Source organism: Phyllostomus discolor, chromosome 2 (assembly GCF_004126475.2).
Source record: "Phyllostomus discolor isolate MPI-MPIP mPhyDis1 chromosome 2, mPhyDis1.pri.v3, whole genome shotgun sequence".
NCBI lineage: Eukaryota > Metazoa > Chordata > Mammalia > Chiroptera > Phyllostomidae > Phyllostomus > Phyllostomus discolor.
The window spans coordinates 2,997,790-3,280,204 of NC_040904.2; the positions used below are offsets into that span (position 1 = coordinate 2,997,790).

General features: G+C 58.5%; 1 protein-coding gene across 3 annotated transcripts; it reads right to left on the reverse strand.

The window, feature by feature from the left end:
- Positions 1–5,916: 5,916 nt before the first annotated feature.
- Positions 5,917–213,350, reverse strand: RUNX1 (RUNX family transcription factor 1). 3 transcript variants are annotated; one of them, XM_036017221.1, is made up of 8 exons: positions 213,145–213,349; positions 212,900–213,017; positions 92,072–92,325; positions 85,940–86,096; positions 66,968–67,072; positions 44,991–45,182; positions 16,610–16,771; positions 5,917–10,660 (listed from the first exon to the last, which is right to left on the reverse strand). In XM_036017221.1, the coding sequence occupies exons 2-8, from the start codon at positions 212,955–212,957 to the stop codon at positions 10,194–10,196; spliced, it is 1,395 nt and encodes a 464-aa protein (XP_035873114.1). In that variant the 5' UTR covers positions 212,958–213,017; positions 213,145–213,349; the 3' UTR covers positions 5,917–10,193. The 3 variants fall into 3 exon arrangements, with proteins under 3 accessions (XP_035873114.1, XP_035873123.1, XP_035873121.1); XM_036017230.1 differs by lacking the exon at positions 44,991–45,182 and having other exon boundaries at positions 213,145–213,350; XM_036017228.1 differs by lacking the exons at positions 212,900–213,017; positions 213,145–213,349 and adding an exon at positions 93,832–93,935 and having other exon boundaries at positions 6,347–10,660.
- Positions 213,351–282,415: the final 69,065 nt, after the last annotated feature.

Genomic DNA, 282,415 nt, shown 5'->3' on the forward strand with positions numbered 1-282,415 from the left:
CGGGCTCGCCCCCGCTGGAAGGAAGCCTGGGCTGCTTCTCAGCACCTCTCTCAGCGCTTCTCCTTAAGGGGCCCTTCCCCCAGCTTTAGTCCCCCCCCGCCCTCCGTACTTGGTAAGGCCGACCAAACCATTTTAGCTTCTCAGAATTCTCAAGATACAAAAAAAAGAGCAAAAGCCGTGCTGAATGTTAGCCTCGCCTCACTTCTCACTTCTCTTCCTTCCCCTTCTTTCTAGGACGTCGACCCCTCAGCATCTGCTGTCTCGGTTTGCCACGGCGTCAAATAAACACGCCCACGGGAAGATTCTCTCCTTGTTGCTTATGGGAGTGTCGATCTGCATCATGTTCCTCCGATGGAGGCAGAAATCATTCAAAACCTACTTTTCACACACCCAACACACAGCTCTCTCTAACCTCTGGAGAGGAGGCCTGATGTACGTCTGAGAGCCAAGTGTGAAAAAGCCTAAATCATGTTTATTATTTCAGAAAAGGCATTGATTTGAACTCCGTGTTTCTGGCATTTTATTTCACAATTCTCCAGTTTTACTCTTTGTTTTATTTGTTTCACAGCCACCTTAGCCCACGTGAGGCACACTGCTGCTGTCCCAGAGTTCAGGTTCAAACTTGGGGTGGAATGTAACGGTGTTTCCAAGGAGATACAGGGGAACCGGTGGAGGCCAGGGCTGTTAGGCAGCGTGGCCTGGTCCCCAGCTGCCTGTGACTTTGGAGTCATTCCTTATCCTTCAAGTCCTGCCAGCACCCAGGGAAGTGGGGTCTTGTGAGTCCTTTCTTTTTTCCCGACTCTTTGATGGTTTCTTCTGGCAACGTGACCAACTAATGGTGAGTCAGAGTAATGGCGTCTTCAGGGTGACAAGTACAGAGGCTCCGACACACCCCCGTTTAAGTTTAGCCTCATTAAGCCCTGGCTGGCATAGCTCAGTGGATTGAGCACAGACTGCAAACCAAAGCGTCCCAGGTTCGATTCCCAGTCAGGGCACATGCCTGGGTTGCAGGCCATGGCCCCTAGCAACCGCACATTGATGTTTCTCTCTCTCTCTGTCTCCCTCCTTTCCCTCTCTAAAAATAAATAAAATATTAAAAAAAAGAAAAATTAAAACTTAGCCTCATTAGAGGGAAGTGCTCTAATGAGCACTGTGCCTGTCGGACAGGAGGTGAACCCCCCCACAGAAGGCATTTTTCTCACAATCAGCAGGACTCAGCGCTGACACAGGACGGGAAGGGCCTCATGAGCTGTTCTGGAAGTACCGCCATTTAAACTCGCCAGTGATGCGCCTGATCGGGGCAGTAGCCAACACTTATAAAGAACTTGTGAAACACGACACCAAGAAACAAAATGATCAGATCAAGAAGTGGGCAGAGGACCTGGCTAGACACTTCCCCAAGGAGGACATGCCGAGGGCCCATAGACGTATGAAAAGATGCTCAGCATCACCAACCATCGGAGAGATGCACACTGAAACCACAATGAGATAGCACCTCACACCTGTCGGAATGGCCGTCATCAGTCAATCCATAAACAACAAGTGCTGGCGAGGACATGGAGAAAGGGGACCCTTTGCGCACCGCTGGTGGGAATGCAGACGGGTGCGGCTGCTGTGGAAAGCAGTGTGGAGATCCCTTAAAAATTAAAAATGGAACTGCTTATGACCCAGCGATTCTGCTTCTGGGAGTTTATCCAAAGAAATCCAAAGCACTGATTGGAAAGAATATATGCACCCTTATGTTCATTGCAGCATTACTTACAATCGCCAAGATCTGGAAGCAGCCCAAGTGCCCATCAGTAGATGAGTGGACAAAAAGCTGCAGGACATTCACACAACGGAACACGACTCGGCTGTAAAAGGAAGGACCTTTCACCTTGCACGGAAGAGGCACAGGAGCATGGCGTCTGAGTTGCGGTTCCGAGGGCAGCCACTTCCTCTTCTCACCTGCGCCCTAGGGCGACCACCGGTGGGCGCTGGTCACGTGACGGGCGCTGGTCACGTGACAGGCCTGTCCGCGGACTCCCAGGGGACCTCGGCCTGGCGCAGACGACGGATCCAGGCGTGAGGTGTGATCCGTTCGCTGTCTGCTGAACTGAGCACTGTGAAGCACGATCGCATAGATTGGCACGTGTCCCCGCCTCCACTTCGGCTGGGAGGCAGGACGCACCCGCTCCCAAGGCCTCCCCACCGTCCCTCCCTCGCCCCCAAAGGGAACCGAGCCTCCTGCACGCTGTGTGACCCAGTCCCCTGACTTTGTAACACCCGCGCGCACATCTCGAAGAGGCAGTGACTCCGTGTGGCTCACTTGTGAATCTCATCTCGAGAGAAGTCTGCTCTGTACGCTACTCGGATCGCCCCTCTGACTCACCTCGCCACATGCACGGCAGCCACGCCGCCTCCTCTCTGCGCGCTGTCCCGTCGTGAGGGCGCCACGCGGCCTGTGCCCCCCTTCGTCTGCAATGGACTCGTGGGGCGTGGCCAGTCTGTGCTGTTGCCGTCAGTGCCCCGCTGTGAGCGAGTGTGCACGCCTCCTGGTGCACGGGCAGAGGGTTCGTGGAGTGCTCTTCCGCTTGTGGAGATGCCGGGACTCCGGGGAGGCCCGTCCCGTTCTCCGAGAGCAACGCCCAGTTGTCTTCCCAAGCGGCCGCACTCCTAACTCCCGCCCCCACCCGAAGCGCCAGCGTTCTCCCTGCTCCTCCCCCGCTCCCCCCCACCCTTTCCAGCGCCTTCCTCTTCCTGGTCCCGCCAAACATGTGCGCTTTCCCCCGTGTCAAATGCAGGGGAGAGCTGCGTCTTCTCCTCCCGGGGGTGGGAGCTGGGGCTGGCTGGTCCCACGTCCGTCACACTGTGGCTTTAAGGAGCATAGATTCTGGGTTTTGAGTGGCGAGGAGATCACATGACCCCAAACCCACGCACGGGAAAGCCTAACAATCGACCCATGAATGGCCCGTCCTCTTCAAATCCGCCTTCTCGAAAGTTTGCCCTCCCTTTGGAAGCTCTTAATGTGAAACTAAATACGAAGCCACATGACTAAGTAAATTAACCACCCCACAGTGCTTAGCATTTGCGAAAAGGATATTTAGAAAAAGTGGCTTAAAAGTCCCTCATTTATTCACAAGGGAAAAAAGAAGACACAAATGTTCTTTAAAAAAAAAAAACAAAAATCATTATCCACGAAACACTGCGGATTCAACAACCATTTGGCAAAGATTAAAGGAAGTCAGAAATGCCCTTAAAAACAGTCCACAGTTGAAGAAACAAAACAGAACAAGGAGAAGAACCAGGGGGCATGGGAGACAGTGCAGAAAGCTTTGACGCTGGATCAGCTTGTGCGGTGACCTGTCAGGCAGACGGGTCACAGGCAGAGCCGTTCCCGACGGAGTGAGGAGGACTGTTCCGGGTGGGTCCAGGCCTCGGGGCAGAGACAGGCTGAGCCACGAGGGCAGACACCGGGCTTCCGTCGAGGAAGATTCTAGAGCAACCCGGCTACCCCCCCTCACTGCCTCATTCCTTCGTGCCCCCCGAACACCCTGGAAGGCCCTCGCTGGCCTGCAGGGACTCAGAATTTGGAAAAAGAGAAAGCGCTTGTCCCCCCAAGCAGTGCTGTCGCCAGAGGGAGCCCTCGGAAACTGTGGGTTGGAATTCAGCCTGTCCGCGAACGGCAGGAAGCCCCCCACCCCCCACCGTGAGCGGTTTCAGCAACAGGTGAATGGTCAGCTTCCTTTCACGGAGATGAGGCCAGACGTGGTGGGTCCAGGGCTGGGCTGGGGGGCCCACAGACACATCGGACCCGGCTCCTTCTAATGCCGCCCACCCTCCATGGGCTGTGGCTCTCCCCCTCCACCATCGCCCTGCATTCGAGGCAGCCGGGCTGCGGAGGAAGGGAGGAGAAGGGGCAAAGGATGCACACCAGCTCTCCTGTGACGAGGTTACCCAGAAGCCACCACGCGCCGCTTCCGTTTAGGTAACATTGGCCAGAAATTTGTCACGTGGGAAAGCAAGCTGCAAGGGGGGCTGGGAGAGGCAGTCAGGTGCCCAAGGGAGTCTGCTGACGGGGAAGACAGATGTGAGTGTAGGCAACAGCAGTTTTGGCTCTCGGGAATTCATCTGTGGAAGGAAGGCGTGGGCACCTCAGCTGTAGGGGTCCTGTTGTTCTTGCGGATTTTAACTCAGGCCGTGCTGCTGGAGAGTCCAAGCCAAGGCACCCACAGACGTAGAGGAATCACCCCCCATCCCTGGTACACGGCCCTAACCCTAGAAATCGAATTCAATAAAACCGTCTCAAAGAGCAATCTGCCAAAATGTAAACTTGTGTTGAACCAGCAGCTCCTTTGAAACGTGCAGTTCCAGCCTGAGGTGCGTGCGGAGAGCTGCTCCAGCGGCCAGGCCCAGCCAGCAGCCTGGTGCCCGGCGCGGTCTGGGGAGGGGTGGGCAGCGGGGGGCGTGGCCACGGACTTGGACGCCCAGCAGAAGCAGGCGCCCTGCCTGGCAAGGGGAGCGCCGTGCCTCTTCGCACGGGGGCGGGCAAACTGTGCCGCGTGCTGTGGGGACGGACAGGTGTAAGTCTGGGCCGGGGCACGCAGGACAGCCGGCGGTCACAGCAGGGCGGGGGTTGGAAGATGTGGAAGACGTTCGGACTTTTTATGTAGTATCGTTTACCTTCTTATTTCTGTTTCTCAGTGAATGTATTGGGGGCACATTGGTTCACAAAACCACGCAGGGTTCAAGGGCACCACTCAGCGAAATGCCACCTGCGCACTGCGTCGTGGGCCGTCACCCCGAGTCAGGTCTGTTTCCGTCCCCACCTCCCCCCTCCCCCACCCGCCTTTTTCTCAGGCCGTCACCACACTGCTGTCCGTGCCTGTGTCACACACACACACACACACACACATTTTTGTCTTAATCCCTTCACCTGTGTGTCACTCCCTCCCTCCAACGCCCTCCCCTCCGACAGCTGTCAGTCTGCTTCTGTGTTGTTGTTCAATCACTTGGTCCATTCGATTCCACGTACACGTGAGATCATGTGGCGCTGCGTACATTTTTAACGAGCAGTCCCACTGTGTGCATTTAACATTTACCGAGCACGTGTTATGTGCCAAGCGCTGTTTCAGGTGTTTGACACGCAGGAACTTATTTAAAGTCTGTAACTGAAAGCGGTATTGTCTCTACTTCACAGCGGAGGAAAATTGGGGCGCTAGTCTCATTTGTTCCCCCGTGGGAGACAGAACTGGGGTTCCCGCCCCGCCCCAGCCCCCAGCTGTCTGATTCCTGGGGACCTGCTTTCAGCTGCTCCCCCCGGCTTCCTTTCGGAACACAGATAACCCCCTCCTGCCGCCCGCTTCCTGCCTTTGCTCATTAGCCGTGACTTCCTACGCCAGCAATTTCTTTTGATCCCACCTGCGTTGGCTCCCGACACTCTCTGTGGGCGCTGTGCAGAGTGCGCAGGACCGGGAGACGGCAAGGACGCGACCTGGCAAGGAGCCTTAGACGGCGGTGTCTGGCTGGGAGCTAACTCGGGTCGCAGTCTTGGGACTGAAATACTGCTAATAATTTGCAGGGGCTGGTGGGGAGGAAAGCACTTCTTTTCAAAGCCGCCCACCCCTACTCGAGGCTGCCTCCGTCATCTGCGGAAACGGAGGCGGAGGAGGGTGCCCGGCCTCGGGGTGAACACAGACCCTTTCTGCTCTGGGTTTGCAAAGCCCACGTGAGTCCGTTTCCCTTTTTCTTTTCTGTTTCAAAGACAAGCATTGCAGTGTGTCTTGGCGCTCCTTAGCACCCAAGGGTGCACCCCGGGAGCCTGGGCCTTGGCTGGGCCCTGGGGCCCCGCGAGCTGTGGTGCCGCTGGTGTTACCACGTGGGCTCGGCGGTCCAGCCCTCCAGGGCAGAGAAAGACGAAACCAGCGTGGTCTGGTGTGCGTAGTTGCAAATTGTTTATTTGCCATCATAGTCATAATATCGGCTTTACAGAAGATACTGGGATACAGAGAAAGTAAGGCTCGGATGAGTCCCCGGCGGCAGTGGGCCCGCTGCGCCGCGCCCCGGGCACGGTGAGCGCCCCCACAGGAGGGGAGGCGGCCGTCAGACCACAGAGAACCACGCCCCCCGCCCCGCGCTATCTAGAAACAGCTCCGAGAGGGGCTTCCGGGGCGTCCTCTCGGATCCCATCTGGTTTAAAACGCGAGACCCGCAGTTCCCTTTCAGGGCGCGCACGAGGCGTGAGTGCGGGAGAAAGACACCACCCACGTCACCAGGGTACTCTGTGGACTGGTCTCCGCCACGCGGGCGCGCGGCCACGAGGCGGGGCCTAGCCAAGTGGGGCTGCATATGCCATAGCTACTTTTTCAATAGATGTGTCCTACTGTCATTTCAGTGCGAAAGTTTATTTTTTTTCCACTGATTTTTATACATCCAGAATAGCACAAATAACCAACATTTTTTTTGCACATTCATGTTTCCTAAAACAAAGAGTGAATTAAAAAAATGGGAATTATTACAAAAGTGAATAAAAAGTAGCTCATTTGAAAGTCTAAAATAAACAACGTAGAAAGAAGCATTTTTTTTTGTCTACAGTACTGAGCAAACATAAGAAAAAGTCCTTAGAAACACACAAAAAATTGAAAAAAGTTATTACAGGTATTAACAATATTTTATAATGAAGCTTAAAATCTATTTACACACATAAATACAATGAACTCTGTGATGCAACTCTTCCGGAAGGAAAAAAAAAAGCCAAATGATCAGCCTCATCAATACTGACCTGGCTAAGGGGAGAGGAAAAACTCCAAAGAAAAAAAACCCCAGACAAACAAAAACCCCGAACAGTTATATACTGTAGGTAAACAAAAAGGCAACTTGTTCAAATATAAAAAAATGTTTTCTGAGAGTATTGTTAAACTGACTTTTGATGTGTAAAAGACCCCAAACGCATCCCCCTGGGGAAAAAAACAAACCACCGGTTAACTGAAAATCACCAGGACCGAAGGTCCCAGGGAAACAGGCATGTCAGGGCAGAAGTCTGCAACCCGAAATGGCAGGACGTTGGAGTGAAACCGTTCCTTTCCTTTCTCATCCGTGCCTTTGTTTATCTGCACCCGGACAGCGGCCGGCCCCAGCTCCCTGACTGCCCCTTGCCTGGGGAAGGCTTCTGTCCCTGAGCTAGGACAGCAGGCAGATCCGAGGTGGCTGGCGACGCCTCCGCTCCCGGGGGCGGGGCGGGGGGCAGAAAACCAGCAGCAGGAGAAGGCTGAGTCATCCTGCTCCTCAGTGGGAGGGAGGAGAGCCACTCCTCCAGGTCTGGACAGGCCATGAGGGGGTGCGGGGGGCGGGGCGGGGGTGCGTGCTGTCCCCCTACACCAAGGGCGGCAGGAGACGCGAGGGGCAGAGCGGGAGAGGATTGGAAGTGTTCTTAGACAGTGAGAAAAAGAAAAAACTGAAATGAATTACATGTCCACGTTTTAATGATAAATAAGGGCCTGGACAGGCAATAGAGATGGCCTATTTCGTCTTCCTTCTCCTGGACCAGCGCCGCCAGATCGCCTGGGTTTTACCTTATCGGCGTAAGGGTCTCCCCGATGAGAGGGCCGCCTCCCTTTACCGGGACGCGCTCAATGCAGTTCCTCGGGAAAGTGCGGGGCGTGCGAGACCCATCTCCAAAACAACTCAACTTGGATGTATTTTTTTTCCGGAACAATGAAATACCGCATAGGCTGGGAAGGGTCCGTGACACGCTGAATGGCCAAGCCATTCGGAGCTGGGTGGGTCCGCAGCATGGGGACCGCCTCCCCCACACGTGGCTGTGAGAGTGGAGGTTCAATGGAAAGGTGACCCCATGTCCTTGCAGGACACTGGGCTGACTGGGAGTATCTTCGGGCCCCAGAACTGAACTAAAAACCGAGTTTTTCCTGCCTTCCCAACCCCTTCTCCCCCAGCATTCTGCCGGGTCCCATGTGGCAACATGGGCTGGACAGAACATTGAACCTGAATGTGGGGTAAATGGACTGAGGGTTCTAATGCAGAAATGAAAGTGTTTAGATTACTGACAAAGATAGTTCTGTTGCAAAAAAGGTAATACAAAATGAAACACGAAACTGAATTGTGGAGGAAGGACTGTCTGAAATGCACACGAACACACTCTGACTCCCCTCCAAGATCCGCTTCAGCTCCGTCCTAGGAAACCGAGACCTGACAGCACAGCCCGCCCCTCCCCCCTCGCGCCAAAGTGCTACTGCGTCTGCGTAAAACAAAGAATACACACGGGGGCGGGCCGCGCCTGTCTGCAGTTGTTCGTATGGGAAACAATACAATAATTAATAAATAATAATACAAGAATAAACTCTCTGTTTCACGTACTCACAACCGTGACTCTGAACCTCGCCCACCCCTGGATATAGAAGAAAACTAAAAAAAAAAGTTGTTTTAAATAAGTTCAGCTGTTTCGCTGCCTGCAGCCAAAGATCTTTCTAATTTGCATCCTTAAATTTATAAAATAAAAAAAATCAAACACTGTTCTAAAGTCCTGCTTTCAAATACTCTTCAGAGTTGACCTGAAATCATTTCACCTAATTTAAGAGGTACATTAAATAACCACCAGATCATTCTGAGTGCACACGTCAAAATCAGCAGTTAGTATTTACGAGTTGCACAACAACTGCATTCTGACCAAATCCTCCAATAAAAATAGTGCCATAAAATTTACAGTGACATTGGATATGCTTGAATTGTAGCCATGGCAGCAGCGGGGACAGGTACTTTTCCCGCCGGGCCAACGCGCACCCTCCCCCCAGGGTGGGATCTCGGCCTGGTGCACGCAGCACAGACCGTGGGGGATGGGGCCTGCCCAGGTGGGACAGGTGCTGTCCCACGTGACTGCTGACACACAGGGAAACTGGCCCGCTCTGGCCTGCTGCCGGACCCTCCCTGGGAAAACTCGGCAGGAGACCTTCCACGCCAAAGGCACCCAGTCTCGTCCTGTCCCTTCTGCGTAAACAAACGGGCGCTGCCTCGAAGAGGAGTCTTTCCTTGGAGCTAAACACCTGAACTCTGAATTCAGACGATCTCTTTCCTACGCTAGAGCCCAGCCTTTAGGGAACCCCTAACTTCACTCATCTGGTCCCCAGGCGGATGCTGCTTCTCCGCAGTTGACTTGGGGTGTGTTCTCTGCCAGAGCCTGTCTGAAGTTACCAAGAGGCCAGGGACAGAGCAAACCCCTAGGCGGGAGAGCAGATCCTCTCCGGAGGGGCCACGGCCGCCATCCGCTGAACCTTCAGGAACCAGACTTGAAGGGAGGGAGCCGGGTAGGAGACACTTTGCTGAGCCTGGCGGAAAACTCCGTGCTTCAAATCTTTGGAGTGACCTCGGTAGCTGAACAACCTACTCAAAACATTGCTGCATTAGCTACCAACTCGTTTGATGAACTTGAAAGGAAGTTTAATGTAAACAATATTTAGATAACCAAGTGATCACATTACCCATCCTTTTTCAATGTGATACATTTAACTTTGGCTACTATCGAAAACAAAAAATGTAGTACTTAATATTTTTCTTCTTAATATAAGTACATTTAAATAAAAAAAGTATCAACACATAAGTAAGTGTCTAAACATCGAGATACATAAATATCTAGGGATTCCTCGTGGGAATACAGTAGTTGAAAATGACCCAAAGCTGCAGCCGTTTCTTAAAAAGAAAAACAGCTACACAAAAGTCCAAAAGAAAAGTTAAATAAAACATACAAGAAAAAAAGAACCGTATTTTTCAACTATCATAGCAAGAAAGAAGCAAGCTCAAATTTATATATATATAAAAATAAAGACCACCCCAAATGCAAATACGCATTTTGCAATTTATAAGGTGCTAGAAAGGAACATTAAAAATTCGACACCAAACAGGATGAGTTGCATCTCTCCCCGCCCCGACCCCCCTCCCCAACTAAAATTCCATTCTTTGGAATAAACAACTTGGTTAAAAAGTGAAGTCAGGGTATAAAATCTTTCTTTTATTCACAGCATTTCTAAATCAGAAGCGTTCACAGTTTCCCTCTGGAATCTTCCTGTTTGCCCGCAGCGGGGCCACGTGCTGGGACGGACGGACGGACGGACGAAGGGCCAGACTGGGAGGCGCGGATGGGAGGCCGGTGGGGTGGCGGGTCCAGCGCCCGGTCCCACCCGGAGGCCCCGGCGCCCGGCGGGCGCTCAGTAGGGCCGCCACACGGCCTCCTCCAGGCGCGCGGCGGGCGCCATGTTGGTGGGCGAGTTGCTGTGGCTGCCCTCGGCCTCCACCACGTCGCTCTGCGTGGGCAGGCTGGGGTTGAGCAGCGCCGAGCCCGTGGAGGCGTTGGTGCAGGGCGGCAGGATGCGCGGCGGCGAGCGCTCGCCGCCCACCATGGAGAACTGGTAGGAGCCGGCCGAGGCGCCGTAGTACAGGTGGTAGGAGGGCGAGCTGGCCTGGAAGGGGCCGCCCTGCGCCTGCGACGAGCCGGGGTAGGGCGGCGGCAGGTACGTGTGGTAGCGCGTGGCCGAGCTCATGGCCGACATGCCGATGCCGATGCCCGAGGTGACGGGCGTCGGGGAGTAGGTGAAGGCGCCGGGGTAGTGCATCCGGGGGTCTGGCAGCGCCGGGAACTGGCGCGGGTCGCCGAAGGCCGTCAGGTCAGGAGCCGCTGCGGGGCAGGAAAATACGTGAGACGGGAGCTCTGGGAGGCCTCGCCCCTCCTCCGCCGGCTGCCCACCGGGCCGGTTCCAGGACGCCGCTGCCCGGGAACACGGAGTGCAACCGGGACGCTGCTGCCCGGGGAGGTGGGAGAGTACCCAGAATGCTGCTGCTGCCCGGGGAGACGGATTACCCAGAATGCTCCTGCCCAGGGAGGTGGGAGAGTACCCAGAATGCTCCTGCCCAGGGAGGTGCAAGAGTACCCAGAATGCTGCTGCCCGGGGAGGTGGGAGAGTACCCAGAATGCTGCTGCCCGGGGAGGTGGGAGAGTACCCAGAATGCTCCTGCCCAGGGAGGTGGGAGAGTACCCAGAATGCTGCTGCCCAGGGAGGTGGGAGAGTACCCAGAATGCTGCTGCCCGGGGAGGTGGGAGAGTACCCAGAATGCTGCTGCTGTCCGGGGAGACGGATTACCCAGAATGCTCCTGCCCAGGGAGGTGGGAGAGTACCCAGAATGCTGCTGCTGCCCGGGGAGACGGATTACCCAGAATGCTCCTGCCCAGGGAGGTGGGAGAGTACCCAGAATGCTGCTGCTGCCCGGGGAGACGGATTACCCAGAATGCTCCTGCCCAGGGAGGTGGGAGAGTACCCAGAATGCTGCTGCTGCCCGGGGAGACGGATTACCCAGAATGCTGCTGCCCGGGGAGGTGGGAGAGTACCCAGAATGCTGCTGCTGCCCGGGGAGACGGATTACCCAGAATGCTGCTGCCCAGGGAGGTGGGAGAGTACCCAGAATGCTGCTGCCCGGGGAGGTGCAAGAGTACCCAGAATGCTGCTGCTGCCCGGGGAGACGGATTACCCAGAATGCTCCTGCCCAGGGAGGTGGGAGAGTACCCAGAATGCTGCTGCTGCCCGGGGAGACGGATTACCCAGAATGCTCCTGCCTGGGGAGGTGGGAGAGTACCCAGAATGCTGCTGCTGCCCGGGGAGACGGATTACCCAGAATGCTCCTGCCCGGGGAGGTGGGAGAGTACCCAGAATGCTGCTGCTGGGACAGACAGATTACCCAGAATGCTCCTGCCCGGGGAGGTGCAAGAGTACCGAGAATGCTGCTGCCCGAGGAGGTGCAAGAGTAGCCAGAATGCTGCTGCCCAGGCAGACGGAATACCCAGAATGCTGCCGCCCGGGCAGACGGAGGAGAACCCAGAATGCTGCTGCCCAGGCAGACAGATTACCCAGAATGCTGCTGCCCAGGGAGGTGGGAGAGTACCCAGAATGCTCCTGCCCGGGGAGGTGGAAGAGTACCCAGAATGCTGCTGCCCAGGCAGACGGAATACCCAGAATGCTCCTGCTCGGGCAGATGGAGGAGAACCCAGGACGCTATGCCCAGGCAGACAGATTACCCAGAATGCTGCCGCCCGGGCAGATGGAGGAGAACCCAGAATGCAGCTTCTGGGGCAGGTGGGGAACTAGGCCGAACAGCATTGGCCAGGGAGTTGAAGACTTCCCAGAACGCTGCTGCCCTGGGAGACCGTGTGATCGTACATAGTAATAGAAGATAATGTATGCTACCAGGTAGTGTGGTACGATATATAACATAGTGTGTAATGATACGGATGTAATGTAGGCATAATGTGTATGGACATAATGGGGAACGTGTGTAGTGCAATCTGCTGTTGCCCTAATCCTGGTCGGCAGACTACAGCCCGCAGGTCACATCTAGCCGGGCCAGTTTTCGTGCTGCTCGCGAGCTGGGGCTGAGGATTACTTTTTAAACAGTTGGGAAAAGTCCGAAGAAGAGCATTTCCCGATATGAAAGTTATATGAGATTTGAATTTCAGGGTCCATCCATGAAGTTTAGTGGTGTCAGCCTCACGCGTTCCTTTGTGTATTGTCTCTGGCTAGTTTTGCACTGTAGGGTGCAAAAATATATTTTCACTGTAGGGTGCTTGGCGTCATCCCGGGCCTTCGCCCACCCGATGCCAGCGGTGCCCCACTCCGGGAATTGTCGTAACCAACGACGCCTCCAGACATCGCCAGATGCCCTGGGGGTGGGGGCGCAACTCCCCACGCCCCTTTGAGCACCAACACTGTAGGAGCAGGGGGATGTTCGGGGGCAGTTTCTCTTCCCCAGAATGACTCATGAAATGATCGGGCCAGGACTGCGGCCTTCATCTCAGCAAACCCTGACGACAGCCACGGGACAGAGCAGAGGCAGGAATGAAGTGCTGCAAGATGGGCACGTTCTCAAATCAACATACGGAACAGCTCCAAGCACAGGACGGCACGTGGCCTGTGACCGCTTGTGTCCAGGCCGATGGAGAAACCAGAAGCAGCCGAAAGCTTGCTGGGAAGGGAGAGCTCCGGGCGCGGACTAATCTGTTCTGGGGAGGCCACGGCCCTCCAGCAACTTCCTCATATTTCAAGCCTATTATTCCAGCGGGCAGACCGTGCGGGCGCGTTCTTTCTGTTCCTCTCCCCCCCGGTGCCCACCCCCTGCTCCCACCCTCCAGTGGTGTTTTATTGCTCGCACACGTGTGTTCAAGATGACCTCCTGTGCAAGTGTGGAGTGGATGTGGTGAGGGGATCTATTTCTCATCAGAGAGGCGATTCAAGTTTATGGGAACGAGCGAAGTCTGCAGCACGTCTCTGCCCTAACGAGGAGACCAGGAGTCTCATGGGCACACAAACAGTCCGGTTGTTAATCTTTCCTAAGCGGGCCCGTCCTGAGGCCGGGGAAGAAAGCGGTGGTGCTGATGGGCTGCCTGGGCTGCCCTCCCACGGTCACTCTCCACTCTGTCCCGGGGCCAGGCCACACCCCATCCTCAGGATCTGTCCCTGCCTGCTCACCGGGGCCATGTGTGAGCAAGCTGTGTGTCACTTGTTTTTGCTTACATGGGAGCTGTGACACGTTTGAGAGTTACCAGGAAGCTTTACTCTATTTTTCCAGTAAGATTTATACAGTCTAGGGAGCAGCTGAGGTAGGAGGAAAAGCATTAGGCAAATACAATCAATTTGTTTTCATGTGATGCAATCCTCCGGACCCAAGTAAATGACTCCGCCCACTACTCTCTTGCTTCACTTGCCCTGAGACAAAAAGGTGAACCCACTGGAAAGTGAATGAAAGGTCACCCTGTTTCCCAGCGAAGTCTGGACATGCTCTGTCAGTCTGTCCCAACGACTGCGTGCCAGCCTGGTGATGGTACCCGTTCCCAGAGTCCCGAGCGGGCCCGTGGTTTGTCACAGACGTGGTCATGGGGTGCTGCTGTGGTCTCAGCTGTCAGCGACAGTTTCACGTGTGGGCGAGTATCTGAAAGGCCTTAAATACTGCCCGTGATTCTCCTTCCGTCTGCACAGCAGCAGCGTCATTCTGCAAAAGACACTTCATGTGGTCGAACTATCCTTTTCACACACATGTGAGAACAAGACAACGTCGGTCCTTGAGATACGCTCAGGTGCAAATGATCTATTCAAATACTTGTTTTCATTTTTCTGTCCAGTCTGATACCCCTGCCAAACCTCGCCGGTCACACACCTGGGGCAGCTCGCTTGTCCTTCGGGCTGGCCTGGCGCCCCGTATTCAACACCAGTGCGGCGGCGGGGGGGGGGGGGGGGGGTAGGGTGGCAGACCCCGATAGCACAGGGAGCTTTTAAAGGGGAGGAAATCTGGGGATTAGGGGGTTCAGGTGTTTTAGTTGGAAGTGTTTCCTCACCGATGGGGCTAAACATTTGCCAGGGCCGCTCAAGTCCTCGCGGTTTGGCGGGATGAAAGCGGCCCCGCCCACTGCCCCCGAGGCTTACACGGCCCCGGCGGAGGATAATGGCTGCCTTAAAAGCACCTTCTGCATGACTCAGAATAATGCACGCTGTCTGTCGCCCAGGTTGGCAGCCAAACATTAATTTCTTTTAAAAAAGAAAAAAGCAGCAAAGAAAACCTCCACCTGACAACTCTCTCCAGACAAGGTGTGGAGTCTGTCTGCAAAGGAAAGAGACAGACAGAGTGCCCCTTGCAGAAGGCGGCCCAGGTGGGCCGGGGACTGGAGGGTGGGCAGAGCATCGGCCTGGGCGTGGGGTCAGAAGGGCCAGCTGGCCCCGAGCAGTGCTGGGTTCCACGAGTGGGGCCAGGCAGCTGCTTTGTGGATCCCAGCCCCTGCCTGCCCGCCCTACTCCTCGGGCCTGCGCCCCAGGCTTTGTGTCTCGGGGGCAATCCGCCGAGTGGAAACGCATCTCCCGGCGGGTCTCTGCCATTCTCTCTGGTCCTCCCTCCGAGACAGCAGAGCGGGGTGGGAACGGGACCTGGTTGGTGTCCACTTCACACCCGCATGCCGTAAAACGTCCTTCCCTCCTGCTCGGGCACCTGAAGCCCAGGTTGTCCGTAAGTGTAACTGGGATGTGGGGCCTGGGGGTGCTTGTTCCTTTAGGGAAGCGGTCACCCGCACGTTCGCTCGCCGGTCAGCTGGAGCGGCTGGCCCCTGGGGCCCTTGGACTTTAAGCTGCAGATCTCGGGTGCCAACCCGGTCAGAGGAATTCGACTTACATGACGCATTCTAAGGGGCGGACCCACAACAGGGACACTTCCGAGGACAACAGTAGCTGCCCCAGACTCAGACCGCAGCCAGCCACGGGCACAGCGCTTCCCCTGAGAAGAGCCGGTGCAAGCGGGCCGGTGCCTCCGGGGTCAGCGCGGTCCCTGTCCCGAGGGAACAGAACCTCTGGGACAACAAGCTGGACAGACCTCCCAGCTCCTGCGCCACCTCCTCGGCTCTGCAGCCCGGCAGGTGCCACGAAGAGGCTGGCGCCGATGGCTGGAAACCACGTGGGAGCCGGGAACCGCGTGGGTGTTCCTGTCGCACGGCAGCACCCAGGAATACCTGAGGGCTGCGGTTCTCAACGGGGACAGTTTGGGCCCTCAGGACATCTGGCAACGCCTGGAGACACTCTGTGTGCGCTGTGATGGGGGCGTGGGTGCTACTGGGACATAGAGGCCGGAGATGCTGCCAAACACCCTGCGTTGCACAGGATAGCTCCCGCCCCCCTGCCCACAGCGAGGTGCCTGGCCCCAGACGCCCGGGGTGCCGCCGTGGGGGGGCTCCGAGAAGAGGCTGAAGCACTGGGTGCGGTCCCAGGCAGCCGCGGCTCTCCGGCCTGCACGGCGTTACCCGACACTCGCAGTGCCAGGCACGGCGCCTCTGCCCCTAGTCCGCTACAATCTGACCCCAGGGTGGGTAGAAGGCAGAACGGCTGCCCTCCCCCCCACCCACACACGTGAAGTGTGTCTGCAGGCTCCAGGACGCAGGAGCGCTCTGAGCTGGTTCCACAGTTCGGTCCAGCTCCCGTTTCAAAGCCTCAAACGGAGTCTCTTCTTTTGCTTTCAGCAGAGGAGTTCTTCTCCGTAACTCCGACTCCCCTGCCCACGAGCAAAGGCGAGTGCCAAGCCCAGGGTCTGCCAGGCGAAACGACTGATGTTTAATGAGCTCGCACTAACAACGGTCGCGCTAACCACGACACCTGAGCTTTCCACACGGCTCCTCGAACCTGCTGTGGGTGGCGGGTAGTTGGAGATGTCTCCTTTAGGCTGTGTGCGCTTCCCACTCCACGGGTGCCCTGGGGTGCTGCTGCTGCTGCGGGACCCGGGAAAGCGCGCCCATGGCAGGTGGACCCGTCCCACCTGAGTTCCAGACGCTGACGCCTTTGGCCTCGTGTTGCGAACCCTCGGCCGCCACCTTTGCTCATGAAACACCAACAGCCCCGGGGCGCCCAAGGGGTCCGCGTCTCCATGCCCCTTCCGCCCCTGGGTGTCAAGGGTGGTCGGCGTGTGGCCGTGGGACTTGGAGCCGGACAGCTCTGTCTCGCAGCCACACTTCACCCACTAAACACACTGCCCCCCCCGCCCCCGCCTCTCTCGTCCCCCGAGCCGTCCACTCTAGCTCGGTGTCACGGCGTGTCGCCAAGCAGCTTACTTGAGAGTCGGCTGGAAATCTCGGCAGAGAGGGTCGTCATGCCGCTGGCCCGTCCGGGCGAGATGGGTGTGGCCGGGTGCACGGAAGGCGAGGTGATGGAGCCCAGGTACTGGTAGGACTGGTCGTAGGACCACGGCGGGGAGGGCTGGATCGGCCTGGTGTCTGCGGAGAGTCGGGGAGGCCGGTTACACGCAAAGTGGGGGGCGATCTCAGAGTGACAGGTCTCTGACTAGGAAACTAGACACTTGTTTCTACACGTCACATGTGTGCACCCTGGTTACCGGTGTTAATATGCCTATGGAAGTCCGAGCATTTGCTCTGGCTCAATGATTCCTCCCCGCAAGCCCCTGCAATGTGGTGTGTGTTTGATTCTTGGGGATTTCCCTCTGACAGCCACCCTTGCGAAGGCTGTGTTTAATCAATCAGGTGCAGAGCGGCGAGGGCAGCGAGGGATGCTATCAGGTGGGATGTCAGTGTTCAGACCGATGGACCACAGCGCGTGTCAGCTGCCCGGGCTGTTCCAGCTGGACTGGCCTTGCAGATTGTCACCATCGGAACCATTTCATACCCATAGTTGTCACCATTGGAACTCTTTCATACTGATAGTTGTCACCATTGGGACCACTTCATACTGACAGTTGTTGCCATCAGAACCATTTTATAAACCCAGATGACCACCTGTCTGTCTGTGCCCCGTAAGCAAAAGGGAATGGAGGTTTTATTTTTTGTACTTTAGGCAAAAGTATTCCATGGGGTTTTCAGTGGTTTCTGCTTGGGTGGGCTCTCTGCCCGGGATGCCGGAAGAGGAGGTCTGGCTGGGAGGCTGGGGATGCAGCTGGTGCCTGGTCCCCTCACCTGGGGGCGGGGAGCACGCGCTCAGCCCAGACGCACAGAGGTGCGCTGCGTCTCGTCACGGGCGGAATGTCGAGCAGGTATTTTACAGATTGCCATTAAAAGAGGCCCAGGGTAGAGAAGAGACAGAAGAAGTCAGACTTCAGAAGATTTGGGTGAAAAGGATTTTGCAAATTTGACTCTAGCATTCGTGGGAGTCTGTTCTCAAAAGCATCGCGCTGTCCGCAGATGAGAAGGAGAAGAAAGAAAAGCTCTTTATTGTTAGGCAAAACACGTAAGGAAATTTAGATCGAGCACCGTCCTACCAGAAGTTAACTTCACATTTTTTTAGGGTGAAACCTTCATTTTCCCCTTGTGCCCACCTTCTCTGGGGCAGAGCAGACGGCACACTAGACTAGCCCCCAGGGTGCTCGGCCCCGCCTGGAGTGGGTGCCGGGAACAAACGCGGGAAGAACGGCGCTCCTGGGGAGCCGACCGGTGTGAGTTCTGCGTGTGCCGTGCCACGGCACTGGGGTGCTCCTCCTGGGGAGGGACACCCCGCTCTGCCCCGCCATTTCCAAACAGGCTGGCCGTGGCTGCTCATCCCTGCGAAGCCGCCCGGGTCTGTGACCGAGTCAGGCCCCGGGGGCCCAAGGCTCCCCCTCCTCCTGCGGCGGCCCCTCCATCCCCGCACACTGGCCCGTGCCTTCCTTTCCTCGAAAACACCTGGATTGGTCAGTGTGAGACACCTGGACAGCTATTCCACACAGACTCTTCGAAGTCTGATGTTAAAGTAAGGTTTCCATCTGATTCTGAGCTTGAGAGAATTTGCAGGGCTGGCAAAGAGGAAGGGCTGGTTCATCCCGAACTCCGTGGAACATGCAGGTTTGACTGCAGTCAGAGATTTTGTGCAGCCGCACAGCCGACAGGGTCCCCCATAATGAAAGCCGACAGTTAACAGCAGAGTGTTCAAGACTCCCAAATTACTCCAAGTATTTCGCTTCCAGTGGGGAAAAAAACAAAACGTGCACTCAGATATTTTCTGGAAAACGTCCTGTGCCCTGGCTGCACAGCCCCGCGGAGGGACTCTGCGGTCCTCAGGTGTTGCAACCGTGTGAAAAGCAAACAGAAGAAGGTCCGCCGTTGTCCTGCGGCCCCGGGCTGTGCACCGCGGCTCGGTGACTCGCCCGTGCGGGCGGCCCCTGCCCCTCGCCCCGCGTCTGGGGCCGCAGCGAGCAGAAGGCCCCAGACCGTGATTCATGCTCCGTCATGTTTTACTGCAGGGAAACAGCCGTGCTGGGCTGCTCTGAACGCATAATTAAGCCATGCAAACGTTGCATAATGTTTCGCAGCCTTTTAAAAACATGCTTTGGTAAAATGATCTTTATGATTAAAGTCTAAGTTCTGTGATTTTTTTTTTTTTAACACAGGGTTTGCGAGTCAACATCTCACTTCACACCGCCACTTGGCTTTCCAGCGTTGGAGGGGAGGGAGGGCCGGACACCTGAGGGACTCCCCTGACCCCCGTCTCCGTGGTCCGTTTTTACCCCCGGGGTGGCAGCGGGCCGCACCTGGTTCACTGCCGGCGGTGGGCCAGGAGGTGGTGATGGCGAGCTGTTCCTGTCGCATCTTTGGGTGTTTTCTTCTGCGTGTGTTGTCGATGGGAAACCAAAACCAAACTTAAAGTGAAGCAGTGAAGGGCCCGGAACAGGGTGCATGCCGAGTCTGTAATGCAGTGACCGACCAGTCCTGTCCTGAGGGGGCCCACGCGTGCACATACGTGGGCAAGGGGAGAAACGCCAGGGCCGGGGGGTCCCCCCGCACACCACGCTGGGGGTAGGGGTGGGGGTGGTGGGGCTGTCTGTGTGGCGGCCAAGACGATCACTTGCTCACACTTTCTTCTTCTCATCTGCGACAGGAGACGACCTCTGAGCCCGGCCCCTAGTGCCGGAGCCGGAGCCGGGCTCTAACGCACTCAGGCCCCGCCCTGTGCCGTGTTTCTCTGCCGAAGCTGTGCGCCACACGGGGCTAGGGACGCAGCAGGCGGGGTGAGGGCTGAGGAACGCACTGTAATACCGGCTGTGAGAGTCCGGGGAGGAGCAGGCGGCAGGGATGGGACGGGGACGCCCAGCAAAGCAGCCGCCCCCCAGGGGAGCCGTCGCCGTCACGCATCCTGCAGAGAGCAGGGCCGCTGCCTGCTCCCCGAGGGACCGCCTCTGGCGAGACCCGCCGTCAGCAAGGGCCGAAGTCTACTGAAAACTCACTCCGCGCTGGGCTTGTGCTAATTTGGCTGGTGACAGCCTGTGGAACAGGACCTGCAGGGCCCTGTCCCACGAGAGCCGGCAGTCGGGTGTGAGTGACCACCCCAGGGCTGTGAGACGCCTGGGAAGGCGCCTCCTGTGCTGAGAGTTGCTTCATTCATTCACTCATTCACTCATTCACTCCTAGGGTCAGGAAGCTGTTCGTTTCCTCGTTTATTCATGTTTCCAGCATTTTGATTTACTGGGGCTCCTGTTCTGGGGACTCGGTGGAGAGTGAAGACAGCCCTTGCCTCCAGGAGTAGGAGCTGGTGGGGGACCGGCTCCCCACGTCCCAGCTGAGAGGCTGGGTGGTGTTCATTCCTCGCTCCGGGGCTGCCTCCGAGAGGAGCATGCTAGGGGACGCCCCTCCTCCAAGCCACAGAAGGAGACGGTTCGGGCCTGGCCTCACCGCACACTCGTTCCTCGGCCTTGCGAGGTTGCCCGTCTGACCCCATCTGTCGTTTTCCCTCTTCCAAGGGCAGCGGGGAGGCACAGGGAGAGCAGCTGCGTGAGCAGGTCCCACGGTGTGGGGCCCCACGGACGCACAGCCCGCCCAGCTTTTATGGCTCTGCTGCTAGACCGGGAAAGGCCTGCACGCCAGGGGACCTCACTGATCTCTGCAGGGGGGGGTGGAGGGGGCGGTGGAAGGCCCACATTTGCCCCGGGGTGGGGCTCAGGTAGGAGGCTGCTCACCGGCTGATAAAGGCCACAGAGGTTGGACGGCAGAGAACCCTGAAAACTGGAGCCCCGAGGTGAGGATGGAGAAGGTGAGGCTGGAGGAGGCAAGGGTGCATCTCCACCAGACCCCCTTTCCAGGAAGAAGGGGTGGGGTCAGACCGTTCAAATCAAAGCCCTTCTGCTTCCGCCTGTCTCCAGGGCACGTGAGGTCTCGCTGCAGCCACTGCACCGAGGCCAGTTTGGGACGGGCTGTTTTCAGTTTTCCGATGATCGAACAGTGCGGAACACAGAGCCCCCTCCACATCCCGAGCCCCCCTCTTCCATTTGCAATGCGGTCAGAGGGGGCGGGGTTAGGGGTCAGGTGGGGTTGAGGCCAGGGGCGAGCTGGGAGGTGTGCCCTGACACACTCGAGGAGGAAGCAGAGCAAGGGAACTCCTGACGCGACAGCACCCAAGATCTCCGGAGCCAGCAGTGACCCTGTCCCGTGGTTCATGTCCAGGTTCTGCTGCCCCTTACTTCTGCTCTGAAATGGAAAGACCTTGAAAGTCATCACTCCCATCTTCACAGTAAAAAAAAAAAAGCTAGCCCTGGCTGGCGTAGCTCAGTGGATCGAGTGTGGGCTGGGAACCAGAGTGTCGCAGATTCGATTCCCAGCCAGGGTACATGCCTGGGTTGCAGGCCATAACCCCCAGCAACCGCACATTGATGTTTCTCTATCTCCCTCCCTTCCCTCTCTAAAAATAAATAAAATCTTTAAAAAAAAAAAAAGCTGATAACTGATAATCCGTGACTTTTCCGGGGTCTGTTGGAGAACCGAGCTCAGAGGGAAACCGCCACCCTGAGGTCCCGAGAGGCGGGGACACAGAAGTCACCCTGAGGCCTGCGTCAGGGCTGGACGTGGAGGTCGCGGGGCCCTGAGCCGGTAGGGACACTGCCCCGGTGATTCTGACACACGGCTGGAGGCTGAATGTACCTAGTGCGAGGAGGAGAAGCTAGTGCAAGAAGTAGTCTGGTGTGCACGCGTGCGTTGGGGGCGGGGCTGTCGGAGTTGCCTCCCGGCCTTTTCCGCCCGGGACTCCTCCAGGTCTTCCTGCAGCCAGTGTAACGGCTGCGGGCCAGAGCCAAGAGCGCCGCGAGGCCACTCAAGGAGGAGCGCTCAGGGGAGCCCAAAGACAACAGTGGGGACAGAGACAAGGACAAGGACGTGGTGGAATGTGAAGCCTGTGGCACCTGCGGCCGCAGCGAACACCGGCCAGCCCCCACTCCTGGCGGGACGAACACGGTGCCACGCCCCGAAGGAAGGCCCGTCTCCCCAGCCCTTCACGCCCGGCTCCCCCGTGGGGAGCAGCAAGGCTCCCGCGAGGGCCGGAGAAAACAGCGTGAGGGGCACGGCAAGCGTCACGCCAGCTCAGGTGTGACACGGATGCTGGAACTACCCGACAGGGACCGTAACTGTGAGAGTGTGGGCAGGACATAATGGGGGAAAAGGTGGCGGCACGTGAGAAAACACGGACAGCGGGAGTGGGGAGACGGGACCGTGAAGACCGAAAGGGACGTTCTAGAAAGAGACGCACTGTGACGGACACGAGGGCGCCTCGCTGGGGTCACCCACGGACCAGACGTGCCGAGGAAATGATCCAGTGGGCTTGAGCTTCGGTCCACAGAAACTTCCCGAAGCTCTGTCTTTCAGTGGAAAGGCAAGGAGAAAAAGGGAAAACTAGAAGATCTGTGGACTTTGGGACAACTTCAAAAGGCGTAACGTATGAGTAGTGGAGACCCCAGAAGGGAAGGGAAGAGAAAACAGGACGGAAGACACACTTGAGGTGCCGCTGGCCAAGAACCTCACCAAATCAGTGCCGCCGAACTACAGACCCGGGAAGCCCCTGGGACACCCAGCAGGCCACACAGCACGCGACCCACACGGGGCCTGCGGTGCTGGAACGGCAGAGGACGCGGGGACCGAGGGGACGTGGGAAGGGGCCGGAGCGTGCGAGCAGGGGCCCGTCCCAGGGAGCGTGACGGGGTCAGAGTCCCCGAGGACGTCTCTTCAGAGACCGTGCGAGCACCGAGCGTGGTGAATGTTCAAGGCGCCAAAAGGAGAAACCCACCGACCGAGGCCACCGACCTAGAATTCTGTGTTCAGCAAAACGAACCTTCAGAGGTGCAGGAGAAACGAGCCCATTGTCTGACACACGGAAGTGGAGGTAATTTACCCAGCAGACATGCCCCGCTGGAATGTTAAAAGAAGTTCTTCAGGAAAGAGAAAATAACCCGGGTCAGAAACTCAGGTCTAGAGAAAGGAAGAAAGAGTGTCAGGGAAAGAACAAATGAAGGTGAAATAAACTCGTGTTTCCTATTCTTGACTGATCCAAAAGATGCCTTTCTGTGCACAAGGAAAACAGTGACAACGTACGTACTGGGGACCGTCAGGGAGGGACATGTGCAGGAGCTCCAGGAGGGGGAGGGGGCCTTGGAGCCGCGCTGGCGACCGGTGCGACTTCCCAGTCACTGTGCACGCGTGTGCAGGTCTAGGGCAGCGGCTGAGAGCACATTCAGAGAGTATGACTGACACGCTGGGGGGGGGGGCGATCAAGTGGAACCCCATCCGATGCTGTTACACCAGACAACACAGAAAAGGGGGGCGGATAAACAGGCAGGAGAAACACGGAACCGTCACACACACGGTAGACGTTAACACACCCATATAAGTAACCGCCTCCCATGCGAACATGCTAAACGCACCACCCGAGGGACGGAGACCGTCGGGGTGAGTTACCAACAAGGTTCAGCTCCGAGTTGTCTGCGGGGGCCCGGCGGGGACCTGAAGGCCTGGGCACGCGGAGTGGGGTCGGGGGACCGCGCCGGCAGCCGACAAAGGGAAGCCGGTGCAGCTGCGGGATTCTGTGTAAAACTGACTCAGGAGCATCCCTGACAAGTTCGGGGGTAAAGGACCCAGTACTTTAAGAAGACGCAACCGTCTTTAAAATGCACACACCTAACAACATGGCGTCAAGAAACATGAGGCGAACATGTTTAGAACGACATGGGAAAAACCAGAAACGTGCACACGGTTAGAGAAACGACGGTGTCCACACCCCCCTCTGGGCCGTGGCCGCTCTGAGCGGGCAGAAGGTGCGGCGGCGTCGGCCCGGCTGTCCTGCTGCTGCCCGATCCCCCCAACCTTCGTGGGGCAGGCCACCCAGTGAGGGCGGGCACACGCGCTTCTCGGGCTCCCAGGGAGCGCTCACGGAGAGAGGCTGCGCTCTGGGCCATAAACCACACCTCACCGAGTTCCCAGGCACAGAAATCCTACCGAGTGTATTCTCAGACTGTGGGCTGAAATGAAAAAACCAATAATAGAAAGATAGCTGGTGCTTCAACACCACACTTCTAAACAACCCACGAGTCGAGTGAGGGGCCCAAGAGAAATGAAAATATGTTTTGAACTACATGGACACCAGCTCATGTCATCCGCGGGGCGCGGTGAAAGCCGTGATCGGAGGGAACTGGGAGCACCAAGTGCGTCTCTCCGAAAAGAATGATGACCCAGGATCAAAAATTGAAACTTCAGCCCTGGCTGGTGTAGCTCAGTGGATTGAACATGGGCTGCAAACCAAAGTGTCACAGGTTCGATTCCCAGTCAGGGTATATGCCTGGGTTGTAGGCCATGACCCCCAGCAACCGCACATTGATGTTTCTCTCTCTCTCTCTTTCTCCCTCCCTTCCCTCTCTAAAAAAAAAGTTAAATTAAAAAATCTAAGCTTCTACCTTAAGAAACTAGAGGGAAAAAGAGCAAAATAAACTACAGCAAGCAGAAGAAAAGAAATCATAAATGTCAGAGTGGGAATCAATGAGATTGAATACGAGACAGCGACAAAATCAGTGACACCAAAGGCTGGTGTTTGAAAAGCTCAAAATGCCCTACTTTGTCCTCAGGGTCCCGCAGGGCACAGCAGTGGGCAGCCAGGGACCCCGGCTCTTCCCTGACACCACCCCTGTTGGCTTTTCAACTCCCCCCCTCCACACCTGGGGCCCCACAGTGCCACCGGCTGGGCCTTGTCCTTTGGCGAGGGGCCAGGAGGCAGCGACCCTTTGGGGCTCAGTCGGCTGTCACTGTTGGGTGAGCAGCCCTTTCTCTGGCCCGTCAGTGGGCATCTCTGGAAGCCCGGCCGGCCACCCTTCAGAGCCACTTAAAACCGAAGACCAGACAGTTATGTCTGCCACGGGGCCTGGCGTCTATTTTTAAGAGCTGACCTGCCCAGTGACCATATAAACCACCAGAGCCGCCCTGGTTTTTTCCTGGAGGATTTTTTTTCCCCTCTTTCAGCCTGGAAGCCGGCAGAGCCGTTCCCAGGGTGTCCTCCAAGTTCACCTCAGTCATGGGTGGCTGGTGTCATGCCCTCTTGGATGCCCCGGAGCGCACAACAGGATGTGACTCAGGACTCAGAGATGTGAGTCAGTTTCCAGGGTGATGTGTCGGGGCGGGCCCCAGGGGTGGCTGGCAGCTCCCGTCTGGGACCCCTGGGAGGCCCAGTCTGGGCTCCCTGCAAACGCAAGGGCCCCTCCCCCCACTCCACGCCTCACTGCCACCTTCACACTCGTGACAGCAGCCCCCGTGGCCCAGGCGTTAGTTAGGTCACTCTCTGCTCTGGAAGAGGCACGCCCCTGAAAGTCCCACTGGGCTTCCGCAGCACCCCCCCCCCCCCCCCCCGTCCTCTGCAGTAAACGTGCAACACGGAACAAAAGCAGGGGAGTGGGCGGGTGGGCCGTCCCCTGGGCATGCGCCTAGGTGGCAGGCCTGGGGAGCACACCGCTGCTGTCGGCGGGGTCCCGGGATGACAGGAGTCAGTTCCCACCGGCCCCGAGTCCCGGAAAAAGAGGTTGGGAACGGCTCCGGCCTTCGCCCGCCGTGTGTCTCCGCCGGCTGCAGACATGCCGCTTAGTCATGTGCGGCCGAGATGGTTCATGGTTCTGGCAATTACTGTGCGGGCCAGCAGCCGGCACCCGGCCAGGGCAGAGACCCGCCCGGGGCTCCTGCCTCCAACAGGCCTCCAGGGTTGGGAGGGACCTGTCCTCCTGGCTGGCCGACCGGATGCCCGCCGCAGGGACGAAGGGAGGGACCGTGGGGTCACCTCCGTCACTCACTGCCTCTGGGACCGAAATTCCCCAGGGGCCCGGGCGGCCTCGTGGCGCTGCGGTCAGGCACGCGGGTTCCCGGCAGCAGGGCCGCCCCCGCGCGGGCGGCACACCAGGGCCCTTCCCCACTCCGGCCTCTCTTCCCTCTTCTCCGAAAACGGAGGCAGCCAGACTCACCTGCCCCGCAGGTGTGCGAGTTAATTAGTGTTTGGGGCGCCGCCTTGAGAGCCCCAGATGAAAGGCGCCCTATAAATGCAAGTGCCACTGCCTGTCGGCCGGACCGGGCGGGTGGTTCCCAGGGGAGACAGCGCGGCCCCTGCCAGCAGGCCCATGTGGGGTGCGTCTGGAGAGACGCTCCGGACTTGGCTCGGTCGCCCCGAGGACAGGGGTCGGGGGAAGTCCCTGGCTTCTGGGAAAGACGGGCGTTTGGATCACACCTGTGTTCTGTGCCGGCACGGCCTCCCTGGGCCGCAGGGGGCAGCCTGCCCCTCGCGCCGGCTGGAGGGACCTCCCGGTCTCAGCTCGGGCCTCCTGCAGACAATCCGCGCCCCTGCACGCTGCCAAACCAACACCCCAATGCCCACCGCAGGCGCCTCCCACGGAGGGGTTTTCTGCCCCCTCCCTCTCCGTGCCTCAGACCCTCTCACTATGGCCAGAGCCTCTCAGGGACAGGCAGCAGGGGCTGCGGCACCGCAGGACCAGGATCGGGGCCCCGTGGAGAGGCCGTGGGAGACGCTTGGCTGTGTGGTGGCTGGTGTCCGGGAGCCCGGGAGCCCCAGCCCGGAGCTGTCCCTCGGGGAGCCGGGAGGGCACGGCAACGGCAGGTGCAGGAGTCGGAGAGCTTCAGGCTGAGCCCCCACTGTGCACCGAGGCAGGCGAATACACCCCTCCGAGACTCAGTTTCCCCACCTGGGCTCCCTCATGTTCGTGCAGTACCTGCCCCTAGTGGGCCAGTCTTCCCTCCCCAGCCCTCCAGAAAAAGGTCCTGCGTGCCCAGTCCACCAGCGCACCGGCTCCCCAGCCCCGGGCGGAGAGCTCTCACCCACGCTGGACAGCGCCCCCATGTGGCGGGGCGGGGCCTCGGCTCTGCAGAGCCACCAGGAAGGAGCCCTTCCTTAGCCTGCCCGAGTTCCAGGGTGCAAACTGTCCCCTCGCCCCTCGCCCCTCACCGGGGACAGCGTGGTTTCACGGCCCGTGCAGGCGGGGTGCCAGCAGGGGGGGCCAGACTGCGCAAGGGAAATAGGAGCCTTCCCTCCCTCTGGGCTCTGGCTTCCTTGAGATGAAGGGCGTGGCCACTGGGCCACTGGGCCCGAGGCCCGAGGCAGCGGCATCGGGGCCACGGCAGCTGAGCCCTGCTCCTGTCCTGGTGAGGAGGGGCCTGCACGGGAGAGTGACTTTAAGAGCGCCCACTCCACGCCCCCATGTGCAGGAGGACAGTCAGACATGGAAGCTGAGGCAGTCCCCTTGCTGAGGGGCCCAGCCCCTCCCCTAACTGCTTGCCCACTCACTACAGGGGTGTCTGCATCCGCACCCTTGGGTCCTCCCAGATGTCGGCCGTCCTCTCGGTCCTGTCGTGCTCTTCCCCTCCCTGAGCCCTCTCCCACATCCCAGGCGCAGGCCCCCGGGGCCCCAGCAGCGGGAGCCAGGGGGCCACAGCCCCCAAGGAGGGGCCCCCCCTGCAGCCCGGCACCTTGTCTTTCCCAGGGGCACGGAGACCCAGCCGGCACTGTGACCCCTGGCCGTCCCTTCCTCTCTGAGCCTGAACTTCATGATATGGGGCGGGGGGGGGGGGGGGGGGCGGGGGGGCGGTCTCTGGTGAGACGCACCTGGGGGTGACAAGCAGGCCCCCTGCTCCCTTCACTGACTTGGGGGAAGTAGGCATTTCAGACGCAGCCTGCAGGCTCGAGCCGATGAGGTCATCGTGAGAAAGATGACACCGGGCCCTGCAGTGGGAACCCCCTCCCGGGAGCCGCCGCCGCCATCTAGAAGGTCAAGGAGGCCTTTCTCAGAAAAGCAGTAGGCTTCCCGTGACTTAGACGAAAATGGAAGCATTTGTGAAAAAAAAGAAGATCAAAAGTGGAGCCTAAGATAGCAGATACCTGGAAACTGTTGCTCAACCGGAGGATGACCGCATCGAGGGCAGAGGCCCTGGACACCGGAAGCAGCTCAGGGCCGAAAGTGACTCATCGCCGGGTGCGGGCGCCCTGGGACCCCACGTGTGCCTGCGGCCTTGTGCACCCCCAGACTGGGCTCCACGGGTGGCACTCCCCCGGGACGGGGCGCTGGGCAGTGCCCGGAGACGTGTTTGGTTGTCCATTTGGGGCGTGGGGGTGCTACTGGCCCATGGGTGTTGCTGCCACCCGCCGTGCACAGGACGGCCCCCCGCAGCAGAGGCTGAGCCGGCCCCAAAGGTCCCCGGTGCCTGAGGGAGCCCAGCCCTGGGGGGGCAACCAGTTTTCAGTCCCCGTGCCAAACCACGACGACAAGCCAAAGGACGGGACTTCCAGAGGCACCCCAGGCCCCGGGGAAGGGGCCGCAGCACCGTGGCCCAGGCAGAGAGCGTGTTGGGAGCCGGGCGAGGGTGTGCAGCTGGGGCCCGGAGCCCCACGGGGAAGCGGGGTGGCTGGGGGCCCTCCTTCCGCCTGGGGGGAGGCAGCCACCACCTGCCGGGGAGCGCTCCGTCCCCACGCCAGGGTTTGGGATGGTGGCTTTCTCACAGTCGCACAGCCTGGCTCCCAGGCGTGCTGCTGGCATGCCAGGCCCTGGGCGAGCCGGAGGTGTGAACCACCACCGAGGTGCCTCCCGAGCTGACCGTTGGCTCTGCCACCTGGGGAGGGACAGGCTGGCGCTTGTCTCCCCTGAGCTTCCCGGGCGTGAGTCACAGGTAACCAGATAGTGATGCAAATCGCTGTCGACGTGTCCACGGTTTCACTGCAGCCGCTGGGACCGGCAGAGCAGAGAGCCCCTCAGGGGTGCGGGGCCAGCCCGTCTCGGAAAGCAGGAGGGTGGCGAGGGCAGGGACTGCCTCAGTTCCCAGGGCAGGGACGGCCCTCCCTCCGGTGGCTCTGCAGTTCTCACTATAGGACGATCGAAGCCACCCCCCCCCCCCCAATCCAGTGACCACGTCCCGACACAATGAAGACACCAATCCAGACTTCCACAGAAAGAGCAGTAACCACCAGGCGCCGTGCCCGATGGGCGGCGGGTGGGCAGTGGGTCGGCTGCCGCTTCCTGCTCACGGGTCTGGGGTCTGAAACCTCAGGGGTTGGGGGGGGCTGCTCAGGGATGTCCTCCGTGCAGTGTTGTCTCTGTTCCCTGGAACGGAGCCCGGACAGCCCCAAACCTCAAACACTGCCTGGTGTTTGTCGCCGGGGATTCCTGACCTAAGTCGGCATCGGGGAGAAGGGCGGGCACGGTCTCTCCCGCTCTGGGTTTTGGGGGTGGTCCTGGGGCGGAGGCAGGCTGCCGGAGACAGGGAGGTGGCAGCAAGGCCATGCTGCCACCCAGCCTTGCCTGTCCTCCTCGTGGCATGCTCCATGCTTGCCGTGAACCCTTTCCCGAAGGTGCTGTACCCTTTTCTGGCCACATCCCCAAAAACAGCCAGCGCCGCACCGGCAGGAGCCTGTGGTCCAAGCAGATGAGCTCCGCGGGCTCCCGCCCGGCCGCCCGCACCTCCGGCCCAGGCCCGCGCGCCCCTGCCAGCCGGCGACGACGAGACGCAGTTAGTTACCCAGGCAAACTCGGGAAGGATCCGCGCCCCGGGGCACAGGCTGTTTACGCAAGACTCAAAGCGCCGTTTGTGCGGAGCAGGCCCGTCTCTCCGGTCCGGACCCTGCCTGCCACGGGGCTGCAGGCGGCATTTCTGGGGCCCGATAACATCAGGCCGCTGCCCTGGGCCCCGCGGGGCCCCGGCCGGGTCCCGACAAGAGCGTGCAAGCACCGACAAAAGCCCATTGTGCCTCTCGCTTTGTGCGCGCGGACTGGCCTCTCTCGCTGGTTTGTTTTTTCATTTTTTCTGCCTCGTGTCCCACCCCGAAAGGAGGCAGCGAGGAGCCGTCCCACGGCTGCGGGGCTCTGGAACGTCTTGGGAAGTGCATCGCCTTCCCAACGAAACGGAACTTCCCGTCTTAAAAAAAAACAACGAAAGACCAAGAACCCACAGCACACCAGCCCTAACAACATGTCTGAAGCCCCTTCCCCTTGACCGGAACAAGACGGGCTTCTGAGGAACCCAGGGGACAGGGGGGTGGGGGGGGTGAAGGGAGGGGAAGGGAACAGGTGAGGGGGGTGGCACACGGCCCCCGTCTGCTGCTGTTTTCCCAGTCAGACCCGGGGGCAGCACGGGAGGGTTGGGGTGGGCCTCCATCCCCCAGCCCACGAGGGTAACGCGGTGAGACGAGGGCAGATGGGGGCGAGTCCTGGCCGGGGTGAGGCGCAGAGAGAAGCCACGGAGGTGGTGGCAGTGCCAGACCTGAGGCCGGTGGGTCCCGGGGTCGGTCTGGGAGAGAGGCCGTGATCGGGGGCGGGAAGGTAGGGGGCAAGGAGGATAAAGAGTGAACTTGGAGGGGGGGGGACGTGGAAAGTGCTGGAACCAGGAAGGGTCTAGGCAAGCTTTCAAAGGAGAGGCAACACAGGGACCCCCCCACCCCCAGCAGCAGGGAGGGAGGGGCAGGACCCTGAGAGCCCAGGTGGGGGCGGGGCAATTCACTGGGGTGTTATGCAACCAGTTTGTACTTCGGGGTCCAAATCCGTAAATAAATATGCAAAAGCGAGTTTGGTGTTTGGAAGACAGCCTCAGGTGAGCTGGCTGAGGAGCGAGGCAGGTGAGCAGGAAAGGGGGCACAGGAGAGAGTGGCCCGGTGGGAGGGACAGCAAGAGGGGAGGGAAACCCGCCCGCTTTAAAGAACGGAGGGCTGCGGAAGGCAGCGGGGGTGTAGCAGCACAGAGAGCTCCCATGATCCTCCTCGTCACGGAAGCAAAGGGCGAGGGCCCGGGCGGGGTCAGTGTGCTGTCCGCTGGGTGGGACCCCGGGCCCCTCCGCCAGGCGGGGCTCCGGGAGGCAGAGAGCGGGCCGGTGCCTGGAGCAGGAAGCCAGAGCCTTCCCCTGGAGCTGGTGCTTTGGGAGACAAGACCCGTCTGGGGCCCGTGAGAAGCCAGCTCTGACCCGAGAGCGGACACACCTGGAGGTCCAGGTGTAGGATGTGGGGGAGCCCCAGAGAGAGGCCCTGCCTGCCTGGCATTTGCCGTTTGCGGGGTGGGGGACCTGCCTTTTGCGGGAGCGTGCGTGGCTGGAGATGGCGAGGAGACGGGGCAGACGCCCAGGCGTGAGGATGTTGGGAAGGCATCCCCTTGGCGGGTGTGGACGGCCCGCTGGCCACGCAGCAGGCAGGGAGCCCTCCTGCCCTTGCTCCCCAGGAGCCCAGGGCCACTGGCGACGGCAGACACATGCCCCGTGGGGCAGTGGCGAGGCGATGGCCCCAAGGAGACGGGGCCGGAGAGGAGCCTGAAGGATGACTTAACTGGGATGGGGGAATGCCACTCAGGGGCCGGAGGAGACGGCGGGAGGGGGCAGCAGCTCACGGCCACTCTGTGCCCAGGCCCCTCCTGTTGGCCTGCTCGACTTCCGGCCATTTCGTGGGGGGAGGACGGGCCGGAGGGGGAACGGAGAGTCTCGTGGCCCAGAGAAAGGCAGCGGCTTGGCTAGAGAAGGAGCTACAGCCAGTGGCAGGTGGTCTCAGCTGGGGGGGGGTCTCATTTCTGGGGACCCCCCGTGGCCATCGGATGGCTGCAAAAAGCAACATCTGCTTCTGCAGCCATGCTCCCCCAGGGGGGCCGTGTTCAGGCAGAGGGGCCCAAGGGGGCCCACAGGTCTGAGGGCGGCCTGTGCGGAGCCACCCCTGGCCCCCCTCAAGGCCACGGAGTCCACGTGATGCCACCTCCCGCTGCCTGGGGTCTTCACCGGCCTCGTCACTCGAGGGCACATCGAGGGCTTTCAGACCCAAGCCGGAGCGGGGTCCCAAAGTCCCCGGGCTTTCCCTCACTAGGTGCCATTCCACATGCCTTGCTCTACTGCCTCCAAACAGTGGTCCTGTTGCTCCTCTGGGGGTGGGGCGGGCAGGCGAGCAGAGAAACCGGGGGTGGGGTGGGGGCTGTGTTACCAGTGACTGACACTGAGACGAACAGGCCCCGCGCCACCTCTGAAGTCCAAGGTGTCCCGTGCAGCGGACAGCATGCCCGTCACCCTGCTGTGGCTCCGGGCGGCCACAGCACTTGAGCAGCCACGTGTACGTGAGAAGCACGGGGTGCCCCACAGGCGAGAGCCTCGCTCCCCGCAGGAGCAGCGGGGAGGCCAGTCCAGCTGCCGGGTTTCGGGGTGACAGCTCGGCGCCCCTGCCGGCCCTGGCCGGGTCCCTACTGGGCCTGGGGTCTTGCAGGAAACAGTGGCCCTTGTGGCTCTGGGAAACCCTTCCCTTGACTCTCGCCCTGTGGGCCTGACACTGGGCAGTCCTGGGGAACAAGAGTCGTTCCGGGGGAGGGGGCTCTGCCTGAAGGATGGCCACGCAAAGCCGCTGGCCTCCGGGGGGCCGACCTGGACCCAGAGGGGTCGTGCCTGGCGGCTGCCTCACGCTGGGACCTTTGGAGCGCCGGAATCACAAAGGCTCCGGTGGCCGGCCCTGTCCTCCCCAGCGAGGACGAAGGACGGGAGGGCGGACGTCGGGGGGACAGGGGCGTTTGCCACTTCACCCGTGACCGACGGTGACCCCCTGCTTCCTGCCCCAGTCACTGACGTGTCAGCGATGGGAAGAAAACCAAGGAAAGCTTCCCCCGACAGACCTGTCAGTGTGGGGGGAGCTCAGGTTTCAGTGCGGGGCGGCGCGGGGGCCGGGGGCGGGCGCCCCAACTGTGCACCCCATTCAAACCCCGACGTGACTGCGGGTTTATTCAGCAGGCCCGAGCTCCTTGCTCTGCGGGAGGACATTCTCCTCCATAAGGGAGCTACTGTTGGCATTGTTTGTTTGCTTTTTCATTTCCAAAAATAAGGAAACGTTGACAAAACCGGGGGTGGGGTGGGGAGCAGGGAGGAGAGGAAAGGAGAAGGCAAGGGCAAGGCGGGCAGCGACCCCGGCTGCGTCCCCACCTCCCCGCTGCCCCTCCCATCCCCCGCCCCCCCCCTTCTGAAGGTGAAAACGAAGCAGCCCCAGCAGCCAGCCCGGCCCGGCCCGCAGAGGCGGCGAACAAGGCCCTCATTGTCTCAGACAGGTGTGAGATCGCACTTGACTCGGGGCCAACATCCCCGGCACCGGAGCCAGCCCTGGGAGCCGAAAACATGCTCCAACCCTCCAGTAGTACCAGCACAGCCAGCCGGAGTCTCAACAATTTAAGGCTTAGCACACACAGCATAAATCAGGGAGGACGGACCGGCCGACCGGCAGCTTCTGGGGCGGGTGCCTGCGGGCTGTCTGCACGTCAGACTCGGCCTGTTCGGGTTATTTGAGACTTTCTTTTTTTTTTTTTTTTTTTTTTGGTAATAAAAAGATGAGAAACTGGGTGGAGCAGGCACAGAGGCACACTGGTGTTTGCCCCGTCTTGTTCCGACGGCCCCCCTTTCCCGTAAGGGCTGTTTTGGAGGGACTGCTTGTGGGGGGGCGGGTTCCCGCTGCTGGGTCCGGAGACCAGAGGCGCGCCCCCGCCCGCTGGGGGACGGGCGGCGGAGCGCTGGCCGGGCCGGCCGGGTGACCTCTGGCGAGTCACTTAACCCCTGCGGGCTTCCAGTTTCTTGTCTAGCTAATGAGGGGGCCGGCCACCTCACTCTGGTCCAGCTTTCTGTGATTCACTCGTGTCCCGTGGTCAGAAGTTCAAAGTCACTGTAAGAACCGCCTGAGTCAGGGAATCGTTAGCCCGGGGGAAGGACTGGCAGCACCTCGGGATTCTGGGTTTCTGAGCGGATCCGTCTCTCTGAGCGAGAGAAGGCCGCCTCCCCTTCCCTGTTCTTCAGAGACTGTGGTCCTCGGACCACCGAGGCCAGGACCACACCGCCAGCATGTCCCCGTGTCTCCTGACCGACTCCTAACTCAGCTCCCTGTGGGAGGGGAGGCCACGGAGTTGCTGTGTCTCAGCGCAGGGAGCCGGCCAGGAGCGCCCCCGGTCTCCGCTTGTGACAGTCCCGGGGCGGTTCCCGCCCTGCTGCTCTCGGCCCTGACCGGCACCCATGGACCGGTCTGCGGCTGTCTCGGGGACCCCTGCCTCGAGCCCCAGCGCCCCGGCTGTCCCGGCCACGCACTGTTCAGGGAGCAAATGAGTGACATCGGCGGCAGCGTCCTGAACTGGGAGGAGGAGACCGTCCCTCAGGGCCAATCGCGCCTCCCAGCCAGCCGGGCCTGCCTGTCACCCTCGCACACTGGCCTGCTGCCGGCGCTGGCCCACGGGCCCACGCCGCACGTGGGAGCTCTGGAGGCCCAGCTGGCTGGTGGGTGGACTGGGCACCGGGGGGCGTGCGCTTAAAACCCCACAGGAGGGTGAAGCTTGGCTCAGAGAAGCCCTCTTGTCGGTGGTTCTTTAGACAAGCCGAGGAGGCTGACCACTCACGTTCTCTGAGCGTGTCCATTCCTGCGAGTCAGGGGCTGGGTCCGGGGTCACCCGGGACTGCTGCCCAGGCGGGTCCCGTGGCCCCCAAGCAGCGGGGCGGAGGAGGCCGCGGGTGTTGTAGCCTCGCCTCTTTGAACACCCCCCGCCCCCGAGGCATGGAATCGGACACGTGGGATGGAGATGGCAAGACGCCACGACACGGAACCCGAATGCTATCATGTCGTCAAGGAGACGGACACTGCCAGGGGAAGGCAGGGCGCTGTGGCGCGTCCTGATGGGAATCCTGTTCTGAGGGCGGGCACTGTGCTCAGAGGCCACTCCCACAGCCGGGCGGGTGGGCCGAGAGGGGATGGACACCGGACAGGCAGGCCCGAGGCCTACGGCCACGTCTTGGCCTCCCCCTGGGGCCTCTGGTGTCTCAGGAGGGAATAAAGGGCCTCGAGCAAGACATGGAAGGTTCCTGTTCACATTCACCTGTTTCCTGTTCCCGCGTGATCTTGCGTGGCAGTGGCCGTGGGCTTTCCAGAAGAGGTGACCCAGTGACACAGAGCGTGACCGGGCCCCCCCCCCCCCCCCCGCCAGGGCCCTGGCCCGGCCCAGGCCAGCACCACTCCGGGGGACGAGGAGGCCCCGCCGGGCGTCACCTCGGCACAGTTTTGGCTCAAGGGACTGGACGGATACGCGACACCCCGGCCATGTACAACTCCCTGCCGCCAGCGCAGGCCACAGAAATAGCGATGACACTAAAAAGAACAACACTAGCCCTGGCTGGCGTAGCTCAGTGGATTGAGCGCGGGCTGTGAACCAAAGTGTCGCAGGTTCGATTCCCAGTCAGGGCACATGCCTGGGTTGCAGGCCACGGCCCCCAGCAACCACACATGGATGTTTCTCTCTCTCTCTCTCTCTCCCTCCCTTCCCTCTCTAGAAAAAAATAAATAAATAAAATCTTAAAAAAAAAAAAAGAACCACACTGACCACCTACTTATTCAGTTCAGTGCGTCATGTGCGATGCTCAGTACCTGACAGGAACACACCTGTGTCCTTGCCACCGGTGCACGAGGCGATGAGAGCGACACACGCAGTGCCCGCCCCGCGCCAGGCGCCGGGGCCCTGTGCACATCATAACTCCCTTCCCCCTCACAACCCAGGACGGGGCAGGTGCTGCGGCCCAAACGCCCACTCACGGGCGGGCACGGGGCTGCAGGGAGCGTCGGTGGTCCTCGCAGGCCCCACGGCCAGGAAGTGGCCACCCCGGCTCTGCCTTCCGAAATCCCCCTCCGTCACCTGCCACGGAGGTTCTGGCCTTAGTTTACGGCTCCAGGCCCTGCTTCCCTCAGCGGGGCGCTCTGGGGGCGCCGTGCTTTCCCCGAGCCCCTCCTCGCCACGGGTGGGAGGAATGGCTCTCCCTGACGGGTGGGACGGGGGGGCACCGACCCAGGCCGGACCATGGAGACAGGTTGGAAAAGAAGGGGTGCTCCTGATAGGCCTTCCGAGGCCTCTCCCCCGCCCGCCGCCCAAGGCGGGAAAGACCCAGTGAGGGGATCAGGAGGGGACTCTGGAGTAAGAGTGACAGGATTCCGCTCCCTCCCACCTGAACGGGCCATCGGTACGTCCGTGCAAATTCAATTTTAGAGTCACGCTCTGTAATTCATGGAAAATCGTGTTAAATTAAACAGATCCACGTCTGGGCTGTGGCCTTTCTCGCTCACCAACACACGGTGGCCCAGAAAGGCCAGTCACATGGCAAAAATAAGACCAGAAATAAGCCTCGTAATCAGGGGCAGCGGAGTGACGGGCTCCGGGCCATCCCTGCTGGTCCCCTGGGACCCCGGAGGGGACTGTCAGTCCCCGGCAACGGCAAGGCACTATCTGCAATGACACACTGTCAGCGCTCGGGAGCTACCTGGCCAGTCACTCACCTGGCAGCCCAGGGGCTGGGACTCGGGGTTCAATAGACAGGACAGTGCCGGGTCACGTGGCCGCCCAGTGCTGTGCAGGCAGGACCCTGAGGACCACGCCGTGTACCTTGTGGTGGGTGTGGGCGGGGCCTGAGCCCACCAATGGCAGTAGCCCATCCCTCTGCCACAGGCTTCGGTAGACGCGGGAGCCAGGCAGTGCCCGCTGGCCACAACCTCGCTGCAGCAGCCGTTCCTACCGCCAGCCAGACGGAGAGCCGTCCTAACAAACACTACGGTTTCAAAGCTGTGGGGGGCGGGGGCAGTCACTGCCTGTTTCAAAGACATCCTGGACAGCCCCCTTGGACGACCCACGGAAGCATGGCCGAAAACTCGCGCCATCGCGGTGGTCCCTGGAACGGGCGTGTGACCACGATGCGCAGGTGAGGAGGAACAGACGGGAGCTTGGCGACCCCGGGAGAGCACTGAGCAGGCAGAAGTGCCCCCCGCCCCCGAGCCCCTGAGTGGGTGCTGACTCTCACAGGTGTTTCGGGGACTCTATCTTTATGGAATTGCCATCCGATCGGTGCAGAGATGTGCTCGCTGACGGAGCCTGAGTGGCCTCCACGGCGCGCAGCCCTGAGAGACGTCACGGAGCAACCGCGTTCACTCCCTCTCGCGACCTGCAACTCCCCGAAGTGCCATCGTGAGGCGAATAATTTCCTCCTCCCTTTTCACCCCGAGACGTTGGTTTAACGTCCTCTAAGCCCGTGTACATAGGCAGCGCTTCCAAGGATAGAAGGAGGAGCCACCAGGCAGAGATTCCCCGAATCTTGGATTTGGCCCCGGGACAGCTCAGGTTGGGCACAGGAAGCTCTCAGAACTGCAGGCCCCTTCCCCTGAGGGAGCCGGAAGGGACAGGTCTGGGGGACTTGACTGCTCTGGACGGATGGACAGATGGACGGACACATGGACAGGTGAGCTGCTGACTGACCAGGCCTTCCCGAGGGGTGCTTTGCTGTTGGGGCTCCAACGTGGTCGCACCCAGAGCCCAGAGCTGCAGGGTCGCACTCAGAGCACCTTCTTTCTGGGTTTGCCACGACAGCGGCCCGCATCCCGTGAACCAGAGGTCAGACCGATTCCTCCGGCTCGGGGGCCCAGGCAGCAACAGCAGGAGGAGAAGAGAAGGGGGAGGAGAAGAGAGGCGGGGTGGTGCACACAGAGTGTTCCAGGTCGAGGTGTGTGCTTCAACCCCAGTCCCACAAGCTCCCGACAGCTGTGAGGTGGCCTGAGGTGACGGTGGGAGCCCTCCAGCTCCTCCCCCTGCCTTTTGTCCACACCCCTCTGGGCGGAAAAGCGGGAGGGGAGGGAGCTCTGCCTTAAGGGCAATCACCTTCGCCAAAGGGCTGGTTAACTCCTGCTCTTGATTGCAGCTCCAGATGTCTTTTGAAATCCTGAGCCTGTCTTTGGAAGGTTCTAGACCTCGAACATGACCCTGAGGTGGTGTGAGACACACCGGTGCCCGTGAATGTCACACCGCACGTCACTTAGGGGCCTGAACGGGCGAACACAACCCAGAGCTTACAAACGGGAAAGGAGCCGGTAAGAACCACCGGGCTCCCCTTTTCCCACCCACGGGACTGGCCAATGTTTGTCTTTGGGGTGCGCTCTACACTGTTTTTTTATTTTGTTTTATTTACTGTGGTCGGTAACTGAATCTCTGGTATCGAAACAGAAAATGTTCTGCCAGGAGGAGATTACGGGAGAAAAGTCTACGGCAAGAAACTGGTTTGCCTGTGAAGAGTTTATTTACCCGAGTTTTGCAATCTGTACATTTAATCTCCATAACAATCGGGTTGTTCTACTGCTTTGAAGGCCATTGTTCAGTGATGAGAAAGCTCCTGGGGGGGCCGAGGCTTTGAAACTGAATTGGGAAAATGTGGTACAAAGAGACCCGGGAGGCTCTTGACAACGGAGGCCAGGGAGCCCCGCCTCCGTCCACCCAATGGCGCTCTGCAGGCCGGAGGGGGCAGCGGAAATCATGGTAGTTCTAAAAAAACGGAATCACGGTGGGCCTGCCCTTGTGTTCTGCCGCGTTGGGGAAACACCAGAGTGAGGAGAGCCAGCTCCGCGTGGGGAACCGCCACGCACAAGAAAACACGAGTGGGTTCCTGGCCACAGCCGCCTCTTCCTGCCAGCCCGTGGTGTGTGCCCCTCTCCGGGTGCAAACTCCTGGTAAACTTTGACCCCACTTCACAAGTGCGGCCCACAGTTCTTTTGAACAGCTGCATCTGAAAGGCCACCTGCCATTGTCAGTTTGGGATGATCGGACATGCAGAGGGTGTCACCAGCCTCTCAAAATGGGTGTCTGGTCGACAGTGCCTTGCAGCAAAGCCACTTAAAAACGAAACAAAACAGCCCTGACCTGTGTGGCTCAGTGGGTTGGAGCATCGCCCCACAAGGCGAAGGCGAAGCGCTGCAGGTTCGGTTCTCGGCCAGGACTCATGCCAGGGGCGTGGGCTCGGTTGGGGGGTGTACCAGAGGTGACAGACTGATGTTTCTCTCCCTCTCTCTCTCTCCCTTCCCTCGCTCTAAAAATAAGTAAGTTAATAAACAACACAACCAGAAAGGCACTGGTTCAAAAACAACTGTTCCAGGAGGTAAAAATTGTGAGTCCCCATGCCTCTTCTGTCCCTATGTGTGCCACCACCCGTGACACCATGAGCTTTGGGGGGCAGGGCAGGAGCCCCCCGGCCTCTCAGGACACCCACCGCCTGGGCACCGGCGCTCCCGAGAATGCTGAGAAACCCCCGATCTCACCAATAAACGAGCAAGAGCCGTCACCTACCCCCCTGACTGGCAGTCCCAGCAGGCGTGACTGATGCTTTCAGGCATGGGCCACGGGGTTCGCATCTACTTCCGCTTAACACCTGTCCTGGGGGGCCGACACGGGCAAGTCCCACCTGGGCTCGCCTGATGTCCCCGACCTCTTCTACTTCAGCGTGTGGGATAGAACGGTGCCCCCCACTGCCCCCGCCAAAAGATCAGCTTCTGTTGTGACCCCTGGAACTGTGAGCGTGGCCTTATTTGGAAGAAAAGAGTCTTGTCAGAAGGGGAGGCTGTGGGGAGGTCACGCTGGGTTATCTGGGTGGGGCCTGAGTCAGCGACCAGTGCCCTTGCAAGAGGCAAAGGAGGGGATGACACACAGGAGAAGGCCTGCGGAGACGGAGGCAGACACTGGAGCGATGTGGTCACGAGCCGAGGAGGGCCTGGGGCCACCGGAGGCTGGGAGGGGCGGAGGGGCCCTTCCCCAGGGCCCGCAGGGGGAGCGCGGCCCCACACACACCTCGATCTCTGACTTCCGGCCTCCCGGACGGTGAGAGAGCACATTTGTTTTTTAAAGCCACCAAGTTCATGGTCATTTGTCAGGGTGGCCACAGGAATTGGTGCTGCCAGTACGGATCACGGGCTGGCTCTCAGGGTTTGCAGAGGCCCGGGGATCCACAAATAGAATCCCTCCCGTGTGGCAGATAAGGAAACTGAGGCTCCAGGGGGTCAAGTCCCTGGTGAACATTTCTGCAGCCACACGTGGTGGTGGGGGCCAGTTTCTGACCAGGGTCATCTGACTGCGGGGACCCCGAGCCCCACCACCGGGCTCGGCCACCCCTCCCGGGGGTCAGACCCTCAGCGCCATCTGCCTGATGTCCGATGTCTGACGTCTGATCACCAGGATCAGAGAAGCGCCCCAACTGCGGCTTCGTTCCAGACTGTTGTGTGTGTGTGTGTGTGTGTGTGTGCGCGCGCGTGTGCACTGCCCTGGCCTACAGATTGCAACAAGGGGAAGGTCAGAACGTGCCGGGTCCACAGAAGGAGTATTTTATCACGAAGATCCAGCCTAAAGTGGACGAACCCCTCTTTGTCCTAATTAGAAAAGCTGCCCAGCAGGCACTGACCAAACGCTCCGGAAAACCTGGCTGGGGCGTGCTGGCGGCCGGCCGGCCAGCCGCGCTCTGCAGGGCTCGCTGAGCCCTCCGCCGGGAGGTGCTTGTGCACACGTCCCAGCGCCGAGCAGGCCGTGGGGAGCGTGGTGCGTTGGGGACGGCGCCCGTCCCCGACCAGCACGTGGAGAGGAAGCGAGAGGCCGTGGTCGCTCGGAGCCACCTCGGGGCTGTCTGTGAGGAAGAGAGCAGAGACTCGCCTTTCTCCCCACCCTTCTTCCCCTTTGCCGAACGTCCACCACGCAGTGCATTAATACGAGGTCGGCAAAGGTTCCTCAGACTTACGGTGTACGCCGCACCGGCCAAGAACCCGGCAAACAGCGATGGGGCCCTAGGTTCCGGCCCGAGAGAGCTTCCCTTCCACCGGCTGCAGCCTCTTGGGCTGCTGGGGAGGAGGCGGGCGGGACCCCTCTCCCTCCCTTTCTGCCTTCTTACATTTATCTAGTTACTTTTATTTATCCATGAGAACACACCCCACTCAGGCTTGCTTTCAGTGCAGGAGGCTGATGTTGACCTTGAAAGGCCCTTGAACTCTGCTACACTGGGCGACGGTGATTTTTACATCATTCACATTTCCTGCGTACGCCATGCCGTGTAAGTTGATTTCTAGGGCACTGAGGAGGTTGCTTTGCACGACCGTTGCATGGCCACTCGCAGATTTAGGGACTTGAAGTCCTGGTGCTTGATGGCAGCCCCCACGTCCAAGGCAGCCAAGCAGCCTCCCCACCCAGTTGGTTTTTGAGATTTTAGCATCGGTCGGGGGGGGGGGAGGGAGAGGGGGAGAGGAGATACAGTTTGATTTTTCAGCTCCAAGGCTGAAAGCGGTTTTATCTCCTCTTCCTCCAGGAGAGCGGGAGGATTTGCTCTAAGAAACCCCACGCAGCTGAGAAATACAAGTTGATTCCATATCTCAAGGAGCTTCACAAAGAAGGGGGTCTTTCCAAAGTCACTTCAACATTTGGGGAAACCCCTTTCTAAAACAACCATCCCTGGCTGGCGTAGCTCAGTGGATCGAGCGCGGGCTGCGAACCAAAGTGTCACAGGTTCAATTCCCAGTCAGGGTACATGCCTGGGTTGCAGGCCAGAACCCCCAGCAACCGCACATTGATGTTTCTCTCTCTCTCTCTCTCTCTCTCTCTCTCTCCCTTCCCTCTCTAAAAATAAATAAATAAAACCTTAAAAAAAAAAAACAAAACCACCACCATCGTTTGGCATACTAAGGGGCCCCGGCCACATGGCACCCCTGAAGCGAGGTGCCCACAGGCCTGGAGGCCGAGCAGCGTTGCCAGGTTTGGGTGTCAGAGGCTTGGGCACCCACGTCACCCCCAAACGGCACGTGAAGAGTGGCTGCGGCCTCCGCCCTCCCGCTCACGCTTCCTTCGCTCACGCTGGAGCGTCCTCACTCCCAGCTTTGAAAACACATGACCGCGCCCTCACAGGAGGCGATTTACTAGGGTGTCCGCTGCGGAGTCTGGCCCTGAGGTTACCGTCACCATCACCAACTCTGACGATGACAGAGCACATTCAACACAGGACTTTGAGACGGGCACGCGAGCAGCCCAGAGTGTCCCCCACTGCCCGCCCGCTGGCCTTGGGGATTCTCCTTGACCCCAGTCAACCCCGTGGCTCATGGCTCCTAGGTCCTGGCGTGCGGGCCCAGGGGGCCGGCCAGCCCGTCAGCCCTGGCTTGTGGCCAGAAGGGCCTGGGTGTGTGTCTGTCTGCCACTTCCCATCGTGGGGACGCGGGGCGACCGTGAACCTGAGGTTCAGCTTCTCCATCTGTAAACCACCCCGTGGGACTGCGGGGAGGGTGGAGTACTGTATGGAAATGTCAGACCCGGGCTAAAACGCATCGCAGCTGGCCAGATGAAAGAGTCACACCTCAGGCTTGGGGGTTTCGGGCAGCGCACACAAGAACCACCACGCTGGCCGCCGGTCCCTGGTTTCCCTGGTTCTCTGCCCCGGCAGGTCTCCCTCCAGCCCCTTTCCCAGGAAGGCGGGGAAGGCGCAACCGCAAACGTGGCCCATGGAGTTCCGAAACCCGGGCCGCATCTGTGCGGGAGGAGGTGCGGCCCAACTGACATCAGCACCCACCTTATCTTCCGGGCATCTGCCCCGTTTCACCTTCCAAAAGGACACGTGCCCTTTTCCCTTCCCGTGACCGCGAGAGAATGCTACGCCCCGGCTGTGGACGGTCACGGCGATGCCCGGACTTGCCGGAGAGCCCGCGCCCATGACGACACGGCCCTCCGTTCTATTCTGAGACCCGGTACGGTGAGAAGCTGAATGTCACCTCAGCCCTGTCATGGTTACAACCTCCATACCCTGACAGCGGCGTGGTGGCACGGCCCCCTGCCCCCGTGTCCTTCTGGACCCTGCTTTGGACAGCGGAGAGGCCTGTTTGGGGGGATTCTCAGGCCCATCTGATTCTAGATCAGTTACAGCCTTACTTTGGATCTGTGACATCCGGCTGACAGAGTCAAGGGCGCGAGGGCGACTCTCCGGGTGGGTCCCAGCAGGACAGGGTCCCCGGCCTCTCTATGGACCCTGGGTCTCTGGGAGCCCCCCCCGCAGGTGACGGGCCCACGTGCAGAAAACACATGCACACCCGCAGCCAGCGTCCCCGCCGCAGGGCTGCGCTCACGGCCGGGGGTGGCCTCCTCACGGGCGGCCGCCGTCCAGGGAGAGCCACAGACGCAGGCTGGTTTCCCAGGTAAAGTGTCTCCTTACACCCACGGCAGAAGCCTGAGTGCTAAGCCGGGGAAAGAACCTCGTTCCCACCCGTCGAGAACGAAACCAGGGTTCTGGCCGGAAGAGGGTCTACCATCATCCCTGTTAGCTTTCTAATTTCCCGGGGGGGTGGGGGGGCAAATCCCAAGGGTCTACTCAACACATGACTAGGGCCAAAAAGCATTTTCTTATACCCCTCCCAAACCCCACAGAAAACCAGAAAGAAAAAGGAAAAGTAGTTTTATAGGAAAAGACCTCGAACACCTATTGTGCAGAATCCGTCCTTACTGCCCTGCGCGTGGAAGGCTGGCTCTCTGATCGTATTCTGGAGAGAGGACGCAGCGGCGGCAGCACGGTGAACGCACCCCGGGGAGCAGGGCTGGGTTGGGGGCGGGACGTGAACGCGAGCTGTTAGTGCTGAGCGCCGCGGAAGCACGAAGTTCACAAAAGGAGCAGGAAAGGGTGATGCTGCCTGTTACATGGGACCCCCCGCTGAGCAGAGGGCACCCCAAGGAGTCTGGGAGTGCCTGGCCACACAGCACCCCCCACCCAGGAGCTGCTGACCAACAGCAGGGGACAGGCATTTCCCCCCCCCAGCCCGGCCCCTTTCCCTTCCGGGCCACAGCGCACATCCGATGACGAGGGAGATCGGAGATGGTTCGCTCCGCACCAGCGCGGTGTCAGACTGCGCTGACTCCGCGGTGGCAATGTCAGCCCGCCCCCAGGCGGCTGCACTTGCCGTCCCTCGGAAAACGCGCCATCTTTGTGGCTGCGGTCCCAGCGGAGAAAGACGGCCCCGTCTGCGTACCCGCGGTGTGAATGCTCGGGGTGCCCCTGCGTCCTGATGGTGACGTGGGTGAACGTAAGTGGCCCTCAGTGACAATCAAGGGGCCTCCTGGGGAATCTCACTCCAGTCAACGTTTGGGAGAAAGCATCGTTTTGCCCGAGCCCGTCTCCCTCCCACTGAACCTGCCGCTGGCTCCTGCTTACCCTACACACTTGCACGCTGGCATTGCAGAAAAAATCAATATGCGTATTTCGCATGAGCATTCATGATTATTAAGCGCCAGGAAACCAACGGTCTTAGGGGACCTCTTCCTAAATACACCTGAGACTGCAGAGGAGAGGGAGCCCCCCACCCCAAGCCAAGCTCCCGGTTTCTGCGGGCACACGAAGGGCTGCTCCCCAGACAGGCCGTTTCCCAGCTGCGGGCACAGCACCTTCCGGGAAACCTCCCTCAGATCAAAGAACCTTCCCCGGAAACAGGACTGAGAGCTCACGGCTCCCGGGGCGAGCCAGTGGTGCGCCTTCTGACAGCCCCCGTGGGCCGCCCGCCCAAGGGAGTTCTCCCCCCGGAAGCCCCAAAGAACTCAGCGCGTCCCACAACGCAGCTGACACAGAGGAGACGCCCGGGGAAGCTCCTTCTGCCGCCCCAGGGGATAAGCAATCCGTCCGTCCACCCCTCCCTGGCCGCCTGCCCTCTCCCTGTTGCTTATCTTTCCCTCTGAGTTCGACAAGCCTGTTCGGTGTGGGGGGAGGGCTCTGGCTGCTGCCGTATCGAACGGGCGCTGGCCCGCATGGCCCGGGGAAGACGGCTGCACTTGGGAAACGTGAAATGGTATCGCAGTGCAAACACTCCCTGACGTCAGCGGTTCTCTCGGTGTCCGTGCGCTTTGGGCACTATCGCATTTGGCACGGTGGGTTTTATGCAGTTACGACATTTTACGGTGTTTTGGCAACAGCCAGCTATCCCTGGGGGACCTGCACTCCTGCCGGATGGCAAGTTTACTTATCACAAGGCACACCTCTGCCGGGACGTCTTCCAGGCAGCCCTCCCGCTTCTTCGTATTTCCCAAAGAATGTAGATCAGAGACAGACTCCCAAATGAGCGGAAGACAGTAACACCTTGAAACAGCCTGACCTGCACGGGGATTGGGGGCTGTGTGTGTGTCTGTCTTCCAGCCTAGTGGGTCAGCACGGCTAGCCAAGCCGTCATCTACACGTGTCTCTCTCTCACCACAGTCTCTGTGCTGCAGTGCCTCTCGCGCTGGGGGAGGGGGTTGTTACTGCGCAGAAGGAGCTCGGCAGGCCCGGGCCGCCCGGGACTGCGTGCGGAACCAGCCCGCGGGCTGCCGGTGCCCTCTGAGCCCAGAGGAGAAGCCAGGACCGGTCTGGGTGGGCTCTGCCCGGGGGGCGAGGCGGGTGGCGGGCTCGCCCAGGTACTTACCCTGCATCTGACTCTGAGGCTGAGGGTTAAAGGCAGTGGAGTGGTTCAAGGAGGCCCGAGGGTTGGGTGTGGGGGCTGGGTGGTGTGGGCTGACCCTCATGGCCGAACGCCGCAGCTGCTCCAGTTCACTGAGCCGCTCGGAAAAGGACAAGCTCCCCGGCTTGGTCTGATCGTCTAGTTTCTGACGGTGTCCTAGTGCGGGGGGGAGGGGGTGGGGGGAGGGGGGAGGCAGGGAAGGAGGGAGGGAAGAGATCAGAAAATGTATTGTGGATTTTCTAGAATTTGGGGCGCTCTTGTCCTTCCCCTCCCTCTCCCCTCACCCCACAGGGGACACGCTGGGGACTGGCACACTGGGCTGGCTCCTTGTGGGAACTCGGGGACGTTGTCCCCATGGCAGACTGGGGACCCTTTCATCACGTGGGCCTCAGGGCGCTCCCCCAGCCTGGGCTCCGCACCCACCCCAACCCTCTGCACCCCTCTGTGCAGGACAGAAGGCAGGGGCGTTCAGGGTGGGTGGCAGAGGTGGTGGCGGGAGGGAGAAGGTGCGTTTGCCGTTGGCTCTCGGCCACGTGTTGTGGGCTACGCGGTGGTGGCCGGAGAGATGCCCTCCCAGGGGCCCGAGGTCAGTAGCCTCGCGCTGCACACCACCCCGGGGGCAGGTTTCAGGGCAGCCGGGGGGGCCCTGCGGCTCCACGGCACACGCCCTCCCACAGGAAGTGGGTGGGGCTGCACACCCACAGCACCCCAGGGAGTCCAGGCTTCCAGTTCCATCATGCTCGGCGGCAGCCCCTCTGCCCGTGGCTCTCCCTTTCCTTGCAGGCTTCTCTGGAGAACTCGTCCTTCCCTGGGGCCCCGGCCACTCCCAGCAGGAGCCCAGATGAGCTTCCCTGGGGGCTCAGGGATCCAGGGTGGGACGGGGGCCCCTCTGTGTCTGCTCCTTGTCCAAATCACTGTCACCAGGATGCAGGGAACAGAGGCTGCTCACCCAGGGCAGGCCAGGAGGGCCAGACCTCCCGTGTCCTCCCCGGAGCCCCCATCAAGATACATTTGCCCTGAAGCTCGCTCGGCCTGTCGAGCAGCCCTGGTGCTCACACGGAGGCACTGACGCAGCCCAGGGGGCCTCCCGGGCCTCCTGCTCCGGCCCTGGGGCTCCCACGGAGTCACTGACCAATTTCACAACCACCCCCCAGGCCCTGCTGTTGTCCAGGGGCCTCGAAACAAGGCTGAACAAGCAGCTTGCTTGTGGCTGCTATCAAGGTCTCGTTCACGCGCCTGACCCTCAGTTAGAAAGAGGGTCCCCGGATTCCGAGTCCCGCAGCCCGGCCAGGAGAGGGGGCGGGAGAAGGGCACTTTCGCGCACTGCTCGTCGCTACACCCACAGAATGGCGCCTCAGAGCCGGCACCCTGGTCCCGAGCACCCGCGGCCTGCCGTCTGCTCCCGCGGCCAGGCCCCTGGCACAGCGGGTGCCGGGGCGGATTCCAGAGCAGAGAGGGGGTGCACCAACTATAGTGCAGCGACTTTGTCACCAACACGGCCTGCCTGGCTCCAAAAGGAGCAAAAATACTGCAGCATCATATGTGTGCAGCTGGGATGCAGCGTGGCCTCTTTCCACGTGTCATCGCGGCAAATCTGGACTCTGGTTCTGCCTGCCGCCCACCACGCCCAGCGCCCACCATGCCCAGCCCTGCATGGATAGCCGGAGTGACGCAGCAGGCACACGGGTGGGCGGTCCCTTACAGCTGAGCATTCTAAGCCCTGGCCTTGTGGGCCAAAGCCCCTCAAGGCCACGGGGCCAGGTCCTGGAATGACCCCTGTCATCTCTTCCCCTCAGAAGCACACAAATGTCTTTTTCTAGGGCGTCCCATTTCAGGCACCCATGGGGTAATTCAGGGCTCTGGAGAGAGCTAGAGAGCTTTCCTCGACTTCTCCCTCCCCTTATCTTTGTGACACATTCTCGGCTTCCTGGTGGTCAGACTGGAAAAAAAAAACAAAACCCTACAGTTTTCTTGCAGAAAAACCAACAATTCCAACTCAAAAGCCAGTCAGAGCAGAACAATCCAGCCCTTTTCAAGGCCTACCATGCCCTCACGCCTGGTATTTGGAGTCCTTCAGGGGAGAAGGCAGGTAAAAGGATTCTGGAGAATTCTGTCTCAGAAAGAATTGCAGCAGGTTTTGTGGCCGATTCAAAGCTTCATGCGCCTTGGGCACCCAGTGGCATTTTTGGAGAACGCTCTGCCAAGGTCAGCCCCAAGTCAAGGCCAGTAGGGGACCCGGTTGTGTGCGGGACCCTTCCGAATAGGTGGCATTTGGTGTTTCGAAGGAACGCCGTCACCCGCTGTGTCTGCCCTGCCACCGAGCCCGGGGACCGTGTGCCACTGAGCAACCAGACACAAACACCTCATTCCGGGTAAGCCGCCACCGTGGCCAGGCCCAGGGCGAGGTTATTATTTTCGTTGTTAGTCCCCTCTCACTGCCCTCTGTTAAACAAAAACAAAGTTCTGCCACGTGAGCAACTTCTGCACCGGCTGACACCTGCCCGAATCGCGGCCGTTTACAGGGATTAGCTGGGACTGTCTGTTGCAGCAGGAACCTGTGGGCACGGCGCTCCGAGGAAACCCTCCTTCACCCCAGGCTGTTTCCTGAGCCCCGGGCGCCGTGGGCGGGCTCCACTGCAGGGGAGACGTGGGGCGTGTTCACTCTCCGCCTGCCCTCCCAGGGTCCCGGGAGTCAGAGCCTTCTGGGGGGGGGGGGCTCGGGGCCCCTGCCTCCCAGGGGTGCCCAGGGCCTGGGGCTCGGGAAGAACAGAGGGGCCTTGTCACAGGGCAGGTGTGGTTGTTTGCAGGCGAGATCGAAGGACACCTCATTCCCCTTTTCTGAAACCACCGGCTTTCACGTGCCACGGGGCAGGGTTTTGTGCAACATGGAGACACTTCCCACGTAAAACTCGCCAGCCGGGGAGGCTGGCTGCCGTCCATCTCCCGGGTCCTGCATCTGGGCGCGACCACCACGTCCATCTGCCCCTTGGGTTTTAAAGACAGGGGGACGGCAAATGCGCGCTATCGAATTCGCTTTTCTTCTTTCTTACTGGGTACAGGGCTGCCGAGGGCAACAGGGAACGCAGGCCTGGACCAAACGCCTGGCAGAACCGCGATGCAGCCGCACACCAGCACGGCCCGGCCCGGCTTCCCGAGCGTGCGGGGAGGGGCGGGGGGGGGTCCGCTGTGGGTGTGTTACACGGCGGACCGTACAACCGCGGCTTCCTCCAGATCTCACACCGAATCTCAGTGACTCGTGGACGCCGTTGAGAGGGTCACTGAATTATGTTTCTGTTACTATTTTCAGATTTTTGCAAGAAGTACTTGAGTGGAATTTTATTATATACGCAGCTATAAAAAGCCAACGGGGGAAAAAAACCCATCCTGTCCACTAACTTTTCCCTTTTCATTCCAAAGACAAACCCCGTGGTTTTCGGGGATGGCGGTCCCTGCCGCCTCGCTTGGCGCCGACGCCTGTGGCCGACAACGAGAGTGGCTTTTCGTCTCCCGCCACGAGAACTGGACTGCGCGGGCACGCGTCTCTCGTCGAAAACCGAACGGCTTTTCCGAGGAACCGCCGTCGGTCTGTGGAATGAGGTGTGTGACCTTCTAGTGAAGACAACGGAGGAGGCTAAACTCGCACCTTTTCTTGGAAAACTGAGGCTGGCGAGATTAACTTTCTGGCCGTCACCACGTTAGCCCATGTTTCTGGCAGGGGTTTACTAGTTTTCTCGGTCAGCTCTCAGCAGGGGGATTAGGAAGGTGAATACACAAAGCGTTGTCGCGAAAAGACAGTGGGAAGAATCACGCACAATGGCAACACCCCCCAAATCTACCTGTGTGTGGGTATGTGCCAATGCACACACCTGTCTATGTGTCTGTCTGTCAGATTCCCCACAGGATGTATGGGTTTCAGAAGACGTTTGCCCATCAATCTCACAGTAACGACGCAGATCTGCTCTAAAAACCTGGACTTTTCTCTCCTTAAAGGGCTACTGCCGTACAACTCTGGACAAGATGTGTGTGTGCTGTGCGCACAGCTGGCTTTTCCTCGTAGACCCGTCTGTTCTCGAGGTTCCGGGCCCATCAGCGGCATCGGGACTTTCCAGCAACGACCCTGACCGTGATCCATCCTTAAAGCACCTTGTGCGTGGTAAAATAAACTTTCCCAACTGCAGGCCTCACCATCTGCTGGCCAATTTAATGTTGGGCAACCTTTCCCGGGTGATATAAAATACAGAATACGTACGTCAGTATGTTCTATGTCGGAATGCACGTTATTCATACGTGTTGACCTATCATCCGATGTTATATAAACGTAAGCAGCTTAACTTCACCCCCCCCATCGCTCCCCACGGGAGGCTGGAGCACTTCAGAACTGGAGAGGGGCCAGAGAGATGCACTCAGGTTCCCACTGAGGGGTGGGACGTGACGTTCAGAGAACTTGCGTCATTCATCTGACGCCACACAGCCAATGAGAGAAAGGGGGCGGGCCTGAAACACCCCTGCTCCCTCTGCCGCCCCCCAACCGCAGCTCTCCCCCGCCCGCTGCTCCCTCCGCCGCTCCCCTTGCCACTCCCTGCCTCACGCTCAACACACCTCGAGATGCCAAATCCTCGGACCCACACAGGCACGCACGCACGCTTGCCCACCAGGTGCATAGAGGGGCAGGCTACCCTGTGGCCTAGCACATCACGGGGGCCCTGCGGCGCTTTAGCCTGGTAGCTTCACGATCCCACGCTTGCTCCCACCCGCGCTCAGGTGCAAGAGCCAGGGCCCCTGTCACAGTGGCAGAGAGCTGCACCCCCACTCCCGGGCGGGCGTCAGCATTGCCCAGCATCCTGGCCTGGGGTGTGGGGTGCGCGGAGGATGGGGTGTCTGCTCAGGTGCTGGTGCTGCCATGGCCGCCGGTCCCGGGGATGTCCTGGCCGCGTGGCTGTGGTGGGGTGGGGGCGCCCTCTCCTCCCTGCCACGCGTGTGCTTTCTGCGTGCTTTTGCCTTACATTGGGAGCCACTGAAGGTACCAGAACCGTGTTCAGACCAAGTGTCCGTGGGCACGGAGTGATGACCTTGTTTGAGGGATAATTACTGTTCTTTTTCTTAATTTTTTAATCCTCCGCTGTACACAGTGGCAGCGAAAATGCCCGAAGTGCGCCCAGCAGGGAGGCGGGAGGTGACTGCCTCTCTCGCCGTCCTTGAGTGGTCCCTGTCCCAGCCATCCGCTGATTGGCGGGGGCTCCCCGCGTGGGAGGTGACCCCCACCCTGCGGTCTGTGATGGAAGGACCTGGGGGAGTGGCAGGGGAGCGGAGGCAGAGTGCGGCGGGCCCCCACCAGGACGGGGCGCAAGGGGGGAAGCTACAGCCCTCCCCCCCCCCCAACCCCACTCCCCTGGGGACGGGGGGATGGGGCAGGGCTGCCACTCTGGACCGGAAGTCCCCTCCACTCTGAACCTGCTGGTCCCCCCGACCCTCCTGCGGAGTGGAACCCGTCTCCTCGTCTCCCGCCCCCTGAACCGGAGACCTGCACCCACAGGGCTGAGACGGATCGCTACGCCGACGCACGCGCAAGGCCTCTGCAGCGATTCGGTCCCCGGAGACCGGCTACTCGGCCGGTTCCTGTTGGACGCGAGCCCGAGCACAGGCTTTCCCGGACAACTTTGTACGACATGAAGACTCTGAGGTTCTCTTTCTTTCTCTTCCCTTTCAGGCAGATCCCTGGCCTTTGGGCCTCAGTCCAAAGCCCAGTCTGCCCTGGCCCCCACCAGGCCTCCAACGCTGGGGTCCCGCCGCGCCTGCCCCACCTGCTGGCGAGCGCCGGCCTGAGGCTGGGGATCCCACACTGCACGTCCCGCGGACCCCGCTCCCTCTGCCGCCTGCTGTGGCCTCAGAAGCTTCAGACGGTGGCTGGTGACCCCGGATGTTGGCTTTCCCGGACCCCCCCCCCCCCCGCTCCCCTTCAGCCTTCACAGAGCGCCCCCGCAGCCTGACTGCCTGGCCACCCCGTTCTGCGGGCTCACTCCCCCACCGGCTCCCCAAGGCTGCGTCCGGCGGAGCTGCGGCTCAGCTCACCTTGAAATCCGCCGGGAGACCGTCAGGGGCCAGAGCTGAACCCCGGGTCTCATCCCTCTGCTTCTCTTACTGGTTAGGACATGAGGGTGCTTCCCGGTCCCCTGCACACCCCCGTCCTGTGCAGGGCTCCTGTCCCCTTGCTCACGCCCCTCCTGCTTCCTACGGGCAGATGAACCACAGTGACCAGTGGGGAAAACCCTGGAGGACGCTGCTCCTTCCCCAGCAACGTGTCTCTGCTCAGGGATCCTAGGGACACGATGCTGTAACCCCTGCGGGGCCAGGGGACCCCAAGAGGGTTGGGAAGAGCTTCGGTGTTCTTGTAGGTGGGGACAGGTAAGCAAGTGACCACCCGGTCTGCCTGTACACGGGGGTTTCCCGAGCCTGGGTCCTCTGGAACCAGGGTCCAGCAGTGGCCCCTTGTGCGGATAAAGCGCACGCTTCAGAGGTCGGACTGGCATGTGGCTGAGCCCGTTTTCCAGGGCGAATCCCCGCACTTGAAACCAGAAGGCCTGGAGCGACCTTCCGCAGGTACCCGTGGCCTGGACCCCTCCTGGCCTTCCAGCTCCGCTTCCATGCCCTCTTCTCCCCGAGGACCTCCTGCTTTAGACTGCAGACCGGCCCCTCCCCGGCCACGCCCCTTAGCTTGGGTTCCCTGCTCGTTAACATAACTTCTGGCCTCCCTGTGCACGATGCACTGTAAGCTCCGTGAGGGTGGGGTTTGTCTCTTTTTTGTCACGGCTGAGTCCCCAGCACCTGTGAGGGCACCTGGTGCGTGGCAGGCTGCCTCAGTAGTGACAGAATGACCCCGTGACCCAGGGACCGAGTGATGCTACGACCCTGCGTGGCCGTCGTCCATCAGACCGCAGGAAAGCGGGGTTCACGTGGGGCAAGAGAAGTCTGAATTAAAGGTTTCGGCTAAAATGAAACTGTAGAAATCTCCAAAAAAAACCCAAAACTACTTATGGGGGGAAAAACACCATAACTGAACACGGAGTTTCACGGACAAGTGTCCGGGGTTAAATGAGCCCGCAGAACACCCCGCAGGGACCCCCAGTTGTCTCTGAGACACCGGCTCAGCCGACGGCGATGGCGGCCGCACACGCGCAGAGAAGGACACGGGGGGGTGGGGGGGGAGGGAAGGGGAGCTGCAGGAGAGTGGAGCGGCAAAGCCCGCCGGGTCCAGAGCGGGTCTGACAACCGACCCAGACTGCAGGCCGAGGCCCACCCCCCGAACCCTGTCCCCAGAATCAGACACGAAACTGAGCCCCCCACAGGCCAAGGCTCCCAGGAGCAGACGGCGGAGTTTTTAGCTCCTTCACGCCAGCTTTCCGAGACCTCAGGCTCCCTGAGGCCGAGCAGCCGAACTCGGGGGTCCTCGGCAACCACCTGTCACCTCTGAGGTGACTAAGGAGGTGACGGCAGCTTAGGGTGAGAAACCGTGTGGTTTCTTCTCTCAAGATGTGGCCCTCTGGGGACAAGGGGACGGCCTCCACAGAAGGGTACAGACAGCTCACAAGTTCAAGGCTCTTTCTCCTCGCCCAGCCCCAACTCCAGCGATTGCCGCCCTCTCCTGGGGGAGGGGCTGAGTGGAGAACTCCCCGCTTACAAAGTAACCTGAGAGTCAGCTGCTGGTAATGTGGATTCACTGATCTGATAGCTCAGTCTGGGACTGACAGACAGACAGAGGGACAGAAGGGCTCTGAATGGAAGGCGACATTTTGGTGTGGGGCAGGGGCGGGGTGGGGTGGGGTGGGGGGCTGGGGGAGGTGGGGAGTGGACTCAGGCTGCCTGGAGCCTCCGGGACTGGCTTTCCGGTCAGGCGCTCAGCACAGCCAGCCAGCTAGCCCCAGGGCGAGTTCCCAGGAAAAGGAGACAGCCACCCGGAGGCCAGCAGGCTCCTCCTACTTCATGAGGTCACACCGCCAGGCAGTCCCGCTGTCCGCACAGGCCTCTGACCTCCCTGCAGGTCTCCACGCCCCCTGTGCTGGCGCAAGGCTCATACCGCGCATTCCTGGCAGGGGCGCCGAGCCTGTCCCGGCAGGACCGGGGTAAACCGAGAGTCCTTTCCAGGCCGGCTGGTGGCTCAGTGAACCTGGGCGAATGAATGTGTGAATCAGCTCCCCCCCGTCCCAGGCCGCATGTGTCCTGGGCCTCGCACCAGCAGCTGAAGGTGACCTCCGTGCGTGCGGGGGCTCCGTGGAGCTCAGGCCGTTCCCTCCTGTTTCCGAGGGCTTGCGTGCCGGCCCGGGTTGTTCTCAGCAGCGGGGCTGGGGCGTCGGGGTCCCCCACCTCCCTGGTGTCACCAGTGCCATCTGCCATCTGGGCTGGCCTCGTGGAAGCGGGAGGCCCAGGGCCAGGCAAGAGTCCTGGCGAGACGGCTGAGTGGGCCCTGGCTGGCACGGAGGGACCCTGGCACCCAGGGGCGCTCCAGCTCCCAAGAGCAGGCTTGTCAGAAAGCCACCAAGCAGGAACCGGTTGTTTCTCGCCGGCTCCGGGCCTGCCTTGTGCCGTCCAGGGAAACCGCGTCCAGGGCACTTCGGGGATGGCGGTCTCGTCACTAGGCCGACCGCCATCCCCTGTGGTCAGCCCCCACCTGACACGGAGCTCGGGGGCCGGGGAGGCGGCTCCGCCCCTGAGCCGGATGTGGCGAGTGGCGCTCTGGCTGGGGCTCCCAGGGGCCACAGTGCCAGTCCCACTGCTTGCCAGGTGACGTCAGCCCCGGACACACGTGCCCCTGTCCTCCCAGGTGACCCCACCCGAGCAGTCATGGCACGGAGGCCGACAAGGCCGACCACACTTCCCTCTCAAACCCTTCCCGGTGGAGAGGTAGCAGCCCTTCCTTCCTTCCTTCCTTCCCGGGTCCCCACCCAGGGACACCAGCTGGGCAGGGCCGGCCCACTGGGACCCTTGTCCAGCGCCCTCCACCAGGAACGCCAGAGCCTCACCGCCTTCTCAGTGGACGTGTGCAACCTTCTCTCCGTTCACCCCCATCCACAGCCCCTCTCCCGCCAGAGCGAGTACTGGGCATGGAAAACCGCACCTCGGCTCAGGGCGCGGGCCCCCACCACGGCCGACAGGTCACGCCGCGCCTTCACCCAGCCCGAGGCGGCCCCCACCCTGCTCCCTTCCCTGTGTCTTCTCCACCCCCGGCTTTTTTTTTTTTTAACCACTTCTGCTTCCTTCATTTTCCCCGCAGCTGCAGCGGCAGCGAGACATAGTGAGGCTACTGTATGGGGCTTTGAGAGCGGGGCCTCTGAGAGCTCTCCAAACTCCACACAGGCCGGCTATTCTCCGGCTTGTTTTCTTTGGCTCCGGGTTGGCAACACAGAGTGAGTCAAACAGTATTAACTTTCAATAGGGAAGTGGTGTGGTCGACCAAAGCTGTTTGCGGCTAGATTGTGGAGATAGGTAGGGCAGGTAATGAAGAACAGCCCATAATACTGCGGGGAGGCCCGGCAGGGGGACGGCCTCGCCCCGAGACTCCCACCAGCGGGGCCCACGCCATCTTGCTCCTGTCGGCGGCGGCAGAAGTGCCTTGGGGGTCTCTGGCCGGCTAGCTCCGGCAGGCTGGCCGAGCCGGGTGTCTGTGGCTGCACAGCTGAGTACTTTGTGGGCCTAAGGAGGTCTTTAATAATAATAATAATAATAATAATAATGATGATGATGCCGAAGCCATGGGAAGTCCAGCTAGGGTGATTCCTCCCAGCTGGATTCTGTCACTCTGGAGCAGACCTTTCTTCCTCTCTCCAGCATGGGGAGTGGGCAGCACGGCCCCTCCCCGCCCACCCCCTCCTCTCTCTGGCCCCGCCTCCCCCCGGCGCTGGGTCTCTGTCTCCCCAGGCCGGTGGCGGCTCCGCCCGGGGCTCCTCTCCTTTTCCAGGTGGGAAAACGATGTGTGGAAAATGTGATCCCTCCCCCAGATAGTCAAGTCCCACTTTGGGAAGCCGATGAGGATCTTTAACTCATCGGACCCTCTCGCCCTACCTCTGCCGCCCTGCAGATGGGGAAACTGAGGTTCGGAGGCGGCACGTGGGCTGCTGAGCCTCGGCGCGCCAGCCTGGGCCGCAGCCGGGACCGGAAGGAAGGCCGGCAGTCCCTCCACGGGGCGGGCCGCTCCCTGGCCCAGGGCTCAGGGCTCTCGTCGGCTCAACAGGCGGCTCCTGAGAAGAGCTCGGCCCCGAGACTCAAATTTCAGCCTTTTCCAGTTCCTTCTCCCTGCCCTCAGCTACCTGTTTGTTTTGAGACTGGCTGAATCGCCCGAGGAACAGGGCGAGTTTCCCCCAGCCTGCCTCCTCCTGCAGCCCGTCGGCCAGCAGGCCCCCCCACCCCGCCAGGGCCTCAGGAGGCTGTCCCCTCCGAGCAGCTGCAGCCCTGACCCCCCACCCCCCCAGGGCAGCTGGTGGCCCGGCTCGGGGGTGTCACACCTCACCCCCCGAAATCTCACCCAGAACCCCCAGGCAGCAGCATCTATGAAACGCCACGGGCAAAGCCCAAACCAACCGAGAACAAGGACGAAGAAAGTTGCACCGAGACCTCAGACACTGCGCAAACCCCGAGTGGAAAGAAAGTGGGATTGGAGTCACAGAGGAAAGGCACTCGCACTTGGTTTTGGAGGAGACACATGCATTAAACATGACTCTCAAGACGGCCACGGGCGCTGCTCTGTGTCCCTACCGTTCTCAAGGGCACACGGCAGCCTGGGAAGACGGTGTTCGTGCTGCGTGATGGCCCAGGGTGAAGTCCCTGAGAGCCTATGTGTACGGAGGGGGCTGGTTCAGCGTCCTTATCTTTTTCTACAATTTGCTTCTTGCTGATCCCCAAAGCCATTATGAGAAGAAATCTACCTTCAAAAAGCCAGTGATCCAGCCCTGGCTGGTGTAGCTTAGTGGATTAAGCGTGGGCTGCAAACCAAAGTGTTGCAGGTTCAATTCCCAGCCAGGGCACATGCCTGGGTTGCAGGCCACGGACCCCAGCAACCACACATTGATGTTTCTCTCTCTTTCTCTTTCTCCCTCCCTTCCCTCTCTAAAAATAAATAAATAAATAAAAAGATGAACCATCTTTAAAAAAAATTCTCAGTTAAAGAAAAAGAAGCCAGTGATCTTTTATGTAAGATCCCTCAGACTTTTATACAACACACACACAACAGCAACAACAACAATAATAAGGTGTCTATTGTCTATTATCTATTATCTAATGGCCCGTCTATCACATCATCTAACTGACAGACTGTTGCCCGCCCCTGCATCCGATCTCGGGTCACCCCGAACAGCCCTGTGGGTGCAGATGGAGCCCACACGGCCACCCTGTCCTACGGACGACCTGGCGGGAGCTTCCAGGTGCTAAGAGTCCTGCCGGGTCCGTCAGCAGCAGGAGGACTAACGTCCAGCTAGGAGACAGCTACGTTTTGATAAAATCGTTGTTTGAGAAGAAGGACCGTGTTTCTGTACGGAAATGGGGCGGTAGGGTTTTGCTCCAGTGGGAAATCAGTTGTCGAAGTCAGTTCAGTGATTTGGGCATTGGAGTTAATACCAATGGGGTGAAAGGGGAAAAAAGAAAGAAAAGCCCTTATTGTATTGTCTCCTGAGGACACAATCTGCCAGGGATTTTTTTAAAAGTGAGCTGGCAAAGGCACATGCCCGGCCCTGGCATGGGCTGAGCTCCAGGAGTTGCCCCCGGGGAGGGCTGCGGCGGGGGGGGGGGGGGGTGTGGGGGGGAAGGGGCCGGCCCGCGCCCTGGGCCCGCGCCTTAACAACAGCTGGGTTACTAGGGGCCCTCTGTGCCCGGCACGGGCTGCCCTCCCCTGTGCTGCCTCATCCCATCACACAGGATGCTTCCCAGGTGGGGCTACCGCCTCCTGGTCTCTTCCACCCCCTGCAGAGGATACTGAGCATGGGGGGCCCACCGACCTTGGGGGGGCATGGCTGGATCAGGCAGCCAGCTCTCCCAGCCTGGGATGGCCGGCGACCCCTCCCGTCTGCCCCTGTCTGTGTCATGTAGTCCTCAGCCCCCCAGCAAGACAGGTGTCCCTAAGCCCACTCTGAGGATGGGGACACGGACGCCGGGGAGGAGGAAGCAGGGGCCCAGGTGCGGCACCTGGCTGACTCAGCTCCCAACTCCCGCCTCCAGCCCTCGGGCTCTCCGCCTCATTTCTGGAACTCGGGCGTGCCCTGGCAGCAATGTCGGAAATGACGGCAAAGACGTCACCGAGCACATTCCTCCACAGCGCTCCGGCGTGAGTGTGTGCACCGGAGGGCCCGCAGAGCCGCCGCAAAGGTCAGGGAAAATGAGAGGAGGCCGGGGAAAGACCCAGAGAGCGCCGTAGATGGATCTAGTCCTGGAGAGATGACTTATCCCAGACGTGACCTGCTCACCCCACGTGACCAGAAGACCGACCGCCTGCAAGCCGTGTGAACCCAAACCAAACCCGCCAAACAGAATCTCAGACGCTGGACACCCCGGGGTGGGAGGGCAGCCAGGGGTGCCAGGGATGGGGTCCGTGTCCGTCAACATGGGCTTCCGTGGGCCTGATTGACGGAAGTACCCAACTCGCACAGTGGGGACTCGGCAGGTTAATTTGACTGTGTTCCTTTAAAAAACAAAACAAAACAGGCAAATGGGAAAAAACCCATTTGCTTTGGGTACTTACATTTAAAAAAAAAAAAAAAAAACCTGGTCTTTCATCTCCAGAATGTTTAGCTACTGGCCAGAGTGAATTTTCCGAGCAACACTGCGTGACTTAGTTGTGTGTGGAACTTGATATAAATAGACCACACGTAAGTCACACTTTGAAGAAGTCATTTCCCGTCCAACCAAATGTCAGTGTCTTGCGACGTGTCTGGTAATGCGGCTGGAACGCCCAGTAACAGATTGTGCCTGGCTCACCCCCTTCTTGACGGCCAACTTCTCACAGCAAAAAAGCAAAACTTTAAAACAAATTGTTTACGGAGGAAAAGCACATGGAAAGGAAGGGAGCACCCGGGTTTGCAGGTTAGCTCTCGAGCTCAGACACAGAGCTCGTGCCGGGGGGCTGGCACTCACTGGGCTTGCTGACGCCGATCCTCAGGGTGGTGTGTGTGTGTGTGTGTGTGTGTGCCCTCGTGTGTGTATTTGTGGTGGTGGTGGCGGCGGCTGTGGAGATTATGAGACTCATTGAATCCAATTCTTACTCATGGCTTTCTTGGCTACACAGCTTTACAGGGAAAAACCCAAGCCTTTGGGAAAATTCAACAAACGTTTTTTTTTTCTTTTTTCAAAGTGAAAAATGGAAAGCGGCTCACGTTTAGAAAAAATTCTGAGCCCCTCCCAGAGCTGAGAAACCCACGGCCGTGCCTCCTCGACCCACCCACCAGCTGTGGGTCCGCCCACCCGCCGTGGAGTCTCGCACAGGACCGGGACCACCTGCCCCCGGAACTGCTAAGGCTCCCCACACCGGGGCTCCCGTTCTCTCCAACATGCAACTGGATGGCACCCATGGACCCCACCCTCAGCCGTCCCGGGGTGGGGGCTGCTCCATCAGGCCCCCAGGAACGAGGCGGCAGACCACAGAGGGGCGGCACCTTCAGCGAAGGCGCCCCAGTGAGCTCTGAGCACTGGATGAGCCACTGAGAGTCTTGGGGGCGGGGGCGGGGCAGCAAAGAAAAGCCCACCAGACAGACAGATACGCACCAAACAAAACAAAACAAAACAAAACCCCACCCAGAACAAGGTCAGAGAGGCAGTTGCTTTCAGAAACTCAGAGGGGGAGTGCGCTTTCATCGCTGCAAAGCTTGGGGGTCGCCGGTGGTCCCAGCACCCCCCCGGAGGCGAGCCACACTCGACCGTACCCCAAGACTCGGGCACGTTGTGGGCCGGTTTTCTAGAACAGCGTGGAAGAGCTTCTCCTACAACCACCTCATGCATATTTCGGAAAGAACCTACTTGGCAGTACCAAATACCAACTTGCAGTGTTACTCAGACAGGATTTTCCCCGAAGTGTTTCACCGGGCCTGACATTTGGGGGCATGGCCATCGCAGCCCCGGGGCTTAGCAGCCGTGCCTGGGGCGTTACAAGAGCCCCTAAAAGTGCCAGAAAAGACATTGGACTGGGTCTACATACAAAAGGAATACTGAAAAAAAAAATCAAAATGTATAAATGTTTAAACATCTAAAAAGATGCAATGTGATGCGGCTTCATGCATTTTTAAACGTCGGGTTTGCAATTCTTTTTTGTTTCGTTTTCCTAGAGCCAAGGGCTCTCAAGCCTTTGCTCCGTGTCCCCACTGCCCCTCGTGTCCCAGGCGTGGATCCCAATAATAATCCACGCTGCCTTCTGGCCCCGTGAGAACAGCCCCCGTCCTTGTTCATGGGGGCCCGGCCGGGCCTGTGGCCCCCAGGGATGGTCACCCACGCAGTCAGCACGAGCCCACGCAGCTTCCCAACCCCGGCTGTGCTTACGAGTCGACGGCTGCGAAGTCAGGGCTGCAGGAAATCAAGTGAGTTGCTCACAGCCAGGTGATTTCAAACAAACACAGATGACGAAAGCCCTCTTACAAATTCACAGCGAAGGAAGAGGACACCCTGAGTGTGGTGTGGGAGCATGGGGACATGCCAGCGTACACAGGACCAGGGGCCCCGGGAGCTCCTCAGGGGCCCTGTTTGTGGGGCACCAATAGCCCGGTTTTCCTGACGACATTTTTTTGTCGGCCCTTCCGAGTGGGAACTAATTCAGAGATTACCTGGTCCCACTACCTGGTCTGGGGGAAGAGGAAGGAAGGTGAAGGGACCGACATGCCCAGGTTCACACCCACCGGCCTGGAGGGGCCAGCGTGAAACCCAAGTCCCCCGGTTCAGGACCCAGAGACCTCTCCGCGTTTTGGACGGAGAGACCGAAACCGGAGCGCAGACGGGACTGTTTATCCTGTCAGTGCTCCTGCCGCAAGGGCTGTGAGGTCACCGCCCGGGTCCCGCCCTCGGTGGGGTGGTGCTGGGGGTGGGATAGCGGCCCCCAACAGAAAGAGAAACGCGAGGTAGTGATTTTAGTTTCTGTTCCTTCTCTCTCCGACCCCGCTGGGAAGATGCCCAGATCGTTTCTTGGAGCTGCACCGGGTACCGGGAAGGAACTTCTCCCGTCCTTTCTGTAGAAGTACTGCAGAAATGCCGTGCGAAAGCCCGAATGACTTCTGTCTAAGGGGGGGCTTGTCACCACGGCGTCGCAGGCCTGCCCAGGTCTCAGCGAGTTCACCAGGCGGGTCATTCCTGCTGCTGGGGCAGAAGCCCACGCCCTCCAGGGCCGTCTGACATTCCCATCCGTCCCATCCGCCCCAGGGACCCTCGCGGACCTTGACAGGCATTCAATCCTCCCCAGATGCAAGAGTCAGGGTCCAGGGGAATCTTAAGGGACCACATTTTGCCACATGTATGATGCACGCCCGTGTTTTTGGCTCAAACTTTCAGGAAAAAAATCTCTTTAAATTTTTCATTCAATGTTTTACTTATTTCTATTTAGAAACAAAACTGATTATCATGTTTCAGGATGTTATTTCGCATATGGGTGTCATTATTGCTTTCTGGAGCTACACTTTAAGTGCATAAACATAAATAAAAGAATTAAAGACATTTCTGTAGATGTGGAATTAACAACTGCCCGTGTATAACGTGCATCCTCATTTTTCCCTCAAAAATGTGGGCCCCAAAGTGCGGATTATACACGGTCAAATACGGTACATAAAACTCTTCTTGGTCTACCTTGATGCCACTACAATAATAAACAGAAAGAGATTCTCAAATTCGCCGGACCCAGTTAGGCAGGATTGTAATTAAGGCTTTAAGAGCGGCTCCTGCTGGGTCCTAAGGCGGCTGGGGACTCGGCCCTGAGGGCAACCCGGTGCCGGTGGGAGCCACCCCAGACAGCCCGCCCTAGCACCAACAGGCCCTTCGGCGCGGGAAGAGGAATGGAAGGCAGAAGGTTTTCTCCTCATTGACCCTCTGTCTGTCTCCTGCTTTCTACTCGAGTGGGAGGGGAGGAAGAATCACGCCCTTTTCTGTTGTGGATCGAGACTCTGTCTAGAAAGAACTAGAGTCCAAAGCCGGCCTTGGGAGAGCCTAAGGGGTGAGGTCTTGGGCAGAGTGCGGCTCGTCACCTGGAAGATGGCGACACGAGCCAAGGGGCAGAGTGGCAGAGTGGCAACCCTGAGATCACAGACCTATGGGGCCCTCTGGCATCCCACTGACCACTCCGGGGCGGGAAGGGCACACATTTTCACCCCCCGGTGGGCCGAGAGCTGTGCACGCGGGCCCTCTAGGAAGACGCACCACAGGGGGACCGGACTCAAACTGTTCCCCTGGCGGTCATTTTTGTCACGTGATTTCCGCAGGCGGCACTGAAGGAAGAGGTGTGTGTTGCGCACCGCCCCCCCCCAGTCCCCACGGAGGCCGGGCCCGCAGGCAGAGCCTGGCAACAGACGTGGAACTGGCCATTGCATGCATAGCAGCGCGGCGGCCCCCCACCCCGCCCACGTCCCCAAGCCCCGCCCAAGGAAACCCGCCGGCCCCTTCCTGTCGGGACAAAAGTGACGGCTGCCAGGGTGGCGAGGCTCTGCTTTCTGCAAGAGAGCTGTATCCGCCCCAGATTTGGAGCGATAACTCTCCTGCTAAAACACTGCTGGCACAGACACGTCAATACAACGGACGAAGCTCAGGGAGTAACTGGTGCCGCTCTTAAAACCAGACGTCGGGGCCCAGCGCCGGGGCTGCGCTGTCTCCATTCTGCCGGCTGACCCGCGACCTTGGCGAGAGGCCTCCCGTCTCCCTGCGTCCGCTGCTCTGCTCTGGCTGCGCTCGCCAAGAGGCTCTCCGCCCGCACAGGCCAGCGCTGTGAACGGTGCTGGGCGCACCACCGTGCGGTGAGCTATTCTTGTTGGTAGGAGTCTTTACGATGAAGAGACAATACATGTCAAAAAATAGCTGTGTCAGTGGATCACAGGAACAACCTGCAAACACTTCCCATCCCACACTTTTCTGGGTGAACTGGACTTTAAGTGCTTTGGGGCCCATTATCATCCCAAGGGCATAGGGACCCTTTACATGTTCCTCCTTTTACCCGAAACATACTTGCAACTTACTATACAAAGACCCCGTTTCCCCTCTTTATGTATATTCCCGGTTTGCTATTTACACTCAGAATCATAGAAGAAAACGACACTCCTTGTTGATGCAATTGCCGCAAAGCCCTCAACAGAGTGACTGAGCGACGGAGAGCTGGGCCCTCCCATCGACCTATTTTCAACTGTAACTCCTTATTTTAGAAAAAGAAACAAAAAGGTTGGTTGGTGTCAAAAAACTAGGCCCCGGAAAACAGCATGTTCCCGAGTTTCTGGGTGGCAGCGCCTCTTCGTCACCTGCCGCCGTGACGCCCGAGGGCTCGCGCACAGCCCCACCCCTGTGGGCACCCAGCCCGCAGGCAGACGGTGCCCCAGAGACGGCCCGTGTTTGTTTGATTAACCTTTTCGGTTTTTTAATGAGGTTACTCAGAGTTCCAGATGCAACAGGTTCCTGGCTAGACAGGTGACGACGGTGCATGACATCAGGGTGACTGTTCAACCTCACGGCCCTGGGACCCCCCGCCCCCCCGCCCCATACCAGGGCTCGCCCTCCTCCCCATCGACTTAGCGAAACATCCCCCCGCCCAGCACTGAGCTAGTCCACAGGTGCACGTGGTTTCATGCAGTATCTGCCGAGAAGGCGGTCTGGAATCTCAGCATTATCCTCGTACAGACACGCGGCCTGAATTCCAGGCACGTGGACCGGGCCGCAGTTTTGCATGAGGTCCTCCAAATACACAAAAACCACATAAAAACACCTGCCAAACACTCTTTAAAAAAAAACAAAACCTTCCGTCTATCTTTCAGGCTTAAGGAGAAGACGATCTTTCCGTGCGTTAGCAAACCACTGAGTGAGTGGTTCCGGCCCACTGCTGCTTGTGCGAACCGACCCCGGCTGAGAACACCTCCCGACGGAACCCCCTCTCTGCAGGAACTCTGGTTTCCCACCACGAACGGCTCCCCTGGTCTGAAACATCAGGGTCCCCAATGGCCCTGCCAACAGCTGGCTGTGGCGAGCCCTTTCCTTCGAGGTCCCTCTGTTAACCACCGGAGTGGGGGGTGGCCTGCGAGAAGCTGCCCTTCCGGTCCCCCCCACCCCCCCACACATGCTTCAAGGTGAGGGCTCTGCACTGGCCATTTCCCTCTCCGGGCAGCCTCTCGGCGGGGGGCCTGCGAGGTGGCAACGGGGCCAAAACCATGTTTCCAGCCTGAGGTGGCCAGGGCCAGGCCAGAGAATTCAGTCTAGGCCAGGTTCAGGTGCAGGGCTGACAGACGGATGGATGGGTAAGAGTAGAGGGCTGGGTATCCGTAGCTCCTCACGGAGTGTCTGGCTTCGCCACCCACGATTCCTCCTCAATCCGCACAAGTCACCCGACCGCTCCGGGGCCGCCTTCCTGTCTCTGTGACGCGATCAGGCCCCCGGGTCCCTGCAGCCGGCATGGGCTTTGACTTCGTGAAATGGGAGAACGTCTCAAAAAGCCCTTTGACTTGGCCACGCCAGGGCCGTTTGGCCAGAATTACCCAGAATTCAGAGCACCCCCACGAGGAAGGGACAGTGGAGGTGTCACTGCCCCTGGATTTGACATCGCCGGGCCATCCCGGCCTACACCCAGGGCCTCTCTGAACGCTCCGTCCGAAGTGACTGTGGGTCATTGGCCACAGCTCGGACCCCGAAGCTCCCCGGGCGCCTCCCGATGGGTGAGTGGGCAGAGAAAGTGTAGTGTGTGTGTGTGTGCGTGTGTGTGTGTGTGTGTGCTCGAGTGTGCGTGTGTCTCCCACAGTGGAATATCACTCAGCCATGAAGAAGGAGGAAAGCCCGCTATGTGTGGCAACCCGGCTGGGCCTCGAGGGCATCGTGCTAAGTGGGAGAAGTCACCCGGAGAAGGGCAGGGACCGGTGATCTCACTCACGGGCGGAACTGGGAGCCCGAGTGCACAGATGCGGAGCGCAGACTGGTGGCTGCCGGGGCGGGGGCGGGGAGGACGTGGGCGAGGCTGGCCAAGGGGCGCACGCTCCCGGTCGTGGGAGCGGGTCCTGGGGGCGTGGGGACGGCGCTCGGCACGGGGGAGTGGCTGACTGCCGGCACCGCGAAGGTTCCCAGCGAACTGCGGCGATGCGAGGGGTGGGCGTGTTAACTGATCTTAGTGTGACAACCATGTCACGACACACTGTGCATCGAGTCCTGCCGTGACCCTTAAACTTACACACTGTGCCAGTCACATCTCAGTAAAGCGGGAAAGAAGGGCTAACCTCCTCTTTTTAAAAAGGTGGCGGTGAGCAGCGCTTCGTCACAGGGAAGGGCTTCCCACCTTGAACCAAGGCAGGCACGAGTAAGAAGGAAACCGCACACTAAATCGAGAAGCCGTGCTCTGTCCCCCTGCCCCGCCCGGCCCCCCGAGCTGGAGAGAAAAGCCAGCCTGGACGTGAGTCACCCGGGAGCCTGCGTGCCTCTGAGTTCTTTCTAGAAGCCACGTGTGAAACGTGAGACTATCTACCTGGGCCTGTAAGACCTCTTTATATCATACGCATAATTATTCATTTAATTTCATCTTTAATTTAATTTTCCCTGACCCCCAATTCCGCCGGGCAGGAAAGACTCCATAAACACGGCTACCGCCTCGGAGCAACCCCCTCCAGTCTGTTTGCAGCACCTCCCTTCCCTGTAATGACTGTTTTCCCGAGTTCTGACGCGGCGGCCAGCAGGGGAGACCACACAGATGGGCCACTGGCCGCTATGGTTGCGCGTGTCCCCCCCCGCCCCACGGGTGTTTCTTAAAAGGCACGGTGCCTGCTTGTTTTCTGAATCCCAGCCACTGCACAGGTGCTCATTGAACATCCCAGAAGGTACCCACGAGGGGGCAAAGCCTGCCTAGTTTCACGTGCGGGAGGGCAGAAGTCGGGGTACATCCAATACAGGGGAGGGGTCACGAGGTTGAGGCTTGTTACCCCGGGAACTGTTGCTTCTGTTGGTGAGGACAAGCCCTGAGTGACAACGCCTTTCTAACTGAAACAGTCACCCTCAACGGCGATTCCCTTTCATGTCACACCTGCCCCCCACCCCACCCCCGGAGCCTGGCTACAGTCTCAGCCTGCTTCCTCCCGGGTCCTCCGTGGAGAGCCCAAGGCACCCGCCGTGTTTACAGCAGGGCCACGGCCAGTCCTCCGTGCGCCGTTCCTACTTCGGAGACCCAGGAAGCGGCCACGGTCGCTCCGGGTCCGTCGGGGTGTCACTGTGTGGCCCTCTGCATCTGGCCCGCTCTTCCCAGATCAGGGTTGGAATCAGGGTTTGCTGCTGAGTCCCAGAATTTCCCAAGTCTGGGCGGGGCCAGGGAGAGCCGACGGGGTGGGGCAGAGGCGGTCAGCTGGGGGTGGCGTCACCGAGTGTGGAAATGGGACCGAGGGGCTCCTCCTGCCCCGGGGCACTGAGACAGCCGACGCCACCCCCGGGCAGTTCCTGCAGGTGGTCAGCCAGCCTGGCGGCTGCGGCCAGGACAGCAGGAAAGACCGCTTGAAGGTTCCCTGATCCCAGGGCGACAAGCAGAGACAGTGCCACGCCCCGGGGCAGGCCTCCGTGGCCCCAGGGGCGCCCCCACAATGAGGAATGCTCAGCAGGATGGGCCCCCGGCAAAGCCAGGGAGCCGCAGGTGGGGAACCTCCCCAGGGCTCACTCTCCGCCCCAGGCACACAGCCCGCTCCCTCCCCCTTCCCCAGAAGCTTCCTGCCCTCCCCGAGTCGCTGAGGAGGGACAGAGGGTCAGGCGGCCCCAGGACTTGCAGCAGGGTGCGCCTGCGCCAGAGTGCCACGCGCTCGCTCGCTGCCAGAGCCCGGACCCTCCACCTCTGCGCCCCACACCCCGGCCTCCCTGCCTCCCCACCCCCAGGAACAGCCAGGAGCCCTGTGGGCGAACCTCTCCCTGCTGAGAAGAGAGGACGAGCTTCCCACTGGGGACCCCGCTGCAGTTTGGGGGCCCACGGGTGCCGGGCGGGGCCGTTCAGCTCGTTCCACGGATTGGGGGCTGTCTGTGACACGGCCCGTGTCCCTGGCAAGGGTGTGGTTTGGGAAAGAGTGCCACTCGTGTTGACTCCAAGACAGTCAGTCATTAAGTCACCAGGGAGACATCCCTCTGCAGACTAAACAAGCCCACTCCGTTTCAGAACGCCGCCCTCGTCGGGGCCGAGTTTCTCCCCTGGCGCCATCTTCCTCTGTTTACCGGCCTCCCACCCAGGCCCTCCTCCCCTCCCACACGCCGCCTTGAGCAATCCTGCAATGAGATTGCGACCCGTGCCACGGAAAGAAAACGGTCATTTTCATAGTTTTCATCTCCAGCCTCCACAAAGGAATACAAGGCCAGTGTGGAGGCTCATCGGGCCCCTGTGGCCCACTCTGACCCTCAGGCCTTTTTTGGCCACCCCGGTGCCTGCACCGTCTTCCACTCCCTGTTTGTCTCCGAGCTTGTTGGATGGAGGCCACTGTATATCAGAGGCCAGTCCTTAGCCGCACACAGCCCGAGAGGGCCCCCCCTACTGTGCCCTGGGGTCAGCCTGGTTCCCTGCGGCCCTCTAAGGGGGTGCTCCGGAGACAGCGGGGTGCTCAGAGGCACCTCCGAGGAGCCAGAGTGTCCGCTGTAAAGCTCTTTCTCCCCACAGAGGCCTGACACCTGCCTCTGGCGGAGGTGTGAGCCACCTTTGAGGGGTGCCAGTCAAACCGAAGCATTGCGAGCCACTGTCCCTGGTGCCCGAGGGTGCCAGCCCCGAGGGTGTGGGTGTGCCAGCCCCGAGGGGGCCCACTTACTTCGAGGTTCTCGGGGTCCGTCCACGGTGATTTTGATGGCTCTGTGGTAAGTGGCAACTTGCGGTGGGTTTGTGAAGACGGTGATGGTCAGAGTGAAGCTCTTCCCTGTTGGACACAAAAGGACAGGCAGGAGTGAGGTGACGGCCCGCAGACGTCTGCCGGGTAAGTAAGCGACTACGAACCGCCCTTGAACCGGAAGAGGCAGCCAGCTCCGGCACAAGTTACTGGCTTTCCCAAGAGGCCCTGGAGTTTGGCTTTGCTGAAACTCTGAAATGTTTCAGACCGCCTGTGCTGGTCTTCTGGATCTAACGCTCCACATAGTGACGTGGCTTCTCAGCCTCGACAGACGACACAGGATCGACAGATTCCTATTTGCTTCCTTCCGAGTCGGGACCCCAGGGGACGCTATCCACCCCTCCCCCAGTCTATTTCCCCCTGCTATACCGTCAGGGCAAAACTTGGGCGAAAGACACCCGGTCCGCCTCCCCTCACAGGCAGCTTGCACCACGGAGGACGAGGAAAGGCAGAATTCCTCAGTTTGAGGCTAAGTTAAACTTAGTCCCTGTATTTCAAAAACACGGAGTGTGCACTGATTTTAAATATCACTTTTAAATGCTAGGGGTTGTGAGAGACACGCAAGCCACTGGGCAAACGGCATGTGCAGTCAGCCCCGGACCCGAGAGTGTGCAGCTGCCAGATGGAGACCCGGCGGTTCTACAGACACGTGTGTGTGCGCACGTGTGTGCATCCAGACACTTCACTTACACGCACTCCCTGGCCCCCCGGCTCCCTCCCCCAGAGGGTGGGCACCCAGAGCTCCTCCCACCTGACAAGCCGGAGGGGCGGGTGAACGAGTTCCCGTGAGTGAGGGACGCCATCAGAATTGCACCCTGTGCACAGCTTCCGACGGTGTGAGTGTGTGCGAGTGTGTGTGGTGCTCATTTTATTGTTTCTCTCCGTCTGTTTCCCCTAACAGCACCCTCAGGTGTGACCCCACGGCGGTCAGACCTCCTGCAGCAAAACAACGATGCTCCGGCCAGCAGGGTCCCCTCTCAACCGCGACGCATGAAATGCAACCGGAAAGAAATGCGCAGAAACCAAACACGCCTGCCCGGTCCCGTGTTCTCTCCCGACACTGTGCCGAACGCCACCCTGTCCTTCCTCCCACGCGGGAAAGAGCAGGCCATTTGTAGCCGCTGTGCACATTCAACGCAGAAGCAGCCTCCAGAAAAAAGCTCCGTGGACGTACCCTTGGCCACAGCAAGCCAGCGATCCCCGATCACGCGAAACCCCACCCAACAATCCCCAAGGACCGGCATTCTGTCTACACAAAGCCTGTGGCAAGCACAATGCCAAGTGATGGTCAGCTGGTGCAAGCTGCTTTGCCCTGAGTGGCTTTATGGCCAAGGTCACGGCCGGCCGGACAGGTGGGGCGAGGGGGGCACCAGGGCCCGGAGCACTGGAGGCACCGGCAGGCCCAGGACCCCGGCCCCGCTCCCCCGCCGGCTGGCCTTCCCTGAGGGGACCTGGGGGACCCTCGTTTGACCCATGGGAGTTTGCCGTCTTCAGGACGCCCTTCAGTTGTTACCCAGTGACGGCCCCGCTCGTCCTCCCTGCTGGCACTGAGCTGATGCAGAGGGGTGGGCCGGAGCGGCCGCAGGCCCGGCCCAGCGAGGGGGTTGGGGAGTGGAGGCAAGCTCCGGGACCGGCAGCCCGTCCCGAGTTTGTGGGTGGTTTTCGAAGCACTGGCCAGAGCAGGGAAGGCAGCAGCAGCCCTGGGAGCAGCCCCGTTCTTACACCCCCTGCGCCTTCTGGCCGGTCTGTCCCCTCCGCATCAGAGTCACCTGCTAGCGTCACCACCACCGTCATCCAGCCTGAATCCGCCACCAGCGTTCAGGATTCTCACTGCCCAGGCCTCCCCGCCGCCGGGCTCCCCCTCACAAACCATGGCATGGCTGCCCTGAACTCGTTCTTCCCACAGCCACCTCCCCGCCCCGGGCCCCGGCCCCCCATCGCTCTTCCTGGCGCCACATCTCCCAGGAGGGCCTCCCCGAGACTAGAGCTCCATCCGAGGCTGTGTGGGCTGCTGGCGACGCAGTCTTGCCCTCTGAGTGACCAGCACGCTGCATGGGGTGGGGCTTGTGGCTGCGAGGCCAGAGGACAGGGGTCAGGTGCTACACCCACTGTGTCCCCTCACAGGAAGGTGAGAACGGGGGGCAGTGGAAGGGGCTTTGGGGGTAGAGGTAGAGTCTGGGGGGAGGTTCAGGGAGTTCATATGAGTGAAACCACTACAGCTCTATGCGGTGCACGGTTTTGAGGGTGTGTCATGGAAAAGGAAGGACCCCAAAGCAATGAATGATGGCACGGCCCCGGTGACTGAGCAGGTGTGTGTAGGTGGGGGGTGGTTTGGGGGGCACAGGAGTGGGGTGGGAGTTAAGGAGCTTGAGCTCATGTACCAATGGCTGGACTCCGGATCTCAGTTTCCCGGCCTGCCTGTGAGGGGGTCCCTGGGCCACTTTCACAGTCACTTGCAACTCTGGTTTCATCTTCGACTGCAGCCCTCCAGGCACTGTCTGCTCCAGCCCGTGTGGGCCTGCGACACCGGCATTTCCGAGTCTGTGACCGTCCCGTGTCCTCTGCCAGGGCTGCTGTAAATACACCACCACTGACCAGGAGGCTTACAACAACAGGACTTTATTGTCTAGGTCCTGGAGGCCGGGGGCCCAAGGTCAAGTGTTGGCCGGGCCGAGCTCCCTCCGGAGCCTCTTTGGAAGAACCCTTCTTCCTCCCCCCATCGCCCCAGCTCTGGCAGGGGCGGGCAGCCCCGGGCTCCTGTGGCTTCTGGAAGCATCAGTCTAGTCTCCACCTCCATCATCACATGGTCTGCTTCTGCCAAGGGTCCCTGTCCCCAAACCTCTCTCTTCTTATGAGGTCACGGGTGGTTGGTGGTGGGGCCCACCCTAAACCAGAAGGACCTCACCTTAACCCGATGGTATCTGCAGAGCCCCGTGTCTAAATAAGGGGGCGTTCTGAGGCTGCCGGTGGACAGGAGTTCTCAGGGGACAACCCCCCCCCCCGGCCATAACCCAGCACAGACACCGGTCTTGGCACCGCAGGGGCATCTGCTCTCGGGCTCTGCAGGCACTGGGTGCATTTTGACCTCGGGATGGCCCCGCCCACAGCCACCCTGCTCCTGCTTTCCGAAATGACAAGGAAGGATTGCTGTCTGCGTGTGGCTGGCATTTTGGGGTTTGTGTGTGGAACTCACAAACTTTCAAACACTTGGTCCTCAGGACACACTCATGAAATTAACGAGATAGATTTCACTGCTCCCAATGAACAGGCAGCAAAGCCAAGGGCTCGGAGAGAGTGAGCCATTCGCCCAAAGGCACACAGCTCACACACACACACACAGCAGGATCCCCTCCCCCAGCTTTATGCCCACCGTCCCTCTCATTGCCGCCACCAGGCCCTAAATCTCCACCTGCACACCTGGAGGCACCCGCCCAGGGATCCGGACTTCTGGGACCTTCTGCTGCCGCTCTGCCACAGGCCCCCAAGGTGGAAACGGCCCTGCCCCCCAAGGCTCCCACGCTGTGCTCGACAGCGGGCCGGAAGCCGGGATTATAGTTCCGAAGCAGTTTCTCGCGGAGCCGCAGCTGGGCTCCCGGCTGCTGAGCGCCAGGGGCCTCCCAGGACCTCCGCCTGGCCCGCCGCATTGGGAGTGAAACTCCACCAAGGCGAATGTTTGGGAAACCCCTGCGCGTAATGACAATGCTACTGCTCGCGCCCCTCTTTTCAGGCGCAGTCACCAGAACTGTGTGTCGGGCCAGAGCGACCAGGTGGGGGGCGTTCCGGCCGCAGTGCCGCGGCCCACGCAGGCGGAGCGATCCCAGCAGCTGCCCGCACAACGGGCTCGTGTTTCCCGCCCCGACCAGGACGCCTGCCTCTTGCCTCCTACTGACATTCGGCTCCCAGGTGGGTGACCTTTTCCCACCTCGGGACAACGCTGCCTCCACTTCTTTGTCTTCTGCCGAACTTGACCACGGTGGACAGTCAGCCAGGGGGCGCAGGGTCTGACGTGGTGAGCGGCAGGCCTGGGCCCCCGCGCTCCGCCCCCGCCACACCCGGCCCATCCCTGCCGGGACCCGCCCTTCTTTGGCCGCGCCCGCAGCCCTGGTAGCTGTGCCCTGGAGCACATGTGTCATTAGCCAAAGTCTCTCATTCAGATGACCCATGGGCCTGGTATTTGCAGTGCGTGGGTGTGGGGCCTGAAAGGCTCTGGAGTGTTTTTCTCAGGAAGCTGCAATGAAACTCGGAAGAAACCAGGGGAGCACATCTGTGACATAACCACCCCCCCCCATTTCGGCTCTGCAGGACCAGAGGCAGGGGTGGGGGGTGGGGCTGCCAGAGAGAGAGCCCAGCCCTTGGTTGGGGGGGTGGGGGCAGTTTCAGGGCTGCTGCGGCCCTGACTTTGGCCCCAGGAGACAAGCAGCGGCCAGGCTGGCGCACAGAGGACCCGGGTGTGCCCCTGAAAGGCTCAGCTCTGGGGGGGGGGGGCATGCCACAGGGTTATGGGTGCCCTGCACGGGCAGTCACAGAGGAGAAGGCTAAGGAATGGGGCCCTCTGAGACCTCCCTTGTCACCCTGGGTCCCGGCCGGAGGTTGGGCTCAGGGACGAACACGGGGGAGAAGCACAAACACCAGGGCGGGACAGCAGGCGGGAAGAACGGACCTGGCGGGGGAAGCATGTCATGGCTCAGGGCCTGCTGCCTCGGACGGGGGGAGCTGGCCGTGTAATCCCACGGAAGGGGACTGCCCGGGTGCCTAGGGGACAGTGTGACGCTAGGCTGTGCCGCCCCTTGTGCTGGGTGGCCTCGGGCAAGCTGCTTAACCTCTCTGGAGCCTCAGCTCGGCCACCTGCGAAATGGGAGTCACGGCAGTCCTGGCATCTCCCAGTGCGGGCGGGCGCGTGGGGTGGAATCGGGAGGCAGCAAACACCAATTTAACGGTCACCGGGGACGGGACCAGCCAGCGAGGGCGGGGCTGGCGCTGGGGGACCAGGGGCTGGCGCTGGGGTTCTGCGGGGTGGTGGAAGTCTGCCCCGCCAGCGGGTGACCTCTGTCAGGCGTGAGTGTGACCGGCTGATGGGCTCTCTGAGCCGGCCGGGCCAAACGCTCCCTCCCTCGGTGCCCGTGCGTGTGTGCAGATGCCACATCAAACTACGAATGGCTCTCCCGGGTTGGGAAGGCGGTCACAGCGAGTGTGGCGGCTGCCTGCTGCCCGGACGCTCTCCCCGCCGCGAGGCTGCCAGAGGCCCGGGCCAGAGCTTCACATTTATTAGTCTTCCCGTTTATGGGCCCCAGGGCCGGTGACCTTCTGCAGCCGCTGTGGTCTCATAAAGCCACGGCCCTGAACACGCCGCTTCCCCTCCACACCTGCGGCTAGACCTCAGGCCTGCGGCACAGCTCCCCGAAGGGCTGAGGGTGGCAGGGGGAACAGGAGGCAAAAAGGTGACTCCCTATCATGTCTTGCCTGGGAGCAAGCGACCTATTTAGAAGTCCCACCTGGCCACGGCAACGTCCTCTCTGCCTCCGTGTCTGAGGGCCCGCCCTCTCACTCCAGGCCTCCTGCCATCGGCACCCCCAGGCTGGCTTCCGGGCTGGCCGGTGCACCTGCGCTGGCCGCCGAGTCTCCGGGCTCCGTTTCTGCCCCTCTTTTGCGTGTGGGTTTGGATCCCTGAGTCACTTTCCCCTTTTGGGGCAGTTTCTGTGGGATGTGGAACTTGTCCTGGTCACGCAAGGCGGGGGGGGCGGGGGAGCGCGCACTCACAGAGGTCATCTGCCCCAGAGGCCGGACAGCTGAGGGACCTCGGTCTCAGTGTCTTTCACTCGCTCGCACACCTTTGCAGGAGGAGACTTGTGCTCACAACGGAAACACCCGAGAGAGCCAGGGAGGTCAAGTCCAAGAAAAGAAGGAACGTGGCTTTTCAAAACCAACACCGCCGGGGAAGGTGCAAGCATCGCTCTTTGCAAACTCTGGAAACCCCAAAGGCTCTGGAATGGTGTGGGCAGAGCTTTCCTTTTCCGACGTGCGTGGTGCCAGGTCTAATTCTGACCACGGAAAACTCAGTGTTAAAATTAACGTGCCCTCCGATTCCAGGAGAAATCTGAATGTGGGGCGTTTTTTTTTTTCACAAAACATTCTTAATTTATAGTTCTCACTTTTCCACTGGAACACCCTGACCGCCAAGATTCATGCTTTTGCCCCTCGTCCATTTCCTTAACCAAACACCACTATTGTCGACGGCAGAGCTGTGTAATCATTTATCTGGGGACTTCTGAGTAGGGTACGGCTCCTTCAGGCTGCACAGCATTTCCCTCCATGGAAACCGACCCGCCTGTGCACAGGTGCCGCGTTTGCGGGCGTCCTTCTGCACCTGCGCCCACAGGGCAGCGAGTGGACAGGAGACCCACACGACGGACGCAGGGGTGGTGCTTGAAATACAGAACTTGGTTTCCTACTAATAAATAGCATTTGCTTGCAACGTTGCATCGGTTGAAAAATAGGGCTGTTTTTACTCAGAGGACGCCGAAACCATGCCGAGGGCGTTCTCCGGAGACGCTCCATGCACACGAGTCGGTTGAGGGCAGGGACAGCGTGTTGGTCCACTCTGCGTCTCCTGATCCGAGGCGAGGTGAGGCGAGAACGTGTGATGGATGGATCCCCGAACCAGTCGGGGCGCTTCCTGTCGCCGGCCGGTTCTTCACGATGCCTGCTCTCGGCACCACTGGACTCGGGGCTCCCCCTCCTTGGGGCGCAGGTGTGAGCGAGCTCGGACTCTCCGAGCAGAGGGGCGGGCAGGCCTTTCTTCTCACGGGGAGGGGTGCGTACGCACCGAGACCCACGGTGCCTCCCGCGATTCTGTACTTCCCTTGTCCAGAGTTTGCGGTTCCCTTCCGGCCCTCCTTTTTCTTTTGGCATCACCCACCAGTCTGAGCACCTTGGTTGAGCAACCAAGTTTTAACCCTTCAAGTGCCAGCACCCCCAGGGCCTGAACTCACAGTGCTCTCCGGGGCCACACCCGCTGGCCCCGTACTTCCTGGTTGGTGCACCCAAATCCTCCAGTCTCTACTCATCAGGCTAGGGTGACACGGGACAGGCGACCCAAGTCCCCCCGCCCCAGGGCTGGCCCAGGCCCAGCCTTGACTCTGCTTGTGCCTATAGCTCAGCGCCCCATAAACAGGCAGCCCCCCACCACCAGCCTGTGGCAGAGAGGCCCGAAGGATGGGCATGTTGAAGCGAAGGCAGCTGGGGGTCCTCAGGTCCCACTGACCAGCTTTTAATGCCCGCACAGTGGCTGCAGGAAGCGGCGAGGGCGAGTGGGCGCAGGGGGCTGAGCAGGAAGGAGAGGGAAGCTCAGGGCCGGGCTGGGCTTGGTCGGTGGGGCCTGGTGGCGGCTGACCCCTGCTGTAGCGCCGTTTACCAGGCGGGGGGCTGGCAAGCTGGGGACGCACCGCATTCGGCTGTGGCACAGCAGTGGGGTGGGGGGCTCTCCATCCCCGGACTGGTCTCGGGGCCCCCATGCACCCCCCAGGCAGTTGTCCATTCCTCAGTCCTCCATCCGGGTATCTTTCCACCATTTCATCTCGTCAACTCCCGGCTCCAATCCTCGGGCGGTTCTCCCAGTCACTCGGACTAGAGCAAGCAAATTCCGGAGGTGACGGCGAGGCCCTCGCCAGCCCTCTCCTGCAGGCGGGCTGCACCTCCACCCTGCCTTCTCTGCTGGGACACTCGTCTCCATGCCTCCACCTGGACAGCTCCCTCGTCACCCTCCAGTGTCTCAGCTGAGATGACAACCTGTCCAGGAAGACCCCCAACCTCTCTCCCAACCTCTCTACGAGGCCGCGCCTGTCCCCTTGCCATGGGGCTGGCCACCTGAAGAAGCAAAGGTCTGCTTCGCTGTCCGCCCCTTTCCCGCCCTCGAGGCTGTGGCTCCTCTTGGCTGGGCTCTGGGGCTCCGAGGCCAGCCCAGTGCCCGGCACATAGTAGGGGCACTGTGGCTATCTGATGATGAATGAACGAATGAACTCATGAGTGAATGAACGGATGAATGAAATGCCCTCAGTAAATAGCCTCTGGGGAGAGGCCACAACAGTAATAAAATAGCAACTGACACTCCGCTTCCTGATGGGAGAGGGTCCGAAGCCCGTGGGAGACTCCGCCGTGGGCCCAGGGGCCACGCGGGCCACCCCGTGATTGGGCCACCCACTGAGCGTCTGGAATGATTATTCCTGCGTGCTTATGAATATTGATGAAGTTTCTGCTGTGTCTGAGGTACTCGCATGGCACAAGCTTCCTGGCAGGACCGGGGAATACAGATTCCTGGCCCCGGAGGAGAGGATGGTGGAAAACTTGAAGTTCCCAACTTTCTGAATCGGCAAGACGTGTGCTAACTCCTGCCTGCTCTCGTCCCTCCTCCCTGAGCCCTTCTCACCTTGAAGGGAGAACGGCACGGAGGAGGGGAGTGGCAGCTCTCCCTTGGAAGTCTTGTTGCGCACACGTCACCTGACAGCCCTTCGAGGCATCGATGAACAGCCCTGTCGTGCCCGTTGCACAGATTCGCAGACTGAGGCCAGCACGCTCAGTGAGTCCTGCAAGCGCACCCACTTCCCCTTCCAAACACCCGAGGGTCCATCACAGACAGATGCGTGTCTCTCTTCCGTTATTTAAATCAGAGGATCCTCAACCGGCACCCGATGGCTTTCCTGTGCCCTGGGCCCATGGATTTGGCCAGAACGCAACAAAACAAAAGCCAAAACATGTAAGGCTGTTCACTCGCAGTTTCTGCGGATGCTGAGCTACCACCTTAAGATGGCCTCTGGGGTGCAGCCAGGGCATCCTGCCACGAGGTCCAAGGCCTGCTGCCTTGGCACCCCCATAAACTCCCCTGCCCCTGGCGGGGGGGGCCCGCAGCTCCAGCAGGAAGAGCACGGTGCTGCTGGGAGCCTGCCTGCAGGCCCCGAGACAGGAGCAGGGGACGCTTGGCCTCCCTGTGGAAACGCCGTGCTGACGGTTAGAGCAGGACCAGGAATTAAGGGCCTGTATGAATCATAAATATTTGCATGCTGCTAATGCTCACACAAAAGAGTTGGACGGGCTACGTTGGGAGAACTTCTTTTCCCATGAAAAGCGGTGCTTCGAATTACAGTGCATATTTAATTTCATCTCTGCCATCGCTAATCTGAGATCTCAGCGTCCGCTGCCCATAACTCTTGCGCAACCCGGCGGCTCTGCAGGGCCGAGGGGTAAGGGCAAGGGTTGATGTTCCCTCCCAGAAACGGTCCCTGCAGACACACAGGAAAGTAGGTCCCAGGTGTTGTGTGTGGTGGGCTCAGAGAGCTTCCGTCGTTCCCTCTGCAAAACCAGGGCCACACCGCACGGAGACAGGTCTTACCAGGCAGAGGAACGGCGCCGCAAGTACGTCTCACCTCAGGCAATCCGTGCTGCCCCACCCGTCCAGCACCCGGACAAAGGCGGAACTGAGCTCAGAGAGGTCATGCAACTTGCCCAGGGACACACCGCTCCAGGCCAGTGCTCCCAACCAGGGCGATCCTCCCACCCCCCAGGGGACATTTGGCAATGTCGATGGACATTTCTGGTTGTCACTGCAGAAAGGGGCCACAACTGGCCATTGAGTAGAGCCCAGGGGTGCTGCTGACCAGCTGACCGTCCAGCACTGCATGGGATGGCCCCCCAAGAACAACAACACTGGGATGGTCAGCCTTGGATGTTGATGAAAACCAAGGCAGGACACCCTGCTCTCAGGGGAGAATCCAATAAAGCGCGAGGGCTGACCACCGGCTCCACGGCCTAGGGCACAGGGTCCTGGGGCAGTCACTCACATGACAGTGTGTCCTGAGTCCCCACTCTGTGTCAGGCACTGAGCTAGTTACTGATGAGACCATGCGGTTAGGAGCCCTATCTTCTGCGGTTTGAGAATTCTCCGGAGACCACCCTTGAGGGGCTCTGGGACCACCCCGTGCACCGTGCTTGCCGTGGCTGCTCTAGCTCCTGGCTCAGAAATGCCAAGCACATCCAGGCGAGGCACGGGTTCGTGCTGCCCAGGGCTCAGCCTCGGCCCACGAACTCCACCTGCATCGTTAACTCTCACTGGTCTCAAATGGTTGGACGCCTGCCGAATCTGGGAGTGCTCTATGGTGGCGTGGGGGTGGGGGTGGGGGTGGGGGGGCTTCCAGGAAGCACGAGGGTGGCGAGTGAGGGTCTCCGCGCAGGGCACAAGTGAACACGTGGACACCGCCGCGGGACACAGTTAGGGCCTCCGACCGGCAGCAGCCCGCCTGAGGGGACCCCATTTCAGACGTTCCTCCCAAGCCACCTTTCCCTGGATCTTGTTTGGCAAACAGGTGACGGCAGCGCTAACACGTGGGGGCGGGCGGAGCGGGTTAGCGAGGAACCCCGCCCAGCCCCAGTGCAGCGCTGTCTCCTTCCGCGTTTCCTCCGCCCTATCTCAGGATTACCCACCGAGCCCTTTCTGGTGCCTGCTAGGGGTCTGTCGGTGACAGTCCGGGGCCTTGAGTTCACGGGGACACACCGTAATTCGTGTTCCTGCATCCGCGGATCTGGACCCCTTCTACCGAAGCTTTGGGCAGGTGGAGGGGTGGGGCACGCACCCCCGGGGGAGCCGGCGGAGCGCTTATACTGCTTCTGCGGGTCCCCGTGGAGCTGCACCCGTGGGACGTTCCTGCAGGAGGGGCTCCCTGCGGTGCGCCCCCCCCTCCCCCCGCAGCGCCACATTGCCACCACCAGCACAGGGGAGCATCGTGCGACCCTGCGCACAGAACACAGGTGTGTTTTCACATGTTTAAGAAGACTTTCCTATTCAGGGGTCACCTCTAATTGTATGTTTTTACTGTATGTGAAGTTCTTAATAGGATTTTTTCCCGTAAGTGTTGTAGCGAGGCCGCAAGCGTTGGGCAGAGAGGTGAAGGGGACGTTTCTCAGCTTTTTACGTGGAGAGAAGAGCTTCTCCAGGCTTCTCCACCTCGGCCTGAGACTCTGGATCCGGTCAGACTTGGTGGGGGTGGCCTGTGCGTGGGGTGGGGGGGGAGGGAGGGGGGCAGTTCCCCTGTCTTCCACCCACTAGATGCCCGGGGCACCCCCTGCACCCCAACTGTGACAACCAAGCCTATCTGTAGACATTGCCCAGTGTCCCTCCGGGTGGTGGGTCAACATCTCCCTCGCTGGGAACCACTGAGTGAGACCACCACAAAACGGACAAGCAGCAGGCTGCGCACCTGAAACTAACGGAACATTCAGTGTCACGTGCAGCTGCACAACCGAAAATGACAAGCAGATGGATACACAAGACGCCGGCTCTCTCTGCCCTGAGGTTTCGGCGAGGATGACGAAGGCAGAGCATCTGGAAAGACCCGGCATTGTGGGTACCGCGGACACTCTATTTAAAGAGGCAGACAGAGCCCTCTGAGTGTAGACCACCCCTCGTTAATTATCATAGACAGACAGACAGACACTGACGGTACTCCACGCAATGGTTTCAAGCAGGGTGAAGGGAACACATCTGTAAAAACCCCCAAGCCAAGGCCTGGAGCCAACGGGAACTTTCCGAGGCACGCGGCCCCGCCCCCGTGCCCTTTGCGCAGGAATCCGATGAGGGCTCGGATGGCACACTGCCTGTCCCTGCGCCCTGCTTTGCCTGAGCCGGGCAAGGCTTCCCTGTTTGCACGCGGGGACTCGGTGAGGGCCACCCACCACCCGGGAGGTGAGGGTGCGGGCCCGCCTCCCAGGAACCAGGCGCAGGAGTTTCCTGGGATCCGGAGGCTGGGGCAGGTAACAGGCCTCTTCCATCTGGGCTCCCCCGCATTCCTAACGACAGCCTTAATCTCAGGGTAAAAGCAGGAATTAATCTAAGTTGCAAAATAAACAGGAAATTTACTAACGTCTTCGTGGAGAAAAATGCAGCTTAAGTGGCTCCTGCATGAACGCTTCCTCACCGAGGAAGCTGGCGCTCACGCCCTGGACACCCGCAGCTGAGAGACCCCCGAGGCCCCCAAAGGAGGTTGAGGGGAGCGCTTCATGATGTATGGGACCACCTCCAGCCCTGGTTGAGAAAGTTCAGCGACAGGAAACGGAAGTCCTAAATGGGGTGCACGGCCCGCCCGATGAGGGGCTCAGAGAGACTGGAGCCCATGCTGGTGGGATCCCTCCCCCCCTCAGTACCCAGGGAACCCACGATCACTCAGGTCTGGGTGCAGACCGAGGCGCGTTTCTCTGCTGAGCGCGGGGCTCACCTCCGAGCCCACGAGGGAGGGCAGGCGCCGCCCCACCTCCGTTCACACGTCTGCACGGAGGCAGAAGCCTTCGGCAGTCATGCCCCCCCCCCACCCCCCCGCGAGGGAGCCGATGAAACTGGCATGTTCGAAAGTATTCACAGGCAGCTCATTAAACCCACACTGCTCACCAGTTTCTGTTAATTGCTTTATCTGGGCTTCAGACGAGAAGCTGTTATTAGCATGGGTTTGGCCCTCCAAGACAATCTGACCCGAGAAGCCATCCCAGTGGGAGCGCGTGCCCGCGCACCCCCCCACCCCCCCTCCGGCTGCGAGCCCGGCACGCCCTTCCAGCACACAGCGCCCCTGCGCGCCGGCAGCCCTCGGCCGTGCCCAAACGTCCCCTCGCTGCGCTGAACTTGCTTTATGATCACCAGCAGGGAAAGAAAACAGCCGTGAGACGAGACGCCATCTCTCTTTTCAACAAGCCATTTTTCTTTAAAAATATAAAAACAAGGAACACAGAAGACGTCTTCCGTGAGCCAGCGCCGTCTCCGCCCTCGCCCGCCCCTCGCCAGCCGGCGCAGAAAGAAAACACGGCGCTGATTTATTAGAACCAGAGCAGCCCCGCGGCCCTTGGCCGGATCTCTGTTTACGTCTCTGATGCTCGCGGCTGCAACAGGAAGCTCTAAAATCACTCAACCATTCTCTCTCTCGCAGGCACTTTCTGACGGATGGTCTCTGTCCCCCGCGCATGCAAGCCGGCTGGCGGGGAAGGGGTGGCGGGTGGGTGGGGAGGGGTCTAGCTTCTGTCCGTCAAACTCTAAAGCATTGTTCACACAAAGAACCTCGACTTTAAAAAGCTGTCTAGCGTGCCCCGTGATGCCTGACACTTCATAAAATCAGCAAGGAAACCATGAAGGGATCGAGTGTGAAACTTGGCCCAGTCGGTTCTCAAGTACACTTTTCTCCCAGGTCCCCACCAGGGCGTGAAGGGGACAGGGACCGCTCCCCCTGGGGGGTGGCTGGGGGCGGGGAGCAACTTGCTTTGGGAGGGTGTTGTTACTCTTTCAAAGGGAAACGTAAGGCAGAGGGGAAACCTGATCTCTCCAGATGAATTCTCTGTCAGATTGTGGGCACCGGCTTTCGACCTGCCCTCGAAAACAAACTGATTTGCTAAGGCTGCCTGAGGCTCCATGTATCAGAGACTAGGTCTTTTTCCATCTGTATTTGCCCACTCTGAAGTCTAAAAACAGATGGCAGCATATACAGTTTATTTTATTTTATTTTATTTTTTTAGCCTCACCCGAGGATATGTCTTTTATTCATTTTAGACAGAGAGGAAGGGAGGGGGGAGAAAGGGGGTAAGAGAAAGATAAAGGGAGAGAGAGAGAGAGAGAGAGAGAGCCTGCATCCATGTGAGAGAGAAACATTCATCAGTTGCCCATTGTATGCAGCCTGACCTGAGATTGAACCCACCACTGAGGTACATGCCCTGACTGGGGATGGAACCCTCAACCTTTTGGTGTAAGGGATGATGCTCCAACCAACTAAGCCACCCAGCTAGGGTATATACATATTATTTTAAAGTGTAACCCAGGCTGGCATGGCTCAGTGGATTGAGTGCTGGCCTGCCAACCAAAGGGTGGCTGGTTCGATTCCCAGTCAGGGCACATGCTTGGGTTGCAGGCCAGGTCCCCAGTAGGGGGCATGCAAGAGGCAACCACACACTGATGTTTCTCTCCCTCTCTCCCTCCTCCTCTGTCTAATAAATAAATAAAATCTTAAAAAAGTATAGATCAATCACAACCAAAAAAGTGTATGTGTGGGGGGGGGGGCAGTGTAGGAGAGTTCATTTTACTACAGCTCATGCCTGTTCCCTGTCTTCTCTGTAAGAGACCTGGCCAGTCTGGGGCTGCCCTGGGACTCTCTCCTTGCCGCCCCGCGTGCGTCTGTGTGGCACAGAGAGTGACTTGGATGCCAGGATAACACCGTGAGTCATCCCGGCCTTTCTCCGTAGCAGCCAGTCAACAAAGACACGTCTCTGTTCGCCGGGAAGACCTTTTCTGAACGCACCCCTCTCCGCCTCAGCCACCGCCTCTCGCGCGCCTGCAAGGCGGCCTCCGCGTGCAGCTCCCCAGACACGGCCCAGTAACAACAACGAGCATGCCTCGGGTAAGGAACGCGCCGCAGACACGCGGCGGCCCAGATTGGGATGGGTAAATATTATGTCTGGGAAAGTCGTCCGCGGCACGAACACAGGGAAGGAAGAAAAGCGTTGGGGAACGGCACTCTTTTAAAGTGGGCGAGCTGAAAGTTCCCAGGGCGGGCAACACAAGCACGGATCCGCCCAGAACGGCAGCCCCGGGCTGCAGCCGGAGCCCACGGGGCCTCCGGGGGCAGCCAGCAGCCAGGGGCCCGGGGCGTCCCAGAGACGGGGGTGCCCGCCCAGTGACGAAGGGGCTGCGCGCATGCGCACTTGACAGCCTGTCAAAGGTCTGAACCGGCCGCTTGACTGGGGCTTACTCTCCTAAATATACAAACCGGTCCTGGCCACAGTCAAAACAGGTGCAACCGAGACAGCACAGGGCACAAGGAGACCATCTACCTGCCTGGTTCGTTTACCTGCACCTTTTCCAGCTACCTACCACGTGCGGTGCGGAACTAGGCTGGCCCTGCACGGTCAAGGTGAAGTTCCACATTCACTGATGCTTGCCCTGGGGGCCCAGGGATCCCCGCAAGGTCCATGAATAAGCCTCACGGGCCCTGGAACTGAACTTGTACGTGACACCGTTGTAAGTGCCCTTGGACATTTTTTTCACCTCGGGAGAAGGCTTGCAAAGGATTTCGAAATGATCTGTGATGTTCCCCAAAGATTAAAAGTCATAGTCTCAGAGAACTTGGAAGGATTTGCAGTGGGTCCTCCTCCCTCGTTTACGGCGTGGTTGATGATACAGTCTGCTGGATTTCCTCTTTGGGTCTGAAATGAATTAACTAAAGCCCCGTGCCCTGATTGATCAATTCCTCTCCGACTGATTAAGGACGCGGACAGGGCCGGAAGCGCTCAGAGATTTCGTTGCTAAAATTTCTTAGACATCTCTCAGCTGCAGCCAGGGCACACTTTTTTCATAACCGAAAATATCCGTAGCACCTGCCTTAAGTGCCGATGCAACCTGCTAATTAACTTTGCCAAGGAGAATTCCTTTTCTTCTCGAGCCTCCATTTTCTGGAGGGAGGGCGAGTCCCAGGACATGCGGTTAAGCATGTGTGGTTCTGGACGGCCACATGTGTGCTAAGCACAGCCTCTCATCGCCTGGCAGCTGCTCTCTCTTCTTCCTTGGCAAAGGGACAGGGACGGTCACTTTGTACGGCGACACCAAACCAAAATGAGAAGATGCCGAGGGTCAGACTACCCTGAACAAGACTGCAAACTGACAGGAGAGAAAGGCGGGGAGGGAGGGACAGGGAGGGGGTTCAGGCTGCAGGAGCCCTCACCAATGTGTTTTAGGGGACAGTGTTGTCAGCAAGGCCGCACAAGCCGGATGGGCAGGTTTTCCCAGTTGCAGGCTGAACTTGAGGTTAGGAGCCGGGATCTGGACATCAGCCAGTCCCAGACAAAATCAGTTTTGCAGAACAGAGAAAAAGAACCCTTCCACGTTCAACCTCGGGCAATTCCTCCAAGCTTGACAATGCCCACAGACTAGCGGCTGGTAAAAGAAAAGGAGTTCCCTTCTCTTCCCTGCACTGGGAACGGGGCTCTCGGCCCCCTGGAGAACCCGCCGGGCCGGGCCTCAGGACAGAGCATGAAACTCCACGGCCCCCCGTTTAGGAGTCAGCAGGCAGGGCCTCTGGGCCGCTGCGTGCCGTGTTGGTGCCAGTACCTGCTCACAGGCACACACTCAACATCAGAAACTGAGACAGAAAATCCTCTTAAGATCACTTAAAAAAAAAAAAACCCGTAATGAAGCTTTTAAAGGAAGAGATTCTGTGTGGAAGATGGGGGCTAATTGTCAAAATTAGTGAGAAGCATCGGCGGTCTTCACAGTGGGAAGGAAATCACACACACACACACACACACACACACACAATCTGGCAGCCTGGGATGCGGACACTCACCCTTGAAAGAGTGAAATCAGGCTGCGTTTTACGACTATGGGGAGAAATGATGAGACAAACAGTCCTTTCCACAGCTCATTTTGCCTTGTCATACTGACCCCAAAAATAAAAAGTAAAAAAATCACTCAAGACCAACAACACCAACGTGGCACCCCCAACTGGGCCAGACGCCCGGTCAGGGTCCCTGCGGCCCGGAAGCCCTGTGATCGCCTGCGGGGGTCACAGACTCTCCCAAACAGGTGCTGTCTGTTTGCGCCATTTCAATTCCTTTTCTCATTCCAGGTTATCAGAAGACAGCCCGGCCTTGTTGTAGCTATTTTACTCTTCGGGCTTTATGCAAACTCAAGGGCATACTGGCACGAATCAGGCAGCCCAATGCAAACAACCCACACCTTGGGGAAACAGTTCACTGTTACCCAAGTAAACACGCGCACCCATTAGTCACCCACTCAAAACAGAAACGGCCAGTGCGGCGAGAGACCAGCCCCCGACGCCAGAAGAGGAAGCACACTGCTTTCCAAACCTCGTTCCTTGTTATCACCGACTCACTGTGCGATGCCAGAAAGCCACAACTGAACTTCTTAGGGAAAAAATGTCACTGGCGTCGGCCACTGAGTAAGTTTCCAAAACTTGCAGAACCTAAACCTGACACACAGACCCACACGCAGGCATAGGATGATAATACCGCTTTCTCCAGAAAGGGCCGCCCAGGGACACTCAGCTATCAGTTCGTGAGAGTGGAAATCCACAGAAACTGAACCCAGATTCTTAGCCAGGCCGGCAGGCACGGACCGGGGGGGTGGGGCCTCGGTTTTTATTGGCTTCTCACCCACTCTGCCAGCTGCTCACCCGAAGCCTTCACTGCAGATGTTTTCTAAACTCCCATCCCTGAATCGTAACGTGAATGCCATTCACTGAAAGGCGTGGACTTGTAACGCAACAAGCGAGCCCATTTAATGACTTACACTTTCACGCCTTATAGCACCCCTCGCGCTTCCAGTGAGTGGGTGTACTTTTCTTTACGTTACCCTGTTATTAAGGCAGTGAGTCCTAGGAGCACATATTTTCCATCATTTCGTGTTCTCTCAGTTTTCCCCACCGATGATTCCATTCTGAGAATGCTCCAGACAGCCAGGAGAGCAGGAACAGCAGCCCCCAAAATCAGCACGCCTTTGCCCTTGTCCCCTCTTCGACTAATCAGATTCCCCACGAACGTGGGTTCTCCGATATTTTTGAATGCCTCTATGAAGAGGAACGATGACTCTCTCGTTTGAATGTCCACTGGTGGTAGCTTTATTTTTTTCAATACAAGAGTCATCTGCTAGTTATCACGCCTTTTTACTTTACTCAAAAGAAACTTTTACTTTCCATTTTTTTGTAGTATACGAATGAAATTTTCCAGACAAACCACCCTATCTCTTTCAATTAAACCCCCAGTACTTGCTGCTATTCATATAGCACGGTGTAAGGCCCTTACAACACAGGCCCCTTTCTACTCTACATATTTGATAACGGGCAGAAAGTACCGTATTTTGCCATGTATAGTGCACACCCAGGTTTTGGCCCAAAGTTTCAGGAAAAAGAATATTCCATTTTAATTTTTTTAATTCAACTTTTTATTTATTTATATTTATATCCTTGGTCTTTTTTTTTTAATATCCTAAGGGAATTTTAGCATTTATTTTTTAACATATAATGGTACAAGAAATTTTATGTAGCCAATAATTACAAAACACAAGAACAGATGCAAGGCATTTCATGTATGACCCATGTATAAAGCACACCCTGATGTTTCCCTTAAAATTTTGGGCAAAAATTATGCATTACACACAGCAAAACACAGTGATAACACTGCACGGTACTGGGCCTGCCCTGGTGCAAACAGTCCCCCCGGATAATCCAGTCTTTAATGCTGTGAGTGCCTGAAATGTTAACTGGGTTCCACTCTTCCCCCCAAGTAAAGTAAAGTAACCCCGATTCCATTTAGTAGGAAGGTCACACGGCTGCCAGAGTTACCCAGCCAGAACGGTACAACCTCCATTTCTTGATCTTTTATTACCATCGAGTGGTAAGCTTCCTTGAAAGAGCATTTTAACAACCTTATACTGTAGAGTCCTTAAACTGACCGGAGGTGGCCCTGTGAAACTGTCACTTGCACAGACAGGACACGGGTCCCAGGTTAAAGGCTCCCAGTAGGCTGACTGCCACTAACTGTCAGAGGGCGAACCCCGGGCGTACAGGCCCAGTTTCCACGAGGGTCAGCTTCCTAGTCTCACACTCCAGCCAGGAGCTGAGGGGTTTCCTTGAAATTCACAGTTTACGTTTTACACGTTGCAAATCAGGAAGCAATCATGAAAAGCCAGATTCTATTGAAAACATTTCGATTTTAAGTAAATAGTTTTTAAAAGGTTGATGATGTAGCCATTACAACAAGCAGACTGTGCTTCTAGGAAACCCATCACAGAAACTTCTGGAGGTTTTGAAATTCGGGCTGGCTGCCACAGGAACACTGTGTGTTTCGAGTTCAGTGTGGACTGGTACGTACCTCTTCCACTCCGACCGACAAACCTGAGGTCGTTGAATCGCGCCACTTGGTTCTTCATGGCCGCGGTGGCGTTTCTCAGCTCCGCTGAGTAGTTCTCATCATTGCCGGCCATCACGGTGACCAGAGTGCCGTCTGGAACGTCCCCCAGAGCCACCACCTACACACCAGCCAAGGGACACATGCAAACATCAGGAAAGTCACACACAACCTTTGCTGTCCCTTACGGAATAATCCTCCCAGGACTAAATGTGTCTTGCATGACCCACGTTAATTTGCAAAGGAATAGCAATCCTCAAGTCAGCAAAACAGAAACGCTGTTAATGGGGAGATTCACTTGTACTTCCATTCTGCATAGCTAACTATAAATTTTCAAACCATCCAACATTCACCGAAGAAAGCCCCGTAAGGTCGCATAGCTCAGCTGGGGCCAGAATCACTGCGACGAGGACCTGGAAACGCCGTGCTTTCTCACACACACCCGTCTCTTCTCAGCTCTTCGAGTGTGAAAAGCACAGTGTTGCTGCAAGCTTACAACCCATTTCCCCTGGTCCAGACCTCCCACGACAGGCCTGAAAGGGCCAACGTGACTTTTAGACGCTTACTTATTTCTGCTAAAATTGATGGGATCATGACAACCGACTGCTGAGGATTCTCGAGTGACTGACACTCTCCCTTTGCAGTCCACCTTTGAAACTCCTCCTCACGCCTGCTGTCTCGATTTCCACCAGCAGTGAACCCTGGCACACCAGTGAAAAAGCCAGAAAAAACCAGAAGTGTGTCCTGTGCTCCTTACGCATTACGAAACTGACAGGCCTGGGAGGAAGAGAGGGCTCCCGGCCCTGGGCCCCTGTGAATGCAGGAGGGGGTGAGGCCGGGCTGGGGGGGCAGGCTGGGAGTCTCACAGATGTGTTCACTACGTCCTAACAGATGCCTGAGGTTGCCTCCAGCCCCGAGGATCTGGAAAGGGAACTCCTTTAATGTCACTGAACCGAAGTGGGTCTCCTACCAAGGCTATTGAAGAAAACTGGTAGATACGTATTTTTGATGCTTACGTAATACTAAAGCAAGTCATCTCCAAGTAAAATGCCCCAAAGGGGGTGACACAAAGGTGCTTGGTGGAGGAGTATCCATGTCTTGGTCATCATTTGATCCTTCTAGAAACAACTGTCTTGGTCTAGAGATTTATCATGAGCTACATTTCCATTGCTTCTATTTTTTTTCAAGTGATCACAGAATCTCAAATCAAAATGCCCCCCAGTTTTACTGGTTCTTGTCATTTCTGGTTTTTGCTCATGGCACCTTCTCATCAGCCGAGAAATCTGTGCTACTCATTCCAGTGATATGATACATACAGGTTTTGGTTTTGTTTTTGAGTGAGGATAACAAAGCATTCTACAGTGATTTTACCTCTTCTCCTGCTCCCCACCTCCCGGTGTTCACCTCATACGTGCTGCCTAAGTGTCTGGCGAGTGCCTGGAGTTCCAGCCCCTCTGTTCTGTCCGTGAACAAGGCTGCTGCAGGCTCACTCGCACGGAAGCAAAGCCGTGCTTCTCCACACCCCATCTTCGGGGCCTGCTTAGTCCCCAGGCCTGCCAGAGGGCCGACCGCCTGCCGTTCTGACTCATCACCACCATGCTTCTGCTCTGGGGTTCCACGCATTATGGCAACAAGGGAGCCAGCCTGCTCCGAGCGAGGGGCGGGCCGGCACCGGGAGCATTGGCTAGTGGGCAGTATCCGGGCACTTCCTCACCTATTTACCCGGTTCGCACTGTCCAACACGGTCTCGTCTCCCATCTTTCTTTCTAGTCCTTTCCATCTGACTGTTGGACATTTTTTTTTTAAATAAAGGAGATTTAAAAACACAGCTATTTATTCCTCAAGCACCCTCTAATTAGGTATTTAGTTCCCATTATAAGGGTGTTGTTGCTGTTTAATTAAGAGCAGTAAAAAGACAATTCCCTTTTGTTTCCCAAACACCCTGAAGTAACGCGCCCTGATCGGTTATGCAGCTGCTGTTGCCGTTTCTCCTGTTCCCACAAAATGTGCTTGCTTCACTGTGCTCTTCAAAAATTCAGACTCTTAAAAATTTTTCCACTTTTTTTTTTCACCATTTTCGGTTCCCTCTGTAAAATTAGCTCACAGTGTCGAAATGCCCGCCCCCCCCCCCCCCCCCCCCCGAACACATATTTTTTACTTCCTCATCCCTGTCTTCCTGTGCTGGCTTCTCGGTTGAATTCGGCCCCCAGGAAGGCTCAGCCACACGGTTTTCAGACCGAACCACTCCTGGGAAGAGGTTCGAGCAAATAACTCTTGTTTTATAACCGCCCCAGCGCACTGCAGCCGCCTTCCTCCTGCTGGCTCCTCCTCTCCCGGTGCTCCCCGCCTGCGGGGCCTGGCTCATCTTCCCCAAACCGCCCTCCGTCGCCTCGATGGTGCGAGTTCTCGGCAGCTTCACCGAGTGGAAACAGACCGAGGGCACAGGGATCGTGGCAGCCAAGTGGGAAAAGATTGTTGAGCCTGGAATTTGAGACTTAAAAATTCAGGAGTTTAACTCCTACCTCTCTGTTTATATATAAAAAAAATGCAGCAGGAATCAAAGATATTTGGGTGCTCAGAAAGCATGGCCTTAGCTTATTGATCTTGGAGGGATTTTTTATTTTTCACTCAGAGAAGAAGAAGAAGAGTATTCAATCCAGGAAAATGACATTAATTTAGATAATGTATATCATCTAATAATTAACAAGCACATTTAGACTAGGTAATTTTTTTTTAAAATTTAAAACTAACATGCCTGCTAATTTGAGAGATTTTTTTTTTATCATTGACACACAATCCCAAGAGAACTTAAAAATCTGACTTTAAACAGAAAGGAAAAAAAAAAGCCACTGGGATGAAAAACTATAAACAAAAGGTGAAGGCACACAAACATTTTCATTTCGGAACAGGCCAAACAGGCAAGAAGGGACTTGCAGGCCAAAGGGTATCGCACGTTCTGTTTTCCTTCTCTGTGTCTCGAGTAGCAGGAAGTTGGGCACAGGACCAGCCCTCCTATGCGGGACCTACCCACACTGCTCGGGGCTAGCCTGCTCACAGTGCACGCTGACATTTAGACCGACTCTAATTAGGCTGAAATTACAGTTACAATTCATTTATTCCAAATCCCTTAATTTTCCAGCGTTTCAAGGAAAGCTATGAAGTGGAACTTCAAACTCAGCCGAGATGACGTTTCCGGCAAAGCCCAGGACCCCGAGCTCGCCGACAGAAACATGGCTTGTTTCTTTCTGATGAAAAAAAAAAACATTGCTGTCAGCGTCCGAGGCCCCCGAACTTGCTGAAGGCATGTTTATTTTGTGCCTTCGGATTCTGGTGTGCCCGCGCATACACAGGCAGGAAGAATACCCTGTTACGAAACACCCAAGTCACCCAAGCAGCTTTTTAAGGCTGCTTCTGTAAATAATGGGCAACATGTAGCAAATGTAAGATTTCCTCCATAGTCCAATACACCTCTCTCCTGCCCTAAAAAGTGCAGGTGTTCCATGGGAGGAGGGGGCACATCTGGGGGTCCAGGATAAGCAATGAGAATGATTTTAATCTACTTTAAGGAAAATTCATAATTTTAATCTCCCTTTAGTTCCAAAGATTAAAAGCCAAGGATTCACACATAGAATTCCCGAGGACTCGGAAAGAATGGCTGAAATGCTCTTTCCATCAACATCACCAGACTTGGCCACCGTTTCCCATGTTTCCTCCTGATTCCTGAATAATAATAGTAATTCTCAACCGATTCACTTCTTCAAGAGATTGTCTGAGGCTCCATTAAAAATCCAAATTGTAAAGCAGCCGTTTCTGTGGGAATGGCTTGGGAGGGGGCTGGGTGGCTGCGGAGCCAGGGCCGTGCAGAGTGGCCGGGACGCAGCCCCCGCCCTGAAGCCCAGCCTGTGTGCACCCCTGCCCTGGGCGCGGGGTGCCTCCCGGGACACGTCCATCGGCTCCCCCGGCTGGGAGAGGAGTGGGCTCCTCGCAGGCAGAGGCCGCTCGTGGTGGGGCCCAAGGTGGGGCCTGAGGTGACGACAGAGAGTCCTCAAGCGGTCTGATTTCTCCGCTGCCCTTTCCTGTCCCCCAGATGGGCTCAAGACCCACCGCCTTTTTTCCAGAGCTCCCCACCTGGGCCTTTCAGTAGCCTACAAAACTGTCCCTCAGGAAAACAAAGCAGATTTTTTTTAAAAAGGGCACACGCAGTCTAAAGTCACTTTTAAAAGGAAGCCTCTACGGTTATGGAGATTTCTGCTAAAACAACAGCAGCAGCTCCCTAATGACTCATAAAAGCAATTTATATGATTTTCCCCCCCATTCTTTCAGAAGAAAAGAAATGCTTTCATGTGGTGGCTTGAGAAACGACATCTCTCTAACTCCCGAGGAGTCTTTATTTGGCACTTAGTGTTTTGGGCGTGGGCTCTCTGGCGCGGGAGGGCCCGTCAGGAGCCACCTGATTTACCCCAAAGGAAGCCACAGAACCCTTAGTGGGCCAGGGGCCCTCGGGTTTGACCGAGCCTTTGGCTGACGGCTGGCCTGTCTCCTCCCATCTACCTGAGAGTGACCCGGGGCCAAGTGCTGTCAGGCCCCCTCCCCCAAGGGGACTCGGTGTGCCTGGAGGGCCCAGCCTGCTGTAAAGGGGTCAGAATGATATCACACTGAAATGGGCTCCAAAGCGGGTCTACATAAATGCAGGAACGGGGGGGGGCATCCAGGGGCTGGTTCACCCCATCTTCACGTCCACAGCCCTCAAAACCTCTTGCTCGCAGAAAACAGAGGAACGGCAGGCAGTTCTAGAGCCATGGCTAACTGTACATTCTGTTTTGTTTCAGCGATCATAACCGCAGTTTGGAAGGCATACCAGGCTTAAAAAAAATAAGGAACCCTGACAGTACTTTTAAAAAAGAGTCAACATTACTCCTTGCAAGTAGATCAGATCGAGGTCCCACCAAGGCCTGGAACCATAAAAAAAATCTATTAAACTGATCTCCCCTTAAAAGGGACACTTATTGAATCAGATTAAGAAAAAAAAAAACACAACAAGAGTAGACGGTTTTTACAGCTTTTTTCCACCTGCCTGCCTTAGCCCTTGAAGTGAACGGGAAGCGATGGTGCCTATCCTACTAAAAAGCTTGCCCTTCTCAACCGCCCCCCACCCCCACCCCCACCCCAAGACGGAAGAGCGGAGTCCCCGCGGCCGAAATTAAACTCCTGCGGCTCGCTGCCAGAGTGGTGCCGTGGTTGTTTAAAAACTCCCCGGCTTGTTTATATATCCCCGTTGAAGGCCAAGGTTTTTAAAAGCAGCCGAAAGCGAGGGCAACCCTCAGGGGTTCGGGCGGCTCGGCTGGAAGTTGCCTGGTGCGCGCCGCCGCCCGGCCCTCGGACGCAGCAGACCTGGGGGATGAGACCCCGGCTGCCGACCCGCAGCCCGGCCACCCCTCGCTGCCCCGGGCTGCGCTTCCTCTCGGTGAGCCGGCGATACCGTTCAGAAGGGTTCCGGGCCAAGGAACCGGGGTCAGTCCTGGCGGCTTCGGGCAGGGCCAGGCTCGAGGTTCGCTTCAGAACTTTTGCAAACTTAACCGTGCCCGCAGTAGACCCCGGGCATGCTAATTCCTACCGGGGTGCTACAGGGGGGCGGGGAGGGGGGAGGGGAGCCCTGACAGTTCTCCCCGTGAGTCTATTCCGCCGGCCGGAAGGTAGGAAACTATTTTATTTCCCCACGCTCCATCGAGAGGAGGCGGAATGGTTTGGGTGCTGGGCCGGCGGTGGCGACAGAAGCCCGGGGAGCAGCCAGTCTGGTCCCCGCCGCGCTATCACTTTCCTACTTGGTTTCAAAGCTAAAGACCCCCGCGAGGGCGGTCCCCGCCGGCCCTCCGTGGGAGTCTTTGGGGCCACCCTGAGTTCTGCAGTCCTCCCCGAGGGGAGCCCCGGTGAGCCGAGGCGGGTCCCTTAAAGGGTCGCCACGACAACGCAGCATCCCCAGTCTCTGGAGCGCCCCGGGATGGGCTCGGGGCCGGACCCGCCTGCCTGGCCGCCGGCCTCCGGGATCGCCCCGGCCTCCTCCGCCCGTCCTCCCGACACCCGCTCCGGGCCGAGTACCTTGAAAGCGATGGGCAGAGTCTTGTTGCAGCGCCAGTGCGTGGGCAGCACGGAGCAGAGGAAGTTGGGGCTGTCGGTGCGCACTAGCTCGCCGGGGTGGTCGGCCAGCACCTCCACCATGCTGCGGTCCCCGCTCCTCAGCTTGCCGGCCAAGGCGGCGCCGGCGTCCGGGGCGCCCAGCGGCAGCGCCTCGCTCATCTTGCCCGGGCTCAGCGCGGTGGAAGGCGGCGTGAAGCGGCGGCTCGTGCTGGCATCTATGGGGATACGCATCACAACAAGCCGGTTGAGTTAGGACCCTGTGAACAGCTCCTGCCAGAGGGCGACAGGGGCGCGGATCTTCAACAAGCAGCTCCCGGGAGACCAACATACAAGTTCAGGGGCCTTTATTGCTGCGGGGGTGGGGGGGTGGGGGAGGGGGCTGACTTAAGTTACTAGCTGTCCAGGAAGGAGACAGTTCTAGTCACACCGATGGGCCTCAGACCCCCGCAGGGTCCCCCCGCGTCCAACCGCTCAGTGCTTTAACAAGTGGGCCACCAGGATCCAAAGCCAAGTGCCGAGGGAGTCAGACTATCTTCTTCTGAGTCTTGCTTTCAGAGTTTAAGTTCAGTCTTTGGCTGCTACAAAAGTTCCCGGAGGCAAAATTCCCATACGCTTCCTAAAGTATTTATGCGGGGAGAAAAAGGACCAGCACACGCATAATTTGGAAGTTCCAGTAGTCAATCGCCTGTCAGTTTTTTCCAGGTGAGTTTGTCTAAAGTCCCAGCACAACAAAAAATACAGGTTTGTCTTCCACATCCATGGCCACTTTGATTAGGCAAAGCTGGCTCCAGTCCTCAAAAGCAAGAACTGCGACTTCCAAAGGTCCTGCTACTAATGTATGTGCATATACATACACATATAAATATATATATACATATGCTCTACTTCATAAAATATTTACAATACAATCTGTAGAGAATTTAAACACAACAGAAATCCATTAATGTTCGCTGCAGATTTTTTTTTTTTTTTAAGTAGCCTTGGAAATCAGCTTCAGTAGTTGGAGAAGGGCTAGGCTAGACCTACTTGTCATGGTCTCTCAGTAAGTTCTGGCAAAATGCTCAGTTCAAAACATTCAGCTTTTCAAAGAAAAGCTAATCTTAAAAAAAAACAAACAGTCCACGTTGATGACACTCAGGGTACAGCTCTCCACATCTGAGAACTCGGGTTGGGAATGCCGGTTAAGTCTGTGGCCGATCCTGCGGTTTGGTGGCCGCTGCACAGCAGCCGAGTCACACGCACGCAGACACGCACTCTCCCGAGGCCGGCCGCCGTCTACCCGGACTCCGTGAGTCAGCTCAGACTCGGGCAGCGGCGAGATGATCTTCCTCCAACGTCGCCCCAGCGCCGGCTGGTTAACGACCGAGACGAGCCAATGCCCACGATCACCGAGTAACCGCAGCAGGTGGAGCGGCCCCTCCGAGGAGGCACCGCAGCGCAGATCTAAACAGACGCGGCCTCTCGAGTTACCCACGCAAACACTCCCACGCACACGGCCACGCACAGGCAACTTCGCGGCTCGCCTCCAAACCCAGCGCGCGCTCTCCTGCAGTTGTCAAAGGAAACAACCGGGGAAAAGTTCACAGCCAGCAAAGAAGCTGAACCATCCAGCCAAGAAACCAGTTCATTCAAAAGTAAGAAAGAAAGGGGGAAAAAACAAAAATCGAAGCTCCAACGCAGGTCAAGGAGAAGCAGCAAAGGTCGACTTCCTCCTAGCGTACCCAGGAGCCCCGGGGAGAGGTGCCTGCCGGCGCGGGGCCGGGCAGCGTGGAGCCGAGGCTGGGTCCGGCCGCGGGGCGCCCGTCCCGCCTGCGCCCGCTGGCTCTATGAATGAGAGTGCCTGGAAATGAACGTGCTTTTACTGTAAGCCCGGCCCGAGGAATTCCATTCCCTCAGCTCGTTTGCATAGGGCGGCCGCGGGCCAATCACAGGCCTTTCCGGTATCAGCTAGGGCGCGGCTCGCCGCCGCGGGCTCCTGATTTGGCCCGCACGCCCCCCCTGGCCCCCCCGCCGCCGCGCGCTACTGTACGCAGCCGGGGTGGAGAGTCAGCGGCCGCCGCGGCCCTCCCGCGCGCCCGGCGCACCCGCATCCAAGCACACACACGCACAGGCTCACGCGCTCCCCGAGGCCCCGCCCCGCTGCAGACCGCGGCCCTGCGGCTTTTCACCTACGCTGGGTTGCGCGGCCGGGGTCCCTGGTGTTGCAGTGCGCAGCGGCGCCACGGGTGGCCGCGGTCCAGGGACCAAGGAGGTGGATGGAAGAAGAGGAGGCCGGCCGGGAGGACTCGGGCGGGGAGCTGCACCCGGAGTGGCCCAGCCCGGAGACCAGCAAGAGGGAGACGCCCGCGCACCCTAGAGATAAAGCGGCCACTGCCAAGCGCCGGGGACCCGAGCCCCCGGGCAGCTCCAGCCCCTGTGCGGGTGCCCACGGCCAAGCCTCCGCTTCCCCGGCCTGGGTGCGATTCTACCGCGATGGGACCGGAGGGCCGAGGGCCCGGCCGGAGAGTTGCCGTGCGCGGCCCCAAGGCCCGGTTGGCAGCGGCGGAGTGGCGCTGATTCATTTAATGAGGCCAGACGGTTCTCGGTCTCCACAACATGGTTTTTGTGTTTTTAGTTTTCTCTCTTGGCTTGTTTTCTTTAATTGCTGTTTTCGCCGCGTCTGGGCCTCGGCTTAATTGCGCAGCGCGTCTCGCTCGGGCTATGTGCTTAGCGGCCAGCAAAGGGGTTTCCCAGTCAGAAAAGACCCCAAAGAACTTGCTACTGGAAAGTTGAAAGCATCTGCTGGGCCCTCTTCCGGCCCTCGGAGCGGCGGGGCGATAGCTCCTGCTGGGCCCGGGTGGCTCGAGGCCCGCGTGGCCCGAGCCCCGCACCCACCTACCGCACCCCGGAAACAGCCTGGCTCCTCTCCCCGCCCCTGAGCGCGGCCCCGGTGCCGAACCCACCCCGGCTTTGCGCACGGGCGGGAACTTCCCGTTGTGCCCGGAGCCGCAGGCATTTGCTCGTAGCCTAGGGGACCCGCCCCGGAGCCTTGTCCCCGGCACCGAGGGTCCCTCCCCCCCCCCGCGGGGGTCCCTCACCTCCTGGTAGGGCGCTCACTCGGAGCCCGTCCCCACCTGCCCCACGGAACCCTCAACTTCAACTTCAGCTCCCTGAAGAAGGGGTCCCTCACCCAGCCCCTGCGGGCCCCTCCCTGCATCCGCTTTTACCCCCTCCTCCCACGCCCCGCGGACGGGCGGCTCGGGGGGTGCTGCTGCCTCCCCGCACTCTCCTCGGCTCTGCCGCTGGGGCCAGCCTGACCGCGGCGGGGTCCGTGGCGGGCGCCTAGGCTGCTTCTCTCGCCCAGGACCAGCAAGGCCAGGCGCGCGGCGCCGAGCGGGCAGAGGACAGCGCCAGGGGCCTCGTGTGGACGCCAGGGGGCAGCAGCCGCCCTCGCTCGCAGCCCCGGACACCGGGCCGCCGCCGTGCGCCCGGGAACGCCCCCGACGGCGCCGGGCTCTGCCGGCCCTCCTCGCGGCCTTTGGGTCGATCTCGTAAGAACTTCAGTTTGGGGAGAATCGACAGGAAACGGGAAAGAGAGCTAGGCTGCGCGATCGCGTCCCATTCCCGCGGCTCCGGTCGCGGAGCTGGTGGCGCAGGAATCCTCGGGCAGGGGTCCCTGCTGTCCCCACTGGCCCTTGTCCGGATCTTTTACCGAAACCCCTCTGCAGGCCAAGGCGGTCGGCCACTCTCAGGCGGTCTGTGCTTCGCGCGCCCCGACAACCCCCCGCCTGCCGCGCTCCTCCCCAGGTGGGCCTGTCCCCTTGCTCCTCCCCGGGAAACCGGCGACACTCCGGGAACGGGCAGCACCTAGCTGTACTTTGTTTGTTTTCCTGGGTCTGGGGTCTCAGAAAACTCCCTTGTATTTTTCTTTAAAAATGATTTTCACAACGCCCCGTAAGAAAGATAAAGACCCCCAAATGCCCGCTCTCCACGTGGGCCGAGTGGTTCCAAATACTGCGCGGTCACCAAACCCCGCCGCCGGCTCAGGAGCGACTTAGCCGCGAGTAAAACGACCTATTGTCTGGGCCCGTGTGCATTTCCCCCGGAGCCCACCAAGCTCCAGGGGCATCCCCAGGGACCCCTGCGGGCGCTGGGTGCAGCTCAGGAGTGCGGGGGGGAGGGCAAAAATGGGCTCCGATAAGGGGGAGAGAGCGAACCGAGGTAACCCGCGCCTTGGAAAGGTCAGAGAGGGCTCCTCCGGGGCTCAGGCGGTTTGAAACCCTAAACCCCGCGAGGGGCTGCGGGTCGGGCTCTCCGCAGCAGCCTCCGCGCCGGCGTCAAGTTCCCTCCCTGAGAAGGAGGGGAGGCTCGGCGATAGATGCTCCAAGGGTTGCCTTTCAAGGGCGCTCCTTAGCTAAGAGTCTCAACCAATAAATACACCCCAAATCCCAACGCCGAGGAGGACGATAATAGCAAGGAAGAGCCTTTGCTGATTTGTTCCAAACCCCGCCGGGCACTCGGGGTTCCCCGGACGCGCGCGGGCTACCGCTGCGCCGCGCGCACCTGAAAGCCGGAAACAAACTTCCTTCCCGAGGAACTAAAACGAATGGAAAGCGGTCAGCACTGGACTCAATTTAGGGGCGCCGGGAACCCCTGAGCGTGAAGGGCTTTTTACGGAGCTTATAAAATTCAGTCACATCGAGCAGGAAATGAAGACATCCTTTCCACCCAGAGCGCTCACCTCGGCGGCAATGCAGAAGGTCCCTCCTCGGCCTCCCCAAGGGGGAAGGGAAAGGAGGCATCGCCGCGTTCGCTCCCAGGGTTCCCCTGGGGTAGTCCTGGCGTTTGCTTCTGCCAGCGTACAAAACGCAAGCACAGAGAAGCGGTGTGTTGGGCAGATGCGCTAGGACGGACTCTGCCCCGTTTGCTCCACAGGGGAAGTTTCGGGAAGGCTCCTAATGGAGGCATGGACTGTAAGTTCTCAGAGCGAATTTTCAACGTAGTGTTTGGTTAGTTGAAAGTAAAATGATTTCCCTGGAACACAGTCACAGGTCTTCCACGTTTTTTTTTTCTTCCACGACTTTAGGTAAATGGGTAACTCTAGGTGGTCTCAGAAAATATCTAAGTAGTTTACATTTTTCCTTTTCAAAACCCTCCCCAAAACAAAACATGGGTAATGCTGGGGTTTGAGTTTGCACCAGTCTCTTAAAATCAAAACCCCTCCGTGCGCAAGATATTTTTAAGATGACGTTTCTAAAAATTGACTGTTTCTAAAAGAACTCTTTCTGTTTTCAGTACCATTGACATGGAACTAAAAACCAGAGGCCACACTTTGTCCCCGAGCCCCTGTCCTGCAGTTGGTGCCGTGTCACGGGGAAGAGACCCCCAGAGGAAGAGTGCCTTGTGCCCCTGTGTGCAGGGAGGGACCCGCCGCACGCACCATCCTGGTCTCAACACTGGGATTTAATGAGACATTTTTTTTTCTCCCTCTGAAGTGGCTTTGAGGTGGTTTCCCTTTTGAAATCTAATTCCCCGGTTTCCCCCCCTGCGTCGCCCTCCCTGTCCGTGACGGTTTCCACGAGATGCCATGGTCGGTGTGCATGTCACGTCACGCGCCTGGCTCGGGTGTGCAGCTCACCAGCGGCGGAGCTGAGAAAATGTCAAAACTAACCTTCTGCCAACGTGGGGATGCTTCGTAAACATTTTACCCTCGTAAAGAGAAGGCATTGCCACCTCCATCGCAGAGGTAGTAAACTGGGCTGTGACATGCAGAAGCCAAGCTCTGGTGTTTTTTTTTTTTTTTTCCCCAGAGTCATCGAATCCCTGCAGGTTGTCCCCGTGGTAAGTGCCGCAGCACTGAGGCTGTCATTTAAGGATTCATTGGAATGTTTTATATGGTCAGACAATTACAATACAGAAAACAGCTTTTAAGTATTTTTGAATCAGCAAAAAAAATACGCCTTAATTATTTGGTTAGTTTATACCCTGTGTTATTTATAGGATACGCAGAACAAATCACATGTATGCATATATACATGAATGTGCATATTTTGGAGAAGTATAATTGGGGATCTAACATACAGTGAACATCTCTAGATGGATTCATCCCGTGGACGCATTCTGAAAGAATAGAAAGGAAAAAAAAATAAAAATGACCGAATGGCTGTGCTGACAGCAAACACCAAGTTGATCGATGGTGGATTTCATTCTAATCGCAGTAAATGCAAATATAAAACCTAAATTCCCCCACTATTTTTTTTTGTTAGCTTATTTCCTCTCCCATTTTTTTTTTTTTTTTTTAGGACTGGAGATTTCTTTATAGCACGCTGTCCATCTTTGGCGTACAAATTGCTTACAACAGTAAATCAACAAACGAAAGTGAACTGTTACAGATGCACACGATTTCATGTGCCTCCAGCCAGTGTGTCCCACTGCTGCCTGCTGCTGACCCTCGTCATTCCGAGGATCACCTGTGATTTATTTCGGGAACATGACACACACATTTGCAGGGTGCAGGGATGACTCAGAAGGCAAGGTGAAATTATGCAAAGACATTTGCAAATCTGTGATAGGGCAGAGGCTAAATCAGCGACTCGCAGAGATAAGGCATGTTAGAAATCTTCCCTCTCTGCCTGCTTTTCCTTTCCCTTTGTTCGGCGGGCCGATCGCTTGTATGGAAATCTCGCGTTCTTGAAGGAACAGATGATATCAATTATCACGGAAAATAACTCTCATATGATAACTTCCACACATGAATCACTTACGATATACTGCCGCATGTACAGTTACAGCGAAATCCATTAAGCGAAGCCAAGGGAAGCTATTTCTCTTTCCCTTGAATATGTACATGCCATGTTCTGAAGCTGAAATGACGCCATCAGCCCCGAGTGGCGATAATGGCCGGCCCTCGCGGCGATGGACCTGGAGGAAGCACCCTTCCTCAGAGCCTCAGAATCTGAGCGTGTCAAACACGGCGGATTCAAAGCTTTCAACCCCACTGCATAATGTGCGTGCGATACTGCTTTTAAAAACCTTTAAAACGAAGAAAGGAGGTAATTATTTCAGATTTCCAGACGCTGTTTAAATAGGCAGGAGAACGAGATTGGCAGCTCCCTCGTCTTACATTTTTGCCAAAGCTAAAAAAGCAGCTAAAATAATAAGGGGTTCCGAGAAGGACTGCCCTGTGCTGAAAGATGAAAGGAATCAAACGTGGATATTGCCAGAGGAGCAGCCTGGAAAAAACCAAGGTTGTGCTTGACATGTACCTGAAATGGCTCCATAAAGATTAAAAAAAAAAAATCAGGACAGAGAAAGAAGCATTCGCACTAATTATGAATAGTAAGGTAAAAAATAACAAATGCCCCGGCAGGTAGTAAGTTCAGTTCAACAGGCAGGTTGTGGGGCCGGGATCCACACCAGTAAGACAGACCGGGCAGCTATATGTATGGTGAAGACACCAGCCCCACCAGCTGTCCCGGGAATCTTTGCGTGGAGACCCCGAGAAGCCTTCCCGTGTCCAAGGGTGAGACACGGCAGGAGCCAAGTGACAGAGAGGTGTTTTCGCCATGGACCTCACATTTCAGTGATTCTGAGAGAAAAGCCAAGATTTGTTTTTAACTTAGAAAAGGGGAAAGTGAGTGGATTTTGAAAGGTGGTACCCGGTCTGCTGACAGTTCTCTCAGTCCTGTGTCAGGGGTCTTGAATCCACAGCTCAGGTCCCTGAGCTGCCAGTGGGCGGGAGGGAGAGAGGGTGGGGGTGGGGGAGGGGACAGGTGTCCCTGGGTGGGGCAGCCGCTGCGGGGATTGGAAGCGGTTTGCCCACGGAGCTGTTTTAGGGGCTGGGACCTGAGCTGGGAGAGAGGGGAGGCCTGAGCGGCTGCCGAGGCTCGTCCTGCAGCTCCCTCTCCCCCTCCCGGTCCGTCCTTCCCGCTGCCCGTCGCTCCTTGGGTGCTGCTGCGGCCAGGCAGCCGCAACACGCTTCTGCCTGCCTGGCCCGATCCGGGCCTCGCAGCGACTCCGTGTCACGGACAGGAAGCCTCACACTCGGAGAATTCGGAGACTCGACGAGGTCGCTGCACTCTTCATCTCTGTGCACACGCGTGCACACACACACACACGCGTGTCCACACGTGGGGCCGCACGCACGGGGGGCTATGTTTCTTTTTGTCCACAGCTGTGTATTTTTACGCGTGTCCTTTGTCCAGTTCGGAACGGTTAAGCTCTGATCTCATCGTCCACGTTCACCCCCTCCCCCGCCTCAGTCTCCGTCAGAAAACATCCCTGGAAGTCTCCGCCGTGCAAAGCCCAGCGCGCCAGGAGCCGGGACCCAGAGTTCTCGGCGGCGAGCCGTGCAGTTTGGAGAGCCCGTCAAGGCCTGTGTGGCCGAGAGGCTTTTGGATTCATAGTCAATCTCTGAAATGGGTTTCTATTCTTCTCCTGCCCCCACTCTCCCCAAAGGGCATCTGGAGGGCATTCCTGGACATGAAGTATTTGAGTCTCCTCCCGGCAACACTCCTCTGAGGCTGCCTGCGTACCGGGCGGGGTGCTAGGCTCTTGGGCGTCACAGCCGCCGACCCGCAGTGGGAGGGGCCGCAGAAGGAGGAGGGGAGGGCCCCGCCTGGTGGGCCCGGGAGAGCCTCCCTCCCCAGTCCCGGTGAGGCTCCATTGGAATCCTGGGGTGGGGCGGGCTCTGGCCAGGTGGCTGCAGGTTGAAGGAAGGGCCCGGCGAACCGCCCTGGGCTGAGGTATCGGCCTGAGAAGATCCTGAACTTGGGAAACAGGTCCGCACGCCAGCTCTGGGAGAGTCGGAGCGTGGGTCCGGGACAGGCTGGGGAGGGGCAGCGCGCACGTGACCCAGCACGGGCGGACGGGAGCACGGACAGGTCACACGCCAACCTGAGGGCAACGGCTCTGCCAGGGCCGTGACATCTGGGAAACGGGGCTCACACACGTCTTAGGAAAAGAAACCTGCCGCAGGTGGGCGGGCGGAGGGGAGGGGAGGCAGCTGCTGCCGGGGTCCGACGAGCATCGGGAGCGTCTGTTAAGGTGGACACACGCAGAGGGGGGAGGGGGAGGGGGTGGCCGGAGGCGAGGACCCCGCCTGCGGCCCAGGTGCCGTCCGCAGCAGGTAGGGCCGGCAGAGGAGGGGTGGAGGGGACGCCGGGTTTGGCTGGGACATGCAGAGCGGAACTGCAGGTGCAGACGGAACAGCCAGGCGTGCGTGCAGGGGTGCGGAGTCGCTGAGGGTCCTCACGTGCCTGCCCGAGCTGCGGGCCATCTAGGGAGCATGCCCGTGGGCAGAGGAAGGCCGACAGAGTCTCGGGTCACCCACACAGGGGGGTGGTCAGAGGGAGAGGGAACAACCGGGGAGATGAGAAAATACGGCCTCAAACACCGGAGGAAGATGGGGGCTGTGAGAGGAAAGGCATGTCTCCGAGGCCAAGGCCAAGGCCGTGAGGATGAGGGCTGCCAAGGCTGCATTCCCTCTGCCCGCGGGAGAGCTGTGGGGACCTCCGGCAGGGGGCAGTCGGTGGCTTGGAGGACGAGAAGGTGAGTGCGGCTGGGGACCAAGAGGTAGGCAGGTGCCTGGCGGAGGCCAGGACAGGGGCGCCGGGGCAGGGGTGACTCGCGAGGGTGCATGTCAGAGGGGAGGCACGCGAGGAAACGGACACGTGAGCACACAAACACGTGAGCACTGGCGCTGTGCGTCTAACTGACCCTCACACCCAGCGGCCCGAGTCTCAGGGCAGCTCGCTGCCCCCACCGAAATCCGCCCAGGTTTCAGTCGTGGATCCGGGACTCATCTGTGGCCTCGCCCCATCTGTTGCTAAGCCCTCCCTGTGGGGTCTTTGTGTCACAGTCCATCCCCCCTTCCCACCTCTGTGGTCATCACTCAGGTTCCAGCCCTCTCAGTGCCTCACCCGGCCTCCTGAGGAGGGGTCCCCGGTCACTGCCTACAGTGCTTTCGGGCTCGCCTTCCACCCCGCGGGCGGCAGAGTCGGCCCCGTCTGACTTCCTCTGTGCGTCCTGAATTCGGGCCGAGCTCTTTAGCACCGTCCTGCGGGATGGAGGGTGACCCTCCCCGTCCCCATCTCCGAGGGGGTGGGAACCCCGGCCTCAGGTGAGCGCCTTCCCCGCCACTTATCATCCTGGGGAGGCGCGGCCTGTGTGCCGATGACCACGCCTGTTTCCCTGGTCCGGTGTCGGCAGGCCACGCAGCTAAACCGTGAGTCCTAGCGGCGATGAAGCTGATATTTTGCTCCCTGACTGCCCGACTCCTGGGTCTAGCCCAGACCCTCACCCCCGGCCCCTGCACCGCCACACGCACGCCACACTGGCACACCTCGCCCACAAGGCTGCCTGGCTCCTCCCCGAGCCCCCAGCCGGCACTGCACGAGCAGCGTGTGTTTCCGGAGCCCTGGCGACCTGGTTCGGGGCGGGTTCTGATGCAGTAGGTTTGGGGTGGAGCCCGAGTTGCCGCGCTTCCCACAGGCTCACGGTGATGCCGCGGCTGGAGGTTCAAGGACCAAGGGCAGCCGCCCGGTGCCCGACTCAGCAGAAATCGCTCCCGACACACACTGGACGGTGGTGTCCGAGAGGTTCTCATGAACAACACTGGCAAGTGGCTACCTCTGATTGGACTGTTTAAACTAAATGTTTGCGGCCCCCATCCCCACACACCCACACGTTAAAGCCCTAACCCCCAGAGTGACGAGTGAGAAGGTGGGACCTTTTGGGGGGCATTCGATGGAGAGGAGATAGTGAGGGTGGGGCGCTCATGATGGGATTAGTGCCCTGGTAACAAGAGACCCGAGAGATTTCCTTTTCTTTCTCACTCTCTCTGCCCCGAGAATACACAGCGAGCAGGCAGCCGCGTGCTCGCACACGCTGGGAAGAAGGTGTTAGGCGGCACCTGCCCGCGCTGGCATCCTGGTCTCAGACCTCCAGACCAGGAGGAAATGAGGTTCTGTTTCTGAAGCCCCTTGGTCTACAGCATTTTTAAAAGATATATATTTTTTAAGATTTTATTTATTTATTTTTAGAGAGGGAAGGGAGGGCGAGAGAGGGAGATAGAAAGAGAGAGAAACATCAATGTGTGGTTGCTGGGGGTCATGGCCTGCAACCCAGGCATGTGCCCTGACTGGGAATCGAACCTGCGACACAGCATTTTTTTATAGCAGCCTGGTGCGTCCTGGCTCAGACCTCACGTTTACACGCAACGTGCCATTTAACCCTCTCACACAGACAGCCCGTAATTATTCCTTCGCCGCACAGACGGAGAAACCGAGATTCTGTCACCAGCCCGGTCCAACCCGTGCCTGTTCGTCTGTGGCGTGCGCAGCCGCCACCAGCGAGCATGAGCACTTCCCAGAACGGCTCCCATCCTCACGCTGTCACCCGCCAGGTGTCCTCCCCGGACCCTGGCATGTGAACCCTGGGGCCACACTTCCCTGTCCCAGGGCAGCACTGCCTCCTGGACACAGGATGCGAGCCCTGAGCGCTCCTGTTCAAGTTTTTAGTGGCCACTTGGAAAACATAAAGAGAAATGAGTGAAATGAACTGTGATCCTCTATTTTCCTCCCTGTAACTCAATATAGCCACAGGTTTCCACCTCAGCATGTAACCCATATGAAATTATTGAGATATCTTAGATTCTTTTTCTTTCTGGGAAGTCTCCAAAGTCCTGCGTGTATCTGACATGTACTGCACATCTCCCCTCTGCGTGGCCACCTTCCAAGTCCTCGACGGTCACCTGTGGCCGGGGCTGCGGTGTGGGACGGCGCAGCCCTGGAGCGACCGCTCCAAGCACAGTCCACCCCCACAGCAATTCCGCTGCCGGCCTGCCGTGCGCATGCCCTGCATTCACCCGCCGCTAGTCAAGGTCACTCAGCAACACCTATTTCCCGACTCATGCTCTTCCCGCTGAGCTGCGCTGAGCCAAGCTCGGGGTTCTTGTTGCCGCAGAGCCGGCTTGACTCGGAGGCGGAAGGACACGAGCTCACAGCGACCGCCACTGAACTAACCACTATGTCCCGGCCACGAGCGCGCCGCAGGCCGACCCCGTGCGCTGTTCCTTCCCACTGGCGGATTCCCAGCCCCGCTGGCTCGGCCCGGGCAACAGTGCACGGGTCTCCTTGAGCTCGGAAAGCGTCTCTCGCTCCTCGCTTTTCCAGCAAAGCGAGTTTTCTGTGAAACCCGTAGAGGCACGCAGATGAGGACAAAAGGTTCCTTTTTAATAGCCATGATTTCAAAACAGAGTTGCCATGTGGTTAAAGGATACTCATTCTTAAATAGCCATTCCTACGAATAGGTTTATTTTGAAAGACAACATATAGATTTTTCAAACACCCACTCGATGTGTCAATTTGCCAGCAGCCTGCCAGCTCAAACACAGTGACCGTCCAGTTTGGCCGGGCAGCTCCTGGTCTGCGTGACGGCGCGGACCCCGAGTTCTCAGAAGAAATAACAAAGTAGAGAATGCAGAACAAATGCTTTGTTGTTCTGTTCTATAATTTGCATAAAATTGACATTAGAGACAAACAAATGGCGGCTCAGAAATGTTACCTATATTTTATTACCGTAAATATTTAAAAGTGTCAATGTTCAGCCTTTCACTCATGGTTTCTTCCATGCCAACCCAACAGTGAGGTGCCACTATGCATTGTGTTATAAAATATTAGTTAAAAAATATATGGATGTACAACGTAGTTTAATCACTTTGTTCTTAGAATAAGGAGCTATAAGACTCTCCATTATTATTGTTAAAACTCTTAGTGCCTCAAACTGGTGCCTTCTTTCATCGCAGAAATAAAGAGTTTTCCTATTTGTGACCCCATATAAACTGCAAAGACGTTTCCCACCCACACAGTGGAACTCCTTAGAAAGGGAATGTAAAAGCTCAAGAGGAGTCTTGGGTTCAAATCGCCCACCTGTCTGGGACATGGAAAATCTCCCTAGCAACCGAGGGCAGGATGTCTGGTTTGTCTGTGAAGGAATTCCTGAAATGCCCACACTGATCAGTAATCAGCCGTCGCGTTTGGCCGGAGCGCTCGCCAGGCGTGCAGATGAGACAAATGCATTCGAGGAACCCCACTCTCTTCAAATGTGGGAACCGGGATTTTATACGAAAGAGTGGGCTAGGGCCGCCACCGTCCTGCTTTCTGGGGAGGGCCTGGAACTATCACACTCCACAAGAGCTTTAGAATTTCCTGTTGTGGTGTGCCACAAAAAATAACTAAAAAAGTCAGCAACAATGGAAGTGATCATTCCATGTAATTACATACTTACATTCTTTAAGTTTCATGAAAATCCCAAGATCTGCCCTGTAGCAGTTACATGTTTTCAGATTACATTTTTAATGTAATGTTATTGATGATTTAGTAATAATCACATTTATAGAAATAATGTACCATGCAATGAGGTGGGATGTTAAACATTTTTGTGGAGACTTCTCTTGAAACATCATTGTTTATTACCCCATCAAGCCGTGGTCGCATTAGATTTGAACATTGTGATATGATTGATTTGGACTTGCTTAGACAAATGCTATAATTTAAATCTACTTTCCAAAACACAAAGCAAATTTTGCTATCTTTTTTGAGTGAATAAATGGTGCCAGTTCTAGAGTTCACATCTTCTTGAAAAGTGGAGAGGAAAAATTAAAATGCTGTTTAAGAAAACAAAACAAAACACCTAAAAATTAACATGATCTCTTCACTAGTTCCCAGCTGATACTGTATGTACAATGAAGGCGATATGTGGACAGTGTCCAGATATCATATTATTAACAATGATTAATTAAGCACACCAACGGAACTGGAAGGCTCACTGTTAAGTATTTACGTGGAGGAGGGTTTGTTTTTTTTCCTATTCTTTCCTATTCTTTTCTCTTTTTTAATGGCAAGAGCCCAGGAACAGAGGGCTGCCCACTTGCAATGACGAGTGAGCCCCGGATGAAAGCGGTCCAGGTCTCGCTGAACCACTGGCCAGGCGGGCCCCGCTGCTCAGCGATGCTGAAGCACGTCTGTGTCCGCGGCCAGTCTGGTTGCTACAACAATCCAAGTGCCCATGGAGACGCCTGTCTTGAAGATAAATTCAAGACATCCTTGAGAAATACAGTGCTCCAGGCTCCGCTGGGAGGATGGGCATGCAGCAAACGTTTACATAAACATGGATTTTTAAAAATAATGTTATTTATTAATTATTATTTTTTAAAGATTTTATTTATTTATTTTTAGAGAGGGAAGGGAGGGAGAAAGAGAGAGAGAGAGAGACATCAATGTGCAGTTGCTGGGGGCCGTGGTCTGCAACCCAGGCATGTGCCCTGACTGGGAATCGAACCTGCGATGCTTTGGTTCACAGTCTGCGCTCAATCCACTGAGCTACGCCAGCCAGGGCTCATAAACATGGATTTAAAATAATTTTTCACAAGCATTCATTTGAAGAAGTTCTGTAATTGTTCAGTGCTCAATTTAGGAAGCATCTCATTTTTTTAGAGGAAAACATCCCACATCGAGGCTATTTCCTTGCCACCAAAATTGTATAGAACAATTTCTTTAGTCGGGAGCTCTCTTTTGCTCAGTGGAGTGAATGGCCGAGGGGGAAAGGAGGCAGTTTACCGAAGATGCCGGCGGGGCGGGGGGGGGGTCCTCTTTTGGTCCACAGCCCTGGTTGGGCCACTGCCCCAGGGCTGGCTGACCGTGAGCCCAGCCCGGCGCCCTGGGCCGGCCTCCCCCCGGACTGACCCGCGTGCCTGGAGGTCATTACCGAACACTGGCAGGGTGAACGCTGGCGTGCAGCGAAGTACGAGATGCAGATTTCTTCCCCCTCGCTAACCAAGCTCACAAGAAAACTCATTTCTTTGCTTTTCGCCTCGGGCGTTATACAGGCTGGTGATTTCCATTTCGTTAGTGAAATGATTTCCCCCCTTCCCTCCCCAGTTGGAGGGGAATGGATTAAGGCCTCAGGGTAACCCCTGGGGTGCCGGGGATGAGAAGAGAGGAAAGTTACAAGGAAGTTTTATTTTCCCTGTTGCACAGAGTACGCGTGCACTTTTTTCAGATCATGGTCACTAAAGGCTGGATAGATCACAGCCTCTCTGAACGGTGTTCCTGCAGCGAGAGTGGGATACCGCCTTCAGGCACAGCAGCAAGAGAAAAACTTCTGCGATGAGAGCATTGTTGGCTGTCCTGCCTGTCACCTGCACATTCTAAAGTGTCCTAGGGTTCGTCTGAGTAAAGTCGGACACAGAGTCACATGCACACTGGGAAGAGACTCAAGCAGCGACTGCGCAGCAGCTTCCCCACGTCTGTCGGACGGGGTGGGCGCGGCGAGAGCGGCGGCCTGCCTGGCTTTTTGCTAAGCTTGAAATCCCTGGAGCTAAAAAAGGAAAGCGTGGCGGATATCTAGAAACTGCTGGACCACCGGAAGCTTACCACACAGCCCCCCGCCCCCAATAAATAAAAACCCCTGTAGGAAAATATCCTCTCTTCACTGACTTAGAAGATTCTGGAATGTGGAACTCCGAAGCACCCACACCTGAAATAGCTGCTCAGTGGCAGCCTGTGGAAGGGGACCCTTCCCTCTGCCGGGGTCTGTGTGTTTCGCTTCGAACAGAAGGGCGGGGGCACCCTGACGTGCGCTGTAAGTCAGCACTCCCGAAAACAGCGAACTTCCCCTCGGACACAAACTTTTGGGTCTTGAAAAGTAAATAGGGCTCTACTTTTTAAAGAAGAAATCTAACGTATGAGTGTTTATATATTGCCTTAGTGGGGCCAGGATATCGGTTAGCCTACCGGGGCCAGCCGAAGCAGATACCCACAGCTGCCCAGGGCACTGGGTTTGTGGGCTCTGTTTGATTTGAACAGGTTTGGGGGTCATCTACCTGAAGACAAGCGACAAGGTCGTTGGACTAGGGGGGTCCCCTGAGCGTTGCTAGTCCCTGAGAACAGAGAACGCCGTGCAACTGATTTGTCAAAAGTGGGAGCCTCAGTTCAGCTTGCCCTGGCTGGCGTAGCTCAGTGGATTGAGCACAGGCTGCGAACCAGGCATCGCAGGTTCGATTCCCAGTCAGGGCACATGCCTGGTTGTAGGCCATGGCCCCCAGCAACTGTACATTGATGTTTCTCTCTCTCTTTCTCTCTCCCTTCCTTCTTTAAAAATAAATAAATAAAGTCTTTTTAAAAAGAAGTGGGGCCTCAGTTCAGCTCACAGGGTTCTGACGGCTGAGCAGGTTTCAGCGGACAAAGGGTAACGGTCCCGAATGTTTCCTGGGCTCCTTCTCAGCTCCCATATTGCAGCGGGGCTCCCCCTGCACCCTCTGATTGAATCCTCCGGATAATCCTATTCCATTCGGGACTACGACCCCCTCAGGGTGAAAGAGGTTAAACAACTTGCCGTTGGCCATGCAGAGAGAGGGAGCAGTGACAGTACGGACTTGGCCAGGGGCACGGAGACGCTGGTCTTGGAATTGTGACGTGGGTCTTAAAAACAGCATCGCCCTGCAGAGTTCGCACTCAAGAAGTGACATAAGCACGGCCTGGCAGAAGGCCCGCCCTTGCTCCGGGCGGCCCCAGCCCAGCCCAGCGGGGGGGGGGGGGTTGCGACAGGTCCCCTCTAGAGGACAGCGACGAGAAGACGAGCTGCTGCAGAGGCACGGAAGCCGGAGCAGCAGATAAATATTTCAGCGGCTGCTCCAGAATGGTACTTAAGCAGCGCAGCCCATCTCAATTTGGGTTGCAGCCCGTGGCCTTCCGGTTTAAATAGAAAATGCATTAAAGCCCTTTATTTAGAGACCCGTGTGCCATTTTTAGGGCCCAGCCCCGGTTCTCCTGACTTTGTCGGGAGCACAGTGCCAGTAGGTGTCTCGGTGTTGTCATTAGGATTCATTATTTATCAGGACTCGATGGCGTTTTCAAAGCCGGAGGGTCATGGGCGGCCAACGCTGGGAGGTGGACTGTAAGAACAGAGTACAGACTTGGGGGGCTCCTCACCGCGTGGGGCTCACCCCCCGCGGCATCCCCCCCGGAGGTGAAGCAGCACAGCCGGACTCTGACTTAGAAACACGCGGGACGCTGCCCTCTGAAAGGGCGCTCGCCCGTGGCCAGCTCTCAGACCGAAGACGGTAACCCGGTCATTGGCTGTGGGTTAAAGATAATGACAGTAGTTATGATTATATGACACAAAGAAAAGAAAAGAGAAGAAGAAGAAATGGGAGAGAATGAATGAAACAGTGTTTCTCCGGCAGAAAGAGCAAGCATTGCTCCCAGAAGCCCCTTTTTGATGGCTAAATCTGTCTCCTGAGTCAGGCATGCGACACCCTCTTACTGGTTCGCGCTGTGCTGAGACGCTGGGAAGCCTCTGGCCTCGAGGGCGCCCCCCCCCCCCGCCAGTGCTCATTTTATTAGCTGACTCAGTGGGCGCGTCTCTGAGACCCTCTGTGGGTGCCCTAACCTTTCCTTGCCTCAGTGTCCTCATCGGCTGAGTCCGGAGCTCTGTCGTTGCCCAAAGGCCACCGAGAAGCCCCGGGTCAGTCCTGAGTTTGGAAAGCCAACCAGCGAAGGGCGGGGGGTATTACAAGACATCAGAGTGAAACTGGTTTGGGGGCTGCCCTTCTGCGGAGTGGTGCCAGGTCACCCTGAGAGGTGACAAGTCTTAGCCAGTGCTCTGTCCCACCCATTTGTTTTGCAGACAGAACACCCAGCTCTGAAAAACGAGTGGTTTCCCCAGGGTCCTGGGAACGGTGGCTGCTCTGGGACCCCCCGGCCTGTTCATTCGTGCCCTTGGCCCCAAGCCCGCCACTCCTCAACCGCCACGCTGTTACTTCTTTTTTTAAAAAAGAGGGAGGATCTTGTGAAACTTTCTTTCCAGAAAATTGACAATTCGCGAAAAGCTAAATTGATTTGTTCCCCTTCAAAGCGGTTTTCCTGATTACGATCACATAAATTAGATGCCGGCCCCCACGAAGAAGTCGCAGGAACTGAGCAATAAATCTCCGAGAAGAGATAGCGAGGATGCTTGGAAGGTCTCGAGAACGAGGAGCACGCGGAGGGTCCACTCCGCTGCTCTCCGACCTGACCTGTCAATCAGGAAAGGGGCTGTCAGTTGAATTGCAGGGGGAGGAGGAAGCATGTCCCTTCCCTCTCTTGGACAGTCGGAATTAGAAGGAAAAGGGGAAGCAAAAAAAAAAAAAAGCCACCCCAAGTGGCCCCGTTGTCTCTCCAGGGGGAAAAGCGGTGTCGAACAGCGCCTTGGAGGAGACAGCAAGGTCGTTGCTCAATGCTGTGTTGTAACACGGTGTCAACTGTCACCCAGGCTGTCAGGGCAGCTATTGCATCAACTCCCCTGCAAGGTGTTTCCTGGCTGCCCGGGCGGGCGGCTCGGGGGAGGTGCAATCTCTATTCTGGGGCCGGCCAGATAAAGCCCTGCGCTGGGGCCGCTGCCTTTCAGGGCTGAGGCTGCAGATAACGCAGCCCCGCGCTGGCCCGTCCGGCTTTCCCAACTGCAGGTCTTCATTGCTCAAGCCTTTGGCGCGCGCGTGTCTTATCGGACACACTTGGTCATCCCAAGGCCCTTTGTCAAAGTCAGCCTTTGAACTCCTTTTGCATGCACGCTGAAGGCGAACCATCCGGGAGCTGGAAGGGGCTTATCTCACTGTTCTAAAGAAAGAGGAACAGAACCAGGCTCTTCCTGCTGTCATAGATTTTGGGGTGGTGCTGCGGGCCAGGAGGTATACTCTTGTCATTTTTTTTTACTTTAGGAGTACCCTGTGCAACGATTGTAGGCCTTTGGTTTTCGCACACATTGAACTAGGATCCTGGTAATGCAAAATGTGAGTGGCCGCCGGTTTGCGGCCGCCGGTTTGCCTGGGACCGTACTACAGGTCCATGTCGGGGGTCTGCTCACCGGACCCCCTGTGTGGACAGCACAACACGCCGGGCAGCCTGTGTTCTCATCCTCCTCCTGATCACGGCTGGAGCCTGTCGGGAGACCCTGGCTTGGACCCCCTTCCCTGGGGCACCCACCGCATGGGGCACCAACCCCTGAGAGAAGAATGTGAATGCTTGCCCACATTATCTCCATCTTCCTGGTGCAGGAAGGGAAAGCAGGTGCATGTTTGGAAAGGGGAAGGACATCGGGCTCACATCAGACGGGTTCACGGCTTTGTCCCTCTCTCTTCACTTTCCCAACGTCTCCCGTCAGGCCCTGCCGCCCAGCCGACTGGGGAAGCCGGACTAGAAAGGCAGCTGCAGAAGTCGGGGCTCTCGCCCTCAGCAGAGTGCAGAGGCGGCATCTTCATGCCGCTTACACGTGCCAGCAAGGGCACCTCCACTGTGCTTCTTAATAAGAAAAGAGACGGTGCCCCGTGTGATGCCCGCAGGTCCCCAGAGGAGGGCCCACAAGGCGGCGAGCTGCCCGCTGGTTGGGAGGCCACCTGTCAGGGCAGGGGGCGAGCTGAGTCACTGTCGGAAAGTGTCCAGGAGCGACTATGTCTTCGTAAGATGGAGACTCGAGCCCTGGCTGGTGGGGCTCAATGGACTGAGCATCAGCCTGTGAACCACAGGGTCGCAGGTTCGATTCCCAGTCAGGGCACATGCCTGGGTTGCAGGCCAGGCCCCCAGGAGGGGGCATGTGAGAGTCAACCACACAATGATGTTTCTCTACCTCTCTTTCTCGCTCCCTTCTCCTCTTTCTAAAAATAAATCAGTAAAATCTTAAAAAAAAAAGATGGAAACTTGACCTCCAGAGTTCTGTAGTGTCTCGCTGGATTTCCTCAGCTCCCATCCCGTCTTTCTGGTTTTCTGCCTCTTCCTCCTCTCGTCCTTGTTTGGAACTAACACCCTCCAGGTGGCGAACAAGCTGCCATGTGATGTGCTCACACCCACAGGCCAGCGTGGCCACTGGGGCCAGCCAACGAGTTCAATTTTAGACCGAACAAGACCGACATAAACTGGCCCTGATGTCGGCTTCCACGAACCAGCACCCACGTGTGCTGTCTCCATGGTGGGCTCCCCCGCCAACCCGGGGCTCAGAGGCCTCCTGCTCACTCCACCGGCCGCCCTGTGGCCCCGGGTCGTGCCTCGTGGCTCCGGGGCCTGCAGAGGAAGCCGCGGCCGGGCTTCCGCGTCCTCCCCACCGGCGGGCGGCAGTGCCCGAGGCTCTCCCAGGCCCCGTTCTCTTTTCGTAATTTCCCGATGGAAGCATCAGGGACGGACATCATTCCCAAACTTTTTTTTTTCTCATGGGGAATTTGTGTAGGTCTCTAGGAACTCAGAAAAAAAAAAATGAACTATCTTTCTGAAGTCAAGAACTGCGTAATGAAAGCCACGCGCAAACCAAAAGGCCCCCTGCTCCTCTGTCCTCTCCAGCCAGCTCTCACAAGCGGGTGACGCTCCCCTCCCCCCACGGGCACGTGGCGTTTGTCCTGAGTGCGCCTGACAGAGCTCCCTGCGCCCTGGGCAGAGCCCAGACGCGGCCCCCCAGGGGGCGCCCTGCCCCCCCCCCCCCCCCGCCCCAGCCCACAGGGGGCACTGTGGGAGGGTTTGTTCGTGAATCACACACGTCCAGCCTCCTCCTCACGTTCATGTGGCACTTATTTAAATAGTGCATCCGACTCCAGTACCAGACCCGGGAGGCTTTGCTGCAGTTTCCGGGGGCTGGTGGTAGGAGTCATCAGATTGGGAGGGGGACGCTGGCTGATGTTGGCTCACACAGCCGCACCTCGGGGTGGGCCACGACCGGGGGATAACGAATAGGTAGGTGCCCAGCAACCAGCCGCTGAACAGAAGTGGGTGACAGTCGTCATCTAAAACAGATTTGTGGGACGAGGTAGAGGGTACAGGTGACAGTCACAATAGCAACAGCCAGGGTCTAGGAAGTGACAAGCGGCGGAGCTGACCCTGTGCAGACGGCAGCCCAGGGCGGGGCCTGGTTCTCGGTCACCGGTCACCGGGGGAGGCACAGAGAATTGGGCATCCGTCAGGACTGGGCGTCTGGCGGTCACGGTGGAGCCCGTGCTGCCGCAGAGGAGCGGCAGCAGCCTTCTCAGTGGTGGAGCGTGAGGCGGGGGGCGGGGCAGCAGCCCCTCTAGCCGGTGGGCGCACGGTGCCCCGCCCAGACTCGGCGCCCCGCCCAGACTCGGCGCCCCGCCCACCTCGCTGACCGCCCAGAGCACCTGGGCCCCGCTGGCCCCACCCGTTTCCCCCACAGCTGCCCGAACGAACGAACGTGGTCATTAAAGTAACCGCTAAAGTGACCCTGCTCCCTCCCCCTGCGCTGTCCCGGGCGTCGCATCACACACACCGTCCACCTTCGCCGGCGCATTCGTCTCACTGAATTTCTGGGCCTCCTTATGCGGTGTCTGCCTCCGCCCCCCAGGTGGGCGGGCACCGAGAGGGACAGACGTGGTCCGTGCAGGGCTGGAGCGCACCTGGCCCGAGAGGAGTGTTTGGAGCCGGTAGATTCTCAGTCAGCACTTTGTGTGAATGAATGAACGAACGAATGAATGAATGAGTGAGTGAGTGAGTGACGATGAGGCAGCTGGCACCTGCCCCCAGCCCGCCGGACCCGAGTCAGCCCAGACCCCGGAGTGCGCAGCGGCTAGCCGCTCCCAGGCGGCGGCTAAGAGAGCGCCCCCCCTCCACAACGCGCTCCTGTCATCGCTGGGCTCCAGAAACCTCCGGCAGCTGCGGACCCTCCCCTCTGTTTTCCGACTCTTGGGGCCTTGAGGGCCCTGGGCACTAGCACGTCCCACAGCCTAAGGAGCCCCCTCCGAGTTTCCGGCACAGGGACACCCGGGACGAGGGCGGGGCGGGACTCCTCACCCTGACTCCGACTCCGGATGCTTTGGGTGTGCACACGGGCAGGTTCGCCCTCACTCACGCGGGAAGCATTTCTGGCCAAACCAAAGCCAAGGGCACACAGCAAGGAAGGCTCATCTATCTGCAAGGCCCCCGGCGCCGCACCTGCCCCCCCGTTCACTGCTGAGAAGAGGTAGGACTGGGTTCTCTCTCTCGTCTGGGGACCCCCTGTCTGCTCCGTATCTGAAACCCAAGTCGGTCTTACAATGGGCCCCCCCCCACCCCAGCATAGACAGGTACGGAGAAGAGCCTGGATCTGAGCTGAACATGTCTGTGAGTCCTCACCCAAGGATACGTTGACTGATTTTAGAGAGAGAAGAATGGAGCAGAGAGAGAGAAACATTGATGTGAGAGGAACCTCGATTGGTTGCCTCTCTTATGCACCCTGACTGGGGATCGAACCTGCAACCTTTTGGTGTATGGGATGACACGCCCACCAACTGACCCACCCAGACAAGGCCGAGCTAACTATTCTGAGTGGAAGCAATCCGGGGCGTGGGAGAGGCCCCTGACCTCCCACCCTGGTGGCCGTGCGTGGCCTAGGGTGGGCGGGAGGCAAGCAGAGGGCCGGCAGGGGCCGGACGGACCCCTGGCTCTTGCCTAGGTTTCCCCTGGGTGGAGCAGGGCTCTGGGAAAGGAGGGGTTCCGAGGCGGGGCTGCCCACCCTCCCATGACCGGAGCCCAGCGATGGGGGCAGCTTCCTGCAGCCCCTGTCTGAAGGGTCAGGCGGACCCGCCGGGAAGCCCAGCACCAGCAGCATGGCGGCGGGCCGCGATCGGCAGCCTCGGCTGGGGCCCGCGTCCCCCGCCCCCCGCCCCTCCCACCCTGTCCCAGGCCCCCCTTATCTGGCCCCTGCAACTGGGAGGACTCGGGGCCGGCGGCACAGCCTCGCCCCCTCCCCCACACCATGGGCCAGGGTGGGCGCCCTGACGTGGTCTTCTTTAATAATTCACGTGGCAGCGTGGCAGGGCTCCTCTTAACTGCTTCTTAAAAGTAATTAATTGATTTTCTGACATATCAGTTAACAGTGTATTACTCTGATACGAGGTTCTGTTGAGGCTCCCGATGGTGCTGGAGGACGAGATGGATTCGGTTCAGCCCGGAGTTCAGCTTCGGAGACTCTAAAAATACCACTCTCTAAGAGGGGGAGGCTTTCTCCACGGAGCCCAGTCTAAAAATCTGGAGGGTATGTCCTTTCCTTGCCTGTCCACGGGGTGGGATACAGATTCCCGGGGGTGTAGCTGCTCGGGCGTCGAACACTGTGGGGGGGGGGGCCTGTTACTCAATATGCTCGACACTCGGGCCGAGGAGCTGCCCAGGCTGGGCGGGGGGAGTTCCCTCTTGGGTGGCGACCACGGGGGCTGGCCACGCCCGAGGAGGGCTGGCTAGGGACTCCTGCAGGAGGGCAGGCTGGCTCCGGGTCACGGGGTCCGAGGGTGGGCTGGCTCCGGTTTTGTGGCTGAGTGTGTGAGATCCGTTCGTGGCTGCCTGGGATGGAAGGGTTGCCCACGGGAAGCACCCCATCATTGGTGCGAGTTTTATTAATGGGGACAACAAGACGGACTTGCTATGGGGCCTGCCCAAGGGCAGGCGGCGCGTCGGTGACCCACAGCAAACGAGGACGGACTTCCTGACCCATCGGCCTCTGCCGGCCTGCGTGGGTCAGAGTCCCGCAGTGGGGGCGGCATGCTGTTAACTGCCGGGAAGTCGCCGTAGGTGTTGGAACGCCCACGGTGCCTACGAGACGGAACTCCTCGGGGGACACTGGCAGGAAGCAGTGTTTCTGCCCACTCCTGACATTGCCCACCAACAGGAGGGCACGTGGGGCTGGGTGTGGCTTCGGCCTCTCCCCTCCCCTCGCTGCCGGGTGGGCTGGTGGGTCTGGGAGAAGGAAGTGGCTGCCTCCTCTCCCTCCTCCTGGGCGCCGGTGGCGGCCGGAGGCACTCACACCGGCCCGCGTCTTCCTGGGGTGTGTTCTGTGGACGGTCTAGGTTGGGAGTCCGGCCGTGGGAAGCCCGGTGGCCGCGCGTCGGAGCCCCCTCCTGCCGTCTGGCTCTGGGTGGCAGTGAAGGTGGCCTGTCGGACGGTGTGTGTCCTACGTCTTTTTGTGTCCCCAAGCTGACCTGAGTTCGGGAAGGCTACCCTGGCTGGCCCCGCTCCCACCTTCAGCAAAGGGGTCTGAGCACAGAGCCGGGGCCCGGGCTGGCCAAGCGAGCCCCCTGGAACCTGAGCTGAGCCGTCTCCCTGACTGTTGCCGCCCTCGGGCTGGCCCACTCCTCTGTTTCCTGAACGACAGAATGGGGGTGACTCCCCCTGTGAACCTCTGTTGTGGGGATCAGGTGGGATGCCCCGTAAGGCAGCTCTTAGCCTCTCTGTTGCCCATTGGATAGGGCTTGAACTATTTCCTACTGCAAAATACCCGGAAAAAGACATATAAAGTATTTAAAAAACCGAAAACAGTCTCACGGAGTGCTATTTCCTTTTTACTAATTTGAGAACATCGTACGTGCTGAGACTTATGGGCAGGAAATTTTAATGGAGGAAGGGAAGGCCACGTGGAGAGAAGGCGGCGGACTCGCTAAGAGGAAGGAACGAGGTAAAAACACCTCGCAGGGGAGGTCAAGTGCGTCGCTGGTCTGGTCCTGCGGGGAGCGGAACTGACGACCCTTTGGTACCTATCGGAGGATGCATCCCTTCCTCCTCGCTCAGCCCAGCCCCCGTGGGCGGGAGGACCTGGGTTCCCTGCCCTGAGCGCCTGCTTCGAGCGTGGAGAAGGGCCGCCGCGGCCGGCCGAGGGGCGGGGAAGCCCTTTACAACCAGCGGAGGAGCACTGTGTGCGAGTGCGAAATGCTCCGACGGTCGCTCACGTGACTGTCTTTTCCGATTGTGTCTCTTGCCGTGTTTGTTGTTTCTTCCGCCAGAGCGGAAGGTGGGTCAGGCTGGGGGAGTAAGTGCGCGAGATCAATACTGTTTGGGTAGCCCATTTCAGGAGGCGCTTCCAACTTTAACACTTGCAAATTCCGTGCGTCTCGCCCGGTGTTATTTTGCTGACACGGAGAGCCACAGTCAACACCATAAAGTAGAAAACAAAAGTGTCTTCGGGGGGTGAAGCCTGGCAGCGTCTCCACGTGGGAAGCGGGAAGCCCTTGGCGGGAGGTGCAGGTGCCTCCTGCGCTCTTTAAAAGTCTGGTAACCGGAGACCCAAGGCAGGCTCCATGATGCACACTCTGAAAGTTATTTAGGTGAAGGAGAGCAGGGTTTTCTGCCGGGAGAGTGGGGCAGGGGACATGAATTATTCACCACGGCTCGGGAGATGGAAGAAAGTCTCGAGATTTGGCTGAAGAAGCCACTGATTGATTTTCTGACACGACGGGGGGTGTGGAACCCGAGTGGCCCGCTGGTGTCGAATGTCAGACGCGGGCCCCCCTGGGAAGCGCAGAGCTGGGTTTCACGCGCTGGGGGGCTGTGTCCAGGGAGTAGGGGGGGCAGCGGCAATTACCGATGGGTGGTGCACCCCGTGAAGGTCTTGAAGCAATGGACAAAGTGTGAATTCCGTCCTCAGTGAATACAATGTAGGTGTTTCCCACGTGCAAAGACCCGTCCTGGACATTCTCGGTGGGTAAGCGCTGATGACAGCACGGCCCCCGACCCTCAGCAAAGGCACCGTCTTGTACAGGTGGCATCCTCCTGGTCCCTGGATACTGACGGTCTCAGGTACAGTGCAAGGAAGGTGATAATGGAGCGTAAACCAAGGGTTGTGGCTGCCCGGCCCTGAGTCAGTCCCGTGCACGCGTTATCCAATTCAGGGCTCCCAACGCCCCTTTGAGAAAGGCACCCCGATAGGTCTAAGTTTACAAACGAAACAACGGGTTTCCCCAGGGCCCGTCGTGCCCAGGGCCACCCAGACAGCGAGTGGCGGAGCTGAGACCCACACTGAGGGCTGTCGGCAGCCGCCTCCTGCTGTGCACGTGCACGGTTTCCTCCACCGGGGACGTCCTCAGGGGCTGGGAGACCCCTCCCAAGAGCAGCGGGGCATTTGGGGGCGTCATAGTCCCAGCTGCAGCCCTGCACCGGGGAGGGTGCCAGGGCCAGGGCGTGGGTGGGCATCGGAAGCCCGTGGACCAAGGAGGGTGTGGGGCAGCCGTCTTGGAGAGGGGGCGGCCGTGGCCCAGGAAAGCGCAGGCTGGAGGGGAAGACGAGGAGGGAGAGAAGACCCGCGACTTTGGACCTGGACCCCGGAGTGGGACTAGGACGCAGGGGGAGACGTCCAAGACCTCAGTCTAGGCGACTGAAGACACCCACGTCACAAACCGTTACGTTAGCGGCTTTCAGCTGGACAAACAGAACCTGAGCTCTCCATGAGCAGCCTGCATCCTACTTCTGAGTGCTCGAGTACCGGGGTCCCAGGCAGTGGGAGACCTTGGGTGGGGCTGTGACACTACATGCCACCGAGGACACCTGTGCCGGGTCAGAAAGGTGACGAGTGATGGCATCCCTGACACTCCTCTCCTTCTGGGCAGAGAGGAGAAAGGTGGATCGAGGGGCAGGTGGGCAGACACCCGGAGAACGAGAGAGAGAGAGAGAGAGAGAGAGAGAGCGAGCACGAGAGCACACGCAGGGACTCTCCAGCCTTCGTGTCAATGCCGAAAGGACCATGGCACTTGGCGGGTACTGAAGCAGGCCGCTGGCCACCACGGAAACTTGGAGTCGATTTGCAAGATGGCACCACTGGGCCCCAGACGCATGGACGGAAGAAGGAGCGACGGCTGTGAAGCCCTCGGCTCTTACCCGAGTCACCATGCCACGTCACCTGAAGGTCGGGCTGACCCGAGGATCACGGTGCAGCAACCGGGGCTTTCCCCCGGGGGGTGCTCCCGGGACAGGGAGCCCTGCAGGTGACGGCCGCTGTCGCCCTGAGGCCCGCTGGGGGAGATTTCTCAGTGGAGGCGGATGACCGCTGTCCTCTGGCCAGTGAGTTGAAAAACGCCCGGCGGGCCCCCGGCAGGACCGGATTTGCATTTGCACTCAGGGGCAGGGGTCCTCAAAAGCGTCTGCATTTATCAGATTATTTTATTTTATTTTATTTTATTTTATTTTATTTATCAGATTATTTTTAAAACTTCCTTATTTTATACCTCATGTTCTCTTATGGATGTCTCGATCTTATTCTGTATGGGGATAGCTTTATAATCATGAGGGCTATAAGGCACATGAATTATATACTCAGAATTATAATGTTCTGAGATATAGTACAATGCTTACAACATGCCAGCCACTGTTATATAATATATCCACTCATTGTGAATTAATGTATCAGCCCCTTCATATCAATGCAATGTGCTAGGTACTATTATCATTATCCGTGTTTTATAGACGAGGAACCTGAGCCCAGAGCTGTTGATTAATGCGCCCAGCGCCGCACAGCCAGCAGGGCTGGGAGGTGGACTGGGACGCGGCTGGGCTCCAGAGCGCACGCTCTTCCCCAGTGCCCTGGGCGCCCACTCGTGACAGCCAGACTGCATCCTTGGCACGCGTGTGCAGGTCTGGCCTTTGAAAAGAGGACCGTGGACAGATGTGACTTTGGAGGGAAGGAGCCACCAATCTGGTGACACCGAGAACTCAGACAGCTAACCTCATCTAAGCCTACATTCACCACGGACGACTTTTGTGGGACCCCGGACAAGGGACCCACCCAGTTCCTCTGCTTCTCGGTCTCCCGGCCCATGGCGCCGTGTCGCCGGTTTCGCACGGCCGGCCCCTGCACGTGGGCCTCCCCGGGCGCCACTGGCCCGCCCCACCCCGTGCTTCAGTGAGCCGGCGGCCGCCCTCACTCCTTCGTGGCTTTTCTTCACCACATATCTGGCCGGGGCCCAGCAGAGCCTGACTCTTCCGGGGGAAAAAATGGTTGACCAAGTTAGCGTGGAGATAAAAATACTTCCTTCCTCGACTGGGTGGTCTCCTTATAGCGTGGAAACCAAATTAGATCCAGGAAGTGGCAGGTATTTTGGAAACTGATGCTCGATAACTGAGTATTATTAGATTCAGGTGTTCCGCCCCACATACACGCAGGCAGGCCTTTCAGAAAGACTATTTCGGACAAGGCCTTTCAGACAGGAATCGTACTGCAAAGGGAGCGTGTGCATTCTGCATCAGTGTTGCGTGTTGGAAACGTGCCGGAAAACCAGATTTAAGCACGCGTGTGCCCTCAGCGCACCGATACGACCGGTGCCCCGGGGCCAGGCGCTGTCCTGGGAGTCCGGACGAGAGCAGCGAGCAGAACCACGAAGAGCCCTCCCTTTGGGAGGTGGAGCTTCCAGGCAGATGGAGGAATGGGAGGGGTCCAAGTCCCACGGCTGCCGGGGGGACAAAGCGAAATGACCTTGATGTTTATAGCCGTTTTACCCAATGTGACGATTCCCCGCGATTCTCCAAGGATGTGTTTGGCACCTTTGACGGCCTCCCCCGGCCCCTTGCACCCGTGTCTCTTACTCTCACTGTTTTCTGATTCCACCGCCAAAGCCTTCCCCACGACCCAGCCTTCCCTCCTCCCACCGCAAGTCATGGTGGCGGCATCCCGGACGGTGCCTGTCCCCTGTCTCCAGCCAAACAGACGAAGCAAGAACGGAAGCACCTGAGGCTCCTGGCGTCACCAACGCCGAGGCGACAACTTTCAGCCAGGAATAACGCACCAAGAAATCTACCAATTTCAGCCCCAGCGAAATCGTAGTCAAAACCCTCCTGTGCTGCTCTTGTTTAAGATGCGCGCACTTACGACTTTGCCGCAGGACGCAGGCAGACACCTCCGCGTGGCAGACACACCTCCTTCCCTGCGGAGGGAGGGCGCCCTCTGCCTCCCCCCCCCGCACTTGGAATCAGAAGCCCGGGTTCCGGCGCTGTGCCCAGCCCCCAGCGATGCCCGGTGCGGGGCGGTGCCGGAGCAGCTCCGCGCAGGTCCGCTCGGGCGGGTCACGTGCATGCTTTGTGGGGGTGGAGCTATCTAAACGTTCTCTCCCTCTATTTATTGTGATAGAATATACACGGCATAACATTGACCATCTTAACAGCTTTCAAGCGCAATGTTCTAAGGGCTCAAGTCCATTTACGTTGTGTGCCCACCCCACCGTGCCTCCTCAGAAACTGACCGTCCTCCCCGATGGCAACTCTGCCGCTGTTCGGGGCTCGGGCCTCACCCCCCCAACCCCTGGGCCCCCCGGCCTCACCCCCGCCCACTCGGAGCTCTGTCGCTGTGCCCCGACTCTCCTGGGAACCTCGCACCCACAGAACGTGCACCAATGGCCTTTTGTGACTGACTTGTCTCACGCAGCCTGATGTCTTCGAGGTCCAGGCACGTGGTGGCCTGTGGCAGAACTACTGGCCTTTCGAAGGCTGAGCAGTACGCTACGGCGGGGTATACACCTCATCGTGTACCCATTCATCTGCCGCTGGGCACTGGGTCGCTCCCGCCTGGGGCTCTCGTGGCTAGCGCTGCACGTAGAGAAACACGTGTAGCTGCTCTTGACGGAAACAGCGTTTTGCAAAATATGAGAGACCCAGCGATGGCCAAGCCCTTTTGAAAACCTGCGTTAAGACAGAACTACCTTCGTTAATTTTCCTTGAGTGTGTTTTACCCTTTGGAGAGAGTTGTCCCCTTGCTCGACAGAGACCTGCTGAGTGCCCACCGTGTACCGAGCGCTCTGCTAGACTCGAGGGTTCTGCTGTGCCCAGGACTGCGCTCCGCCTCCAGGGAGTCGGGCCCGCAGGGTGGGCTCCGGGCTGGTGCCCTGCGTGCCTCCTGCAGGGTGCGTGCTGGACAGGGAGGGGCAGAGAGCCGCCGAGCTGCCCGTCTCTGGATGGCCATGGGAGGCTCTGACCCGTAGTGACGCAGGACTACAGGGGGAGCCCCTGGCAGGTGCCGTCCCTGGGCTAGCGACACTTCCCAAGTGTTATTTTATGCAATTCTCTCAGTAGTTTTATGAGGTCGGTACTTTATGGTCCCTAGGTCACAGTTAAGAGCAGTATAGGAAATGGAGAAGCCAAAGAACTTACATACCTGACCCATGGACATGAACTAAGGGGGGCTTGCCAGAGAGAATGGGGGGTACTGGGAGGAGGGGGAAAATGGGGAAAATTGGGAAAACTGTAACAGCATAATCAATAAAATATGTAAAAAGAAAAGAAAAAGAAAAAAAGAAAGGAAAGAATCAAGGCTTGGAGAGAGTCAGTAATTGGCCCAAGGTCGCAAACCTGGGGAGAAGCTCGCGTCACTTTATAGCTCCTGACTGCTCGGTCACACCGCTGATTGGAACAGGAGCCCGCCAGGTGACGGGGAGGCGGGTCCAGGGGAGGGGGAGGGGGCCGAAGGCGTGCCAGGGGAGGGAGCAGTGGGCTGCACCCACGACTGATGAAGGGACATCGCGGGGTTTGGAAAATCGCAAGGCATCCTTTCCGGGTGTCTTCAAAAGGGGGTCACGGCCACGCCCTGCTGGACCCCGGGGTCCGGCCTCCTTGTCCTTCTGAGTAGGATGACATCAAGAGGTGCCCAGGGCTGCTGGACACAGGATACTTTCCGCCCAGGTTAGGCCCCTGAGGCTTGGACACTTCTGGCATAGGCACGTAGCAAACATTAAGCCCATTTTTATGGGATAAGCTTGTTATCCCCCGTGGGCTGGGCGCTCACTCGGAGCCGGGCACCAGTCTGGGTGCTCCCGTGGGCTGACATCTGCCTCCCCACGGCAGCCGGACTGCGGCTTCCACCAGCTCTCTGTCTCCTAGAGGAAGGAGAGCGTATGTCCGGGGTGCCTCGGCCAGGCACGGGCAGTGCCACGATGGTCAAGGCCACGGGGGTGCCAGGATCGCGCATGGCCACTCTCAATGTCTTCCCCGAGTGCCAGACCCTGCGGGTCCACTCTGTCCCTGCAGCGTGATGCGGTGGGGTCCCCGAGGGCCGCCTCTGAGACTGCTCGCCCTGGGCCGGGGGGACAGGGGGCTGTGCAGCTCGGGGGGCCCAGGAGAGAGGCAAAGACTGTCTGGCCCCTTGGGGGGGTCTCCATCCCCTTTCTGCCGTGCAGCCGGGATTGGGGGTGCCTGTGTCTAGCCCGTGCTGGTTACGAGGTGAGCTGCCACTGGGCGCTGGCCTTGTGGTTTCCACCTCTTCCCAGCTCGCAGGTGGGCTCGGGGACCACCTGGGTGGGGTGAGCCTGCCCTGGACGGCCGTTATGCATGCTTTTAAGTCCTGACGTCACACAACCTGAGGCGCTTTCCTAAAGGGGCAGAACTGGGTCTCAAACGAAATTCTAATTATAGTGGTTGCTAAAAAAACCCCAAACCCCAAACCCCAAACCCCACCACCTAGTTGTTAACTTTAGAAAACCCCGATGTCCCCTGGGAGCTCGAAGCCCTCACGTGCAAAACTGAACTTGTGGCCGACCCCTCCCCCGCCTAGCCTCCCAGAGGCCCGCGCCGACGAGCGGCAACCCGTCTCCCGCCCCTCGGGGGAGACATCGCAACTCTTTCTTTTCCACATCGCAACCCGGTGGAAGGCGCAAAAAGCTCTCTTTCCTCTCGGTTCGCATCCATCTCTCCATCCAACCGCCTGCGCTTCTTTTGCCTGCCCTTGTCATCTCTAGGCTTGAGTTGGCCTATTCCCGGCCTCTGCACTTGACCCCTACGTCCCAGCCTTCATTTCTGCTCAACCGTGTCTCTCACGCTCAAACTTGAACCTGTTTCCCGGCTTGAAATCTTCCCACAGTTCCCCACCGCCTGGAGGTCCCGTGCATGGGGGCCTCCGTCCGGCCCTGCCTTTCTCCTCTGAACCGGACGCTCTTGTCGCATCGGCTCTCGGTGCTTCCCGGCACATCCGTCAGGCCGTCTGATGAGCAGGGCTCTCTCCTGGACGCCCCTGCTGGGCCCCGCCCCTTTGCGCTGCGGCGACTCGCCCCTCTCCCCAGGAGCTAGGTCACCTGCCCTCCGCAGATCCTGGCCCTTCTCGCGGTCCCGAGGTCCCGGATGGGCTCTTCATCCCCTCTCCACAAACAGCTCGGTCAGCTAAATTCCGCTCCCCCTCTGGCGGCCGCTCCCCGTGCTGGGCTCTCTGCTGCTGGGGCATAGGACGGGGCGCAGGCACAGAACTGGTCTTTAAGGCACACCTGGCTGCTGATTAACAGCCACGAGGGGTGGTGGTGGCACAGGTGGGCGGTGACTAACTCCCTCGGGGCGTCCAGAATGCCGGGGGCTCTGGTGTGGAGGCCGGGACCGTGGAAGGGCAAACAGGAAACGGGTGGGCAGCGGCGGTGGCGGTAAGAACCGAAGAGTGGACGTCCCGGTTAGAACAAGCAGCAGGTGCCGGGTGTGGTGGAGGCGAAAGAAGGAGGTGCCTGGGGACTCCTGTCATGGAGCCGGTCTCCTGACACTCGGGAGACCGAGGAGGGGGGCCGGGGCCGGGGGAACACGCACCTCGTTTATCAGTCTACACAGTGTGTCTCCTGCCCCTTCTCCTGGAACCTCCCCTTCTTTCCCCACCCGCCCTTCCATCCAAGCACAATAAAACCCACGAACTATTCTCCAACCACCTCATCCTTCTGGAATAGTCTGTGACCTCTCATAGCCCTGACAGTTAGGTGGTACGTCTGAGAACTTAATTATACGGATATTTATTGTTCTCTACTGGTCCATGCGAGTTTTTTGCTTCCCCAATGCTAACGATTGAGTTGTGCTCCCCTCCCCCCAAGAAGGCACGCTGCAGTGCGACCCTTGGGGTCGTGAATGGGACCTTATTTGGGAACAGGAGAGTTACAGTGAGGGTTCAGACGAGGCCACTAGCATGAGTCCGGACCCAGTAGGACAGGCGTCCTTTGAGGAAGAGGGACGCGCTGTGGGAAGGCACCGACCCAGCGAGAAGGCCATGCGACGTCGATGTGGAGACTGCAGTGATGTGCCTGAGAGCCGGGGGGACGCCGTGGATGGCGGGGTCACCAGCAGCAGCCACGGAGGGGCAGAGAAGGGGTCCCCATTCCTGGATTCAGAGGGAGCGTGGCCCTGCCGACACCTTGAAGTAGAACTTCAGGAATCTAGAGCTGTGAGACCACACACTGCTGTCGTGACAAGCCACACGGTCTGTGGGACACTGAGGTAGAAGGCCGGCGACACGAATACACCAACTACAGTTCACGCTTCTTAGGGAGCAGGAATAGATGGAATATTTTAGCCTCGTTAAGGCGCAGGTCGGAGCGGTGTTCAAGGACTGCTTACCGGCTGACTGCCCACGAGGGGTGTGAAGAGGGGGAGGGGTTTCCAAGAAGCAAAAGGACATAGTTGTATGTGTTCCCCAAGTGCTCTCCTCGGGCGTCTCATTTGCCAGTGGCCCTGTCCTCGCCCGTAGTCATCAAAACTAAACTAAGAGCAGGACGGGCTGGCGACTGTCAGCAGAAGTCACCTCCGGGCAGGGACGCTGGAGTGCTTGTGATGGACGGCCAGCTTGGTTGTATTTTCTTTTTTTTTATTTCAAATTTTAATTTCTTTTTTAAAGAGTTTATTTATTTATTTTTAGAGAGGGAAGGGAGGGAGAGAGAGAGAGAGAGAGAAACATCAATATGCGGTTGCTAGGGGTTATGGCCTGCGACCCAGGCATGTGCTCTGACTGGGAATCGAACCTGCGACATTTTGGTTCACAGCCCATGCTCAATCCACTGAGCTACGCCAGCCAGGGCTTATGGTTGTATTTTCTAGTTCAGAAAAAAATGCACCCTTATTTCTTGACTACTACAGGGTGTATTTTTCATTTCTTCAAAGATTGTATTTATTTATTATTTTTAGAGAGAAGGGAAGGGAAGGAAGGGAGGAAGAAAGGGGGAGAAACACTGATGTGAGAGAGAAACATTAATCGGTTGTCTCTTGTATGCACCCTCAAAGACCGAACCCAGGCATGCCCCCTGACTGGGAATCGAACCTGCAACCTTTAGCTTTACAGGACGACACCTAACCTGCTAAGCCCTGCCGATCAGGGCAGGGTATATATTTTAAAAAGGCAACTATCTAGTGTGCCCAATATGAAAAGACGGCACGCATTTATTCTTGATTGATTCAATCTGTCAGCATTTTGATCCACCGCAAACACAAAGCTGGGTTTTCTAAGCCCTCCGGGGACTCGCACACAGCGGGCGCTGCAGCCAGGGTTCTGAGTGCGTCAGGCTGAGGTATGCGAAGCTTCTCTGAGTGGGATTTGATACAGTGCAATGAGAAGGGGAGACTTAACACAGGATTTCTTTCCTAAGCACAGAAGGCACCAGGCGGTTTTGTATCTTTCTCTGTGCGGAGGGTTTCACTTTTCCTGATGCCCAGACAGACGAAACAGATGCCCCTGAAGACATTGGCACCCTCACAGAGAAAAATCAAAGCTCCCCAGGGAGCCCCAGGGACAGCAGAGAGGCAGGGACTGTCCGGAGGGGTGGTTCGGCAGCTGGGGTTCCCCTTACTGCCTCAGTCGCCTCCCGACGCCCCCGGGCTTTCCCTTGGCCCAGAACGCCATCCCAGGGTCTGTGGCTGGAACCGGGCACGTGGTCCTGAGGGCCAGTTGCCTGCGCAACGGGCTGCTCACCCAGGGGAGGACCAAACGTGTGAATCCGAGCATTTCAGAGAGCATGGCTCCCTCTTTGTAAGAGCGGGGACCAAAGTTCCCGGAGAAAGGGAATCCGTTCAGGACCCAAGCCGGCAGGAGCCAGGCTCAGCCTCGGGAAGCGGCGGTGAGGAATCAATGACAGAGGAGTGACAGCAGTGTGGGCTTCCGGTGTCTTTCCCTCTCGGTGCCCTCGTGACACACGACACGCTCACCCCGAGCCACGTGGGGCTGCCCTGGTCTCCCGCGCGCAGGGTAGCCTGGCACGCATCTGCTGGTCGGTGTCCCGTGTGGTGGCTCTGAACTGTGAGACAGTTAGTCCTTCACACGTGATGCTCGGTTTGGGGCAGAAGATGGAGGTGACGTGCAAAGGCCCCCATACCAGAGATGGTCGGTCCCTCTTCCCTGCTGTACCGGGGGGAGGTGGGGGGCAGGCGGGTGGGCAGGGGCGGGCAGAGGACTCCCTTCTCTCCAGGTTTTCCCGTGACTGCAGCTGACTTGCTTGTGGGGTTGGACTCTAAGTCTGCTCAGGTTCTCTTGCTTTGACTTTGCCATTTATTTTTTGACATCCGCGGCAGTTTGCAAGAGTAGTGAGGCTGGTTAAGAGCACGTTAAGAATAGATTATGCCCTGGCTGGCGTAGCTCAGTGGATTGAGCTCGGGCTGCAAACCAAAGCATCGCAGGTTGGATTCCCAGTCAGGGCACATGCCTGGGTTGCAGGCCACGGCCCCCAGCAAACACACATTGATGTGTGTGTCTCTCTATCTCTTTCTCCCTCCCTTCCCTCTCTAAAAATAAATAAATAAATAAATAAATAAAATCTTAAAAAAATAAATCTATTTATAAATCATGTTATAAGGGGTCACACGTGGCACCTGTTACATGGCAGCTACCTGAAACGTCTTCTAAAAACAAACTTGCTGTGGGGACTCTACACTCAAATGTTGCTGCAACGGTAACATTCAGGGCGTGAGTCCACCCCGAGTTAACGCAGGGACATGGCAGCCACCTGGGAACCAGGACCCGAGAACAGAGACAGACCCTCGGCCTCGAACATACACCGAGGTTACCCGGAGGGCTTTGGGAAGCCACCACGCCGAGGCTACCTCTCTTACTGGGGAACGGATCCCCCGTCGGTATTTTTTTTTTAAAAAACTCCCAGGTGGTTCTAGTCACTCAAGCATGAGACCCGCTCCAGAGCCACCCGTCCATGCGGGCATTTACATTTCAGTTAATGTCATTCAAACTTAGTTCCTCAGCCGCAGTGGCCACGGGTCAAGTGCTGGGCAGGCGGGCGTGGCCGGTGACTGCCGCGTGGGACAGCGTGGAGAGAGCACGGGACCCGCCTGTCGGGGCAGACGGGCCGACCCGGCAGCGCCGCTCTCGCGTCCGGAGCTCTGGATGTCCGTCTGCTCCTTCGGTCGGAGTGGGTTCTGCGTGGGCACGCTGTCGGCAAAAAACTCAAGTCCGGTATTCTCGGGCATTGCCCCAGTTTCTCTATCTCGACGCCCATCTCTGAAGGGGTCAAGCTAGGAGGCTAATGAAAAATCATCAACATTTTTCTGGTCAAAGCCACGCCCTTCTGGCCGAAGGGGTCTGGCAGGCTGGCACCGCGGCCGTGTGCTGCTGCCCTGCGCCCAGGCTGCCGCTGGGTCCCGAGGTCGCTGACCAGCGCCATAGAAGGGACGTGCTGATGGGCTGGGGGCTCAGAGAGGCCTGTACAGACTTGCAGTTTATTTCTCTTGTCGTTTTGGGATCTCCCTTTGTGAACAAACCGCCTTTAGAAACCCCTGTTCTCTGCCCCGAATCCCTGGATCTGCGCGAAGCACCGAGGCCCCGCCCCCCGTCCCAACTCTGGGCCTCGGCCCCGCCCCCCGTCCCAACTCTGGGCCTCGGCCCCGCCCCCTGTCCCAACTCTGGGCCTCGGCCCCGCCCCAACTCTGGGCCTCGGCCCCGCCCCCTGTCCCAACTCAAGGCCTCGGCCCCGCCCCCTGTCCCAACTCTGGCCCTCGGCCCCGCCCCCTGTCCCAACTCTGGCCCTCGGCCCCGCCCCTCGTCCCAACTCTGGCCCTCGTCCCAACTCTGGCCCTCGGCCAGAGGCAACTTGCCACGAGAAAAAAAAAGGTGAGAAACAGATTGCCTGTCAAACCTAGTAATGAAAATGATTTAATGCAGTCCTTATTGAAAAATCAAGTATATGAATTAGGGCTCGCAGGGAGGTGCCTGTCTTCTACGACTATTTATTTTTAGGGGTTTAATTGTAAAATGCCCCCGTCCCTACCCCAGGGCCCCACCCGTCTCAGGGATAAACAAGGCGTGGAAGTCGTGCCTTCCCTGGAAGTAGCGGAGCTTTCAGAGGCTGAGTCCATTTGAACCCGCAGGAACAAGTTCATCGCCACGAACATTGTTTGGGGGCGGGGAAGGAGGTGAGGGACCACGGGAAGAGAGTGTGTTCGGGGAGGTCGTCAGTCTGCCTGCCCTTCAAAGCGGACTCTCAGACGTTTGACTTTTCAGAAAGCTGGCCCCTACGCCTCACGTTTCCCACGGTGCCCAGAGCAGTGCCCCAGGGGTAAGGTTTGGGCTGACCAACGCGACTGCCAACGGCAAGGCTGCTGCCGGCGCTGCCCGAACACGAACGAGGGGGCGGTTTCTAGAACACGCAGAGGACCGACCGTCTGAGAAAAACAGGCCACGGGAACCCAGTGGTTCTTCAAGAGAGGAAGCTACCAGCTGCCTGGAGGCCTGACTGCAATAACTTTCACCCAGCTCATCCTTCTGTCGCCCTCGTCTTTGCCCTTCACCAAACACACACACGTGTGCACACACATGCACACACGTGTGCGTGCATGGGAGTGTGTAGGGCATTGCTCACAGTGGGTTCTTCGGAGCTCTGAACGGCGCTACCTAGGTATTCGTCGAACTGTTGCCCTCCTGGAAAATTCTGAAGCTTTCCTAACGTTTAAGCATGCATACACCCCCTTTAATTATTAACCACCGTAGCAGACGCAACATAAGAATAAGATGTAGTTCTTTGTTATTTAGGGTGAACAATGCCCTGCAACTAAGGCCGGCCACTCAGTTCCACCCTCATGCCCATTTCTTCACGTTTAGGAAGAAGACGGCGGGGTTCGCCCAGGGACTTTCGTGTTCATTGATTACCCCACGAGCTCAGCGAGCAGTCCCCGAGGCGCTGAGCGTGGCCGGCTGGGAGTCGGCGAGAGGAAATTCATCTCTGCTGTCCCCTTGTCGTTCGGGTTAGAGTCAGGCGGACTTAGTTGTCTGCTGTCCGATGCAGCTAGTTTATCCCTGAGTGTTTCCTGTGTGTGCGTGTCGCTGTGAGAGCCCAGAATCCCACGGATGTATAGAAAGAATTTTGAGATGGCCTGTGGTCTTTACACATCTGTGCCTGGAGGTGACTCACTCACTTCAAATGATTGCAATAATATTTTTCTAAGTGTCGGGAAGGTAGAGTCTTTGTTTGCTAGGGGCTGTTTTCATTCGAAAACAGGTTCATCAACATGTCTTTTCAAAAACAAACAAACAAACAAACAACAGCAGCAATCAAACAATCTGAACCCAAGTTAGAGTCTGGCGCATTTTTTTCCCCTGACAAGATGACGCCAGGTGGGATGGCCAAAAGAGGCTCATCAACAGTCTCCCCTCTGAGTGACTGGTGCTGGCTGGAAGGCTTGGGGACACGGACCAGCACGGGGAAGGAGTGCTGGGATCCATTATTAATGTCTGCGGTCAGCCCCGGAGGCAGGTGGCTGTGCACACACCACAGGCGCCCAGTCTCCGGGCTGGAGAGGAAACGCTTGGAGGGGACTGCGGGACACAAGGCAACACAGGAAGCTTGGGTTCATGCTGAAATTTGCACTTCACTCCCCAGGCCGTGGAGAGTCATGAAAGAGCGTTGAACATGACGGAAGTATGATCAGACTTGACCTTTTAGGAGACAGACTTGGCCGCACGTGTGAGACAAACTGAAGTAGCAGAGACCAACCGGCAGAGCTAGGAGTCCACACTAGAGGCGAGGGCAGGACAGACCCACACCACGTTAGATGTCTCCAGAAGTCAGCGATACCGATGAGATTTCCCTTTAGGACGACTGATTTATAGCATGTTTGTATGTATGTATTTTTATCTATTCCCAAATAGAAGTTTCATATGCCACGGAGCCTGTAACAGTGGTTCATGAGTATTACATGTGACTGAGTGGATGGATGGATGGACAGATGGACGGACGGTCAGATGAATGGATGGACGGACGGAAGTCAGCAGGAGGAGCTGGCTGTGAGGGGAGGAGACCAGGCTTTATCGCCGCCGTTCTGACCTTGGGGGGTGGCAGAGCCTCTGCAGGGAAGAGGTCCCCGTGGTTGGCGTAGACTGCGCCCTCCCAGCAACTACCGTTCACCGCGAGTCCTAGGGCTGGTCCCGGGCGCTCCTTCGGGACATCACGCCAGTGGTCTTGGCTGACCTGAGACAACGCCCGTTTCCTGGGGACTCCCTCACAGGGTCTTCCTGGCGACCCAATGTGTCATTCAGCCCCCACAACAGCTTCATTCTGGGGAGAGTTTTGTTTCTCCGTTCTGCAGAAGACAGTGAGCTGTGTCTCACTTAAACAACTCGCCAGGGTCTACACAGACGGTTGCTAACTCGAGTGGCAGAGCTGGGGTTCAAGTTCAAGTCTCCCACCCTCCGCACCTGACTCCCCTTCCACGTCACCGCCTCTCACGACCTGCTGATGGTGTTGAGAAGAGGCTGGGCCCGGCCAGCTGAGCTGACTTCAGCTCCTCACGTCGAGCGGACCCTGTGTCACCCCCGCGTGTCCTGTCCTTTCCCTCGTCCTCGCTGCTCCTGCCCACCCCCCCAGACACCCCCCCGTCCCCTCACTGCATCCGTGTCCTCTTTTACACACTCCCTCTCTGCTCCTGTCCCCCTCATGGGCCCACACACGCACCCACGAACCACGGCAGCACGCATGTGGAGAGGGCCAGGAGATTTGCACCAGAAAAGGTGGGACGGACGCGGGTTAGCTCTGTGGTGCCTGCTGAGGCCCGGCTGTAAGCAGAATGGCGCCACGTCCCTTGGAAGAGCAGCGCTGGGTAGCGGTTCCCGGGGACGTCGTTGAGAACCACACGCCCCTCCTCCGGCCCGCAGCCCCCCGCCTCCCACGGGCCCCGGGAGCAAGGCCGCCGTGAGACGCACGTGTGTCCCGTGCTGCCGCGGCCGGGTGGGCGGGCACCAGTGTTTCCGAATCGCGTGTGACTGAGTCGAACCCCGCCCAGGGGCTGGCTGGGACGCCCTGACGCTGTTAGCGTCTATTCTTCGTCACCTCCAATGTCACGTCTCTAATAACGAACCCGACATCTGACGTTTTATGAGTTGTGGGAGGCTGACGATCTTCCACCCAGTTTGGATGTGGTTGTTTTACAACGACTTTGTCAGGCTGTGTCATTAGGGTTTATGCCCAGAATCGGAAGCACAGCCCACCCTCTTACCAGGTTTGATGGGCACTGGGGGGACAGTAGGAAGTTGTCAAGAGCTGTGCTCCATTCAGAACGCAAAGTTCCCTGGCCTTCGGTGTGGCCAGGCTGGCACTGCGCCTCCCCGCCCACACTGCGGGATGGACCAGTCCGTGCCCCACCCTGGGCCTTCCCGGCTCTGGGCCTCGGAGCTGGTCTTGCTCTGGATCTGGGTGGCCTTGGCCGTGGCCGGGGTCATAGAGCCACACTGCTGGTTTGCACCGGAGGCCCAAGGACTCCCACGTGGGATGCTACCTGAGGGGGCCGGCCACGCCTGTGCCCTGGGCACGAGGGGGCCTGCTTGACAGAATGACAAGATGAATGACAGAACAGCTGGAGGTGACCCGGCACCTGGGCAGCAGCACTCTGGCCCCAGGCACCTCAGCGTCGGGGCAGTAACACGGTGGGCACTAATGCTGATCATAGCAGCGGCCCCTCCCGAGTGAACACGCTGGACATTCTTTCGTCAGCCGGTTCAGGCAGAGCTCCTCAGCCGGGAAACACCGACGTTTCGGCTGGGGGCCAGTTTGTGGCGGAGCCCGCCCTGCGCAGGATGGAGAGCGGCGTCCCGAGGCTACCGCAGGCATCGCTGTCCCCTACCCAGGGCAGCCACACGCCCCCGGGCCCTGCCTCGTGTCCCCTGCTGGACGCGGTCAGCAGAGACAGCACCCCAGCCCGGCCAGAGCCCCCTCCCCGTGTTCACGCTCTGAATGGAACTGGGAACACAGGCGTGATGGGCACCCCACAAGCGGCAGCGCGGGCGGATCACGGGGACACGCCACGGCGTGCTGGCGGGTGTTCACGCAGCGCACGGAGCCCTACCTAGCAGTCGTCACCACATACCGAACTCCGGGCTCACTGCTGGAGTACATGGACAAGGGACTGACACGAGGGGTCGAAAGGCTGGGCCCCCCCCGGAAGAAGCCCCCTCCTGGATCAGAACACAGACATGAGTCCCGGCTGTGAACCCACTCGCAGCCCAGACGCCCTTTGTCCATCCAAACACCATCTGAGATGTACAGACGCACGCGGCCACACTCATTTTCCCTCTCCCACTCGTGTGCACCGGCCGCTCAGGACCCGGCCTCTCTCCCTGTCTTTAACAATAGCACTCTGTCATTTCCAGAAAGTGTTTTAAATTAGTAGAGGACCCGGCTAAATTTAGCTTTTATGGAAGAAAGAATAAAACATGGTTAGCTGCTTAAAGAAGAAAACAGAAACCACATGAAGGGATGAGCCCGGCTGGCGAGAAATCTAACAGTAGTTCTTGGTAGCTGACCCGTCTCCTGGGGAGCAGATGTGCTCGCGCGCCTAAGTGGGAACAGGAGGGACGTCCCCTGGACGGCGCCGGGGGGAGGGGGGGAGGGGGGAGCTGGAAACTGCGCGCATGGACGAGTCCCGTCCAGGCCCAGGTGCGGCCCCGTGTGGGTCTCTCTGGTTGTCCAGGGACGGGCCGGAGTGGAGGGAGGGAAGGAAGTCTCAGCGTGGCAGGAAGTGTTGAGGGACAGCTGCTCGGCAGGCCCCGGGCCCGCGGGCCATGCCCTCCCGTGGTCTGCTTGCCGGGAGCACTGGCTCCGAGAAAAGCAGACCCTGTGCTCCGAGGCGCTTCCCCATGGCTCCCGGGTTCGAGCATGAAGAACATATACTGTCTTCTGTGTTTCCATGTGAACACGTGTGAATTGAGAAAAACTATTTTTTCCTCCTTATTCAGACCCCCATGTAGGTCCCACCGTGAAGCGGGAGAAGAGGTTAACTCGATTTAAATACTAAAAATGAGCCCTGGCTGGCATAGCTCAATGGATTGAGCGCGAGCTGCGAACTAAAGCATCGCAGGTTCGATTCCCAGTCAGGGCACATGCCTGGGTTGCAGGCCACGGCCCCCAGCAACCGCACATTGATGTTTCTCTCTCTCTCTCTCTCTTTCTCCTTCCCTTCCTTCTCTAAAAATAAATAAATAAAATCTGTAAAAAATACTAAAAATGATTGTCTGTTTGGCTCAAGGAAAGTATTTAAAGGAACTCTGCATAAAGCTGGGAGAGACACAGGGTCTATTGGCCCAGGGACCTAGGTGTGCCGGGGCTCCTGCCCCCTGCAGACGGAGGGCCTGGCCCAAACCGAGCTGGACTGTGCACAGGTGGGCCCGACCTTGGTCACCTGATAAAGACACACTGTGTCACGGGCCAGGTCATCATTATTCGTGCAGCTGGGCTGACTAAGGCAACGCTCCCTCTCACTGTGTCTTTTCTCAGCACTCCCACAATCACCGTTATTATTGTCGCTGTTGCTGTTGTTACTGTAATGGTTTCAAACACAGAGGAAGCCTGTAGTGTGCCATGGTGGCACTGTGGCCGTCACCAAAAACAGGACAGCACTCGGGTGTCGAGAGCCGCACCTTGGTGACCCCCAGAGGCTCTGGGGCCAAGCACCTGACGTCATCCCCACAACTCCACCCACCAGGTCTGCTCTCACTCCTCAGCCTCCACAGTTTATTTCTTTGATACTGATAAGTGAAAGCCGCTTCTTATTCATTATAAACACATGAATAACACATTAAATAAGTCAACGATGAGAGAAATAGCCAACACGCACCTTGTGAGCTGACCTCATTAACAGTCCCTTTTTACCTGGGGTCCCCTCTAACGGTCCCAGAAGTGGAGTTCTGTAGCTGGGAACAATCCAAAAGGACGAATCGAAAATGTTTTCAGTGTGTGTTTCGGGGCCCGTCTTTTCTGTTACACTCCATTCCAAGAAGTGACACGAGTTCGTAGGAAAAAAAGAAAAGGAAAAGGAAAATGGTTCTGCCACCTGGGTGTGGGGGTGCAGAGGGAGACCCCCCGCTGGGGCGGGGGACCTGGCCGCGCACCCACATGTTTGGAGTTTTTTCCATAGAAAACACCAGGTGAGGTTGAGTTCCTTCTTCCTAAAACTGCTTTCGCTTTGATTCATGGATTCAATAGTAAAGCATAAGGCTTCGAAATGTTCCAGAGAAATGAGAAGTGTACAGTCTCTAAAAACCAGAATTCTTCCCACAGAGGCCGAACCTCAGTGTGCCACCTTTTGAGGGCTTGTACTGGGCAGGCAAGCCTGCGTTTCACCCCACAGGCTGCTAACGTGCGGCTTCCAAGGTTTGCGTTTTTATCAATAGGTGGAATTGATACACCGTGAGTTACATGACATCCACGGTGGAAAGACCCACCGTGGCTAAGAGGAGACTAAGATACTAAATGGTTGCAAGCATCACACACGGCTGTTTGCCAGTAGCCCCATGCCAGTTATGTTCCCGGGGGAACTAAAGTTGTGTTTTCTTTCTATCACTGAGGAGTCATCTCGTACGAAACCAAGAGCCAGTGGACACCCCCGTAGAACTTCCCATTTAACTGGAGTAATCCAGTGTCTAATGTGGGACCGACGTGGTTCTGGTTAGAACATGCAGCTGGACCGACCCTGCTTTCCCTGAGGCTCAGCTGAGCCCTCCGGGGCCGCCGGGCCGCCTGGGGCCCGTGCACACACATGGTCTGGCCGTTTCCCAGTTCCTCCCTGTGTTTCCCCAGCCTTCCGTTTACTCTTCTTCTCTCTCTCTTTTTTTTCTTGGAATGACATGCTTTCCCATCTGTGGGGATCTTTCAGACCTGCCACAGGCCGCAGCTGCCAGAATGCTGAGCCCACGTTGTTCACAAACCAGGGCAAGTTCAAGGCGTGGGCCTGGAGCGGCGGGGCACTGGTGCGCAGAGGACGACGGAGCGGCGCCCAGAGCTCGTGCTCCTCACAGAAACGAAGGCAGACGGGATCACGGGCCTAAATGCGAACGCCGGAGCTCCTGGGAAGGAGCCGGACGGCCTCGGGTGTGGTGACGGATTCTCGGACCCAACACCAAAGCACAGTCCATGGGAAAAAAATAAATAACCGATATGCTGGACTTTGCTAAAATGAACGACTTCTGTTCCGTGACAGACAGTGTCGAGAGAACGAGGAGACAAGACGCAGACTGGGAGACACCCTTCCCACGAGACGGTGCAGGCGGGGAAGAACCACTGTCCAAGTAAGCGAGGCGCTCAACACGCAACAAGGAAACAACCCAATTAAAAAACGGGCCCAAGACCTTCATAGACACCTCACCAAGCAAGATGTGCGCATGGCCAACAGGCATATGTGAAAGTCCCCCACATCACAGGTCCTCGGGGGAAATGCAAATTAAAACAATGAGAACCCACTTCACTCCTATGACAAGGGCCAAAATCCGGCACACGGACATCACCAAGTGCTGACAAGGCTGTGGGGCAACAGGGACTCCCAGTCCTTACTGGTGGGGATGCAGAACGGTACAGTCACTCTGAAGGACAGTTTGCAGCGAGCACTCTACAGGACTAAAACTACTCTCGCCATATGGTCCAGCCATCTCACTCCTTGGTATTTACCCAAAAGAGGCGAAAACTTATGCCCACAGGAAAAATGTGTGTGTGGCGTGGAGAGCCACTTTATTCTCAGTGCCAGAACTGGGGAGCAACCAAGGGGAAGAACAGAATACGGTCCATCCAGACAATGGACTGTTATCTGGCACGATGAAGAAATAAGTTACCGAGCCACAAAAGGACATGGAAGGAACGTACGTGCATATTCCTCCGTGGAAGCGGCCAGTCTGCAGAGTGTACATCCTGCGTGGGTCCAACCACCTGGCTCACTGGGGAAGACTGCGGTCGCTGAGGGTGGGGGCAGGTAAGGGCGTGAGTAGACAGGGTACAGGGGGCTTCAGGGCACGGGGGGGTGGTCAGGATGGTGAAGAGACACTGCAGGACACTGTGATGGACACATGTCATCATACATTTGTCCAAACCCATGCCAGGCGCAACACCACAAGTGAGCCCTCGTGCACATCAGGTCCAAAACGTAAGCACCGAGATGCCTTGCCCCATGCACAGGCCACCTAGAGGCTCCCTAACACTTTCTCCCCCGGGGGCGTAATGAAGTCTGCGAGCTGGGCACGCAGCTTGGTGGGGGGTGCCAGCCCCCAGCCAGCTTCTGCACAGGGGGTTTGGGAAACTGCGACATTTCAGATTCTGTGATCTTTGCATCGCTGGGTTTCCATTTTTTTTTCTTCCTCTTGGACAAGACCTTTCAGGCCAGCCAAACAATTGTGCAATATGTAACCAAGGATCCCCCTCCCCTTTGTGTGTTCCTTTGTTTTTAATTTAGAGGGAAACCGACAGCCACAGCCCATTGAATAGTCCGCATTGCAGAGATGGGGGGGGGCAGTGCTTCAACCTCGTAACTTCAGTGGATTGGTTTTAGTTTTAAAAAGGAAAGCCCTGGCTGGTGTGGCTCAGTGGCCTGAGCATCGGCCTGCAAACCAAAGGTTTGCCGGTTCGATTCCCAGTCAGAGCACAGGCCAGGGCTGTGGGCCAGGTGCCCAGTAGGGGGTGCATGAGAGGCAACCACACATTGATGTTTTTCTCCCCCTCTTTCTCCCTCCCTTCCCCTCTGCCTAAAAGTAAATAAATAAAATCTAAAAAAAGAGAGCAAAAGTATTCACTTCTTCCAGTATACAGTCGACTCCTACTGCTTCTGTTCCGCATGCTGATGGGTGGCACGAGGCTGTGAGTAAGGCCACCGAGTGAGAGTCTGGTGGGAGGGAAGCTGCTGATGGGACGAAGAAAAGCCAGGGCTCACGAGGCAAGCCCGTCATGGCAGCTTCCTCCTGAGCACAGCCCAGACTCCGTGGGCTGTAAGTGAAGGGTGCCTCGTGGTCTCTCGAGTGGGAAGAGTGAACCTTGAGAAAGAAGACACCTCCTGAGAAGGAACCCTGGTGGCTAATGGGCTCGAACTTTAAAAAGCAGAGCCTGGCAGCCATTTCTGCACAGGGGCCGCTCAGGCAAACGGCCCTTTGCAGAGAGGCCTGCCCTGAGCTGTCTGCACCAGCTGCCCGCCTGCACCGGGTTCCTGCCATCCCAGCCAGGTCTTAGAATTTCTGGAATCCTGTTTCAACCAATAGGACTGAGGCTTGCCCCATGCAATTGGAGCTGTATGGCTATATCCCCCCCATCCACTTCTTTACCAACCAATCACAGTGGCCCCATTCTGAACAACCAGGACGGTGCCTCTCAGACCAATCAAACTGTGAGGATTCGGAGTCCTCATTTGCATGAGGATGGACCAATCGGGAACCAGGGGCGGGGATGTCTGTCTACATAACTCAGCTCCTCTCTGTCCCTGGGAGCCGCACTTGCCCTCTTCCAGCCGAGTTGAGCTGAGATTTCAGAGCAGAGCGGAGCAGGTCTGCACAGGGCAGGGGGGCAGGGGGGCATGGAGTGGAGCAGGCCAGCCTGGAGCTGCGTGGAGCTGGGCTGTCCAGCCGGAGAGGGCCTGGCCCCAGGGCCCCCTCACAGCTGTGCTGTGTACCAGCTGAGCTGTTCTGCATGGGATGAAGTTTCCTCCTTTACTGCACCTCCAACTGGGGATTCCTGTCGCCTTGAACTGGCGCCAGCGGCCTTTAGCTGACACAAACATTCGTTGGTTCTTTAGTGCCCCAGTTACACGTGCTTTATGTTAATCGCCAAAATCTAGAATTTCTTTTTAATTATATTTTTTAGAGAGATAGGTAGAGAGAGAGAGAAACGTTGATGGGTCGCCTCTCACACACGCCCCCAGCCGGGGCCAAACCTGCAACCCCTATCCGACTGGGGGACTGAACCCTCGACCTGCAGCCACAGCCATCAAGGCGTGGATCCAGAATTTCTTACGTCAAGTTCTAGATGACTTTCTGCGGGAAAGCGGTTCATGGCACAAGGACGGAGCAGCTATCCTAAGGTTTCAAAGGTCAGCTTTGATAACACAGTGCTCGCGCTCCTGTGGATATCATCAGTTCCGGAGAGCGTACACACTCCCACCCGGAGGCAGGTGAGACAGGACGGTTCGCATCCAGCTGGTTCCGAGACCCGAGTCAGACTGGAGGGGATACGTGAAATGGGCTACAGTTAGATCCGTTCCAGGCGCAAGGGGCCTGTGGGCTCCTCGGAAGTCCCCCCCCCTCAGTCAAGCCCACGTGGCCCCGAACGGTTCTCCTCCTCCCGTGAAGCGGGATGAGCCTCCCCTCCGGCTCCCGTGAGGAAGGGCAGGAGCTCTCTGGTGCTTTAAAGAGTGGTCACGAGTTCGTCTCTCTGCCACGGAGCTCAGGACCCCTGACTTGTGCTTCTGCCTCCCCCACATGGACTTGCCCTCTTCAGCCTGAGCTCCGAGTAGTGCGGGCCGAGTTCCCTTCTCGGGGAGAGCGGTGGCCCGGCGCTGCTCCGAGGAGAAGCCGGAGCCGACATCGTCTGACTCCGTGATGGCCGCGGAAGGCTGAGTGTGGGCGCCAGGCACGGAGATGCCAAGAGGAGGAAACGGACTTTCCCCAGGTCCCCGGTTCTGCAGGTCTGGCTGAGGGCGGGTATGTCCCGCTCTGTCGCCTTAATGGGCTGGTCAACGTAGCAACAAAGTATCTTTCTGACCACAAGCCTCAGTCCAGAATGGAGACAATTTCCACGTTCACTCTGGTGTCGGGAGTCTTGCTCTGGGCTCCTGTTAGCCTCTGAGCCTCTGGGGTCCCACCAAGCAGCACGTGGCTCAAGGTCGCACCACGCCACCTCTGGGGCAGGCTGGCCTGCTCACAGGACGTCGGTCCAGATGGACAGGACGAGAGGGAGAGGTCATGGAGTGGGGAGGTGAGCCCCACCTTCTGCTCCCCCCCCGTGTGACCACGGGGGGGGGGGCGAGACGTGGAGAGGCTGCTTCTCGGGGACTCGGTCTCCACGCTTTTCAGAAGAAAAAGGCTGCCCACTGAGGCCCACGGACTGCCACTCCCCTGTTCCCTCTCGGAGCAGGCCCGTGCAAGGCATCGCCATCTGGTCCCCCCCGCGTGGGACAGGCTACGAGAAGTAAGGACATCGAACACAGTTGGCGCCGTGTGCGGCAGAGAGCGGGGGCTGGCTGGGAGGGTGCCTGCGGGGCACTCGGAGGGGGCGGGGGGCTTCCTGCCAGTGCCGACTGTGTTCCAAGACTCCAGGGCCAAGTCCCTTGGCCCCGTTCACTCTGGGATGTCAGCCGCTCCACTCCTGGGGCTCCTCCTAAGCAGCCTGTGAACGTAGCCACCCACTTCTGCATACGGGTTCAGATCTGCACTCCTTTCTATGCATTGGAGCAAGGCGTCCGACGGCATTGTCCAGAAGAGTCTGCATGCGAGACACAAAGACCTACCCAACCGTGCGTCCAAAGAAACGGGCTTTGCCCTGTGACTCACAACATAATCTCCCCACCAGTCTTCCAAAGTGCTCGTCTTCTCATGCACGGCATGTGAAGACTCTGTTACCGGAGAATTCTCCTAAATGCCATCCCCTGGGCTCTGCAGAGAACGTCCCAGCGCGGTTCACCCGCGTCCCCTTGGAGGGCCACTTTCCTGAAGCCGGCGACCGGGAAGACGAGTGTGTGGGATCTGATTTCCTGACGGCACGGAAGGATCACAAGAGTTTCACTGCTTGGTGGTCGGCTATGCGGGACGATGGCTACGTCTTCTGCGTTTTGAAGTTCCGAGGCTCATTTACCGAGAGACACGGGAAGCAAGTTAGGGCCTGTGCGAGCTGGCTTCACCTCTGTGGTGGCGCGGGAGAGCCCTTCCCCGGACGGTTCCTCTCAGGGGGCCCGCCGACCAGGGGGGGCTGCGGGCTCGCTCCTCAAGGAACGCGAGGGCGCAGTGAAGAAGAAGCACCTTCAGATTTTATGATCCCCATGCCCCCCTCCCCCACTCCCTGTGACTCAGTCCAGGATCGAGGGAGTGAGAGTCGAAAGCCGGAGACACTGTGGCCGTGGGTGTTTGGAAATCGCTCCCGGGAGGCGCCCACCTGTGTGGGGAGGGCCTCTGTGTCCCGGGGATGGACCGTGGTGCCGGGCCCAGGGTTGCTCCCACGAGTGGGCTGGGGGATCACCCGAACAGGCTTGTTACGTTTCCATTTCCCAAGAGGCAGAGGACTGCACCTTTACACTTGCTCTGATGCCCTCGAGTAGAGCTCACACCCACTTACGTACACATGGACGACCGTGTCCGGCGAGACTCACACAGGGCGATTGTGCAGATGTTGTCCCTGACGGGCCCGCGGTGCCGGGCCCGCGGCTGCTCGACCGTCACTCCCCGGACGCCTCCAGGAGGGCCCGGCTCCCTTCCCTCGGCCCCACGCTCAGGCAAGTGCCCATTACTGTTGCTCGCAGAGCCACTCTGGGCCATGCCTAATGGATATTTCCATTAGTCTGATGCATGCAAGCGGCACCAGAGGCTGGTGGGCCACAGACGGAGCACGAGCCGGCCTCCGCGTCCATGTGGGAGCCGGTGCGGGGGTTGTAAGGCGGAGTGGGGGGGACGATTAGCGGGACGAACGGCCCCTCCCGGAGGTGAGACCACAGGCCCCTCGGCTGCGTGAGCTCTGCACGCTTCAGTCTGCGTTTGGCCCGAGAGCAAACCACGCTGGTGTCGGACCCCCGGGGCCCTGTCTGGCAATGGCACGGCTTCCTGCCGCGGGAATACAATGACAAAACAGCCGACGGGCCAGAAACCTCAGATCGGGGGAAGGCCAGGTTCCATTCCTGTCCCCCTCCCCCCCGACCAGACAGGCCCCATGAGGATGGACCCCAAAGTCCCAGCAGCTGTCCCGGCGCCCCTGGACCGGGTTCAGGGCCCTGCGGGAGCCTGCTCAGCCTTTACCCCATTTCCCTTCTGGCGGCGGTGGCGACGGCGGTGGCACGCTGCGCGTCTCCTGGGGCCCGGGGTCCGTGGGAAGCAGGAAGGGGAGAGGCCCACGGGGGATGATCAGTGTGTCACCAGACCCGTCTCCATGGAAGACAGCCCCCGTGGTTTTGCTCCCAGGCCAAACCACGCTCCCGAGCCACACCACGCGCCGCTGGCCGGCCGGCCCTCCCAGCACGCAGGAGCCCAGTGTGGATTCCGAAAGGTGCAAAGCGTCCTCACCATCGCCCTGGTCAGATGCCTCACCTGAGTGGCCTGTTTTCCAGGTGCTGTGCTGACTGGCGCCCACGGACTCAATCCAGCGGGGAGGAAGGAGCGTAGTGAGCCAGCACGGCCCGGTGTGGGTCTGGGTGTGAGACCCCACGATTCTCCGCAGGCTCCTTGAGCTGCCGGTCCCGCCCCTCAGGACAGGTGCCGAGACCCGGGAGGCCGGTTCACCTGCACTCGGACGGCGGGGGCACTTCTGACCCTCCCCAACCCTCTGCTGGATGGCGGGGACACTTCTGACCCTTCCCAACCCTCTGCTGGACGGCGGGGACACTTCTGACCCCCCCAACCCTCTGCTGGACGGCGGGGGCACTTCTGACCCTTCCCAACCCTCTGCTGGACGGCGGGGACACTTCTGATGCTTCCCAACCCTCTGCTGGACGGCGGGGACACTTCTGATGCTTCCCAACCCTCTGCTGGACGGCGGGGACACTTCTGATGCTTCCCAACCCTCTGCTGGACGGCGGGGACACTTCTGACCCTTCCCAACCCTCTGCTGGACGGCGGGGGGGCACTTCTGACACCCCCCAACCCACTGCCGACAGGTGGGAGCGAATGCAGCACCTTCACTCGGAGTCACCACGAACGGACGGCGGGGTGCAGCTGGGGAGACTGCCCCAAGCGGAGAGTCTGCTTCTACAAGACCGAGACCTGTTCTCCTCCCCGCCAAATGCTTTTCCTTGCTCTAACAGAGGAGGAAGAAAGAGAGGCGATCGAAGAAAGTATTCCCTGTGCTTACCGCGCCCTCCCCAACAATGCTGTAGTTCTTGGAGATTGTCAAACCGACAGGACGGAGAGGGTTTCTCTGAGTTACAGAGCGATCCGGGCGAAAGCGAGTGGACGGAGACCGTGCGGCTCATCGTGGCTGGAGCGGATTTCCGGCCAGCGAGGCAGGAGGAGGGTTCTCCCGCCCTGGCTAACATTTGGGTGCCCGAGCGTGCCTGCCCGTGAAAGACGCAGCAGAATAGCACACTGTTCTGCTCTGGGGGGTGGGGGTGTGGTGTGGCCTGACACGTGTGCCTCCTCCAGCGTGAACGTCCCCGGACGAACTTGAACCCCGCCGTTCACGTGAGTGACGTGGAGGTCCAGAGAAGAGGCAGCGCGTCTGCCCCCAGACTGTCCCACCCGCACGGCACCGGGCCCTGCCCGGGTCTGCAGCCGGCAGCTTCTCTCTGCGTCCCCGCAAGCCAGGCTCGCTCGTGGAGCGGGAGGCCAGCTCTGCGGGCCCCGTTTCCCCACGGTCTCCCTCGAACTCACGCTCTCTCCCTCCCTGGACCACCCACGACGTCATATCTGTTCCCCCATTTGCTCGATGATGGGACTGCCTTATTTCATGGGTGCTATGTCACCAGACAGATCATACAGATTGGATTCGACGCTGACTTTTACTCATTACAGCAGTCCCCCCCCCCGCCCCCACCGTGGCCTGTTGCTCGTAGCTGGGCTAACGAACGCTGCTGCTGGGACGCAGACTGAAGGTGACGTTCCAGATCCCTCCGGCTGCCCCCACGCGCGGCTGTGTGCACACGACATACATGAGTCCCGTAGACACGGGGACCTGCGTGCCAAGGTCGAATTAGTGACTTTTTATAGAGCTTCTAGATGGGGCAGATTTTTAAATTTTTTAAAAAAAATTTTCAATTACGGTTGATATTCCATATTATTTTGTGTTGGTTTCAGGTGTCAGCCCAGTGGTCCCATGATGACAGGCTTTACCACGTGTCCCGCTGCCACCGCCAGCACCCACCTAGCACAGTGCACGGTCATTGCCGGGGGTCCCTGGGCCGAGCTTCCAGCCTGAAATGGGGTGGCTTTGGGGAGGAAGAGCACACCCCCGTGCCCACGCCTCCGTGAATGACCGAGTCATCTCAGACTCCGTGATTATGGAAGCCCAGGTAATGCGCTGAAATCCGTTTATCCCCTGAGAGGGGAGATCCGCATCATCACCAGGCGGTCCCCAGTGTCTCCCTGACGTGTCTGTGTGTGCAAACCTCCCCCAGAAGCCTCGCCCAGTGGGTTGCATAATGCGGCCGCCGACTCTCCCCACGGGAGCCTGGCTTTCTCCCCCCTGTGCCTCGGAGGCCTGCCCTGTTCGGAGGGGCCTCACGGTCCTGCCGCACATGAGCCCTCTCTTCCAGCCCTCTGAGAAGTGCTTCCCCCCCCGGTCTCCATAGCAAAGTGCGGCCAGAATGTGGCCCCTTGCTCTCGTCTGGAAGGCCACCGTCACGCTGTGGTGTGTGAGTGGACCTGAGACCCTGGGGCCTGGCCTTGAGGACGGTCACCTCCTGAGCTGCGGTCACCAGGCCGGTTGGGGGCCGGGGTCAGTGTGGGCAAGTGTGCCACCCCTTGCAGCCCCGATCTGCACCTGCAAGGTGGGCCTCCCAGCTGCGCCCAGCCCCCGGGGCAGGTAGGCCCCCAGAGTGTCAGAGAGCCCTCCGATCCCGTTCAGCTGTCAATCACTGTGTGCCCATCCGGACGCGCCACGCCCAGGTCCCCATGGGGTGAATGGCGGTGTGCAAGTCCGTGTTTTAATCCCCTGCCCCCGGCGGGTTCCTACTCTTGCAGGGGTTCCCGTGGGACTCTCATCAGGGCCTGCGAGGGTTCGGGGAGCATACTGGGAACCAGCAGCCAGCACAGTGTCCGGCCCACGCTGAGTGTCAATACATGGGAGCGATCACTTCCATCGCTCTCCAACACGGGGGTGTCAGCCTCTAACGTGTTCAGAGAGGCTGGCCGAGCACACGGAGGGTGTGCTGGTCCTCGGGTTCGCCCCTCTGACCCTCTAGGGAGCGGGGAGGGTGGGCACGCGGGGCGGAACCTGGTGTGACCAAAGCCAGTAGTTGGAAGTGGAGCACGTTTGGCCACAAAGTGACACCCCGAGGGCAGGCGAAGGGGGGGCTCCTGGTCCTATGGGCAGAGTCCCCGCAGGCAGACTCCCCGGGGTGCACGGAGGCGAACTTGGAGCGCTGATGGCAAATGCGCTAATAAGCACAGAAAAGCGCGGTCAGCGGGCGACCACGGTGCCTGAAGCTCTGCTGAACAGTTATTGACAGTTATATTGCTTATTCCTGTCGCGGTCGGGAGACCGAGTGCCTCGCTCTGGTCACGTGATCGCGCTGCGGCGCTGCTGGGGACCCTGGGCCGCTCTCCCGGAAGGGGCCAGACGTCAGCCGCGCTCCGGCCGGGCGAGCTGTCAGGAGGAGTTTGGCTCAGCTTTTTTTAGCTTGAATAACATCGTTTTCCTCCTATGTTCACAAGCAAAAGTTTAGAAATAAAGTCCACTAAGAGTCCAAACTAAACAGTACTCTTGTAATTAATCCCACGTTTCTGAAAGAAAATTCAGCAAAAGAAGTACTTTTGTTTTCCTCTTTTTTTTTTTTTTTTTTTTTGGAGGCTTTGGACAGCACGAAGCCCTGGAATGAGCAAGAGCAGGGCTGGGGCAGGAGCGCCCGAAGGCCAAAGATGGCAGCTCTGCGCTGGCCTTCTCGGGGTGACCTTCTCGGGGTGACCTCCGCGGGGTGACCTCCACAGGGGGATCTTGAAGGGGGGGCCGACACGGGCAGAGAGGGACGTTTTGTAGCCGGGTGCTGCCTGTGGACAGCATTCTCCCGGACCCAAAGTCGAAAACGCTTCTCTCTGGGAAGATCAACCGACGGGAGATCGTGAGAACGCACGCTACGTGGACAGAAGAATCGCCAGTTTTCGTTGAAGTTGCGATCCAGCCACCTCAGCCTTGGACTTGCTAACGGCCACTGTCACGTCTACATGTCTACAGAGACACGGCCACTGGGCGGAAACACAGTTACGAGGCCGTGTGGTCGCGCACAACCCCAAGCTCCTGGCCAGGCCCGTTTGTCACCAGGTTGCCGGCCCTGAGTGTCGTTTCCATGGCGCACAACTTGTAGGGTTCTTGCATTCTCACACGGGATGGGTGGGCCCAGTGTCACGGGCTGGGAGCCGAGGCCCCTGGCGCCCCCACACTGGTCCTCCGCACCCCCTCCTCCTGTCCTCAGAGCCACACACGCAGGGCACGTCCCTGTGCTGCACACCTCGCACGCCTCGGCCCTCAGAGCCGAAGGAGCTGCTTCCCTCTGCGACCCACACTCGCCCCGTCCCTTCAGCGCTGGGTGTGCCCGGCAGACGGCCTGCGAGAGAGAGAACAAGGCTCACATGCCAGCCAACGCCGGCCGAGCCCGTGGCGGGACAGCAGGGCCAGAGCGCACACGGGCCACGGGGACGGGCACCCGTACCGTCCCTGATCGAAACGACGGTGTTCTCCAAGGCAACGGGCTGAGTCGGACGTTCTGAGTGACCAAAGGAAACGTCTTTCTCAGACGTTAATGCTCCCGTTGACGCCCCCCTTGTGATGCCCTCAGATGTGGCAGGAATGACCTGCGGGAATCTGCAACAGCCGGGCAGGTTCACCCCATGTCTTTAACTGCCGACTGTGGAGGTGTCTCCACCACCGATGCCACCGTGCTGCTGGCGATGCTGCTGCAGCTGGTGTGTTTGGCCCGGGGCCGCTCTGCTCTGGTGCTCTGGCGCTCTGAGGCTCTGCTGTGGGCTCGGACGCTGAAGCCAGAGGACTCTGACCACACACGGCCCGGACACAGATGCACACCCCACGTGACTCCCTCGGTCACAGACGTGCACCAACCTGACCCCCCGGTTTCACTTTCCTGCCCCACACTGCTGCCTTCCCGGCAGCCCTGGAGCGCCTTGCTGCGGGGACGAAATTTGCATATGTGTTCTCGTATTTTGTCAGTCAAAACAGGGGCCTGCCCTATGGTCCCCTGCCAAGGTGGCCCACAGCAAACAGGAAAGGAGAGAACCCGTCACGGGGGCACCAGCGCCCGAGGCGGGCGATTCTCTCGGGCGGTCAGGGCTGAGCGCGCGGGTACAGGGCATCTGACCTCCCAGCTCGGGCCGGGGTCCCCGAGGGCAGGGGCCACGCCCTAACGGTGTTGTGGCCCAGCAGGCAATGCGGGCGGGATGCTCCCCAGGCACCAGTGTGGGAGCCACACCCTCCTGACACCCAGCACTGCACACGCCCACAGCGCCCGGGACAGCCGTGGGTGGCCCTTTAAACCCCAGCGGAGAGGAGGCCTGCTGTAAGACCCAGGGAGCTACCCAATGCGGGGGAAACCCTGCCAACGCTGTGGTACCCCGGCCCGGCCTGGCCTGCGGGGGGCTCAGCATCAGTGTCCCGCGGAGCCTCAGTGTCCTCGGACACCTGAGCTGGTGGCACTCAGGTGGTCTCTAAGGCCCTTGGCCCTGTTACACATCCATGATTCCCTTTGCTAAAATGCCAGGCCGGCCCAGCACCCGTAGGGAGGGACCCGAAATGGGGACAACTGGGGGTGGCCTCTGGCTGTTTCCCGTACGATGGATCTGCTGTTGGAGCTGCTGGCAGACCAGCCCCAGGGGCGATCGGAACGAGGCGGAGGTGAGGGTCAGGTGAGATGTGGGCTTGGGCAGTGGGTCAGGGGACATCATTGCTGTCACCGGTGATAGGACAGGGAGCCCGCAGGTTGGCCCGGAGAGCAGATTGCTCAGACAGGGCAGCGCCGAGGGACTCGGCTGGCCTGCCCCTGCCCTGCGAGCGCGGAGCCGGGCACGCCGAGTGCCCCGTGGGTCTCGGGTGGCCCAGGAGCCCCCTCTCCTCGGCCTCAGGTAAACACAGCTCATTTAGCTGGTGCAGAACGGAAGACAGGACAGCACGTACTCATCCATTCCTTCCCGGTGCTGCCCTCCACTCACGGGGCTGGCTGGAGGGGGTCCGGCATACGGAGGGTCCGTGCTGACCGCTGGGGGACACAGAGCTGACCAGCTGGGCCAGTGGACACGACCGACTGAGCAGGACCTGGGAGTCCATGTGAGCACCTGGGGAGCCACCTCCCCCCTGCAGTGGAGACACACACGGGAGGCTGCGTGTGTGATGGCCCGAGGGGCGCGTTAGTGTCACCGAGGGTGACAGAGGCCTCTCTGGACCTGCCTGCGCGACCCTCATAGTGAGGGCAGAAGACCCAGGGGAGGAGGGGTGTGTGGGCCCCTGGGGGGTGGTGCCCCAGAGGCGAGCAGGGAGAGAGGGTGGGGCATGAGGAGGGCAGTGGGGCTGGAGCGCTGCTTCCCGCTCCTGCACCCGCCGCAAGCCCGGCCTGCGGGCAGGGGAGGGCGTCCCCCTCGGGCCCCGGCTCCTCCTGTGTGAGTCGGATGCAGGATGTCTATGGTCACTTCTGGCACCGACACCCAGAGTGCTCTGAGCACACACACATGCACACACGCACACCCATATGCTTGTGCATGTAACACACACACACACCCATGTGCTGTGCACACACATTCACACACATTTGCCCCCACACAGGCACACTCACGTGTTCATATTCATATGCATGTGCACACACACCCATGTGCTTATGCGACACACCCACTCACACACACTCATGCTCACACTCACACCCACGTGCTTGTGCACATACAAACTCATATCCTTTCACACGCATGTTCACATGTTCACACTCACGCATACACATACCTATGTACTTGTGCATGCACATTCACACACCTACACACAGACACATGCTCACGCATTATATGCTTTTGCACACATGCAACACCCACACACATATATTTATACACACACACTCACACTCCTTTACATGCACACCCACACATGCACACACACACACCGTCAGGCACACGAATGCATACCTGCACACGGATCTGAGTATGTTCTCCACACGGCACGCACATTGCACACTCCATCTCCACATTTTCAGGAAGCAGTCCCAGAACAGTCCAGAAACTAGCATAAAACTCATCCAGAGTGTTCTCTCGTGTTCCCGGCGTCCCGCGACCTCTGCTTTCCGCCCTCCCACGGCGCACTGTCTGGGTTTTACGCAGCGCCTCTTTCACGGAAGCGGGGCCTTGGGGCAGAGAGCCGAGGGCAAGAGCGTCACACGAAGAGGAGAAGGAGAAACGGCCGCCTCGCACTCCCATCCCCGGGGGAGGGAGGAGTGTGGGGGGTGTGGAACGCGCCTTCAGAATGTCTGTCTGAGGCACCGCACGGCCTTGTTTGCTGCCTGTGGTGCCCCCTCCCCCCCAGAGTCCCTGGTGGGCACATCCACCAGCCACCGGCCCTTCAGAGGAAGGCGGAGACCGGGGGGGCTCACACGCGCGCCCCGAGGGCCGCCTGCGGGGCGGGGCCTCCTGGCCGGGGCCTGGGCACGGCTCCTCGCCACTCTGTGCCCTGGCCCCAGCGCTCCCGCCTGGTCACACCACGGCATCCTGTGCGCACGCCCCGTTCCTCGCACCGGGACAGGCGTCCCAGGGCACCGGGCTGGAGCTGTCCCCTCCACTGCCACCTGCCGTCCTCTAGACTAAGGTAGGCTCTGAGGTCTCACCTGCGGCGACAAAGCGCGTTTCCATTTCTTACTCAACGTCATCTGCGTGCTTTTACGCACATCAGACAGAGAGCCCTGTCCCACAGGTGAGGAAGCTGAGGCTTAGGGTGGCTGATCTGCTCAAGACGCGGCGAGAAAGTCAAAGGGATGAAACTTGCATTTGCATCTTCTGACACAGATGTAGGCCTTTCACCCTCCCGGTACCATGGGTTGATAAACAATAACCAAAAGAAATTACATTAATAATAATAAGCTAATATTTCTAATGGATTCACCAAGTCCCCTGGGACCATTGTAAGTGCACGGCATGGGTCAGCCTCAGAAGCCTATTGAATCCTCAGGAGCCTCACAAGTGGGTGCTGTTATCATCCCGGCGAGCAGAGGCAGGGACACGGGTGCAAAGGGGCAGGCCATGCGCCTGAAGTCACGCTCCTCGGGACGGAGAAGTGGGTGCTGCAGTCTCACCCTCGCCTGCCCACAGCAAGCCCGGCCCCACCCCCGGCCGGGTCCCCATGTGCCGCCCACAGCGGGCTCCGCCCCAGGGGCCAGGTCACTGATCCAATCCTGGGTTTGCTGCAAATGGAAATTAATGTCGTTGGCCCTTCTATTTATTTATTTTTGCTTTGCCGCTGACATTGCTGTGATGGGCACGGACGCTGTAGGAATGGTGGTAACGTGGCTTCCACGTTAACTTCCACCGAAGAGTCCTCGGTTTCCCCTTTTCCCGCCGGCGGAGGCTGCCGCCGGAGGAAGCTGCCGTCGCGGTGAATCATTCTCGTTGCTAAAACGTGCTGAGGGAGCCGGAAAAACGACGGACAGGAGTGAGCGTGCATTAAAAACGGGTATTCAGACCATACTAATTTCTCCACTAATGGGGGAAAAAAATCTTGGGGGTGTTAGTAAAACAAATTCACAACGTGGTTTTTAACTTAGTGGCTTTTCTGTCCCCAGAGCGTCGGATGGGGCCCAGGGGGAGCTGGGGGCCCTTCCCCAGCGCGGCAGCCTGTCAGCTGTCAGATGGGCACGGCGCTGCGGCACCCAAGGGGGAGGCGGAGCTCACCCCGAAGCCCCCGAGTGCCGGGCCCCCTGCGGCCACAAACCAGCCCTTCCGTGGGCAAGCACGAGGTGTGCAACAGTCATTTCTGATGTTTCACCGAAAAGGTCTAACCTCGCGGTGGGAAGGGACACCCGGCCACACTGAGTAAAACGACAAGACGTGATGTGGCTGGGGCAGCCACGGTGACTCATCCACACGTGCGCAGGGGTCCTCGGAGGCCCCGGGGGGCCTTAAACATTTGACTGACGGGTGCAGTCTGCAGACCTGCGAGCCCCAGCTGCCCTCTCCCCGGGCTGCGGGCGGCCGTCCCGGCGCAGCCCCCATCAGACAGAGGTGCCCCTAACTCTCCGTGGCACCGTCACCTCCTGTCCATTTCAAGTCAGGTCCACCCTGATGCCCCCGAGGGAGGGTGCGGGGGCTGAGCACCAGAGCCAGCCCGAGGATCTTCCCTGCCCCACGCTGGCCTTCCCCAGCGCCTTGAGGTCCGGCAAAAGCGCCTTGAGGTCCAGCAAAAACACTGACCGGCATCCCTGGGCATCTGGAGTCCCCTCCGGGCCCTCCTCCCGGGACCCAGCCCTTGCCGGGGCCCAGGGCGTCCTCAGGAGGCAGTGGTGGAGGTGCTTGGGCCTAGGACCGTGTCCTGGTTTGTCTGCCTGGGTCTCAGTGAGCCCGTCGGTTCTGAGCTCTCTGTGGGGCCCCAGAGTGGGGCAATTCTTCCCGAGCCTCTCACGTGTCTGCAGAAACCCATAGGCTGGCCGGGAGGTCTGGGAACCGCCAGGGATGCTGGGAACTTCAGAACCTGTGGTCCCCGTGAAAAGGACCCTTTGGCACCAGCCTCTAAAAGAGTCCAAGTTTGGGACCAGGTCTCTCAGAAAGCAGTGGCTTGGGGAGCCACGGGTGGAGAGGCCCGGGGGCGGGAGGTGGCCCTCCACATCCTCACGGAGGCAAAGCCCCCTCCCGGCCCCACCCTCTCTGTGACTGTCTAGTGAAACTGTCCAGAACGCTTTTTCGTCCTGAGTCCAACCGACACCATCCCTATGGGGACAGTGGCAGTGTGCCTTGCTTCCAGTTACTCCCCTGCCCCCCTCCCCGCCCCCCCCGCAGTCCAGGTGGTCCTTCAGGGAGAAGTTCCCAGAACATTCTAACGCTGCTGCAGGGCGTCCACGTGGGTGGGCGGCTGACCCGCGGAAAACATCAGTGACTCACCTGAGGGTGAGTAACGGCCCTTTGCACTCTGAAAGAGGGACCCTGACCGAGAGCAAAGCAGTCATCTCTGAACTCGCCCTGCTGGGCGGGGCTGAATTCACGTCCGCTGGGGAGCCCTAGGTGGGTTTACCTCCAGCTAAAACGACTCAGCAACGACACAGACAGCGACCCCGCGGCAGCTGGCCCGGGAGAGGCCGAACCAGCCGTGCGGCCTCCTCTCTCCCTGTTTGGAAACCACTGTCCCGCAGGCCCAAGTCAGACCCTTAGATGGCTGCCTGCCCCCCTCCCCCGCACCCTTCCCCCCCCCAGGGGGGCCTGGTTGTTACTCATCTCTTGTGCCCTTTGAAGTGCAAGCCCCTGTCTGCTTAATGCCCCAACCCAGAGAGACGGCGATGAATTCCTTTCACATTAAACGCATCCCAGTCTGGGAAGGCGGTCGTATTTCTAAACAAGTACACCCAGCCATGACTTCGGCTTTCGCTGGGCTCAAGCCGGTTCTCCAGGGCTGTGGCTAATGGAGCAGAAAGCCAGCGCACAGCTCGCGAGGTGCTGACGGAGGAGACGGGCTGCAGACCCCGGGCCGAGTCTTGCAGCCAGAAGGCCCCCTCCTCTCCCACCCGCCTCCACTCACAGGGCAGCCTGTCTGCTTCAGGGGCTGAGAAAAGATTTTTTTTTTTAAAAAGGAGAGGGATCCGGGAGAAAGACAGGGCAGAAAGGGAAGAAAAGATGAAACGTGGAGAAATGGCAAAAAGGAAATGAAAAGAACTTCACCACCGCTCAGCTTCTTCTCCTGCCTGACCCAATTATCAGATTTTGCATTTGAGTTTAAGACAGGAGATCAAACGGCGTGAGGCACTTTGTACTTCTGCCAGGAGACCATATGATATCTCTCAGCGACCCTCCTGCTCGCCAGGAGCACGCCGCCGCCGCCGCGCCTCCCGGCCCGGCCGGGCCTGCACATGGCCGGCGTGCAGGGCGCAGCGAGACCCCGAGCGCCTGCGCCGGTGGAGGCCGGCCGGGGTTTGCGGCGCTCCAGCAGTGGGAGGGAAGGCGGCGGAGCACGCTCTAGTTGTAACTTTGCACAAATAAGCCAGGAGTGGAGTGAGGACTGAAAGAAGGACAAAAGGCGTGCGTCACGTGTACTTGGCAACGCGGATGGTCTGCGGGGTGGTTCCGTGCGCTACGGGACTCTTTACAACGCACGGAGCGCATCTGTGCTGGGGTTTTGCTGCCGCGCGCCGCTGCGGCCGTGTGTGCTCTGCGGGGACCCGCCGCCGCGGAGGCTTGGGCGCGGCAGCCGTCCTCCCGGGGCTGCTCCGTGGCCTCCCGCGGGACCTGCCCCAGAACACACTCTGTCCTGGGTGGCGCTGGCGCCCGGGGCCCCATCCGGGGTTGAAACGGCTCTCCTGCCCTCGGACAGGGCCTTGGCCTCGTATAGCTAAAGGGGACGGGCGCTTCGGGCAGCCGCTCTTCTTCCGAGAACTGCGACAGCCCGGGCAGAGGTGGCTTCCGCTCCCGGGCTGGAGGCCGAGGAGGAGCTGGGACCAGAGGGATGCTCTGTTCTTGACGGTGACGCGTTCTGGAGGCGCCGTGGGTGACCCCTGATCACAAATGACAGTGGACTGAGGTCGTGCACGGCCGCACTCACTTTTGCAAATTCAATCAGCTCACGCTCTACAGAGACTTTTCAAACCCTGGCCTTTCGCTGGGAGAAGGCGAGGCGGCGGCGTGCGGAAGGCGCTGCTTTGCTCCGGTCCTGACAGACGGCTGGGCGTGGCCACACGGGCCTCAGAGGGCGCCTCCTCCGCTAGGGCCCCCACCCCCCACCCCCGCCTGGAGAGGAGGCTGCCTCCCTCCTTTGTCCCTGCGCTGGGCGTCCAGGCCGGCCCGGGCTCCCGTCATGGCTTTGCTGCACCTGCAGTTGCGGCAGCGCATTCACGTGTCTTATTTTACACACCTGCGAACGCATCCGACCCTCGCGACGCCCCTCCGAGGCAGGCGCCCGCCGCTGCGCCCAGGTCGCAGACTGTCACCGACCCCGCAGTGCACCGACGGAGGACATGGGCGCATGTGGCAAGATGGGAACATTGGCCAACGCGGGCGAAGGGCACACAGAAGTCCTCCGTGTGACTTGCAACTTCCCTGTGCGCTCAGGTCATTTCAAAACACGGAGTCGAAAAGCAAGTCTCTGGACTTGGGTAATTCTGGATTTCAGGGCTGGTGCAGCCGCTGGACATCTGCGTGCGGACCGAGGGCTTCCCACACATCACGCCATGTACCCCTCCGCAGCCCTATCTGCAAGGGGAGGAGGGCGTTCGATCCCGGGCACACGGGGAAAGGAGGCTGGGCGAGGCGGAAGGACACGCGTCAGCACAGCCGGTGCTTAGGCAGGCGGTGCTGGGCCCTTTCGGGTTCAGACTGACCTGCTCACACAGTGTTCAGCCCCCAAGAGCTCTGAGAAAGACGGGGTTGGGTCAGCATCTTTCGAGAAGAAAACGTTCATGGAACATGGAGTAGCTTCCGATCAAGGCTCTGACCTTAAACATGGGGCACGTGACTTGAAATCCCTTTCTTAACTAATTTCTAGGGAACCGATCAATAAGGAGGATCCGGGGGAAGCCAAGCATCTGCAGTTTCGCTCATTTTAACCTTTCCTTGTAATCGTCACAGTTTTAAAACGGCCCCCCCTTTTTTTAAAGATTTTGTTTATTTATTTCCAGAGAGAGAAGGGAGGGAGAAAGAGAGAGAGAAACATCGATGTGCGGTTGCTGGGGGCTGTGGCCTGCAACCCAGGCATGTGCCCTGGCTGGGAATCGAACCTGCGACGCTTTGGTTCGCAGCCCGCGCTCAATCCACTGAGCTACGCCAGCCAGGGCACGGCCCTTCTTTTAACTTAAGAAAGGAACTAGTATCTTTATCACTTGAATCACTTTTCAGACACATTTAAAATTGTTGTTATACTTCCTTCCACCTACCACACATGAATCATCAGTCCATCCAATGGATGAATACCTCCATCTATCCATCCATTATCCATCCATCCATATGTCCGTCCATCCACCCTCCCTTCCATCGTCCATATGTGTGGCGTACACACCACGACCAGGTCTTTTTCAGAGGGAAGGTGCGCATCTTGCCCTCACTGAGTTGCAGGAGGAGGTACAAGGGTAACCACAGCAGAAGGTAGGAAAGGGGTTGGTGAAAGGGTGATACATAGAGAGGCGAGCTCCGCGGTGCAGTCGGGAAGAAAAGACCCTTTTCCGAGGCCCATGGATTGCAGCAGTCAAACCTCAAGCCCCACCGAGGTCACAGGACATGCACGACAACATAGTGTGTGGTTCACAGCTCCTTGGAGAGGACCCTGCGGCTGCCTGCCAGGGAGGGGCTGTCCTAGAAGGACGCTCTTGGGTGATTTTAACGACCCTTTGCAGGCCTGTAGCTGACCCCTCGGAGACCATCATTTTTCCTAAAGCTAGCTTAGGAGAGTGTTGCCGAAACGTGACATTTTTATGTGTACTACCCTGGATGTAGTTGATTCCACATACGAGGCACCCAGGTAAGCTCATTTTCACTAGAAAACCTGGAAATGTCATTGCCCATTGCTGCAGCTGCCCAGTGATATATAAAGTATTCACCTAGAGAGCCCTGTAGTGACCCAGGGGGCTGGAATGAATACTTTTCACCCAGGGAAATGTCTGTTTGGTTCCTGCCTCTGCAGCAATAGCCTATAGCAAAACATCTTCCAATTCCACGGCGATTAAATAAATAGAAGTTTCTACCAGGCTCGGTGCTGAAGAACCTTTGGAAGTGAAAAAATAGGTCATATCTGCTGGCCCCATTTATCCACTTGCTTATTACTCCCCCCAAAGAAATTTCTAGTACGCATTTCCCTAACCAAGCAAACACATGAAAACAACCAAAAGCAAACCTGTGTTCCCCCAAAGTGTGGGGAAGTGAAATTTGTGTTCGGTGGTTGGCGAAATGAGTCATTTGTTGCCACCACTAAAGACACTGGCTGTGGGATAGAATCCCATGGTGCATTCCCTCATCACAGAAATGAGCGTCCTTGATCGACCCTTCGTGCAAAGGACATGGTTATACGTTCGGTTTCTTGACTCTGACGACGTATCCGCAGTGGGTAAATGAGGTGCGACCTTCTACCTAAAGGGGAGCGCTCTGGGACTTGTCGGGGTCAGTTCTGTGGAATGAGGGAGAGCCCCCGGAAAGGGTGGGACACGCCCCAGGTGACGTGGGGACACGATCCAGAACAGGCCACACCCATGACGACCGTAGGGAAGGCTGTCCCACCCCGGCAGCGAGACGGGGGACACGGTGCCGTGTGTGGGTGAGGAGAACCGAGGGAAAGTCAAATCCGTGCCGTGTACTGGCTGCCAGCCCCGGACCGGACAAGTCGCGTCGCCTCCCGAGGGCCTGCGCGGTGACCTCACGGGGCGGGGGGGTGGGGGGGGAGGCTTGTTGGAAATCCAGTGCGGTCACGTGTGCGACATGTTTGTGTGTTAATTTTATAATGTTACACAGATATAAGCTATTTTTAACAAGCCATTTATTCTCCCTTAGTATTCATCTTTTAAACTTTCTATTTATTGATGTAATAAATGTTTTATGACAGATTCAATGCATTCCTCCACGGGTTTATTGTTACAATCCTCTCATAAATCCCATGGACTAGTTAATCGACCAAGAAAACAAAGGTGGCTTCCTTTGATGTCACGGACAACCCAGCGTGGAGTTTCTTTGCATCTGATGCTATTTCCAGAGGCCGTTGCCGCCCAGAGCCATGGCTCAGGGGCGCTGGGCGCTTCTGAGGAGCACTCGGGTCCCCTCCGGAGGGAAAGCGGGGCGGTCTCAGTCCCCACGCCGCCCGCTTTGCCTTCATTACTGCCTCAGGTTGCCCGATGAACTCGGAATTCTGCCCCAGCGCACCCCAAGAACTGCCTTGGCCTCCCCTCCGCCCCGACGCATGGAAGGAACTTTAGACCCTCTGCCCCTGGCCGGGTGCTTCCTCTCCAACCTCGTCACCTCTGGTTTTGCAAAAGCCTAGTGCCAAGAGATGGCCTAATTGATTGGGTTTCTAGATGATGTGCCTGCTGGGTGTCAGTCATCCGGATGATCTCATGAGTTAGGTGCTCCAAAGCCGGCCTGTCCTGGGCAGCCGCCGCCGCCGCCTCCACGCCGGCGGCCAGGCGCCGAGGTGCGGCGTCCACAGGCGCGCAGGCCTCGCCCGGGCTCTGCCAAGGCGCTCTGCTGAAACTAGGGCACGCTTTGCATGAAACCCCATTTCAAACCGAAACCATGAAAAAAAAATGGTGGTTCAGTGTGGTTTTTACTCAAAACCAGGTGAAGCTTTGTGGTTCAGCCACGTTTTGACTCGAAGCCAGAGAGCACTCCCTGGGTTTGGCTGGATTCTGTCTTGCGTTTCACGTCCCGCCAGGCTCTGCTTCCCGATCCCGAAATCTGGGGCTCAGATGAAGGGTGCAGCGAGAGCGGAGGGGGGCGGCCTGCACCGTGTTGCGGAGGGAGACGGCAGTAGCTCTGCCTGGGCCGTGCCCCTCTCCCGGCCTGCTGTGGGCCCTGTTCTCCATCAGCACCCCTCTGGAACGGGTCTGCCGCGCTCGGGAGAGGTCCCGGGGGGTGTCTTTAAAGGGGAAGAACTATGAACGCCACACAAAAACAGCAAAGCCCATTTTGCTCTCGTTTCCCCCTCCCCAAATATTCAAGAGATGCATGCACAAACCTGTTTTTCCAGGTCAGCCATTGAAACTTTGGGGGCAAACATTTTAAGCCACAGACGGTGACCTGACCTACGTGTGGGTTTACTCCGTGTGCTTTTTGATTCCTGTTTCCGGTTGCCTAGAAAGCAAAGGCCCAAGGTCTGCCCTTCAGGAGACTTGAACTTGGAGAAGGAGCCAAAATATCTGCCGAAAACCGTACTGTGGACTGGGAAGCCCTGGGTGTCATCAGAGCCGCCCAGGTGGCACATTCTGTGGGTCTAGCGGAGATGGAGGGTCACTGGCAGGTGCCCGCCGGGGGCTTCCATGGTGCTATGTGTCAGTCACGTCTCAGGAGAGCGGGACAGCTGTCTTTGGGAATGCAGTGACCTTTGGGACCCCCGCAGGGCCCCTGGGTGCGGGGTGGGGAGGGAGGAAGGAGACGAGAGTGGTGGTGGGAAAGGGTGGGTCACACACAGAAGTGACAGGCTTGTCTGTGGGACCGCTGTTTATAAAACAGAGCTGAGAAAAATAACTTCGGAAAGGGAGGTTGGTACTAAGTCTTGGGGGGGTTGTTTCACACGCCATTTTTAATGGACTTTGGTGATTGTGTGAAAAATCCATGACATTTTTTTCTGCTCAGAAAATGATCCATCTCATCTTTAAAATAAAAACAAAAAGTTAGAAAAATAAGAGGGGTCTTATGTGGTGTTGCATCATCCACTGTTCCCAAAGATCATTTCTAAGGATGGGCGTTTCAAGCCAATGGAATAATAAAGGGGGAGAATGTTATTATTTTTCAATGGACTTTCATTTGGAGGAGAACACTGCCTTCTTTCAGAAGCTTCCAGAAACTACCCCTGGAGGATTGTGTTGGTTCCTTGAGGTTTGGCCCCTGATTCACCCCCAGTGGTTTCCCCTTCTCTGAGGTTTCACTCTTCAGGGTCACAGTTACCCATGGTCAACTGTGGTCCAAAAATGTCAAATGGAAAATTCCAGAAATAAATAACGCATACGTTTTTCATTGCAGGTCATTCTGAGAAGTGAGAGGAAACCTGGTGCTGCCCCCTCCATCTGCCCAGGACACGGGACACCCCCTTGTCCCGAGTCCCCACTCCATGTGCGCTTTCTCACCAACACGCGTGTGTGCGTGTGTGTAGGAAAACCCGTGGCGCACGCAGCGTTCGGTGCTGCCTGCCGTCTCAGAGCGCGTGCGTGCCCGCGGGTGAGGGGGGCTGCTGTACCGGGCGGTTCCATCGTTCTCTACAACCCGACTTTGGTGAGATCGTTCCAAGACACCACCCCGAATCAGACCCACCAAGACATCAGTCTGAAGTCCGCTCTGACGGGGAGCCACCTCCAACTCTGTGACCACCTGGCCTTAGCAGGGACAGGCGGTTGACGACGTGTCTTCGAGCTCTCCTTACAACTCACACACGCAGAAGTGGGGAGTCGGGCATCGGTCTGGGTTGGATTACGGGCAACTTCCACGGACTTTAGATGCCGCTCCTACGGAGGGCTTTGGAGCCGGGAAGCACGCTGGAGGGTCACCTGGCCAGAGGCCCGTGTGGGGGACGCGTGGAGAGGCCTGGATGCAGACTCCACCTGAGACCCGGCATCCTCCCGTGTGACCCGATGGGATGCGGCTGCCCACCCCCCCACTTGCTCTGTGCTCTGTGTCCGGTGAGCGCCGTTCGGCGATGACTCACTCCCCAGGGAGGAGCGTGAGGGCGCCGCTTCTGGGTTAGTTTCCCGCAGCACCCCGAGTTCGGTGGCCCTCGTGGGGACGTACACGCAGGCGCCGTTGTACCCAGGAGAAAAGACATAGCCGTTTCTTCCTCCTCCAGCATCCTCAAGGACATGACAAAACGCCTCATCCTGATGTGTTGTTATTTGTACTTTCCCAGGAGGAAAAAATATCGTCAAACCTAGGGATTCTGTATTTTCCTGGAAGAACAAGAAGTCGCTGGGAGGAAGAACATCGCTTCATTGGAAAGTTTTTTGTTTTGTTTTGTTTTGTTTTATTTTTTCACTTGTCCACAGCAGCTGCCCATATTTTATAGCCGTGTGGTTCCCGGTGAAAAGCACTCAACTTCGCAACATTTGGTGCTCATTTCGTGCGCCCGGGCAGGGCGAGGAGACGCCAGCGCTCGAGAGCAGCTGCCAGCTGCCCGACGGGCCGTCGGGGCTGTGATGTCCCGCCAGCTCTGCGGCGTGCTGGGGGCTGCTCTGCGGCCCAGGCCCCTGTGTGCCTGAGGCCCCCTTTTTGGAGACTGAGGCATGTCTCGCTAAGCCACCTGGATGCAAAAAGGAGCGTTTAGGTGGCCGTGGAGGCTCCTCCGCCGGAGTTGTGGGGCAGAAACAACACCTTTCTCCATTCTGGGTGAGGGAGGCCCCTCGTGTGGTTGCGGGGACAAACCCTTTCTGCCCAGAGCGGGAGAGAGTCAAGTCCCACGGCCCGGAACACTCTGTCCAGTGGCCACGGCTGCTTGGCAGCTGCGAAGGTCAAGTTCGCCGCCTACGTTTCCGTGCCTGAGTCCTGGAACACCACCTGCGACCCACCGGGCTCGTGGACTCGGCTCCGCTCTTAAACAGACGCCCCAGACTTAATATGCTGCACACCCCCTTACGTTTTTCCTTATGAGTCACAGTCTTTATGGCCGGCGCATTTTTCTTTTTCCAGGGGTTGGCAACTCAGACGCAAGCCCTTTCTGTAGTCACTGTCAGACAATATTTATTATTAAGAAAACTCTTCCCATGGGGTTTCCAGGTGCACTACAAAGTAGAGGGCCGTGCGGGCCCGGATGTGATCTGGAGGGGCCGACGGGCTTCCTCGGGCAGACCCCGGCGCACGCACCCCAACACGAAAACCACCAGACCCACGTCGGGCGGGCGGCGCGCCTGGGGGCAGCCCTGTCGGTCACTTCACGGCCGCCTTCCTTTCTGAATGGGTGTTATCTGTGCTGTACGCGTAGATCGATACTTTGATTATCTCCCCTGAAAATACACCACTATCCTGTAGGTCTGCGTCGCGTCTGTCTCTAGGCCTCACTTCTTGTTCAAGTGCACGTGGTGGTGGCACTCTGACTACGTTCACGGCCCCATACAAACAGCAGCTTCGGAGAGGCGGGCTGCTGTTCACTCGCAAGCTGTTTTTCCCAGCTCGGTTCAAAGGCAGCATGATCCAGAGTGAGGGCAGGACCGAGGGTCAGCAGCGCTGGCTCCGCACGGCGGCGGGACACGCTGAGCTCACGGGGGCCTGGAACCAGGCAGCCAGGCGCCGAGCACCGCCCTGCCCCTTGCCAGAGCAGCGCCTGACCCCGCAGCCGGGTCGGTGACGCCCGCCCCACGGGGGACGTGGAGGCTGGCTGAGTCAGTGTGCGCGAGGGACTCAGACGAGTGCCTGGCCAGCTGCTGTCCCTCTGGTCTGACTCTGTCCCCGAGGAGCGGGCCCTGGAACCCTTCTGGGTCTCGGTCCGTCCCCTCCTACAAACAACGGACAAAGTTCTCTGAACCCGGAGTCTGTCCTTTTCTTTCTGAATAAAAGCATCTTGTTGCCCTGGCTGGCGTAGCTCAGTGGGTTGAGCATGGGCTGTGAACCAAAGCATCAGGTTCGGTTCCCAGTCAGGGCACATGCCTGGGTTGCAGGCCACGACCCCCAGCAACCGCACATTGATGTTTCTCTCTCTCTCTCTGCCTCTCACCCTCTCTCCCTCCCTTTCCTCTCTAAAAATAAACAAATAAAATCTTAAAAAAAAGCATCTTGTCAACACCGAGGGGAAGTCACAGAAAGGAAGAGCTCATCTAACTTATCGTCCCAAATAGGACACTTTTTAGCTCAAATGGAGATGCTATTAATAGTTATAGACCTGGCTGGCATAGCTCAGTGGATTGAGCGCGGGCTGCGAACCAAAGCATCGCAGGTTCCATTCCCAGTCAGGGCACATGCTTGGGTTGCAGGCCATGGCCCCCAGCAACCGCACATTGATGTTTCTCTCTCTCTCTCTTTCTCCCTCCTTTCTCTCTCTTTCTCCCTCCCTTCCCTCTCTAAAAATAAAGAAATAAAATGTTTATAAAAATAGTTAAGAACTACACTGGGACAAGGGGCATGTCCTGGGCCAGCACGGCCCCCCCCCCCCGCCCCCCATGGGGCAGCTCTGTCCAGAGCCACACAAAGGCCTGGGCTAAGGCGGGAGGGGCCACACAATTGAAACAACCGTTTCCAGGGTGTCCTGGAGCCCTTGGTGGCACACTTTCCCAACACCCCCTGCTGTTCACCCCCACCCGCAGGCAGAGCACGGAGGAGCACCAGTAGAAAATCAGGCTTGGCTGAAATAGCTGTTGTGTAGACTTTCATTTCTGCTGAGTTTTCTCTTATGAAGCGCCTGCCCCCCCGCCCCCCCGCCCCCGCCCCCAGAAGACGCAGTTTTTCCCATTAACGACAGAAAGTTAAGACTCCTCACCGGGAGGATTTCCCTTCCAGAAATTCGAAACAAGAAAACGCACCAGACGACGGGATTTGGTGCCAGGGAGCGGCCCTTTTCCAAAGACTTGAACAAAGTCATTTGTTTTCCGTGGTTTATAGGTAGCAGATAAAGCCTACGTGGAAACACGGGGCGGGAGAAACGGAAAATAAGACGCAGCATCTGGAACCGTCAGCCTCGAAAGCAATCTGTTTTAGCGCGGCTGTGCCCAGAAGTAATTGGGGGCTGACAAGCCGGTGTCTGTACTGGAAGCACGGGCGTGGATCCGGTCACCCCGTTCGAGAAGGCGTGGGCGGAAATTTAAGCACCGGGCCCGTGGTTAGGGAGGCACTTTATCAGCAGAACTGTCGCTGGGGACTGTTGACTTAACGTGACGAAGAGGCCGGAGCAGCCGAGAGGCAGGCAGGGAGTTCGTGCAAAGGCCTGGGAGCAGCAGTGGGGCCGCGGGGGAGCTGCGTGGGAGCTGCGTGGGAGCGAGCCGCCGTGCTCTCGCTCCTGCTCCTCGGGGAGCGGGTGTCGGGCTCCTGGACTCTTCGCCAGTCTGATGTGAAAACAAAACAAAACAAAACAAAACAAAAAAACAGACGCTCGCTTCCTCTTGTGGTCCCCGCCTGGCCACACACACTGGGGCCACACATTTCACTCTGGTGGTGACAAAATGACAAATCCGTGTCGTTGAGGACCATGGAGACAGGCCAGGGCACCTCCGATCTCCCCCCGAGAACCGGTGGGAAAACCTCCCCCAGGTCTGTCCCGATGCCCCGTCAGGCAGTAAACAGCAGGGCCAGAGCCCACGGAAACACGGAGCTCCCGGCCCAGGCACCCGCGGGCTGGTTCTGTGTCCAGCCTCTCAGCTCGCCCGGGAACGGATTTGTTTTTTTTTTTTTCCTGGACGTTTATTTGAGAGCCTAAAGCAGATTGCATTGTTAATTGGATACCCATCATTGCATTATGTATGGGTTTAATAGTGACTAGATTTTACAAATATTTAGGCCCGTGTGAGCCATGGAATTCCAGAGGATATTATTTCCTGCCACATTAGCAACTGATTTTTCACAGTGGATTTAGTCGATAGCTCCTCAGACCCATTGGGTTTGTTCACGTAGATGTTCCAAACCACCAAGCGACCATCTTCGTTAAAACTTTCCGTTCACGGTGCTAATGCGGCTTCGAGTTTCGGTGGCTGCTGTGTCTGTTTCCTTAGCAGCAAAACAGTTCTGAGACCCCGTGGGGATTTTTTTTCTTTTCTTTTTCTTTCTTTCTTTTTTTTTTTTTTTTGGTTCTCTGTGGTTCCTTGCCATCAGTGCAGTGGGAGTCCCCATGTCAAATTTATTTTCTTTCCACAGGGCTGATGCTTGAACACACGCCTGGGAGGAGGGGTCTTACGCCCACTGACCTCAGGCGAGGCGGCCGGGTCCGAGGCTGGCGCGGGGTCGGGCACCTTTCTGGGCGGGGCCCCACGGAGGGTGGCCACATGCACGGACGGGGCTTCACTTTATCCAGAACTCGCTATGTGTCTTGTTCCATTTTCTTACCGACCCCTCCCCCCAGGGACAGACTGTGGAGTCCCACCTGCTCGTGGAGCTGCCATGGTTATCAGACGGGGAGCCAAGGGGAGAAGGGTTGTCGTTAATGAGGTGCAGCTCTTGTGAGGGCCCCAGGGTCAGCGCAAGGGTGTCAGGAGTGGTGTGCCTGTGCGTGTGTGAGAGAGAGAGCGGAGGGAGAAACGGAGAGGAGGAGGGGGAAGGAGGGAGGAAGAGAGAGAGGGAGAGAAGGAGACTGGGAAAGCTACCACCCACTGGACTCAGCCTGCTGTCCATTTTGTTCTTTGGCCTATGGTTTTCTTAATGGCTAAAAATTTAGCTTCATGAAAAAAAAAAACCATGATATTGCTGTCTCCGATGTAAAACCATTTAGAAATGAGCTCAGAGAAGTTCAGCCCTCCCCCGAGCTCTCAGAACCAAGAGGTGCTAGAACCCAGGCCCGAGGCCCGCCTAGCCCGTCGCCGCAGCCCGCTGTGCTCTGCCGTCCCCCGGTGAAGCCTCGGGGATGTCACCGGCACTGGGTGCGTGACCCCTGGTGCCGGAGTGCAGGTGCCGGCCAGGCCGAGAAGGGCGCGGTCGCTACGTGCAGGCGCTGCCAACCATCAAGTGCGTGCACCGGCATGTTGGGGGGATGGAGGCCTCGGCGGACACCCTGGATCACACCCCAGGCCCCCATCTTTTCGCTCGGGAGGGCTTCTAGGAAGGGCAGGCCGCAGAGGCCCTGCGGCGGGTGATTCACCGGGAGCGCTGAGCCACAACGCGGAGTGACTCATTCTTTCCAGAAACCGTGGCCTCTGTTCCCCCACAGCTCTCGACAGTCTTTTACAAATAGGTGCAGGATAAAAGCAGCCAAAATCTAATATTGCTGCTAACAAAAACAAATACTAAAATATATTTACTACTACTGCTACTAATGAATAGCTTTTACTTTTCGATAAGTTGCTATCAAGATGCCAGGTTCTTCACCAAAACGTCGACTAGCATGCTGCACGCCTGCTGGGCATAAAACGTGCTGATCACTTTAAATGGTAACAATACTCGATCTTCTGAGAGAGGAGAGAGTTGAGGACGGAGCCTGGGACACGTGCGGGGGAGGGGAGCAGAGGGAGGAGACGCAGGGGCACTGGGGAAGGAGCAGGAGTAATAAGACAAGAAATCACCGTGGAGACAAGACGCAGAACCAAGGGGTGGGCTTGTCTGTTTTCACGGGACGAGCTGGCACACAGGCCTTTGAGGGTCAAACAGGCTGATGCGGTGGCTCAGTCTCACTGTGTCATTGTGCACCTGAGCGTCCCCCAGGAGAGCGGGATAGAGGGCAGGCTGACGAGGACCCCCAGACCTGCACGCAGCCCGCCCAGAGCTTATCTGTGCAGGAGCGACCGCCGCTCTTTGGGGCGCTGTGCAGGGGAGGCGGTTGGCAGCCCACTCAGACGGGTGCGTGACAGGTAGAGGAGACCACAGGCGGTAGTTGGGGGTGGGTGGCGGAATAGGAACAAGGGCATTCAGAGACAAGAGAATGCCCGGCAGGTGGAAGAGACCAAGGGAGGGGCGGGTGCAGAGCTGACGCAGCCGCGCTGGAGGAAGCGGGGGCTCTCTGTGGGGTGGGCCACTGATTCCAGGTCTCTGGGGGGTCACTGGGCAGGGGGACGGGGATCAGGGAGCCCCAGCGGCGGTGACGGACAGGGTCACCGGGGCCCAGCGTCTTGGCCGAGAAGGAGGCTGCTGGCCGCTGACACTTTAATTCAGGGCCCGGAAGAGAAAGTGAGGGACTTTGTTAAATCACTTAAAAGAGGCCGAGTGTCCTGCCGGGAGAGGAGATGCGTGTGAGCCCCGCGGTCCTGCCGCAGGAATGGGGAGGGATCGCACACGGGTGTCTGGCTGCGGTCTTCCCGGCGGCGGCTGCTGCCTTTGAAGTCTGACGTCACCGAGAAATGCCTCATAAAACCAAGAAGGGGAAAAAAGAGCGCATCTCCTCTGGGCCCAGAGTGCACCAAAGAACTCGGAAACGAGGCCTGGCTGGTCGTCTGCAGAGGCGGGGGCAGGGGGCACACGGGAGGAGAAAGGAGGAGGAGAGGATTCCCCGCAGTGCTCGGAAAACGCTGCCCTTCCAGACTGGCTTGCTCCGGGGGCCGGAGTCCCATGGGTGGGTGGGGGGCCCTGCATGAGTCACCGGGGCTCTCCGCCCGTCTCCCATTTCTCGACGGAGGGGCGGCCTTGCAAAGCCATGTGGGGCTTGAAGGAGACACATGTGTGAACTCACTCTATGTGTCTAACACCCTAGAAATACGGACCAGGACGGACAGGCACCTGTGGAGGCGGGGCCTGGGATGCCTCAGGCGGATCATCCGCCCGTGCCCCGTCCGCACGCACTCGTACCACAGCTCATGGCAAACACGGGCACCCAGTAGAAGACTGAGGCGTGGGGAGGGGGGCCTGGGATGCTCAGATCCCAGTGACCATGTGGCGCAGTCTGGACCCCTGGGCTCAGCTCAGGCCTGTGTGTTTCTCTCTCTGCCATGCAGCCATTGAGTGCTTTCACAATCTGAGCTCCGGGCACCTGCCGGGGCTCCTCCACTTCCTTCAGCTGCAACAACAGACACCGAGTCTGCCAGGGCCTTGATCTTGAACTTCCCAGCCTCCAGGACTGTGAGAAATGACAGACTGTGGTTTACGAGCCTCCCAGGCTCTGGTGCTTTTGTTAGGGCATCCCAAGCAGACTGACAGTTGAAAGCCAGGAGTGACCTTGGAGGCCTCCGTGGGCAGCCAGGGCCTCCACCGGGCCGCCTCCCTCACTATCCCAGCTGCGTTCTCACCTGGGCTTCAGCTCCCCGACCGACAGGGTGTTTTCCGCACACACAGGGCCTCCCCCTGCTGTGTCCAGGCCCTTGCATGTGCTCCTACCTGCACCGGAAACCCCTTCCCCTCGCTTCCCCCCACTACCTCCTCCGTGTGAAAGAATGTTCCAGTCTGCCCTGACCCTCTTGGATGGGTGGGCCCTGCCCTGTGCCTCCTGGCTGTTCCCGTGGGCCTGTTCCCTTGCGTGTCACCCCCAGCGGGGTTCTGGGTGACACAGCTGTCCGGCTGGCCTTGGTAGAGCATCTGCAGGCACTTGGGTGACTTTACTGTACCAACCTCTGTGTACTCTCACTGTGCGTCAGTCAATGCTATACGCACAGGGCAAATGTCAACCCCTCTAACTCAACCAGGCAGGGACAGCTGGGTCCCTGTCTCACAGGGGACAGCATAGAGGCACTAAGAAGTTAAGTGACTTGCCTGCAGCCACACGGGGAATGGCTCCTGTGCCCAGAGGGCCCGGCCTGAGATGGGTGGTGTTCCCCTAAATTCATGCCCACCCGGGTTCTCAGGACGTGACCCTCTTCAGCGTGAAGTCTTCGCAGAAGTCACTGGGTCAGTTGTGGGTGAGGGCGGGCCCATCAGGGGGCGGAGCCAAGGCCCTGGGCTCGGCACTGGGGATGCGGGAGTCAGCCAGACTGGCTTCAGCCTCGGTCTCCACGGGGTCAGCATTCTAGGGGCGACAGGCCACGAACCCACTGACAAACAGGTGACGGTTTCAGAGAGAGCGACGAGGGATACGAAGGAATAGTCTCTTCTCAAAAGATAGTGAGGTTTCACACCATGCGACGTCATAAATGAAGACAAGGCACCGGACGGCTGTCCCCTACCCGTGCTAACGAACGATCACACAGCCACGCAAGTGTCTGCAGCCTGGTCCCCGAGGCCCCCTGACAGCTTGGACCAAGACAGTCCTCGGGCTGGCCCGGCCAGGCCTAGGTCCTGCCTCTGGGGGCCCCAGGGCAAGGGGCTGCCTGGGTGGGAGGGGGCGTGGCCCCTCCCTGGGTGGTGCCCCTCCTCCTTTCTGCCAGAAAGAGAGTCTGGGGTCCCTGAGGCTTCTGCCAAGTGGTGTGTGTCGGGGGGTGATCTGCCTTCTGCCAGGCTGGCACCCTCAGCCCACCTCTGGGTGCCTCTCGGGTGGGTGCTTCGAGAAAGACACATGGGCCCAAGGTCGGGAGCTCACAGAACTTCCAGGGAGAACAACCGGCAGACTCTCCAAACCCACACACACACCTCGGACGTCTAAGTTGTGAACACGAACGGTTTCGGATGCGCGCCGAGTGACTCAATTGCAGAAGGAGAAAACGGGGTACCGGGCGGCGTGAGAGAGAGACGGGGCGGCGGGAGCCATGGCTTCCACAGAGAACTGTTTCGGGAGGAGGAGCAGTGCTGGGGGCAACGAAAACCGTGCGGGGGCTTCTGGGCGCCTCCGTGACTTGGCACTTGACCGGCCCGCACGGGGCAAGCTCCGTTACTGAGTCAGGGTGGGGCTGGAGGGAAACACCGGCCTGTTTGCCTGTTCCTAGACAGACAGACACACACATGCACACACACACACACACACACACACGCACACACACACGGAGTGACTGAGGATGAGGGGCAAAGACCTGGGATGAATGGTCTAACTTCCTCCACGCCCCTCCCCGAGAGTCCCCTACTCACTAATTTTTCCATGAGTGGGTTTGCTCATGAACCTGCAGCCAGGCCAGTGGCTCCGGTGGGTGTCCCATCCCTGCGGGTGGCCGGCAGCGCGCCGCGCTGTCTCAGAGCCATGTCCAGCGACAGAGAAGGCTCTCGGCCCCGGAGTGAGCGGAGGAGGTCAAGACCGACTCTGAGCGAGGACACACGGACCGAGCGCCGCCCGGCCACTCCGTGGGTCCAGGGCACCCGGGAGGGACCAGGCGTCCTTGACCACTGCCATTCCGATGTGCATGAGAAAAGTTAAAAGTAATCTCTGAAGGAGATTATGAGCTTGGAGGAAAGAGGATATGCACCCCAGATGCCAACCAGCTGGACGGAAGGACCAGTTGTCTTTATCCCAGCGAAGGGCTCTGTCCTGTGAGCCTGCACACCTGCACACAGATATTTCTGTGCTGGTAGGTACGCTGGTTAGTAGATGGAGGTTGATCTAAAGAAAGGACGGCCCTGGCACTTCTGGGCGTGTACACGAGAGGAGGGATGGCAACCGAACTCACTGTAGCCATCTCCCCACAGTATGTGTAGGTCACACTATACTGCTGTCCACCTCAGATTGGTACAGTGCTGCACGCCCATTAGATCTCAGAAGAACGGAAGACGAGCCCTGGCTGCCGTAGCTCAGTGGATTGAGCGCAGGCTGCAAACCAAAGCGTCGCAGGTTCGATTCCCAGTCAGGGCACATGCCTGGGTTGCAGGCCATGACCCCCAGCAACCGCACATTGATGTTTCTCTCTCTCTCTCCCTCCCTCCTGTCCCTCTCTAAAAATGAATAAATAAAATCTTTAAACAAAAAGAATGGAAGAAGAAACAGAAAAGAAACAGGTCAGCTTCCCGCCCAGCCACAGCCTGGGAACCTCTGCTCTCGCACGACCTCAGAGGCCTCCGCCGGACCCCGGGCGGTTAATTTGGTTTCCTGGCTGGAATTGCGACACCCTGGGGCAGAGAGCCCTGCAGCTCCAGACGGGCCGCGCACGGGGCGGCAGGAAGTCCAGGAAAGCATGAGTCAGCTCGGCACAGGCACCCGGGCCACCGGGGCTCAGAAGGAAACTTGACCAGTGGCTGAAGCCAACCGCGGGGACGGAGCAAAGTGTGTGATGCTGGGAAGCTCAGCCTGGGGGCGGCCGGGCTTGGGGGGGGGTGGCCGGGGCCCACGGCCCCCCACGCTGAGCCCCACCCTTCCCAGAAGAGACGGTGCCGTCCTGCAGGCTCTGACCACAAAGGGTGGAATCGAGGGGCGGGGGAGCGAGTGTCTCGGTTTGGTACACGAGCAATGATAGAGTGAGCAATACATGGAAATCGCTGGTTTTGCCTCATCGAAAAGAAGCATTGCAGTTCTCTGAGACTTGGCCTGTTGGGAATGAAGGCTGTACGTTTCTGGAAGGTAATCTGAGGTTTAACTGCTCCCATGTGCATTGTCCTGTGTTGTCGACACGGGACGTGGTTCGCGGCAAAGGCATTTAGGAGCTCTGGTCTCTTAGTCTCTCTCGGTGTGTCTTCTCTGCCTACTGGGACGTGTGTGCAGGCGTAGGTGTGTGTGCAGGCGTAGGTGTGTGTGTGCAGCCGTGTCCTCGTGTTCCTGTTTGTTCCCCCCCCGCGCCTGTCAGAACACCCCGACCCCCCCTTCAGGGTAGACTTGCTCTTCGAAGTTCGGACGTTGAGAATTAGCCGAAGCCGCCGGCCTGCTTCCTGACACCTGCACCTTGAACCCGCTGTGTCGGCAGCCCGCCCCAGCAGTGCAGAATAATGGCACCCCAGACCCGGTAGGGCCGTGGAGCTCTGGACTTGAACTATCTCCCTCTTGGGGTAGGACTTCTCCCCAAAGTCCCACCTGTTGGGGGCACCCCCAGATGTCAGGCCTGAGTTCGAGGCTCTGCCTCCGCTTCCATCACCCTGCCTGGCTGTGGAGCTCGGGTGGCACTGCTGTGCTGCAGAGGTGACGGGGGCGGGTCACTTTAGGGAAGTTGAGAAAAGCCCGTGATCTGCTGCAGGAGGGGACAGCGGAGGCGGCAGGCCCGGGAGGGCTGGGTCGGAGGCGGGGAGGCCCGTGGCCCCAGGAGTGAGAAGGAAGCGAGCAGGCCGTGGAGGACCTGCCCCGCCTCCCGCCCCCGACCCTGGTGGGCTCCTGCCCTGGCGCGCCTCTGGCCTGGGCGCCTCTATCTGCAGTCCAGGGGCGAGCCCACACAGGGGCCCGTCACACTCACCAAGGAGGGGCAGGGAGCTGCAGGCACTGGATGCCAAGGCTGTGGCCTGAACACAGAGTCCCTGGCGCAGTGTTGACACTCCTGCAACAGCAGCTCGCTCGGGAAGACACCGAACTCTCCCCTCCCCCCTCATCCGCACCCACTTCACTTCATGGCCCGTCTCGTCCCTCCTGAGGCCGTCGGCGGGAAAAAGTCAGTTTCACAGAGACCCTCGTTTCCGACGTGGGGCTGTCAGTCACCTAGAGACCGAGGTGCTGCTGCTGCTGCACTCGGTTCCCCTGAGCGGACCCGTTTTCTCCGCGGTGTTGGGCCAAAAGCACACAAAACGGCGACAACACGGAATTTTACCTCTTGAGCAAGAGAACGGAGATGCCATCAAAATATTTTGCAAAGATTCAGAAACACGGCCGCACTTTCCACAGGGTTCCCTCGGGAGATGAAAAGCTAATCTGAAGGCTATGATTCCTTTTAAAAAAAAGCGTCCCCCCCAAGCCGGAGAAGTGCATTTCGGAGAAGAAAGCGAGTGCCCTGTCCTTTCCGCAGTGAGAAGCACCCCCACAGCCCCGCGGCTCTCGGCCACGCTCTGCCGCCCCGGGACGGCCTCGCACCGCGCTCATCTACGCTGGGTGACGACTCTGAATGAAATCTCCAAATTAGTCAAAATAGAGTCGTGGCTGAAACACCCTCCCTGCGAAGGAAGAGAGGATACCGGGGGCCCTTGAGATCACGGTAGTTTCTGAGTCTGAATCCTGGACCTGGCCGCCCATATGCCTCTCAAACAAAGTGCTAGAACTTCACAGGGAAAAAACCAAACCAAACACAACAACCAAACAAAACCAGACCTCGTGCGGCTGCAGCGAGGGAGACAGGGCAGCCCGGTGGCTGCGTGCACGTCTCCCCCGGCAACCTATCTGGCCTTGAGGGCACGGAGCCCCCCGCCCCCCACATCAAAGGAAGCGGCAGGAGAGGGTGTGCGGACCGGCAGATAGCCCCGGGAAGGGGGGACCCCTCCCTCCCTCGGCCCAGAGGAGCTGCTAAAATCAGACGGGGAGGCGGTCTCGGCGCGGGGAGGGGTCTTGCCGCCCCCACCGATGATGGAGCCCCGGCCGCTTCAAAGGGAAGGGTTTGTGCAGCGGGCGGGAATGTCTTTCTGTCGGGAGGCCCTTCCCTCTGTCTGTCTTGAACTCTTTATGCTGATATTCAAATCAGTTTCCTCTTGCTTCGGGGCTCGGGGCAGATGGGGAGCAGCCGGGCACGGTGGTGTCTCCCTGGGCTTTCCAGGATGCTTTCTGTGATCCGGGACCGCCGTGGGCCCCTCCCCCGCCATCCGGGAGGGCGTCGTGGGGCTTCTCTGTGCATTTGGGGCGCACCTGGAGGGGCGGGGGAGGGTCCGGCCCGCCTCACACTCGGACTGAGCGGCGGCGGCCACCTGCCTGGGAGCGGCTGGGTCTCCCCCTTATCTCCCCTTCCCACCCGCCCTGCCCCGGGGACGCTATCTGACGGTCTGCCACTCGAGATTTACGCGCTGGGGTGAGGGCTGCACTCTCTCCTCGCTCGGAGTCCGTCCGGAAAGGGTGAAGTCCCTTCGAATTAATATCTTTGCCGCCCTGATTTCCTCTCTAGAAAATATTTAGGGAAGCAGGCCGGGCTGGGAGCAGGCGCAGGGGGAGGAACAGAAAGGGGCTTGGGAGAGGGGACCTGAGCGGGGGCCGCAGAGAGAGACCCGCCCACTTCCCTGAGACCATCCCTTGCGGCTTCCTCAGGAGGACCGCACAGTGTCCAGACCCCGCCGTGTGACTCTCTGAGATAACAGCGGCGGTTCCTGGCAGCCTCGGGCCCCGCCCTCCCCTCCGCCATCTGCCCGCCTCAGAGGATATTTCTCCGGCTCTGGGCACCGTGAACCTCAAGTTCGCAGAAGGAGCCGGATCCCCGGTGAGCCCAAGCCTCGTCTCATCAGCCTCTTTTCCCCAAGACCAAAGCAAACCACGAACCCTCGGCTCCCACTAAATAATCCACCGTGAAGTGCAAAGCAAACCCATCCCGCTGGCAGGAGCTGCCCTTGACTGCTCCACCCACAGACAGGAGGGATCTTCGTGCACTTGACCTGAGACAGGCCTGGGGTGGGAAGGAGGTCCCTCGTGAGGTTTCAGTGGCTGTCAAGCACAGGGGGCCCCGAGCGGAGCCCCGTGGGCGAGCAGGGCCCCCACAGCTGGGCAGAGCAGCCCTTCATCTCGTGCCAGCTGGACCCGGAGACGGGGCGCGGAGGCTGCCGTGCCGGGGCTGCTCCTGGCACGGGCCCCGGGACGGCTGCGGTGGCGACGGACGGGGCCGTGGCCCCGGGCCTGCCAGGAATCACACACTGTCAGCACATGTTCGCGGGCCGCCTTTCCTCCCGGGATCACAATGTGCATTCCAGTCGGCGTCTGCTCTGCAAGTGTTACTCTCTGTGTTGTACGGCAGCGGAGCCGTCGGCAGCAAGGCCTCCGAGCTCTGCGGCCGGGGTGCGAGCGCGCAGGGGTGGGCCGGGAGACCTGCGCTTCCTGAGTCCCCGGCGATTGCGCAACAGCTCCCCCCACCCCCGCCCCCGCCCTCTCCGAACTCCTTCCAGAATGATCTTTCTGGCTCGCAGATCTCAGGGTCTGGTGGGAGTTAAAAGGAACATGTGTGTTCCGAACTCCCTGGAAGGGAGAGTGGTATTACACACACACACGACCCGGTGCTCGCCATGTGGGGACAGAGATGAAAGGCTCTGGCCGCCTCGGCACCGCCTTCTGGGACGGCTCGCAGTCAGGCCCCCCCCCCCCCCATAGGGGGCCCAGGAGACTGGGTCGAGGCTCTGGCCCCTTCCCCTTCCCCTCCCCCCCGATCTTCTCTCCCATGAAGCTTAAGAGCAAGCAGATCCCGGTCGTTTTCCTTTAAAAAACATGACCGTCTCATCAGACTAAAGTTTCTGAAGGACTCACCATTGCTATCACCCGACAGAAGGGGTCAAAGTCCCGGGGGCTCTCACTCAGGCAAAGTGACGTTTCTGAGCTCAGGCAGCCCAGCACGAGCTCCGCCCCCTCTGGGCGGGACCACACAGGTGTCTCACCAGAGACGAAGCCCCACAGGTAACAGTTCGCTCCAATACAAGTGATGCTTTGGTTACGGTCCAGATGCAAGCGAACGGTTTCCAGGGTTAGAACCAGCCAGGCCAGACACCCACACGTGTCAGAGCCCTAGACTGAAGGACGCCCGCGGGGTCGTTGTCTCGGGGTAGAGCCGTAGGCGATTCCAAAAGCGGAAACTCGCGTCTGCCGACTTGTTCCGGTCCGCGGCGAAGAGGACCCGCAGCTCTCACTGGGAACTGGTGTGGAGCAGCCAGCCAGCCGCCACCGACCGCACACCCGCCGTGTGCCAGGCTCCGTGCACGAGGAGGCTGGCTCACGCGTGTTCCGCGGGGGAGTGTTCGTGCTCTCTGCACCCGTGTGCGTAGCAGTCACTGCGTTCGGCACTTGGAGGTGCTCTGTCGCTGCCCACTCTCTCTCCCACATCCTTGTCTTCTGACGTGACGACCCAGCTGGAGTTCTGCTCCAGGGGAGCCAGGGGTGAGGGTCCCTCCTAATGACCGGCCGGCTGCCTGGCATACCCAGGGGTCCTTAGTGCCAGGCCATGGCCGAGCTGTCCCTTCCAGCGCCAGGATGAGCCCAGGACGAAGATCACGGCAGAGAGCAAAGGGCGGCCCTAAGGGTTCCAGGGGCAAAGCCTTAGCCTTTCCTCCCAGATGCGCTGGTCTCTCGGTCCCCCCTCCGCTGTGGCCCCGGCTGTCCCCAGCTTGCTCACGCCCGAGGACATGGGACTCCTCACACCACCTGTCTTTCCATCACCCCTCCGCCCGACCCGCTGTCAGAGGGGCTGCCTTCACCCGCAACACAGCCGCTCAGCTCCCCCGTGAGGCGCCCTCATTTCTCAGCTCCACCTGCCGCATTCTCCTATTTGGATTGTTTCAGTGCTTTCTTTTTAAATAAATAGTTCTATTGGGATATGATTCCCATACCACACAATTCACCTTCTTAAAGTGTAACATTCAGTGTTGTTTTTGGTATCTTGCATCATTCATTTTTTGAGCTGTGGTGAAATAGTTATACCATCACGTTTCCCATTTCAATTGCTTTGACATATACGATTCAGTGGCCTGAAATACACTGGCAAGGGGTTTGTGGGACCGTCACCTCCATCTGCACCCCAAACGCTTTCGCCCCCCTCAGACGAACACCCCATAAACCCGAATGCAAGGGAGCTTCTTCCCCATGGCAAAGGCCACGTACAAAACTCTCAGCTGCTGGCCCGCTCGGGGGCCAGACTCCGAAAGCTTTTCCCGGCGGATCAGAATAAGGTAAGGAAGCCCGGGCTTGCCGCCCGGTGTAGCACGGCACCGGGGTTCTGGTCAGAGCGCCTAGGCAAGAAAAGGAAGTCAAAGGCTTCCACACTGGAGAGGAAGATGTAAACTTATCTCCATTCATAGAGGACACGACCTTATACATAGAAAACCCTAACGAGTCCACAAAACCGTGGAATCTAGTACCTGGATTTAGCAAAGTACAGATATTAAGTCAATACACAAACACCATTTGTAGCTCTATAATGTTTGCATGGAACGATTCGAAAGGAATATTTAAGAATCAATTGCATTTACGATAGCATGCAGAATACTTAGAGATAAATTTAACCGAGGGAACTGAGACTCAGTCACTAAAAGCTACAAAACGTTACTCAAGAAAATTGAAGGAGCCCTAGATAAGTGGAGACATCCCACGTTCATGCGCTAGACGACTTAGTACCATCGGACGGTGACACTGGCCTAAGCAGGCTGCAGCGGCAATGCCATCCCCACTAAGTTCCCGAGGGCGTTTTCACCGAAATAGGAAAACCCAGCCTAAAATCCTAATTTGCCTTTGCACCTGCTGTTCCTCCGGCCTCGCATACCCTTGTACCAGATATTCACGTGGTTCCCCGACTCCCCTCCTTGGGGTCAGGACACCACCAGCCCAGTCACCGGTCACCTGTCACCTTTTCACTGCGGCCCTCCCTCCCCGCCATTCCACTCCCAGTCGCCTCTTGTTTTTCTCCGTTGCTCTTCACAACATCTGCCCGCCCTGTGTATTCTACTTATTTATTTTTCAACTTCCCCTTTTGAATATAAATTTTATGTGGTCAGGGATTTTTGTCTGTTCACGGCTATATTTTAAGCACCGCGAACATGGCAGACACGTGGTAGGCACTCAGGATAGACATTTATTGAGTGCAAGAAGGATGTAAAACATACACAAAGAATAAATACGCTCCCATCTATGGGTTTGGTGATGAAACAGTACTGACAAGTGGCCGCCAGTAAGCTCTTGCCTCATGCTCTCCTTAGCAGAGCTCAGCACGACGGCGAAGCGTGTCGGTGCAAGAGCCACACGGCCCCGAGTCTGCACCCAGAGGAGTGGTGAGCTCATCTATCTCCTTCTCTCGGAAACTCGCGTGCGCTTCGGGCCATTTTCAAATCGCCAGCTCTCTTCCCAGCGTCCCGCTCCTCGAATCCCGATACGTGCAAAATCACTTCCCCGTCTGAAAAAGTCATCAGGGTAGCCTAATCCATCTTAATCTCCGATGGCAAAGGCCCGGAGTGCGTGGAGATACCGTTATGACTACAGGCGGCTGCCAAGCGCTTGACTTTGGCTGGGCTGAGAGCAAGGCTCGATACCTCGGGAGCCAGCAGACAGCTGGGGGGGCCACCGCGGGGCAAGCGGTAATGGGAGACCCCCACAAGGAGGAAACTCGGTCCACGTAGACACAACTACGCGCCAGCCCAACTTACAGCGTCACATACCCCCCTTAAGATGTTCCCTTTGATGCTGATGATGATGAGTGAACGAGGAGGAGGAAAGCCGTCTGTTAAAAGAGGTGAGTCACCCATGTCTTATTCTAAACAGATCTGTGGGAGTGTTCCCCTGAATTACGTCACCCACCCTGTGCATATGCACGGAGGCTCCCGGGGAACGGCACAAAGCCACAGCTTCGTCGTAAGGCTCCAGACTTCACACTGACCCCCCTTCCAGGCTCTACTTTGCATCTCCAGGTGCCGGGGCACCTACTGCCCTGGGGACGTGGCGCCTGCCGCCTCCCTGAGATCCCATGCGACGCTTCTTACCCTGAGGCGGAGGCCGATGCGCCTTGGGGACACCCCTCATCCCATCCGCTGGAACCGGACCTTTAAAAACACCCAAGAAGTCCAATCAATGAAATAAAACACACATGTTTTCAGGGTTATTCTTCAAATTGATGCTTTTGGTAGAGCAGAGGGGTGCACCTTCCAACTTCTTCTGTATTGATCCAGCCAATGTTTTCTCAAGACCATCCGTGTACACTCACTAACCCAGCCCATGTAAGATGCCTTTGAAGTAGAAAACTTTTCTCACTGCCGTTTGCTGCTGAGAACGATGGACGTGTGGGATACGCCGCGGTGGTGGCCTTCAGGAAACGGGACAAAGAAGGGGAACGGGGACATGCAGGCCTGTGGCTGTCCACGCCGGTCTGACAGCCGCTGGCGACTTGTCTAAACTCGGGCCCGGGGGCTGACTCGATGCCAGCCGCCCACATGGTGATGCCACTCCGCCTCCGGCTTCGTCAGGATGTTATCGCACCGAACGGGTGCAGCTCCAACCCGGACACCCTCGCGTGTGGGACGACAAAGACCTCAACTGCCCTCCTGTCACAGCCTCCAAGCTGTGGGTCTCAGCGTCGCGGAGAGACTCAGAGGACCCCGAGGGTGGACCGTGTCCCCCACCGAGCACCGCGGGGCCGGCTCTGCAGCTGCGTCACGAGCAGGTCAGTGAAGCTCAGGCTACATCCCAGGAATTCCGACTCTGCTTTTTCAAATCTCCCTCTCCAGGGTAGACGTAATCATTTAATTCTCCCGAACGGACCGGACATCATTTGAAATGGGACCTTCCCAGATTTCGCCTCACTGGGCACGCGCCCTGCTGCTCGCGCAACGGCGGATTCCATCATGTGACGGGATCCCGCGTGGGCGCGATGGAAACACTCTTTTGCAGGCTCAGGAGGAAGCGGCTACAAGTTCAGACCCTTCTTTTCGCCTGCCTCTCAGGGAGGGGACCGTCTTGTGACCTCGGGCCCAGCTGGACTCGGCCCTGGACCAACACCCAGGCACGCCTTGGACACGGTGCCCCTATGTCAAATACCCCATCACTTCCCCACCACAGAGGGACTTTGATCTGCCTCTTTCTAAGATGGGATTGGAAACATCCTTATTTTAGGTTTCAGTGTGTGCGTGCCTAAGGGACCTCGTGCCTGCTCTTCCCGATCTGCGCCAAACCTCTGGACGCACGCCACTGCCCAGTTGCTGAAAGTCACGGGTAGAGTTCATCGATCTACACAGAGGCAGAAGTCATGTCCTTTATCGGGGTGGGATTGGGGGGGGGGAGAGAAAGAGAGAGTGTGAGAGCGCATTTTCCTCTCCGCAGACGCCCAGATTGCGCGCAGTCCTGCGCACCGCGCCGGGGCTCTGTGCGGCCCCTCCCGTCTCCCGGGGAACAGTCGCTCCGGCCGCCCAAGCGCCGCATTCGCATCAAACTGGAGTCAAGTGAAACTGCTGCCTCCCCGCCTGAGCCCGCCAGTCACTGAATTCGTCTCCAGCGGGGAACTCCGCCTCGTACAGTCTCTCTTTTGAAGCCCAGAGGCTATCGGCCTTCCAAACACGTCGCACTGCTGATCAGACGGTCTCCACCACCCCGGCCTTGACGCCGGCCCTGACTGTCACCCCCAGGAGGCACCCGCTAACATTCCGGCCGGCCGTCCCCGAGCTTCCTTTGTGCTGCTCAGCGTCCGTCGTCCGTGCGGCTGGCCCCTGGAGCTCGCCACCAGCACCTGCCAGCCGGGCACCTGTCCCCGCTGGAGATGCTGTCTGGGGAGAGGAGTGAGGAGCGTGCGTCCAGTTAAAACTGAAATTTTCTCGACGTTTTTAGGGACCCGAGGTTCCCTCCACAGAAGCCTCCGGGAGGGGCACGGAACGGAGTGTTCTCCTCAGGGAGGACACGACAGAAGGGAACCCCAGCTGGGTAAAAACGGTAAAGCCACAGTGCCTGCTCACTCCCCGCCCCTCCAAGGCATTCGGCACACCCTCTCTCTCCGGCAGATGGGACATTAGCCTCGGGCCCAGACCCCGGGAGCCCGGGAGCCAGAGGGCCAGACCCGGACTTGGGTCCCTGTTCCTCTGGGGGACTGTGGCAGGTCAGGTAACCAAGCTGAACCTCATGAGGACAATGGCGACACCAACGGCATGGGTGTCACACCGGGTGTGCCCAGCTCAGCACTAGGCACACATGTGTTCAGTACACGTGAGTGACACATTACTGACACCGCCTCCTTCAGAGTGGGAACTAGGAGCCTGGAGAAGGACGGGTGTCACCTCTCCCTGGCCCTCACTTCTTCCCTCCGGAGTCAGTCAGCGGCCAGCCTCCCGGGTGACCTCTCCGTCCCACCTCTGCGCTGCAGCTGACGCCGCCACGCTGTTCAGGCTGTTTCCTCCTTTCGCACTCGCCGTGCCGACATTCCCAGTCGCGCCCTCGCCTCCCTCTGCGCCCCGTTCCCGACGCTCTCCGAGGGGCATCGGCGAGGTCTGTCCACAGCCCAAACACCGAGCACCCCAGCTTAGAAACGTCCTCCCGCCCGAGGTCTTCGCCCAGCTCCCCGAGAACCTCTGGAATCCAGCTCCCATTCTACGGCTCCAGCCTAACTCCCTGCATCCTCACCCCGCCCCCCACCCTCTCCCCACCACCACACTGAGCTGGGTTACACCCACATGTCCGGTGCCCTTTCACCTCACACCTCCAATTGGTGTCACTTCCTGCTGCCCATGAGGACCCATCCTCACCGCCTCGCCTGCTTTGCAGGGGCCTGTGTAAGCCAAGGGCGCGGTTCAAGTCCCCGAATGCTTTCTGAACCAGCCTCGTCCCCACCGGCCACCGATCGACCTGCCCTCCCGCATCCAGGGACCTGTCCTTCACGGCAGCGTGGGGATGGACACATTTATATCGGCTCTATCTCATTGTCCTGCATGCGAGCACTCCGTGCCACCGAGAGGCGGGCGTCTTTACTATTTAGGTTATTGAGTCGTCTCCTGACCCAGCTCCCCCCTTCCCCAGCGACAAACAATTTGCGACAGTGGGTTTGAAAGGCACTCAGTCTGTGAGGGTGAGTCGAGTCAAGGTCAGACGTGAGCTCATCCAGGGTTTGGGGGGTCGCCGCCTCAGCTCTGGGCTGGGGGATTCCTGGAGGACGATAACGCGGGGCCACAGAAAGGTAGCATTAAAAAAGAAAACAGGATTAAGATGAGGTCGTGCTCATCCCTCTAGGCAGACTCTCTGACTGTGTATGTCAACGTATTTGTCGAGTGTGCACTTCAGGAATATTTAATACCGAGAGCAAACATCAGTAGCAGTGAGGGCGGGACGTGCTCGGAACCTCCAGCTCCGCCACCTCGTCTCTCGGGGCCGGTGCGGCAGGCCAGGCCGAGCCGGAACCGTCCTCGCGGGCCGTCAGCGAGGGGGCTCCTGAGAAGGGTGGAATTACACCTCCATTACGCTGTCACACGGGACCTCGCATGAAAAAGAGCGACCATTCCCGGGGGGGGGACATAAAGGCAAAAAAGAAAAAGAAGAGACAAAAACTCAGGGTCCCTGCCTGCAACGGAGAGAGGCTGACGCGCAGCCGTCAGACGGGCTGGCCGTGGGTGGGTAGAATTACAGGCAATTATCGGGGGTCTCCCCCGGGCCCTGAAGAATTTAGAGCCGCGTCAAGGGAAACCTGATCCGGCAGAAGGAAGTCGGCCAATCTTTTAACCTGCGCCAGAGCCTCGGGTGGGGGTGGGCGCTTTCTTTCATGATGCATTTTAGGTGGAAAACCTCACAGTCATTGTGGAAAGCTGACGTGAAGGTACGCTTCTCTTGGAAACGCTGAGTGATTCGGAGACCTGAACGAATCGGCATCTCCCCGCCATCTCGCGGCCAGCCACAGGGAGGAAGCAACTGTTCTGCACAAACCGACCTCGAGTCGCTCACCGCAATGACCCTGAGGCGCACGGCTGAGAGGTTTGGTGTGATTCCTCAAGGAAAGGCCACGCTGGTCGTGTGATTTCAGGGTCAGTGACCCTTCGTTCCACACAAGGGATGCAGCACAGGCACACACGAGCACGGTGGACCCCTGATGCGAGCGCCGTGGGAAAGTAGGGAGACCGGGACGGCCCAAGTGCCCTGCTGGCCGGGCCAGCTGGAGGGCAGTAGGCATTGCCCTCGCCCCCAGCTCGGTGTGGCTGGGGCTCTGCCCACCGCCGTCTCGCTCTGCATCGGCAACGGGGACATGGGACACTTTGGATTCGGTGGAATGGAGCTTACTGAGTTAAGAAAAGGGAGTACACGCTTCAAGGATGACCCTTTCCAGGCTCTCATTCTCCAGTTGGGTTACGATGTTGACCCTGATACACGGGGGTCTCGGCAACTAGCTTCCCATTCCCGTGCTGCGGGTCCCTCGTGTGCAGTGCGTGAGCGTGAGAGCATACGCCCCTTCCGGATGTCATGGCCTATCAGTTTATGCTGTGTGGTGAGGCCGACCACACCCTTGTATACATGTTCTGGATGGGACGCCCTGGCTGGTGTGGCTCAGTGGAACTGAGCACAGGCTGTGAACCAAAGGGTTGCTGGTTCGATTCCCAGTCAGGGCACCATGCCTGGGTTGTGGGCCAGGTCCTCCAGTAGGGGGCACGTGAGAGGCAACCACACACTGATGTTTTCTCTCCCTCTCATTCTCCCTCCCTTCCCCTTGCTAAAAATAAATAAATAAAACCTTAAAACTATATTCAGGGGGTGTGGGAGTCTCCCCTGGGTGCTCAGGCCGGGCGTGCACGCAGAGTCTCATGAAGAGAGGCCGCTCGGGGAGAGCACTGCGGGCGTGCCACAGCTCGAGGTCCAGTCACACTATGTTGGAATCCGTCCCATCTCTGCTCCAGGGTGCATGGCGGCCAGACCGTGGTTCTGGTTCCAAGTCCCCTTCCGCTCCATTTAGACCAATACCGAGGCCTTATGCCCCCATAAATGTCAGGAAAATCATTTTTTTTAAACAATACCGCATACCACAGATCGGAGACACTGATAAACCACTGCTGGAAATGTAACCTGTGCATTAAATCTTCTTTCCAGCATCATTCCCATCTTCGTGTGTAAATAAGCAGAAGCCCCGCAGCACTGACAACTCAATGGCTGAGCACGTTCCGACTACGCCTGTCGAATCAAGGCACAGCTCTTTGTTTAGGAGATGGCTGTCTGGTTGTACCTCGCGTTTCTTTACCGTTCCCAGCCCTGAAGACTCTTCCATAGAGAGCGATGCTCGGCCGGCCTGGTGTGAATATGCCTCACGGAGTGGGGAGAGTGTGAAAGACGGCCGGCCACACCACCCCGAGTGGCAGCACAGACGCCCCCGCAGAGGCCTGTGGAAGAAACGGTCTCTGGCCGTTGCCGTTCAAGGGCGGCCGAGACACTTCGCTTTCTCAGATCTCCCCCCTTCCCCTGGCCACGAGACCACAAGCAACCAACTGACCCTGGCCACTTTCCTGCTAGCAGCCCTTCTCCTTCCCTGCCCCCCGGCACGGAGACAGCCGCTGCTGAGTCAGGAGCCGTCACTTGGGACACAGTCATCTGGACAAGACACCGCTTCTCACCGGCAAAGAACGGGATCGATCCTCTATCGGGATACGACCCTGCAGTGGGTTGAGAGGGAAGAGAAGAACCCCAAACAACTTGGCCTTGGCCTAGAGAAGCAGAGAAAGGTAGGGGATCGGCCCCCCTTTGCCAAAAGCGCCAGAGGAGGTTTCAGCGGCCTGGCGAGCCACTCGCTGCCTGGGGGAAAAGCCTCCGCTCTTGTCAAATGGAACCTACTGCGTGCAAATGTCACCGTTTCAGAAGTGCATGGAAGCCCCGGAGCACGCGTTACCGCGAAACGAAAGAGAAAGCTTGCCGCCCGCCCTTGCCATTTTGTCTGAAAGCAGAGTAAAACGCGGGCACTCTCTCTACCCCAGCTAGCTGCTTTCCTCGGCTTTTATGTGGGCAGGGTTGTTGTAATTTCTATCTGTTCCAACCAAGTCGGTAAAACCACAAAAGGAGATCGGACCTACAGCTTAAACGTTCTGGAAGCAGCTGGCTGGTAACATGAGTCATTCCAGCCTGGCCTTTGTCTCGGGCTGTTTTGCTCTGACCTCAAGAGCCTGCGATTGGATGCCTTCTGGCAGGAGCTCCAGGGTGAGGGTCAGAAACAAACTCTGAATTAGGATTTTTTTTTAAAATAGGTTTTACCAAAGTAAATAGATCGTTAGCCTAATCCCCCGTGTCTAACACAAGGTTCAAGTTGAACAGTGAGGTCTGAAAGCATTGGTTGGCACGTTCGTCTGTTGTGTGTGTACCGGTCTCTGCTTTTCCCCGAGAGTTACGTCCTGGTGTTAGTGACGAAATTTCCCGTGCATTCCTGTTTATCAGCATACAAGCCTTCCAGAAGCTCAAATATCCACATTATATTTCCTTCTCTGTACTCATGGGAGAAAATCAAGTGGAATATTCATAAAATTACGTGGGGACTTTTTTTTAAGAGTGATTGTTTAGGGACGGTACAGGTCTATGGGGATTCAGAACAGTGTCCCGCGCCTGTAATTCTGGGCCGCAATGACGGGCGGATTTTCAAATGAGGACTCTCAGGCATTGCCGAAGATGACTCAGGTTTCTGAACCACTGAAGAAAGAGCAACTTCGATGGCATCTGCTTTCGGGGGAGGCAGTGCTTGCATACACCGAGGACTAAATTAGCAAGCACTGGTAACCCACATGTTCTCCGTCTACCTACGAGCTATCGGCCAGGGAGAGTGCGCATGGGTTCACGCCGTCATTCTGCCTGACTCCCCAAAGGGAGGGTTTGGGGAGAAAATAACAGGTGCTAGTTGGTAAGAGGCTAAAGGAGGGACAGAGGACAGGAGCCATTTGTATCTAGAAATTATAAAACCCCAGATTTCAGGTCTAAAGATCTAAATTCAAACGTTGGCTCTTCCTCACAGAAAAACTAAGAATGACCCTCGGACAATACTTCAACCCTGAAGATCGACCCACATACACATCCTTCTACTGAGATGAGTGGGATGCCTGATGCCTCCCCCAGGGCACAGGAAGTAAGGGGGCTGTTCTGGTGGGAAACCTCCGTACTCCCTAAGTCGGACAGAAACCAGGCAGTGGGGGTGCTTTCTCAGTGAGGCGTCAGACAGCAAGTATTTTAGCCTTTGTGGATGAGGTCCTCTATCAAAAACCACTCAACTCAGCCCTGGCTGGTGTAGCTCAGTGGATTGACATGGTCTGTGACCAAAGTGTCGCAGGTTTGATTCCCAGTCAGGGCACATGCCTGTGTTGCAGGCCATGACCCCCAGCAACTGCACATTGATGTTTCTCTCTCTCTCTCTCTTTCGCCCTCCCTTCCCTCTCTAAAACAAAATAAATAAAATCTTTTTAAAAACCCCCACTTATCTCTGCTATTGTCACAGGAAGCACCATAGTCAATGAGTCCGTCTGTTTCTTTAAAACTTCACTTACAAAACCAGGCGGAGAACCAGACTGGGTCCCTTGACTGTTCTTTGCTGATCCCTGATATAAACAACGGTTCTCACCATGACCGCACAGTGCCGATGCCCACAGTGCGGCGTTTGCGAATGTATCATCCCAGCAGGAACACACATCGACAACAACGGTCTTCACGAAAGACGGCCTGCTTCGGCCCCTCCACCTCTGCTTGCTCATAAACAGAACTGTGCTGGGGGCCTAGGGGTAGCTGGATTTTCACTTTTGCACTGCAGAACAGAGAGCCCGAACAGCTTTGCACTCACGCGTTACACAGCCTTATCTACACAAGACACCATGCCACTGGCACGCGCACTGCCCTCCCGTCTGCAGGTCCGCAAACAGGAAGGGACGGCTGCCCAGTCAGAGCCCTTCTCCGAGAAGCTCACGAGAGGCGAGACTTCATGAAACACCCTCGCCCCCAAACTGAAGGCGGGTTATAATCCAGAAAGAATAAAACAAAGTATGGCTTAGTGGCCAGTGACGGTTGAAGGGCGAAGGGACAGCCACCTCCACGCCACGTGGGCTGGAATGCACGTTGGCACCCTCTCTTCAGAGTCAACGTGTCAGCATCAACCTCCGAAAACCGCCTGCGGCATCTGGACCACCATGTCTACTCCCGAGACTTCTCCTAAGTGACGAGTGAGAAATGCACCCAAAGACATGCTCAGATGTGATCACTATGGCAGTCATCCGTCCCAGTGTTTCACTGCTGGGACCCAGGGGATGGGACCGAGCGGGTGGGGTGACAATGACAAGCAGCCAGCTTCCCAAGTTCCCGTCTGCACTGTGCGGCGAGGTTTTGACACGCACGGAACACACGCAAACAATCTCCGGATCTTCCAGCACCCATCTCCTCCCTGACTTCCGTGGGAGCCGCACACCAATCTCAAACACCAAACCTCTGTTATCAGGACCCTCAACCTGACCTTGACCCCTGAGTGACCTCACGTGGGGACGCCTGCTTTACTGTGAGCAGTCGGCTACGTCAGGTGTTGGGGGGGTGGGGGGGCTCTGAAACCAGCTGCCTGACGGCCGCCCAGGGGCTGGGACATGTGGGCATTGAGTAGGTTTTCCCTTTGGGGAAACGCTACGGGAGGGAGTGGCCGTGGGAGGCCCCGTGGGAGGCCGGCCTGGTCGCTACGGCTCCAATGACGTGAAAACCTCCTCTGCTGGCCTCTCCCACGGGCGGCGTGGGTTCCCGAGGGCACGGACATCTGGGTGTCTCTCAGTTTCACTCAGCTTTGTCTGATTCCCTGGGTTACCCGTTTTTGGAACCAGAGACATTGTGGGCAGCCCGATGTGTGTGTCAATGTGTGCCCCAATGTGTGCGTGTCAAAATGAATTAAGAACAAGCGTTGCTTAAAAAAAGTGCAGGGTTTGAGGAGTAGAGCTAAACAGAGAACAGGAAGTTCATGGACTGCAGCCCTTCTCAGAGCCTTCAATGGGCCGGTGACTCTTCTAGAGGGAGCTCTGGTGGGCAGCTCAATGCGATCTGACATAAGCATTATTCGAGAAGGAAGAAGTAGACGTTTTAGAGGCATTCTTCGGAAAAGGTCACTGTGGGGAGGTCCCCTCCCCCCCGCAGGCGAGGCCGGGCCCTGGAAGGTAAAGTGACTTATGCAGACCCACAGGGCTCGCCCAGACGCAGAGCCGAGGCTAGACGCGAAACCACCGTGAGCTTGCTTCCCTCGGCCACGAGGATTTAATTACTTGAAGGAGTGGGCACGTTTCAAAGGGACGGCTTCGAGAGAGAAAATATCCCTGGGACACTAGGCTTGTCCCAGCCCGCCCCTTGATCTCACTCTGAAATCTCTTGACTGGGCATGGGGCAGGCGGTAGAAACATTCTGGGAGGTGCCTTCCTTTGGAGGCCTGGGAAGTCTCCCTCGGAGAGGGGGCACAGACTGGGGGGAGAAGTGCAGGATGAGAAGGCGGAGCCACCTCTACCCTGCTTTACAATCTGTGTTCCAGAGAGGGGGCGCTGTCCCTTGCGCCTCCGGCACACGGTTCCTCATCCCAGGACCCGGCTCTGCAACTCCTTCCCAGGTGGCCTGTGAGAGGGGCCGGCCCAAACATCTAATTCCCACCGGTAACCTGATTTAAAAGAAAACATTTCCAGGCTCCAAACCCCTGACTCATTGTTGCTCTTAGGAGAGGCTGTTTACAAGAACCTCCAACGAGCCTGCAGGCTGGCTCCAGTGGGCCACGCCCCTGGTGGTCACACCCCACGCTGGAGTGCAGGGATGCTCGGCAGACAATGCGTGTGCACTGTGGGTGGAGAGCGATGGAAATGTACTCAGCGCTACCCAAGGCCTGTCCTAGGCGCATCGGAAAACAGCAATGGTGCCCAGTGCACCCAGGGCCCCAGCTCCCTGTCCCACTGCAAGGCTGCCAGTCTCCACAGCTGGGATTCAGCGCAACCAGGCCACGGGAGCAGTTCTAAAGCCTGACAACCCTGCACCGAGTGCACTCCTGTAATCAAACAAAACTCACCACACTGTTAAAGTAATGGGCACGTAATGGTTTCTGATTTCTGTAGCTGCTGTTGGGCTACACGGTGTGGGACGGAACAAACAGCTTGTGTGTTGGAGTCATAAAGACTGAGGCCGTACCTCTCGGCTTCCGTTATTAAAAAGGCCTTGACCCGGGCAATCTGCTCGCCTCTCTGAACCTCGGTTTTGCCTTCTCTAAAATGGGACAGCACCCTGCGCCGTAGCATCCTTGTGAGGTTAACGGGGGGTGATGGCAGGGAGAACGCTGCTCTAGTCCAGGGCGTGAATACAGTCGGCACTCAATAGATGCTCCGTGGCTTCCTCCTTCCTGTGGGATCGTTAGGCACAACCTGGGAGGCAGCTGACTCTCATCCACCTAAACCCTGCGGTTTTCTGGTCCCGAGGTGAGCTGGTGGTGGATGTCCCTCCCTCGGCCACCCCTACCCGGGTGTCCCACTGCAGTTAGAAAGGTGGGTCCCCTCCATCAGGGGCACAGGGACTGTCTCCGTAAAGCATGCCCCAGCCCTTCCAGGCCGCAGGCTAAGGGCCGGTGGGGTCGCTGTGGAGCCCTGTTTCTGGGCCCGGCAGAGTCACCTTCCGACCTGCCAGCCCTTGACCGGCCCCGGCACCGCCACATGCACGTCTCAGTCCCCTGCCCTCTAGGGTGCTACCCAGCGACCCCACGGGCATGCGCCTTTGCTCCCCACTGGTGCTTTCAGCGAGGGTGGGTGATGGTTTTCATGGGGAAACTCTCTTTTGTGTCCGCAAGGGTCCAGTGTGACCCTGGCAGGGCACAGAGCAAGGTCACGGAGAACCAGACGTAAGAGGCTACTGCTCAGTGTTCTGTGAAATGACTCCACGAGTGTTCTTAAAAGTCCCAAAGCTCTTTGTAGAAACGTCAGCGGTATGAACACTAGGAGAAAGTGTTCTGGAGTCACAGAAAGGAGATGCAAGGAGGTTGGTTCCCTGAGGCCCCGGACCTCCCAGCACGCTTCCGGGCCCCAGAAAGATGAGTGACAGCCTGCGTGTATACGACAACCTCCTGGCCAGGGGGCACTGACCCCTGGACAGCCAGCCAGCCAGCCTCTGACCTGCTGAATCACGGACCCGAAGCTGCAGAAGCCAAGACCGGCCCCAGAGGCGGGGCGGGTCCCACGACCCTCGGCCGCACAGGTGGCAGTGCCCTGGGAGGCCCATTTGCTCGTTGGTGGGGAGACAGCACCCCCTGTCCCCTGCACCTAGGGGGCTGCTTGCCAGGGGGACGGCACCTTCACGGCAGGTCCTGGGCCCTCCGCACAGCCTCAGGCTCTCTGCGCTTGCCGGGGGGGTTTCCCTGTTTCAGATGTTTCCAACACAGAAGACAACAAAATCAGCCTTGTTCTTCCCCCGATGATTCGATGCTGCACAGATACAGCGAAGAAAGAACTGAAAAAGTCACCGTGCTCCCCAACGGTGACTTCCAGGGGCCTCTGCGGGCCAGCGTGGAGCGTGGGCAGACGTGGTTTTAGTCTTTTCTCGCAGGAACATTCCGTGCGTGGCGGGGCCCTGGGGTGTCCTGCCCCTGGCTTTGGGGCTCAGTTTGAATTGCATCCCAGAGCCAGGCAGAGTTGGGATTCGAGACCCTGGGGGCCAATCTGTACCTCAGTGTCCTCATCTGCAAAATGGGGCTAGTAACCGTGTCCACCACATAAGGAATGCTTGGAGGGTCACAGGAACCCTTATTTGCGAAGTACGGAGAACAGCACGGGCGTGCGGCGAGCCCTGCTAAGTGTCTGCGAGCTAAGTACCTAAATAAATAAGGTGGCCTTCACTTCCCCGGCACCGACAGTTTTTATCTGCGGTAGAAATGTTTGTTTGCTATTTGAGGAATCGGCCACAAGGACCGAAATCTAAACAGAACAACTTAAATAAGGCATGATGGATAGCCCGCGTGTTTGTGGGTGTACGCATGCTAAGAATGAGTCAACCCAAACGTGACTGCCCTGCCCCCCACACCAAGGTCAAACTCTGAAGCAATGGAGTTGCATAGCCTGGGATGGAACGGATTTTGCTTGCAGAGGTGGGTTGGAGACCAGGCTGGGCTCTGAGGTCAGAGGAGTCCAATCTCCACCCAGAGGGACCTTGGAAAGTGCCCTAGGGACCCGCCCAGCCAGCGCTGGCCTCCCCTGGGTCCTGAGAGAGAGCATCGTTGAGAAAGGGGCAGGGACCCTGGGAGGCAGGCCCGGCCTGGGCACCACCCCGGAAGACAGCGGCAGAGGCCTGTGGGCCCGTCCCAGGGTGCTGGCACACCTCCCAATGTCTCCTGCAGGGTGGCGGGGGACAAAGGGGAAAAACCAGCCTGGAACCATTTTCTCATTGTTTCCAAGAGGGTGGCACTTCCCGTGCAAGAGGCTCCCACAGTAGGCGAACATGCTCCCCAACCCACAAATCAGAGCACAGCACGAATTTTTCTTCTGAGACACCATTAACCTGAGCGTCAGAAGCAGTTTGCCGGGGGACCACGGTCTAATCTAGCCTGGGCACCGGTGGACAGGTAGCGGAGGGAATATAGGGCAGAGCAGGTTTCCTCAAGGGAGTGGCCTGAGCCCCCCCCCCCCCCCACTCCAGCACCAGGGAAAGGAAGGTGGATTGTCCTCGAACAGGACCAAGAGAGGTGAAGAGTTTGCATCATCAAGAGATGGGCGGGGGGCAGCAGGGAGAGGGGGCTCCGTGCGGCCCCGACTAGGATGGAGCCCACTGGCTCTCTAGTTGGACCAGACGAGCACGGCCCGGAGTGCAGCCGAGGTCGAAGGACAGGGGCTGGGACCGAGCCTGGCTGCCTGGAGCCCGAAGCGCGCTGGGGTGGGGGTGGGGGGGCCGGGAGGCAGGGCGGAGCCTTGCACTGCGGCACCTGCAGTTGTGGCCCTCGCTGCTGGTGGCCCGCCCGACCTCAGCAGCCGGCGCTCCGTGGCTTCGGTTCCTGCCACGCAGCGACAACAGGCGCAAACGCCATCAGTTACCGGGAGCTGTAGGAGCACACTGCGGCCGTGCTGGGTGTCAAGTTGTCAGCCCGCGGGCTGTCAGTGAATTTAACCGTGAGTCCACACGACTGCGGGGTGAATGAGCTCGCAAGGCTCCTGCGCCCCGGCTCCTGGGAGGCTGGCCCAGCATGCACTGCGTGACGCCGGCCTGTGCCTGCTGGGGGCGCCGGCGGCGGTCCCCACCCACCGCCGTTCCCTTCCTCTCTGCACCGCACTCTCCCTCCCAGTATGGTGAGGGGATCAGCCCCAGCAGAAGCAGGCGGGGGCTTGGAAGGGTGTGCTCCCTTCCCCGCAGAAAGGCACCACCCCCGACACGGGTGGGTCCCTCTGACCTGAGGGGCCTGCGGCCCTTGAGGCTTCTGCACCCTGCGCCCCGCTGCGAGGCCCTGCGGGAGGAGTCTGGGGCCCCGGGGCGGGGAAAGCGCGTGCTCGGGGGTCCCCTGGGTATCGCCTGGTCCTCCGGGCGACGCTGGGCCGCGCCTGCCGGGGAGATGGCGGGGGTGGGGCACTAGGGCAGCGTCAGCGGCGGGTCAGGGGCTGCTGCTGGCGGGTCACGGGCTGCTTCTCGGCGTATGCGGACCCTACATGTAGAGCCCGCGCCAGAGCAGGTCACTGGCATGTTTGTATATTGGGCGGTGCACATGACATTAACATGTTAACACATTGCACACTGTAACAGAGATACCTTAACATACAAAATAATACACTAACATGTAAATATGCATTGATACATGTTTATATCATCATTTAACATATTTGTATGAATTTATGTACATATTTATGTATATTTATACATATTTATACGCATTTATACATATTTATATAAAGTCATACAAATGTGCATTTACACATCATTTACTTTCCATATGTAAATAAAAGGAATATATTTAATATAGATTTACATATGTATATAAGATATAAATATAGAATATAATTATGCATGTTAATATATTTGTATTTTACAGATTAATAGATTTCTGTTATAAATATTATGTTTTTATGTTAATGTAATTGAGTATTAAGTTAAACTTTTAAATAAATGTATATATTAAATTATTATAGATAATGTATTTGCATGTTATATCATATTTATGATAAATATAAGTCACTGTTGATATAAATTAAATATACATCCATTTGAGCAAACGAACAAACAAACATATACTTTAGCCCGGCACAGGGCTGCACTGGAGAAGACCACGTTCCCAGCAGCTAGGGGTCCCCGAGTGCGGGTGCGGGTTCTGGTCAGTGGGTTGTGAGCAGGGGTGTGTGGGCAACCCCCACGGCCTGCTCTCGACAGGAAGGAGGAACCTTCCCCTGCCGTAGTCTCTGCTCCTGCTGTGACGTGGAGGCGACCGAGAGGAGGGCAGAAGGGGCCCAGCTCCCCGGGACTGCGAAGCCGCCGCCCTGGACCCAGACTTCCAGAGGGGCAGGCACACTTCCATCTCCTTTCGGCCCCCGGGACTTGGGGTCTCCCAGTTCCCACAGTCAAAGCGATACCCGGACACAACCCATGGATCTGTCTGCCTGCTGTCAATCATTGGGGCCTATCTGGGGTAAAAGTTGGTATCAGCACGTGCCAAAACGGCTTCACAGAATTACAATTTACCCTCTGCATCTTACTCTTTTACCTTTCCAAATACTGAGGACCAGTCACACTGCTCAGTTCCTAACCAATGCACTGACTTATACTAGTGGGTCAGGCTGGCTGTCTGGTTTGGTGTTTTAACCAGGTGTGGCTGTGAGTTGAAGCTGACCTTTTTTAAAAAAATATGTATTTATTTTTTAGAGAGGGAAGGGAGGGAGAAAGAGAGAGAAACATCAATGTGCAGTTGCTGGGGGTCATGGCCTGCAACCCAAGCATGTGCCCTGACTGGGAATTGAACCTGCAATGCTTTGGTTCGCAGCCCACACTCAATCCACTGAGCTACGCCAGCCAGGGCAACTGAAGCTGACTTTTAAACCCTACACAAGTCGTTATAGGCTGGTCATGTTGCTTCGTTCAACCTAGGTATCTTGCAGCTCTCCATTCTACTGCAGGGATGCCGACATTCTTAGTATCGGGTTGGAATTCCTTTTTTTACGAAGGAAAGGATGAGGTGCACTCCCTGGAGTCATCACCGGGTCTGGAGCACCAGCGATGGGCTGGATTTTAGAAAGAGCCAGAAGCCATTTAGGACTGAGACTCGGTGGTAGAGACGGTGGTGAGCGAAGCCTGGCAGTACTTGTCTTGCTCAAAAAATGAGGTGTGACCCAGAAGTCAGGAGGCTGTTTTACTTGTTTAACCAATAAACTGACCCTGGAAGTCATTTCAAAAGAGCAGCCTCGAAAATGCTGAAAATCATAATGGGGCCGCGAGCAGGATGGGGCTTTTCCCCCGGGGGGACCGCTTTGAAGGGCGCTGCAATTACAGACGTGTAAATTCCAGAGCGTGCAGTTAAAATCAGGGCTAGGATTTTCTTGTCACAGTCTTTTCATTCATTTGTTTATGGTAACGTTTAAATGAGAAAGAAGTCCATTAAGGACGTTTCAACGAGGCCTGCAAAGTAAATAGTGAAAATGATCATGCATCCATTTGAGTCCTTGCTCAGGAAGGAATGTACCTTCTTAAGAGCGTTCAAAGCTCTTCCTGGCCTGGCATCCTGTCTCCCACGGGGGCCCCCCAAGCCCTATGCCCCTCTTGAGAGACAGCAGCTGCTCCCCATTAGGCCGGTGCACTTGGCCATTTGCACCTGGTTCACGCTCTTCCTCTCCTGTTTCCCAAAGGGTTCGCCACCCTTCGACTTGAGTTTTCACTCCTTGTTTCATGACAAAGTCGAGTTACTCATTGTTAAGGTCTCTCTACCTGGATTAGCCAAAATAGACAGGATCAAACACAAAGGAGCTCCCAACAGGGTGACAGGGCAACCCGGCACATGGCCGTGCATGCGATGCCAGAAGAAAGAAAAGGGCCACAGACGTGGGACGATCGGCTCAGGAGCCGGCAGGGTGAGGAGTGACCTGCGTGACCCGGCAGTGAGCGCGCCCGGAGAGGGTTCTAGGGGAGGGATGGGAAAATGATACGGGTCTCCAGAAACCCTTAAAAATAAGGTGGATTCTTATTCGCCCAAGGTAATCGTTCATTCTGAACACAGGAAGTTTAGAGGATGCACGTGGTCTGTTTCCACCCTACGTTTTTGGACAGAGAACAGTTGCACTGAAATAAATCTGGAAGTTCGAGGGTAGACCCTCAGGGTGGGTAGAGCTGCAGGGGCTCCGGTAGTAGCTGGGCCCCTCCCCGCGGACTCTGAGTCAACCCCACTGCAGCCATTTCTGTGGCTAGAGCTGTCCTCTCTCTCCTTCTCTCTCTCCTCTCTCTCTCTCTCCCTCTCTCTCTGTCTCTCTCTCTCGTTGTTCTTTTTATGCTCCAAGAAGTCTACATTCCTGATTGGAGAACATGGCGTTTCAGAGCTGGTGAGAGACTGCCTTCAGGTTAATTCTCAATTGCACCCTGTGCCTTGGAGGGTCAAGTCGTTTGGTTTCCAGCTAATACTGTGGTTGTACCTGTGGTTACCCACTGACTTCTCATCTGCTTTGCTTATCTGATAGTAGGCGAATGGGGAAAGAGCTTTTAATATCCCCCAAAAGAGGAAGGTTGGTAATTAGTTATCCACCGCCTGGAAACAGGCCAGGTCAGCTTACTCCAAGAAAGAAAACAATCTGGATATTGGACTTTGGGGGTTCCCTTTGCTTCGTGCAACATTTTAGCATTACAGGCCTCATCTGGATCGCTTTTCCTGTTTCTGTTTCTTTTTTGGGCCAGGTCAAAGCATTACACACTGTAGAAAAGAAAGCAACTTTTCTTCAACGGTGTCATTTTCAGGACAGCTTGTGCATGCCAGCCCCAAGCCCGCGGGTGCCCACCGGGGCAGTCTCTGTCGCTTCACCCCTCCCGGCGGAGCCGCGAGGGGACCCTTCGGAAGAAACAAGGGGTGAAGTAACCGAACGCCGTGCAGAAAGCAACAGCCAGAAACGGGGGGACAGGGTTGCAGAGACAGGAAAGGAGGAGGAGGCGCGGGCCCAGAGGCTCCGCGCTGCAGCGACGGAACTTCTGCAAAAGCCGCGCCCGCGCGTTATCAGCGGCGTGCAGGCCTGCGGTTTTCTCGCTCTCGCAACCCTGCTTCAACTGCCGGTTTATTTTTCGACAAACAGGATGCCTCCATCTGGGGCTGTCAGCATCCCGGGCTCTCAGAGAGAAAAGCGGTAGTGCGGCCCCGCCCTAGAAGCAGGGCAGGTGGGGGGGGGGGGGGCAGGGGGGCTGTTTCTAGAGGCTTTCCAGAGAAGCTCGGCCCTGCAGGTGCTCCTCTGGGAAAGCAGCGACAGGGGCGGGAAGGCCGAGGGGGTGAGACCTGCCTCCCCTGCCCCCATAACGGATGCCGCCGCCCCCTCTCTGCAAGGCCTGGAGCAGGGCGGCCCCAACCATGGGGCAGGTTGGAGACACGGAGGATGCTCCTCAAGCTGCAGTGTGCATGCAAAGTGCCCCGGGCTTCTGGGACCGTGCGGACTGACGTTGCAGGTCCACTGGGGCCTGAGCTTCTGCACCCCTCCCTAGCAAGGCGCCAGGGCACGTGCACCAGTGGCTGGTCCAGTGCCCGCACTTTGGATGGCAGGGGCCCGGGAGAGGCCTGCCTGGTCGGTCTCCGAAAATTCCTTGTCGAGCATCTGTGTCCAGGCTACAGGCCCCACGCAGGGCCCCCGCAGCCCTGCGACCCCAGCGGGTGCCCTGCGACCCCAGCGGGTGCCCTGCCAGCGTTTCCCTGGAGCTGCATCTGTTCCCGAGGCTCCGGCTTCCCCCCAGCCCCACTGCTAATGGGAGAGAAAATGCCTTAGTGCTCCCGAGGGCGGGGAAGCTCGGAGCCTTCAGGGGGTTTTAATGCCCCAACTGGGAATATCTGCAGGACTCAGGGGAGCCCGGATTAGGTTGCGAGTCCAGAGACAGTGGGAGAGGGCTGAGAAGTGCGAGACATGCGCGTGCGAGCACGCACGCACACACACACACGCACACAGCAACCCGGGCCCCGCTGGGGTCTCTCCCACGGATGACGACCGGTGCCTCTGGCGGTCAGAATCCCCCCACGTCTGCATTTTTCAGAAGTCGCACACAGCGTTTGGAGGCTGCATTTGAATATTTAAGACTCAGCTCAGTCTAGACTAACTCTAGGATCTTGTGGCATCCGCGTTAACATCCGTGTTTTCGAGGCGCTTTTCACCAGCAGCAGGCATGGCCTTTGATCGGGGAGACGGAGCCAGGAAACGATGCCCCGTGTGTGACTGCATCGTGAGGGCACTCGCCACCCGGAATACGAGGCTCCCCCCCCCGCCCCCCCCCCGCCCCCCCCGAGCAGGTGCTAGCGGTCAGAGGCGGATACAGGTTCTGCTGAATTTTGCTAAACCCTGACGCCTCACGAGGATTTCATTTCGCCTTCATCAAAACCGGTCAAAGGCTTCCTGTAACTGAGTGTTTCTCAGGGTAGGACCAAGATGACACGGATACGAAAGGTGCAGGCTCTGGCGCCCATGGCCCTCTCCAGGTCTTTGGTGGGTGGGTGGGGGGCAGGAACCCTCATTCTCACAAACACTGCAGGGGCTTCTAATGGACTGCCAAGTGCACGGCCCCTGGTGGCCTGGTCTCCAGTTCAAGGGCAGCCTTCCTGCTGCCGCGTACAAAGATCTGGTTTCAGTTTTGCTGTTCTCGAGGGAGCCGAGGCGGCCCGCTCCAGGCCCACACGCTGGGTCCCTCCACCCAGCCTGCCCGGCCGCCTCACTCCTTCATCTCCCCTGCCGTCCCCAGCCCCGTCTGAAGAGCGTTCTTCCCCCTCTTGGAGCCCTGCTGGGATCCCGGCTCCTCCGGCCATGGTTGGTCACGCGGCCGCTCTGTAAGGGCTCTCATGTGTGCTTTCCAGTTCCCAGTTTGCTCGCCCATTGCTCCTCATGCAGGATGGGGAGCTCCCTGGGGGCCGTTTCACGCCTTATCACCTTTGCGCTCCAGGCCGCTCTCTGGCACAGGGGCTGCCGGCCTCGGCCACCTGGCCCCTCCCCTATGGGTGGTCGCTACTGAGCTCCGCACAGTGTGATTCACCGGGCACGGCGCCGCCGGCGGCTCTCGGGCCAGGGGGAGCTGGGTGGGCACACGGGCGTGGTGGGGAGGGCCCCGAGAGTCTGATCCGGTGGCTGTGAGAGCCCCAGAGGAAGTGGAAAAATGGGGGATGGACGCCCGCTCCTCCGCCTACCGTCTGAGTGGGCGATGGCATTTCTTTTTGGTAAATACACGTTCCACTCTACTGGACACCTGGATCGTCCAGCCTGGGAACCCAAGGGCGGGTGTCTGCTGTCCACTCTCCTCTCCCAGGGATGGGTCTCTCTGGGGGCCTCTCCCCACGGGGTCCCCCCCTCTCCCGCCAGCCTCCCTCTCTCTCCTGCCTGCTCGTTGGTGCCCAACTCAAAGCTGAAGCTGGGGGGGTGTGGGGGGCAGTTTTGGGGCATCACACCCGCTGCTTCTGGGCAGACCAGCCGCGTGGCGGCGTGTGGATGACTCGGCGGGAGGCTCCAACCACCGTTCCGCTCAGTCCTGACACAGCTAGGGTGGGGGGCCATGCCCCCTTGGTCTTCCTGTACCCCTCTACACTCCACATTTCTTTCTTTTGTATGTTTTTCAGATCTAAACTCCAAGCCTCCATGTTTTCACCTTCCAAGTCAGCTTGACCCTGTTAACCCAGAAGGCACCGGGGCAGGCCACGGGGATGACATGTCCCGGCCTGGGGGAAGCGGTGTCCCCTGACCCTTGGCCCAGGGGTGTTTTCTGGGTGAACACGTCCAGGTGTCTCAGGCTGTCCCTCGCGTCAGCCTCTTCCTCTCCAGTGGGGCCATACGCCCTCCGGCTCACCCCGCGGCCTCCAAGCCTCAGCTTCTCCCCGAAGGGGACGGTCTGGCCTCTGTAGGGATCCCCTCCATCCCTAACCCTAACCCTCCCTCTTGGGCTTCAGGCGCACCCCTGCCGGCTCTCTGGTCGCCCTCCTCACCGGCGTGGCGGGGGCCCCGACCCTGCTCCTGGGACCCCTGCCCCTTATCTCCTCTCTCCAGCCTCGGACCCGGGCTCCCCCGGTGCCCCCTTCAGCCGTGGCGTTCTGTGCTGGGCTCTCTCGTCTCCCGTCTGCCTCCTTCCTTCCCCCCCGACACTCCCGGTCCCTACGAAAGTCCTCAGGCCATCTGTGTAGGGCGACAGCTCCGCCGTGCCCCACATCGCACCGAGATCAGGCCCTTCCTCTGCACTCCTACAGGGCCTACGGTAGATGCGGGGCCCCGAGGGGCTCGCAGACCCCCCAAGCGACCACTGCCAGCAGCATTTCTGAGACCTTCCAGGTCCTCCGCTTACGCCCTGACAGGCACTCATTTGGAGACACACACAACTCCCTCCCCGGGTTCCGGGGAGGAGGGGCCCCCTTCTCCAGAGGGGAGAACCCCGGGAGTGCGGGGAGGGCAGCGGCGGGTCTCTGTGGCTGCAGCCCCTGCTCGCTGGGTTTCTCCTCCAGGTCACATTCACGCGTCGGGCCCGACCGTCCTGCGTGTCCGGGCTGTCCCGGGCACTGCGGGCTGTAAGCAGCCGCTTCGGCCTCTACCCACCAGGAGCCAGTTTACCTTTCCCGCCCCCTCCCCCACCCGCCCGCTGCGACAACGAAAAGTGTTTCTGGACATTTTGGGGGCAAAATGACCCCCCTCCCTTCTCCCCCTCTCCCCCCGGGCAAGAACCACCGATTTAAGAATATTCGAAGGTGACGAGTATGGAGGGGGAAGTGGGAAAGGTAACGAGGAAGGTCCACTCCGGCGAGAAGCCCCCATGGAGGATGTAAGCAAAGAAAACAGGAGGCCGGGTAAGCGGACCCCCGGGAAAGGAGCTAGGAGACCGAATCCTCAGAGAAAGCACAAAACACACAAACGTCAAAAGGCGCTTCTTTAGACAGAGGATCCGCTAAGAACAGTTCTCAACAGAACAGAGAATGAGGCCCGGCCTCCGCCGAATCCCACGTGACCACGGGCAAAGGTGGGTCCTTTCGGGCGACTGAGGCCCAGGCCTGGCCGAGGGGGACTTGGGTGCAGAGGGACTTCTGAGGGGACGCTTGGGGGCGGTCGGGGGCGGGAGCTCCCACGACCGACCGTCCGGCAGATGCTGGTGGTCTCGGGGTGGGAGGGGAGCGCGCACGGCAACACCACTGCCCAGCAGCTCACTGGAACTGATTCCCCCTAAACTGAGGGGGGGGGCTGGGCCCCGAGGGCTGGACGTCCAGCGGACACTCCCTGTGCCCACTCCACCTCCTGCAGCTTCCCTGAGACAGGCGGACTGAGAACCCAGTGACGGAGCCACCCTAAGTTTTTTTTACCAAACCTCTTCTGTTCCCCACTGATCTCCTTTTTCTGAACAGGAAAGACAGTGGTTCAGTTCTCCCTCGAAGAAGGGTCTCGGTGAGCAGACAGCCTGCTCTCTGCCCCCTGCCTGACATCTGGGAGGGAGGGGCGGCCCCGTGGGAGCCGCCCTGGGCCCCGGTATGAGGCCCGAGATCATTGAGAACTCGCCCGGTCCAGGACACCTGCTTGTCCAGGGAGCCGTTGGATGCGCGCACACACCCACCATCGCAGGAACAGGAAGAAGCCCTCTCTGACGACGCAGCATTTCGCACTTGCTTCTCGCCTCCTCGCCCAGCCTCCCACGGGGGACACCCACGGGACTGCCAGCCCGACACCCGTCGGCAGAGGTGGAGCCCGCCGGCGCCCCCCCGCCCCTCCTGGCTCTCCTGGCCCCACGTCCCTCTTCCCGTTCTTAGCTGGTCACGGGGGTCGAGGGGGAACCGAGGCTGGGCGGAGGGCCTCGTCACTTGGCTGCCGCTGCGCTGTGTGGGTGGAGGGACGGCAGCGCCCACTTCGGCTCACACCCACCAGGACTGTCAGGGCGTGGCAGGAAGTTCGAGGCCATGGGCCGTCCATCTGAGTACCTGTCCATCTGTCCATCCATTCACCCACCCACCCATCCATCCACCCAACACCTGAGGGCCCACACCCTGCCACGTGCTGTGGAGAGAGAGAGAAATGAGACCTGAGTTCCTCTCTCCGAGAATCCAGAGTCTCCGGGAGACCGCACGGCCGGCACAGAAAACCCTGAATTACACTTTCGTCGGTGCTAAGTAGACAGACGAGCCCAGCAAACGCGAGCCAGAACTAGAATGCGGCTTTTCGCAGGCGCTCCCCACGGGCACCCTGGAAGACTGGGCCCTTGGGCTGGCCCTCGGGTGACCCCGCTGCCTCAGGGAGCAAGCACAACGCGCACCCGTGTTGGCGATGGGGGTGTGCGGACACACGTCCCAGCCCTCGAACCTTGCACAGGGACCTCCCCCCACTGAGCAACAGCCCCGCTGGCTGGCTGTCATGAGCCCGCTACCAGAAGCCGTGGAGCAGCGGGAGGTGTGTGGAGCGTGGGGAAGCATCCTCCCCGAGGCGCTGAGAGAAGAGCACGTAGCCAAGGAAACCGAATACGCGTTGGGGTTGCTGACACTTGTGGCTGAGCCCCAGTGTTCTGCAGGTCCCCGCATCGATGGTTACCCTGGATTCCCTCTCTTCCAGATTCCCAGAGCCTTCGTCAGAGACGGGCCGACGGCCCCACCGTGGGAAAGGGGGAGCCCCTCAGAGGCAGGCGCTGGCTGTCGGGGCCCAGAGGCACGGCCTTCCCCCTGTGGCGCCACAGGAGCGCAGGGCACTGCCATGCTCAGATCGTGGCCCCCTGCCCGTGACACCGGAACTTGGAGGCTAAGCTGCTTGTTTGTACTGATTCCCACGGGCACGAGTGCCCGGGTCATGCCCTGTAGGAGACAGTCTCTCGGGCACGTGCATGTTCTGAGGTTAAACCCTCAGTTCAGCCCGCCGCCCCCCAGCTATGTGGCCCTGGACAAGACTCTGGCCACTCTGGGCCCCAGACACCCATGGGTGACATGAGGAGACCAGCTGTCCCCACTGTGTAGGTGACAAGGATGACACAAGCTCCTATTTACAAGGGGCTTCCGACAGGGCCCAGCCCATGGCCAATGCTACGTACAAGTGCTGACCCCACGAGACTCAGCAGCCCAACGGCGCTTTCTCATCATTTTCTGGGGGTGACTTCTTTCCTCTGAATCTTCATCGCTGGGTCCCTGAGCCATGCAGCGTTCTAGCCTGGGCCTCACCCCGGTCCCCGAGGGGAGCCCCTTCGGTCGCGTGCCTCACCGACGAGGGAGGGGAGGCCCAGAGACGGTGAGCGGTCTGCCAGGGTGACCCAGCGGGAAGGGCAGAGCTGACCGGGCCGGCCAAGCCCAGCGCCATCCCTGCCGCCGCGCCGTGGGTGGGTGAGCCGGACGGAGCCTGGACCCCCGCTGGCTACTGCCTCCCACCAGCCGTGTGGCCTGGGCTGCCCACTTCTCTGTTTTCTCCAGGCGGGGGGGCGGGGAGCTGTGCTTCCTGGCTACACACAGCATCTGACCGTGGGAGAGGATGGAGACGGCTTGCCTGGTGGCCTGGCAGCCCTTGGCCAAGGTCGGTCGCTCTCGCTCTCGTCTTTATTCATAAGCAACAAAGTAATGTAATCGTCGCCTACCTTTAACGAACAAACCAGGACCCTCCCCCAGAATGGTGTGAAGGACTCACGCTGGCGGCCACCCGGAGCCCGCTGGGGTGGGCCCTCCCCCTTCCCCTCCCCCTCCCCGGGGGTTGACTCCCGGGTAAGAACCCCCCCAGGGGCCCAGGCAACCAAGGGGTCCGGGCTCATCCATGGTGACAGATACCAGGGGCCCCTCTCTGCCTTCTGCTCCTTCCCACCGTGTGGTCTTCATAAATGACGTGTTTGGTCCCAAACCAATGTCCTTGAAGGGGAACCTGTCCCACCAAGTGGCTGGGAGCACCTGCTGGAGAGGGTGTCCTGGCCCGTCAGCCCGGGTCAGGGGTGTGGGACCCCTCCGAAGGGCCGAAGCCGGACTGAAGGTCCAGTGGGGGTCACCGAGGGAAGACGGGAGGGGGACCGGAAGCGGGGCTGGGGTGGGCCCGGCCCGGGGTGTGTGCAGAAGCATGCAAAGCGCCTTTTCTGAGCCACAGGAGTTCCCAAAGCATGACCTCCGTGCACAGTGTGGGGGTTATACTGCTTCCCTGTCCACGGCCCGCCGGCAGGGAGGAGGGCGACTCTTCCGAGGTTCCACGGAATCACCTCTCCAAAGGACCTTTATTCGTTTATTATTACTTTTTATTGCGGGGCATAACGAGCTTGAGCACCTTTTAATTTGTTCCCATTAAGATGTTTGCATCGTCACAACGAGAGGCTGGCGGGGCCCCTGCCTTCCCAGTGCGCAGGGGCTGTGCCGGCTGTCTGCGGGGGACAAGCCGTGAATTATTGTCCCGCGGCCACATGGAGCCTGAGGAGAGAGGCGAGGAACTTCCCGTGGTACCTGGCTGTCGAATAATCAGCCAAAAAACGCCCTTTACACAAATAAGGTTAAAGAGGAGGGAAAGAAAACCTCACGCCCACCTACTCGCCCGGTGTGATGAGTCGCCAGACTCCGAGGCGGCAGGTGCTTCTGCAGAAGCCTGGGGGCGAGTCCCTTGCTGGGCCTCTGGGCCCTGGCGGCGTGGAGGGTCCCGTGTGCGGCGGGACAGCGGCCACCTCCTGCTGTCACCGCGGACTCACCTGCTTCCGGCAGAATTCGCATCCCAGCCACAGGAGTGACCGGCGCGCATGTTTGCTGGGCGCCTCCCCGGCCAGAGTCTGTGTGGCTGCACTGCCACCCCCAGGGGACACCCTGAAGGATGGGCTCGGGTGGGGAGGCCTTGGTTACCAGGGGGGTTGTCCGTGAGTCCTTCTGTACGTGGTTCCAGGATACGGAACAGGGTGGGGCAAGGAGACGCCTGGGACCTGACATTTCAGGAGGTGCTGTCCTCCAAGGTCATGTAAATCACAGGGCCAACCTCCCATGGCCCCGAGGGGGAGCCCTCCCTAGGGTTTTTTCAGGGAATGCCTTGCTGTCTCACGCTCTGTCACCTCGGAGGGACTCTCAGACCGGTTGGCTGGGAGGAAAGGCTTTGCCTTGGTCCCCCCAACCCTGCCATGCCGGCATCTCACGTCATTTTGGGAACAGCACTCTGACGCTTGCTCCAGTCTGAACACCGCAGGCTGAAAGAAGTGTCCCTTGGGGTTGTCCTGGAGCCACGTGAATGCCCCCTGAGGGGGCCGGCTCTGGGAGGAGGGGCAGCGTGGACGCTGATGGTGGGGACCCAAAGCCACCGGACGCGCCCAGAGCCATGCAGGTGGCCCAGCACACTGCAGGGCGCCCGGGCTCGAAGCCACCTGAGGTTCAGCTCCCCCCACACGGTGTCACCTGCTGCACAGGGGCCTTGACGAGCCTCTGCCTGCATGCGGCTCAGCCCCCTCGTGAGTCACACCAAGAGAACGGCGAACCCCCTCTCCTTCCTGCCGTGACAGCGGGCCCTGCACGGAGACACCTCCACGGGGACCTGGCGTCCGAGCCTCCTAGCAGCTCTGCCTCAGGCAGGGGGCCCCGCCTCTGCCCGCCCCACTCCCCTTGGGCCTGGGGTCTGCCACGAGAGCGCCTGCCCAGGTTTGAGTGAAGGATGTAGCAAGTGACGCAGGCAACCGGCACCGTGCTGGCGCCTTGCACGTATTATGTGCTCAGCGAATACTGGTGTTACCGTGACCGCTTTTAACGTTAGCAGGCTCAGCCCTCCGCCAGGGGCCCAGGGCCCGCGTCTGCACCGTCACTGCCTGGTGGGGAAGCAGATCCAGTTTCCCACCGCAGCTGCGACCCCCGCCGGGCTCCCAGCTCGGTCCCAGGGCCGTGTTCCGGGCTCCGAGAGGCCCTCTCCGGCCCCAGACTCTGCCCCACGAGACTTGGTGGCACTCTCCAGAGTGGCTTGCACTTACTGCCTGCCTCTCGGTGCCCACCGCTCCTGGCTCTGCCCCGAGGTCCTCCTGACGAGCCATCCGGAGCTGGGGCCGCAGTGTCTGTTCTACAGGGGAGTGGCCTGCAGGTCTGCCAGGGCGGGTGCATGGCTCAGGTCCACACAGCGCAGCCCAGGGGATGGGGGAGAGACCCAGTGCCAGAGCCCACCCACCCGCGGCCTGGGCTCCCCGCTTCCCGCTGCCCCACTCCTGCTCCGCCCAGGCCTGCTCTGCCCCTGGGCCCCCCACCAGACAGCTCACAGACCGGGACCCCGGGATGCGGTGGTCCTGACCGCAGGCGTGTAAATTATATATAAATAAATGCCCACGGGCAGGGGGGCATGCTGAATGCCTTTCACTCACATGCCACCTGACCAAAGTGGTTTGGAAATTAGTGCCCGACACTCGGCAGCTCCCGCTCCACTTGGGAAACAGCTTTCTCCCACCCAGTGCCTCGTGGGAAGAGGCCCCGCTGGGTCCTCTAAGGCAACTAAGGCATGTGGTTCTGAATGCTGGGCTGTGTGTGCGCGTGTGTGTGTGTGTGTGTGAGAGAGAGAGAGAGAGAGAGAGAGAGAGGCAGAAGGAAGGAGAGAGAGAGAGAGAAGGAAGGAAGGAGGGAGAGAGAGCCCTTTATCTCTCCCCGTGGAGACCACTTCTGAGCGTGAGGGCTTTCCCAGCAGCGCAGCGAGGACCCGTGTCTCTGCGGGTCCCCACCTCGCACAAAGGCAGGGCCGTCCCACGTCCCAGGGCTGCCCTGGGGGCCGCCGCCCAGGCCGAGGCCGCCCTGCACCCTGCTGCATGAACATGCACGTTTGCGACTCCCTGGCCGCTCAGGCTTCCCCAGAGATGCTCCTCAGAACCAACCTGGTTAACCATACCATTGCCCACGGGGTGTGGCCGCCCGTGGCGAAGGCAGCGCTGGGCGCACGGGGAAGACCGACCGAGAATGCAGCCGGGGGCGGGGGCAGGTGCTGCGCCTCCAGCCGGGGACCCGCGAAGGCTGCAGGCTCCACACCGGTGGCTCCACGCCGTGTTTGCCCACGGAGATCGCGGTCGACCCGCAGGGGGGTGCTGTCTGCTGGTTACTTAGATGCCCGCATGGCATTGGCCACCTACTGTCTGCAGACCGCTGGGAGGCAAGAGCAGGGATGACCCGGGTGCTGGCTGTGGTCTGGCGCTGACCAGCCGGGGGACCCAGGACGAGTGGCCGTGTCCGGCTCTCCGGCGTCAAGGAGATGCATAAGGTCACTCCGGGCAAAACCCCAGAAACGTCTACGCGTCCAAAACTTTATGTACCTGTAAAGTTATAGGGTCTCAGATGCCAACTGCCATATATAAAACTGTGCATAACTATATATAGAAAACACACCCGCACGGGCAACTTAGAAAGTATGAGACGGGACAGTGTCTCACGGTTCATTTGCTGTTTACACAGATTCGCCCACCTCTCCCACACAATTACCCCTTTGTTCTGCCCACAACCCAGAGGGCAGCGCAGGGGCGGCGCTGCTTTATTTATTTTTTTTTTAGTGTGGAGTAATGATGTGGGATGATTGGCAGGTGAACAGAATTCCCATTGTTGCCCTTTGTGCTTCTTTCTAGAACTCCACGCCCTCCGCGGCCCTCGTATTTGTGGAAGGCGGTTTCGTGACTCCTCCTCTGCTCCGGGACTTTGAGGGCAGCGGCCACGCTGCGCCGCACCAACAGTGATAATGCAACAGCCGTGCGAGTTTCTGTTCCTGCCTGTCACTCCGGTGTCATCCTGCCCTCATTCTTTCCCGCCGTGTACACATGCCGGCGCTGGAAAGGGCCGGGAGGAGTGAGGAGAGTGGGGGGCAAGCGCCCCCAAAGGCACGGACGGGTCTCCCCTTCCCTGTAGTCCCGCCAGACCCCTGGGTGGGTTGGCACACATACGCGCTTTCAGGTTGCATACATTACAGCCTTGCCAAGTGAGTGGGTCGGTGTCAAGTTCAGCTGTGACTGTTGGCGAGGCGAGGGGCTGCACAGATGCAGCCTGCAGGTGGTGTGCCGCGAGGGGCTGGGGGCACGGGGTTCAAAGGGCAGGCGGCAGCCGCGTCATGCAGAGCGGCGAAGTGTGGTTGGCGAGAAGGCGGCTGCAGGAAAATGGCCCCCGACCGGGGCTTTCGGTTCATCTGCGTTGCCCTTTGAACCTTCTTGTGGCTGTGACGGAACACAGGCATCGCAGGCTGTACACGTTCACCTCTTTGGCTCCTGCGCTGGGCCGTGGGGGGGCGGGGGGGCGCTGCTCTGAGCGCAGGCCCAGCCTCCCCTGGAAACCTCGCCCCGCGGGGGGCAGGGGACCACGGCCCCCCACAGTGTGCTCACGGTCCCCTGCTCCTTGCCCTCACTCACGGAGCCCTGTCTGGCAAGCTGACTACTGCGATCGTTTCTAGATCTTTCTTTAGGATCTACCAAAAAAAAATATCTGAAATCCTGCACATTTTCAGAAGCAATACAGCTTTGAGGTGATCCTCCCAGCTGTTTTCCTTCCGGGAGTCACAGTCCTCTTTCGGCGAGGACATCAGCGGGACCGGGAGGGGACGCTGGGAGGCCGGCGGAGAGGACGGGGCAGAAGCTCCTCCAGGCGTCAGACCCAGGTGCTTCTCCCCCACCCCCCACCCCCCGCACTTGCACTCAAGGCCGGACAGGCCGTGGCCCGGCTCGGAGCCCCTGAGCACGGGGGCGGGTTGCCGGACAGGAGTACCGGTGCTGACACGGGCAGAGCCGCTGAGCACACCCAGCTCACCAACTGAGATTTCTGTATTTGGCGACCATGGGGGCCCCTAAAATGTCTGGGGGGGATGGTTCATGGCTTACGAAGAAGTGCATCTGAAAATAAACACCTAAGGACCCTGAACGGGCAGGTAGGGCCCCACACAAAATCTACTATTTTCTCTCATGCACACGAGCCTGGCAGCAAAACAGTGAAATACAGACATTGTTTCTTATTTCTGGGGAAAGCAAAACAGTCTTCTTTGTTTTTTTAATTTTAAATAAAACATTGGAGCCCTGGCTGGCGTAGCTCAGTGGATTGAGCACAGGCTGCGAACCAAAGTGTCGCAGGTTCAATTCCCAGTCAGGGCACATGCCTGGGTTGCAGGCCACAGCCCCCAGCAACCGCACATTGATGTTTCTCTCTCTCTCTCTCTCCCTGCCTTCCCTCTCTAAAAATAAATAAATAAAATCTTAAAACAAAGAAAATTTAAAAAAGACAAACATTTAAAAAATATATTTAAAAAAATAAATAAATAAAGCATCGGCTTGCAGAGAGACGACGGATCCGCACCCAGACTCAGGGAGCAGACGGGGCCGGTCCTCACGAAGCAGAGGTCGCCCGTCCCTTGCAGAAACGCAGGGTGTGTGCTCGAGGGTCCCATCGCCTGGACGGGCACACGATCTGATGGCCGAGTCTCTCTCTCTAGATAACACAGCGTCAGGTACACTCAAGGGGGGCGACGGAAAAGAAAGTTTCACTCGAGAAATTCTGCAGAAAAGAATCCCCCTTCAAGAAGCCTTTGAAGGTGTCGGGCCACGAGGTTGTGAGAATTTGAAAGGATGAGGGAGAGACAGAGAGAAACCCCTTCTGGTCACCCACTGACACGTGCGGCCCACGGCCAGGCTGGCGGCACGTACGTAAGCGACGCGCCCTTGGGAGGAGGCTGTGTCGCCTTCCTCACGCCGTGAGAGGGCCCGGGGCCACCCTGGGCTTCGACAGGACACGGACGGAGGAGGCGGGACTGTGGCACCCAGGCAGCCAGCTCCTGCCCCTCCCCCTCTCGTCTCCAGCCTGTTCTCGGTACGTCGGGGATACATATCGCGCCCCCCACCTCCCGCATCGTCTGCAGCTTCCGAGAGAAGGACTGAAGGAGAGACTCGGAGTTTCTCTGCGTGAGTTTTCAGAGCGCTGCTGACACGGGAAACCAGAGGTGAAACCCCGCCGGACACTACCGGACACCACCATCCGCCCGGGGACTGTGCCCGCCGTCACCGCCGAGGCTGCCCCGGTCACTAGACACCCACCCCCAGCCACCTCTCCCTCCGCGTTCCCCCACTCTGTGAGCTACAAAGGGGACAACTCCATTGTCCTGGGCACCTTCCAGCCAGCACCTCGTGCCCTGGCTCCGGCCCAGGAGACACGGGCGGGGGGAGGGGAAGCTTTTGCAGAGAAGGGCCGCTTTCCTGAGTAAGAAGACGGGAGGCAGAGCCCCACCAGGGGTGGGCCCAGAGGCCTCGCCCGCCTTCCCGCCCGGACAGATCCGAGCTGCGGGCCTCTTGGCTGCGGGTGCGGCATGCTGGACCCCAAGCCCAGGAGCGCCCGGTCCCCACCGCACTGTCCAGGGACGGCCCACTCCGGAATGGCCCGTCACACGGCACAGGCTGGGGCCCGAGGTGTGGGCCCCGGGAAGCCAGGCCTCCCCTTCTGTGTGGCCAGCGCGGCTCTCGCTGTTGGGCCGCACGCTCGGTCATCGTCAAAGATGCAGCGTTTCGGTCCTCATCTGGCCACGGGGGGCCTGTCTCCTGCTTGGCCGCCTCCTTCCTTCTCAGGTGTCCCCGAGCATCCCCAGGGCAGGGGAGCGGGAGGGGGAGGGGGAGGGGTGCCGGAAGTGAACACGGGGCAGCCCGTGGGAGCCAGGGCCTGTCCAAGAGCCGCTGGGCTGCTTTGTATTCAGGACCTCTCTCCCCGCCGCCCTGTCCCCTAAAGCTCTTCTGGATGACGCTCACCACCTGCAAAGCTGTAATAGGAAAGGCCCCCTCCCCACCGCTCTGGAGAGCCAGGGTCAGCACGTTTTAGGAGGAAATGGGCCCAGGAGGATGCATCCCTTGGGGCCCATGTCACTCAGAAGAAGGCTGACGCCGGGGGCTGGTGGCACCCGGGACGCAGGGTGAGAGACACGCGGGGGCAGGAGGGGCAGAGGGTTTGCAGGTGTTAACGTCTGCCCGGGCCCCAGGACAGCTTCCGGAGACTCTTCCGGAGACTCCTCCAGAGAACGGGACTTGGAAACAAGCTTTTGGGATGACATGGGAGAACGCTCTGCATCCCTGTGTGCATCGGGAGGGCGACCAGTTCCCATCAGAAAATAAAAGAAGCCCTGGCTGGCGTAGCTCAGTGGACTGAGCTCGGGCTTCGAACCAAAGCATCGCAGGTTCGATTCCCAGTCAGGGCACATGCCTGGGTTGCAGACCATGACCCCCAGCAACCGCACATTGATGTTTCTCTCTCTCTCTCTCTCTCTCTCTCTCTCCCTCCCTTCCCTCTCTAAAAATAAATAAATAAAATCTTTAAAAAAAAAGAAAATAAAAGAGTAGAAACTGGTCGCTCCCAGTGACCAAACTAAGACTCGGGCGGCGTGGGCCACGGCGCTTCAGCGCCCTCGGACGGGACTCCCGTTCGGAGGCCGGCCCCTCCAGAACGCTGTGGGCCCGTTGTACAGAACCGAGAGGCGACTCGGGGACACCATGTCAGAATGACTCCTCTAGGTCGCCAGAAGTCACCCAAGATGCCCGAAGGGCCGCCCAAGGCTCCCGTGGGGGCCTCTGCTCCCTCCCCAGCCAGAGGAGCAGCCGGGCCACCGGCAGCCCCGGGCGTGGGCACGGTGCCTGGGCCGCAGGTGAGCTCGGAGACCGGCCACCCCTCGGGGCCCGGGGAACCTGCAGGTGGTTTAGCGGGCGAGATGGCTTTGGGCCTGAGAACGGCCTTCAGGAAAAGAAAGCTTTGCGGCGACTCCCCGAGACTCCGGACCCAGAGAGGCACCTGTGCAGGTTCCCGCCGCGGCGCGCCCCCAGCGGCTCCGACGTGTGAAAGCCGGACTCACCGAGCTGCACCCCGGGCCCTCTCTCCTCCCCTCTCCTTCAAGGACACCCACAAGGCGACGTCGAAAAGCCACCACGTGGGCAGATTCCCTCACCACCTGCCGGATCCCACGGGGTCCCTGCCGCTCGACCTTCCGCCAGGCTGCCCCCGCCCCCACCCCGGAGGACTCCTCCCTGTCCTCTGGCGCCCACCCGTCACACACCGTCTCCTTCCCCGGCCCTGTGTCCCCTCCTCCAGGGGGCTCCCTGTGACCCCCCCCGCCCCCCACCGCCCTGCGGCCTCTCCCTTCCCGGCGCGGACCGAGTCTGACCGAGCGTCCTCTGGGAGAGAACGGAGCTCCAGGAGCCCAGGCTGACGGCCCGCCCCGCGCTCATGCCCCAGACCGTGCGAAGCGCCCGATGCAGGCCCCGCGGTCTGGTCTGTCCGAGGGGTCACTTCGACGGCAGCAGCTGCGGACGAGGACGCCGAGGCCCGAGAGGGAAGCTGCGCTGTGCCGTCCACCGCTGCCCCTGCGCAGGCCGCCCGCCGCTGCCGGCCCTTTGCGAGTGGCTCTCCCCTCGGACGGACAGACACGGTCTCTGCACCCCGATCTCTCCGGGACAGTCATGGCCCCGGAGTCCCCTCGGCCCCAGCATGAGCCCCGGCCTCTCTGTCTCGGCCACGGGGCAGGCCTCTCTGGAGCCCGCACCCCACAGGTGTCCCAGGCAGAGGGGCCTCCTGGCTGCTCTCTGCCTCCAACCGCTCTCTCGGGGGTGGGGGGGGCCCTGCCCTCCGGTTCCTGGGCCCGCCGCCCCTTCCGAAGACGCTCCGCACCTGGCTGCTCACTGTGGCGGCCGCCCTGGGTGCGGGCGCAGGTGTGAGGCCTCGGGTGCCCCTCCCCGGCGCCCCACGCCCTGCCCGGGCGGCAGAGTGCATGCTGGGAGGGTTCCGAGCGGCAGGGACAGCGTCGCTGGAGGAAGTGGGGCCAGGGCGGTGGCTTCTTTGGGGGACGGCTCTTTGTTCTTTTAACACTGAAGCGTTTCCAAATCGCCTTGTCATCTTCAAAGGTGTCTTAGCATGTAAAGGCGCACGGCGAAGGGTGTTGGTATGAGTTTAGATAGATTTTTTTAACACCTTTTTTTTAAATTAGTTCCCAAATGGGCGGGCAGTGTCAGAATTCGAGGCCCCACGTCACGGGGCCTGGGGTCTGACCCCCCACCCCACTTTCGGGACGGCACCCGGGACAGCCCGGCGGCGGCCCTGTGGGCCAGGGCACGTGCATCGGCGAGCACGGCCTGCCTTGGGTCACACCGTGTCCACCCCCACATCTCTGTGTTGACGTCCTAACTCCCAGTGTTCCGGAATGTGACCACATTCAGGGATGCGCTCCTCACAGAGGCCACTAAGTGAAGCCACGAGCAGGGCCCCTGATTTGACGGGACGGGCGTGTCCCCACCAGGAGAGCGAGCCTAGGACCCAGGGAGGAGACTGCCGTGGCCACCCCGGGGAGACGGGGAGAGAGGCCTCAGAAGGAACCGACCTTCTCCGCACCTTGCAGCCTCCACTACGACACCTGGGCCCCCGAGTCAGGAGACGGCACCCGTCTGCGTTGGAGCCGCCCAGGCCGCGGGGCTGGGTTCAGGCGGCCCTGCGAAAGCAGTGCGGGGTTCACACCGGGTACAATGCGCGGGTTTGTCTGCACTTCTCCGTGACCTTCCGCTGAGCCAGAACTGCCTCGGTAAATGCGTTCCTGCAAACGCGGGCGGGCCGATCTCGCGGACAGGCCCGCTTCCCACACTGGGCCTCACCTGCGCTCCGTCACTCCCTTTGAGGGACGCCTCCGGGCTGCGGCGGTGGCGGTGGCAGCGGCGGCGTGTCAGCCCCGCTGAGATTTTTACCTGTGGTTCTAGGAACCCGGAGGCATATTAGCATTCAGGCTTTGCCGAGACCACTAAGCCACTTCTAAGAGCGAGGCTACCTGAGGCGTTCTGCAAAAACACGTCTGTCTGCGCTGCTGTTTTCCCTCGCCACACCCACTGCAGTCTCCGGGGCGACGACACGCCCCGCGCCTTGCGAGGGGACCCAAGGGGGGGTTCGGCGAGAGCCTCGTGGCGCCAAGCCAGAGGGATCGTTCCAGGGAATTTTGATTTCATCTGACGCCCCGGCCTCCGCGGACGAGAGCGCCGTGCGGCGTGCACTGTGGTAGACCACACTCGCTTTGCACGCCCGCCTCTGGGGCTGTGTCACCCAGGCTGGGCCCACGCCTCGCCTTCCCCCCGGTTCCCACAGGGGCACCTCACCAAGCAGTGAGCTACGCGCTTCCTTCGGTGAGCAGGGCAGGGGGTGCCGGAGCGCCGCCCCAGGGAGAAAACCGGTGTTTTCCCCTCCTGCTCTCACCGGCAGCTGGGAGGGAGGGAGCACAGGCTACAAATGACAGGTGACAGGAAAGGGGGATGGTGCCAGCATGCTGCTGACGGCCGGGCCGTGCCCACCGGGTTTGGACTCGGGAAGGACCGTGTGCGGGAGAGCGTGGGGACTGGGCTGGCCTCTGGCGCTGAGGCACTGCCCAAAGGGTCCCCTGAGCAGTGGCATCTGTCACCTCCTGCGCTCGAGGGAGCGGTGCAAATCCAGACAATGGAAACCACCCTGTTGACGGGTCCCCTTGCTGCACTTAACAACAGCGACCCTGCCGAGATTCCACGTTGGTCCTCTGAAATGAAACCTCAACGTTGTGTTATCCAGGTAGAGATGATACAAGGCCCTGAGTGCCTTTTCTGCGAGTGTGGACAGAAATGCCCTCGGTCGTGAGCCCTTCTGGGATGGGGTAGGGGTCCTAGGGCCCTCCCCGTGCTGTCCCCTTGGAAGCTAATTGCCCCTAGTCCCAGCCTGGGCTGGGCGGGTGGCATTCCTGGGCATGGGACTGTGGGGCTGTGCTGGGGGCCAGCGCCCTGTCTTTGCTTGTGTCTGTGCAGGTCTCAGGGTCCCCTCATTATCTCTGCTGTCTGGCCAGTGAGGGCAGAGGCAGGCCAGCACCCCAGCCCGAAATCCAACTCACTGCCCAGGGGCGTGTTTGAAATTCCCTGACTCCGCCTCCCCGGGTCGGTGGGCTAGGAGGCCGTGGTTGTGCACGGGGGTTAGTGAAAGAGACTGGAGGCAGGAAAGCCTTATTACTGCTGTGCTACTGATATTGCTTCCTCCGCTCCTGAGCGGCCCGGAGGAAATGCAGCCGGGGAGGGGCCGCTGGGGTGACTCACGCCCAGCGCGTGACTCAACTTCACTAAAATGTCCTCAGCTGCCAGTAAAGAAGCCTTTGAAAACCCTTTAATTTGGAGCTTTGAGCCAGTTAATGACTCGCTTTCTTCCCTTTCTCCTGAGACTCCAACCCCCTCCCCCACCGCCACCCCCAGCACACGCAGGTGCACGTGCAGGCACGCACGCACATGCGTGCACTCACGCCGTTGCCAAGTGCTTGGGTTTCAGGGGCCCGGAGACGCAGGGGCTTGGGGCACTCACGACGGCGCCTGGCAGCCCTGAGCATTCCCTGGCTCTCGCGGCTGAGTGAGTGAGGCACGAGTCACGGATGCTATCTGGGCACCCTCGGGAGTGTGCAGCCAGAGAATGAATCCCCCCTCGCCCATCCACGGCACCCCGGCCATGCCGGCCCGTCCAGCCACATTTGGCGCGGGCTGGTCGGGGTGCACGCCCTGACCCTCTGCCGTGACTTTGTGACATTTTTATTGGTTTCAGCACAACTCTCTCTCCCCGCCACAGACACACCGTGTGAGCACGCACGCACCCCCACTCACAGCTCACCCCTTCCGAGCGGCACGTTTCAGGGGGCTGGCGGCGGGCACCCGGGCAGACTCCCCACGCGCGCTGTCCCATCAGGGAGCCCGGCCACGCCAGGGCGGCCACGCCTGACCTGGGAAGCGTCTTTATGGCTCTCGGTGAGAGAGGTCTCTCCACACCACAACTTGCTTCCTGTCTCTCTTGAAAGATGCCGGCTGCCTCTGCACCAAGACCACAATGAACAACACACAACCGCAGCCCGGTGCTTTCCGCCGGCCCCATCGGCCCGGCTCCCGCGCGAGCTCTGCTTCCCGCTCTGGCCCTGACGGCCCTGGCCGGTCGCACGCGTGTCTGCGAGCCTCTGCCCCGGGGCTGGCACAGCCCCGCTGGCCGGCGCTGCAGGTGGCTCGGAGCCCCGGGCGGGCTGGACCGCGGGCCGCAGAGCACGCCGGGCTCAGGCTAACGCAGCTGCCGTCACCCCGGGGGCCGGGGGAGCAGAAACAAGACCCGGGCAGCTCCAGGCGAGCTCCACCATCTGCAGGGCTCTAACCAGGAGCAGGCCGGCTCCCTCGCCCTTGCCAGAGTTCTCACGCACCGACTAACACTTCAACAGCTTAACTATTTATTCAGACGTTTCTGAAGAGCTGTCGTCTGATGAATAAGTAATCCAATAGCCTTGTAATCGTAAGCCTGCGTTTGAATGCCTCCCCACCAGACAGGCAGGGAGCCGGCCGGCGAAAGGCACCGCGTTACAACACTCTCTGCAAAGCCGAGCAAAAGCAGATTTAAAAGACCGGCGTGTACTCACCTCTCATGAGGCACTGTGGATACGAAGGAAATGACTCAAATATGCTGTCTGAAGCCATGGCCTCCTCCCGAGAATGCACCCTCTGCTGAAGGCGGGGGAGTCGCTGATTTCTTCTTACCTTAGGAGCGAGAAACCAAGACAGGTCATTGTTGGAACCTCGCCCCCGGCCACGGCTCCCTGCATCTCTTTCATATTTTTTTTCCCTCGATGCCTCTGGGGCTCCCCGCGTCCTATGAAAAATGTACCTTTGCGAAAACAAATATTCAAATTGTTAAAGATTAAAAAAAAAAAAAGCGGTGTCTTGGCTGTGGGCTGATGATGCTCACCACCCCGCGAAACCCTGTGGTTTGCAACCCTTCTGATTCGTCCTGCTGCTGACCACTGTGCCGGCGTCGTCTCCCGGCTCTGCCAGCCTGCCCCACTTGTGGTTCTGTGGTTGTTTATGGGCCCAAAGAAGTTTTCACACAACCCAAATTACAAATTTAACTGTTCCCCTTTCCACAGCTCCTCTTAATTGGTTCTTGCCAATCATGTGACTTCAATGAGGTCAATTTTTTTTTTTTTACTTTCTGAGCAATGCCCTCCTTCCCCCTCCACCTGCCTCCTGCTGCTCCCCCTGCCCCCCACCCCCACCCCCACCCCATGGCTGTGCAAGAAAACAGCCGAGTAGGCTTTGTGAGAGAGCGGCTGGGGCAAAAAGTGACTCAGTCTCTCGTTCTAGCAATGGTCTTTGCTGACGCCGGGGACGCGGGTCCTGCTGCTGTTATTTGTGGTTTGGGGAAGTACTGATTGTTTTGATTAAGATTTCGTTGCTGCTTATTCGATAGTGGTTCTGCCCTGGCACCGGGCTGCTGCTCAGAGAAGGGTGCGGGTGCCATCGCTGGGGGCTCTGGCCGGTGGCGCGGGGGGAGTCGGCCCCTGGCGAAGGCAGTGGCGGCGGCGGCGTGAGGCCGTGCAGAGGAGAACACACGAAAGGAAACGTTTTGGTGAGAGTCTGAACCCTAAGAGGCTCTAGCAACTCCCCAGAATTTTAGAGCCTGAGAGAGGGAAAGCAGTTTCATTTGGGGATGAACAGACCATTTTATTACAAAAAAAATGACGTGGTTTGTTCCTCCTAAGTGGACATCTCTTCAGTAAGGAGGTAAAAATCAACGTTCTCCCCTGCACACACACACACACACTCGCACACACACACACACACACACACACTGGCACACATTCAAATTAGGAAGCTGGGGGAAAGGAAAGTGAAGAGTTTGTTGCACTGGGGGCGAGAGCAGCGGCTACCCAGTAAACCCGTTTTCTGCTTCCACCTGTGAGAGGTGTCGCCTCGCCCTCGTCTTCCTCTGTTCCACTCCGAGCCGCCCCCCTCCCCCAACCCCGGCCGCATCACACCTGGGGGTAATGCTCGGTGGCGCCGCAGGAGCTGCGCCCGCCCGGCGAGCATTAGAGGGCTCTGCACAGCAGCCGGGGTGGGGTGGGGGGGGAACCAGAGGCCGCTCCCGGGCGAGCCCCTCCCGGGGGACTGACGGAAGGCGTGATCTGGCTCGTCCTCCGCCGAAGCGAGGAGACGGGCTCGTTTGGAGGAGCCGACCACGGGAGACTTCTGCATGTGGGCACGTCACTCTGGGCACACGCATGTCTTCCTGTTTCCTGCCCGCGGGCCAAGGGCTGTTCTTTTCAGAGTTCCCAGATCCAGTGAGGCTGTCCTTCCCTAACGGGTCACTTGGCTTTGCTGGGCTCCTGGTGCACTCTCCACAGCACTCTGGGCGCACAGGGTCTCGAATCCCCCCTCCCCCAGAGAAACCGTGAGACGGGGGCCTCCGAGGAGCTGACCGGGGCGTGTGCGCGAGTGGCTCCGTGGCACCCGGCGAAGGCACGCGGGACGCCTGGCCAGAACAGCCCCTCGGCTTTGTCCCCTCCACGGTGTCTCGCCCACACCCCCAGTGGTGACAGGCTGGAGGGCAGATGGCACAGGTGCCGCCAGGGCACAGACAGGACTGTCACTCAGGCCCGTTCTGACTAAGGCAGGAATCGAAACCCAAGAGTCTGCTTTCTCCCAGACGCGTGCAAGGGAGCTGGCCCCGTGTCGGCGCCTCGTCAACGTGTGCAAGCACCGCCCTGCGAGTTGGTCTCACGGCGTTTATTGACATCCACGTGTCACGCACGTCTCCAGGACGCCGTACGCCCCGGTCCCCGAGAAAGCCAGGTCCAGGTTCCTCCCCACGGCGTGGGGTCCCTGCTCCCCTTCCCTCCCCGCTCCCTGGGAGGGCCCTGACAGCTGAATGCCGGGCCACACAGCTGCCACCTCGGCGGCAGCTCAGGCTGACTAATGCCTGAGCAATGCAAGTGGCGATGCAGAGAAATGCTTCCCATGCTTCGTTCTAGAAACCCCCTGATGCTTTCGGCCTTAGGTGTCCAGATGCACGGAGGGGGGTAGTGGTGTGTTAGCTCGCTGCTCGAATTCCCAGCTCGTCCCTGCTGGCTTAGTTACAGCTGGCCGTCTCTCCCCCTCCCAGGGGAGTGTTCGTAGAACCGGTCGGTCTAAAGACGGCTGTGGGTCAGGCTGGGGTTGGCTGAGGCCTCACCTCGCGCTGCGATGGCCTGTCACCGGCCAGGCCGGGGCTCCGACGGGGCACCAGGGGGCAGACTGTGCAGGCCTGGCCACCGGCCGGTGCCGTCTTCCTCTGGTTTATCGGTCCCCGCAGCTACAGCCAGAGTTCACAGCTCGGGGAGGTGACAGTTGGAGCCTTTCTGGGCACCCTGCGAGTTGTGACAGTAAGGAAAGACTCCACCGCTTGCTGGTGAACTTGGCCTTACCACTTCCTCAGGAGGCCAAGGCGAAAAGACACGCATGTCATCAGTGTGCCGCCCAGAGCTCGGGCTCAGTGCTCGGCGAGCCTGGCAGTGCACGCAGGGACCCGCACCCGGGGCCCCGCTCCCCGCAAGTGACTCAGAGCCGGGGCTGCGGCCGCGGGAGCCGTCCCTGAGCCAGCGGCCTCGGCTGACTGCAGCTTTGCCCAGCCTGGGGACGGCGGAGTTCACCCTCACTCAGGTTGGCTGCAGCCTCTGCGTGGCGTCACTGTGGGGCGGGGAGGGGGAGCTCAGGGGTCGCTTTTAACGGCTCCATGAAAACGCCGGCAGAGGTGGAAAGATGCGCAGTGGCACGGCCTTATAATTAACGCGCAGGGTTCTGCGTGCGGCCCCGTCCAGTGACGGCGTGCCCTGCGGGGCGTCTGCATCCGAGCGATGACCGAGCACTGGCCCCGCACATGTTCGTTCCAAGGCAGAGTCTGGCCGGAGGACGGATCCCAGAGAGAGAGGGTCCCCCACGCACCGGGTGCAGCTGAAACCCCAGCACGCCCTTCTGCCTGGCTCTCCACGCCACACCTCTCTGCCATTTTCTGCATCTCTGCGCTCCCCCGGAGCTGCCCTCCGTGTCGAGCCGACAATGACCGCAGCGGTGGTCATCAAACCGCGACACAGGTGCCGGGGCTTCCAGAAATGCCCGCGGCCCGATCTTGGGTTTAAATAACAGAGGGTCCCCCGCGGGCCCCGCTCTGGAAGGACTTCCTTCCCGGAGACCTTCCCGGACCCCGTGACCCCGGCGTCCGCCTCGGGGCGCACCCGCCTCAAACACACGTCTCTTCCTCCTCCGGGTAGAAGTTCGGTTCACGTTGACGTGGCCACAAGGATTTCTTTTACGGCCAGACAAGGGTCTCAGCATTTCTTTTTCTTAAGCTTTCCCTAGAGGAAGATGCCTTGCTCTCTGGGGAAATAGGATTGAAAAACAAAAACAAAAACAAAAATAAAAGAAAAAGAAAAAAAGCAACTCATCCAAGGAAGGCTGTGGAATGGTATGAAACCTGTTTGGGGATCATTGTTTCAAATATACGAGTTTCGCTGTTTCCCTGCTCTGGGCGGGGGGGTGGGGCGAGGGTGCCACCAGGGATCTGGCGGGGACCAGCACCCTGGGCCCCACCCAGGAGCCCGAACCAGGGGCTGTGCGTCCACAGGCCCTCCCGGCACCCCCTGCACGCGTCAGGCTCGAGCCAAGAAGCAGTCTCAGGGGCGCCTCGCATGGGCAGGGACTTGGTACACAACGCCACGATGCTTTTCCACATTCTCGAGATCCCTTTTTAGCTTCGAGAGAGCTTTCCGGAAAGTCTGACCTTTCTACCTTGTTACCTTGCTGCAGGGTTTGGAAGCCCTGGAGGTTTCTGGCGGCAGGAACCCAGGGGAGGCAGGGCTCCCGTCCTCCAAGACAGAGCTTCTGTGGGCCGGCACCCGGCCCTCTCGTCTCAAGGGCTGGGTCTGGGTCAAGGTCGCAGTTTGGGGTTTGGCGCAGCAGGGGCGGAGGCTCTGGGGTGCCGCGTCTGCCGGGCCGGTGGCCACGTGTGTGTACACAGGAGGCGTTTCTCCCCCGGGGGCGTCGGGCTCTCCGTGTTCCCCTGGTTTGCAGTCTGGAAACGTGTTCGATCTGGGAGTCGTCCCGGACGCCACGTGCTCCCCAGGCGGCGTCTCCGGCGGCCTCGGCGGCCCCGCCCTGGGCGGTCCTCCCCACGGGTTACCCGCCTCTGCCCTCTGGCCACGGCCTTGCTGGTGCCAGGCCCTGGGCTTTCCTCTGAAAGAAGGGGGCCCGGCCTTACCTTGTCCCCTCTTGTGACAGCCAACCCTCTCGGAGCCCAGCGGCCCGCGGGCTCCCAGGAGTTTGGCCGCCTCGTTCAGAGGTGCCTGCCCCCTGCCCCCCCCTTGGCCCGAGCTGGGCCAGGAACCTTGTTTGGGAGAGTTTCTCCTTACAGAGTCCCGGCTCCGCTGCTGCCGCTGCTGCTGCCATGTGAAACCGGGAGGGTGAAGCCAGCCGGGAGCTCAGACAAGCCCTCTTTGAATGCGAGAAATGTTTAGCATCCGAGGTTGGGTCCAAGGGTGGAAAACATTTCGAGCTGGGGCCGAACCTTGCAGCCAGCGCCTCCAACCTTGAGGCTAATTTTAGCAAGAGCCCCAGGCAGAGAAAGCGGAGGGAAGTGAGGAAACGAAAACCACCCCGAGCCAGAGAGGCCGGAATCGCACTGGTCGGACACAGCGGAGGGTCCGATGACTCCGTGTGCGCGGCTTGGGGCGAGGGTCCCCGGGCTGGCCCCGGGGCCTGGCTGCAGGAGTTCTGGGCTGGGGTAGCGATCGCCACGCCCCTTCCTGGTGGTAGGCAAATTCAGAGACGTCCACGCGACTGTGTACAAACCCAAAACACAATGCCGCCTTTCTCACCGGGTGCGGTGAGGGTCCCTGCTCTTCGGACTATGCAAAGCGGCTCTGAACGGAATCAAAAGGAGGCCTGTGGAGGGCGTCTGGGCATGGAAACACGTGCCGGGCCGATTTGAATACTGGCGCTGGCCGGGCGGCCTATTCCCGGGGCACCGCTGCCGCGGGGGCCGAAGAAGCCCGGCGTGTTCATCACGTCATGTTTGAGTTACACGCTCCTTTGGAAGGCCCCGGTCCCGCCCGGCCGAGGCAGGCTGCGAATTCTTTGAGAACCTCAAAATGTCAAAATGAAGCAACATCAAGTCTACCTCGAACACAAAATATCACACCCCAAACTGTGAGCTGTGTGGGCTTGACTCTCCTCCTCCCCGAGGTCCCGGCCCCTCCCGGAAACTGGCCGGGTTGCGGGGGGGGGGGGGGGGGTTGTAGCGTGGCTGGAGGGCCCTGTGCCCACACGGGGCTGGCGTCCAAGAGGGCCCTCCTCCAGGACCAGGGCGGGCGGAGACATGGTCGGTGGCAGCGGAGCCTCAAGGTGACAGGGGTGAAAGGGAAGAGAACTGACCTGGGTTTCCGTCGTCAGAGGACAGTGACCTTGACCTGGGGACACGTGCGTGCGGATGGCCTCTGATTGTGACGGAGGCATTATTCGTAGTGTGTCTCTCTGGGCCTTTTCAGAAGTCACCATCGTCGGTCACAACCCCCCGATTTATCCCACAAGCGGGGGCTGGCGGGCGTCTGTGTCTGTCCCCACGGGCGGCCTGGTGGGGGCCAAGACCCGACACCCTACTCGGATGCCCAGCGGTTGTCCGGCAGAGGCCGGGGAGGGGCTCCAGAGACCTGACCCGACGCATGTTCCAAGGCCTGAAGTTGGACTCGAATCATCACCGGGGCCTCTGGGAGAAAACGCGGAGCTCCGTGAGTCCGTGGCTTCTTCCGTCGGCATCCACCCCACGGCCAAGGCCAAGGGAGAGCCGTGCGGGGAGCACGCGCTCCGCCGGCGTCTATGGGTGGCTTGGACCCCTTCCTGCCAGCCTGTGTCCTTGAACAGGAGTCCCTCGTCGTCCCACTGCCGGGCCTCCCTGGGCGACTCCTCCTCCTTTGAAAGCCCTGAGTCTCCCCGATGGGTGGGCCTCCTTCCTCTTCACCCTCCGACCTTGGCCGTGGGGCCGTGCCGTCTCTGTGCGCGCCCTCAGCCCTGCCCTCTCTGAGACACTCAGGCCTCGGAGCCCCCTCCTCCCATCTCCGCCTCCACGTGCGCTTACGTCGGGGCCTCTCCCCTCCACCCCCCCATCGGGCTTGTCCCAGGCCCCTCCCCACGTGGGGTGCCCGGTGCTTGTCAAGGATGTGCCACCTCCTGGCAGCGCCGTCTTCCTGCCAGTCTTCCACCATCTCGGCGTGCATCCCCTTGTCTAAATCTCCGGCGGGAGTGGCCAATCCCCCCTTCACCCCTGCACGGCTGTCCCTTCCGATCTTCCCCTCGGGCGTCACCCCATCTCAGGGACACCCCCCTGCCCTGCCGCTGCGGCTCCTTCCCTGAGTATTTGTTTCCTAACCTTGGGCTGGGTGGACCCGTGCTGCTCAGAAGGAGGTCCGTGGTCTTCTGAACCATCCCCATAGGAAAGGACTGGCAGACACCCCCGAAATGACAGGTGGGGGTGGGGGTGGGGAAAGGTCTGATGGGGGCTCCCGGACACAGACTTCAAGGAGGCGCCGACTCGCATGCTGACCCTGAACTTGCACGACCCTACGCGTGGGTGCCCCCTGAAACGGCGCACCCCAGGCACCTCACCTGCCTCGCCCCAGTCCCGACCCTGGACGCGGCTCAGGGAGCTGAGGCAGAGGCGTTGTCCGAGTCAGGGAACAGCTGTGTGGCTGGACAGCCCGTGGTCACGAACTGGCAGAGCTCTGAGTGGGACCTGGACAGACACGCATTCCCTTCTGTTGGCATTAGACGCGCGCCTTTTTGACAGGAGAAGGGCGGGGAGAGCCGGAGAGATGGGGCGGAGCTCTGAGGCCACAGGAAGGTCCCAGCGCAGCGCCGCCTGCTTGGGGGACGGTGAGCAGCCCAGCGCGGCGGGGAGAGGAGCGTTGGTGAAGGAGACCCCGTGAGAAGGAGGGCGCTCGGGCCGAGGAAGGAAAGGAGCATCCCGAAGGCCGGGGGGAGGAGTGGGCCTGGGCTCTGCACACGGGGCGGGGCGGGGGGCCGTCAGAAGCTCTGGAGCAGGACTGTGGTGGGTGAGGCTGGGGTTTTGGGGGGAGGCGGACCTGGCAGTGGCCCCGGTGAGTACCCTGTTGGTCTGCGGAGTCTGCGGACAACTGGCTGCTGGGCTGCGTGTGGTCATCATCACTGTGCTCCGGCACCTGTCGCTGTGCTCCGTGTGAGGAGGCGGTGTGACTGGATTAAGCAATGGATAGATGGGTGGGTGAATAGGCAGATGGGTAGTTTAGAAGATGGATGGGTGGATGCATGGATGGATGGACGGACGGACGGACAATACTTTGCTGGAACAAGCAGCAGGAGAACCCGAGGCTGAAATTCTCTGGCTGTGGGTAACCAGCATGTGGACGAAGGACGTGGGGAGTGGGAACGGACGGCTGACTCCATCAGCAGCCTCAGCTGTTCACTCCCCCTGGTGTCCTGCCCTTTTCCCTTTACCCGTGGTCCCCTCCGACTCCGGCACTGAGCTTGGCTTTATGACTCGCACTGGCCACCGGGATGAGAGCAGAGGCTTAGGGAATGGCTCGCTCATTTGAATGTGCCCGAGCCGGCGTCCTGGAAGCTGGGACACACTGGGGAGAGAGCCGGTCGTTCCGGCCGAGGCCACCGAGGCCAGCCAGGGGCCAGGGCACCGTCGGACACTTCAGTGCGTGCCAGCCTCACCCAGAAGGGCCGACCAGCCAGTCCCAGCCTCGAGCGGCAGAACTGCCCAGGCCCCACCAGGGCCGAGCACTGATGGGTGGCGACGGTTTTTACCCCAGAGTTTTGGGTGGCGTGTGACATTGCATGATCCCGACAGTCGTTTTTGTCGGGGAGAGACTGAGGTGCGGAAAGCACCAGCGCTGAGTGGCAGGCTGAGGCGGCGGCGAGGCTGCATTTTCGGCGTGAAGGAGGGTGCAAACTGCAGATGGGGAAGGCACGGCGGGGGCGGGGGAGAGCCGCCGAGGTGGGGTCACTCGAGGAGCAGCGTGAAGGGGAAGGATTGCGTGGTCCAGAGAAGGGAAAGAAGAAGTCTCAAGGGGTGGAGAGAAATAGTCAGATGCTGAAGAGAGGGACGACAGAAGGGGGACGGAAGGGCCAGCAGCCCTGCCTGGAAGGGGCCCCTCGCGGGCTGTCCCTCCCTGACGCCTCCGCAGGCCACACAGAAGGGTGGCGTCCGCCGGCGCGGCTCTGCAGACAGGCATCCCGCCCTCTGCTCGGCTAGGAAGCTCGTAGGAAACGGCTTATGACATGGATGTGTTTGTCCAAATAGATCTCAGGTGGTCACGTGGCGTTTTCTGTTTCAGTACAATCCAGAGGAAAATGTTTACGGGGCATCTGCTGAAACAGGGGGGCAGGAAGGGACTCGAGAGGAAGGAACCCTTGGGCACTCTCTGGGCCCGCAGAACCGCCAGGCTCTGGGGGCGCGCGGGGGGGCATTTTCGGGATAATGAGAAGGCAGCCAGAGGTTTCCCAGGTGGATGATGCTTCAGAGGGTTTCTGACCCTGGCCTCACTTAACACGGTGTCCACACCTTCTGCTCCAGCGGAACCTAGAGTTGTGTCTGACTGCGGGGACGAGAGTGGAACTTGGAGATTTTGTTCCAGCAGAAAAATTAGCTTGTGTTAAATTCCACGTCAGACTGTGTACACCCCCACACTCAGAGACACACGCACACGCACACACACACACACACACACACACACGCATCCAGGATGCTGCTTTCACTCTATGCTGGGCCCTTGCGTGGCTCCAACGGGCGAGCAAGCCCACGCAGCCTCTTCCCAGGCCCCACGCGGCTGTGGCCAGTCGACAACACAGAGGGCGGACCTGGAGGAGGGGATTCCAACGGCAAGTCAGATGACCGCAGCGTCTCACTGGGCAGAGGGTATCGTGTTGGATGCCTCTCTTCTTGGCGGCTGTACTCCGGTGCTCACCAACAGCCGTCCGGGCTCCCAGCTCCCGGGTCAGCCGGACGGAACCATGGAGTCACGCTGACTAGGTTGTCTCACCCCTTTCTGCCACGGCGGGCCTCCCAGGGCACCCTTTGCAGGGATGCCCATGGACATTCAGAATAAGGGACAGAGGAATGATGCGGCGTTGACAACCATGTCCCCTGTTCTGTGACGGGGCCAGGACAGTGCTGCCCCAGACTACCCTGGACCTAGTTGTTCAGGGGGTGAGAAGTGGGTAATGAGTTCTTTCAGGGTCACAACCCGTCGCCTATTAAAGCACACACCCTTCAACTCGAAGATCCCCACCGTGGCTCCTGCCGCTCACCCAGGGAGTCAGTGAGCTGCAGGGTGGGCTGGGCGCATCCGGAAGAATGTGGTGACTTCACTATCCTCACCTAATGGCGTCAAACACATATTGTGGGCCAGTTGCTCACACTCAAGCTCAAGTTTACCTCTGCAGAGGACACGCTTCTGTGATGCAGTGAGGGTGAGGCTGCCGGGTTGAGCAAAACAAATAAAAAGGGATGCACTGTTACCTTGGAAGTGTAGAGAAAAAAAAAAGAATGTTTTTGGTGTGCCCCAAACCTTGCATGGGAGGGACATACCGTAAAGAACTATTCACCGTTTAACTGAACTTCAAATTTAACTGGGCGTCCTGTGTGTCATCGGGCGGTCCGAGCGGACGGCCAAGCGGGGAGATGCACCCACAGCACCGAGGAAGCGGAACACTTCGGGGCACACCGTAGTGTAAGGAGGTCACAATGGCGCACACCAGTGGGCTTCCATCACCACAAGCTGCCGTGGATTATTTTTTATTTCCTTCTTCCCGCAGCCCCTTGCAAGGCCCCGGCGGAGTGTTTAAAACCAGGCTCACCTTGCCAGCGGTTTGTCCACCGGTCAGAAACAATGGCGAAAGGGATCGTTTTCCCCGTTTTCCATGCAGGGCTCACCTGCCCGCTGGGCCGGGAGGACCTGCCGCGGTATTGTTCCCCTCCGCTCCTCTCCAAAGGGGAGCCGGGCGTGCTAATTGCCGGGGGACGGCTCCGCTAAGTGGAGGTGGACGGCAGCTGGGAGCTGGGCGCGCCCCGTGCGCGGAGGCTCGGGTTTCCCGTGCAGCCAGCGTCCTAATCCTGCACCCGTCCATCTGCGCTAACTTTTGTTTTCGGTCTCAAGCAACGGGCCGGAGCTGAAAACATAAACACCCCCATGGGCTTGCCCTTGTCATTTTCTCTTCATGTCCGTTTTGGAAACACACCTGGGAGAACAAAGGCGCACAGCGAACCCCGCAATTACCCACCGTGGGCAGGCGGCAAGCGCTCCCACAGCAACCCCTCCGCCCCGTAAGGAGGGGCTGCTGCTGGCTCCTGGCTCTCCTTGGGGCACTGGGGCCCCCCCAGCAGCAGCCGGGCTCCGGATCTGGGGGCCGGACCCTCGCCCACTTCTGTCTGGGGACAGCTGACGTTGGTCCTCCTGAAGAGGAGCCATTTGGAAAGCTTGTCTCCTGACTTGTTTTGAGTAAACAACAGGGACAGACCACGCCCTGGGCGCTGGGGGAACCACTGAACCCCGGCTAAGTGGCAGGGCATGACCGGCTTGTCACTTGTGAAACTGTGAAAAGGAACATTGGATCTGTTTTTCCCTCGACACGGCTTTGTCCGAAAGACCCCAAAGGGACCCTGAGCAGTGGCGGCTGAGGGGCGAGGGCAGGGAGAGACGCTGGAAAACACCTCCACCATTTCATACCTTGGGTACCCGCCTGATGCACAGTCCGCGCATCAGGAACATTGTAGTGGGCAAAACAGGAAGAAACGCTGTCCCAGCTCAGTCCCAGAGGCAAGGCCGGGTGGAGTGGGGTTTAGGGGTGCGCATTCTGGAACCACACAATCTCAGCCCAGCCGCTCCCCCCGCACCCGGGCAAGTAGCCTGACGGACCCGTGTCTTGGTTTTCTCGCCCGGAAATAGGGGTGGTGCGCACTTTTGCCGTGCGGCTGTTGTGCGGTGGGGATAATAGCGTTTCCTGCAGAGGGTGGCTGTGCGGGTGGGTTGGGTGGATGGCTGGGAAGCACTTAGAAGGGTGGTTGGCACCCGCGAAGCACTCAGTACATACGTATTGGCTCTTACTCAACGGGGACCGTGCCTTGCTCTTTAACACTGATTAATGCGCCGTTGCCGGGGCCGCTTGCATAAGTGATGGGGAAAGGGAGAACAGTGTCGCCTCTCAAACGATGAGGGGAAGGCTGGGAGGAGGCGGCTTGATGTTCTGTGCAGCTGGAATGTGGCAAATTGTTCCTATTTGCCACATCCTGGTTCGGTCCCCAAGTGTCAAAAGTACTTCTTTCTTCAGAAGAAATGATTTGCTTCCTTCAGAAGTAAATCTTCGAAATCATCAGCACGGCCCCGACGACACTGACCCTCTGTGTCATGTGCAGAAAGCCCTTTTTCCGCCACTGAAGCAGACATCGGAACAACGGGATTGGGTGGTTGGACCGAAGTATCATCCAGAACGTTCTCTGTGCCCCCCGGTGCCTCCCCGTCCCGTGTCTCCTGCCTCTGAGTTTCCTTCTGCCCGAGAATGGCAGTGTCTTGGCTGGGGACGGCTCATTCGGCGGCTCCAGAGCAGATTAGGCTGGCGGCGCAGCTGCAAGAACCCGGGAGGGAGCTGAGGTTGTGAGCCACCGAGATGGGGGTCAGGGCCAGGGCGCTGGCTGGTGGTGCAGGGGGAGGTCTGGGGTCCTCATCTGGCCCATCCCGACTCACACGTGGGCTCCAACCAATGTCCACCTCACCCACTGTTTCCACGCTCCCGCGTCAGTGTGTCCGGGACTCATTCGTCCACTGGTCGGTTACCATGGTGAGAGGGTGTGTTCTGTGCACTAACGAGCAAGGGCCGCACTGAACACAACCCTCATTTCCCCAGTGAATTAGGATGGACCCACCCACACATGCACCTGAGTTCGCCGTTCCATCCCGTGCTCACTCGACGGACCCTTCGAGGCGCCCGGTCGGGGCCGCCGTCTGGGCCGGGTGCTGGGGAAGCAGGCAGGCAGTCCAGACATGCGAAAGGGACCAGGCTGCAGTCCCCGCGGGGCTCATCAAGAGAGTGGACAGGACTGTCTTTCCAGACACCTGCTACAGGCTGTTCCAGGTGACGCTTTCTACCGGAGGCGTGCACGCTAAGCCCTGGCTTCGAGTGACAGCATTTTATGAGTTGGGACTGACTGAGTGGCCGCCCACCCTGATTTGTAGTTTTTCAGGGATTAAAAGGAAATCACATGCCTCATTTCTTAGCTTTCCAGGCTAAATGTGTGCGTTTAATGAAATGTATCTCTCACCAAATGCCTTCTCTATCTAACAATGCTACTGACCTCTTGTTGGCTATGGACACCTCAACAGCTTTTCTCCTTTGGCCAGATACCTGGAGTAACCAAAATCTCTCCAGATTTTGACATCCCATTGCTTTGTTGGAAAGGAAGATAATGTGTTTTTTCCTTACTGTTTTCCTTCCAAAATACACGTAGGTAATAAGCGCTGCAAACATAGTTCTGATTTACAATCAGTGTCTGGCCAGAACTTTCTAGATAATGGGCTCAGTCTCCCTCTTTTGTCCTTGTCACCATCTGCACTTGGGTCATGTGCGCACAGGGCACAGGAGTGGGAGGGGGGAAACTCCTGAAACCGGAGCACGACATCACTTTTCCCAGGATCCTGGGCACATCACGTGTCTTCTTTGTGGCCAACTGACTCCACGTTTAATGATTTCTAAAATCTGGTTATAGACCTGAACTCTAAAGTAAATAAAACTAATCGTCATGTAGACATGGGCAAATGGAATTTTGCATCTCAGCCAAAGTAAGGAGCTAAACCAAAAAGACATGAAATCACAATAATAACAAAAATATCCTTTCTCCTCTGGCGGCTATATTTTCACTGGGAAAAGATGTTTTTTTTTTTTATGCAAACAGAGAAGGAAAAGAATGAGTCTGTTTATTTTAGCTGTCAAACTGATGGTATTGGATAGCTTGAAATACTTCCTTTTTAAAAAGAAAATAAATGACCAGGAAATGTTACCTTCATCAACAATGGAATTTGTTAAACGTTTATGAATTACACTCACTATAATTGGTTGACCTCTTCCCTAAGCGCCTCACACCCTTTGAATTCTCACAAACCCATGCTTGTCCCCATTTTACAGATTAGAAAACTGAGGCCTAAAGAGACAAAGTGGTCTCCGAGGCCACGCAGATAGAAAGTGGGGCGGCCACCGGTTCACACTGAGCCAGCCGGCTCCAAAGCTCCACCTGCCGCGTCTGCGTCAGAGTGTCCGCGATGTTCCATGTCTTCACCTTTGCTCTCTGCTTTCACTCTCAATCCAGACTCAGCTAAGGCACAACAGGGGAGGTTTGCGTCAACAGGAATTCAAATTTCACACCCCTTGTCGACCCGACCTGGGATCGCTCGCTGAGATTAGAAATATTTTCACTAACGTTCAGCGGGTCCGTAGGAGGCAATACCCAAATGTTATTGTCTTTCTTGTCTCCACAATGTGTATTTATTTATAAGGTGTTCAGTTATACTACGAAGGGGCCATATCTCCCCTTCGGAGTTTTAAACAGCCGGTGTGAGGGGCAGTGCAGGCTGCCCAGGCCTGGGCCTGCGTTTGTGTAGGCCTCCCTAAAACACAGGACGTGTGGAGAGCATCTTAGATCTTACTCAACTAGGGGATGGCAGGAGTCAGCAGATAACTAGATTGTGAAGTCATTAAAAAAACCATCAAATCCTTCCTTCCTCCTAATACCTTGGGCACTTGTCAGCCACAACTGCGATGCATGTTGTATACCGCCTCGCATGGCCACTACCTACGCCCATGCCGCCTCTTCCCCGACGGGCAGTGAAATCTGGAGGGCAAGGGGCATGTCTCACTCATTGTTAGGGTTCTTTTAGGACTTAGGAAGTTGGTAGGGACCCATCCCTTTTTTTTTTGACTGGTACATCAGTCATCTGTTACCATAATGGTGCTGCATTAAAAATATCCAAAAACCCTGAGTGCGTTTGACAGTGTGCATTAACGATTGTTCTTGGGTCTACCAGTTAGCTGGGCAGCACTTCCTGTCTCAGCTGGTGTCTGCTGAGTGTGGTGCGTGTGTCTGCTGTCGGCTGCCGGTCAGGGGGGCAGGTCTGCTGATCGTGGTCAGCTAGTCTAGGATGGCCTCAGCTGGGACAGCCGGGCCACCTTCCTTAAGGTCCCTCATCCTCCACGGTGCCAGTCCAGGTGGGTTCCTATGAATGTGGAGATGCCAGCAAGAGCGAGCAGAAGCATGCACAGTGTCTCTCTAAGTCTAAGACTGGAACGGGCCCGTGGCCATTTCTGCTGTGTTCTCCTGGTCACTGCGAGTCGCAAGGCCAGCCCTGACTCAGGGGGTGAGGGCGTGGGCCGTACCTCTCGATGGGAAGAGCTGCAAAGTCCCATTATCAAGGGTGATTATACAGGTGGGTTGAAGAGCTGGGGCCAGTCCGAAACCCACCCATCTCCACTAGAAGCAGAGAATCGAGAGGATTGTCGAATGGTGCCATGAGCAGACAGAGGGAAAGGGTGCAGCAGCTGGTGCAGGGGCCCCTGCCTTCTCCACGGCTGCTTGACCCCAAACATGCCATGTCATGTCATCTCACGTCACGTCATGTCACAGCCTTAATGACAGCGTCTCATCTTCCCGAGCTGTGGCCGTGAGAACCCAGGGGGATAACTCACACTGCCGAGCTCTGTAAATCAGAGGTCTCGGGGCACGTGTGCGCCGGCCGGGCCGGAACAGCAGGCGGGGTGGGAAAGCCTTCCCCCCAGCCCAGGCAGGGGCGGAGTCTGGGCGGCCCCTCAGGGAACCGGTAAGTCCCTCCAGCGACACTTTCCCCCTTTACCCCCAGACCGGATCTGATGCGTCCTGAGAACCAGGGAGGGTCCTGCCCCGTGCGCATGGCGTCACAGGGGCCCTCTCGAAGCACAGAGGGTTTCAGACACATGCTGTAGCCCACACCTTCTGGAAGAGCGGACCCTGGAAGCAGGGCACTCAGAACTCCCCACTTCTGCAGTTGTTTGTGCTGGAAGGATCAGCAAGTTCCTACAACAGGAGAAGCCACGCCTTCTCCTCTTCCAGATTCCGTGCAGCCAGAGAGTCATGGGGCCCGACCTCCCGCTGCTTCCTGGGTCCGTTTCCCTGGGGCCGGGGAGACGCCGATGACAGAGCCCTTTGTGGTGCTCCAGTGGGTGGGCTCCCCCACCTGGCAGCAACCCTTGTGATTCAAACGGAGATGTGCTTTGCATACAGGACTGGCAAGGAGTCTTTTACAAACCCCAGTGGGCTGGCCCTGCTGATGAGTCAAATGGGAACGCAAATGTGTACCACATTGCGAGAAATGGCATTCAGAGGAAAGAGAAGCCAACCTAATTTAATACGTGTAGGGGACAGCCCACACCTCCCTCCACACGTACAGAACTCTCAGCCACTGGGGCCCCCGTGACGCGTGAGAGCGTGGGGGACCCCGAACAAACAGACCTCGCCAGGGCGAGCGCATGGAGAGAGCGAGCACGCGCTGCTTCCGATTCCGTCCCCCGGAAGACTCAGCACCACACACGCGGAGGGATCCCGAACCGAAATAACCTTGGGCGGCGTGGCACAGGGCGGACCGAGGCGATGTGCAAGCCAGTGGCACAGATTTCCCCTCCGCCTGGCTGTGACGTGCCCCACGCGCTGTACGGAGCTCAACCTGACATGCATTTAAAACCTGACCCACGGCGCGGCGCGGGCTGCGCGCACGCTGCACGCCCGGTCACGGTCACGGGTTCTTTGGAGACGGTGCTGCTTCCCTCACTCACTTGGGCTGCCTGAAGCCAGATGCAAAAACGGTGGCTTTTGCCTCCCCCCGCCCTTGCCCCACACGCCACTTACCTCCCCTGGCTCCGCCTCCCGCTCCTGTGGCCTGGAGGGACAGGTCCTCCCCCTGGACTCGCTGTGAGTGCCACCACGCGGTCCGGGGGAACCGGCCGAGGGGAGGCTGGCGGCGCGGGGGCCCCCGGGGCTGACCTGGAGCGGCGCTGCGGGGCCACCAGCAGCAGCGCTGCCGCGGAGGAAGGACGGCACTGCCCTTTCTTCATTAAGTGTATTTATAAACATACCGAACATGAAACATTTCTCCTTTCTTCCCCGTGATGGATGATTATACGTCTATGAAATGTTTTCATTTATTTGGCGCCAGGGTAATCAGAATCAGTCGAAACTGTCCCACCGAAGGGAAGGAAAGCAAGGAGGCGCGGGGCGGCCCGGGCTCCTTCCCCCCCTGAGCTTCCCCAGGGCAGTTAGTAGCTGGCAGGAGGTGCCCCGTGCAGACGCGCACGGGCCTCGCTGCTAATGACTCCCAGTCGCGCTCATGGCTGCCGTCCACGGGGGCCGCGGCCCCGCGGGACTTTCAAAGCACTCGCCTCCGCTCGGGAAGCAGCGTGGGAGCGGGGCCGGCCCGTGCGTGACTGTGGAGGCGGAGGAGGGGCCGCCGCCGCCGCCGGAGAGCCGCTGTGAATGAGGGGCTGCTGCTTTCAAGTGCGCCCTGGCCCGGGTTCCGGGTCAGCCGCTGTGATCTCCGACATCCTGTTTAAACTGCTGTTTTCCACTGCAGGCAGACAAAACGATTTCTATTCTAAGCTCCTAATGATCGGGCACAGGCAGGCCGCGGAGCTTCGGTGGGGGAGCCGGGCTGACCCACCTGCCTGGGAGACACGGACAGAAAGCAGACGCCCCACTCCTTCCTTTGCTGGGGTTCTTGGACGGCTGCAGAGCCCGGGTCTCTGTGTCACACTCCCGTCCTCATGTTGGGAAAGGCCCCTGTTTTGGGTGAGTTCACGCAGCATAAACCACGGGCTGGCTCTGCTCCTTCCTGGCGGGTCTCTCTGCTTCGTCAGACAGACCTGTTTGCGGACTTGAGGGTGAAGGCCCTGGGGGGGAGGACAAACAAAAAACCCCCAACTTCCTTGATCCCTCGTCATCACCTTTCAAGGGCTTATTTTGAATTCTAGAGTAGGGAAGAGATGTTTCCCTTCTTGACTACATAAGAGCATCTTTTTAAAAGTGAATTGAAATCGTTTAGGTTCTTTTCTTATTCAAAGCGGCAGAGCTCACACTGACACCTGCACAGCGGGCTCCCCACAGAAGGGCCCTCACTTCAGGGCTCCTCCTCAGCCAGGTTCTCTGGGGCCTGGAGAGGGCCCCGGCTTCTGCTCCCCGGTCACGGGTGTTACCGACAAAGAGGACAGCCCTGTGCGTGGCTCATCGTGACACGGCGAAGGGGTCCAAGTAATCCCCAACCTTCCCAAAGCTCAGCAACATAGCAGCCAGTGAAGGGGAGCTAATGGCTGCTGCCCCAGGTCCGGTGGGCAGGCGTGGGCCAGACTCACGCTGGGCACCGGGCGGAGGGAGACTTCAGCTCCGCACAGAGCCCCTTGGCCACATGCGTGAGTCACAAGGCCTTCGCCACGGCCGTGCCTAGGGATGGGGTGTGTGTGACGCCCCTGAACGTTGCCTGGAACCCCACCGGGGCACGAGGGTGAATCAGAAGGACAAGCAGGGACACGGTGCTGGTCCCGGGGTCGGACGGTCCCAGTCTGATCTCAGTGTGACATCGGGCTGGAGGCCGGGGGAGGCTGCAGGTGAGAAGACGGTTTGTTAGGTCGAAAGGAGGAGCAGCGGTAGCTGCCGTTCCGGACTGCATCTGTGCCCATCGCCGCGCTGGCCCGCAAATGACCCAAGGAGCCCAGCCCAGAACCACAGGACAGCAGAAACGCCGGAAGGGACCGCAGAGCCGGCAGGCTGTGGAAAGGGGCGGGGCAGGCGGTCGCATGTCCACTTGTCTGACAAGGCAGGACGAAGTGACCGCTGGGGGAAGAAGCCTGCATTCTGGTCCCAAATGTGCACGTCTGTCACCTTCCATGGCACAGGGGCTCACAGACGTGATCACGTCAAGGGGCTTCCTGTGGGGAGGGTATTCTGGGGGGTCTGGGTGGGCTCGAGACGGAGGTGAAAGGTCCCCGTCACAGTGGGGGGATGTGAGGAGGGCCGGGCAGGCCATGGCTGGTTTGAAGGCGGAGGAAGGGACCATGAGCCAAGGAAGGCAGGCGGCCGCTGGGGGCTGGAGGGGACGGAACCTGGGCTCTCTGTCCCCGCGGCCCCCAGAAGGGAAAGCGGCCGCGCCGACACCTGAGCGCAGCCCAGCGGGCCCTGGTGCCGGCCTGCGGAGACGGACGAGAACGAAGTCGTGCCGGTGTGGGCCCCTCGGTTGGCGGTGACTTCTCTCGGCAGCGGCAGCAGGAAAGACACACACAGGAGCTCTATTGGGATACAGGCTGCGTCTGCGCTCTGAAGTCTGTGCCAACCCCCCGGGTGTCTCCTTGCATTCCCAGCCTTCTCCCGGGACGCAGAGGGTCACGGAGTCTGCCTGCTTGCCCTTCCAGAAGGTCCAGAAAATGTGGGCGCAGGCTTCCGCCCCCCTGAGCGCCTGTCAGTGAGGAACTCGGCGAGGAAAAGGGAAATGGGAGAAACCGTCACCCCTGCCAATCACGCAACGGCCACTTTCTTTTCTGGAGCGTGGCCTTTCAGAACGTCCCCATGTCTAGTTTGGAGAAACCGGTCATTGTAGTTACAGGAGAGAAACCGCTGTCCTAGATTAAAAAAAAAAAAAAACACTGCTTATTTTGCAGGCGTTGGCTGTAGGAAATTAGTGACCTATTTTAGGGCTCTTAAAATTCTGACACGGGAGTTTCTGAACCCTTCCTGTCCGGGCAGAAAACTGCTTGATACACGTCACCTACAAGGGTGGAAAAATGTTACTTTGGCCCTGAGCCAGGGCATGCAATACGCACTTGTTAGTATGGAATCTGCATAGCAATCGTAACACTGGAAGTTTCTCTGTCTGATAGGAGGGGCACAGTCGTAGCTCCTGCAGGAGGCGGGAGGCAGAGGCAGCCACTGAGTCAATAACCCATGGACCTTCCCGGTAGCTGGTCAGTCCTCGTCCTCAGCTGGGAGCTCCAGAGATGCTTAATTTCTAAAAGGAAGTGGGGTGCAAAGCTCGAACGACAGAGCACGTCGTGAAGACCTCAAAACGGCTCTGGCATCTCGGACAGCGTGAAAAAGACGAATGCGGGCGCGGCCGAAGGTTTTCCAGGTCCTGCATTATCTTGCCACAATTAAAAAGTAATTGCTGTGATTAAACTATATATGGGTCACACTCAGAAGGTGGGACAGGAAGACTCCCTGGCTCCAACAGAGCTGGTTTGAGTAATCCTTCGGGTGGTGGCCCTGCTGCAAAATGTTTAGCTCTTCGGTTCCTTGGTATGAAATCTGTTACTTCTCTGAAAGAGGAACTGATTAATTCAAAAACTGATACCAAGCAACTTCCTCTCGGGGAGTGCAGATGACATCACCCCAAAGGTCTGAGGCCGGACGCTGAACACAGTTTCAAAATAGCCAATCACGTTGGTTGTGATGAAGTGGCCACAGCCAATCACGACCACCCCCTCCGGGGTCCAGCCCCATTACCTCAGCCTTCTGGAGGAGTCGGCGTGGCGTCTGGCCAAGTCTGACACACATCCCCAGGCTCCCTCTGTCTCCGGACAAACAGATCAAGTTGAGGATCTCCGTGGCAGAAACGGATCCTAGAGATAGCATAACTTCGGTGTCTTTTTAGCTTGTATTTTTCCGTGGTAGACAGGGCCAACTGACATACGCCAGAATAGGCGTTGTCTATTTTTACAGGTGTCCCTTCCATTCTAGAAGTTTATCTGAAGTGTGAACAGATTCTCAGAGGTTCACTGTGAGCTGAAAGGGGGAAGCCCGTTAATCGGAGCCCAATTAGCCAGTTCTGCCTGCCAGCAGACTGTGCATTTCAGAGAGGCAGCCGGCTGCCGTTCCCGCTGGGTTAGTTCCCAGCAGGTTCTGATTTCTGCATGTCTGCCTGTTGCTCCTCCCAGGCCCAGCCACGGGCAGACTTCCCTCCTCCTATCCATCATCTGTCACTCTTATTGCAGGACATCCGGTTTCTGTAACTACACACAAGCCCCCCCCCCCCCCCCCCAGTCACCTACGTGCAAGACAGACCGTGTTACTTGCAAGACCCAGAGCAAAGCCAAAAGGAGGGTCCCTTGTTCAAAACTCATTAAGAATTTTAACACAGTGACAACAGGGCATTGAACCGAGTGCGAGCCCCTTCTGAGCTCAGGTCCCTGTACAAGCACAGCGGTCACCTGCCACAGAGCCAGCCCTGGCTGCGTTAGCAAACACGCTCACATGCGCTCCTCGCGTGCACGGCAAATGCACACGGAGCGGTTGAGCTCTGCTTCGTGCTGAAGTGTTCCTTTCAGCCCGGCACCAACGACTCACCACCGAGTCACCGTGTGACGGCGAAGGAGACCCTGGTTTCTTCGGTGAAGACGTCTAGAGCTTACGAGGAACTTTAACATGCATGCTCTCCTTTGATCCAACTTGCCAACAGGAAAACAGGCAAAGTCACTTACCCAAGGTCGTACCAAATGCTTTTCTTAGTGTAAGTGTATTACATAGAAAATTTGAAAGACAGGGGGAAAAAGAAAATAGGTATTATGAATTTGTTAATATTATGTTTAAACACCACCAATTAAAGATGACCATAATGGAAGTTTTGGTATGTATTCTTCTATTTTTCTATACATTTTTTAATGTAGGATTCATATAGATTCTTATACGTATTCTTATCTGGATTGGGATCATATCATGCATACTACTTTTTCACGTAATAATATGAGACAGGCCTTGTCCACAGTATTGGACACTCCCGTGAAGCATTATTTTGAATGGCTACCTAGCACCCCACCATGGTTGATAAATAGTCCATCCAGGAATGAACGACATGGCAAACAGAGAAAAGAGGACAAAACTAGTGCTAATTCCTTCTCATATTATAACTGTTTCTGTCCTCAAAGCTGCCTGGCAGGCCGAATGTTCTCCCATTTCACAGATGAGGAAGCTGAGGCTCCAAGCCACTCACTGGAGCAGCGCTGGAATGGGGGCCAGGTCTACCTGGAGGCAGAGCTTGGGCGGAATCCGTGTGCACGACAGTGACACAAGTGTATTGTCTTACTCTGAGGAAAGGCCATGGGTTTAGCACATCACTCGGATCTGAGTTGCGGCAGCTTGTCCGTGGTTGGGACAGGGCAGCGAGGAGTGTCCACAGAGCCCAGGGAGGGGCCTGGAGCTGCGGTAGGTAGAGCTGGCCGGGGAGGATCAGAAACAGCCTCCGGGCCAGAGGAGTGTCACCCCAGAAATTATCTCCAGGTTCGTAGGAGTTGTTCCGGTCACAGAGAGCGGAACTCCCACGCTGGGAGAGTCTAGCGAAGGCGGCCGTGTGATCACGGAAGCCGAGGGCGGGGGTGAGAGAGGAGGGGTTTTGGTCGTTAAGGAGGCAGCTCTGGGCCCGCGTTCCCGGGCCGGGTGTCTGCTGGGCCGTGTGCTCACCCTCGCCGTGAGAGCGAGGGCAGGATGTTCTTAAAGTTGGCGGGAAAGAGCACGTGGGCATGAGGAGGACCCTGGTGTAATATTTTCAGCCTCTTCCCTCGGCCCCCCTGGCTTAGTCAGCCTCTCACTGACCTTCTGAGCTGCAAGCGCTTCGCCCCAAAGGGGAACAGAAAGGGTTCCTGGCACGCACACGGGACCAGGGGGATTCCATGAGGAGTCGGAACAGCCCACTGTACTCTGCATCTCGACTGCAAAAGGCCCCCCGCCCCGGCCAGAGGAAAGGCCATCGGCGGGCGTACGAATTTCCTGGGGCTCCTGGGGTTATAGTTACCACGGTAACCATCACAAGCTGCCACCAAGTGGGTGGCTTAAAACAACAGAAACGTCTTCTCCTGGGGGTCCCGGAGGTCAGGGCCCAGCAGCAACGTGGCCGCAGAGCCCGGCTCCCTCCCGCGCTCTGCAGGAGAATCCTTTCCCGCGTCTGTCAGCGTCTGGTGACTCCAGGTGTCCTTGGCTTGTGGCCGCATCACTGCAACCTCCGCCTCCGTCTGCCCACGCTCTTCCCCGCCCGTCTCCGACGAGGCCGCTCGTCCTCAGGTGCAGGGCTCAGGTGGCTGAGCCGGGACAGTCTCTGTAGGGACCCCTAACTCAGTTACACCTGCAAAGCGCCTTGCTCCAAGTCAGGCCCCACCCGGTCGGGCCGTGGACACGCATGTTGGAGGGCCGCCACTCAACCCTCTATGTGAAGGTTGTCTGGGCACTCATGTGTCCCCGGGAAAGAGCCGCCGGGTGCTCCTGGGCCTGGACCTCGGGCAGAACCTTCTTCCCTGGGTGACGTGCCGGGAAGGAAGGAAGAGCTCTGTGCTTGGGTCGCCCGGGCCAGCGAGCTGTTGCTGAGGTCCTGGGCTCCGGGTTCAGCAGGACGGCGATGATGCCCGGGGGCCCCGGAGGGTCGGTGAGATGGGGGGGGAGAGGCAGCCGTGCCTGAAGGGGACCCCAGCTGCGTGGCAAGGAAGACGCAGGGCCAGGCTGGGTGATGGCCACCCTGGAAGGGTCAGGCTGGGAGACAGATGAGCAATGAAGATCTGGGTGCCCCCCCCCCCCCCCGCACCCCGTGTCTTGGCACAGCACGGCCCTGAGCTTGGACTCCTGCCGAGAGGACACTACTGAATCGGAGGTCACGGGCTTTCTGTCCCGCTGAGAGAACCGAGAGTTGAAAGAGCAACTGAACACGGACTTTCCTTAGTATTCTCAGGAGAAACAGAACCGCGGGGGGAAAGGAGGAGGAGAGTGATTTATTTTAAGGAATCGACTTGTGCGACTGTGGGCCTGCCTTGTCTGAACTTGGCAGGACGGGCCAGCGGGCTGGAGATTCAGGCGTGAGTTCTCCTGCCGCAGGAGTTCTCGAGACCCCCTTCCCCTCCGACAGGCCTCGCTCTCTGCCCTGGAGACCTCCCACTGACGGGAGGGGGCCGCCCGCATTAGGGAGGAGGATCTGCTTTCCCCAAAGGCTGCCGTGTTCAGCGTCAATCTCGTTTTGAAAAACCCCTTTGCAGCAACATCTAGTCTGGTGTCTGACCGGACCACGGTGAGCCACAGCCTGGCCAGCCTGACACGCAAAATCAACCACGCGCTGAGGCGCAGCGGCCTGAAACTCAGACCCGCTCTGCCGATGTTGCTGAGTCCCCAGGACGTGCCAGGCACCACGCTGTGTGTCAGGGAGACCAGAGTGGATGGGGGGTGGGGGGGCGGGTGGCCTCTGTGGCCGGCCCACCGATCTAAACCAAACCAGCATGGCTGTTCCGATGACGGAGGTGTATGGAGACACTCGAGGGAACACTCTGAGGAGCCTTGACGGACAGCTGGGTGTCTGGGGGAAGTTTCCTGTGGACACAGAGAACAGTAGAGGCGGACCAGGGCCAGTGAGGGGGTGCAGTTCCACGCAGAGAGGAAGCTCAGAGCAAAGAAAAGTGTGGGGAGCTCTCGAGGAGGAGACGAACTCACGATGGCTGAAAAACAGGGTGCGAGGCTCAGGGGCGCGGAGGGTGAGTGAGGCCAGAGGGGCGAGCCGGGGTGCTGCCCTCTTCAGAGACGCTGCCGGAGTCACGCCTGGGTCTGAGGGCCCTGGGGAGCCACGGAAGGCTGTGGAGCTGGGGAGTGGCGTGGTCAGACCTGGCGTCTGAGAGGAGAGCTCTGGCTGTGTGTGGTGCGGGGGTGCACTGGAGGTGGCGCTGAGGGCCCAGACGGTGGTGGAAGGGTGCCCATGAGACGTGAGAACAGTCAGACGTGGGGGGGCGAGAGGGGCGGCTGACACAGAGGGTCTACGAGGGCACAGGCCAACCAAGATGGTGGCTGGTCCCCGGAGAGATTGCTGTCGGCACCAGAGAGGACCGCACGTCCCTGTGCATTTCCTGCGGGGACGGAATCCCACAGCCGTGCGTGGGGTTGGGTGGGCGTCTGTGACCACCTTTCCACCGGGCTCCTGCCCTCACCTTCGTTCTTGGGGTCAGAAAAAAGATAGTCATCTTTCTTCTCCAACAGTCCGTGTCTAAGTCAAAGTCAAGTTTTGTTTTTTCCTAAACATGTCTTGTGAATTCATGTATTGCCCAAAGGGAAGGGAGGCAGACACGGACGTCAGAGTCAAAGGTCCCACGCGCTGCACTCTTTCGGGACGGCGCACACCCCCAGGGCAGCCCCCCGCCCTCCCCCCATGGCCCCCACAGCGCAGGCTGGAGCCTCCCCCCCCTCACCGGCTCACCTCCTGGCAGCAGCCCCTGGGCTTTCACCGGGAAGATGAAACCTGGAGTGAATGGTAATTGAACGTTATTCAACCTTTCCATATTAAAGCGAACATGAGATCAAATTGTCAGTTTTCTCGAACTTTATGTCATTTTGTATTAGATTACGGCCCTCGTGCCAGGACCTGGAGCTCATAGGAACCCAAAGTGGAAGGAATCTGTCCGGTTTGCCAAGTCTGTAATGGGAAGAAAAGGCCTCTAAGTGAGGTGCCTTGGAAGGCAAAGGAAACCCCAGCCCTGCCTCGGCCGCGGGGCGAGGCGAACGCAGCCCGCCCTTGGCACCGGGGGTGCCCGCGTCCGGCAAGGCGCCTCCCCCCAGCGGCCCCGACGCAACCACACTGGAACGTGGTCTGCCAGATGCTCCCCCACCCGCTCCCCGTGCACGCTCGTGGGGGCTGGCGTCCATGTGTTTCTTGTCCATTTACACTTAAATCATCACGGCGCTCCTCCGCGATGCCTCTGTGATTTAAAGACCTTTCAGCCGTCTTTCTTTTCTTCCCCCGCTGGAAAAAGGAAAATCACATTTTGCAAAGTGTAGACTCGAAACCGCAAATTTGTACAAGGAAGAAAAATGTGTGTCTGCTGTTTTCTTTCTTTTCTCTTCCCCAGCTTCAAAGGGGGCATCGCCAGCTTGCAAGCACAGGACTTCCAGAAGCACGCACGCTGGCTGCAGGGGCCGGAGTCCCCGTCTCTCTCTCTCTCTCTCTCTCTCTCGTTACTGGCGTGGTCTCTCCTCATGAGGGAAGCGCGTGGGCGGGGGGTGCAGACAAGGAAGAAAGGCTGATTTAGAGAGACACGGGTATGAAGGAGGAAAGGGAAGGGAGACATGAAGGGAGGGCGGAGGGAGAATCTAAAACTTTGGACCCAGGAAACCCACACATTCAGAGGCAAAGGAACAGGAAACATGTACAGCAGGAGCCGCGTGGTGCAGCCGACCGCTGGGTGATCACCTGTTGAAAAGGCAGGTTCGATTCCCAGCCAGGGCACATGCCTGGGTGGAAGGCCACGGCCCCAGCAACCGCACATTGATGTCTCTCTCTCTCTCTCTCTCTCTCTCCCCCTCCCTCCCTTCCCTCTCTAAAAATAAATAAATAAAATCTTTAAAAAAAGGTATCTGCGTGGTGCCTTGTATGTGCCAGCTGTCAAGTAAAGACAAATGTGGATTCTCTGGCACCGCGCCCATGAAGAGGTGGGTGTACTTCTTCCGCACTTGAACACGAGTGGCCGTGGCCCTCCCGGCGAGCGCAGCTGGGTGGAGGTGATGCCGGGACGGCTCGGGACCCCGCCCTCGAGAACAGGGTGCCGTCTGCCTTGGCCTCTGGAACCCAGCTGCCGCGCCGAGGCCTCGGGGGGCCAGCGCACAGCCGCAGCTGTGCCCCCAGCAGACAGCCGCGACAGTGGACGGCCCACTGTGGGTGCGCCATCCTGGATGTCCGGCCCGCTCACACCTTTGGGTGCGAAGAGGGCATGGGCATTTCATCACTCCTTTCTTGGGAGCCAAAACGTTGCTTTTCTGAAACACTTTGTTAGCGTTAGTGGTCAGGGGTATTTGCTCATGTCATGGTGTCTTTGGGTGAATCTTTAAGAGGGTCACGTTGTCACCGGCATGCGGAACTGAGGGACGTTCTTCTGGGCGCTGGGCCTTTCCTTGATGGACCCCATGTCCGAATAACCACCGTCACCTTTGGGGAAGCCCTCCTCACGCGCAGCAAGGTGACCCTGTCCGAGGGAACTTGGCCGGTCTGTGAGTGTGTCCTTATGCTTAATGCCCAGCTCCCGTCTGTTGGTCTGTCCAGACATCTGTCTACCCAAGTATCACAACTCTCAGGTTTCCAGTGCAGCTCATCAATGTCTAATACACACACACACACACACACACACACACACATGTCAGCACCTTACATATATATATTTTAAAGATTTTACTTATTTATTTTTAGAGAGAGGGGAAGGGAAGGAGAAAGAGAAAAAGATATCAATGTGTGGTTGTCTCTCATGTGCCCCCCACTGGGGACCAGGCCCATAACCCAGGCGTGTGCCCTGACTGGGAATCGAACTGGCGACCCTTTGGTTCACAGCCCGTGCTCAATCCACTGAGCTACCCCAGCCAGGGCTCAGCACCTCATGTTTTAATTTCATAGCTCCTTGAGGGAATTAATGGATTCAATTATTTCATTTTTGATTTATTTTTCTGGAATCTAGATTTTCTTTGTTCTCCAGATTTATTTTCTCTGACTTTGAGGTAAACATGGGCAGAATGTGAGTGATTTCTGAAGTATCAACACACCCCCATCTATGTTGCTTCCTATATTTTCTCTCTCCCCACTAGTTTTTGAGAGATAATAATGATAGCTTCCATTTTTGAGATAACAAAAAAAAAATGTTACCTCATTTAATTGTCATAAGAACCCTTAGAGATTGGTATTATTTTTCTCACTTTACTGTTCAGGAAGAAGAGACTTGGAAGAATTCAGATACTTGCTCAGGGTCACACAGAGAGTGATAGAAGCAGGATTTGAATCCATGTTCATCTTACTGCAAATCCATGAAGGTCATAATATCCCGCCTTCCCATCTTATTTACACCAGTGCACCCAGTCCTTTAAAGAGCTCTTCAGACATTTTCTGTGCTGATAGTTTAGTAAAACCATGCTAGGTGAAAGTCCAGTAGAAATAAGTAGGACATTTTTCATGTTCATAAGGAGTTTTCTGGGCAAGAATTTGAGTCTTGTTTAATTCGATCAGTGAAATGGAACTGTAGATGCTTCTTGCCTTCTCTCGTGTATTAGTCAGTATAGGCTCGGTTATTCTGAAGTAACAAATAGCTCCACAATCTCAGTGGTTTAAATCGAGGTTCATTTCTTGCTTATGCTGTTCAGCCCCTGAGACTCAGGTGGGGCTCTGTCCTGTGTTGTCATCATTTTCACTCTGGGACACAGTGCTATCGGGAACATTCATGGTCACTGTGGCAGAAGGAAAAGGGCTCTGGGGGGTCCCAGTGGGGCAGGGAAATGCTCCAGCCAGAAAGTGACACACTTTCCTTCTCCTCCCAACACACTGGCCAGAGCTAGTCATACCCCACCCGGGGAAGCAGGACGGGCAACGCTCCAGAAGGGGATGTGCCCAGGAGGGGAAGAATCAGAAGTTTTGGAAACTGGCAGCGATGACTACCACATTTACGACAATTTAAGAATTCCTGGTTTAATACGTGGAAGCAATTTAGAAACAGATCACATTCTTTCTGTGCCTGACATGGGTCCGTGCTTCTGGCTGTGTCAGGGAATTATGCTGGGAAATCTGGAAATTTCGAGACTTGTTTTCAGAGCCTTTCTTGCAGGCTGGCCTCAAGTGGAAAAAGGATGTTTAATGAAAAGGTTACTATGAGTCCGTTGTGCGGTATTTCAATCCTTAGGGTAGGGTTTCAGCTAATGGCTCTGGAGGACTAGCTGGAGATGGACGAAACCTCCCATGAAGGACAAAGAAAAGCTGGATAAAGTCGGTCGATGCCCAGGCCCCACGTGTGCGTGTGTGTGCTCACACAGACACACGTGTTCTCAGTACAGAGTGATGCAAACAGGCTGAACTGGAAGGTCTAAGTTTTCGAAGAGAAGGACCACTCATTGAGGAGAACTTGAGGATTTCCCCCGTTCATATCCTGGGCGAAGAGGCCAAGAAGAGGAGCTGAGTGTGACTTGGGGGCGGCGAGGCAGGGCACTGGGGCGGAGCTTCGCTAGCCCCCTGGGCCATTCGAGGTGACATTCCATGTCCGGCTTTCCCTGGGCCGTCGGGGGTGGGGGGAGGGGCCGCATCTCCGGGGGAAAGGGAGGCGAGGAGAAGTGAGACCCACACTCTGAGCTGCTTTTCTCTGCATAGTTTTTTTTTTTTCGCTGATTCTTACATTGTTCAGATTGAGAACAAGAGAAGCCGAACAGACATCAGTGGCTAAGAGACTCCAAACTCCATGGCTATCTCGTGACATCGGTGTCAAAAAAGTTGTAGTTCACCGCATGCCAAAGGACAGAGGCCTGGTGTGCAACCCGCTGGGGACCCAGCAAGTGCTGTCTGTATCTTAGGGGTGAGGGCAAGCCGGAAGCTAGATAAAGCCACCCAAAGACTAAAATACCGTTTCACGCCTGCCCAATCCCCGGCTGGATTAGGGGTCTGCTCCCGTGTTAGTAACCTCTGAGGGGCGAAAGAACATTCTTTTTGAAGTTAGATAAGATCATCCAGAAGTTTTACACTTTTTCATAATGTTTGGGATTCAGAAGAAATTACCAGGCATAGCAATAAATAAAATGAGAGAAAGAGAGAGTGAACCAACAATATTAGCATTTTCAGGTGCATGTTTAAAAAGAACACTATGATTAATATAGTGAACAAAATAGATGACCGAATAGAACATTTACTGTAGACCTGAAATGCATAAATTCAATGGAAAAGGGCTTACATAGAAAATTGAGAAACGGAAATGGATGCGATTTTCAGCAGACTGCACAGCGGAAGGACAGATGATTTATTTGAATGTATGTCAGTGGAAAACATCCAAACTAAAGCAGGAGAAAATGTTTTTGTAAGAAAGTAAAATGGAGATGGATAAAGTAAAACAAATGCAAAACAACACATAATGTTCATGGATTTAGAAGACTCAATATTGCAAAACTGACTATTGCCCGCAAATTGAATTTTCAAGTCAATATTGTCAAATGGAAATCACAGGCCTGTATTTGTGTGTGTGGACACTGACAAGCGGATAGTAAAATGTACGCAGAGAGTCAAAGGTGAAGAGGAGCCAAGTCTCGCTTTGCAGACAACAGAGTTGGAGAACGCATGTGCCCTGGTTTCAGGGTTCAGTCCACAGCTGCCGTTATTGGGGTGACACGGCGTCAGCGCGAAGGCAGGCAGTCCAAACCGGTACACCGCCTCCTGGAAGAACAGGTGAATGGCAAAAGAAAAAGAAAAAGAGAAGAGGAAGTTGAACACATTCAGTGGAGGGAGGACAGTCTTTTAAATATCTATAAAGATATCCACATTGAAAACAATGATTTTTTAGAGATTTTTTTAACATGGTGAATATTTTTTAAAGATTTTATGTATTTATTTTTAGAGAGGGAATGGACGGAGAAAGAGAGAGAGAGAGAGAAACATCAATGTGCGGTTGCTGGGGGTCATGGCCTGCAACCCAGGCATGTGCCCTGACTGGGAATCGAACCTGCGATGCTTTGGCTCGCAGCCCGAGCTCAATCCACTGAGCTATGGCAGCCAGAGCAAAAACAATGATTTGAACTCCTACCTCACTCCATACACACGACCTAACCATAGGAGGATTGCAGCTCTGAGTGGGGAAGGTGAAACTGTAAAGCTTCTGGAAGATACCATAAGATAATAACTTTATTACCTTCATGGTGTAGGCAAAGATTTTTTAACCAGGACATAGACAGCATTAACCAGTATGGAAACCACTGACGAACTGGAGGGCATCAGAGTTAAGCACTCCCGTTGCTCACGTGACCCCAGGAAGTGGGTGGAAGAGCTTGCCGGGGGCGGGAGGGCGTCTCGGTAATAAGCAGAGTCGACGGGAGACTCTTACGAGTCCACTAGAAAAGGAGACAGGCAACTGAAATGAACAATGGGCAAAGCATTTGAACAAACGCTTGAAGAAGCTGTCTCATTGGCCAACGGGCACATACAAAAATGTGCAACATCAGTCGAGTCAGGCAAATGTGAATTAACATAAAACTGGAATAACTCTACTCATTCGCCAGAGGGGCCGAAACCAAGGAAACGGAGAAACAAAACGTGCTGTGCTGGGTGACGCTGAGGACGAGGAGTTACTGGAATGTCGCCTCTGCACGCCGCTGGCAGGCCTGGCAGCTAGCACGGCCTGTCACTCCGGGACAACGTTTGGGGCTGATGACTGAAGGCAGACACACACACACACACACACACACACACACACACACACACAGCCTTTGCCCGGAAACTGGGTGCGGTTTGTACAGAACTGGACTGCACAGGAGTGCAACAAACGTCACGTGGGAAAATGTTCCTAGCAGCGCTCTTCCTAACAGCCTCAGAAGTCCCCCAACCGTGGAATGAATGAACTGTGGAGTCACGCAGCGGGTGCCACGGAGCAACGAAAATGCACGCAGGAGTTACGGCCACACGCAAATCAAATACCGGAAGGGGAGATGCAGAACCCGCGGAAAGCACAGGCTCTGTGACTGCATTTACATAAAGCCCAACCGAAGCCAAACTATTCAGAGGGAGGACAGTCAGGTAGCTGTTGCCTTTGGGGAGTAGAGGGTGGGACACAGGGGAGTTTGGGGGGGCTGACAATGTTCCCCTTCCTGATTTGCATGGTTTGCTTCTTTGTTGGGTATAAATACAGAATTAGAAGGGATAAACTTGGGTCTTTAAAGAAAAAACACTTGCATTTGAACAATGGAATTAATTCATGGAGATGTTTTTCACCGCGTATTTCTGCACTTGGTTCTATAAGGACAAGAATGGACCATTCCGTAGCATCAGTGCTCAAACACAGTCTCCCTTGAACTTTGACCCTCTTTATTGGAGAAAGAAATGAGGCAATGCAACGCCGACTCACCCCACAGCAGCTCTGTAAAGTAGGGCTGTAAAGAGTGACGACTTCCTTCCAGACCCGAGCAAACGGCGAAGGGGGCGGGACCGGCTAACCTACTTGCCCAGGATCCCACACCTAGTTCAGTGCCGACCCTGGGCCAGGTGGCACGTGTGACGACGTTGATTCACGCTGGTGTTTTCCCCCTAAATTCACCTTTCCTTCCTCTCTGCCTTGATTTGGGGTAGGAAAACAGGGTCAGCAGGCTCGGGCCGGGCCTGGCGGGGATGAACGGTGACAGAGAGCGAACTGTGTAAGAGGACAGAGTGACGTGGTGATGGCCGCGGCGGAGCTGCCCCCAGGACAGACGGGGCCCCGTTCCCATCGCCGAGCCGTGAGCCAAGAAGCAGGAGGAGCAGCGCCCCTGGGCCCCAGCGGGCACTGACGAGGAAACCCGAATACGAAAGAAACGTAGAACGAGACACTGAATCCGCAGTTTCGAGATGACACGCCTGTTTCATAAAAGGTCCCGTTGTTTGATCAAGCCAAAACGTACCATCCTCTAACCTCTCCCTGCTTCCCTTCCAGCCCTGCTTTTCTGGGAAACTGCCCGCAGAGCTGCCGCCTGGACACTTTCTGTTTCCTGGAGCGGGAGGACATGGGTCACGTGCAGGAAGCGTCAACTCGGCACTGAAATCCAAGGGCACCCGCAAAGACCTCCAGCCTTTCAACCGCCTGGCCCCCGTGGCTAGTCCCAAAGGGCCTTGACGCACCACCTCCGCACAGACAGGGACTCCTAGGTCCCCACCTCTCCAGCCCTGCCTACCCCTTACGTAGGACAGGGAAACGGCAGGACTGGACATCACACACTGGCATCCGGGGGTGGGGTGACTACATGATGAACTGGTCGGATACTTTGGGTTCATTTTTTTGATACTTTGAGTTCATTTTCAACAAGTGGCCAATAGATGTGACCAGGTGGGCCTCCCTTCTCCTCCCTGCCTCCCGAGTGGGCTCTTCCCCCTTCTGGTGTCTAACGCCCATGGTCACCCACTTGCTCCACAGACTGGAATGAACGTGCACCCTGTTTCTGACAACCCCCCCTATTTCCCCACCAGTTCCTGCGTCAGGGCTGGGCTCTCTCCCTGGCACCCAAGGGGTCTCTCTTTTCCCCTTGTTTTTGCAGGTTCCTGTGCTCTCTCCGCCTCTTTGGTGGGCTTGGGGACAAGGGCCACTTGCACAACCACACAGGGCATTGTAGGTCCTCCATCTGGGACCTCGCTGAGACCCCAGCCTGGGAACCCCCTTTTCCGGAGTCGCACCGCCTATGTGAGTTCCGATGCCACCGAACAGAAGTAAACAAACAGCAGCTCCAGCACCACGGTCCTCTGATGACCTTCCACCGTGCGTGCACGTAGTAGGCGGTGACCCTCTGGCGTGGCAGGTGGCTTACGTCCTCAAGGACCCGGCTCCTCTGACTCTCGCTTCTCGGGGATCTTTGGCCTTCTGTGCTCAGACGTGTCACCTCATGGTCATGAGGTGGCTGGCGTGGCTCCAGATGGATGACACATGCTCCTTGCAGCCACCCAAGCAGGAAGGAAGGGACCTACATGGAGGCCTTGCAGGGGCCTGCTCCGCACGAAGCTGTCTTCTGCTTCGGACTGTGAAGGCCTTCCAGCAAACTTCCCTTTCTGTCTCATGGGGCGGGGGGGCACGGACTAGTCCTGTTCCCATCTCTAGCTGATCACTAGTGTAGGGGGTCAGGTTGCCACGGCTGGTACAAGCTAATCGGCGTTCATCCTAAATTCAGGATGGACCTCAGGTCCTGGGGATGAAGACACCTGTGTCGAACACTTTGGAAAAAAAAAGGAAAGGAACCACTTGGGGTAAACATGAAACCACAAAGACGCAGCCTGAACTCGGGCTTTGTGCTCGGGACTCAGCCCCCAGAAGGGCGGTTCAGCTCCCCGTCTGCTCACCGGCCGCAGCCGTGCTGCACGTCCAGGACAGAGCAAACGTGGGATGCATGTGTGCGTCCGCCTGAAGCACAGTGAGCGTGCGGAGGAGTGAATAAAGGAGCGTGCGAGAGGGCGGCTGTGTGCCCGCCTGCCCGCCTTCACCACGGCCACTGACCGGGCCCCTCCTCTGCGTCCTGCTGTTTGCTTCCACCGGGAGGCTCCTCTGAGTTCCGCTGGGACAGCTCGTCACGCGTGTTATCGCTCTGTCTTCTCTATTTATAATCCCCAGCTCCCTGGCTTCCAGGAAGCTCATCTCTATCATGTTCCTTTTTCTGAAGCAGGCTTCCCCTCACCGAACCCTTTCCCCATCTGCACGGTGCACCCCCTCCCGCCCCCCCGGCCCCAACAGTGGTCCCCTCACTGGCCTTCTGGCCGGGAGTCTCCTGTTGCTCATTTTTCAAAGTCAGGTTTACGGATGTAGATTTTAAAATGCACACGCATTCACCGTTTTTCGGTGTGCAGCTTAATGACTCCCGCCAAACAACTGTGAAGTCGCCACCACAAACTCGCTCTAGAGCATTCTCATCAGACGCTGTTGTCCGTTTGCCCCAGCTTGGTTCCTTGCTGTGGGTCCTCTCCCGACGCCCTTAGGAGCCACTCGTCTGGTCTCTGTTCCCATCGTTTTTTCTGCCTTTTCCCACATCGTCAGACATGGAACCACACAGTGAGTAGCCTTTGGATTCCAGCTGCTTCCTCCCAGCTGTACACCCCATTGAGAGTCGCTCCTGTCCTTGCATGTTTCAGTAGCGGTTTGTTCTTTATTGCTGAGTAGCCTTCCGTTGTATGGGCGTAGCGTAGTCCAATTTGTCTGTCCACTCCCCACTGGGGGACATTTACGTTTTTCCCCGTCCTCGGCGGTGATGCACAATGCCGCTATGGACACTCACGGACAATTCTCCATGACGACAGACGTTTTTGTTGCTCTTGGACACACAGCTAGGAGCAGAACTGTCGGGTCCTATGGTGAGTTTATGTTTATCTTTTTTTTTTAAGATTTTATTTATTTTTAGAGAGGGAGGGGAGGGGGGAGAGAGAAAGAGAGAGAGAGAAACACCAATGTGTGGTTGCTGGGGGTCATGGCCTTCTACCCAGGCATGTGCCCTGACTGGGAATCGAACCTGCGACACTTTGGTTCGCAGCCCGCGCTCAATCCACTGAGCTACGCCAGCCAGGGCCATGTTTGTCTTTTTAGGAAAACGCCAAACGGTTTGCACACCGGATGTTTCGTTTCACGTTCCCACTGATAAACACGAGGATGCAGTTTTCTCCACACCTTGCCCACACTTGCATTTGTCTCTTTTGCACTGTAACCACCCTAGCGGACGGGACACGGTAGTTCATGTCGGTTTTACGTTGCGCTTCTGTAACGCTGCTGAGGGCGTTTTCATGCCCTTGCTAACCATTTGTACGGCCTCTTCGGTGAAGCGTCTATTCAAGTCTCTCGGCCACTTAAAAGTTGAACTGGTTGTCTTCTCAGTACGAGTTGTGCGGGTTTCTTACACTTTCTGGATACCAAGCCTTCTACCGGCCATGTGAGCTGTGAAGATACTCCTCCGTTCTGTCGCACTGCGCCTTCCTGTCTTCTCACGGCACCCTTCTGAAAAGCAGGAGGGTTCCACCTCCGGACCGGAGAGGAGGGCCCCGGCCGGGGCGCGCACAGCAGGGTGCGGGAGCAGCCGGCGCTCCCCCTCCGTCACCTCTTCCATGGCAGACGTCCCCTGGGGTTCCAGCTCCCCGCTCTGCTGACTCCACGGCTCCACGTTTTCCCTCCGGTCTGTGGGGTGGCGGTGCCTCCTCTTCTCCCCTGGGGACCCAGGCCCTCCCCAGGAGGTTCGCGTCTGCCAGCTCCTTCGCCATCAGTCCCCTCTGTGGACACTGCCTGGCTGCAGACTCTTCCTTGCTGCAGCCCAACGTGCCGTCTGGAATCACCCGTGCCGTGTCTCTCTGGGGCTGTGTCCGCGGGGTCTCGGTCCTTTTGTCAGGCCCCAAAGGCTCTGACTCACCTGACTGCATAAACTGACGCATCACCATCCCGCCTACCTTCTCTTTCCACAGGCGTGCCCCCCTCCCACGCCACTGAACTACATCTTCTTTTCTGCTTCTAGACGGAGTCGGCCCCCTGAGGTCAGGGGCCACGTGCTGCCCAAGGTGTCACCTCCGGGCAGCAGCTCCAGGCCCCGCCCGCCCGCGGGACCCGGAGCCCACAGCAGACCCCCCCTCACCAGGGGGCGTGGCCAACGATGGGGACAAGAGAAACGCCAAGGGGTGTGCCAGCGAGGAAAGGCCACCTGCAGACTCGGCCTCCGTCAGCCAGTGGCGCTCCCAGGAGGACGAGGTTAGATTGGCCTTTGTGTGTCATCAGGGCCCGGGGGACCCTGACGGTGGCAGACACATCCCAGGGCACTTCCGTGCTCTGAGAAGTCACCATGTGGCATGGAGGGCAGGACACACTTCTGTGCTGTTCTTGCTTCCTCACCATCCTCCCTCGTCCTCCCCACTCACCCCGACACACACACACACACACACACACACACTCTTTCTCTCTTCTCTGCCCAGAAAATGCCACGGACTCCCCGAGACTCGCCCTTTGGGTCACTCCTGCTGAGAAGCTTTCTTAGCTCAGTCAGAGGGAATTAATGTTCCTCCCCGCCACCCGGGGCCCTGCAAGAACGTGGGTGCGTGGCCCATGCCCAGTCAGCACGGGGAATGCAGCGAGCTGTCTGGACAGACGGTCAGTTTTGTTACGGGTGGGACTGCACGGCACCCTTTCCAGCCCCGCAGCCGCCCCCGCAGCCACCCCCGCAGCCAGGCACCCAGGACTCTGCCTGCACCGCCGAGTCAGGGAACGGGACCCCCTTCAGCCGAAGGACTTTGCACCCAGAGCTGTTGTGGGACCAACAAGACGTGGCTGCTGACAGCCCGAACTTGGCTCTCTGCTGACGGCGGCCTAGTTTCGGTAGCAGTGGGAGGTAAACCAGGTCACAGCAGCCCGCTTTGACTCAGCGTTTGGCCCGGGAAATAACGCCCCAGCCGTGTGCAGCTGGGCCTGCTCCCTCCGTGGGCCAAGGGGCCGTTCTTCTTCTTCTTCTTCTTCTTCTTCTTCTTCTTCAGGGTGCTCATCACGCGCCCTGCCCGCCGCCTTTCACGGGGAGGCGATCTTTTCTCCAGAGCTGGACTCGGTCAGCGGAAAGGCCTGCGGTAGAATTCTGTGTTCCAGAAACTCTCCCGCATCGCTATAAAACCAATTCTGAAGCCTGATACCAACGTGTCTTTCTGTCTTAACCCACCAGCTCACTTCCCGGCTTCCGCTGGGGTTCTGCTGCCCACTGCCACGCCCACCGAGGGCTCCCCCCCAGGTTCTCCCAGGATGCACTGGGCACCCCTCTCCTCACCCTCCAATCCAGGTCAGAAACGTGCAACATCGTATCCTTTCCCTTTCCTCTTTTCAACCGCAGGTCATACCCCCTTTTGTATCTACCAGGCACATGAAAATGAAACTGTCTGAAATGACTGCCCGGGCCACGTTGTCCAACTCACTTGGTGGCGTGAGTTACGTTCCTGAGACCCTACCAAGGACACCCAAGCAGGACGGTAGACTCCTTCCTGTTACTGACATCCTTCCGGAAGGTTCTATTTCTGTTTTCTGAAACAGATGCGGTTTGGTTTTATTTGAATGGTGCTTCTGAGTTAGCAGGCCGAGGAGGCAGGAGACGGCCTAGTCTGCACCCACGCGTGTTCATTCACTGGAGGGCGTGCAATCCGCTCCTAGTCAGGCCCCCGGCTGCCGGACAGACAGGGCCGGCGCTTTCTTCGTCGCTTCAGCCTTGAACTCTCACGCCGTCCCCCCCAGCGGCCCAAACCCCCAGCTCTGCACCGGAGGAAACCCGGCCCCTCGGGGTGGGGCCGCCCCGGGTGTGCAGGCAGCGGGAAGGTCACGCGTCACATAAAGAGCGGGACTCTGAGATGTCCCCTCTCCTGCCCCCGACAAGCCCGGCACTGCCCGGCCCCAGTGCAGACATCGGCCGGAGGCCTCTGGTGGGCTGCCCGTGGCCAGAGAGCGCTCGGGCCGAGGGAGGGAGGCGGCCGGTGTGGGCTGCGGCTGGAGGTCGGCAGCGGATGGAACTTCTGAAGTTCTCAGGTGGCTCTGCCCTTCCTGGGTAAGGACTGGACCCTGGGTGCCTTGTTCAGGTTGCCTTCATCTGTCTGTCCTAAAGTCTGTCTGCCTGCCTGCCTATTATCTATCTATCATCTATCTATCATCTATCTATCTACCATTGTCTCATCGGAGGTCACCCCTGACGTGGCTGCAGCCTAGGGAGAGTGAACCTCGAGCTGTGTTTTGAGTCTGGAGCCCTTGGGGTGAATTTCGGTCCTTGGGGACCGTGGTCTATGCTGGCACTGACAGTGACCGTGTGGCCGTGGCAAAAGGAGGGGAAAAAGGGGTGCTGTGTGTCCTTGACGTTTGTGATACCCCATCTGTCACTCACAGCCAGTCATTGTGCCCGTGGTGGTCCTCTCGGCTCAAACTGGTCTTTCACGGGTGATTTGCGCTTCTGGCTCAGATGTAGGTTAGACTGTAATATATGAAAGTTTAAATGGAAGTAATGTTACCACGGGGGTATTTTTTCACCAGACACAGTGTTCCGGTGGCACAGAAACCTCTCCTAAAGATAAGAATGTAAAATTGGACTAAAAAAGATGATATAAAGGAAAACCGTAGCCAATACATTTTGGGTTCAATAAATTTTAAGCCAAAAAGTGCACCCGGTACACTTCCCCTATTTTCCTTGTGGCATCATCGTAGAGTAGGGAGGCAGGGTCACCGGCAGCGCCTGATTCAGGCGGCCGCCTTCTCCAGGGCTGCCCACCGGCTGGGTTCCAGGGTTCGGTCATGCACCCCTGAAGGACTCGCCTGAGGACCGTGCTGACTGGGGCCCGCTAGTCCCCCGGGGTCTCCAAGCAGGAGCCCGGCGGTGACGCCGGTGAGCTGCGGCCTCCCCCCGCACGGCGCGCCCTGAACCGCAGGGCGGACGCGGGCAGTGCCCGGAGAGAAGCCGAGTTAGAGCGCAGCCCCCGCCCCGGCCGGGGTCAGCGCTCTCTGCTCGAGCTCGGAGGAGGCGAGTGTGCGGAGCTCGCGTTGGGTGGAGCTGAGAACGGACTTTCTCAGCAGGGGGACAAGGTGGTCACCTGCCCCCGCCCCCCCCAGCTTTGCAAAGGAGGAGAGTGACACTTGTGCTGGGCAAGTGTAACGAGCTCGCCTCCTACCACGGCCGTCTCGTCTCCGTGCGGGCTCACAGACGCTTCGGGTCAGGTCCAACGCCCAGTTTCCGTGCATCAGCGTTTTCATGCCCTCCCCCCCCCCCCCGACACTCCCTGAGGTCCCTCCAGGCCTTCGGTGCCTCTCTCTCCTCTCCGCCCATCACGACCCCCTGGGTTCATGTCCCTTCTTCTCTCGCCAGGGTCTCTGCTTCACGCTAGCCTTCTTCATTGGGGGTCCCCCGTCCCCTTTGTCACCCAGAGCTGGCGGTGGCCAGCACCCCATCCACCGTCCGCCCTCTCCGTCACCCCCCAGAGCAGGTGGCTGAGCCCAGCTGCGGGGGGTCCCACCAAGACCTCCAGCTGTCCCACGGGGAGACACACGTGGCCCTTCTGGGCCTCCAGCCGCCTCTTTGCCCCGAGTCCCCGCCGCCCTCCCTTGCTGTCTCACCGTGCAGGGCCTCCCCTCTGTGGACAGCCAGCCCCCCACCTTCCTGCCCCGCATTCCCAGAGGACGCTGTCTTGGCCAGGCCCACGGGGAGTTCCCACGCTGTGGCCAGTCCCCCCAGCTGTGCTCTGGATTGCCCTTTCTAGCACGTTCTTCAGAACCTGTCCCCTCCCCCACCCCCCTCTCTGCTGTGGCCTTCTCGCCCTCTCTCTCCTGGGCCTTTTCCCTGAGCACAGATGCGTGCTTAAGGTCCTCCCCTGGGCAGGCGCAAACACACACAGCAATGCTATTTGAAAAGCATTTCCGGCCAACTCTTTTTTTTTTTTTTGACAGCCTCAACTCCATTCATTTCTAGCCCCTCCAGATGCACCCTGGACTCCCAGAGCTATGCCCTGGACCTCGATAGAACCTAGAATTCTTCTTTCTAAGAAAACTTACACCCGGGGGCCCCCACTCTCTGCCCACGATGCTCTGTCAGTTTCGCCCTCACGCTTCTGGGTGCTTACTACACGTGTTCTCTTATCTCCTGGAGGATCTGTTTGTTTTGGTTCCTGGCGAGTCTTGCTTCCAGCACTATGCAGTCTAGAGCTCGTGATGCAACCCTTAAATCCCAATTCTGCCTCGTCTTCCACTGCCGGGCCTTCTGATCCTTCCGCCGCACTCGCCTAACAAACCTCGTCCTCGATCAAGATGACCACCGACCCGCCTTGCGCCCGGACTCCCGGTGAAACTCAAAAACCACGCAGATCGGGGTCCCGTGCAGCCCGGGCCCCTGGCTTCCCCGGGGACTCAGTTCCACCCAGCCTCCTTCTACAGATCGCTTTCGCTCCCATTCCCTCAAAAGGTTGTTTCTCCATAGTCTCCAAGCCCTCCCTCGCTCACTTCTGCCTCTTAGGGGAAGGCACCTCTTCTTAATTATCCAGGACACGGCAATCACAGGAAGTAACGCCATATTCTGCCCGCACACCCAGTGCCTTGTAGGTAGATCTGTCTTCAGGGCCCTGAAATTTCCTAGTGCGGACCGCCACTGCGCACAGGGAGTGCCCCCCACCCCCATGGCTTTCCACTCCTGTCCCCTATCTGCTTCCTCCAGGGTCTTTCCTTATCAACGACCTCCTTCCTATCTCTCATTTCCAGCAACTTTGGTCCTGCTCTCTCTTTCCTCTAAGCACGGGGCTATTCTTAAATACTGCCCCCATGCACACACAAACAAAAATTCAAAAGGAGAACGAGGCACAGAATTCGTGCTTGACCTCCTACTGTCCTGTGCGGGGGCACACCTGCCCTTTTGCCCCCCGTTGGAGACAGGGGCACTTTTGGAAATTGAGGTCTCCTCTTCCTCAGGTCACAGGCCTGCCGGCGACCTGCCTGTGCCCCCCCCACTCCATCCCGAACCGCCACTCGGCCACCAGGGCCTCCCTATCAGCGTGTGTGGTCCACGCCACCCAGCCCCTGCAGGGACTTGGCCGTTGGAAATTCTCTCCTCCTCCTCTGACTGTTTCCTCTCGCTGCCCTCCACCGCTTCCTCTTCCCCTGTTCTCCCCTAAAGCGTTAGTTCCCCCCAGGCCACAGCCTCTCTCGGTGCCCTTCGATGCCCACCTCCACGCCCCCCTCCTTGGAGGAGTGGGTGCTAACTCAAGCTCCCGGCAGGTGAAGGTGCAAACACGAGGCAGACGCACCGCCCCGGTGCCTAACTTGGCTACTTGTCCGCGTTCTTCCCCGGGCCCCGGGGCTCCTGGGGAGCGGGCGCTGGCTGTGGCTCACAGAGAGGACCCTCGGTCAACACCCGCTCCATAGAGCCGAGTTGAGTTTCTATCCCTCTCGCTGCTGCCTGCTCATGTTCTGTAGCAGCTGCCCTTGTGGGAAGTCTGTCCTATGCTTATTCTGTTTTCCTCTCATGCCAGGCCTTCACGTGTTCTTCACATGTCTGCAAAGGGCCAGGCTTCCCGACACGATTTCTTGCTCTCGCGTGTGTCCATCTTCCTTCACCTCGTGTGCGTGCACAAGTGCTCTTCCCTGACTTCACTGCGAATTTCCTGTCTGGCCCCTCTTGAGACACTTCCCCATTTTCTGCCCGGTCGGGATCGTGCTATGAGCAAGGGCCCCGCTCCTCCTGCAGCAGCGGACTGCGATCTCCCGGGCAACTCTGCGTCCCGCCGGTCTCTGCTCTCAGCTGCCGGTGCTCGGCCCTCTGGGCCGTGTGTCTGACAGTGTCCAGCCACGCCATCGCCGGCTGTCACAGGCTCTGGGGGAGCCTGCTGCTCTCTTTCCCGGGCCCCCGCCACTCCCCGGCCGGGCAGAGTACGTCCAGAGAAGCAGTCCTGCCTCGCTTCCTCTTTTGGCTGCAGTTTCCAGCAGATGTCCCCGGGCCTCCCTGCTGCGCGCCCCCTCCCTCCGCCATCGCACGGCTCCCCAACCCCCCCCCCCCCAGCTGCATCTGCCCCACTGTTTGATCCACGCCTGCGAACCATCACCGCTTCCCCATCCGGATGGGTGGTCTCCAGCACACTGGGCTCTGCCCCCTCCCCAGATGTCCCACCAGGCTCTCCCGCACAGTTCCGTCCTCACGGCCCCACATGCCACTTCAGGTGCACGTGGCTTCGGCTAGCTGGGTTCTTTAACCGGGTTCTCCCAAACAGGTCGTTTCCTGGGCCTCAGGGTGCTGAGCCACGGGAGAGCCCACTCCCTACATCTGGCGACGGCGGGCTGCCGCACAGCGCGGCGCTTGCCTGCCCTGGTGAGAGCCGGTGTCGTGGTGACTGCCGGGCTTGCCCACCGTGTCTGCCGCCTGCCGGTCGGGGTGCGGACCGGACACGGACTGCCGGCTTCATGGAGGCTGTCCCTGACTGCGAGTCACTCGGCACCGCCTGGCAGTTTTGCCTTCGCTGCTTCCCACGTACGTCTGCCCTGCAGGAAGTTCACTGTACACCTTTCGTGAAACAAAGCCTTGACTAGTTTTTCTTCTTTGTTTTGGAACTTTTAACTCAGACTTTGTTTGTTCTGTATTTCTGCAGAACACATTGTTTATTATTATTTTTATCATCTCAGTATTTTAGGCTTATCTTCAGGAGACACAGTTTCTAGCCAAGAACCCACAGTCCGGCGTAATAACCCGTGACGCAGCGAACCGAGGTCTGCTCCGGCAGCAGGATGGTCCCGGCACCCACAGGAGCCTCGGGGACCGGCCGCCCAGCGCGAAGCAGCGTGGTGTTCTAGGCAGGGCGGAGGATTGGGAGACGTTCTCACACGGCCCCTGGCCCCAGGGAGCCTGCTGTCCCTCTGGTGAGGGACACGAACGTTAATCAAATATTCTCACAGATAGATAGATGGATAGATAGATGGATAGGACCCACGGGCACAGGCACAGCAAAGACGACTGTTCGCTCACCTCTGTCCACCCTCTCTCACCTTTGGGGGTAGAACCCCTGAGTTTGCTGGGCTCCTGGCTGCCCAGCCAGACACAGAGACCACGCTCGCCCCCAGGCAGAGCTGGGGGGGCTGCTATCTCACACGCACTCCTGGGCGTTCACTGAGCGTCAGCCACCCCTCCACGCCCTTTCCAGATACGGACGCATTTTACCCTCCTGGGGACGCTGAGAGCGCCCTGCGACCACCCCTCCGCAGGGGAGGGGGTGGGAACGGCGAGGGGGTGAGGTTAGACTGAGGTCGCACGCCTCTTCCGAGTCAGCGTTCCTAGCCACGCACTGGGCCTCCCGCATGCGCACCTTCCCGTATCAGACACACAGGTACCTGTGACCTAGAGGTGTACACGCTGAGCTGAATGTGTGTGCCGGTGTATGTGCAGAATTCTGTTAACAGTTCACTCAGCTCAACACCTCGGCACCAGTCCTTTGATTGAACACCACAAACCCAGTCCCGCCGGACCCTCTGGGGCCAACTCTGGCCACCTACACGCATGGACCGCGGGCACCAGTGGGTGAAAAGCATGGAGGATTCTGGGAAAACAGATATCAGCCATAGGCAAGGGGGGCTGTTCAGACTATACACGACCCCAGAGCTGCGGCAAACAGGGGCTGAGGCCACGCGAGACGCCCAGGGCGACTGAGAAGCTGAGCGCACGCAGAACTGTGGCAGGTTGGGAAGGCGCTTCTCCTCCCACCACGCGGTCACCGCCCCGGTTCGCCGAGGGCACATGCAGGAGACACAGGGTTTCTGCCGCCCCACCTGCACTGGACTCTCCCCGCAGACAGGGGGGCTTTTCTGCCTCCTGGACTTTAGGGGGGCAGCTGCTGGCCGACTAGACCCTGCGAGACAAGGCCCTGGTGGCCTTGGGCAGGCGGAAGCCACAGCGCACTCCAGAGAGGTCGTCTGAGAAAAGTCTCCCCAAGACTGACGGGCAGTTGCTGGCGTGGGTGCAGCTCTGAGAGCAGCTCCGGCTGTCCACAGCCCGGCGGGGGGAGCCGGGCCTAGATGGCCGCAGCCTGGACGGGCCAGCCCTACCCAGGAGCCTGGGTGAGCGCCGTCTGGCAGGCTGTTCGGAAAACCCACGCAGGGGCGTCCGACCTTCTGGCGTCTCTGGGCCACACGGGAAGAAGGCGAGCTGTCTTGGCCCACGCATCAAACACATTGCGACACGTAATCACAGGACAACTTCATACTGGTTTGAGTAAATGTATGATTTCGTGTTGGGCCACATTCACGGCATCCCGGGCCGCGTGGGGCCTGCGGGTCGTGGCGTGGACACGCCTGCCCACGGTGCGCCCCCCAGAGACGGGTCAGCTGTGGTGGGGGAGCTGCCGGGGACCAGGCCGGAAGACGGAGGACCAGGCGTTCGCTCCGTCCTCCTGCTCTGCCCGTCCCCTTTAGAGCACCAGTGTGCAAGCGGCCCCTCCGCTGTCGGAAAGAACCTGAAGTTCCGTGGGCTGCTCCGTCCCGGTGAGGTGGGTTCTCGGTTCACAGCACAGCGAACGCTCCGCCATGCAGCTGGAGTCCTGGGCGGGCAGCTTCCCTCTCAGTGTCTCTGCGAGTCCCCACTCACCGACGCGCCGGGTAGCGGCCGTGTTTAAGAAAAGCGTTAAAGTGCCTGGGATACCCCGTGCCACCCTGCCGCTGCCCACCGGTGTGAGGCTGACTGTGATGGTGCTGCGGTCTCCAGAGACGTCCTGGGCACATCGCCAGGGCCCTCCCGAGAGACCAAACGCAGGCACTGAGGACAGGGAGGGGTAAGCGCTGAGAGATGAGTGTTTTCTGACAACCGGGGGCAGCCCCTGGACTTTCCTGTGCAGCCTCTGAGCCGAGCTCGCTCAGGGCCCTTCACTCCTGCACGCACGTGCTCATCCACTCATCCACGCCCCGGAGTCGGACAGCCGGGGCTGCGTCCCTGTGGGCACGCGCCTGCCCCGCACGGTGGGGCAGGCCCCTGGCGTCGCTCAGCCCCACTGTCCTCTTACCATCGAGCGGGAAATGAGTTCGCTCCGTCCAGAGACGCCTCTGGCCCCTCTTAGGCCCCTGCCGCAGCGGGGAGTGAGGACGCGGGGCGTCGCCCTCCTGGAGGGACCCTGCCTGGTGCGCGTGTGGAGGTGGTGGGGGGGAGGCCAGGAGCTGCCCCCAGAGACGGACGCACACGTGAAGGGCGGTCACAAGGGACAGGGGCCGGTTCAGTTCCGAGAAGGGGGACGGGGGAGGGGAGAAGCGTCTGCAGACGCGAGGGCTGCTGGCGTCCGGACACTGCGGACGGATGACGCACTTCTCGGAGTCCGCAGCACCATGCGGCTCGGGCAGAAGTTTTTCTTTTTAACAAAGAAATGTGTAAGCGGGCATGTGACCGTGACGTTGTAGGGGTTCGAGCTAATGGTTGGATGACAGCAGCTTCGACCCGCCAGGGAGAACAGGGAGGCGAGTACGGGGGCGGTGGTCAGGTCGAGAGCAGCACTGGCCACGGGCATCGGGCACAAAGCCGGTGCACCGGGCGCCGGGGGGCAGGGCAGGGCCCAGTAAACCCCCCTTCGGGGACGACAGCGGACACACTTTCACGTGACGAGACGTGAGGCGTCTTACCTCTCAGGAATCCTCACGAAAGAAATGTCTCAAAGATACGCCTCAGATCTCAGAGGTGCCCAGGAGTGCGGGCAGAGAAACACCGGGGGCCGCGTGGACCAAACCACGCGCCCGTTGTCTAAACCGACAGCATTGACGGCGCAGGACCACAGGGTGGGGAACGCAGCAGCGTGAGAACCCAGTGCGAGGAAACCGCCGCAGACAGGACCGGGAGCAGGGTCAGGAGAACGACAGCCCTCCTGATTCTTTTATTATTGGGGGGGGGGCGGCATAGTGATTAATACTAAACATGCACGTCATTAAAATTAAAATAGTTTGGTTCCACATTCTAATGATTAACTTGGAACTTGCAAATACAAAGGTCTGAACTGGCGAGGGGAGATGGGGTTGGGCGGGCTGGGACCTGCAGGCAGGAAGAGCGCTGAAGAGGCGACTGCGGTCATCCAGGGGAGCGACCGGTGGGCGGGAGAAGATACCGGGGGACGTTTCGGACAAGCCTTAACCACACCTGGGGGTGGGGGCGAGGGTGAAGAGGGAGAGGAACTCAAGGATGCTCCAAGCTCCCGTCTTGGGAAAATCAACCTCTCCGGACCTCAGGCTCGGCATCCGAACAACGAGTGGGTTGAGCCGGATGGCACGGTGCCCCCGCCACGTCGAGTGTCCGGTTCCTGCCACTCATCCCAGCTTCCCCAGTGCTGGGTGTGCTGTCCGCTCCCCACGAGCAAGGCGCAGTGACCAGGACGCATTCTGAGCACGGAGCAAGCGTCCAGTCCAGTGACAGACAAAGATACCCGAGTAAGTCCGCCCCCACCTGGAGCGTGACTCAGACACTGAGGGCGGAGCCAACGTGGTTTGGGAAACACAAACCAGGAGGAGGAGTCGAACCCGCGGGGACATCAAGGGAAGATTTTCAGGAAAGGTCCCACTGGGCCCTGAGAGATCTTTACAATAAAAAACACGCAGTTCTTATTTTCATGGCAATTTGTGCTCATAGGACATCGGGAAGGTCAAGTAGATAAGAGGAGAATAACATTCCCCCAAGCCCTACTGCTCAGAAATAGCCACCTTTACACGACACCTTTCTGTCCCTTTAATCTGACGCTGACACCCAACGCCAACAGGTGAACGTGGCGCAGAAGGTCAAGAACCTTATGCTTTTGTAAAATTTTAAAAGCTCTGACAGTCCCGTCGCGTGAGCGTGTCCTCGTGCACGGAACTGTCTCTGGTGACCGGGCAGGGAGACTGTCCCCAGGCGCTCTCCACAACAGTGGCGGTGGCACTGGTGGGAACTCTGTGTATATCTTCACGGTCTTCTTGGTTGCTGACCCCGAGGTCGTGACGGGGCACTTCAGGCCTGGAGACGCAGACGGGTGGAGGCGAGCTCCAGAACAGCGGTTCTCTCCAGCCGAGCCGAAGCCAACCGCGTGCGCCGGCGGCTGCGCAGGAAGTAGATCAGAGAAAACTGGGTGAGGCTGGACCCTCTCCTGATGGACAGGATGTGGAGTTTGCGATCAGTTCTGCAGCTGAGTGAGAGTCACACAAAAGTGAGATTTCGTTAGGAAGGGTGCCGGCTGCAAGTAACAATACACACTCCACAAAAGAAGCTGATGAAGAAGGGCCAGGTTTGTCACCTAACCCAAGGGCGTAAAGGACAGCAGTTGGTGGTAGGGATCAGATGTCCCATGATCAGACAGACTCCAGCTCTTTCTGTCGTTGTGTTCTGCCATGCCTGGCACACATTATTGGCTTTATGCTTCATGGCCACAAAATGATTGCTGTGGCTCCAGACGTCATGACCTTAAACAAAAGCAGGCATCAGGGGTCCTCACGGTTTTAATCAGCGCACCAATTTGCCAGGGCTGCCATAACAATGGGCCATAAACTGGTGGCTGAACAGCAGCAGGGGTATCTCCTCTTGCAGCTCTGGAAGCTAGGAGTCTAAGAACAAGGTTTTGGAGAGGCCGTTCTCCCCTCCGAAGGCTCTAGGGAGGATCCTTCGTCGCCCCTTCTGGCTCCTGGGATTGGCGGCGGTCCTTGGAGTTCCTTGCTTGTAGATACTTCACTTCCGTCCCCATCTCCTGGTCATGTGGCACTCTTCCCTGGATGTCTCTCCTGTGTTTATGTGTCTGAATATCCGTCCCCTTTCTCTTATACAGACACCATCCCTGGACGGAGGGCCCATCGGAGCCAGCACGGCCTCACCTGACCTTGATTACCTGCAAATACTTAGTTCTAAAAAAAAAGGTCTCCCTCAAAGGTACTGGGATTAGGGCTTGAACACCTGTTTTGAGGGACACAGTGCAAAATTCAGTCAGCTCCAATCGGGGACGTGGACGTTTTCTCAGAAGTCCCCCGCAGTCACCCCTTCTTATCTCGTGGGCAGCTCCCAGTGGGACTCACGGCTCAGCCGGGGGCACACCTGCCTGCTGTGGGAACCTGGAGCCCCCTGGTCGGCGCCAGCAAAAATCAGAGTGAACGTGACAAGGGAGAAGGGCGGTGGGGAATGCATGCTCCGTGGGCCCGGGATCTGCCACGTAGGGAGAACAACTGTGAGTTTATCACGTGCATATATTGATGGGGCATCAGAGACAACGAACAAAGAAGACGTCATGTAGGAGCAATGTTTGCAGAGATTGGTTCAACATAGCCTGGAAGCAGGAATTACGAGCACGGGAGGATCCCTGTGCAAGGCTAAGAGTCATCCAACCTAGACTCTGGGAAACTGGAGACTCTGAACTTGACCTTGCATGAGTAAGCAGAGGATGGCTGGAAAAAGCAGACAGAGGAGGCAATAAGGGTTTAGTTCTACTTCTTGGTTACGGTCTCCCTTGTCTCTAGCTGCACTCACCAGATACAAAGTGGGGAGCACCCTTCCGGTCTCCCCAGTCCCCCAGGAAGAGCAACCCTCCAGAAAAATACTCAGCGTGTGCCATCGAGAGCGGACACTCCTGGGGACACGGGGGCTTTTGTCTGATGAACAGCAAGTGACTGAGAAACGGTGCCTGTATTGGGACCTAGTGTTTTACTCATTCCCGAGGGCCCGTCCCCATCTGCCTGAGCTGCCGGGGTGGGGATGCACCCCCTGGGTGATCCCATTTGTCCCGGCTCCGAGGGACTCCGGCTGGAGGGACGGCGCCGGAAGGTGAGGCCATCCCTCTGATGCCGGCGACCTGCTCAGAAATTCTACCTTCTTGGAGCCTACCGCGTCCACTTCCAGGAAGTCAAGGCTGGTCAGTCCGAACCTCATCTGTTTCATTCACGGAGCTGCGTCACGACAGCTTACATGAAGTTCAAGGGAAACCTTCTCCAGTCCCCCGTTTACAGCCCACTGTGACTTGTCTGCACAGGAGTGTGGAGGAAGGGCTTATCGCCATGTTCCTCACACGTTTTACTCCAGACCCTCAGACCGCAATTTCCACCCACCCCGAACTGCCGTGACGTCTGTCTCGGGACTGCGTCTCTAGGGGGCAGTTCCCGTGACCCTCTCTTCTGGTCACGTTCCTGTCGGGGACTCCCCAGATGACCCCCAAGTCACTAGTCGTCTGTCTCATCGCTTAGTAGGAGATAAGGGAATGTACAGGGAACATAGAACCATCCGCCCCATTTTTTGGACGAAAAGACCAAGGGACAAAGGGTCCTGAAGACCTGGCTGGGTCGCCCAGTAGCTGGAGCCCGGTCTGGGGGAAACGGCCAACCCTCCCACTCCAATGGGAACAGGCGGCCTCCCATCGCCCCGGGTAGCAGCCCCGAGGGAGAGGTCCCTGAAGACGCCCCGTGGTGGAAGACGGGGCACGGCGCTGATGTGTGGGTGAGCGCCACGCCGTGTCCGCCACGTGGAGCATGGCCTGTGCACGGAACTTCCTCCCTCCCCAGCCCTGACCTCAGGGCGGGTTTCCGTGCTCATCTCCGACCTGGGCTTCCGTGCGCCCCGGTTAAGTACAAGTGTATGGCACGACGGTGTTCCCGCTGGGGCCGGGCTGACTCCGCCCCCCCCCCCCCCCCCCCCCCCCCCCCCCCCCCCCGCCGCAAGCTGGGCTCCAGGCGTCCCCGCCCGCTCCTGAGGGCGGGCCCCCGGGCCTAGGGGAGGGGTGGGTGCAGGCCTCCCGCCCTCACTGGTGGAGGGCAGTGAGAGCCTGGATCGATGGCTGGCCGAGCGCGGGAGGACGCCAAAGCGGGCTGCGGTGGGTGGGGGTGCGCACACGCTGCCATTTCTCGTCTCGGAACACCGATTCCTGGACGTGCCTTCCTGGGGGCCTCTGGGGGAGGGGCACGGGTCGCCCCTCTGAGCCTGCCTCCCCAGGGACTGAAGGTCCTTCTGACAGAGGTCCCCCTTCAGCCACAGGTAGTATTATGGGCTGCACTGTGTCTCCCTCAAGTTCAAGTGCTGACCCTCAGCGCCTCAGGGCGTGGCCGTAGCTGAGAGAGCGTCTGCACAGGTAATGCAGCCCAAACGGGGTCGTCGGGCGGGTCCTGGCCCTACAGGCTGCTGTCCTCGTAGACAGCGGACATTTGGACCCGGAGAGGGACACGGACGGGCAGGTGTGAAGGCACAGGGAGAAACGGCCCAGGGCGGAGGACTCCAGCGGAGCCCGTGCTGCCGACGCTCTGTCCGGATGCCCCGCCTCCACACGTGTGAGATGGTGCGTGTGCATGCGCTCCCGCTGCGGGGCCTCGCACACCAGCCCCGGAGAGGAACACAGAGGGTCACGAGGCCGCTCTGTTTCAGGGTGTTGTTTCCAGCCGAATCCCAGTGGATAAAGCGTCGCAAAGCTTACACCTGTGTGACCTTACTGAGCCCTGGCAGGAGCAGCGCCGGGGGCGTCAGTTTCCTGATGTCACACAGGTTGGACTGTCCACTCGGACGCAAAGGTGGGGGCAGACCGGGCCCCGAGAGACCTCACCAGCCACCCGATGTGGCGGGGGCAGGCGGGTCCTGAGAACGGGGGCCACTGCCAAGGTTCACGTTCGCCCTCCTTCTTCCAGCGGCCTTGTGCAGGGTCGCGAGAGCTCCTGTGGTACTTGCCCTCCGCAAATACGTGCTCGAGGAGACAGCACCAGCAGAGGCTGCTGACCTGGGAGCTTGCACGGACGGCCCAGCTAAACAAAGAAGTCAGGGCCGCCCCAGGGCGCCCTCCATGGGGGGCGTTCCGTCCGGATTCTCATCCCTCGCTTCTTTGGCCCAGTTTGGCTGGAAAGATGGTCGTGGCTGCCAAGAACCGCAAGGCGAAGGTGGCACAGACCTCTCAGACAGAAAACCCTGCAAAAAGTGCCCCTCACTGGATCCCAACTGCCAAATGCACAGCTCGGGGGTGCAGCCCTACTGCGTGAAGACAAGTGCTTGCAGCCCCTGCTGTGGGCACAGAGGGGCGCCCCCCACCACAGGGGACCTGCCCTTGGGCAGAACCTGCCGGAGGGCCATTGGGCAGCCTGTCTCAAAAGCCCCGTCACCCTTGACCCTGTGATCCGGCTCCTGGGGGTCTGTCCTGTGGACGCAGCCCGGTCCTCGACGGGAGAACCGCATGAGAGAGTGTTCTTGGCAGAGGTGAGAGGAGGCTCAGGACGGCCGTGAGAGGCTGTGGTCACAAAGGACACGCATTCGAGGACAGTGGGGTCCGAGGCAGAGCGTGGGGCAGAGAAGGGCAGGACAGCAGGAGGGGGGAGCACAGCTACAGCCTGGCAGCGGTTAGGGCTAAAGCCCAGGCGTTCTCCACTGTGGGCTATTCTGCAAGGTCTAGAGACATTCTGGGGTGTCACCGTGGAGGGCGGACACTCCTGGCATCTAGTGGGTGGGGACCAGGGTGCTGATACCACCCTGCACACACGGAACAGAGTTATCTGGGCCCCGTGCCATCCATGTGTATGTATATATGCAAACAGTACATGCAAACACACAAGCGAGGGGGAGTGGCCCGGAGGCCGGCCCGGCGAAGATGGCGGAGGGGCCCTGGAGGGGGAGGAGAGCTGGGACCCGGGGGAGCACGGCAGTGGGGGCCGCCGGTTCGGCCCAGTTCGCAGGAAGGAGCAGGAAGGGCAGGAGACCACCGCAGACACCAGGCCCCACTCAGAGGCCGGGGTGCAGGTGTTCCCTCCCCAGACGCACCCAACGCAAAGGAGGGAGCCAGGCCGGGGGATGACTCGGGGACGGGGGGGGGGGCCGTGCTGACATGCGGGTGTCATCGGGGGACTCGTGGAGGGGAGGTCAGGGCAAGGGTGACGAGGCTGGGACAATGAGCCTGAAGGCCCAGAGAGGGGATGTGTGAAAGCTCCCCACGGGGCACACAGTAGGGGCTTTCTCTTCTCCAGCCCCTCCCCTCTCAGAGGAGCGCGCCTGGGCGGTGAAGAGCTGTGCTCACGCCCGGCCACCCGGTGAGCGCCTGTCCCTGCCCTCTAGCTGACCGCTCCGTGCCTCGGTTTCCTCCTCTGTCCACGAGCCGATGAAGTAGCACTCAGGTCATAGGGGTTCAGTGGAATGGTGTTTGTGCGGCCAAGGGCTCTCTGTGAAGACAACCCTTTCTTAGCTTCTTAAAGTAGATGATTTTTGACTTTCCATCTCCCAAAACTCAGTCTCTTGTGAAATTGAAACGGGGGGAGAGACAGAGAGACAGAACTCAGTTCTCTGCCCGTGTGTGGCCCTTCCCTCGCCAATCCCAGATTTGGAGGCTGTGGCAACTGGGGTCGGTCACATCTTTTTCATGGGGGACGCTGCAAGGAGAGGACCAGGGTCAGGGGTGATTCCGGGGCAAAGCTGCCTCGGAGTCACACGGAGATGCAATCCTCTGCCCTCCCCTGCCGAGATATAACCCCCCCCCCGCCGAGGTATAACCCCTCCTCCCGCTGCAATTGCTGCGGTCAGACTTCCCCGGCCCATCTGCCTCCCCCTGCTGCACCACCCTTAGAAACTTGTCACAAAAGCGCTTTGCTCCCACAATATGCCTCGGAGGCAGCTCGGAGCAGGGAGTCACAGCAGACGGGGTACGAGTGACACCCACACAGCAAGGACGTTGAGAGCAGTGACAGGGGACCTCGCAGGCCTCCCGAGGCACAGCTGCGCCCAGAGCACCCCCAGAGCGCGCGGCCACACCCTGCACCCAGGTGGGAGCCGAGGAGAGAGCGTAACCCACGCTGAGGTTTGTTTTTCACAGGTCTGCTCGTGGGTAAACACGCACAGGGGGCGAGTTCCACGGACTGGTCTTTAAGGGGAAGAGAAGTCTTGACTCATTTTACTGACTGCCAGCTGAGCGCCGGCCAGGAGGAGAGCAACGTGTGTCTCCGAGCTGCAGGTTCCCCGCCACGGGCTCTTCTGCTGGGCTCGGCGTCTCGCACAGGGACGAGGGGAATGTGCTGGACCCCGTGTGAGGACCGCGCCGCTGGCTCTGCCTGGATGAAACCACTGACCTACAGGGCGAACCTGGAGTTAGGGAGCAGACGGTTCAGGAGGGCTGCAAGCAAGCGCCTCCTCCCCACGGGGGTGCAAAGGGCTCTTGGAACAGGGGCAAACATGGGGGGGGGGCACGGTGCTGTCCGGGGCTCGCTCTGGAGCAATAGCAGGTGGCCCAGGTGAGGGTGGCGCCCCTGTGGCCTTGGGAAGGAAGCTTTCAATGGGAAGGATTTGAGGTTCCGACGAACGCAGGCGAGCCGCGCTGGCTGCTGTTTTGTGATTTACGTCCCCGAGGCAGGCGCTGCGGCCCACCTGCGACGCCCACAGGGCCTCGTTTTACGGGGGAGTTGAGAGCCCCTGAATTTATGTCCTTGTTCAAACCTCCGCAGCCAATTAGTGTCAGAGGCAAGCCTTGCTCGTACAGCCGCTGCCTCCTCCTTCTGGGCCCCTTCCCGGGCTCGGCGGCGGGTCCCCCCCAGCCGCCCGTCTCCCTGCAGGACATCTGCTCCGGAGCCGCTGGGCCCGAGGAGGGACGTTTCCCAGCGTCTGTGATGAGTGAGGAGCTGGAGCCCGCTGCCACCCTGCTTCCCTCAGGACTGGCGGGTCTCCATCTCCCAGGCGGCTGTGACCCAGGCCTCGCACAGTGCTCCCAAGTGCCAGCCTGCGACATCCATCACTGACCCCCCAGTGGGGACGTCCCGGCTGGGCTTGCTCCTGGGGAGGCAGGTGAGAATGCGGTCCCAGGCCGCTCCTCTCCTGGGGCGCGTGCACGGCTAGGGGTGGGGGTGGGGGTGGCGGCGGGGGTCCCAGGCTCGCCTTGGCCACTGCCTCTCCTCCTGCTTTGCTGCCAACCGCCCAGCCGGCCAATCACAAGAGACACACCATCGAGGTCTCTATAAGCCCTGCAGGTTCAGGGATTGGTCAACCCTTTCTACTTTTTGACCCTCACCGTGAGCACAAACAGGGCAAAAACCTTGCCTTCAGTGCGCTAATAGGTAAGAAAGATGAACAATCTTGGCGCACCCTGAGGAGGAGTGGACGGTGCTGTTCACACCACTGCGAGCCGTGCGGGCCGCGTGCACGCTGGTTTCTGGAAGCTGCGGGGGGTGGGGGCGGCGGGGGCTGGCGCCAGGGGCTCCTTCGCAGGAAGTGCTGGGCTTCGGGCCCCAGGAAGACGAGTCCGTCCGATGCTGTGACCGACTCCAGCTCGAAGGGACGATGGCTTTCTGGACACATTCTGTGCCACCTGCTGTGACCACCATGTCAGTGCCTGAGTGACGCCCTCTGGGAGCCACTCTCTAGCGCAGCCGGGTGACTGTGCTGAGAAAGGCTCTGGTTCTCCTAAGGAAGCAACAAGGGAATGAATGGCTCAAGCGTCCTGCCGTGGGCAAGTTCGAATCCACCCCAAGACTCATTGATGCCATTTGGAGTCACTCATCGGTACGTCGTCTAGTTTCTCCGTATGGCTGTTATTTTGTTTTTGCTTCTTCTCTTAACATTGCTAATGACCAAAGCCAACCGAGAAACTCTGCTTTATCAGAACTCCTTCCCGTGGGTTACCGTGGGGACAGATGTCGCCAGGTTCCCCAGTAGGGTCGATACCGTGTGTATTTTCTCCCTCGGTTTCCTTTCTTCACGCTCATGTAAGGCTCTCTATGAAGAAGCATGTACATGTACTCGATGCCCCTTAACCGCACACTTAAACACGGTTAAGTGGTAAATTTTATGCCATGTGCATTTTACCACAACAAAAAAAGAAATAAACGATTCCAAGTAGAAAAACCACAATCGTTTTTAAAACAGCAAATGGAATTTTAGCTGCAGCTGCATAGCAGTAAACGTAAGACAAAAGACAGCTGAGACAGACGGTGGTGCACCTGCGCTTGTAGGGCCTCCGTAGGTGTTTTACCTCTGAGACCAGCCCTGGGCGCTCTTCAGGGTCCTTCCTGCTGTCTCCCGGTCTCGAGAGCGAACTTCTTCCGAGGCACCTCATCACGTGAGGAGTCTGCACGGGGCAAGCCAGGCACGGGGCCCGGAAACCAACTGTTTCGTGGCCACTTGCCGGTGTTTGTGTGTGGAGATGACACACATGTATCCTGCCATCCAGAATTTTAAACAAAAGCAAATAACCTTCTGGAAGAAGCCTCATTTTCTGTCTGGCTTCCCCCTGGCAGCAAAGCATGACTCTTCTTAAGTGAGATGAACTCGGCACTTCATTAAACGCCTTGGTGTTTTCATCGCGTCCGCCTTTAACGTGCCGATGCCGGCTTAGATCATCTAGAATAACGATGACAGCAGAGCCGTGGGTGTGTCTGCAGCTGAACAGCTGCGGATGCTGGCGTCTCGTTTCTGAGATGCCAGGAAGCCTCGTCTCCATGGATGGCTGTTCGATGGTGCACGTGCGTGTGATTAAACCAGACTTGATCTTCTGGCGTGCTTCTTTCCGAGAGACTCACCAAACGTCCAGTCCAGAATCCGGTGGGTCTTGGGGGTCGTTTGCCCCCTGGCCTAATGTTTGACCCCAATCCTTCTGGTGTGAATTACCATCAGTCGGGACATTCTCACGGACCCTGACAGTGCGAGTAAGGAGGGCTGTTTACACACGAAACGGTCTTCTCCAAGATTCCGTACAGCGCAAGGCCGATGCCTTGAACTTGGGACTGAATAAGTGAGACTCTTCCAAATGCTCAAAGTGGCTCCGTTCACCTCCCCGACGTGTAATGGTTGGCCCAGCAGGAAAGGGTCTCCTTGGCCTACACGCATCAGCAAGAGTGAGGGGCTCAGACCGCCAGGTTTGCAAAGAAAACAGGGACCCCCTGCTACATGTGTGTTGACCAAGGATTTCCAGACTCTTCTTGCAACTCTGGGTCAGCACATCAGTTAGGGCTCCATTAGCAAGGTGACCCAAGAGAGACCTAGAAGAACCTGGAGCTTTTCCTGGCTCAGCTATGCAGGACGGCAGCTCCTGGTTCTACCGGGAGTCCCAGAGACTGTTCGGGAACATTCTGCCCTTCCTCGGGTACTACAGTCATGCTGTGCCTAGTAACAGACTCCATATATGATGGCTGCCCCACTGGATTACAGCGGAGCTAAAAGATTCCTATCACGCGGTGACACCATGTGACTCGCGTGTTGTGGCGAGGCTGGTGCAGACCGGCCACCGCCTGCCGGGCGTGCAGAAGTACGGCACACACCTTGTGCACAGCACGTCATGCTGGGTAGCGCTGATAAACACCACGAGACTGGTTTGCGTGCTGACTGTGCTACCCTCTCAATCACTGCTTCCCGCTCACAAAACAACCTGCCGTGAATGGCACGCTGCGTCACATCTGCCGCGGCCCCCTACCTCTCCTGTCCACTGCATTTCTCCACGGCACCCTCTTCTCTTGTTCTTGATTCACTCTCGTGTTGTTTTATAAATCTAGCGGCACCTAAATGCGTGGCGTTATAGAGTCTACGGTCATGCGCAGTCCCGTCACTCAGCCCCGCCCTTCACTCAGCCCGGCAGGCTCCACCCACGGCACAGCGGGCGCCCCCTGCAGGTGCACCGTTTCTAGCTCTTACGCCGTATTTTTCACCGCACCTCCTCTAGGTTACAGGTGCATGCATGCACTGTTGTTACCATGGCATCCCGCTGCCTGCAGGGTTCAGCACAGGGACGTGCGGCGCGGGCCTCGGAGCAGCGGGCTGCACCAGAGTCCGGGGGCGCAGTGAGCTGTACCACCAGGTCTGAGCCAGAGCCTCGGGCTCGCCCACGCGATGCACTCTCAGGACACGTCCCCTAGTGGAGCGGCGCGGGGCTGTACACTTCCACCCTCTGCTTGGAGGTGAGGCTCTCAGAGGCTCGTGTGGAAGAACTCAGAACCAACAGCCGCTCTCCAGATCCTCAGTCTCACGAGAACGAAGGTCGAGAGGCCCACAGGGTAGAAGCCAAACACTGGTCTGACTTGCTCACTTTCGCCTCTTGCCTCAGAGCCTCGGCAGGACGCTGTGGGCGCCTGGTTGGAAAGGAGACGCGGGGCAGGCCTCAGGGCCCGCCCACCGGCGGTCCGCAGAGGCGGGTTTTCGGGACGGGCACTTGCATGGCCCACTCTCAAGCTGCTCTCACTCCAGGGGGCACAGTGGGTGGCTTTGGTTGAGCTCCTGACTCCAAGGAGGTGGGGGCAGCAGTAGGCCAGGGGGGAGGGGCTGCTGGCCCTGTGCCCGGGAGGGGTGGGCGAGCCTTCCGCTCAGGTTGCCCCGCCCACCTTAGCGAGTCACCTTCATGGCCCTTTCCAAATGCAGTGGCGTCAGGTAAGCCCATTGGCCCAACACCAGCCTCCGAGGAAACTCGTACGCGAGGGTATTACCCAGAACCCGGGCAGAAGCTGGCTGCGCAGAAAAGGAAATGGCAACTTCAGCAGCAAATTAAAGCAGGAACCACCCCGTTACACTCTAAACAGAATTTCCTTTTAGGGAGGTTTGGCTCCTGTGATTTCTCACTCGCTTGGCGTCGGGGCGGCCACGGGAGTGTTCCTGGTGACTTCTGCTGTGTCCGCGTGGGCCCAGGAGGCCGCGGGTACCCGTGAGATTTTGGGAATTGGCTGAGATATGTGTGCAATACTGAAAAAGGAATTTTTTACACATGCAAAAAGTTTGTAAAATAGGACCTTGAGGATCCTAGGATTTGTTTTCATTGTGGGAAACAATCATCTTTTGCTAACCCTGGCATTTGAGGGCCATAGACATCAAAGACAGCTTCCTTGGGTGGCAGTAGCCACCAAAATGTTCTTTACTTCGGGGCTTGGGGCGTGGTGGTCGGCAGAGGGAGGAGCCTGAGGCTGGACAGAAAGGCAGGGTGAAGCCGTCCACCTCCTGCTCAGAGGTGGCCCTCTCCAGGCCCCCGTCCTGCCTTCCCTGTCTCTCCCCCCGTCACCGTCACCGTCTGGGTACCTCTCGTCCTTGGCCCTTGGGGACGACTCAGCGCCCGTTGCAGGCTACACTCAGGCTCTCTCATTCCTCCCCCCATCACGGCCCCTGCACACCCACGGAGGCTCAGGGGCCCAGAGGGTTGAACTTCTCCGTGCTGTGGCGAGGGCGAGGGCGAGGGGAGTGTGCAGAGTGGCGTGGGGGTGGGCACCTGTGACCACTTCGGCTCTTGTCGCAGCCGATGGGAGCATCATAAATAACGTGCCCACTGACCGTGCACTGTACGGGACTTCTCCCCACCACGTGGACGGGGGGCTCTGGGAAGAAAAGGCTGGGGGTCAGGTGCATTTTACCGGGAGGACCCCAAGCCCAAGAAAAGGACCTCTTTCCCCCTGAGGGCTTAGAGTGAACTGCGGGATGGACAAACCGCAGGGCCGCCTTGCAGCTGGTTGAGAAAGCTCCCGAAGGGGTGCGGGTGCTGGGATGCGCGTGGCCGCGCCCCTGTGGGTGCGTGGTGGTGAGCGGGCACCAGTCTTGTCGGTGCAGGGCCGGCCGGGTGCAGATGAAGGTCACACACTTGGACACTGGGTACCTGGCTTGCGGCACCGGCCCTGGGGTCTAGGGCAACTTCTTCCACTTGTCTCCACGCTACGGCCTTCGCATCGGCCCGCAGGGAGTTCTTGGAAGGACCGACTATCCCAGCACGCCTCAGCCCTCAGCGCAGAGCCTGGTGCGGGGCACACACTCGGTGAAGCCAGCTGTTGCTGTCACCAGGGCTGGCTGACCTCAGCTGCAGGGGAGACTCCGTGAAGGGGGCGCCGCCCGGCCTGAGGCCATGCTGCCTTCGGTGTTTAGCACTGTCTTCACGCATTTAAAATGCACAGTGACGGCCAGTGTGCTGTGGTCCCCTGATGAAAACGGGGGGAAAGCGGAAGCATGTGGGGGGCTGGGCCTCAGAGAAGAATGACTCCAGTTACGGAGACAGGCTGTTGTTGGAGGAACGTGCCTTTCAGCCCGTCGGTCACAGACCTTTTCCAAACGGTGACACTGTGCCCAGCGTTACTCTGCGGTGAAGGACCGGGCCCACCAGGGGAAGCGCCGCCTCACCGCGCAAAGCCCGGTCGGCGTCAGGTACGCGGGCTGGCGGAGGCTGTGTCCAAGGCTTCACAATCAGTCACCATCTAAGCGTGTGGCCGCATCTGGATTTCCCCAACTTTAAGAAAGCACTTTTTAGCTCTGGCTGTCGTAGCTCAGTGGATTGAGCGTGGGCTGCGAACCAAAGTGTCGCAGGTTTGATTCCCAGTCAGGGTACATGCCTGGGTTGCAGGCCATGACCCCCAGCAACTGTACATTGATGTTCTCTCTCTCTCTTTCACCCTCCCTTCTCTCTCTGAAAATAAAGAGAATCTTTAAAAAAAGGCTTCTATTAAAAAAAAAAGAAAGCACTTTTTAATTTTTTTACATCCCAGTTCTTATCAAAGTTTTATGTTATTTTACTCCTTTATCAAATTCTGTATGCCTTTGGGTTCCCTTCTAGATTTGGGTGGGCAAATTCCTGTTTAGAATAACGGTTCATGTTTTGCCCCCCTGAGCTGGGGGCAGTTACGCGGGCAGAGAACAAGCTGTGAAGCTAAGACGCAGGCTGCTGTCAGGCCAGAGTGCGAAGTAAGGCCAGAGCAGGGCCCCCACTGCATCGTGGGACACGGGGCGGGCTCTGGCACAAGGCGATGCTCCTGTCTGCGCTTCTCTATGGGAGACAGGCATCGTCGGGGCGACCTGTTCGTTCGTCACTCCTCTGGGTCCGCAGGCCCCCAAGTGGCCACAGGGCGATGTGGGAAAGCCGGGGGGCCTGGTGGGCCCGCAGGGAGCCATGGGGCAGGAGAGGGCCGGTGGCTTTATTTTCCTTGGCATGGCTCATGGAAAAGGCAGAGAAAATGAATTTCAAATGATGGGTCAGAGCTCCAGATTAGAAACATGTTCCCCCCGTCCTGTAGGTCGCATGCGCCCATGGAAATAATTCCAATAACTTGAAGGCTGTTTCCAGTCGCAGGTATGTCCTTCACAGGGTTCTAGTAAAAAAAAAATAAAAATAAAAAAAATGTCCCCTCGGCCATTTACCACGTGACGAATCTTTTCAACTCCCGTAAAGCAGCGGAAAAAAAGTTCCAATTGGCTGCAAATGATTACACTAATTTCCTGTTTTCTTTTCCATTTCTTTTCTCTTTTGTCTTTTACAGTTGTTCCCTTGGACTGGAGCATAGTTTGCATGAGAAGTGTGGCGGGGAGGGGGCACTGGGGAGCCACATGAAGGTGCCAGCCGGGGTTGGGGTCCGGCTCACGCAGCGTCTGCCCTCCCGGTCATGTTCGCCTCCGTTGTAAAAACGCTTCCAACGCTCCCCAAGCAAGGGCGTGCCAGCTGAAACCGTGGAGGTCCCTGTCGGGCGGCAAGAGCCGAGCGATCAGACGGACGCAGGAGCGCCCGTGTGGGCAGAAGACGGGGGCAATTCTGAAGCCACTCCAACTGCGTGGAAGAGGAGCCAGCCAGTCCAGCGCCAGAGGCCAGTGTGGCCTGTGACCACCGCCAGAGGCTCCCGGCCCCTCCATCTGGGCACCCTGGTTATGAAAGGCAGCTTCTGGGGATGACCACGTGCATCGTGAGAGGAACGTCCCCCCTCCCCTGCCCCCCACTGGCGCCCTGGGAGGACCCTGGTCCTCTGGGCGTCTCGGGCACAGGGACAGTGGCTGAGAACTGCAAGCTCTGACCTTGATCGTGAGGGCCCAGCTTCCGCAGGGCTGCTGTCTCCTCTTTCTTGCCCAGGCCCGCACCCTGCTGTCTCACGGGTCATCCCTGTGGGTCTGGCCGTTCTTGCCCCTCCTGGGTGAGCCTCAGCGTGCTCCTGACCACAGCAGGCCCGGTGAGCCGCACCAACCTGCTTTAAGCCAGGGGGATGGTAGTTTCCACAGCATCAGCTCCGCCTTTTCTTGGGCTGGAAACTGAGGTCAGGACCCCGAGTCTCAGGGAGCCTCCTGCCTGCCGGTGCTCTCTGAGTATGGTCACATGCCACTGCAGGATGCACAGGACAGGACAGCTGGAAGCCTGCTTCTGGAACCTTCCTGGAATCCCTCTTCTCTTTCCTTGAGCAACTTTAATCTGCATCCTTCCCCTTTAGCAGATGCACCTGTGGCCATAACAACTCTCAGTAAGGTCTCTGGTTCCTTCTAGGGGGTTACAGAAGGTGAGGGCACCTTCAGAAGCCCCTGAAAGCTGGCACTCAGGGAGCGCGCATGAGCGCGTGTGAAACAGGAGCCCCCCTTCTCTGTCTGGGGGTGAGCGGGGTCTCTGTGCGTCTTGCTGGGCAGCCGGGAGCCCAGCCGGTGACATCTGCCACAACCCCGTCCAAACACAGCCACATTCTGAGGGCCTGGCGGGCAGGCCAGGGGCGAGTCTTCGCGGAGGGGACGCAGTGCAGCCTGCAACCCCGCCCCATTCCCCCTTCTGAATGCTCCGGCTAAGGATGTGAGCTCCTAAGCCTCCTCCCCCCATCTGTGAGGTGCAAAGAAGTTCGCCCCTCCCCCCAGGAGGGGAGGCCTGCAGAGGAAGGAGACCAGTGTGCGCCCCGCACGGCAGGGAAGGGATAGCCCAGCGTCTCTGCGAGCACAGGCGCCAAGCCCTGTCCTGCAGTCACCTGCAGTCGGAGGTGTGCCACGGCCCTCCCTCCGCCGCCGCCTCCTCGCCCCGCTGCCACCAGGTGCTTGGAGAGCAGGAGGGAGCCCAGACTGAGGGGCATTGTTCCCTCGGAACGCTCGTTCGTCACCTCCGATCGGACAGCTGGCACGCCGAGACAGCCACCAGCTACACCTTGCCGGTTTCTGTCCTGACTTAGGGCTTATCTGAGAGCCTTTTGTTCGGGCTCATACCTCTTCGGTGACTCAGGAGCCCCCAGGCGGCACCGGCGGAGCCAGGCAGGGCCGGCCAGCGCCCCGACCACCTGTTCCAAGTCACTTCCTGCGTGGGCGGCAGCGTCGCGGCCCGGGAATGCGCGATGATCCGGGGGTGACGGCCTCAGCCTGGCACTCCGGGCCGGATTGTTGAAGCTGCACGAAATCTCGCGGGATTACGTTCTGGCCAGACACAGGTCATGACCGTTCTCCGCATATACATTAAAAACTCCTCCCCCTCGATAAACAGACGCTCTGGGTGGGGGTAGGGGTGGGGGTGGGGAGGCTTGACCACGCACCCTCGGGAGGAGGCCCTGCGGCGGGAGAGAAGGCACGCCCTGAGCACGCATGCGCCGGGAAGGGGCGGGGCCCGGGGTGTGTTCCCTCCTGTGGGGGCTACGTCCGCACGGGGGTCGAGCGCGTTCACAGTGCAAGTTAGACCGTGCGCTGCTGCACCACATCGGAGCTTTAAAAACGGCCCAGAGGGGTCAGATGTTCGGCTCCCAGTACACTTACAGTGGCCAATGGGGTGGAAAAAACAAACAAAAAAACCCCAGGCCAAACAGTTATGTCACGTAGACAAAACAGGGTTGTGGATGCATGATTTCTACTGCACAGCGAGCCCTCGTGGGCCTTTCTCCTCTGGTTTGAACCGCCGCATCTTCCCCCGGCTGCCGCTGCTCCGCGGGAGGGGGATGCGCGTCTAACCCCGCTGGCCCTCCCCGGGGCTCTGATCCTGACCTTGGAGACGGCCCAGCCCTTGGGTCATGGGTAAACCCCAAAGTAAAAACTTTGATCTGGTTGCAGAAGCGACACAGGCTCCCTACAGAAAACGGCAACACGGAGGCATGTGTGAAGAAAAGGAAAACTGAGCACAGGCCCAGCAACCGGGAAAAACTGTTATGAGCTTTGTTTCACGGACCCTTGCGGGTGGGCCTCGCGATGGTTTTCACGTGTTTGACCATGAAAGCAGCAGTATTATGTCAGTGCCAGGACATCGGTGTTGGATATAAACGCTGTGATGATCTTCAAGTGCTTGTGTCTAAGTCACTCAGAAGCCTGGCGGACGTCACCTCGCCAGTTTCCAGAACATTCCCCAGAGGAGGGTAGAGAGAGGCTCCTGCCCCCATTCCGCAGGTGGGGGGACTGAGGCTCGAGGTGGGGGGGGGTTGAGGACCAGGGCGCCTGCGTCCTCTCTCTCTGGCCTTGCTCCTGGACAGCCGTGCGCCCGCACCCCTCCGTGTTTTCAGGAGTGGGAAGCGGAGAGTCCCGTGTTCCACGCGGTTCCCATCAGCTGCCGTCGTAGTTGGGAAACCGGTCAGGGTCAGGGCGCCAGCTCCCGGGGCAGGACGGAAGTCCGCACCGATGGCTTCGGCTTCGGGAGACCGTGTCTGGGAGAAGCCCGCCCAGGAGGGGTCCGTGTTAGAATAACGACTGTTATGGAATAAGAAGCCCTGGACAGCTAGCTCCGTGTCCCCAAACGCCCCAAATGCAGAATGGTCGGAATGCTTGCTGTCACACAGGTTCTCGGGACCCAACCCAGACCACCACCCCCAAGCTCCCAGGGTGGGGCCCCGGGGAGCGATCCCAGGAACCACCAGGCCTGTGTGGAAAACACGGCATGCACGCCGATTGATGGTAGCAAGCTTGGCTGCTGCTCACCGGAGTCCCTCGGGAGCTTGGGAAAATGGGGGTGCCTGGGCCCCACCCTAGAAGTCTTGATTTCCAGGGTCTGGGATGTGTCCTGAGTGTGCGGAGTTGTAACGTCTCCCCCGGCGATCACCACGGGCCGCCAAGGCTGAAAACCGTGCGTCTGGAGCAAAGGGTGGTAAAAAAGTGTCGTCACAGACTGTCAGTCCCAGACATGTACACCAGAACACGAACGGAAACCTGGAGGTTCAAGACCAGAAGTCCCAACAACAACCTCCTCCCCACGGCCACCATCTCTTAGACCAGAATGAGAATAAACCCAAATCGACCCCGTGTTTTATAGAAACAGCAGCAACCCCCCAAGTGAGGTCAGCGTATGTTAGATTTGGATCCAGGATAATGTAATCATTTGCCCCCCAATAAAGAAGGATGCAGCCTTTGAACAGTTTTTAAAGCGAGCACATTTTGTCTGAGAACGTTCGCGTCGGAAGTTTCACGTTCTTACACCGCGTTGGTAAGGCTAAAGAGGAAAGCCTTTCACGGGATCTGATGTCCACGGCGTTCGTTTACTGAGAGAGCCGGTCCCCAGCCCCTCACAGGAGGTGTCCCCGAGGAGGTGTCCATGGGGTCAAACCCAAATCCTGCCTGGTTTTGTTGGAGACGGTGACGGGCACCGGGGAGTTGGCACGCGCCCCTCAGTGAGAGCCACGGCCTGGAAGGCGGGAAGAAATAAAACATACCCTCCTTGGAAAAGTTAGAACGGTGCATTTCGGCACGAGGGCCATGGCAGGCTGATTCTGGTGCCTCGAGCGGAACCGATGCCCTGACTGCCGCTGCAGCAAGTGCGCCGGCCTCTCGCCTGCCTGGCCCGGGAGCTGGAGGCGACGGAAGAAGGGGGGAGCCTGCAGGCTGCGCCCTGAGGACACCTGGTCCCCCTCTTCCCAGCGGAAACCAGTCATCGGAATGCTGGATGCATGTTTCAATGCTACGGCTTTTGAAATTTCCTTCCTAACTTCTTATTCTTGTTGCTCTGCTCTCCATGGCGGGGGTGCTGTGGAAATCACGTGCAGTTCAGCGGCCTTTGCAAACCCTTTCCCTGCATCTGAAAGTGACACCCGATGCCCGATCAGCCTTCGGGGCTTGTGAGGAGGAAGCGTGCGGATCGCATCGGGTCTGGGTCCCTCGCCAGGGTCCCCGACAGGGCTCCGCATGGCTGTGCCCACTGCAGTTCCCCAGACCGCTCCGGCGGGAGGCCACACGCTGAGCAAGGCTGTCATTCAGCAGTGAGTGTATTCCTCCTGACTGAAGCGTGTGTCCCCAAATTTATTTTAATTACGCAAGAAAGATTTGCAAAATGTCCCTCTAGGTACTCCCAACCCCCTCCCCACTGGCAGATGGCCGCAGCATCAGACCCCCGGCCAGGCAGCCGGAGATGCCGCCGTCCCTGGGTCCCGAGCAGCTCATCACTGTCATTGTCATCACCACCATCACTGTCGTTGCCATTATCCTTCCCAGGCCAGCTCATGGCGGGTGCACGCAGGCTGATGTGCACATGGTCACAGAGTCCTCCAAAGTGACACACGAAATCAGTTCGCCCAGGAGCACAATGTTGAACTCCACTGTTCCCAAAGGAAATCTTGAAAAGAAGCCCACTGGTTGGCTGTTGTCCACGCTCCACTCTCCAGAGGAAAGCTGTCCCTCTGTCCCAGCCTTCAGCTCTGATCCCCCGAAAGACACCGTCCCCCGAGCAGAACACACCTTTAACGCCTTGCTCTCTCTCTCCCACCACCACGGTGGCGACCCCACATGGGCTACCTCGCCACAGAACCAACCCAGAGGTTACCTCCAAGACCAACCAGAACTCACCGTAACAGAGCAGGAGGGAGAAAAAAAAAATGCCGCTTGAATGAATTTTCAGTTTAGTGTGGTTTTTCTCAAAATAACATTTCTCAAGATGTTTCTCAACATTTGTAGTGCCTGAAAACACTTTCTCCCAAACCACTTCCAACCCACGGCTCATAATGTTTTCACGATTAGCCATAGAGAGACCGAAAATATAACCAGAGCTATGTCATGCTCCCTCAACCAAAGCTCCCGGTCTTTTCCCAGTTTGGGAGGGGCTGCGGGGGAGTGGGGTGGAATGGGGGGGCGGGGGCTGGAGAGAGAAGGCTCTTTGTCTGGAGTTTTTAACTGCTGAGGGGTTTTACCCCAAAGCAATTCCTTTCACACACCACGTCTCGCCTTGGGTTCTAATCCACCAGGGACATATTTGATTGGTGATGTAATTCCACAGTTATTTAAGGATAGTGATTCTTTTCTTCTCACAAAGGGTGTGCAGAAAATTAAAAGAAGCCCGCAGTCATTTGTCTTAATCTCTCAAGATTGTTTATTGTTTCTACAAGTCAGGACAGCCTCGTCTTTGGAAGGTGTATTCCAGGGAAAAAGTCGATAGAAATGATTACCCCGGTAGATGGGTGGGGTTTTTGCAAAATAGACCCATTGTTGACGGTCCTTTAAGGCAACACTTCGTGTTTTGTCTGTGGTCTCTCTGAAGTCCGTGGCAGGCCCGTGAGAGCAGATAACAACAGCACGAATTCACCTGTAGAGACTTTGCCACTACAGAGAATTCAGTAAAAGACTGCAAGATAATAAACTTCAAAAACGGGTTCTTGAAAATGCACGTTTCCCAAGCAACTTCCTTCCCACGCATTCCCACACAGCTCTTCGGCCTTTACACCAGGTGCAAAATGAGAAGTGATATATGCATTTAATATGGTTTCTTTGAATATATTACAGCTTTCCCCTCCCAATATAATTAATCACTGTTCCGTGCGTGATGGAAACTGGCGTTATAAACATGGCCCTAGAGTGTGCGCTTTCCGTTTTCAGGCTCTTTGATCTACTGCGCCTGTGGAGGGTGCAGGACCCCCAGCTGGGTGGGTGGCCTCTACGCGAGAGTGTGAGAAAAAAGCTGTGAATTCCCCCCTTATTTTTTTATACCCACGAGTTTCTTATTTGGAGGAAAATTTAATGCACAACTGGGACCTTTATGGTTAACACACCCAAGTGTTATTTGTTAGGAGGTGTTTGATGCCCAATATGCCCAGCATTATTATGTTTTAAAACAAGGCTTATTTAAGCTCTTTTCCCAGCACGGGGCTATTGGTTTTTGCCCAGGGCACATTATCTTCCATATCCAGCATTTGCCGTCTATTCTTTGCGACTTCTGTGTTCCACGTCTCACACCGTCTCAGTTCTCCAAACGGCAGAGTAGTGGGTGAGGGAAGACCTCCCTTTCCTGCTAACAGAGGGTTCTCCTCGCTTAGGAGGCATCAGGGGTCCCCCCTCCCTTGAGAGGAAACCGTCACTGAGCGCTGATGGGGGAGGGGTAAGGTCCGCCAAGTCAGCTTCTGTGCCGACCAGCGCTTCCCAGCTTCCAGATCATTCTCAGCCACTCCACTGTCTGTCAGTTCGAAGCGGACAGACACACCTTCCAAGGTGCCCCTCTTTTGAGCCAAAATCCAGGCATGATGAAGAAACATCGGAAGAAAAGGACTAAATCAGCCCCAACTGGAGAGCAGAGTTAAACTACTACAGCGGATGTGGACCGGTTAGGTGAGTGGACTCCCCAGATGCGAGATCCACCCCGGTATCTATGGGTGGGGGTCACTGACGGAACCACAGCCACAGCCTCAGAATCGAACGCAGCTCTGAAGGTGAACCATAAGGTGGTTGGGGAGACAGCATGTGCCTGAGACAGTCATACTTTCAAAGCCCGGCTCTGGGTCCTTGGGTTGAAGTTACTCTGCTTCGCGTGTTAACACCAAGAGGACAGTTTCATACTCTCTCCAACAACAAAACTCCAACGGCATGTTTGGTCAGGGGAGCCGGCCATAGAAGGTGCGGCACCATGGTGCCCGCCCCTTGCTGTCCCTGCACTCCACCCATCCCCAGTGTGTCTCCACGGGGTACAGACTAGTCAGCACTGGAGGGCGGCTCACAAAGGCCTGCTGTCCTCGGTGGTCTCCTGGGCCTCGGGGACAGACTGGGGGGAAGGCTTCCTGCCTCGCCCCTGGGGGGCCTGGAGGGTGACTCGAGAAAACACGATCACAGACAAATGTGAGGCCTCCCACTGCTCAGTACGTGCTCTCCAAAGATTCTTCAAGAGTGGCGATGGGATTAGTAATGTCTGCCCTTGGACTTGAGGGAACATTCTCGCCTCCTCCAGAAACACTCCCTGCCAAAGCAGAGAGCCTTGGAATGCTCACTCAGTTTACTCAGAGCTTGGTGACCTCTAGACAAACCCCCAAAGATGAGAGACAATAAAGTAGACAACTAGGAAATGCCCCTTGCAGACACAGGCCGTGCATTCAGTGCTTGTTTTTGAAGTGATTGGCTCTTGAGCTAAGAGTTTAGAAATTCCATTCAGATGGAGACATTCCTCCAACAGCCAGCCGGCGTGTGGTTTCCCAGTCGCCCGCTCTGTAGTTCTCCCCAGTGGACTCGCCCAGTAGTTGCTGCAGGCAAAGTCAAGAATTTGATTTCCATGTAACACATTTCTGATTAAATGCTTGGGTTGTGTTTGTTAACTATGACCTTGAGCTGACCCATTGTTCCAGACTAGTCAGGAAGAAGAAGGGGCTGTTGCAGGGGAAACAAATTCTACAGTGAGCGACTGAACTAGCATGTCAAGCAAGCTGTCATGATTTTTTTCATGACTTTAGACGGTTTCCTGTCTCCTCTGGGTCTTAGTTTCTCTTTACGTCAAAAAAAAAAGTAGAAAAAAAGTGGCATCTTCCAGGGAGATGATAGAAAAGATGTTGGGTCGAGTAAAAATGCCATTTGTGGAGGGACCGCTCAAGGCCATTAAGCTAAGTGAAGAAAGGAAACCTTAAGAAGTTGCGTGCTGTCTGAGCCCATTTGTAAACATTCGGAAGGGACGAAATTACAGAGACCGAGGACAGACGGGCGGTTGCCCGGGGCAAAGCCGATGGAGGGAAGACGGGAAAGAGCAGCGAGAGGAAGCCCCTCCGTGGTGGTGGGACAGAGCTGCATCCTGGCTGTGTGGGTGTTCACATGAGTCTCTACACAGATGAAGTTGCATGTTTGCACACACACAGACACACACAGACACACACAGACACTTGTAAGAAACAGTGAACACCGAGCAAGGTCTGCAAGCTCTCTACCGGGATTGCACCGACGTGAACTTCCGGACCTTGACACGGACTCTGGCTGCACCAGATGTCATCCTTGGGGAATGCCGGACGAAGGACACCCTTGGAATGAATGTCTCGTTTTTGCAACTTCCTGTGAATTTCTACTTATCTCCAAATAAAACACATTTGCAAAAGGACATTACACACCTGTTCCAGCGTGAACCCTTGAACAATCCGTGCTCCCTGCGTGTGTGAGTCCAGTGACAGCGAAAGTGGAAATGACATTTGAAAGAAGAGAGCGGTGGAGAAATGACAGTTGTTCCTTGGAGAGGGATGAGTCACAACCAAACCATCAAACGGTCCTTCTCGGGTAACCCCGCTCGGCCTGGGCGCGAACACAATGGCTCCTTTGTCCGGCAGCGCCCCGAACGCGAAGGCCACCTTCCGAAGAAGCGCTTTTTGAAATCGGAGCCCTGTGTAAGCTGAGATGCCACGGGGCGTTTGCGTCTCGGGCGGCTTCAGGGAAACAAAGCGACCTGGAGCACCATACGTTGGAAAACACTGAAATTAAACACATGACATTCCCCGGGTCTCTTTTCCTAATCCCAATGTACCAAAACAGACTTCTGAAAAAAGGTAGATTCCACACGGTTACTGCCTGAAACAGAGGAGGAGATGACCCAGGTGATTCGCACCGACTCTCCGCTGAAGACCGGTGGAAAGTTCTATCGCACACGCGCACGCACGCACGCACACACGCGGCCACCCACCTCACTGACGTACATGAGCCAGGTCTTGGGAGAGTTGTTAATGGAGCGAAGACCCTCAAGACCAGAATGCAGGAGAACACGGAGACAGAGGGGTGGTCTCAGCACGTGAGGTCGTTTTAACTGATGAGAGAGTATGTGGCCGTTAAAAAGATATTGCTAAATAAAAGCATTATATATACACACATACATTTATACACACACGCATACTTCATATGTATATAGTAAAAAGCTGTTCCAGTGAGTGCTGGGAAAGGGAAGCAAGCATCCAGGCCAGAACCATCCCGACTACATACGTGTTCCCATGTTCCTTGACTGAAACCCCCACCAGAGAAAAAGAACGATGCCAAAGCTGACCTCGTCTTGAAGCAAATAGGCGAAAACGTTAATAGTAAGCATATCTGGGTGGTAGGATTAGATACGCATTTGTTCCTCGTTTTCTGTTTGCCAGTTCCCGTGGGGGCAGGCGTTACAATTACTGTGTGAACCCACTAACACAAACTGGTTGTTCACAGCGGCGAACCTGCCCCTCACTGCTGGGGGGTCACCCCGCCCTCCCTGAGAGCACGTAGAAAAGGGCCCGGTAACCAGAGGGTGCAGCGTCCCTAGGGGGTGCAGCCCCGTTTTCTCCCCCGGGGTAAACCACCAGAGGAGACCAGGCCAACC

Coding starts and splice junctions, on each gene's coding strand:
- RUNX1 (XM_036017221.1), bottom strand. CDS start 212,957: ATGGCTTCAGACAGCATATTTGAGTCATTTCCTTCGTATCCACAGTGC. Junction 92,326..212,899: donor TCCACAGTGCCTCATGAGAG/GTGAGTACACGC, acceptor GTATCCCCATAG/ATGCCAGCACGAGCCGCCGC. Junction 86,097..92,071: donor CTCTGCCCATCGCTTTCAAG/GTACTCGGCCCG, acceptor GCTGGTGTGTAG/GTGGTGGCTCTGGGGGACGT.